This window comes from Urocampus carinirostris, chromosome 2, assembly GCF_059441175.1.
Source record: "Urocampus carinirostris isolate Australia breed hairy pipefish chromosome 2, RoL_Ucar_1.0, whole genome shotgun sequence".
NCBI classification, from domain to species: Eukaryota; Metazoa; Chordata; class Actinopteri; order Syngnathiformes; family Syngnathidae; genus Urocampus; species Urocampus carinirostris.
This window is the reverse complement of record NC_142350.1, coordinates 47,900,722-48,107,259: the sequence shown is the minus strand read 5'-3', so window position 1 is coordinate 48,107,259 and position 206,538 is coordinate 47,900,722. Positions and strand designations below refer to the sequence as shown.

At 38.1% G+C, this 206,538-nt stretch overlaps 7 protein-coding genes, 1 long non-coding RNA gene and 2 other non-coding genes across 17 annotated transcripts; 8 read left to right on the top strand and 2 right to left on the bottom strand.

Moving 5' to 3' along the window:
• The first annotated feature begins 2,953 nt into the window (after positions 1-2,953).
• LOC148372208 (U7 small nuclear RNA) lies at positions 2,954-3,010 on the top strand. Its single transcript, XR_015849840.1, has one exon. It is a non-coding gene; the product is annotated as a U7 small nuclear RNA (small nuclear RNA).
• A 3,526-nt stretch (positions 3,011-6,536) lies between these two features.
• lpcat3 (lysophosphatidylcholine acyltransferase 3) lies at positions 6,537-30,479 on the top strand. The gene is made up of 13 exons (XM_088326834.1): positions 6,537-6,824; positions 10,774-10,881; positions 16,301-16,407; positions 18,079-18,172; positions 18,319-18,356; positions 19,816-19,994; positions 20,057-20,165; positions 20,237-20,323; positions 22,755-22,918; positions 24,828-24,975; positions 25,250-25,405; positions 30,096-30,226; positions 30,336-30,479. Exons 1-12 carry the CDS (start codon positions 6,740-6,742, stop codon positions 30,213-30,215), a joined length of 1,395 nt encoding a protein of 464 aa, XP_088182960.1. The 5' UTR covers positions 6,537-6,739; the 3' UTR covers positions 30,216-30,226; positions 30,336-30,479.
• A 7,294-nt stretch (positions 30,480-37,773) lies between these two features.
• On the top strand, positions 37,774-82,863 carry clstn3 (calsyntenin 3). The gene is made up of 19 exons (XM_088326833.1): positions 37,774-37,984; positions 38,440-38,506; positions 47,358-47,480; positions 50,358-50,568; positions 50,637-50,845; positions 52,674-52,823; positions 54,665-54,850; positions 55,473-55,760; positions 58,510-58,622; positions 59,381-59,540; positions 64,096-64,143; positions 66,416-66,564; positions 68,053-68,201; positions 74,333-74,559; positions 75,814-75,975; positions 76,754-76,899; positions 78,629-78,758; positions 79,498-79,682; positions 81,619-82,863. The coding sequence occupies exons 2-19, from the start codon at positions 38,440-38,442 to the stop codon at positions 81,784-81,786; spliced, it is 2,871 nt and encodes a 956-aa protein (XP_088182959.1). The 5' UTR covers positions 37,774-37,984; the 3' UTR covers positions 81,787-82,863.
• A 3,857-nt stretch (positions 82,864-86,720) lies between these two features.
• Positions 86,721-87,018, top strand: LOC148372205 (signal recognition particle RNA). The gene has a single exon (XR_015849839.1).
• A 1,450-nt stretch (positions 87,019-88,468) lies between these two features.
• Positions 88,469-115,368, top strand: pex5 (peroxisomal biogenesis factor 5). 4 transcript variants are annotated; one of them, XM_088326831.1, is made up of 17 exons: positions 88,469-88,695; positions 94,265-94,411; positions 96,339-96,377; positions 96,456-96,573; positions 96,631-96,777; positions 99,600-99,684; positions 100,931-101,021; positions 101,217-101,339; positions 104,158-104,271; positions 104,512-104,595; positions 106,501-106,620; positions 106,695-106,838; positions 106,925-106,995; positions 110,279-110,500; positions 111,606-111,771; positions 111,842-111,999; positions 113,150-113,975. In XM_088326831.1, exons 2-17 carry the CDS (start codon positions 94,298-94,300, stop codon positions 113,166-113,168), a joined length of 1,815 nt encoding a protein of 604 aa, XP_088182957.1. In that variant the 5' UTR covers positions 88,469-88,695; positions 94,265-94,297; the 3' UTR covers positions 113,169-113,975. The 4 variants fall into 4 exon arrangements, with proteins under 4 accessions (XP_088182957.1, XP_088182953.1, XP_088182958.1 ...); XM_088326827.1 differs by lacking the exon at positions 113,150-113,975 and adding an exon at positions 113,989-115,368 and having other exon boundaries at positions 88,472-88,695; XM_088326828.1 differs by lacking the exons at positions 104,158-104,271; positions 113,150-113,975 and adding an exon at positions 113,989-115,368 and having other exon boundaries at positions 88,474-88,695.
• Positions 115,369-119,770: 4,402 nt separating this feature from the next.
• Positions 119,771-126,708, top strand: cdca3 (cell division cycle associated 3). Its single transcript, XM_088326824.1, has 6 exons — positions 119,771-119,916; positions 121,927-122,066; positions 122,138-122,249; positions 124,368-125,102; positions 125,173-125,222; positions 126,453-126,708. Exons 2-6 carry the CDS (start codon positions 121,935-121,937, stop codon positions 126,543-126,545), a joined length of 1,122 nt encoding a protein of 373 aa, XP_088182950.1. The 5' UTR covers positions 119,771-119,916; positions 121,927-121,934; the 3' UTR covers positions 126,546-126,708.
• A 30-nt stretch (positions 126,709-126,738) lies between these two features.
• gnb3a (guanine nucleotide binding protein (G protein), beta polypeptide 3a) lies at positions 126,739-146,016 on the bottom strand. Of its 2 annotated transcripts, none has more exons than XM_088326825.1 (9): positions 145,814-146,016; positions 140,809-140,904; positions 137,816-137,961; positions 137,671-137,734; positions 136,377-136,539; positions 136,234-136,300; positions 132,268-132,469; positions 129,851-130,067; positions 126,739-127,909 (listed from the first exon to the last, which is right to left on the bottom strand). In XM_088326825.1, the coding sequence occupies exons 2-9, from the start codon at positions 140,863-140,865 to the stop codon at positions 127,803-127,805; spliced, it is 1,023 nt and encodes a 340-aa protein (XP_088182951.1). In that variant the 5' UTR covers positions 140,866-140,904; positions 145,814-146,016; the 3' UTR covers positions 126,739-127,802. The 2 variants fall into 2 exon arrangements, with proteins under 2 accessions (XP_088182951.1, XP_088182952.1); XM_088326826.1 differs by having other exon boundaries at positions 140,809-140,884; positions 145,814-146,014.
• A 9,945-nt stretch (positions 146,017-155,961) lies between these two features.
• Positions 155,962-179,415, bottom strand: p3h3 (prolyl 3-hydroxylase 3). 2 transcript variants are annotated; one of them, XR_015849525.1, is made up of 17 exons: positions 179,122-179,415; positions 175,787-175,971; positions 175,535-175,693; positions 172,530-172,722; positions 170,234-170,365; positions 169,775-169,911; positions 169,430-169,519; positions 169,269-169,321; positions 169,093-169,172; positions 168,891-169,018; positions 166,591-166,686; positions 165,193-165,343; positions 165,004-165,121; positions 164,174-164,249; positions 161,255-161,395; positions 156,104-158,093; positions 155,962-155,992 (listed from the first exon to the last, which is right to left on the bottom strand). XR_015849525.1 is itself a non-coding variant. In XM_088326823.1 (16 exons), exons 1-16 carry the CDS (start codon positions 179,393-179,395, stop codon positions 157,926-157,928), a joined length of 2,181 nt encoding a protein of 726 aa, XP_088182949.1. In that variant the 5' UTR covers positions 179,396-179,415; the 3' UTR covers positions 155,962-157,925. The 2 variants fall into 2 exon arrangements, 1 of the variants encoding a protein (XP_088182949.1); XM_088326823.1 differs by having other exon boundaries at positions 155,962-158,093.
• On the top strand, positions 166,610-170,404 carry LOC148372201 (uncharacterized). The gene is made up of 3 exons (XR_015849526.1): positions 166,610-166,712; positions 168,900-169,034; positions 170,265-170,404. It is a non-coding gene; the product is annotated as an uncharacterized LOC148372201 (long non-coding RNA).
• Positions 179,416-182,564: 3,149 nt separating the features above from the next.
• Positions 182,565-200,287, top strand: usp5 (ubiquitin specific peptidase 5 (isopeptidase T)). 3 transcript variants are annotated; one of them, XM_088326820.1, is made up of 20 exons: positions 182,565-182,823; positions 183,260-183,388; positions 183,805-183,868; positions 185,355-185,482; positions 185,677-185,822; positions 186,752-186,936; positions 186,999-187,093; positions 187,167-187,360; positions 188,538-188,609; positions 188,705-188,792; positions 188,858-188,983; positions 189,061-189,214; positions 189,957-190,119; positions 190,195-190,283; positions 192,298-192,483; positions 193,996-194,139; positions 194,221-194,360; positions 197,187-197,337; positions 197,415-197,499; positions 199,755-200,287. In XM_088326820.1, exons 1-20 carry the CDS (start codon positions 182,716-182,718, stop codon positions 199,846-199,848), a joined length of 2,541 nt encoding a protein of 846 aa, XP_088182946.1. In that variant the 5' UTR covers positions 182,565-182,715; the 3' UTR covers positions 199,849-200,287. The 3 variants fall into 3 exon arrangements, with proteins under 3 accessions (XP_088182946.1, XP_088182948.1, XP_088182945.1); XM_088326822.1 differs by having other exon boundaries at positions 183,802-183,868; positions 192,298-192,426; XM_088326819.1 differs by having other exon boundaries at positions 183,802-183,868.
• The last annotated feature ends 6,251 nt before the right edge of the window (positions 200,288-206,538 follow it).

The window sequence follows — 206,538 nt, the reverse complement described above, 5'->3', positions numbered from 1 at the left end:
ATTCACAATTTCATTATATCGTATTCTAACAATATGAGGTTTGAACATTTTTATCGACACTTTTAACAGCAGTTAACCAATGTGTAAAGGGCAATACTATTGTGCAAGGGCATCGCCCTGTCTTCCCAAGTGGGATTCCATCACACCCTCCCAAGCAGCATCCACTTATGTGAAATAAATATGCAAATATATCGAAAATATAGCAAATGTATCATTCAATTTGTTTCATAGTTGCTGCTAAAGTAAATTAAATGGTGGTTTGTGGTCTGCGAGGAGGAATTTAGAGAACTAATAAATGCTGTGATATTTTACAATTTGATTCGCTCGGGTTCGATTCGATGTCCGCCCCCTATGATTAGGGTTAAGGGGGCTAGGGTCTATGTTCGAGTTAGGGTAGGGTTGGGTCAGGGTCATGCCTAGGGTAGAGTAAGGAAGGGTTAGATGGGGGAAGTTAGGGTAAGGAAGGGAAGGTTAGTGTAGGGTAGGGCAGGATAAGGGATGGTAGAGTAGGGTAGAGAAAGTTAGGGTAGGGTAAAGAATGATAGAGTATGTGGGGATGGTAGAGTAGGGCAGAGTAGGTAGGGTAGGTTGGGTAGGGCAAGGAAGAGTTAGGTAAGGAAGGTTCGCATAGGGCAGGATAAGGGATGGTTTAGTAGGGTACGGAGGGTTAGGGTAGAGAAGGACATGGGATACGGGGCTGGTAGAGTAGAGTAGAGTAGAGTAGAGTAGAGTAGAGTAGAGTAGAGTAGAGTAGAGTAGAGTAGAGTAGAGTAGAGTAGAGTAGAGTGGGTAAGGTGGGGTAGGGTAGGTAAAAGGTAAGGTTGTGTTAGGTCAAGTTAGGTTTGGTTAGGTTAGATTAAGGCTAGAGTTAGGGTTACTGTTCGGGCTACGGTTAGATTAGGATAGACTTGGGTTAAGATGAAAGGGCAGTTTCAAAATAAACTAAGTAAAGTAAAGTAAATTGTCAATAAAGTAAACTAAAATAAATGTACTATAAAACGTACCGGTATCTTATAAAAAATTCTGGTGTATTTTTGCCTTATGAATTTAGTAACCAAAAGAAGAAAGAGAGACTCATCATTTTACATCAGATTATTTTTATGTTTTAGGGGTTGAATAAAGGGAATAAAGTATTTGATTGCAACCAATCTAAAAATAAGTATTCATTTAGATTCAAGGCTATTTTGTTTTTAATTTAAAAAACCTAATACTATATTTAGAAACAGTAGGCGTTCTTTTTCTGTCATTCAAAAGCAGTTGCTTTAATAAAATTGATTAATTTTGAAATAAATACGGTGTTATTTGCAAACTAAAAACTCACATGACTAATATCGTATTATAACTGACGCTGTGGTGTTTTTTACCATAAGACTGGTGATTAAAAGACAACAATAGTCTTATAAAACAAAAATCTAAAGGTTCATAATTATATAAATTTAAAAAAAAGGTTAATACGAGAAAAATAAATCTGGATGAAACCTGCTTGGAAATTAAGTTTTTGGGTTTGAACAATTTTATTGACGCTATTAACAGCAAATAAACAATGTGAGGTTTGAACAATTTTTCTCGACAATTTTAACAGCAATTAAGCATATTCACAATTTCGTTATATCTGACAATATGACGTTTTAACAATTTTTTTCCTACATCTTTAACAGCAATTAAACACACAATTTTATTATATCATATCCCAACAATATGAGTTTTTATCGACACTTTTAACACCAATTAAATACCTTTTTTTGGTTTGAACAAATTTATTGACACTAATAACAGCAAACAAACAATGTGAGTTTTGAACAACCCCTCTCGACAATCTTAACAGCAATCAAGCATATTCACAATTTCGTTATGTCTGACAAAATGACGTTTTAACATTTTTTTTCTGACATTTTTAACATCATTGTTAGTGTCAGTAGATCTGTCCAGGCCAAAGTCCCGCGATTGCATCATATTCTAACAATATGAGGTTTAATTTTTATCGACACTTTTAACAGCAGTTAACCAATGTGTAAAGGGCAGGGGTAAAGAGGTAAAGGGTAGGTAGGGTGGGGCAGGTTTTGGTTAGGTCAAGATTAGGTTTGTTAGGTTACATAAAGCTTAGAGTTAGGGTTACTATTTGGCCTAGCATTAGATTAGGATAGACTTAGGTTTAGGTGAATGGGCAGTTTCAAAATAAACTCAAATTGTCAATAAAGTAAACTAAAATAAATATTTTATAAAACGTACCGGTATCTTATAAAATATTCTGATGTATTTTTGCCTTATGAATATATATATCTTTTTGCCATGTTACTAGTAATTAAAAACACCAACAGTCTTTTAAAACAAAAATCAAAAGGTTCATATTTTTATCAATTTAGGAAAAAGGTTAATACGTGAAATATACATTTGGATAAAACCTGCTTGGAAATGAAGAAATATTTTTTCTCGCTAAGAATTTATTGATGTATTTTATGTATAAACATACAGTACTTAAAAAACAAAAAACACCAGAAAGTTACATTCAGAAACGGTAGGCGTCGGCGATGACGTTACGAAAGTTCATTGGTTCTTAGTTCCTTTGCGATCAGTACGATGAACGGTCATCAATTTGTGAAGTTAAAATCAAAACACGACATTTTGCTCAAGCCTTTTTATGAATCAAACAATGAATTTACATGCCCAATTTTATTTGTCGACATGTTTTATATATATCAACGTAAAACTAAAGCAGAAAGTTACATAACGAAAAAGTAGGCGTTTTTCCCGCATTTCATTGGTGCTTTATCGGAAATGGGAGGTGTTGACTTCGACGTCACGGCACTTCATTGGTTACTTTTCTGTCATTCACACTCTTTCCTTTAGTGGATTGGTGAATTTTGAATAACTCGTAAATAGGTTGTGCAGGATGGCACCGTCGGTAAAACGTATAGGGGTTAAGTATAAAGTACTACCTCTTTCATCATCAAAGCGGAATCAAAACTCTTTAGATATTTCTCCAGCAGGTTTCTCTTAAAGAGAAGCCCCCCTCTAATGTCAAAGAAATCTTATCAATTTATTGAATTTTAAGTTTTTTGTGATGATGCTTCACATTCGCACAATGTTCTCCCATCCTACTATCATGTGGGCATGGAATTTCTATTTTAATAATCTTGATTCTGGCTTCCCACGTTGAAGTATTTAACTATATGTCCATCCTGTTTCATCGTTATAGTTCTCAACATTCTTATCGATGACATTAAAATAAATCGTAATCGGAAATTGAATTGCATTTGAACAGTTCCTGTTTCAGCACAAAAAACAGTGCCTATGTATCAGGGCCGGTTGTAGGAATGCACATCTTAGTTTTTTTGTGTTTGTTTTTAAACATTTTAACACTGTTAGTGTTTTCTTCACGGCATGAGTTGTTAGGTGTGTGTCCAGCTCTCAACTTGAAAAAGTGGAAGTCCTCTACCCTTAAGACCTGTCCAGTTTGGGTGTCCCACCTGAAGACTAAAGCGCCTGCAGGTGGAGCGACGCTACCCGCCTGCACCTGAACACCACCAAGACCAGGGAGATGGTGGTGGACTTCAGGAAGACTAGACCTCACCTGGAACCTGTAACTATCAAAAGAGAATGTGTAGAGTTTGTCCAGTCCTACAAATACCCCACCCCCACATTTGCATATTACCCTATTTCTATTACAGTGTGTATCTTTCGTAACACTATTTAAATGCTCTCTATCAACACGTTATATTGGGTATTTTTGTATTCTATATCTTTTATTTTATCATTTTATTTACTAACACAAGGATACTGCTGGAAGTGTGAATTTCGCTACGGGGATGAATAAATCTATCTATCTATCTATCTATCTATCTATCTATCTATCTATCTATCTATCTATCTATCTATCTATCTATCTATCTATCTATCTATCTATCTATCTATCTATCTATCTGTCTGTCTGTCTGTCTGTCTGTCTGTCTGTCTGTCTGTCTGTCTGTCTGTCTGTCTGTCTGTCTGTCTGTCTGTCTGTCTGTCTGTCTGTCTGTCTATCTATCTATCTATCTATCTATCTATCTATCTATCTATCTATCTATCTATCTATCTATCTATCTATCTATCTATCTATCTATCTATCTATCTATCTATCCATCCATCCATCCATCCATCCATCCATCCATCCATCCATCCATCCATCCATCCATCCATCCATCCATCCATCCATCCATCCATCTATCTATCTATCTATCTATCTATCTATCTATCTATCTATCTATCTATCTATCTATCTATCTATCTATCTATCTATCTATCTATCTATCTATCTATCTATCTATCTATCTATCTATCTATCTATCTATCTATCTATCTATCTATCTATCTATCTATCTATCTAACTTTTAGGGTCACTGAGGCACGCAAACCCCCTGACCACAATAAGATGGCAATCCCCTCGGGGGAAAACGGAAAAATAAAAATGAAAACAAACACAATAAATATCTTTCATCCACATTTTAGCAACCAACAACATAATATTCGTCTAAACTGGATAGCCGAGCTGTCAAATACATTTCAATTTAAAGGAAATCCTTCTCACTTATAATCAGTAGTTCTGTATGTACTGTATGGAAAAATATATATTCGTATATTATATATTTATCCTTATTTTGGTGCAATTTTGCTGCTAATGTCGTTGCACTGTATTTTGTTGCACTTTGCATTATCATTGTCAACTTTATTGATGATCACATTCGCCTTCAAGACTGGGTAGAAACATATGTTGACCTTGGGGCCACCAGGCTGTAATTAATTAAGAAACACCAAAGGAAATGGTGCCCCTACAACCCGTGTGGTTAAGGGATACAACCAGCCATTATATGTACGGTAAAAATTTAATTTTGTGTGAAGTAGATTGAGCTGGTCAAGTGGAGTAGCGGGTGGATGCAGAGGGATTGGGTGACAGCATATTTAAATTAAAAGTGATTTTGAAAACATCAGCTTTCGGGCATTCTCATGTCTTTAGAAGAATTTGTGGATTTAGTTGCCTCCGTATTGGGATAATAGCATCAATATGCACACCATGCAATAAATAAGAAACAAAAAACTAATAGCAACTAGGTAAAAAAGTAAGCATGTTTGAAAAGATGGAAGGTTTAGAATAAAAAGTGTGCAAAGCATAAGTGAGAAGGTGCACTAAAAACCTTGTCCCGTCTACAAGCACTACACTGTAATACTGGCTTAATATTCCTTTTTAAATTATATATTTTTAATTAGTGTTTTATCAAATGTTTATCATGGAGTGCCATTTCTAATCTCACTGTACCAATAAAGACCCTTTAAAAATTCTAATATTCTTATTCTGTGTTTTCTGATTTAATTAAAAAAAAAAAGTTCTCATTTTATAGGACATCTTTTTAAACTTTTTTATATAGTTTGCATGGAAATGTGAAATAAAACGACACTTTACTTATTCTACTGTTGGGTCCAATTCTTGTTAGTCATAAAATATAGAGTTAAAATATGTTTAGGGTTTTTTGTTTTTTATTTTTTAACAACACAGTGGTGGGTCATTTTGACCCGAGGACAACAGAGGGTTAAAATCCTTAATTTTATATTTTATCAGAAAAAAAATAAGCTACATTTAAAATGTCAGGAAATTTAGTTTTTTTTTTAAATATAGCAACATTTTCTAAACAAATCATTTAAAATGATGGTGAATTAAGAACAATTCTTTGTTTTTTAATAGATACGTTTTTGAAATGTTGTTTGTCTAGTAAAACCTAAGGATATCCTTTTCTGATTGAAAAAAATAAATAATATTTTACCGAAGCAACAATGGAAAAAAAGAAAAGAAAAAAGCTAAATCACACTTAAGTTTGAAAAAACATTTGGGAGGCATTGATTGCATTGTACCTTAATTTCAAAACTTAATGATAACAATTGCAATTATTTTTCCAAATTGTTAGTTTACTCGGAAATTATGCAAAAGAACACTTTTCTTTTTATGTATTCTCTGTACAGTGGGGTAGGTGGGAGGATCTCTTAACAACTAGTGTCGAATTTAGTAACCGAAAAAAGAAAGAGAGACTCACCATTTTAGATCAGATTATTTTTATGTTTCAGGGGTTAAATAAAGGGAATAAAGTATTTGATTGCAACCTATCTAAAAATAACTACCGGTATTCCTGCGGTGTGTCTTGGGCAAGTACTGTACAGTCTGGTGGCGCCCACTGTACTCCTGTCTATAATATAAAGATGTAATACTCTTAGTTAACCAGATGGAGGCACGCTTGCTCCGTTTATCTATCTTTACCAGTTCTATAGCAGTTTTATTTTTTTTTTGTTTAATCACAAAAATTAACTATTACTCTATGAATATACTAAGAGACAGTATTATTATAATCATTATAATTATTATTGTTATTATTAAATACAATACTGTGATCACAACAGACGGCTCATCAATATTAATCAAACGAGTTACATGATTGGCCAGGGACGATGGACTCTTTTTTCTCAACCAATCAGCTTCCGCTACCCCGACGTCTATTTAATACCACGTCGTCCAACGTTGCCCCTACTGACTCGCGGTCTAGACGAGGATGGAAGGGAGAATGGTCCATTTTTGAGGGGAAGACCAAACTGTGGCTGGTTCCCACGCAACATCTCCCTTTTATTTTATGTGCGCTTTTTATTTTATTTTTAGATGAGCGCCGCGAAGGAGTAAAGTTCATTGAGGCGTCGCGTAGAGACGTTTCCGCCCACAGTAAATATGGCGGCTCCCTGGTTGGAGAATCTATCGGAGTCTTTGGGATCTTCTGAGCCTGCTCTTCGTCTTATTTTGTCTATTTTAGTTGGTAAGTTATTCGTTTTGTCGAATAAAGAGTCGGGTTAATACATTATTTGTATCTGTTCACATTACACTCATCTTGTAACATGAAATCGGTACACGTCGTCTCCTACGTAGTGTTGTGACAGCTTCTAACTGTGTTTATGCACGTCAACGCATCCTTTTTTTGTTATTTATTTTACTTGTCTTTAAAGCGTTTTAATCAACTGCTCGAATCACAAAGATTATTTTAAATTGTGTTGTCCAAGTAACACGATAACTACGAAAACACTTTCTGAAGCGGCTTACTTTGTGTAAGTTTACTCGAAAATTAGGTGTTTTATTTTATAATTGTGCATGAACTGATTATCAATTGGAAAAAATATTTCAATATTTATATTTCAAACACTTTCTGTCCTCCGCTTTATGATTTAAATTCGGGTTGTGAAGAGGTCGCTTAGTCAAGATAAAGGCTGGAGGCGGTGAGCAGCTCCTCCGAAGTTTTGTTTACAGAATATTCTGGTTAAAAGCAAGCTACAGGCAAGGGCTGGGGTAATTCACTAGTGCTAAGGCTATGATTTCTGACAATCACTTTCATGCTGAAACCTTAACCTAAGGAAATTGTAATTTGTAGTACCTTTCCATGTAAAACGAGCCTACGTCTAAACCAACCGGTATGATATGATCACACTCAATAACGAAATTGTGAATATGCTTAATTGCTGTTAAGATTGTCGAGAAACAAAATGTTCAAACCTCACATTGTTTATTTGCTGTTAATAGTGTCAAAAAATTGTTCAAACAAAAACAAAAAAAATTTGGGCTATAAAACACACACACACACGGAGCACATTGAAATAATAAACGTTATATAATCATTGATGAATGAAATCAAGTTATAATCATAATATGGGCAGTGACACATTTTGATATAACACCAAAACATTTGGCTTACGAATGCACAAGAATAAGCTTAAAAACAACTGTTAAAGTGTGTGAAGGTTTTGGTGTCATTCCTTTGAACTTTGTCTCCGGACACATACAGAGGCCACTAGATTCTTTTAATTTTATAAATTCACATAAATTGAATACCAATTTGAGAAGAACATTTCAATATGTATCCAGTGATACCTCGGTATTTGACCATTATCTGCCAAATTGTTGGAGTATTGAAACATTTTTTTTTCTTGTGAAGTAATATTTATTTTCATACATTCCTACGCGTTACGAAAAGTGTATTTAAACTACCTTAAATACCCAAAATATTAATAAAACGTATGCTTAGACAATACAATTTATTTGAAGGTTTAGATAATAAAGATACAAATGTAAAACAACTGTTTAAAGCATTTTCTGTACCTTTCGAGCTTTTCTTGTATTTCGCATTGATAATATGTTTAGATCTGAGTTTGCACCTGAATATTAAGGCAGAATGAGTCGAATTTTTGTGCTGAATACCGATTTATTCCAATATAGAGCTGTTTGAATATGGAGGTGTCTTTGTATTACTGTTTAGCTAGCTTCTTATAGCTTTGTGTAAAAAAAAACTTTTCACTTGGATTTCTAATCTACATTCTCGATTGGAAGATTTGCTAGCTCTGTTAGCTACGCTAATTAGCATGACGATCTTCGCTTGAATATTAACATTTTTACGTTAGCCTGTTTTTTTTGGACTTGGAATGAGGAATGACCTTACATGGTAGCCTGGTAATGTTAGCATTTAAGCTACCTTTAAACTTTCCAATATCTATATTTTCACACCCCTCATTGTGGCTTAAGAATGCATCCGAATTAGCTTAAAGTAGACCACAAAATTTCGCTGTATTGTATTGCGCAACTGAAAATGAGTGCTAAAATGCACAAGGAAGAAAACAAACTATGCAGACTCAAAGTGAACAAAGGGCAACATTTATACCCTATTTTTTACAGCTTTTTTGGAGTATTTTTGGTACCCGTAGAAGCTAGATGGCAAACATTTCTGTCAATTCTAGGTGAGGCTCCTGCTATGTCAAACAAATGCAAATTTCTCAACCTACGAGTATTAAAAAAAAATCATGTTTCTTTGATAGTTTATGTATTTTTTTTTTACATCGTTCCATTATGCAGTGGTTGGCATATTCGCCTAAAATGCGAAATGCCCCCGGATCGAGACCAGTTAAAAACATTTGGCCTGGAGAGGGATGGGCGCCACTAGGCTGTACTTGCCCAAGACACACCACACAAAATGGTGCTCCTATGACCCGAGTGGTTGAGGGACATTATAGATAATACTCGGTGTCCTTTTAAGAATAAGCTGTGAAAATGATAAGGTTCTGTGTTGTTCCCTGAACTTTCACCCATGACGCGTAAAGAGGCCACAAAGCAACAAGACGACTCAAAACGAAATCTGATAACGTCTGCTTGTTCCCTTTCCATGTGTGTTGCTTAATTGGTCTTGCATAATCTAGTGGTGTAAAGGAAAACACCTTACTGGGTCCTCTTTAAAAAGCAAAAAAAAAAAAAAAAAGGCGAATTTATATGTATAGCTAGCTGATCGATGTAAGTAAAATACACTGTTTTCAACTTTGGGTATGGAAGCCTTTGAGTGCCACAATGCATGGAATAGAAAATAAGTTTTGAAATAAAAATAAATGTATTTATTAAAACAAGTTATTATATTATTCTTAGATATATACATACGATTCTATAAGTATTGATAATTAAATATATTCTCTGATTTGTTTTCACATCTTTTACTTATAATGAACATACTTTTCATAATCATGGATTTTTTAAATTTAACTTGAAACAAAAAGGAAAACAGTTGTCAATCAATGCAAGTAAAATGCATGCTTATGTGGTTTCAAGTTGGAGAATGGAAGCTACAAAATACATGAAATAAAAACCACCTTTTGAATTAACAATTGTATTTAACAAGATCATTTTCGTTAGTTTTGGGTATGTAATTTTTATTCAGTAAAATCTATTAAACATTTTTATTTTTTGAGATTTTTCTTATCTAAGAACATACGTTTCATAATGTCTTGAATTGAATTACTATTGGATTTATTTATGTTTTTGACAGAATACATTCTTCAATATGTTTTAATGATTAAATACTTTGTAATAGTTAATTTAAAAAAATTCTATTGATTGGTTTATTTTTACTTTTTAAACATCCATAGTATGGAAGCCCAAGAGTGCCAAACTACATTAAATACAAACGACCTTTTGAAATACAAATAATTGTGTTTATGAGAGAAGGTTGTCATTATCATGAAGTATGTATTGTGAAATCAATTAACTAAACATTTTCATCTTAATCCTTTCATGATTTGTAACTCAAAAAACCTGCTTTAAATAATGTCTTCCAATGTAATTACTGTGGTTTTATTTAAAATAAATGTGTTTATCTCGACAGAGTAAGTCATTCAACAAGTTTTAATTTTCTCGTTTATTTATGTATTTGTTTATTTTATTACTTTTACTTTTTTACCCCTTAGTGTGACATTCTTTTAAACATTGCACCCATAGCGAATAAATACAGTAAAAAAAATACTGTATTGTATCGCCGACTTGCAGTCTTTCTGAAGCAAACAAGATTCTGGACTGAATAACAAGAGAAAGGCGGGAGGTAGTTTAACCATTATCATATCAGCCTTTTCATGATGTCGTGACTCAAACTAATGGCAGAATTTCATTTTATAAGACAGCGACCAGTAGAAGACATGCATTTTGTTATTTGCACAGTCATACGCACAAACACGACAAAATATTTTATTTTTTTATGTCATATAGTGGGGAAAAGGTTTTAAAGAGGGGTGGAAAACATCTTACGCCACACTGCAAAGTGAAAATGCTGTAAGGCGGGAAGGTTGTACCCTGGGGGTGCGAGGTACTGTACTTTTGTGTCTGACATTTACCTTTCAAATTGAACCAACTGTCAGTTTTTTTTTATTTATTTTTAATCGCTATTTCCTCCACTCACTGTCTTTCAGGATATCCCTTTGCTCTGATCTACCGGAGTTTCTTGTTCCACCAGCCCGCCACCGTTATCCACCTGTTCCACACGTTCTCCGGATTGGCCCTCGCCACCTTTAATTTCGGTGAGATGCTTTAAATGAAATTGGAACTTCAAAAATGGGACGAAATACCATCTTAAGGGAAATCAATTTGATTTTGGAGGTTCTGTTGTCCGTTTTGTTACTCTTCAGGAGCTTCCTATAACCAGAATGTATTGTGTGTCTTTCTTATCCTGAAGGTTACTCTCTGTTTACATACCACACGCTAATGCTAGTCAAGATCACATGGCCACCAAACTTTTTTTTGCACTCTTCATCAAAACAACTATTGTCATTCTTGATAGCTGCAGGAGGAATTTCAACTCTTACTTGTTTTTGTTTTTAACCATGTTATGGGAGCCAAAAGGTGCCAAAATATAATGAATAATAATGAACGTCCCAAAAAAGAATAGATTTGCTAAATGACGGGGAATTATGTAACACGGCTATTCCTCTCGAGCTGATCACTGAAATTTACCATAAAGAACGTCAATGGCAGTTAATAAGTCAATGCCAACGATGTCTGCAGGCGTCAGTGTATGCTTTAAAATACGGTGTCGTCATTGGAAATAAGTACTGACTATTCTTTAAAATCATTGAATATGTTAAATTTAAGACAAAAATATTTAAGATTTAATTATTTTAATATTTATTTTTATTTGTATGGCTTTATTTAAAAAGGTCCACAAGAGAAACAAAAGGATTTAGCTTATTGGAGCCTATAAGGCCCCAGATCTAAAAAACAAAAAAACGGAGGAATGTCAACATTAATTTTTTTCGTATATAACTGGAGCAATCAAAAATAGCTTTTGTAAGAAAGAAAAAAACAAAATTTTCGTAGACTTCATTTTTAAAAGAGGGGCTTGTTATTAGGAATATGTACTGACTATTCTTTAAAATCAATATGTTAAAAATTATATCTTAGTTAAATATTTCATGTTTTTATACTTGAAAACAACATACTTTATGTAGTTATTATTTTGTATACTCATGGCTGCTGGGTAGTTAGCTCGCAGTCCCACTGCTCAGAGGTCATGTGTTCAATTCCAGCTACCTGCAGCTTCCCCATGCGAAAGTTGCATGTTCTCCCCCTGCTTGCGTGGTTTGCCTCTGGGCACTCTGGTTTCCTCCCACATTCCAAAAACATGCATGTCGGGTGAATTGGTAGGTCCAAATTGTCCCTAGGTGTGAATGAGCGAGTGAGTGAGTTGTCTGTTTCTGTGTGCCTTGCGACTGGCTGGCAACCAGATCAGGATGTACCTTGCCCACTGTCCGAAGTCAGTTGGAGTGGGCTCCAAAACCCCCCGCGACCCTAGTGAAGATAAGCGGTCAGAAGATGGATGGATGTATTCTCATTTCTATGTCTTTATTAAAAAAACACTGTTTCCCACAAACACAACTGCTGCTGTAGTACCTATACTGACCTGTGAGGGGCAGCATGGTGCAACCAGTCAAATTTCCCAAGAGTAGAAGAAGAATAGCTCTTTAACAGATGGGGGTTTGCACACACCTTTAGGGGTACCGGCAATGAAACAGGCCCAAATCCAGATATTTGAGACTATTCACATACTACATGTAGCTTTTTTAAAGTTGCGGTGATTAAATTTAACATAAATATCAAACGTCTCATTTGCAGCCCTTTACACTTCTATACGGTCATTTTTATTCATTACATTTCGGAAATCTTCGGCTTACATAGCCGTGTTTCATTAGCAAGCTTAGTGTAGGTTAAGTGTTGCAACACTGCAGTAGTACCAATAATGACCCTTGAGGGGCACCATGGAGCCAATAGGCGGATTTCCTTTAGAGTAGAGGAAGATTAGCACTTTATCGTACTATAACTAAATTTTCAGGTGAAAAACCAGCCAACCTCTAGATACTTGAGACTATTTACATTTTAGGTCATGTAGCTCTGCAACTTTTTGAAAATTGAGTTAATCTTTTTTTAATCACAAACATGGAACTTCTAATTTTCGTACCTTTGCACTTTGCTAGCTCCAGGCGTGCTAAAGTATCACATATTTACCTAGGAACTTGTCCGTTTTCTCCCTTTTCCACCTTCCTGCAAGTGAGATTAAGGATTAACATTCCCGCTAGCTGATATCGCGGTTCTTTCAGCGGTGACTTGGAACCTAAGGCCACCAGTGTGCATTCGGGTCTCATTTGCATGCAAAGCAGTCTTGCTTGAGTGCCAGTTGAACTTATTTCTTTTTCACAAATTTGGTTATTTATGGGGGAAAAAACTCCTCAGGCTGTTTATGGAGGTGAAACACGCTAGTGAAAAGAGCTCAATACATTTTTTAAGTCCGACTTGGATGCATGTTATATTTTTTTTATTATTTTTCACTTGTGTGAGTCATATGCAATGAATTAGTTAACCGTCACCTCCTACAATTATGAGTCACGTTTTCTATACAGCTGCATTTTACTTTTGCTATTTTGAAGAGCTGTACTAAATTTTGTAAATAGGGAAAAGGCCTTTGTGAAAATCCTATTCACATGAAAAACATTTTTCTTTATAAATGATTTGTTACTGACATCAGCAATTGCAATCATCCATCCGCCCATTAATACATCAAGTGGACATATTTAAACCTGCAGCTCGTTTTACTCTTGCGCTTCTCTGAGCGTTGTCTGGCGGGCCAGATTCAATCGCTTAGCAGGCCTGATCTGGCCCCCGGGCCGCATGTTTGACACCCCTGATCTAGGGAAACAGCCAAATTTCAGAACCCCGTTTTTTATGCCGAAAACAAGCAAAAGTGGGTTTTTGGTTTCAATAGAAAGAACATTGAAAAATGGCTTCAGATGGAACAATGTTATGATGGTGTCAAAGTGAGACGAGCCGTTCCAAGCTAGGTTTCACTGAGGGGTGGAGTTTGTGACCTGATGTTCATGACATATTTTTACTGTAAGGCTCAATCCCATTCCTCCGCCTACCCCTTAGTCAAGGTAAGCATGTTATCAATGAGGGTAACAAAGTCTGACTCATCCACAGACCAATTAAGGTGGAAGAGTGAGGAAGACGAGCACAGTTTCACTCTGAAGTGTCCTAACTACACTCTAGCCACGTCCCCTCGGCATTACCAACCAGTTGCAAGCGATCGTAGGAGAAAATGATCAAGGCATATAGCAAAATTTTCGGAAAGCACAAAGTTTTAGTCTGAAAATAAGCAAAAGAATGTTTGCGGTTTCAATCGAAATACAAAAATACAGCCGAAGAATCGCCACAGAAAGAACACTGTTATGATGACGTCAAAGTGAGGCAAGTTGTTCAAAGCTAGGTTTTACTTGGGGGCGAGGTTTTCGTCTACAAAAAGGAAGTAGATAGGATAAAAACGGGAAACATTTTCTCAAAAGTTTGTTTGTCCGCTTGCTGCCAGTTGACATGCTAAGACTACAGAGCTACTTTACTACTGTTTTGATTCATAAACCCATTCTTTGTGTGTATCTCTCCTTTAGTTTCTTGCATTTTTTGCGACATTTTATCAACAAGTATTTTTGACACACCTGCATGTTAACACAGATTATTGCAAACTACAGACTATTATGACACCATCCACTACATTGTTTAGCTCCTCAGTGGCTTTGCTTTGCCATTGCATTTTTGCTTGCATTAGTTTGGTCTAGATCAGGGGATGGTGTCATAAGAGACGGCTCAGCTAAAAAGTCTCTGTAGTGCGAAGTGGAAGGAGAAGAGGACGACGAGGTGAGCGGAGAAGATGAGGTAAAATTTTGGACTATTTGATAAAGTTTCAGGAGCGAGCAGAGAGAGTGGGAAAGGTGAGATGGCACAACATTCATTTGGACAGGTAACTTAAAATTAGTTTTACCTGGTTATATCAGTATCAGAAATTATTTTCCCCCCATTTTATTAACACTCCACTTATTGAAACATAAATATTTTGTTTGTTTGTTGTACATGATTCAATTGTTTGTTTGTTTGTACATGATTCAGATTGAATCGTTTCTTGTACATGATTCAATTGTTTGTTTGTTTGTACATGATTCAAATTGAATCGTTTCTCCGGCGCCGTCACGAATGGCAGCCACTCCAGCAGCTCCCGTGTTATTTTCGATTGTTCTCAGTTATTTTCGATTGTTCTCAGCTTAGGGATGCTGCTGGAAAAGTGAATTTCCCTTCGGGGATGAATAAAGTATCTATCTATCTATCTATCTATCTATCTATCCATTATCTGCAACGCTTATCCTCAGTAGGGTCACGGGGGTGCTGGAGCCCATCCCAGCCATCTTCGGCTAGTGGGCGGGGGACACCCTGAACTGGTTGCCAGCCAGTCGCAGGGCATACAGAGACGAAAACTCACACGTCCATCCACAAATTGGATTCGGCCAATTAACCTGACCATAACCTGACCTAATCAGCAATTATTATTGGTAGTTATCGATTTTATGGATTGGTTGTTGCAGCCCTAATCGATTCATAGCTTTTTGATGAAAAAAAAATCTGGACTAATTATTTTATCACTTTTTTCATTTGCAGGTTTTTTAATATTGTCCTCTTGAGTTGATGTTTGTGACCAGTTTGAATTCATTATTATTTATTTGTGTAATTTCATTTTTCAAATTACAGTTTGACACGGTGATTGAAAAATTTTCATAGTTTAAGGACTTTTAATTCATTTTGGAATATAAGGAGAGGATTTCTTCTTCCGAGGGGGGTATGTGACAAAAATAATTGAGAAACACGGGTCTAGCGGAAAGTTGCAAAGAGTTATCTCGGATATTTCATCCCTCAGTTTCCACTATGAAAAACATAGTGAGGAAATGGAATACTACAGGCACCGTTCTTATTAAGCGAAAATCTAAGAAATATCTCAGATAAGCAAAGTAAAAAAGATGGTGAGAACAATCTACGTATACATACATTTGTATATACAGTCTTGTGAAAATGTTGGGGCACCCCCTGATCATTTTCAAGATTTTACTTAATAAATGATTAGTAGTTGGGATCAGCAATTTCAGTTAAATATATCATATAGCAGACAAACACTGTGATATTTGAGCAGTGAAATGAAGTTTAAAGGATGTACAGAAAGTGTGCAATACCGACTTAAAAAAAGTAGGCAGGTGCATCGTTTTTATATTTGTATCCTACGAATCGAAGGTGGCCAGTTGCAAGTTGGCAACCTTAAACAACTTTTGAATGTTCAACACTGACAGATGATCAGAAACTGACCAAAGAAACATCTTCATTGATTTGCTGCTTGCATCATAGAAAGGGAAAAACATTGCAGTGCTTCCGAAAGGATCAATCAAATTTTTCACTTTCGTAATCGTTGATTCTCTCTTGTCCTTTTTTCCTTTATTCTTTCGCGGCTGCACTTTGGATCTCACAGCAGGTTTGTTGCTTCATCTCGTCTCCTTGTGCAATCCTGGCAATCCTTTCCGCAGCGACCAATTTAATAGTCTTCCGAAAATGGAATCGAACTTTTCTTTGTTCTGACAGGTTCGCAGATCTATCACTCGGCTCTATGTATCCTGGTGCAGTTCCTGATGCTGAGGCTCATGGGAAGGACGGTCACGGCCGTCCTCAGCAGCTTCTGCTTTCAAGCGGTGAGACATTTCGGAACGAGGTCATATTGAGACCTTTTTTGTCCGTTTAGGTTCAAAAGAGTCGTCATTTTCCGATGTTTCTCAATGTTTTTTCTTTCTAACGTTGTGATGGTTATCAGGTGTTAATAAGTTACCGGTGTTCCTTAGTCCAGCCACAAGATTTTAATTGGATTCCGCTGACCCTAGAGTCCTTGATGGAAAAAAGGTCTTATTTATCATACCTTAAAACCAAAATTAAGGCAAGGGGCGTTTTGTCAGAAAAGCATAGCGTCGCAGCAAGTTGCCAAGTATTGAAATCAGTGTTATTTTTTACTGAATGACTTCTAGGAGACAAAAAATACTACACACTGTCCCTCTAATTGTTTGTATAGTGTATATTTGTATTGATAATTATAATAAGTCATTACAATTATTATGATTCTTGTGTATTAGTACTAATACCTATAACACTAGAAATACTATTAGTACAAATATTAACACAATGAATACTAATATCACTAATACTACTACTATTGCTACTCCTAATATTGCTACTATAACTGCTACTTATACAATTACTGCTTATATTACTACCACTAATACTAATAATTCTATTACTCCTATTACTTTAACTACTACTACTACTAATAGAATGGTTACTAATTGTACAACTACTATTAATACGACTACTACTAATTCTAGCAACACTACTACTACTACTACCACAGATACTCATACTACTACTAATATTAACACTAATAATACTGACACTAATTATTAACATTTATATAAATTGGTTAATTAAATAGTACACTGATGGATTAAAAAAAGTGTTATTTACTGTATGTCAAAAATATATATTCATAAATTACTTTTTTATACCACAAGGGAGATTTTTTTCTTGAAAATGCCTCCGTCAAAAATATGCCGAATGATTGGAAAAGAATATGATTGGAAACATTTAGCAAAGAAAAGTGGGACAAAATTCCCAAACTCTTTACCAAAAATTGTAAACATTTGGTTTCTGTTATCATGAGATCGAACCTCCTGTGTGGAGTTTTCATGTTCTCCCCGTGCTTGCTTGGGTTTCCTCCAGGCACTCCGGTTTCCTCCCACATTCCAAAAACATGCATTTCGGGTTAATTGGCCGTTTCAAATTGTCCCTAGGTGTGAATGAGCGAGTGACTTGTCTGTCTCTGTGTGCCCTGCAATTGGCTGGCAACCAGTTCAGGGTGTCCCCTAACCACTGCCCGAAGATAGCTGGGATAGGCTCCAGCACCCCCGCAACCCTACTGAGGATAAGCGGTGCAGATAATGGATGGATAGATGGAAGGATGGTTTCTGTTATTACTCCCAAAGGTGGCTCACCTCGCTATTAGGTTCAGAGGGCTGTTACTTTTTTAGATAAGCCCAGGTAGGTTTTTGACTTTTTTTGTGCCTTTAAGAAATGAAATAAACTTTTTAAAACTGTATTGTATTTTTTGAGTGTTCTCTGTGTGATATAATAATTGGTTTGATGATCTGAATGCTTTGTGAGTGATAAATATGCAAAAAACACAGAAATCAGGAAGAGGGAAAATACTTTTTCACGGTACTGTTCAGGGTTTTTTTTTTTGGTCCTAATTTTTGCCTGACTCATTTTACTAAATCTTCTTTCAACCTCAGTTCACACAAATACTTTCCCCTTTCCAGTTGTACCTGCTGGCCGGCTATTACTTTACGGCGACGGAGGAGTACGACATCAAGTGGACGATGCCTCACTGCGTCCTAATGCTCAAACTCATCGGTAAACTACTTCCTGTTTTACAAGCGCCGTTTATCACCATTTTATCACGCCCGTTAAGCGATCGTGCATGACGGACGCCCTTGCTAAAGGTCGTGATTTAGTTCATTAGTCACCCTAACACGTTTTGGCACGCCCTCTGATTTCAGGTTTGGCTTTCGATTACTATGACGGCGGGAAAGAACCGGTGAGTTACCGTTGTGCTTTTTTTCCCACTGATATTTATACAAGTGTGCATGCCTTCCTCTACTGTACACCCCTGGGATATGGCATGAAGTCATTCCGAAATGTGATCTAAGGTGAAATTGTCATACAGCAGGAGATAGATAATTTTGGTAACTAGTTAATGCCTTCCAGGCCCCGCTACCTCAGGTAAAAATAATAAGACAGTATATCCATATTAAACACTAGTAACAAAATAGTATTTAGTAATTGCTACTTATGATTAAGTAACATTATGAATACATGATAATTTACAGTAATCGTCCCAATCATCGATTGTTTAGTCATATTTCATAGCGAGGGTAACACGTATAGCGTGCGCCTTCTTCATATTTCCTTTTCTCAAGCTTCGTTTCCCTTGTTATTACTGTTCTTGAGCACACGTGCTATTGTTCTGTACTATAGCCACTATAATTATACACATATTACAACGTTTTGACTTCACGCTACGGAATAAGATCTCTTTACATCGTTTTCCTTGACTATACGACTTCAACAATAAACCATTTTATGTGCCCTAAAACGTATAAAAATTTAAACTTTGCTTTGTTCTTGCTTAGGATTTATTAAGTCTCTTGAAATGTGTGTATGGTACGGTCGACCTCATGTAAAATTTTGGCTTGCTATGGGTTTTGAAAATAGGGCCTTTCCCTTCAGTCAGTTCAGAATCTCGTGTGCTTCGAAAGACTTTGCGAGTTCTTGATACAATACTGCAATACATTTTTTTGGTGATGCGTTTATTTATTCATTTATCCCAAGACTGACAGAGATACTAAGGAGGAAGAAAACTTGACAACCACTGAATCGAAACTTGCTTGGCAAGAAATATGAGAAAGCACATGGATGGCTTCTTTTTCTAAGTTACATATCCATACTCACATGACGATAGGGACTATTCTTAAAAATGAGGAAGCAATTAAAGCAAGAACATTTTCAAACGGAATGACTATCACCGCAAGGGGAACTTTTAAAAAGCAATTATATTTTTAAACCGCTGTTGCCGTCTCCTCCCTTCCACTGCATCCACCCTCTACTTCACTGTACCAGTTAAATCTAACCAATAGTTTATAAAGTTCTATTATTCCTTGTATATTCATTTCAGATGTGTTTTAAAACTATGCACATTTCTTGCACATTACTTACTATTTACTATTTGTCATTCAAAAGTTTTCATCTGGAGTACCGGGGGTTCCGAATGCATTAGCAAATTACAATTGGTTTCCATCCTGCATTTAATGGCAATTTTACTTTGTGATCCCCACCTGGGATCAATGTTGCATCCTAGGGGCCAACTGTTAGGAAGCTGTATCCAATTTTGTGATCGGTTTTCTGACTTAAAACAGAATACATTTTATGTTGCTTTGTATTTATTTACTTTATAATCTTATTTTCCCCTCTGTTAATGTCCATTTGTCAATTTTAAGGCGGAGCTTAGCACACAACAGAAAAGCGCCGCCCTACCGTGCGTGCCTTCCCTGCTGGAGGTGCTGGGCTTCTCTTACTTCTACGGGGGGTTCCTGGTGGGCCCCCAGTTCACGTTGAGAAGCTACCAGAAACTCGTCGCGGGAGAACTAAGCGACCGACCGGGAAAACCTCCTGACAGGTACACAAGTCTGTCCCCTTAATGTTCACCTTCACGACCCTGTCCGTGTTTTTTCCTTCTAGTGTCGGACCAGCTGTAAAGAGATTCTCTCTCGGGTTTCTCTTTCTGGTCATATTTGCGATTTTTAGTCCTCATTATCAAGAGAGCTACCTCTTGACGGAGGAATATGACGTAAGTTTTTTCATGTTTTAAATCTAGAGATGATTGAAAGCCTCGTTTCACTTTTTGTTTTCTCTCCACAGGCTCAACCGTTCTGGTATCGCTGCATATTTATCATGCTCTGGGCTAAAATCATATTGTATAGATATGTCTCCTGTTGGCTTATAGCTGTAAGTACTATTTCTCTTCACTCCTCACAAACAGTTTTACTTTTAAAACTAAATTACGATCTCTATTTTTATCACAACAGCTGCTATCACAGCCTGCTAGCAGCTGTGCTCACAATGTCGGCCTTAGTAGTTAGGACCCGTTAAACTGGCATTAACTTCTAAATTATTTTGCATTAAATGCTAAAGTGATGCGACTTACATTGCAATTTTTAAATCAATTTTGCACATTAACGCAAAGCTACCAGCGTCTGTCACCAGAATGCTGGCATTAGAAGTTAAACTGGCATTACCTGCTAAATTGTTTAGATAGATAGATAGATACCTTATTCATCCCCGAAGGGAAATTCACATTTCCAGCAGCATCCCTGAGCTGAGAACAATACAATAATAAAGCAAAAATAATACAATATACATATACCCAGTGTGACGTACAAATGACCACTGCAGCGTGTTATATAGAATTACTAAATAGTGCTACACAGAATACATATTGCAATAAGATTCGGTAATATGCAATGTAGGTGGTGTGGTTTACTGTGGGCTTTTACTCTGCCGGGTAGAGTTAAAGAGCCTCATGGCATGAGGAAGAAAGGATCTCTTCAGTCTGTCCGTAGTACAAGACAGTGACAGCAGTCTGTCGCTGAAACTGCTCTTCTGTCTGGAGATAATGCTGTGTAGTGGATGCGATGGATTGTCTATGATTGCCCGCAGCTTTTCCAGTGCCCGTCTCTCAGCTACTGTTGTTAGGCTGTCCAGCTCTTTGCCCACAACAGAGCTCGCTTTCCTAGCCAGTTTATTGAGACGAGAGGCATCCTTCTTCTTGACGCTGCCTCCCCAACACGCTGTCGCATAGAAGAGGGCGCTTGCCACAACTGGATGAACTGCTAAAGTGACCCTAGCAATTTATTGCAATTTTTAATCAAATTACTTGGAATTAATGGAAAGACATTTGCACCAGCTTCTATCTTCTGTGTCTACAATGCTTGCATTAGTAGTTAAGGTCTGTGAAACTTCGCAATAGCTGTTAAATTATTTAGCATTAACTGCTAAAGTGATGCTAGTGGCTGAAGCGAAGGTTTTCATTCAAATAATATATTTTTTTTTTAAAATAGACTTTACATGGTTTGACATTGGGTATTAATGCAAAGACATTAGCATTACCTGCTGATTTCAGTGTCTATAATGTTTTAATTACCGTATTTTCCGCACTATAAGGCGCACCGGGTTATAGGGCGCACCCCGAAAAAATAGTTTTTGGTCCTATTTTTGACATACATAAGACGCACCGGATTATAAGGCGCTACAATGGGAACGTCGACAAAACAGTCAGATAGTTCAGTCCAACTTATTACCCCCTTAAAATTCTGAAAGCTTGCAAAGACGCAAATACGTGTCGAACACGTGCGGATGCGGTGTCCGTACGATGTCACTCAAATGCATCGTTCCATCATTCGGAAGGTTAAAGTCTTGGGATTCAAGAAATGCCAACCATTCCTTAGTATCTATTTTCTTTTTCGCTCGCAACTTTACTGTGCATATGACAATAAACACTTGGAATTGAGTTTACTTTAAAAATAGACACTCCATTCCATCCATTATCTGCACCGCTTATCACAGAAACATCGAGTTCAGTCTGAAACAAGATACAGGGACAATATAAAACCCGGAGTAGCTCACCGAAGTCGTTGTGATCATAATAATGTGCAGCCAATGTCCTCTTATATCCGCGAGGGTAGTAAATCCAGGAGAATACAATATTTACAAATACAGAATAGAAAAAAATGCTTTATGCCGTCAGCCACGTGCTATACACATTCATCTTTTTCGGCCAATTGCAGGCTTTGTGTCGCCGTTTAAGCCAATGCCAGCCTGTAAATGATAAAAAGGATCCGCCCCTTGACCTCCGAATAACTTTAGCCAATAGTGATCGATTCAACTGATGATTGACACATCTTTTTCGGCCAATTGCAGTCTTTGTTTTGCCGTTTAAGCCAATGCCAGCCTGTAAATGATAAAAAGGATCCGCCCCTTGACCTCCGAATAACTTTAGCCAATAGTGATCGATTCAAATGATGATTGACACATTGGTTAGCCAATGAAACGCCGGTAAATAAATCCCAGCATACACCGCGTACTACTTGGCGTTCGGGGGAAAATCTATTCGGCGGCTGCAAGTTAGTTGGAAAACTTTGCAATTTTAAAATTGATCCATAAACAAGGCGCATGGTCAGCTTTTGAAAAAAATAAAGGCTTTTAGGTGCGCCTTATAGTGCGGAAAATACGGTAATAGTTAAGTAAAACTGTGATTAGTCGCTAAATATTTAACATTAAGTGTTAAAGTGATGCTCGGGGCTAAAGCAAAGCGTTAAATTTAAATGTCGTAATTTTCTAATCAAACAATCCCTTACGCCGAATCCGACCATGTTCGCAGGAGGGCGTGTGCATCTTAACCGGGCTGGGCTATAACGGCGTAAAGGATGGCGAGGCCCAATGGGATGCTTGCGCCAACATGAAGGTGTGGCTATTCGAGACCACGCCCCTTTTTGCAGGCACCATTTCCTCCTTCAACATTAACACTAACGCCTGGGCCGCCAGGTGAGTACAAAGTTATTTAATGTTGATGAAACATGGATGACTCTTGAATGGGGACTCATTAGTAGTCGCAATCTATATATGTTTTCCTGTTTTTTAGTAAACTCTCGGGATACGGCGACCCCAACCTACAATCTTTTCACTTTACGGTGTTGGATACAATGTTTATTTTCTGCCCCACTTTAAGACATCAAAAACATATTTTGCGCTGTCGTTGCTCCAAAAAATTATAAATTTCAAACTTTGTGGTGTTCATGCGTCTGACAAATGACATTTTTAAGATTTCTGTCTGCTATTGGTCAATGGCATTAATGCTAGTCTGCTACTGGTTTGCGTAACACCATCATGAAAATGCTAATATGCTCTTGGCTGAACTACATCCCACCATGCCTTTCTCTTCATTCAGGTCAGAATCTTGTGTAACAAACTTTAGTTTGTTTAACTATGGGTCCCAAGGCTTTTGGTGATGCCAAAGGGAGAAGCAAAATACATGATAACCATGACAAATTATGTGATGCGCTTATTTAAATAATTATTTGAAGCCGTCATTAAAATAATAAGTAATTTTCTACTCCTTCTTTGCCTCTGACAGCCATGGATTAAGTCAACACCACTGACATCTAATGCCATAAATGGCAGCGGTGTAGATGATGAGATGAGTTAGAATCACAAATTATTCTTATTAAGGCTTGTCAAATAAATTCAAATAATTTGTCATTTTAAATCATTTACTGCCATTGAAGTCTATTGACATCATACACATCATTACATCTAATTAGCTGCACCGAGGGTGCTTTAGCCCATCCCAGCAATCATCAGGCAGTGGGCAGGGGACACCCTGAACTGGTTGCCAGCCAGTCGCAGTGCACACAGGGACAGACAACTCGCTCGCTCATTCACACCTAGGGACAACTTGGACCGGCCAATCTACCTGAAATGCATGTCTTTGGAATGTGGGAGGAAACCGGAGTGCCCGGAGGAAACCCACGCAAGCATGGGGAGAACATACAAACTCCGCACAGGAAGTCCGGTAGCTGGATTTGAACCCACACAGGAGGTTCCCAAGACCTTAAAACTGTACTGCACACGCGCTAACTCGTTAATTTCATGCCACTGACGTCTATACAAGTCTATGGTAGTTGAATGAGTTAAAACGACAAATTATTTTAATTAGTGCTTAAAATAATTTAATTATGGTTTTCAAATAAAATAAAATTTCTTTTTTTTTTTTCCATTGACTGCCTTTGAGGGCCATAATCGTCAATGGCATTGAGTTATTTATTCATGCCAGAGAGGTCTATCGCCCTCAAAGGCAGTAAAAGAGTTCAGATGACAATTTAAAAAAAATATTTAATTTGCTTAATGTCCAAGCGCTAATTCAAATAATTTGTCATTTTAACTCATTCACTGCCATTGACGTCAGTAGATGTCGGCGTCATGGGCTTAATCGATGCCAATGACGCCTGTAGGCATCAATTGTAGTGAAACAAAATTGAAAATTTGCAAATATTGTATAATCAAGGATGGGAATATTAGGAGTTTCATATGAATTACATACAAGATGTTGCCCATACTACTTAATTTATGTTTTGCCTAGCATCACAAGCTAACATTTTAGCTTGTTTGACTACAAGTTCTAATTCTCCCTCCTTTATACTGGGCTTAATTCCATTGTAGCGTGGTAGTATCAACCTAGCTTGGAGGTCAGAAACATTTGGCTCTAGGGCCGCCTTTGGCCCTTTCACGCTGAGCCCAGTACCTGTAAAACCCCTAATGCCAATGACGATTATATCATTGAATGATCTAATATGACCATTTTTTTGAAGGATTTCAACTACTTGCCCAGTTGTGGCTTTAATTAATTCTCAAATATGTATTTCAAAGTTTTTCATGATCATTTGTCTTCTTTCAGGCAGGTGTTTAAGCGCCTGAAGTTCCTGGGCAACAAGACACTCTCTCACATTTCCACTCTACTCTTCTTAACCCTGTGGCACGGCTTGCACTCGGGATACCTCATGTGCTTCTCCATGGAATTCTTTATCATCACGGTGGAGCGACAAGTAAGCTACTCATTAGCATTCCTAGCTAGCACAAGACCTTATTTATTCGAGGGACGTTCCTAGTAATCATTTTCCCTGTTTGTCTCATTTAAACTCGCTCAACCTTCTTATTGACAAAACTCCTCCTTGTTCTTAAGTGACTAAAGCGTATTGATCTGAAGCACTTGCATGTTAAACGCGCCTGTTATTAAATATTGACTTTGGTCTTAATCTGGCAGAGGAGTCATTATCTTCATGTGCGCAACTGTGTGATTGTGTGTTCTCCGTATGACAGTATTCGACTTTAGTTCGGGACAGTCCGCTGCTCTCCGATTTGGCCAACGGGCCACTTTATCCACTCATCTACGCCATTCAGCAGTTCATCCACTGGCTATTTATGGGCTACTCTCTGGTGCCCTTCTGCATCTTTACCTACGACAAATGGCTCAAGGTGCGTACTCGACTATTGTGTATATAAATATAAAATGCTTTGATTATGGTTGTCAGAAATATCGATACAGTAGACCTCCAGGATACATCATGAATCAGTCTTGAGGTGAGGATCCCAAAATGACATTGCCTTATGGCAGAGGATAGAAACCTATGGTAATTAACTCCTAACTCCCTGTACCACAAATAAAGACATTCAAAATACCAAAATAATATAGATTAAGTACTACTTATGTTTAATATGCGTGCATAATATTAAGATTAAAATAAAATTTGATTTTACTTGAGCTGGTAGTGTGGAGTAGCGGGTGGATAGAGACGGGGAAGAGATGGCAGATTAAAATGTTAACTGATTTCAAAACTCGCACTTGCAAGGATTGCCATTGTAGAAGTATTTTTTTGCTTTAATTGCCTCCTTACTTTTAATAATTGTCCCGATCGAAGATTGGTTATGGCCACGCAACTAAGTGATTAGGATCACTATTAGCTAATCCCTTTGGAACCCCTGTAACCCAGAAGATAACAATCTAGTAAGTACTACTTATGTGTAACATATTTACCTATGTTTCAATAACATTAGAAAAATACATACATGTGTAGGAAAAAATAAAACCTCCTTAGCCTTTGGGGTGACATGACCTAAATTGGTAAAGTAGAGTAACAGATGGATGCAGCGAGGGTAGGAGACAGAAAAAAATCGATTTCGTTGACTATCTCAATCGTCCATTTTTTGTTTTAAACAATTATTTATTGCCTTCTGAATATTTATTGGGAAAAAATATCTCAAAATTAATTTGGGGGAATTATAGTACTATTTTCATCCTGTTGGAAAAAAGAAAATTGTTGTTTTTTAATTCTTTTAAAGTCATGCAATCTTACATTAGTATACTGTATTTTTTATTTTCTCAACAATGTAATATTTCACCATAAGGATTAAAGGAGTTTTTGTTTTAATTTTCAAGTTCAATAAATGTATTTAGAACATATATACTTTTTATGGTATTAAAAAGAATGTAGGGCTGAGTGTTTTTATGTTGTAATGATAGTATTTACATACAAATATTTTTATTAAAAATGAATATAGCCATGTTTTTATTATGTTCTTACAATTGTAATTTCTCACTATAAGGATGATTGATTTTTTTTTTCATTAAAAAAAACGAAAAACAAAACCGAATTAATCGTAGTATTTGAATATAAATTTTATCGTGATGAATTATGCCTGAGTTTTTAAAGGATTAAAATCCATTACTATGAGTAGATTATTATATCTACTATTATATTATAAACAAACATTTGGGAAATAAATTATAAAACGGTTTAATTTCAGTATTTTTATCATCAATTTGAAAATTCAAGTTTTGTGACTTGAATAATTTGGATGAATAGTTAAATTAAGTTGTGTTAAATAATAGGATATTCGTTTGAATAGTTTGAAATATGAATAGAGCAAAGATGCCCCGCCCCTTTTTTCCATTATGAATTTACGAAAACCAATTTGTTGCCATTAGTAATTATAGATCAAGTTCAACTGGCACAGTTCCTACAAGGAGCCGTTTTGGAACACAGTAATGGCTTTATACAACTCTTAAAAAAAAAATACAAAAAAAGATTCCTTCTCATTACTGAAACTTTGCTCAGGGAATGGAGGGGTTGCCATAGTAACGGGAGGCAGGTAAAGTACATGCCATTTGACTGGCACTTTTGAAAATAAGTGCTTATAAAAAACAATGAAAGATTCTCCTGAGCTGCCAAACCCTTTTCTGTTCGTCACCTCCTTTAATGTGTCCCTCTTGAATTGTTTTGTTGCTCACAAATCCATCATTTGCCTGGTTTTTGTATTTATTTCTCGGTAATTATCCTCTAATAATCCCCGAAAAGCCCCACCCAAAACATTCTAATAAGATGTTGCTAAGGAACAGTGAACTGAGGAGCTCCAATTAGACAAAAGTAGTCCTTGGCCGCCAATTTTTGGCATCTCCTGAAAATGATTTCCTAAGCCCGATGTAGGGATTATTGAGGACATTCATTATTAGAAGCAGAGAGTGAACACTGTATAAACGTGGGCAACAAAACGGGGTGGATATTTGAATTTATTAACTCAGACGTTCATATTGGTTTTTATGTTGTGTATTTTACTGTATTTTAAAATCACATTCAACTTAAAGAATGTACTGGATTACAAAAAAGTGGTTTAAAAGAAAACTTCATCCTAATTGATATTAATTTATTCAAACCTTAATTTAGTCTGAATTTATCTTATTTTTATACATTTTTTATTGTATTTCCATGTATTATTTGATAGATTTAAATTAGATTTTAATGTCTTTTAATATTTCATTCATTGTACTTTAACCTTGAATTTATTTTAATCCATTTTTATTTAATATTAATTTCATTTCATATTTAGTTTCAATCAATTTCATTCTATTTTTAAATTTATTTAGATTTATTTTAATTTTATATCTATTCTTAAATTATTTTTTTTTTATTTCATTGTCTTTTTAAAGTTTTATTTATTTATTTGTGAGTAATTTGAATTTGATATGTTATTTCCATTAGATTTGTAATATAGTTTTGTCAATTTTAATTGAGTTCAATTTAAATTTTATGTTTTTAATCCATCCATCTGCACTGCTTTTTCTCAGTAGGGTCGCGGGGGTGCTGGAGTCCTTTATTTTTTATTTCAATATATATTTTATTTAATGCATTGATTCATTTTTTATTTTAATATAATTTTGAATATATATTAATTTTAATGTGTTTTATACAATATTGAATTCTATTTGATTTCATTTTTATTTAATGTTTTTTTTAATTTAAGTACCGTAATTTAAATTAATTTTAATAAGACTTGTAATATATTGAATTCAATTTTAATTTAATTTTTAATGTACGGTATTTAATTCATAATATATCGAAGTTATTGTCTTAATTATTTTTTTCATTTAATATATACTTCATATATTTTTAATTATTTATTTTTAATTTTTAATGTATTAAACATTTGTTTAGTTTAATCTGTGTGATTTTACTCTCATTTAATGGATCAATGCTTGTTTTTAATTTTTAAATGAATCACTGGCAAAAAAAACAACGAACATTCAATATCTCAATACAAAAGTAGTCAGATTTATTTTATCCTCTGTGAAGAAGGAGCAATATTAGTGTGTCGTATTGATGATCTGAAAGGAGCTCAGACACCTCAATCAATAGTCGCTAGCAAAACTTAACACAAAGAACTTACATTTATTATCTCAAACTGACATTATAGTCCGATTTTCCTTATCCTTTGCGAATAGTGAGTCATATTAGTGTTGTAGTGATAATCTGAAAAAAAACCTGGGCACCTAAAGGAACAGTCACTAGCAAAAAAATTCACTACCTTTTCCTAATTCATTGTTATTTTATAGTCGTGTTCTTTATCTCCCGTGCAGAACAGGCAATATTAGTGCCGTAATAATGATTTTAGAGGAGTTGACTTCCCAAAAATTCCACTGTTTGAATATTTCCATTTCTGTGTAGTGTACTTCTCTCTAAACTTTAACAATCATGTTTTCTTTAGCTTCTGTGAAGAACAGGCTATATTTGTGCTGTTGTTCGGAATTTAGAGGAGCAGTTTACACGTTTTGACCTGATTTTCTCAATTTTTTTTTTTTGTTCAAGGTGTACTTCTTTCCAATTTTTAGCAGCTTGATGTAACTGTATAAGTCATTTCTTTATCCTCTGTGAAGAACAAGGTATATGAGTGCCCTAATGTTGATCTGAAAGGAGCTCAGGCACGGCAGTTACTAGCCATAACAAAACACAAACTTTTACCAACTTAATGTGGCAGTAGTCATGTTTTCTTTATCTTCTGTGAAGAACAAACCGATTTAGTGCTGTATTGATGATTTTAAAGTAGTAATTTTCCCCCAAAATGCCTACTTTCAACTTTATTACCTCAATTTCTGTGTTGTAGGTATATTTCTCTCTTAATTTTAACAACTCAATGTAACGTCATGTTTTCTTTATCCTCAGTGAAGAACAAGCAATTGTAGTGCCCTAATGATGATTTTAAAGTAGTTATTGCTGCGTTTTGACTTGAGGATTTTGTATTCCGGGTGTACTTCTCTTGAATTATTAGCAGCTCTGTGTACCTGTACAGTTTAGTCATGTTTTATTTATCCTCTGTGAAGAACAAGCAATGTTAGTGATGTAAAAAATGATCAAAGGTTGTTTAGGCATGACAATGAACGGTCACTAGCCACAACAAAACACTGGCTTTTACCAAATCAATGTAACAGTACAGTGTCTTTTCTATTTCTATTACCGTCATCACGATTTTAGAGGGGTAATTTACCCCCAAAACTAACTAATTATCTCCATTTTCGTGTTACAGGGGTACTTTTCTTGAAGTTTTACCTAACCAATGTAACTGTATAGTCACCTTTTCTTTATCCGCTGTGAAGAACAAGCAATATTAGTGCCGTAATGATGATTTTAGAGGAGCAGTTCCCACATTTTGACCTAATAGTCCCACTTTTTATGTTCCAGGTGTATTTCTCTCTGACTTTTATTAGTTCATCGTACCGTTAAAGTCATGTTTTATTTATCCTCCGTAAAGAACAAGCAATGTTAGTGCCGTGTTGATGATTTTAGAGGAGTTGTTGCTGCATTTTGACCCGACAATGTCCGTTTTTGTGTTCCAGGTGTACTTCTCGGTATACTTTTGCGGTCACGTCTTTTTCCTCGTCGCCTTTCTCATCACGCCGTACTTGCGGAATGTATTGGTGCCTAAGAAGGAACGCAGTCCGCAGAAGCAAGACTAAACCAGGGCACGGTACACAGACATCCCCCGTACAATTTTTGTCCATCCAAATGAGCGGCTGTTCTAAGGAATTGAATTTTATTTTGAAAAGAAAACTGAATTTCATGCGTTTGCTTTGCAGGGCGAAATCTCCACTGAAGGAAACTGTGACTTCCAAAAGGAGTGGAAAGGAAAATATTTTAAGGCCTTTAAGTATATATAAATAATATAATATATACGTATGTCCATGTCAAAATAAATCTATATATTTTTGTGTAAAAAGTAAGGTTTTATAAACATTTTTGGGTGAAATGTTTACAGGAAATATGACCATTGTGCCATTGCCAGGGGCAACTTCCTGTATTGATTTACTTTTTCATTTTGTGATTCTACACTACTGTAATTCCTCGCTACTTGCCGCTTGATACTTTGCCAGCCTCAGTGGAAAAATATTTCCCAATCCATTATCCCTCATTGCACATCGTTGCGAGCGATGACCGGCAGAAGGTACTTTTGTCGGGAGGCATGCTGTTCTGGCCCCGTTCAAAAGAAATGCTTAACAGTTGTCTTTGTGACCCAATAATCGTATCGTAACTGTGAGCGCATTTCTGTCAGGCCTGGTTGCTCTTTTTTTTTGGCCGTTATTCCCACCTGAAATGAACTGCACTCTGCACGCTGCGGTCTATTATTCCCGGTCACATATTGACAAGCGGGGCCAGCAGAATGCATTTTTATCAGGCCTGCCATCGGTTATTTTCATTAAAATGTAAACCGCACTCGTCAACTATTACTGAGAGCGAAGGCCAGCAGAGCACATTTTTTCCCCAATTTGAGTTGCTTAAGTGTGCAATTAACTGCACTGTTCCATACCACAATCCAATTATCCCCAGTCGAGTATGAGTATTTCTAACCTTAACCCTGTGTCCTGCGTGGCGTCTTTTTTTCTGTTTGGACCTAAAATTAACAAAGCCCGTGTGCCTGCGATCTATTATCCCCAGTGGTCTATTACGGCGAGTGGAAGCCGGCAGTCCCCATGTAAGAAATGAGGGTATACACGAGGGATTACAGTATTTGCACTCAGCAGTCGCTGGTTCAGAGCCCGTTGTTGGGCCTCAATATTATTATTGTTTTTTTCCAATATTTTCACTCTGCAAACAGAAGCAGCAGCACAACTTTAGATAATATGAACGAGGTATCATTGCACTTTTGAGATGTAACAAACGATACAGGATCATAACCGGGCGCCCTTCATATTTTCGTCAATATTTTATGATTAAATTTATGTGTGGAAAGGGAGAGCAACACTAGAAATATGATAATTTTCTGTTTAGACAAAATACTCATCACATTCAGGGGTGTACTCACTTTAGTATTCCCGTTTTTGATGTTATTATTTGGTTATTTTTCTGGGGGGTTAATAACTAATCATTCTTAAACAATTTAAATACCTATACCAGAAAACTGAATTACAATAACTATTAATATCATCACACATTTTATTTATTTATTTAGGGTATTAATTATATATTTGATTACCTCCAGAAACAGAATGATATATATTTATTGCTGTCAAAGTATCTGAAAAGAGGGATTAATAACCAATATTTATAATAAATGATTTCTAATCATTCAAACATTTTAATTGTAAGAATTATCATCTCATTACATATAGCTTTGTTCATTTTGATTCTAATTTATTTTGATTTTCATTATTAATTATTATTAGAAATTGATAAAAAACTTTTAACATGAATACTTATTAACTCATCACAGTTTTCCCATTTATGTATTTTTTATTTTTACCTAAAACAAAAAAAACATGAACGGTATATATTAAATACTATCAAAATAAATGAGGAAAAAAAAAATATCAACAAATAAATATATATATACATTTCGATAAATTAAAAACTTGAAGTATAGTAAGGAATTGATTATTATGATGAATGAAAACATGTTTCTAAAAAAATATTTTGAATACTAGGTAACCCGACACACTAGCAGTTTACGCTTTTTTTACATCAGTTATATTTTGTTAATTTGCAGTTCAATGAACTACTACTCATAATAACACGCAACAATCGTGAACACAACCTTAAGTGAATCTGTTGAAAATGAATCTGTTGATTGACTCTATACCAACAGTGTCGTGGAAAAGTATTTGCTCCCTGCCCGATTTCTGTTTTTTCTTCTTCATATTTATCACTCACAAAGGTAACAGTTCATCAAACCAATTTTAATATTTCACAGAGAGAACCCATGGAAATAAAAAAGGCAGCATGGATATGTTGATTTTATTTATTAAGGCACAAAGAAAATCTGGCCCTATGTGAAAAATAAATTGCCCCCTGAACCTAACAGTGGGTTAGGCCATCTTTGGCAGCAATGACAGAAATCAAATGTTTATGATAATAGTAATGAGTCATTGACAACAGCGTGGAAGAATTTTGGCCCACTCTTCTTTGCAAAATTGTTTAAAATCTGCCATATCGGAGTGTTTTCTAGCCAAAATTGCCCGTTTTAGGTCACACCACAGCATCTCAGTCGAATTTAAATCCGGACTTTTACTTTGCTACTCCAGAACCTTCATTTTGCTCAAAAAGAGCTATCCCTAGGTGAACATGCTGGTGTGTTTTGGATTGTTGTCCTTTTGCATGATTCAAGAGCGCTTGAGTTTGATGGCACAAACTGATTGCCGGACATTCTTCCTAAGGATCTTCTGGTAAAATACTACAATTCATTATTCCAACAACCACAGCAAGTTGTCCTGGTGGTGAGCGAGCAAAGCACCTCGAGGCCATCACACTGCCACCACCATGCTTTACGGTTGGCATCATGTTCTTTTTGTCAAATACTTTGCCAATTTAATGCCAGATATAACAGGCTGCACACTTTCCAAAAAGTTCAATTTTTGACTCATTGATTCACAGAATGTTTCTCCAAAAGTGTTGAGGATGATCAAGATTCTTTTTGGCAAATGTGAAATGACTGTTATTTTGTGACAGCAGTGGTTTTCACCTGGGAACCATCCCATGGATTCTATTTGTGCAGTGTCTTAATGACCTTAACTGAGGTCCGCGAGGCCTGCAGTTCCTTGGATGTTTTTTGAGGTTCCTTTGCAACCTCCTGGATGAGCCGTTGTCCCACTCTTGGAGTAATCTTAGTTGGCCGACCACTCCTGGGAAAGTTTGCCACTGTTATCAGTTTTTTTCCATTTGTGGATAATGGCTCTGACAGTGGTTCACTGTAGTCCTACAGGCTTGGAAATGACTTTGTGACCTTTTCCAGACTAAATAGGTTTTAATGACTTTTTATCTTTTGGAATTTTAGATTGTGGCATGTTAATTGTGTTCTTGAGATTTTGTAGCCAACTTCACTTTCTCTAACCGATTCATTTGAAGTAATTTCTTGATTCAACACAATTCATTTTGGGTGTGGACTGTGGAATTGAACTCAGCTTTGCCAAAATAGGGCCACATAGGCCTAGATGATTTTTGTTCCTTAATGAATGGAATCAACATTTCAAAACTTCATTTCCTATTTCCTGTTGTTAGTCTCTGTGATATGAAAATTGTTTTGATGATCTGAAACCTATGCGAGTGATAAATATGCAAAAACAAAACACAGAAAACAGGGAGGGGGCAATACTTTTTCACGGCACTGTACGTTAATATTGCTGGTTATTTTCAACAAATTATGTAGGTATTTAGATAGATAGATAGATAGATAGATAGATACTTTGTTCATCCCCGAAGGGAAATTCACATTTATTTCAACTACGAAAAACAAAAGTGAGTACACCCATCGGTAAAAGAATATATGAATTCTCATCTTCTGTGTTGTCCAAAGAATAAAATTCCCCCAAAAATCATGAAGGCTGAACACGAGCGTCTATTTTTTTTTTCTTGTTTTATGCTACATTTCTTTGTAATTTGTGCTGAAAAAAACTTGATTTTATATTTGGATAGCATTGTTTTGTAGTTTGGAATAAGGTTCAAATTGTTGCCACCTCCTCCCTGACCTACTTTCGGATTTGTTTTAACTTGATTGTTGCCGCTTTATTCTTTTTTTTTTTTGTGTAAAATATGTTATTAGACCCCTACATTTTTGGGAAGTTGTTCCTAAAACAATTTTTTTGACGTCCATACCTGCTTTTGGTACTGAATATGCTCATAGAAATTTTCCATTTTTTTCCCTTCTTTTGAATTCCATGCCTTATTCCTACCAAATGTACAAAATTTCATAAATGGGGAATGTGATTTTTATATTGTAATTTTTTAATGCTAAATTAAAAATAAATGCTGCATTTCAAAACTGATGGTCCTGTTGCCTTCTTTGGGGTATGAAAAAAAAGATTTACTGGTTAAATCATAGATAGAATGCAAAACGATGACAACAAAATGTCGAACTGCTATTGCCGAAACTGAATCAAATCTTGCCTTTGGAGCTGTCCTTGGGGAATCGAGAGAGCATGGAATCGCAACAATGTAAACAAAGGCATGCAAAAATATTTGGGGAAATTCAGAGAGCACGAAATTGCAGTAATCTAAAAGAGAGCATGAAACATTGTTTCTGGATTTTCAAAGGGCAAGACATTTCAATTAATCTAAACAACAAGAGCATGCAAAACAACTGAAGAATCTGGGGAGCAGGGAATCGTACTAATCGAAACTGGAGCATGCATAATTTTGGGGGAATCCGGAGAAAAGGGAATCTCACTAATTCAAATGAGAGCATGCTAAATAGTTTTGGGAACTCCAGAAAGCAGGGAATTGCATTAATCTAAACGAAAACATACAATAATTTTGGGGAATCCGGAGAGCAAGGCATTACAATAATATAAGATTATCAGCACTTCTGTTTTTCCCTTGGAGAGGAATGGCCGCACTCATACTCTAGAAATTATTTTTAAAAACGACTACCAGTAGTTTAGTTATATTTTTGATATTTAGAATGAGGTTAATATCAGAAAAGCAACATTTTAAATAGCAGCCGTGTTCTGAGAGTTTTATCAATTTATTGCAGGAAATTTTATGGAGTTTTTATTTTTCTTAAGGCTAATGCTAATTTAAAAACGTTAGCATTATTAAAAATATCATGATTCCTGAATCTATTATTATGTTTGTTTGTACATGATTCAATTGTTTGTTTGTTTGTAAATGATTCAAATTGAATCTTTTCTTCCGGCGCCGTCACAAATGGCAGCCACTCCAGCAGCTCCCGTGTTATTTTCGATTGTTCTCGATTGTTCTCAGCTCAGGGATGCTGCTGGAAATGTGAATTTCCCTTCGGGGATGAACAAAGTATCTATCTATCTATCTATCTATCTATCTATAATAAGCATGGATGATAGAATCGGTCTACTTTGAATTACTTTAAAAGGACTCTGTGAATTATTGGACCACTAGATGTTGCTGTTTTTTTGTAACCTAAAATGAATGCTAAAAAGCACAAGCAAGAATCCAAACTACGGATACAGAAAGTGACCAAACGGCAAAATTTTTTACGTTTTTTTATTTTAATGCCCAGCCTTTTGTAAATATTTTGGTTTTCGGATACCCGTAGCAGTAAGATGGTAGACAATTATGTTAGCTCCCTCTTGGTGAGGCTGACGTTAGGTCAAATAAATGCAAATTTCTCAACCTGCAACTACCTTTTAAAAATGCAGGTTTATATGATAGATCAGTTATTTTTAGGCTTCCATGTTGCCACCTCAACTTGAAATGCGCTTGTAGTGTTCTATTTCCTCACTCTCTTTCTTTCTCACACTGTTAAAGGACAGATGAAATCCCCTCGCTAGCTTTTTGTATCCTTTCCTTCAAGTGTGATGTTGAACAATCATTCATTCTTTTGACGCTTCCATGTTACCAATTTTCAGAGAATATACAAAGAGTTTTATTGAAATTTTGCACAATTTCTATAAATCCCATCAACTTCACTTCCTGTGTTATTCACTAAATGTTACATTTAGCTTAGGTTTCTGTTGCCAACAATGATTTATAAAAGGAAATTTTGAAAATGGGTAAGAAACACTTCTCTATACAACTGTATATCCAAATACATGTATGTATATGTAGCTTCTTCTCACCATCCTTCACGTCTGCTTATTTGACTTATTTTATTGGGCAACCGAAAACTAGTGCTAAAAGCAAGAGGAAGAAAACAGACTATGGAGACTCAAAAGTAGCACGCCCTATTTCTTATAATTTTTTGTAACAGGCTTTTATGAAGAAAAGAAAAAGGTAAAACATGAAAAGAAAAATGGGGAGGAAATAAAAGATAATAAGCAAACAAGAAAAAACGAGGAAAAGAAAAAGGGGGAAAATAAAGACAGAAAAACGAATATAAATAGAAAAAAGGGAAGAAAATAAGTAAAGAAATGACAAAACAGTTCCAGGGTCAGAAAAAGAAAGAAAAAAAATCAAGAAAGAAAGATGAAAAGAAAAGAAGAAAATGAAAAGACAATAGAAAAAAGGTAAATCACGAGTAAAATAAATAAGAGCGTAAAAAGCACGAGGAAGAACACAGACTACAGATATTCAAAAGTATCACACCATATTTCTTTTATCATTTTTTTGCAACAGGCTTTCATGAAGAAAAGAAGAAAGGGAAAAATGAAAAGAAAGGCAAAAGGAAATGACTAAAACAAGGGGGAGATGAAAAAAAAGGGAAAAATAATGAATAAAAAGAACGAAAAATAAGAGAAAAGTAACTAAAATGAAAAAAATCACAAAAAAATAATTTGCAGAATTAACGCCCCCGACTGTAATATTTAGTGGTTAGCGCTTGTGCGGCACAGTTCATGTCATGGGAACCTGTCAAGGGTTCAAATCCAGCTCCAGACTTCCTGTGCGGAGTTTGTATGTTCTCCCCGTGCCTGCGTGGGTTTCCTCCGGGCACTCCGGTTTCCTCCCACGTTCCAAAAACATGCATTTCAGGTGAATTGGCCGGTCCAAATTGTCCCTAGGTGTGAATGAGCGAATGAGTTGTCTGTCCCTGTGTGCCCTGCGATTGGCTGGCAACCAGTTCAGGGTGTCCCCTGCCCACTGCCCGGAGATGGCTGGGATGGGCTCCAGCCCCCCCGCGACCCTAATGAGGATAAGCGGTACGGCTAATGAGATGAGACTACTGTATTGTCGATTGCAAAGGAAAAGAGCACAATGTAGCAGCAAGATTCCAGACAAACATGGCAGCCACTTCTAGGCAGGGATTCCCCTATGTAAAAATTAACATTGGTATGAGTTAATTTATTTTTGGCTAGTATTCAAATCATTTTTTTTTACTGAGTGAAAACAATTTACCACTAGCGGGCACTAAATATTACACACTGTCCCTTTGAAAAAGTGCTCCATTTTAAAACTGACGGTCCTATTACCGTCTTAAGTGATGACGTCATTTTGCGGTTAGAATTTCCTCTCCACGCACTATCAATTCTTATATGTTTTGATGAGCGAAATGTGACGTCATTTAAAAATTATATATATTTAAAGAGGGAAAAGGGGAGTACGACGTCGAGGAAACGCAGTGTGGGCGGACGAATAATGTAGGGAGGGGGCAATATGGGGGTGGGGGGTGCGTTTGGTTCGGCCACACCACGCCATCGTAACATTCTCTCTCCTCCGCCAAGAAAACAAGGGCACCGCTCCACTTAACCGCTTCACATCATCGTCCGGCTTCGGAAATCTTCGGAAACGCTCGTGTCCCGAAGCTGAGAGGCGGATGCTGCCAAGCTAAAAAAAAGAGGAGAGGAAAAATACGAAAGAAAAGAGGAAGATTTGGATCCCGAAAACGGTAATGTCACGTCGTCATCCTCCACATCCTCGCCGTTCCCGCTCGCTGCGACATTTCACCTGCATGTAGCCATGATCTCGCTCCATTTTTTTTGCAGCGTGTCATTCTCACGCACTCGTGTCGCATTATTGCGTGTAACGAGTAACGAGTAACGAGTCAGGTATTCTCATTCTTTCACAAAAAAAGGCAGAACAACCTCACCGTTCTCTCACCGGTTTAGTTAAAGAGACACTCGTTTACAAATTCCCATAATGCATTTGCAGTCTATTTTTTGTGTAATCATCATAATCAAAAGCCCCCCCCATGTGCCCCCCATTATGAATCATTTATTACAACCGTGCATCGATAATCGATACATTTGTTCCTGCATGCTTTTTTTCTCTCCAAACTCTGTGATATTCAGGAGTGATAATGGATTATGTTTGCATGCCCCCCCTCCCTATCTGACCCCCCAGATGGACACAATGAAATGTCTCTCCTTCCTCTTCCTTTGCTTGACTTCCGTTGCCAGTGGCAACAAAGGTCAGTTACTCGCCTGGATCGATATCGACTGCTCATGTTGTGTATTTTAGTGTGTGTGTGTGTTAGCTTGTTTTTGATGCTTAGCCACTGCATTAAAGGGACGGTGTGTGTTATTTTACACAGAGGTGGACAAACTACACGTACACCGAAATGTTTGTACGATTTTATATGTATATACAGTATATCTCCATCCATCCATTATCTGCACCGTTTATCCTCAGTAGGGGTGCGGGAGCCCATCCCAGGTATCTTTGGACAGTGATCAGGGGACACCCTGAACTGGTTGCCAGCCAGTCGCAGGGCACAGAGAAACAAACAACTCACTCAATCATTCACACTTGGGGACAATTCGGACCGGCCAATTAACCTGAAATGCATGTTTTTGGAATGTGGGAGGAAACCGGAGTGCCCGGAGCAAACCCATGCAAGCACGGGGAGAACATGCAAACTCCACACAGGAAGGTTCGATCTCATGACCTCAGAACTGTGCCGCACACGCGCTAACCACTGCCGCGTCGCCTGTATATATATATATATATATATATATATATATATATATATATATATATATATATATATATATATATATATATATATCTCATCTCATCAGCTGCACCGCTTATCCTCAGTAGGGTCGCGGGGGTGCTGGAGCCCGTCCCAGCAATCATCGGGCAGTGGGCAGGGGACACCCTGAACTGGTTGCCGGCCAATCGCAGGGCACACGGGGACAGACAACTCACCCGCTCAGTCACACCTAGGGACAATTTGGAGTGGCCATATATATATATATATATATATATATATATATATATATATATATATATATATATATATATATATATATATATATATATATATATTTATGTATGTATGTATCGAAAAAACTAAATGACCAGCAAATCCAAACAACATGAAGTAACGTAGTCACATATAAGCCTACATTGCATATAAGAGACCCCCTGAAACTGCTTTAAAAAAGCCACAAAGTAAAAATAAGTTTATATGCAAAATATCAAAAAAATAGTGTACCTGAACACAGATAAACACTTAATAGTGTATATAATAAATACTACTATGGATGTAAAAAAATAAGCTAGAAAAATCACATTTTTAAAACATTTACTGTACCTTTGAGCAGTGCTTTATTGGTAGACACTCAATATTTCTCAATCGTTTCCATCCTCGACGCGATCATTGTTATCCCTGTTTTCCATTTCTCCTTATCACTAACTTTTCTTGGACCCATTATTATGAACAGAAAAAGGAAATAAAACACACAAAATTACATAAAATGAGAAGTCCTCTCAAAGAGAATTATTACGGCATGTCCCCCCCCCCTCTGTCAAGAGGGGCAGGTTTGGGGATATTTTTTTAAACTGCCCTAGAATAAAGTGCAACTGCACCTCCACTACACTAGTGGGCAGTGGCACTCTCATTTGGTTAGGAGCGAGAGGTTTTCTTCTTCCTAGGATGGTGCATGACCAAAAATAATGGGGAAGCCCTGTCTTAAGTGCTACCCTAAAAGATTTACAATAATATAGAACCATACTATATTACAAAAATTGTGGTCCTTCTCAAACACAATAGGGACGGGACAGAATGACTAAACAGGAAGTTAAGGTTCGGAATGGCAGGACAAGAACATGTTCAGATAAGCAATGACTAAGGACTATATTTGACATAACCTGATCCTCACCTAGAGGGTGATTGTCTGCCATCTTGTTGCTACGGGGAACACAAGTCCCCACGAGAAAAAGAGTCAAGAGTGCAGATTGTATTCTTCTTAATGCTTTTTAGTGCTAGTTTTCAGTTGAACCAAACAATACACCCACGTCTAGTACAATGAAGCCTATGTCATGAAGTGAGTAATAGAAGAAAACCTAATGTTACTTCTGCAAAACAGTAATATCTAAGGGAACTTTGATTTGGAAAATGTAACTAAAGTCGTTTTTTTTTTAAATTTGATCATTGGCCAAAAAGACTGTGGTGATTTCTCTCATTTTCCCATGCTCTCGTTCAGATAATTGCAATTCCTTGCTCTCCGGATTTCCCAAAAACCACATTGCAATCATGCAGCTATTGCAGGATCCAGAATGTACTTCTGTGTTTTGCACAACACAATACAGCAGGAAGCAAGGCGGAATAGGTGGTTAGCGCACAGCCCCACGGTGTGGAATTCTAGGGTTCAGTTTCAGTAAGCGGCCTCCAGGTGCGGAGTTTGCATGTTATACCTGCGTGGGTTTCTTAGGGGCACCCCGGTTTCCTCCTACATTCCAAACACATACATGACAGTTCATATGTTGACTCCAAATTGTTCTCAGGTATGAGTAAGAGTAAGAATGGTTGTCTGTCTCTGTGTGCCCTGAACTGGCTGGCAACCAGTTGAGGGTGTCCTCTGCCCACTGCCCGAAGACAGCTGGGATGGGCTCCAGCACCCCCGCGACCCTACTGAGGATAATTGGTGTAGAAAATAGAAGGATGGATGGATGGAAACAATACAGTAATCTCTAGTGGTCAAATCATATACTCGTCCCCTTTAAGTCAGTGGTTCCCAAATAGTTTCCCACTTTTTTTTCTGCTTATTGTTTACTTTCTCAGGTCCCATTACTACGGGCAGAAAAAGGAAACAAAACAAACAAAATCACAATAAAATGAGATGTAGTTCCTCTTGAACACAATTCGGACAGTGTGTATTTTCCCACTTTATCAAGAGGAGCAGCTTTTGGGGAAGTTTTTGTTTTCTTTAATTGTCCTCGATCAAAGTGAAATTCCACCTTCAGGCAGTGGCACTCGAGAGGTTTTCTTCTTTCTAGGGTGGGGCGTGACAGAATTGAGAAGCACTGCTTTAAGTGCATCTGCATAACCCTAAAAATACTTAATATAGAAAAATGTTGGAAAAAAAACCATCAAAATTTTGTTTGAGACGTATTTATCAGAAAACCTGTCACTGCTGTCAATATTGATTGACAACTAATCATTTTCTAAATGCTTTAAAAACATAATTTTCAAAAAAATTTTTACAATGTAAAAATATTGCAGGAGCTTGATGTATTTATAAATAACTGTAAATATGTTTAGATAAAATCAAAATAAATTTGTATGGCATTTTCAAAGACACTGAAATGCAACAGAAACATTCAAAGACAAGGAAGACGATGACTAAAAAAGGAGACTGAGCCGGCGAGCTCACATGGAGCGAAGCCGACTGAGAAAAAGAGGGACAACGTGAGATTGAATGAAGGGGCGCGAGGAGGGGCGGTCTGTGTGCGCACGCCTGTGTCAGGCGTGTGGTGGCGATATGGAGTGACAGGGAGGCGGCCGGTGCCAAGGGCGACCGAACCACGGGATGCATCTCAATCTGTAATCCCGAATGTAATCCAGCCGCCTGATGCTCAGATTAATGCTACATGGAGGGAGGGGAGGACAGGGATGTAATCCCTCGCTACTTCGTGGTTCATACTTCCCGGTCTCAGTTTGTCACGGGTGAAAAATGTGCCGTGATCCATTATCCCTGATCACATATTGCCCCGAGCAAGATCTGAAAATACTATGTGCCGTCTCTTTTTTGCCGTTCTGTTCACTAAAAAGTGAACTGCAATCGTTCGACCGTGATCCATTATCCATGATCGCATATTACTGTGAGCACTCCTGTTGGGCCTTGCAGCTCTTTTTTGCCGTTTTGTCTGCCCAAAAGTGAACTTTGTTTGTGCGACTGTGATCTATTATCCATGATCGCATATTGCTGCGAGCGGGTTACAACTGAGCACTCTTGTTGGGCCTGGTGGTAACTTTTTGCCGTTCTGTCTACCAAAAAGTGAACTGCACTTGTGTGACCGTGATCTATTATCCATGATCGCATATTGCTGTGAGCAGGTGACGACTGAGCACTCTTGTCGGGCCTTGCGGTAACATTTTGCCATTCTGTCCATCAAAAAGTGAATTGCAGTTGTGTGACCGTGATCTATTATCCATGATCGCATATTGCTGCAAGCGGGTGACAACTAAGCACCCTTTCGGGTCTGGCGGTAACTTTTTGCCGTTCTGTCTACCAAAAAGTGAACTACACTTGTGTGACCGGAGCAAGTGGGGACTGGCAAAGCGTATTTTGGGGGGGCATGGTGGCTCTTCATTTGCCATTTTCTACACCAAAAAGTGAACTGCGCTGATGCGGCTGCGATGCATTATCCCCTCTCCCATGCTTGCTATTAGCAAGAAGAAAGCACTTTTGTTGGAAGGGTGTGGCATCCTAGCCCGTCAACAATCAAATGCACGTTTGTGGCCGGATCCATTATCTCGAGTCAACTATTGCTGAGAGCAGAGGCCAGCAGAGCGTATTTTTTATTCGGTCAGGGCCTCTAAACGATGACCTACTGGCCTGCCTGAAGGGAAATGCACTATTTGGACAGTTATCCATTATCTCCAGTCACCTGAGAGTGGGGCCGACAGAGTGCTTTTTTTCGGTCCGGGACTCAGAAACATGCCATTATAGCCCCTCTAAAATGAGTTGCACTGTTTTGGCTGCAATCCATTATCATCAGTCGACTATTAATGAGAGCAGGGGCCTGGAAAGCCAATTTGTGTCATGAGCGGCGACCCATTTTTCACGTTCTCATTGCCTAAAATGAATGGCACCTGTGCATCCATGATCCATTATTACCCCAGTCAACTTTTGCTGCGGGCAATATTTTTCCTTTTTCGATATCTAATAGGAACATAATATAAATAACTCAAATTAGCAGATACTCAAAGAAAATATTGAAAGTATTATTCTCCTTATTTTCACAAAAAATATTCCTGAGTAAAGAAAATTCAATTAAAAATAATATTTAATATGAACAACAATAACATAATGTAATTTAGAAATTAATCTAAAAATAATCAATAATTTTGTTTAGGCAGACTTTAAATATTGTTATTATCTTTATACATTTCAAACATGGAAAAAATTAGAAGAATACCTGAAACTTGCTGATTATTATTATATCACATAATTGCATTAAATTATATTTTTGTTTTCACTGAAAATATTCTTGAATAAATAAAAGCATATACAATAAGATTTAAAGAAAATATAATAAAGTATAAGTAAATATCAAATAGAAATGTTATAAAAATAACTTTTTATCATTTGTTAGGTGATTTTACTCTGAAAAGATGATTATTTTATCTTATCTTCGATACTTTCCCCTTACTTTAATAACTTACGTTTTGCTGTATACACAGTTTTATCTAATGTAAAAAAATGTTGAGTTGAGACAAAAGTTGACTCATGCCGCAGTTTTATTTCAAATCGTAAACGTTATGGTAGTTCGTCAGGTTTATCACTTAACTTTGAAAATAAAACATAATAATAAATAATAATACTTACCGGTATTTATTAATTGAAATTAATTCACTTACAAAGTTTGAGAGGTGCAAACAGGCACATTCCTGAATGCCAACTTGTCAAAATTGAAAAGCCTCTTGTCCCTGCGGTGACAAACAACCACATTTCTCGATTTCCGAAAGTCCGATTTCCAAAGGACCCTGGGACAAAAGACAAAAAAGACACAGAAGAGACAGCTCGGCTCTGCAGTGACAAACAATTCTGGCTTCTTGCTCATTAACTCGGCCTTTGATTCCTTCGGCAGCGAACATTCAGCACCATGATGAATAATGAATTGGCAATTAAATGTTGAATTCACAGGAAAAAAAACAACGGGGCCCATGCTGTCCTTTTCGGCGGGATATTGTTGCGCTGATTGATGTTCCTGGAAGACGTCGAGAGTGTGTGAATAAACAGTGGAGATTTCGTCAAGAGTGTAATTGTTCTGCCGGCAAAACCTGGACAGGAGGAATCAAAGCTGACATTGTGACTTGGCAGTAGACCCCCGAAATACATCAAAAATTCAGTCTGAAGTTGGGAACACCAAGTGAAATTGGCATACAGTGGGGATAGGGACCAGTAGTATGGTGTAGTCTTTTTCCCTCAGCAAGTCGACTTCTGGCAGCATGTGTAGGAGATGTCGAAAGTTGCAATGTTCTCTACATAGCTAATGCATTTCAAGAAAACAAGTACAAAAAATGCATGGAACGATGGACAGAATAGATCTACGTAAGACAGGAGCTCAGGAACATCAAAGGCAACAATTCGACTGCTTTTGCAGTTCTTAAATGCAAGTGTAGCATTTTTATCTTGCATTTAGAAGGAAATTTTCTTATGCCGATTGCAATTACAACAAATAACCAAATGACGACGCCAAAAGTCGGCTATAAAATATCAACAAGTCTCATAATTTTGATTTATGATCACGCAGTTCATTGATTTGATAATGAATTACTAATTAGGCCAAAACACATACACATTAATTGATTAACTCACAACTAATTTTATACAAACTAAAGTTAATAATAAAACATTTCAACAAGATGGAAATTGTAATGTCATGGATTTTCTGGAGTGGTGGGTGTATTGGGGAATTGAAACTGATGGTAATTACCTTACGTCTCCCGAGAAAACAAGTAACAAAAACAAATACCAAGAAACACACGCGTCTGGCAAAATTCAAGAAGTCCTGAATAGATCGAAAACATGCAGGAAATCAAAAACATTAAAGCCAAACAATGGTACATTGACTTGACGGTGAATTACTAATTCGGTCAACACACATTGATAATTGAACAAAGAACTACATTTATTCAAACTAAAGGCAATAATTAAACATGGAAATTAAAATGTGATGGATATCCTGGAGTGATGGGTAAATTGTGGAAAGTGAAAATAGCTAATGACAGAAATGAGCAGATTTTCTACAGCGTTTGTGGAGCGATTATGTTTTTTGTTGTTGCGTACAAGTTCCTTGTATGGATTTGTGCATCCAAATGGTAAGATATCACTCTACACTGGGTTCCTGATAAGAGTCAGGGGCCCCCCAGTTTGTCTGCCTGTTGGCACCCTCTAAATGCTAAAATCCTTATTTTTAATAATCGGCCCAATTGTCGATTCGTTACTGCCATGTAACTTAGCAAAGGTAGCGATTTTTAAATTATTATTATATTTAATTATACATTGTTTATATTACTGCATATTGTGTTTTTTGCTGTGGTTTTGAGTTTTCCCTTGCCCTCATGTAGGTCTTAGATCAGGGGATGATGTAATAATAGGCTGTAGTTTGCAATAGTCTGTGCAGCCCTTTGAGACTCTTTGTGATTAAGGGTGTCACAAATAAATAGACTGGACTTGACTTTTATTTTCTTGGATGATTGAAAAAAAAAATTGAATTATGTGCAAATGGTCACCGACATGAGAAAATTACTTATCTCCAATTCTGTTTTATCTGGAGAAGGAAAAAAGATAATAATGTATATATAATTCATCCAAATACATTTCATACACAAAAGCAACAATACATTTAAAATTGAAATATTTAGAAAAAGTTTAGTATTAAAACAATTCTTTATAAAATCATGCTTACTCTGCTCAGTAGCCTAGATGGTAGTGTGCCCGCTTTGAGACTGGGAGGTCGCTGGTTCGCGCCTCGACCGAGACATACCTAATTGGTATAATGGCGGCGCCCTCTGGCTGCGGCTGCATCGACTCGCTACAACGGGTCAGGTGTATCGACATTTCGTTCTGTGTACATTGTTACAAAGAATGACAATACAAAGGAAATTATTATTATTATTATTATTATTATTCAAGGTAGAAAAGTGCAACAGCCTTCTTGGAGCTAGTGGTAGAAACATGTTACTGCACACTCTGGTTAAACAGGTTATATGAATTTTCTGCACTAGGCAGTCCGGATTATAAGGCGCCCTTCTAAAAATAATTTTTGTATATATATTTTTAATACATATGGCGCACTGGACTATAAGGCGCATGTAATTAGAAGTACAGTAAGAGCTTGTGGTGCATAAAAAAATAATAAAAAATATTTCTTTACTACAACCTAAATGACATCATGACATCTGGTTTCCCCACTAAAAAGGATTTTAGAGAAAAACAGTTGACATGACAAGCGCAAGAGGGAACTCGAAGACCACTCTACATGTTTCTCAAGGGCAGAACAGTTTACGTTTCGTCCCATTTTACAACAATTCAAACAAAAGTGCGTAATGTTGTACAAAACGTTACAATAAACAAAGATCTTCATTCAAGTGATCACAATTTCATTCATACTGACAGACAATATTTGTCCAAAGCAACAACTAAAGTGAATTTGCATTGAGCATCCATGTTGAACACAAGCAGGGTTGGATAGGGTTACTTTAACTTGATTACTTTCAATTACTTTTGGATTACTCCAATACCAAATATGCTAATAAAAGACAAAATAAACTACATATGAATAAAATTATGACTCACAACACGTGGTAAGCTTTCTCTTCTGGCTTTGGTCTCTTTAATCTCCGGCAAAACTAACATAAAATGCGACATAAACAAACGAAAATAAATCCCAACAGCTTGCCAACATCATTTTTGCCGTTCCGTGTATTCCGTTACTCCCCAAGCCTGCACAAAATTTTGTCATTTTATTCATATTTAGTTTCTTTTTTCTTTTATTAGCATATTTGGTATTGGAGTAATCCAAAAGTAATTGAAAGTAATCAAGTTAAAGTAACCCTACCCAACCCTGAATACAAGGGGTCACTCAACGACCACTCTACATGTTTCTCAAAGGCGAAACAGTTACTGTCTGCATTATCATTTAGGTGTAACTATGCTTTTCCAATTTTATCCACCGAATTTTCCGATATGTCAGGCAAACTGGATTTCTGGCCAATTTCAGGTTTTTAGGTCCGCCATATAGTCTGGAAAATACGGTCAATTTTCAGAGGCATCTTTTATATCAAGGTTGTTTTCCTTTCCCAGCCAACAAACACAAGCCATGGATCGAGACGGAGTATCAGGGCATCGTGATGGAGAACGACAACACAGTCCTTCTCAACCCGCCTCTCTTCGCATTGGATAAAGACGCTCCGCTCCATTATGCCGGTACACACAATCAGTTTTTATTGCTTTTTTTCTAGTTTGACATCCCAAGATCGCTGTATTTCCTCTACTTCTCGTTCTAAATGCATGGATGAATTTCTCTATTCTTAGCACAGCGTAGCTCTCAATCATGCGTGCGCCCTGGGAACGGATATAACTGTCCGATGATAATAGAAAAATGAAATCAGTTTGAGCTGTGACTCTTAGATGGCATATTTTAGTCTATAGTTAGGTCAAGGCCGACTCACATTTTTTATGCCTGTATTCAGAGAATGTTGTGTTAAATGACTATACAAATTCATGTGATTTGACTTGACACAAAAATGTATAATTAATCATTTCCCAACTTGTCAATTTTTGGCTGATTCTGCATTTTTTTTACTGTACTTAATGATTTAGGACAGTTTATACTGTAGGTCTTCATAGGCTTATCGTTATGATAAATGCATCCTTGCCTGATGTCATGATTACCGATTAGGTTCACCTGTGCTCGCTCATTTGGCGCCAGCCGTTGCGGGCTACCTGATTGGTTCCCTGTTCATTTTTAAACCCAGTCCTATCACTCTCCGGTTGTCAGTCCATCAGTGAAGCTTTATTGTTACAAGGCAAGCATTTTTAACCCTGACTCCTGCCTGTTCCGTTTTTGCACCGTTTTTTTTCCACCTGTCCGTTCCTGATCTGCCCGTTTGTCTCCGGCTACGACCTGTTTTCAAACCCGACCAAGACTGCTCTCCCGTCCCGGCTTACGACCCGTTTTTGATCCCGACCACGTCTTCTCTCCCGTCCCGGCTTATGACCTGTTTTTGATCCCGACCACGTTTTTGTTCTCCTGTCCCGGCTATCGACCTGTTTTTCCGTCCTTGACACCGCCATCTCCCGCCACGGAAGATCCACTTCCGTATTCGGATGACGATCCGATTGCGAGAGCAACTTTCTTCCAGCGAGTACCTAATCGCGGGCGCTGCCCTTCCTCTTTTTATTCAATAAACTTGTGGTTAACGCTACGCATTTGGGTCCTGTTTCCATTCTGGTCGTGGCACCTAAACCATGACCAAGTTCCACAATGTTATTCCCATAGGTCTTCCCGGGTGAGTCAAAAATTTTTGAAAACATAAGAAAACAAAAACAAAAGACAGACATATCCTGATCCCGCTGCGGTGTGAGAGCAGCCACTGAATTAAATATTAAAAATATTTTGAAAAATATATTAAAATTTATTGAAAATAATCTTCTGAGACATTATGCGTTAAAAAAGTACCTAGATTATAATGATTTTTAAAAAATCATCTACGACATTGTTGTTGATTGATGTTATGTAAAGGATATATACTGTATGTTATAGAGACACATTATAATTAAAGCATTTTTATTTATTACATTTTTCAGACCCCTGAATTCCATGTTATAAATTAGATCTGATAAAAAATTTTGATTAGAAATAAAATAAGAACCAGATATGTGTCTAGTAAGGGGTTTAAATTTTGAGAAAAAAATGATATGGAATTAAAAACAGTAAAAAATGTGTGTTTTCAAAATTATATAATCTATATATGAAGAGGAAAGTTCACCAGGGATGATAGAGTAACAAATATAGTGTCAAGACCGGAACGAAGACGGGACCCACTTGCGTTGCGTTTCTCACAAGTTTTATTGGAAGAAAGAGAAAGGGTTGCGCCCACAATCCGGTGGTTGCTGGACGCGGGAAGCAAGTCGCTCGGAACGCGGAAGTGGATCTTCTGTGACGAGCGATGGCGGTGTCGGGAACGGAAAAACGAGTCAGTAGCCGGGACAGGAGAGCAAAGCCGTGGTCGGGGTTCGGAAGCAAGTCGAAATCCAGGACAAGAGAGTAGACGTGGTCAGGATCAAAAACAGGTCGAAGCCGGGGGACAGAAGGGAGTAAAAACAGGAGGGGGGAGTCAGGGTCGAAAAAGGCTTGCCTGGTGTTAACTGAGGTCCGCAGAGGGACTGACAAAAGGGGACAGATAGGAAAGCGTTTGAATAGGGACAGAGAGCCAATCAGAGTCCGAGGCAGTTGGCGCCAAAGGAGCGGGCACAGGTGATGCATATCGGTAATCATGACGTATAGTAATATAGTTAACAAATGCCATAATAAATAAATGAGAAAAGTACAATTTTAATAATAAATGATAATTCGAATAGAGCCATATACTGTACATAATTTTATCTCATGATTTTTTTCTGTGTGAATAAAATCATTTTTGCTTTTTTAGTGGGGAGCTTGAGATAGGTTATATTGCCTGTATATAATCTATTAAGCAATTGGGCAATTTGGCTGTTTTTCTTGATAGATTTAGTATTTTAATGGTATTTAATAAGAATTATTGTTTGATTTACATTACACTAGGAGTAGTACTTCAAAAGTTGTGGTAAAATGCCAATATTTCTTTTCTTAATCCTAAATCTCGTATTTTATTTGGATCGTGTTTCATATATTTATACGTTCCACAAATCTAATCAGACAGATGTATCGGATATTGAAATAACCTTTTTTGGGTGATACGAAAAAAAATCTTTGTTTCGTTCCAAAATCGTCTAAATCAGAGGTTACCAAAGTGGTGTCCAAGGGCACCAAGTGGCTCTCTAAGAGCATCTGAGTAGCTTTAGCATCGGTTCTGATGGGTCATTGGGATTTTTTAGGAAACTTGATTTCTAGCTGGCAAGATGTTTTAGTGGTTGACAGTCTATTCGAACCCTATTTCTAATAATAAATACTTTGTAATAACCTTGTAACAACATAGTAATAACATAATAAGTATATTTTTCAGCATAACGAACTGGTAGCCCTTTGCGCTAATCAGAACCAAAAAAAATGAGCTCTTGGCTTCAAAAGCATACAAATCTAAATCATCTACGCCCTAGGTGAAATCTGCGGTTTCCGAGTCCACAACGGTCCCTCGGGTTCCGGCTCGGTCCAGTTCGAAGCCGTGGTCCTGGACCGTTCCACCGGCGAGGGTCTTGTACGCTCCAAAGAACCGCTGGATTGTGAAAGCCAACGTGAGCACAGCTTCACGATCCAGGCTTACGACTGTGGCGAGGGGCCCGATGCCGTCAACAGCAAGAAGTCCCACAAGTAAGCCTCCTGAGAGACTCCACCCTTCCCACAAGCCTTCCTTTTCACTACTTTTCTCGTCCCTTCAGGGCCACTGTGCACGTGCGAGTCAACGACGTCAACGAGTTCTCCCCGGTGTTTGTGGAGCGTCGCTATGAGGCGTCTGTACCGGAGGGGCGCCTGTTGGACCGGGTGGTGCGTGTGGAGGCGCTGGACGCTGACTGCTCCCCCCAATACAGCCAGATTTGCTTCTATGACATCATTACTCCCAATGTGCCCTTCGCTATAGACAACGACGGTGAGACAAACAAATAATCCCAGTGGTATGGTAGACTCCCAGGATATGACATTAAACTGTACTCAGGGTGGGATTGCAACTTGAAACTACCTTTTAGTGTCACGAACCAGGAACGGAGACGGGACCCAATTGCATTAGTTCTACTCAGTTTTATTTAGAAGGAGAAAAGGACTTGCATCCACGATCTGATGATCGTCAGTCACGGGTAGCAGATAGCTGGAACGTGGAAGTGGCACTTCCGTGTCGAGCGAAGGTAGTTAGTGACAACGAGAAAAAACAGGTTGATGGCAGGGGCGGAGAAGCAAAAACATAAACAGGTTCAGAAAAAGGTCGGCAACGGGAATCAGACGTAGGGCAGGATAGAATCAGGAGTCACAAAAGTTTGCCTAGCGTGTAGCGTAGGTTCACAAACAATCCGACGAGTGTTGTCAGGAAGGCAGGGGTTTAAAAAAGAGGAAGCAGCCAATCCGCGTCTGCAGCTGTTGGCAGACCCAGGTGCCCCGCATCAGTAATCACGACATTTAGCGGGAGATAGAAATCTAGTAAATATTCTTATCATATGTACCATTTTTGAGGGACAGTTAGGCAATCGGTTAGTTATTCTAAAAAAAAAAAAAAAATCAATATTTTCCAGATCACATCAATACATAACTCATCAAGGCGGGACTCTTTTTTTCCTCGCAAGTTGACTTCTGGCAGCATGTTTTAGCAAACTGTAATATGAAAAAAAAAAGGGTACGGTAATAGAAAACACAGTCTGAAAACACTCACAGCTGGCAGAGTTCAGGAAGTCCAAAATAGATTGACGAAAGGCAAGAGATCAGGATCATCAAAGGCGAACAATGATCTGACAGCTTTTGCTGCCGGCAAAAACTGGGTTCCTAATCAAATCCGCTTTATTTTGATTCAACTTCTCAGTTAGCCAAAACATGATTTGATCTGTTTCAGACTGTCTAAAATCAATTATCGCCCCACTTGCAGATTATTTTGCTTATTTTAAGCATTCTATTTCTTATTTAATTGTACTTTGAAGTAATAAAATGAAAAAAAACATTGTTTTGGTTCATTTTTTATATTATTGTAAATGAGCAAAAATATGTTTTAATGTAACATTGAAGTGTGCTCCCCGTAGTAGTGGGGGTACTCTGGGCAGTAACTTTCCAAACTGGAACAGTGGCTCCAACAGATCCCGGGAACAACATCTAAAAACCTAAGTCCAGAAGAGCAGAGTACTAGGAACAGCTAAGGTACTGAACAGAACCTTCTAACTCCAAGGCCTCTGGTAAAGCACCTGAGTGTGATAATAATACACCACCCCCACAAGGAGATTGGGGGTTGTAGGTGGCAGCATTTCCTGTGGTGTGTCTTGGGCAAGTACAGCCCTACGGCGCCCATCCCTCTCCAGGCTAACATACGTTTCCACCCGACAGTCGTTGTTTGAAACAGCACTAGATTAAAGTAACATCACGCGCTGTTTAAATCCTAGACAAATTCTTGAATCGATGACATGGCCGCAACGAAATTTGGAGCCGACGTTTGCATCGTCTTCCTTTCCTAGCCATTCTCAAGCCCAAAATGCAAAAATCAGTGTGGGCGGCTTTTGTTGTGAATTCCTGCATAAACATGGCAGCATCTGTTCAGTTGATCTTCGGACTATTCCTTTAGCATCTTTGATTTTCGTGACTGACAGCGAGCGTTTTGGAAAGGACTGCTGATTCACCGTGACTTGGCGCGATTTGCCGATCCCTAACAATAAAAGCGTGTCAAGGAGGTTTATTCTTTTCTTTTTCGTCCTTTTTTTTCGTCCTTTTGTGTGTTCGTCTCCTAGGCAACATCAAGAACACGGAGCCGCTGGACTCCAAGCGTCAGCGCCTTCACACTTTCTGGGTGACGGCTTTCGATTGCGGCAAAAACCGAGCTCAGGCCGACGCTCAAGTTTCCGTCACGGTCAAGCCGTCTTGCAAAACCGGATGGAACGGTAAAGCGCTACTTTGGGATTTACGTGGGTTGCTGGCGATATGACTCAGGTTGACGGAGGTGGAGGCTAGAGTCCAGAAATGAAAAGGAACACATTTATTGTAATTCTCATTCTTAGTTAGCTTTACTTAATTTGAAGTACTAAGTGACCTTGCCCAAAATCAATTCTTTCTTACTTATTTTAAGCATTATTTTGCTTATTTTCATGCTTCACAGTTCACGGATCCCTTAACCAAATGTGCCATCAGGGAACGACTTTCTGTGGTGTGTCCGTGAGCTGTAATTGTAATGAATGAAATGAGAAAAATGTTCTTGAAATTGAGAAACGTCCTCTTATGAAATATATTTTTAAGATACAGTATGTCTAGGTAGATAGCGAGCCACAAAGCTAAAAAGGTAGCCAGATAGCTAGCTGAAAAAACTGCACATTTTTCGCTTTTTTTTTGCTGTTTTTCCTATAAAATAAGAAATACGGCAAAACCAACAAAAACATTCATAAATAAAACTCTCTTAATTAATTGCGTAAAAAGAAATATCATTACATAATACATTTTTTCGAGCCGATAAACTGGAATTTATTTGTTCGAATTTCTAAAATAACAATTCATCATGTTATTACTATGTTATTAAGTCAAGTCATGTTTATTTGTTTAGCCCTCAATCACAAGAAGTCCCAAAGAGCTGCACAGACCACAGAATATTGCAGACTATCATTACACCATCCCCTAATCTAAAACCTACATGAGGGTAGGGAAAAAAAACAAAACCTCAGGATGAGAAAAACAAAGAAATGGACATCTATATATCTTTATCTATCTAGCTGAGTACCTACATACCTATCTACCTACCCACCAACCTAAACCTACCTACCTACCTAACTACCTACCTCCCCACCTAGCATAAAGGCTAGCATAAAAATTAGCCAACGCTAGCTCGTTCTACTTCTTTCTATTGAAAAAATTGTACTTTTTTAGTATATGAACACAAATTGTGTGACTGATGTCAAGTTTAATGATTTTAGTTGAAAAGTTGTCCTTAACTTACCATTCTTAACGGCGCTACACACGATAGTCCCCCTCTTGCGGTTAGCTTTCGCTTTAGACTGAAGAAATGTTCTTAATTTTCACATTATCTGAAATAACTTTTTGGTAACTTTGCTTTAAAACATTTTCTAATAAATTATTTGAGATAAACAAAAACAAAATGCATGTATATTATTTTTTTCATTACATTCTAAACAATGTTACCAAAAAAATTCATACGCTGACTGAAAGTTTTCCCTTTTTCCTTTATTTTTAACAGCCCTGAAATGAGCAAAATATTGCATATGTCTGACAGAGGACAAATATCGTAGTAGTAAAACGAGTAACGCATTGTTAGTGCTTATAATGAAATAAGGAACAGGAAAATGTTACCAGAAAATAATATTTCATTCATTATTTTAAATATTGGTAGACATTTTTTTAATCGTTCTTTCTTTTTTAAAAAAGAAAATAGCCTGTTGCTGTCAAGAGTACTGAATATGTTTTGAATATAAGTTGATCATTTCCTTTTTTGGAAAAAAAATATCTAATATCATGATACATGATAATAATAATAATTTTCAGTTTACATTTGTTTTCTTCACATCCATAACCAAATAAACCTTTAGGCTGGTTAGTATTACTATAAAATATTCACTGGATTTGTCAGAAAAATAAGATGGAGAAGTACTGATCTAATCTAGTTAAATAACGTTAGATTTAGTAGTGTTAGCTGGTGAAGGATTCACCAGATTTCATAACAATTTTGGTGCCAATGTCAGCATACCGTTGAATTATTTTCATCCTTGATGCAATTTAGGTTGGACCAAGCGGGTGGAGTACACCCCTGGCTCAGGGAGCATCCCTCTCTTCCCAACTTTGCGTCTGGAGACCTGCGAGGAGACCGTTTGGAACATCCAGGCCACCGTAGAACTTCAGACAGGCCACATCGGAAAGGGATGCGATAGGGACAGCTACTCGGACCGATCCGTGCGCCGGCTTTGCGGTACGTGAATCTGAAAAATAAGTCCTGGATTTTTTTCTAAAGTCTTCTGGAGTGTTTTGAATCCTATGTATCCGTTACAAGTCACATTTCCTGAATTTAATGTTCTTAAGTTCCTCTTGTAAAAACCAACAATGTCATACATTGATTTTAGGACGTTGTCACATTTCAGTGTTGAATAAAAAAATATGTTTTCTGGCGGGCTGCACGGCAGATGAGTGGTTGGTGCGTCCTTAGCACAGATCTGAGGTCATGGGTTCAAATCCAGAAACCAGCCTCCCCGTGTGGAGTTTGCATGTTCTCCCTGTGCCTGCGTGGGGTTCCTCCCACATTCCAAAACATGCAGGTCAGGTTAATTGTCACTAGGTGAGAATGAACGAGTGAATTGTCTCACCCGTTGTGCCCTGCGACTGGCTGGCAACTAGTTCAGGGTGTCCCCTGCCTGAGGACAGCTGAGCTGGGCTCCAGCACCCCCGCGACCCTACTGAGGATAGGCGGTGCAGATAATAAATGGATGTATGGATCCACATCTAATCTCCTTGTAAACAATGTTCACAATGTTGTTATTAATGACGATAAAAACCATTTTTATTTTAAGTCAACTGAATGTCTTGGCATGGTCCAGGTGCCGTCCGGGGGGAAGTTGACCTCCTTCCTCCGCCGTCCCCCACCGCCAACTGGACCTCGTCCCTCCCCACGCTGCCGTCTTCGGATTCCTCGCTGGTCTTCTCCTTTAACGGCTCCAACCACGTCGCGGTGGTCCCGGACTCGGTGGTCTCGGGGCTCTCCGGCGATCATTTCACCCTACAGTTGTGGATGCGAAGATGGGGCACCAACGTCCAGCCGGCTGCTGCTCAGGCTAAAGCTAACCGCAAGGAAGAGGAGACTATCGTGTGTAGCACCGTTAAGAATGGTGAGTTAAGGACAACTTTTCAACTAAAATCAATAAACTTGACATCAATCAAAAATTTGTGTCTAAATAATAAAAAAGTACAATTTTGTTCAATAGAAAGAAGTAGAAGTAACCAAATACTCAAAATTACCCCAGAACTAAACTTGCCCTGCGATTGGCTGGCAACCAGGTCAGGGTGTCCTCTGCCCACTGCCCGATGATTGCTGGGATGGGCTCCAGCACCCCCGCGACCCTACTGAGGATAAGCGGTGCAGCTGATGAGATGAGATTAGATTTTCATTGGGGAGCTAAAGTTGTTAGAAATTTTAGGACTATTTATTAAAATTGAGTCAAATACCACTGGACCTCTAATATCATTCACTTAAAGGGGCAGTGTGTAATAATTAGTGCCTTCTAAAAAAAAAAAACTTTCATTCGGTAAAAAAAAAAAACATCAACATTGATTTCAATACTAGGCAAAAAGACATTAACTAGCATACCAATTTTTTTAAATAAAAAATCATAGGTCGAGAAATTATTTCACACAAGATTGCATTAGACAACAGTGCCCTGAAGTGGTCAAGTATTACACACTGGGCCTTTAGGGAACAGATTTCATCTATAATTGAATAACTGGATTTTAGCCACACAATTTGGGTCCTTGTTGTGTGTACGATTAGTCCAAAAAAGGACCAATTTGTTGAAAAGAAAATTTAAAATGAAAAAAAAACTACTATTGGCTAGCCTTTATGCTAGCAAAATAGCTAGCTAACCTTTTGAACAGAGTAACCAAAAATTCCCAAATAGTGAAAAAACATTTTTTTTACTAAATATTTGATGAAAAGCTGTAAGTAACTTTTATTGTAAGCGAACAGAATCCCACTGTACGTGTAATAAATCCCACTTAGTTTAGTTTGTACTTATTACCTTATAATATTACTTAGTAGCAGCAAAAGTCGACCGGGGATAACAGATTACGGCCACATTGTTGCTTTTCACTTCAGGCAGGCCTCAATGGCACGCTTTAACGGCCTGAACTGAAAATAAAAGCGCTCTGCCAGCCCATTCTCTCAGCAATACTTAACCGGGGATAATGGGTTATGACAGCAACCGTGTATTTCATTTCAAGAGGGCCATAACACGATGCTACCTGACAAAAGTGCCTGTGGATAATGGAATGTGGATGCACTGTTATTAATCATTTTAGGTGGTAAAAACAGGAAAAAAAGCTGCCACGCATTATCAAGATTTGCCTACTGGGCCCTCGCTCTCACTAGACCAGGGTTAATGGATTACAGTCAAAACAGTGCAGTTATTTTTGACAGGCCAAAATGCCTCGCTGAAGTGGCTAAAACCGTAAACAAATACACTTTCAGAAACAGTCAACCATGGATAATGGAACATAGCCACAACGTTTTTTTTTCATTTTAGGCAGGCCAAAAGAACAAGCCTCCCGACAAAAAGTTCCTGTCTGCAGCAATATGGGATTGGGGATAATGGATCGCAGCTGCACAATTACAGTTCCTTTTCAGGTGGACAGAATGGCAAAAAGTGCTCTGCCCGGCCTTGCTCATATGATAGTGAGCAAGGCCAGGATTTCGATCACACAAGTGCTTTTTATTTTAGGCAAAAAACATCAGAAAAGAGTGCTGCCAGGCATGTGACAAATGTACTCTCTGAGCCCCAGCTCTCAGCTACTGGGGGCGGCAGTAGCTCAGGAGGTAGAGCGTTCGTCTTGGGATCAAGGGATCCCAGTTTGAATCCCGGCTCGTCTGTGTTACATGTCGAAGTGTCCTTGGGTAAGACACTGAACCCCTAATACCCCCAAAGAGCAGGTTAGCGCCTTACATGGCTGCAAGGCCGCTATTGGGAAATGTGGAGCACATTGTAAAGCGCTTTGGGAAGTAATTGACTTGAAAAGCGCTATATAAATGCAGATCATTTCATTTCATTTCATTTCATTAGTGGATACAGGATAATGTTTTTTGGCCAAAACAGTGCTGTATAAGCAGAGAGAACAAAAATGGTAGCATGACACAAATTTGCTCTTTCCGCACCTCACTCTCGTCATTATTTATTACTGGGGTAATGGATGGCGGCCAAAACAGTACAGTTCTTTTTAGGTGGGCCACAATGACGCACTTCAGGCACGACAAAAAAGGCCCTTGCTAGTCGACCGGGGACAGTAGTTCAGGGCCACAACTTTGAATTTCATATTAGGCGGTCCGGGACGGGATGTTTCCCTGCTTGCAGTAATATGTGATAGGGGATAGTGGGTCACAGCTGCAAAAGTGCATTTCACTCTTTAGTGGACAGAACGTCAAAAAAGAGCTGACAGGTTTGACAAAAATGCGATCTTGCCGGCCCCTCTCGATTGGAGATAATGGATGGCGTCATATTTTTTACCCTGCGATACACTTAGGCCGTTAAGTGTGGGGATAACAGACAATTTCCCGTAAAACACTTAGAATTTAAAGCTCTCCAAAATGGATTTTTGACTTATTTTCACCAACCTCGCCTAACCTCTAGAGAATTATCACTGCAGGTGTTTTTGGCCTCAGGCGGGCTAGAAACTCTCGAGGGAGCCACTTAACCTCAGAACACTCCGCCCCTAGGAAAAAAAAAAAAAATCAGAAAGAAAAAAAGGAAACACACAATCGGCTCCGCAGCTGCCGTCTGAATGATATTTGAAAATGTCCTCTTTGAAAGAGATTCAAATGAAACGAAAGAAAAATCAAGCCGCTCATTCATTTTGTCTTCTTCTCGGCAGACGACTCGTTTTCGCACTATTCGCTTTCCGTGCACGGCTGCCGCCTTTCTCTCTTTTACTGGCCTGACGTCTCTGCTGCAAGACCCGTCAAGTTCCTCTGGAAACTGGAGCAGGTACTGGGGGGAGGGGAGAATGGAGCGTTATGTGAGACCATTCTACGTTGAAGATGATAAAAGAGATTTGTCTGGATTCTTTTGTCTTTTTCTTCTATCTTGTTAACGCCTCTCTCCCTTGCACGGATAAAAAAAATGAACTAGTACAATATAATTTTTTTTAAAAATCATTAAAATACAAAAAATCAGGAGCAATTCAAATCGGTTTTTTAAACACTAACAAAAAATATAGATACACTGTAATAAAAATTAAATAGAAAATATAAAAGATATAAAATTAATTAAAAGGTGAAAAATATGAAATCAAATATGCATATATACATCAAAATAAAGTAAAAACATGACCACATTCGCCTAACACGCAAATGGTCCCCGGTTCGAGACCAGGTGGAAATATATGTTGGGCACCCGGCTGTACAAACCACAGGAAATGGTGCCCCTATGACTCGTGTGATTAAAGGATCAAACCAACCATTTTATATATATCAAATAAATATTATGTATTTTTTGTGTTGTATTTCAATATGTAAGAAAAATATAGTAACTCTATAGTATCATACTGACTAAAGTGGAAAAATGTATAAAACATATAATAATCTAAATAAATAGGTAAAAAAATATATATCCATCCATCTATATATATACATATTAATAGTCCACTGCACCATTCTAAAATTCATTACAGGGTTTTCTAGATTTAAGAAAATGTACTTCCTGTCCTTCAAATAATTTAACCCATTATCACTTTTGCCCAACAGGTATGCGACAGCGAGTGGCACCACCTTTCGCTGAGCGTCCAGTTCCCCTCTGTGACCCTTTACGTGGACGGTGTGACCTTTGACCCCGCCCTCATTCATGACAATGGGGCTTTGCCCAACCCGACAGCCCAGAAGAAGATGGCCATTGGCGCATGCTGGGGTGAGAGACGCCACTATAATAAATTGTCAAAGTAAAAGTAAAATAGTCTAGTTATGTTTATTTGTATAGCTCTTAATCACAAAACGTTTCAGAGGGCTGCATTGACCAGCATTAAAACATCCCCTAATCCGAAACCTACATAAGGGCAATATCTTTGGCGTTCCACAGGGATCAGTACCTGGTCCTCTCCTTTTCAGTATTTATATGGCTCTGCTCGGTGATATTATTCGCAAATATAATGGTGTCCATTGCTAAGCAGTTGACACTTAACTGTATCTGCCAATGGAGGAAAATGGTCCGTTATTTTGTGGATATCTGGTGGCCCGTCTCACTGAAATTGAAAGATGGATGTTATCTAATTTATTGCATTTCAAAATCTTAAAAATGGCAAAAAATGTATAAAATCAAACAGATTTACAGGTTTGATACTTTAGATAAACCTTACTAAGTTGTTATTTAAATAAATTTACATGTACAGTAGACACTTTCGTTATATGGCGACCCTGTCTTATGGCATTTTCACTTAACAGTGTGGATTAAAATGTTTTTAAGGCTCATTTTACCCTCATACCACATTTTTATACTCTATATCACATTTATACCACATCAGCCCTCTAAAAACTAGTTTATTTTTTATATAAAATCATACAGATTGACTGGTCTGATAATTTTGATAAACTTACTGTTTTAAATTGATTGTTGAATGAAGTTGGAAAAACAATAGACCCCTTTGTTGATATGAGGATTCGCCTTATGGTGTTTTTACTTTACTATGTAAAAGAGGTTTTTCGGCCTTTATCTACAGCATCTTACTCTCGATTCCACCTCTCCAACAGTTCTTTTTCCTGCTCAAAACGTGTAAAATTTGCAGCAGTCTTGGGTATCAGTTACGTCTCTTAAGATGCCTCTCCGCTATTTATTGATGTCATATAAGATGCTGTTTTGCCATTAGTTTTTCTTTTAGGTTGTGTCATGGCATAGTTAAAATGCAGATATGCTATTCGCGTAACTACTCTGCCCTCTAAAATGCCTTTCTGTTTCTTCATACATTTCAGTATTTTTGTACAGTATTTATTGGCTATGAGGTTTGCAATGATGCTAAAAGAAGAAGCAAAAAATATGATAACCATGGAAACAAAGCTTGCGATTATAAATAAATAATATTAATGTACGCAAATGGCATTAGTTAAAGTAAGGAAATCTTCTAAGGACATGACAATCCTTGCAAGTTCAAGTTTTAAAACAAGTTTTAATTTTAGTCTGCCGTCTGCTTCCCTCCTACATCCACCCGCTACTCCACTCGACCAGCTGAAGTCACGTCACAAAAATTGTAAATCGAATTTCGTTTTGTCATTACATGTATAATTATTTACAATGTTATTTTATTGTGTATGCATATGTCACACATACATGGTACTTACTATATGCTATTTGGTTATTTTTATGTTTTTTTATCCAAGGTACAAGGGGTTCGTAACTCATTTGCTAATTACCATAGGTTTTCCATACCCTGCTGTACGAAAATTTCACTAAGCAATACCCACCTCAGAACGTATTAATATTGTATACTTGGAGTCTTTTGTATGTACAAATCGACGCACCCAATTTCAAAAATCCAGATTCAGATGCAGTTATCTTTATTCAGTTTTATCATGTAGCGAATTTAAATCACGCCATCAGAACTTTTTATAAAACGCGTCGGCGAAACTCTCTCGGGATATTTTACCCGCTTTGCTCACTTATAATTTAGCATCTGGTTTTTTTTTTTTGCGTCTTTGAGTGCTAATAATGAAACGCAGGCATTAATTATTCAGCTGTTGGCCAAGTTGCCTTTAAAATGTCCGACTCTCTCGCTGCCAATTAGCACCACGGAAAAACAAATAGCGCTAGCGCGTGTAAACAAAATCGTCTTCAAAGTTAAGAGGGAATCTTTTCCAAATTTAGTTCCGCGCATTCGAGTTTATAAGTTTCATTCTTTTAAAACGTTTCAGGGAGAGATTCACAAAAGTTGCAATTATTCAAAGTGAGTGAGCTCAGTTTACTGAAGCAATAATTTTCCGGGGAAAAAAAACAGATATTCTTGCTAGAAAACTCTCTTCCACATTTTATAACAGTTTTTTAAAACACTTTTCACGATGCTCTAATACAGGGGTGGGAAAACTATGGCATGGGGGCCACATATGGCCCGTCAGTCATTAAAAATATAATGCTATGTTCAAAAAAGTACTACTAATTCAAACACCCTGAACTGGTTGCCAGCCAGTCGCAGGGCACATAGAGACAGACAACTCACTTGCTCATTCAAAATCATATGTTGAGAAATTGTATTTCTTTCACATTGTGGAATCCCTACCTAGAAGTCGCCGCCATGTTTTTCAGGCAACTTTCTGCATCTGGCACTGGTTTTAGTTCGCATTAGACAATACAGTGCCATCTAGTGGTCAAATATTACAACACTTGGCTTTAAAAAAGGGATATATTGTACCACTTTTCTTCGATTAAAATTAGATTAAGTTCTTATGTATAAATGAATACAATTATTTATAAGTTTTGAGTGTTTCAAAACCAATTGCACCAAATTGTCTCTTTAAACAAATGTACAATAAAATACATCTTGTGCATGTAATTTCAAATGAAGAAAACTGGACTATTTTTCCTGGTTGCCAAGCCATCGGATTTAGAATAGAATAGAATAGAATATACCTTTATTGTCATTGTTACAAATTTAATTCTCTCTATTTGCATGTATAAAAAACTACATACATCAATCAGCCGTTTTTTCCCCCTGGCTCGATGCAAACATTTGTAGTCAAATGCAGCCTGCAGATTCAAAGGTTTTCTCACCCATGATATAATAAGACATTTCTACCCGCACGCACAATATGCAAATTATATTGCATATTATTAATCTCCGCCCACACCAGACGCCATCCTTCATTGTGTTTTTGGCGGCAAGTGTGTGGATTCGACGCCGTCAAGTATCAAACACGTTTGATCATTTTGGCGCACCGTCACCAAATTCCTCTCGTATACACAGGGGAAAACATTGAGCATCTACTCTAAATACAAAACACGACTGAAAACATTCCAGATGCCCCTCTGGAGGTTGAATTAGTTGATGCTTTCGCCAACATTATTGATTGACTGAAATCCCTTGCTACTTTGCGCTTTATACTTTGCGGCCTCAATGTCTCGCGGGTTCAAAAATATCTTGCAATCCATTTTTCTGAAATACATATTGCTGCAAGTGGGGGGCGGTATACTGCACTTATATTAGGCCTGGCAGATATTTTTTGCCATTCTGTCCACAAAAACGTAGCTGCTTTTGTGATTCTGCAACCTTTTTTTCCTAATCGCACATTGGTGCAGGCGAAGGGCAGCAGAGCGCACTGTTTTGGCCGTTATTTCTACCTAAATTAACAGCTCTTATGCAGCCGCGATCCATTATCCCTGATCGCATATTGCTATGAGCGAGACCAGCAGATCTCATTTTGTTTGGCATTGCAGCTCTTTTTTGCTGTTCCGTCCACCAAAAAGTGAACTGCACTCCTGCGGCCGGGATCGTTTATCTCCGATAGTATATTGCTACGAGCAGGGCCAGGAAGATCGTATTTTATTGGGCCTAGCAGCTCTTTTTTTGCCGTTCATTCCACTAAAAAGTGAATAACACTCTTACGGCCATGATCGTTTATCCCCAATGGCATATTGCTGTGAGCGAGGGTTAGCAGACAATATTTTGTCGGGCCTGCCGCCTCTTTTTTTCAGCTTTTTCCATGCATGCTGTTCTGGCTTACCAGAAATGAAATGGATGGTTGTGGCCTCAATCTATTATCCCTGGGCGACTGTTGCTGATAATATAGGCTGAGACAGCAAAATTGTTTAATGCGTGGCGGGACTTTTTTCCGTTCTTTCCACCTAAAATAAACATCACCCGTGCAGCTGCAATCCGTTATCTCCATTTGGTGCTGGCATAGCGCATCTTTTTCTGGTTCTGGATGCTGAAGCGTCGCATTCTGAACTGACCAAAATGAACTGCACAATTTGCTCGCGATCCATCATCCCCAGTCAACTATTGCAGAGAACGGGGCCCAAGAGCAAATTTGTGGCATTAATGGCGGCTCTTTTTAAAAAATATTTCCGCCTAAAATAAACAGCACCCATGTGGGGAATTTTTGACCAATGGGGTTCTGCTCCACACTAACCGCAATAAAGAGAGAAATTATTTGTTTATACTATCCATTTTTTCATTTTCTTTTATTAGTTTTATACATAAATATTTATAAATGTTTATTTTTGAATGAACTAATTTGGAGTCAAAACATTCTTTTGGCATTTAGAATTAATCATTTAGTGCAGATTTTAATTTATAATTCAAATTTCCAATCCTCCCTGTTTGAATATTTTCCCTCCCTTAAATTCTTTTCGACCGTGTTTGTTATTTATTCCTTCCCTGCCACTCAGTGGTTTGTTCAGGCGTCCCCACGCGTTGTCTTCATACATTTTGATGAGCTTTCCTGTCCTCTCTCCGACTCTCTCGCATTGTTATTCCCCGCAGAAATGGAGGACAAGCAGAAGGAGATCGTCAACAACAGCATTCCGGAAGGTAAAAAAACTTAGCTGGGGATCTTACCAGATTTTCCCTGAAACCCCTGAAATTTCCATAGTGTGTGAAAAACAAATCATTATGTGAGACTATTCAGCAAGTGAATTGAATCAAATAATGCATGAGAGTATTTTAGCAAGTGAGTGAATGGGTCATCAAACTGCGAGAGCATTTATTTAATGGATTATTTCTGTTTCAGTTGTGTGTGAGTGGCCTTTATTCAAGTGTTTGATATTATGCCACTGTTAGTGTGAGGAGCAAGTGAGTTAAATAATGTGGAAGAGCTACGTCTTTCTAAAGTAAGTAAATTATTTATCAATCTGTGAGAGCATATATGTAATTGAATGGCTCTGTGTCAGTAATGTGTGGGTGGCCTTAATTCAAGTGAGGGATATCATACCTCAAAGAATAAACTTATGTCTTTGTCAGAGAGCATTTCTGTTGTCTAATTGTGTGTATACGAGAGATTACCATTACCATATGAAAGAAGTAGCTATGTGGTTTTATGTGTGAGAGTGTCTCTGTCGTGCTAGTGGTTGGTAGGTTGGATCCCTTTAACGCAATGGTCGTATGTGCACTATTTCATGCGGTGTGTCTTGGGCAAGAACAGCTTGGTAGTGCCCATCCCTCTCCAGGCCCACATACGAGACCGTATTCCTTAGACGTACCTGTGAGAACACGAGCGGCCTTTATTTGAGTGTCTGATATGACAGTCTTTTGTATGGTAGAGCACTTTCGTCTAATTGTATGTAAATGCGAGTGTTCAATTTCTGTATAGAAGCAGAAATAGCTAGTTATCTGTGTGAGAGTGTGTCAGTCATGCTAATTACCAGACAGCAATTTTCCCTCTAAGCTGCGTGTGTGCGCAATTGCGCACTACCCAGAGCTTTTCCACGCACAAGAAAATCCAGCCCGCTCACAAAAATCAGGGCTCGAAATTGCTAATTAAGAAGCGAATTAAGTCAAAGTTACAGTGCATGAAGGTAAAGATACAAGTGTTCCCCTGACGTTGTGTTCTAAATGCGGTATTTTGAAGTCAAGGTCAAAGTGGAAAGAAGTTGAGTAAAGTCATTAGTTTACGAGTTTTTTTGAGAACCGGCTTCTTCGGCTCGGCTCACTAAAAGGAACGGGCTTTTAAAAGAATTTAAAAAAATAGAAAAAACAGGGGAAAAGAAGAAAAAGTTTGCGTTGCATTCAAATAATTTCCAATTATACCAAGTCAATCTTGTTGCCAACATTGTACTTCCACTCAAAAATGTGATTAAATACAGTTGTGTATCGTGTAACCGACTAAATAAGCCCCCAAAAATGTTGGTATTCTGCGATAAAAGATACCAGGAAAAAAATAAATGGAAATCTTGTGAAAGAATTGTTGTAAAAACAAATGACGTTTGTAGGTCGTACAACCTTTGCAATAATACATTTGTCAATTCATTCAAAAGTTTTTTTTTTTGCATTGCCGGAAACTCAGCAAAATGTAACGTGATGTCAAGTTTTGGACATGTTTGATAATGACTTAGTTGCCACACTTGGGATTGCTGTTGCTCACTGTTGTTTCAAGCGTTACTCACTGACTTTGTGTGAACGCTCAGACCCGTGGAAAATAAGGGGGAACATTGCCAGACAGTATTCCTTAAACTTTTATGTGAGAACAAAAAAAAGCTTTGGATTTGTGTGTGAGAGGATTCGTTGAAAAGTCTTGAAATTATTTTCAGCGCTCGCTACACTTGAGTGTATGGTAGCAATTTAGAATATGTGAGAGAATAAAAAAATAGCATTTACATAAATATATTTGTGAGAGTCTTAAGTACATTATTGATTGAAAAATATTGCTATAGTTTGTGAGAAAGTAAAATATTTGGAGTTAGTGTAAGAGGCTATATAAAAACAAAATAAACGAGTGTGTGTGTGAGAGCCTTTTAGAACTGTGTATAATCAAAAAAAGATGGCGATTTTGCATATATGTTTCCGGTATAAACTTTGACAATATATGCCCATAATAGTAAACCTATGGTTACGTTGCATAAGGAGTTTTTACTTGAGTGCATGAGAGTTTCAATAGAATGTTTTTGAGTGTAAGAGCTTTTTATAAGTAGTTATGAGAAAATTTAAGTATGCAAAGCATGAGAGCATGAAAGGTCTTTTCAACCTCTGCTGAGGAATTTATTTTTCTGTGAACGGTTTTTGAAATCAATGTATTTTGTCTTCTCATGATTTCTGGTTTTATTATTTTTTGAATTTATTTTCCCTCACGTATGTTGTGTGATCTCAGTGAAATACACGAGAGGTTACCATGGGTTGTTGTCGGGTGTGACGGTGCGTCCGGGGAGCGTGGAGCCTCACAGCGTGGTGGAGTGTCTCTACGCCTGCAGGGAGGGCCTCGACTTTGGAGACTTGGAGACCTTGGGATCTGGGATGAAGGTAAGATACGAAAAATGTCAATCATATAAAAAGAAAACAATTCCTCATCCATCCGTTATCTTCCGCTTATCTGTGGTCGGGTCGCGAGGGCAGCAGCCTCAGCAGGGAAGCCCAGACGTCCCTATCCCGAGCCACTTAAACCAGCTCATTTGATGGGATCCGGAGGCGTTTACACACCTGCCTGGAGACGTAGTCTCTCCATCATGTCCTTGGTTGTCCCCAGGGCCTCCTGTCGATAGGACACGCCCGGAAAACCTCCTGAGGGAGGCGTCTAGGAGGCATCCTTATCAGATGCCCGAGCCACCTCAGCTGGCTTTTCTCAATGCAGAGGAGCAGTGGCTCTACACAGAGTCCCTCCCAGATGAGTGAGCTTATCACCCTATCTCTAAGGGAGAGCCCAGCCACCCTGCGGAGGAAACTCATTTCAGCTGCTTGTATACGGAATCTTGTTCTTTCGTTCATAACCGTAGGTCAGGGTAGAATCTTAGATCGACCGGTAAATCAAGAGCCCGGCCTTTCTGCTCCTTTTTCACACCGACGGACGGTTACAGGGTCCGCATGATGGCAGACGAACACCGATCCATCTGTCGATCTCTCCTTCCATCTTACGCCCGTTGGTGAACAAGACCCCGAGATATTTTAACTCTTACACTTGGGGGAGGATCTCGATCCAAACCTGGAAAGAGCATGCCACTTTTTTTGGGCTGTGAACAATGGTCTCGGGCTTCAAAGTGCTGGTTTTTATCCTTTACGCCCCATACTTGGCTATTAACCACCCTAGTGAGAGCTGAAGATCACGGCCTATGAAAGCCAACAGCACCACATCATCTGCAAAAAGGCTTAGCAATGCTGAGGCCCCCAAACCGGACTCCTTTAATGCCAAAGCTGCGCCTAGAAACTCCTTCCATAAAAGCTATGAACAAAATCTGTGACAAATGGCAGCCTTGGCAGAGTCCAACTCCCACTGGACACGTATCCGGCTTACTGCCAGCAATGCGGACTCTGGCAGCGGTCATACAGGGACCATGTAGCCCGGCCTAGACTGTCCGGTACCCCATATTCCTGAAGCCCTTCCCAAGGAACATGGATGAATGCCTTCTCCAAGTCCACAAAACACATGTAGAGCTGATTAGCAAACTCCCAGGAGTCCTCGAGAACCCTGCAGAGGGTGTGGAGCTGGTCAACCGTTCCACGACCCCAATGAAAACAACACTGCTCCACTTGAATCCGAGATTAGACTTTCCGACAGACCTTCTTCTCTATTACCTCCGAATAGACCTTACCAGGGAGGCTGAGAGGTGTAAATCCCCTTTGGTTGGAACATACTCTCTGGCCCCCCTTCTTAAAAATAACATTAAGATTAAATAGGTGACTGTGTATGCTGCTTCAAAAAAAATTAACCTATGATCGCTGCACCCCGATATAAAACCATTTTTAAACAGAAATGAGCTTATGTCTGGTTTTAAAGCAATTTCCTTGTGTTCCCAGGTGCACGTGAACCCGAGCCAGTCAGTGTTGGTACTGGAGGGGGACGACATCGAGAGTTTCAACCGCGCCGTGCAGCAAGTGACCTACAGAAACTCCCTCCGTTTTGCCACGCCGGGAGTTCGACCCCTCAAACTTGCCACAATGATCAGGTAGGGAACCTTAACACCAGTGTGGGGAGTAGAGGTAAAATCAGGTCTAAAAATCCAGGCCTACCTGAGCGGGGCCCGCGGGTATTAAAGCTCGAGATCAACCAAACAACTTGATATGAGAGACCCATTTTAATTGTGAGGACTTGGGAGGAAAAAGGGTGTTTTTGTCCGACTCGAATTTTTGGGTTAAGATCTTACCTTAAAGTGAGAGTAGCAGGTTACAAAGCAATGCATTCCTAGGCCGCAATTACAGTGGAACCTCGGTTTTCGAATGCCTCTCAGTTTGAACAAATCGGTGTTCGACCAAAAATTTCGAGAAATTCTTGCTTCGCTGTTCGGTCAAAAATTTGGAGTTCGAACGCCGGTAATGCGTGAGTGCGTACTCTAGAGTGCGATGCTGAGCGGCGTACGGGTGGAGATCGTGTAGATCGCCCCCGCCCCTCGTGACCAACTGTCATCACGTGCCTACTTGCCTCTTTTTGCGAGTTTCCGATTTTGCTAGGGGGGATACAGCATGCGCCTTCTGCTGACCACCACAAAGGTAAGAAATCCTATTCATAATTATTTTCTTTATATTTTTTTTTTACACGTTCGTGTTAGCGTAATCTTTCGTACGGAAGATTACGATAATGCGAATTTACGATTAGCCTGGGTTAGCTTTATGATTCGAGGTAAACATTCAGGGTGTTGGAACTAAGCCCAAAATTCAGGGTGTTAGAACGGAGCCCCCTTTCCAATGAAGCGCTAGCCACTCGTGGTGCTAAATGACTTGTAAAAGACCAGATTTTTTTATTTTTACATGTTCATGTTAGCGTAATCTTTCGTACGGAATATTACGATAACGCGAACGTACGAATAACCTGGGTTAGCTTCATGTTTACGTTAAACATTAATGGTAAACATTCAGGGTGTTGGAACGGATTAAAACGATTTACATTATTTTTAATGGGAAAAATGATTTCGGTGATTGAACAAATCGGTTCTCGAACAGGGTTCTGGAACGGATTATGGTCGAGAACCGAGGTTCCACTGTACTTGAATAAATACAGCTTTACATTAAAAACAACTCACCGCACTAAACAAACTCAAGTGGGAACTATTAATGAAAACATGCTTACCTCATATGTCATACTGATTTGAAATAAATAGAATAGAAATACAAAATTAGACTATTAACAAATGGTATAAAGGTAAATGGTCTGCATTTTTATAGCGTTTTTTAAGTCACTGAAGACATCCCAAAGCACTTTACAATGTGCTTCTGTTAATGCAATTGCATTTTAAACAAGGTAACTGTAACACTGCTCAACACACTGTATACAAAGCTTCTACAATAGACTTTTTATTCTCCACTTGGCTGCTGAATCAACAGAAGATGGGGGGGCACTTTCTTGATGTTAACTATGACATTGAACTCATCAAACGTGAACCTTGTTTCACCGCTGATAAGGGGGAAATAATCACGGGAAGATAAGTAAGTACAGATTTTATCTCCCGTCTGTCGCTTCGAACCCCAAAGTCACCTCAACTTGTTCGTTGAGCTTTGTTGAGACCGCTAATTAAACTGGGAGCGGCTCATGTCTACTTGAGTACCGAATCCCTTAACCACAAGGATCGTAAGGGCACCAGGTCTGTGTCTCCGTGTGTCTCGGGAAAGTACAGCTTGGTGGCACCCATCCTTCTCTAGGGAATTTGTTTGGGTAGGCATTAGAGGTAAGATTTATGGCCCGAGCCCGAACCCGAACCCGAACCCGAGGCAATTTCGGGCCGGGTCGGGCCCTGAAATGTCAGTCATACGGTCGGGTCGGGTCGGGTTCGGTCCTGCTTTTTTTTTTTTTTTTTTTTTTTTTTTTTTTTTTTTTTTTAAATTAATTAATAATGTGTTAAATGTTCATTAAAAATATATACTTAAACCATGTATGGATACTAGACCAAGGAATACTTGTTATAAAATAAATAATTTGGATAAAACGGAGAAGGAGCTGTAATCGCTATTTTTCCGACTCCTATGGAAATTCCTCCCCCCCTCCGATTTTAAATGAAAAAAACAACAATTTGTTTACACCGCGGGATCCAATGCAACCAGGGTTTCATTCACAATAAAAAAGACATTACATACGGATATTATAGTAAATCAAATAAACATTATTTGTGTACAATTAGTTGTGGTTGCGGAAATCATAGCGTACAGTGACGTTGGTGACTTTTCCATCCGCGTTAAAAAAACGCATTTTGTAAAATACGATCGCGCTTTATTGTTTAAATAAACGCGATCTCCCAATGATTATAATTAGCTCGCTTTATTTTGTTTTAAAGCGTATTATATAGAATACGATCGCTTTTGTCGGAAGCGTACATTGACGTTGGTGAGATTTTCATCCGCGTTAAAAAACGCAATCTGTAGAATACGATCGCGCTTTATTGTTTAAATAAACGCGTTATATAGACTAGGATCTCCCAATGATTATAATTAGCTCGCTTTATTGTTTTAATAAGCGTTTTATATAGAATACGATCAGGGGGGGGGGGGATTTGCATAGGAGTCGGCACAACACGTCAACATCCCCTCTCAATGAAAGTGCTGCGCTAAAATCTTAAAGGCGTACGACTACTGCTGCTGTGGATTATGGCCCAATGATCAAGTCGTCAAAATGACGGACGCCTTTAAATGTTTTCGCTACCTCAAAAAAAAAAACCGTCAATGACAGATTGCAGTGCAGACACAGAAATATAAAAGATGTAAATGTTTATACAGTTTTATTTAACTTAGGCCTAGATGTTGTAACAAAAGGCAGAGTTTAATTTGTTATCATAAATCACCCCTCCTTATAAATAAAATATGTAATTTCGGGCCCCCTCGGGCCGGGCCAGCAAATCCAGTTAATTAGTCGGGCCGGGTCCGGGTCGGGTTTAATACCCCCCGGGCCTGCGTCGGGTTCGGGTGCTTTTTTTGGGCCCGATCTTACCTCTAGTAGGCATTACATGAGTAAAATAACACTTAAATGTTTATTTTAATTGAAGGTGGTCCATAAACCCAAAATGTTTTACTTGTTGACCTCATTTTCTGGTTGAAATCATCATTGCAGCCTTTGTCAAGCTGCTTGTTTTGCGCGTGCACTCTCTTAGATGCACTCAAATAAACTTTTCTTTTTTCATGGTTTTAAGGTCGGCATTTAGACTGTATTTAAAACAGTCTTTTCTTACTTTCACCCTTTTCGTCCAAGAATACAAGAAAACTGCGTGCATGCCCCTGAAATCACTCTTCCCACCGCCCTCCTTCCCGCCTCCTTTCCTTCAGCCTAATGTGCTCCTTGGCAGGAACTCAAATGATAAAAATAAGATAAAAGCAGATAGGCGCAGTGATGAAAATAAAAAAGGCTCTTTGAACTCAGTTGGGCATTGTTAACACATACCGGTACTTAAAAGAGAAATGTTTAATTATAAACTTTTTAAGAACACCTCTTTTAATTAAAAAAAAAACATTAAAAAGAAAATTATTTACTGTTACAACGAGGCATTTTGTCTTTACAGTAAAAATCTGAAGATTATTTTACGCAAATAATATGTTTCAAATATTACAAAATAACAAATATTTAAGAAAGATACTTACATTTGCTCATTTCATGATTTATTTTTTTCTAGTAAATACATTTATACTGTATTAAAATAAAACCTGTCATGCTTAAATTATATTTATTGTAGCATTTTGTATATTTTTCCTTTAGTAGTGTTTTATTTTGATGTAGTAGTAGTTTTTCTTGTAGAATTTTGTTTTTTTGAATTGAGTTTTGTAATGTTTTGTAGACTTGTTGCGTAATGTTTCACCTTGTTATGTTTTGTAGTGTTTTGTATTGTATGTTTTATAACATTTTGTAACGTTTTCCTTTAGTGGTGTTTTGATTTTTAATATTTTGTTGTGTAACATTTCTGTAGCCTTTTGTAGGGTGGCATTTGGTTTTGTAACTTCTGACTTGTTAAATAATCTGCCTACCGGTACTTTGTATGCTAGCCATGGATAAATGAGTTGAGTTTTTGTTTTGTTTTGCCCCAGTAGACGAAGAATTTGTATTAGGTTTCTTTGTGGGTAAAAAAAAGAGATGTCTAAGAAAAAAAAAAATTTCTTCTTGTTAAGACGACCTTAATTTTATTTCTTCTCACTCTCTCAGTCCTGGCTACTAATTTATTTACTAATGTTGCATAATTCTTAGAAAGAAAAAGGAGCTTCAAGCAGGCAACACTCTCTTGGATGTTTTTTTTATTGTCGCTTTTTTCCCCCAGGACAATAAAAACCTGTAATGTAACATCCATTTTTTTTTTGCGCCGATCGATTATTATTCAACCATTTACAACGAGGTGACGGATTTAATAAATCGCTCTGAACGCTCTCTCCTCGGGTCAGCGCCCCCGGTGTCCTCTGTCTTCACAACTTTCTCGCTTGGCTTTCGCTTTAAAGTGCTGAAATATTAATTCCTCCGCAGATTAGTGCAGTTCAGTGCACGTATGTGGTGCGCTGTGTATTTATATTTATATTTAAACTGAAGCTCGAGAGAGGAAGGAGGAAAAAATAGTATGCTGTCAGGGTAGAGCAAATCAAACTTAATTCTTGAGGGTTGTAAAATTAAAATATAGTAGAACCCCTGTACACTGTGTCCCCCGCCTTATGACGTTTTCACCCTAGGTGTGGAATAAGATGTTTTTTGGCCCCTCTTTATGGCATTTTCCCCACCCAATGAAATCGATAACCATTATTTTGCGGTTAATGTGTATGACGACTTACGTCTGTATGATGCCCGTCTGCCATTTGTCGAATTCTTGTATAATGGTTCTTTGCTATTAGTGTGCGTCATGGCATCATGAAAATGCAGATATGCTATTGGATGAACGACCTCCCACAAGGCCTTTATCTTCGATCAGTTCAGAATCGTTTGTAATTCGTAAAAATGGGAATGGCCGATATGTTTTTGTACTGTATTTATGCGCTATGGGTCCCAAGGCTTGCAGTGATGCTAAAGGAGAAGCAAAAACATAATAAACAGGGAAACAAAGATTGTGGTTATCAAAAATTACAGAGAGCGCCTACAAATTGCTACCTTCGATAAGTTGCATGACCATAACGAATCATCGATCAGGACTATTATTAAAAATATTAAAAATAAGGGGTGCAAGGAAATGTTCTAAGTCCATGACAATCCTAGCAAGTTGAGGTTTTATAATACATTTTCCTTTGAATCCACTGCCTTCCCCTCCATCTGCCTCCACCTGCTACCCTCCTTTACCAGCTTAAGTCACATCACACTAAAAAGTATTTAGATTTTACTTTTTCTTTACATGTATGTTTAATTCTAATGTTATTTGTGTTTTATCTTACTTTTATCTTATTCCCTTAACCCATCTTTTTAATATTCGTAATATTCTTTCCACATGTATAAAGTTTCTTAGTTTTATTACGCTGGCAACTGTGTGGACAGCAAAGTAAGAATTTCATTTTGCAGGGAACCGTGGTTCTTTACTATGCATATGACAATAAACACTTTGAACACTTGAACATTTATCTATATGTACGGAAGAAACACACAAACAGAACTTACTATGTATTATATTGCGACTTAAAGGTTTTAAACTGATGCACACGGGGTTCATACGGCATTAAGTAAGTATCACTATAGGTTTTTATCCCAACTATTCAGCAATTTAACTTCCCTACCTCAGAACAGAATAACATTGTATCCCCGGGATCTAATGCATTAAAATTGTCTCCTTTCTTCATTTGATTGCATGCTTAAAGACGAGATTAATATGTGGCCATGAAGTCAACCCAGATGGCCGAACAGCAGGCCCTTCCGGAGAATCTGATAGAAGCAGCTGCTCACTCTGATAGCGGCGGAATCAGATAGCTTAATGCACGTTCCGATACCGTCGTGCCAGCTTAAGAACGATTGAGTAAATATGTTTCTATAACATGGCATCCATATGACAATATTTATGCAAGATGAATGTTTCCAAGAATTAAAAGGATGCTGAATTGATCTCTGTATGTGGTAGTCAAAGGAGATCAGGAGAGGGCGCTGTTTTTCTGTGTTTTTCTCATGTCACAATTGACCATTTGACCATTTGTCTTTTTTTCTTTCCAGATGTTTCAACGAAGAGAGCTGTCTTTCCCTAAAGCCGCTAGAAGGTTACCTGGTGGTCCTCCAACCAGACGCCCCTCAAATCTCCCTGTCTGGAGTGGGCCCCCATTTGGCCCGCCCGGCCCCTGATTTCGAAGCCCCGCAGGGCGTACCCCTTTTCCCCGAGCTGCGCATCGTCTGTTCGCTGACTCACGCCGTCAACACGGCCGCTCAAGGCATGGAAGGTGGTGGTGAGTCACGATTGAGGGAAATTGAAAGTTAAAAAAAGAAAAAGAGGCGCATGATATCTGTTTTTAATCTTACTGATACCGATGACTGATCAAATTCTGCTTCTGAAGACTGAAGAGGAATGGCTTTTCTTCCCTGGTGTGTTCTTTGTTTTTATGTTGGGGTTTTGAGACGAGAAGTTGGTCAAAAAAAGAACTGGAGATAAGCAATTCTTTTGAGGTTTTATTGCAGAATATTACGGGCACAAATGAGTGACATTGGCTGGAAATTCATTATGTTTAAGTTCTCCCCGAAAAAAAAAAAAAAAAGCTAGCACTTTTCTTTTAAAATCGAAAATTGCATCAAAATTGCAATTTAGGTCTGAAAAAGCATAGTTTTTTTTTTTCAAAATCGTGCAACCCTAGTCTGTGGTCTGTTCAGCCCTTTGAGCCTCCTTGTGATCAAGGGCTATTCCAATGAACATGACATGACAAACGTAACGAGTGCAAAGGCGAACATGGCTGACAATCACTTTTATACTGGAAGGGCAGTCAGAAATCTAAGGGAATAGAAAATGGTGGACAGGCACTTTTTTGTTAAAAGAGTGGTTCCGAAGACCCAAATTTTGAGGAAACTGAAACATAATGTACAGTAGTACTAAAAATTTCACTGAACCACAACCCTTCTTACGAGTACTGATGTCATTCATGGCCACTTTCTGGCAAAAAAATAGGCACTGCTATAACAATGTAGAAACTGCATCATAACAAATATATATATATATATATATAAATCAAATTGACATATAATAACGACTAAAAATGATAAATTAAGAAGTTATAAATGAATAAATATAATGATAAACAGGTTATAAGTGAAGGAAACATACAATCATGACTGTACATACAGTATTAAAGTTAAACATTTACAATACAGATTACTTTTTCTAACTTCATGCTATAGTAGGGGGGGAAAAGTTGTGTTTCTTTATTTTTTACAACTACAACACCATTATACAGCCAGTAAACATGTCTCCAAAGAGAAATATATGAGAATCTCGAGCTTAAATTTATCAAGTGATATTTAAAAAAATGTGTCTTATTATGGATGTATTCATAAAGTGAAAATACAAGTGTTCCATAACTGAAAGTTACACATGCCTACGAAAATACATCACTCATGCTTATCAAGTGACATTATCATAGCTGTCTGTACACATAAGGCATTGCACAAAATCTGTATGATTTGGTTTCCTTGATCGCAATTCTTTTGTGCAGCACTGATGTCCGATGCGGTGGCGCACACTTTGGATGGCTGCGAGGTTCAACCTCTGGGGGAAGAACTGGACCTGGAGAGGGAAGAGCTCCTGGTGGACATGGAAGTGGTGCGAGAGAGAGGCTTGGAGATCATCAACACTACCGCCTACATCGCCATCACAGGTCAATGGAAGGTTGTTTTTTTTTGGTGCAAGAAGGTCTAGGTCTTTGGGGGGCGTTTTGGGGTTTGCCACAAGGACACCCTCAAACTGGTTGGAGGGTTGATTGGTCGATTGGTCGATTGGTTCCCTTAACCACACGGGTCATAGGGGCACCATTTCCTTTGGTTTGTCTTGGGCAAGTACAGCCTGGTGGCACCCATCCCTCTCCAGCCCAACATATGTTTCCACCCGGTCTTGAATTGGGGACCTTTCGCCTATTAGGGGAATGTGCTAACTACTGCATTAATATGATTTACAGTTAATAATATGATAACTAGATTTTTTTGTACAAGATGGACTTTTTCTAGGGTTATTTTTTTGTTTTTATTTCTATAAATAAGCCTATTATTTTGTATAAGATAGACATTTCAGTTTTTTTTTACAGAAATTACCCTATTGTTTTGTTCAATGTGGACATTTTTGGGGGTTGTTTATCAATTTTTTGTTTACATAAGATAACTCTAACTTACTTTGTTCAAGTTAAAACCTTTCTGGTGGGTTATTTCTTTTTTTACATGATAAAACCTTATTAATTTGTATGAGTATAAAGTAAAGAAACCACAACTAGATCATGTGTGGGAAGATTGGACACTGATGTTTGCAACTACGCCCACTCCCCCCTGGTTGGCGCCCTCTACAGGAGGGTGGCAGATCCTTACAATTGTTGACCTAATTATTTACAGTGTACACATTATCATATACTTCTCAAACCACTCCACCTTACATCTATCTCCTTGCAGGTGCTGAATCCATCTCCGTGTACGAGGACGTTCTGCGCTCCGTCCACTACCGACTGTCCAGGAGCTCGTCCCGCTTCGAGAGACGTTTCCGCCTCTCCTGCTCTGAAATGAACGGCAGATACACAAGCAACGAATTAACCCTGGAGGTGAGCACAACTTCCTGTACAACAGGGGTGGGCAACTGTTTGGAGTTGGGAGCCACATTGAATAAAAAAAAAGTTGACCAAGGGCCCATCCTGTAGATCTAATTTTTTTTTCATTCAATAATAAATATATACGCAGACTTCTAAATGTTAAATTTCTTGATATTTTTTAAATAGCTTAGTTTCATTAAATGTCTGTCTCTGTGTGCCCTGCAACTGGCCGGCAACCGGTTCAGGGTGTCCCCTGCCAACTGCCCGATGATAGCTGAGATGGGCTCCGGCACCCCCGCGACCCTACTGAGGATAAGCGGTGCAGATAATGGATGGATGGATAGTTTCATTAAATTGGTTTTGAAACATTCACACTTAAAGAAAATTGTATATTAAATCCCTGTTTTAAGTATTACATTTGATGCTTAGTTTTTTAGGATCTGTGGTAAACTGTGATTGTATTTTTTAAGTATTTTGAAGTATTTCTTTAGTATTTTTTTATTTTTGTGGTATTTTTTTAGTATTTCTGCATTAGTATTTTTGTGGTATTTTCATAGTAGTATTCTTGTGGCATTCCCTTATTTTGTAGTATTCCCATAGAAGTATTTGTTAAGTATTTCTATGGTAGTGTCGTGATTGTCAATCTGGAGCACCTGCGGCGGCTTGATTGGCGCCAACAGCCCAGACAGCTGATGGGTGGACACTCCCTTTTTAAACCCCCGGCTTCCTCTCAGTCATTGTCAGATCGTTGCTAACTGTTGTATTCCACTCAGTGAGCATTTCCGTCCGACTCAGTTTCTGCTAAACCTTTCTCCTGCCTGATCTTCCTTTTTGACCCGTTTCTGGACCTGATTACGCCCATTGTGCCTGCCCTTGTTACCTGACCCGCTTTGCCTCGTTACTCGCCTGCCTCCTGCCTATGACCCTGATTACAAACTCGACATCGCCTCTGATCTCCAGCCCCGGCCAAACGACTTACTATTCCCGCCTGTCTTCGTCCGACACAGAAGTGTCACTCCCGCCTCGCTCGCTCCTGTTTTCCGTCAGTCCTCGGATCAAGCAAGCAAGCCTTACTCTCCCTCACTTTTCAATAAAAACTGAGAAACGTATGCTATTCAGTCCTGTGTCCGTTCTGGTCTGTGACAGGTAGTCATTTTGTAGTATTTCTGTAGTATTTTTTTTAAGTATTTCCTTATTAGTATTCTTGTATTATTTATGTAGTATTTCCATAGTATTTTTGTAGTATTTCTTCAGTATATTTGTCATATTTCTGTAATTGGATTATTGTAGTATTTCTGTGATCATATTTCTGTAAGTTTTTGTGCATTGTAGTATTACTGTAGAAGTATTTTGGTAGCATTTTTATAGTATTTTTTCTATTCCGAATGAAAGCAAAAAATATATATCAGGTTCCTGTTTTCAAGCACGAAATTGGATATTTAGTTTGGAAATAATTTTGAAGTTTGTTTGTAGTATTTAAAAAGTAGTATTTTTGTTGCGGACACAAAAACGACAATAGGGGCTAAGTTGGAACCCAAAACATGTTTTGCCATATTATTTCATTTACATTTATACATATTTTTTTTATATTTTGACCAAATTTGTTTGGTGGGCCTGATAAAAAAGCATAATAGGCAGCATGTGGCCCACGGACAGTAGTTTGCCCCCACCTGCCCTAGAAAAATCATGTTAAAAAATCCAGGTATGTATCGATTGTGAGAGTCTGTTGTTTCCTTTTTAGGTGAACTTCCTCCACTCGTTGGACAGCATGTACCACCCGTCCCACTTGATGGCTGCCCAACAACAGTTTCTCCATCAACATGCAGGCGAGCTCAGCGGACACACCTTACCAAGTTTACATCGTAACTCAGGTCAGATTTTTGTAATCATTGCTCACGTTCATCTCTATCTATCTATCTATCTATCTATCCAAAACGAATAGCAGGCCAGCCTTTTATATGACGTAGACCAAGAGCAAACAGAAATATTAGAGTTTCTATGGTTACTTATTTTTTGCCTCTCCCTTTTGCATCATTGCAAGCAAATATAATACAAAATACAGTATTATATTGCACTAACTTGCCAAATCTTCACAAAACACACAGTATTCTAGGCTGAAAAAAGACAAAGGCATTGTAGGAGTTAATTCAGCCAATGGCACATCGCCATGCCAAAAGCCAATAGCAGGCAGGCATCTTATGGACTCATCTTATTCACCTTAAACGAGCAGTGTGTTGTATTTAGTGCCTTCTAATAGTGCAAAAACTTGTATCCAGTTAAAAAAAACACTTTAAATACTGGGTAAAAGTACATGAACTATCACTTCAATGTAAATTTTCTTATTAAAAAAATCATAGGCCGAGAATTCGGTATTTCTTTTACACTGTGGAATCCCCACTTAGACCGGCGCCCTGTTTGTCCGGCATCATGCCGCCAGGCTCTGCCGTGTATCACTGGCCCTTGCTCGTACCAGACAACACAGAGCCATTGAGCGGTCAAATATTACACATTAGAACTTGAAAGTTTGAATTTTATACTTTCAAAAGCATTTTTCTTCATGCTAACTGTAGTCGATTTTGTTGACAAACCCGCGTCTGTTTTGTCCGTCAGTGGTCCCGGGGGCCGCCACTATCATCATCATGGTGTGCGTGGGTTTCCTGGTGGTCATGGTGGTCTTGGGTATTTTCCGGATCCGCTCCATCCATCGCCGCAGCGAAGAAGCCCGAGAGGCAGCCAAGGAGGGCAGCAGCCAATGGGACGACTCGGCACTCACCATCATTGTCAATCCCATGGAGGTAAAAATTGGATAGGGATGTTTGTTTGAATTTATATTAGAATTAAAAATGAAAATATATTAAACAATAATTCAAGCCTTGCTGCCTGTCTACTGGATACATGATCGAGGAGCACACTTTTTTCGGTTTGGGGTGCTGAAGTGTGCTGTTGTGGCCCGTCTAAAACTAAATACTCTCTGTGGCCCTGATCCAATATCCCCGGTCGACTTTTGCTTCGAGCGGGGACTGAACGGAGCAATTTTTGTTGTGCTTTATTAAATGCTCTTCCTGCTTGTAGTGAACTGCCTCCTTGCAGACACGATCCATCATCCCCGGTCGCTTTTTACTGTAAGCAGGAGGTAGCAGAGCGCATTTTGTTAAGCCTGGCAGATCATTTTTGCCCATTCTCTCCAAGTAAAAGTGAACTGCACATGTGCGGCTGCAATCCATTATTCCCAATCGCCTATTGTTGCAAGCGGGGACCAGCAGAGTGCACTTTTCTCTGGCATGAAGGCTCTTTTTTTTTTGCAGTTATTTCCGCAAAAAATGAACTGCACTTGTGCTGCAGTGATCCATTATCCATATAGCTGCAAGCGGGGGACCAGCAGAAGGCATTTTGAGGCAAGGTTGTGACCGCAATCTATTACCCCCGATCGTCAATTGCTGAGAGCAGGGGCAGGCACAGGAGTTTGGGCCGCTGATGTGTGCCATTGTGTGTTTGGGAAAAAGACGGGGGACATTTTTTCCATTGAATTTAGCCCTTACCGAATTATTACCAATCATTTTTATTCCCATTTTTTCTGATACATCTTGATTCAAAAAATATAAACATGTCATCATGACAAATTACAAACAAATACCAATGATATACATTTTACCTTTTCAACTTCAATTTTTTTAAATAAACACCACAACAACAAAAGTATGAAAATAATAAGGTCAACTCTTGTCCCAAATTATATAAAATAGAAACACAGAAATTACATTTTGTAACTGTAGCGTCAAAAAAACGTATCTCAGAAATTCATTCTTCTTTATTCAATATCTAACGTGTCCTTGAATTGTTTATTGAAGGTGTTGTTCATTGTTTGAGGTGTCTTAAAAGAGAGTAGAACATTTTCTTTTTTAGGTATGTGTTAACAATGTACCACCGAGTTCAAAGAGCCTTTATAAAAAAAATCCACTGCACCTATCTGCTATCTTATTTTTAGCACCGCTATTCAAAGACTCACAACATACTAGGAAGCAGGAAAGGGGGGGAGGAGGGGTTAAGAGGGATTTCATACTCATTTCCAGGTGTTTTTGTCATTGTAGCCTAAAAATGGTAAAAGTAAGAAAATGCCTGTTTCAAATATAGCCCAAATGCCAACCCAAATAGATTAAAAAACGAGTTAATACTTGAGAATGAGCTGATTGAGGCTGCAATCATAACTTAAAGCCAGGAGATGGCGGCAGACAGAATACAAATTTGAAGTTGCGGACACAACCTTTAAAAAGTGAAATGAATTAATACTTTTGTGAATCTGTCATTCCTAAATGTATCATCGCTTTCACTTAAAGGTCCACTGTGTAAGAATTGACCACTAGATGGTATTGGCTAATGCAAATGAATACCAGTGCCAGATGAGCACAGCTTAGCAGCAAGATGGAAGACAAACATGGCAGAAACTACAAGATTCCCCTATGTAAAAGAAATTTAAAAAAATCTTGATCTATGGATATTAATAAAAAATAACATTGGTACGACGGTTCATGTGTTTTTTCTTATTATTCAAATCAATGTTTTTTTTTCCTGAATGAAGAGTTTTTGTACCACTAGGAGGCACTAAACATTACACACTGTCCGTTTAAAGAATGTTGTATTGGTTTAGTCATAAAATGTGGGAATATCAGGAAGTTTGTCCATCTCAATGCTCTTAGGAAATTTTAACAGTAATTCTCGTTTTTTCATTTTCAGTCCTATGAGTCCCGCCTAGGAATGTCCGGCGACACGGAGGGAGACGGTGAGGAAGAAGAAGAAGAGGAAGAAGAAGAAGAAACACCCGAAACGCCCGAAAACGCCGGTGACGACCAGCGGATCATCTTCAAGAAAGAAATCCGGGACGGGAATGCCCGTCGCTACTGAGCTGCATGTAAACCTCGCTCCCTCTCCCCTCCCCCTTCGCACCGGTTCTTACGGGGAAACCGATTTACGATCTTTTACGGAATGTATACACTACGCACAACACATTCGATGTAATACTTGGACGCTGTACTCGACCTATAACCAACCTTCTCCACTTCAATGTTCAGCGGCACAATGTATACACGCCGTGTAAAGGAACCGCCTGAAAAACGGCTTGTGGTGCACCGGGTTCCACATCACCAGACAACAGTAATAATGATAATAATAATAATGTGTCTGTATAGTGTGACGCTGGGTGAATGAGGCTGCTTTGTTGAAGAAAAACAATTGATTGTATTGTATTTTGTCATTGAACACATCATTGTAGGCAACACCTCTGATCTCCACGTGATCACACGCACAATTTATTCGGCCACCGTTATTTCCTCCCTTTTTGTGAACCTTTCGTAATCCATATTTTTGTTTTGTTAGACTTGAATCTGCATAGAAGATATAAGGACACACAAAAGGGAAATACAGTATTCACTTGAGTTTTGCGATTAATCTGTTCCATAATTCCTGTGAATATACTGTATTCCCTCACTTGTCTGTGCTCTGTATTTCCTGGCCTCGGAGTTGAACATTTTTCCGCGATCCGTTATCCCTGATCGCATATTGTAAAAGCGGGGGCTGGCAAAGCGCATTTTGATTTTTCCAGGTGGATCTTTTTTGCCCTTATGTCCATCAAAAAGTGAACTGCCCCTGTGCGGCTGCTATCCATTATCCCCAATTGCATATCGCTGTTAGTGGGGACCAGCATAGGAAGTTTGTCTTTTCTGCCTTTGATGTATTTCAGCCTAATATGAACTGCAATCTTGTGGCCGCAATCCATTATTCCTAATACCATATTGCTAAGGCAGAAGGCACTATTCTGGAAGGGAATGGAAATTCACAATTGTGGCCGCGATCCATTATCTCCGGTCTACTGTAACTGGGAGCAGGATATGTTAAAAATGGGACTGTGCTACTTCACAGATTTTCACATATCACAGGGAGTTCTGGTCCCCATGAAATAAACAAAGGACAACAGTATATTAATTTATCACCTTTTTTTGTCTTTTTTTTTAATTCATGCAATTTTTCAAATTTTAAAATAGAAACGTTCCATGACTGAAAAAAGGAAAAGATTACCTACATTTTATATTTAAGATATTTTGCATTTCTTTACATTGTAAACATCTTCTTGATGCAAAAAGATTTTTTTCACAAGACAAACTATGTTTTTGCATTTCCTTCACATGCACTTTCTCCCACCTTTATTAATTTATTTTTACATTTTTTCAAAACAAAAATGGGACTTGTGAATAGTTTAAAAAGTAATATAAACATTTCAAGAATATAAAAAAGTAGAACATTTATCTTTATCTATCTATCTACTCCGGTCATATCCCTCGAGAGGGGTGACCGACAGCAAGACAAACACATACAAAAACAAAGAAAATAAAAAAGGGAAAAAGTAGCAAAAGACACACGCAAAATTTTTTGGACCATGGCCAACCCAAATGCCCAAACACCCAGACAAGTTAGGCACCTCGGTACCTAAATTGGTCATGCTTTCGTCCCTCCAGACAAAACGGGACACAAGAAAGCGGCCATGTCACTCGGTTCGGGGTGACACACACATTCTTCTGTTAAACAGCAGGGCCCGGCAGCTTTCACTGGTTTACCCCTGCCGCATCATACGGGTGTCCGGCCCATCCCTTAGAACACATCTGAACATCCCACTATCCTTTTACAACACCTCTCCACTCATTTATATCACCAACAAGAGATTTAGCTTCCACTATATTTATACCTCTTTCCATTTATCTCAATATTATATTATTAACAAATGCTTTGCATTGATTTACATCGAGAGCATTCCATTGATAAAAAACATGACATAATGTTTTGCGTTTCCTTTTATCCCCAACTTCACTAATTTATTGTTACTTTTTTTCCAATTATTTTTGCTTTTATGGAGTGTTGTAAATGTGATGCAAACATTTCATAAATGTGAAAAGACAACATTTATCTTCATTTTATGTCCTTTTTTGCATTTTTTTACATTGCAAACGTCCCACTAATTCAAAAGAAAACAGAGAAACTTTTTTTTAATTGAGCCATTATTTTTGGGCATTTCTGTTTGATAACCTTTTGCATACACTACCACCCCTTGATTTATTTATTTTGTACTTTCGTTTTAGTTTTTTTTGTATAGAAATAATTTTCCCATGGCCTTTTTGCTGAGCTTTCAATCACTTATCAACTGACGTCTGGAATGTCTGTAAAACACACACTAACGCAATCCCCCCTTCCCCCGGAATGTCAGCTCAGCTCAGGCAGTTTTGATTGTATTGATTGTAGCGAATTTTATGTACATACAACGAGAAATATTAAAATGATTTTCCACACACCCGAAGAGGGAGCACATAGTCAAATCACTTTCCTTCAACATCGAGAAAAACTGTAAGAAAATAATACTATTGGTCGTGGTGAGAATGATGATGAGTGTGACTTTCTTTTTTTTTGGTGTGTAATAATGTTGTAATTTAAAAAATTGTCTATACAGGAGAAAAAAAATGAGAGGCACATTTTCAACTGTATATAAACGCGGCATTGTTCACGTTCTTTTTTTTGATTTGATATATAATTTTTGTGAGTGTTCAATTTGTGCTTTCCTCAAAACCCCTTCTATCTCTCCTTACACACACCTCCATGTCTCTTGCTGTCCGTTTGTGTATCCTATCAATGTGCAGTGCTATTTAAAAAAGAATAAATAAAGCCTGTTTGTTTTATGGCGAGTGTGATGTCACAAAGGAAACTAAACGTTGCATTTAATAATTTATATTGTATCGACGCTCGCTACTGGAACATGACTTGTAGTTACAGATGCAGCGCCAACAAGAAAGAAAACTATCCAATTATGTGACGAAATTCATAATAAAAAGGATATATGACGTCTATATTCAAGTCCCCTTTTCGTACTATTCATTTTTTAAAGGGACAGTGTGCATTCAACACCTCTTGGTGATAATATTAAAAATGTATTGGTTTAAATAATAAGCGCTATGCATCTTTTTTTGTCACAAGCCAGAAACGGAGACAGGACCCAATAGCGTTCGTTTTACTCAGTTTTATTGAGAAAGAAAGCAGTGCTTGCTTCCACGATCCGATGATCGTCAGACACGGGTAGCTGATGGCAGGAACGCGGAAGTGGCACTTCCGTTTCGAGCAAGGATAGTCGTGGGCGGCAGGAAAGCTGGTCGATAGCCGGGACAGGGGAGCAGTAAGGAGTCCAGAAAAAAAGTTATCAGGCAGGAAACAGTGCAAAACAGGTCGATGGCCAGGACGGAAGATAAGGGCAGAAACGGGTCCAAAACAGGTCGGCAACAGGTAACAGGCAGGAGCAAACAGGGCAGGAGATTGTCAGAGGGTACGGAGCTTGCCTAGCAAAAGCGTAGCTTCGCAGGACGGTCTGACAGCTTCCTCTTAGAAGCTGGGGGTTTAAAAGGAGTCAGGGAACCAATCAGCGCTCAGGGCTGTTGGCGCCAACGGGACAGCCGCAGGTGCACCGAATCAGTAATCATGACATTTTTTAAGACTCTTAAATTGAGAAATTTGTATTTATTTGACATATTTGTCCGCCCCCTTACTACTACGGGTACCCAAAAAACCTTGTAAAAGGTTGGGCAAAAAAAATGGGAAAAAGATGTATTCACTTTTAGTCTGTGTAGTTTGTACTATACTCTGTGCAGTTAGCGGTTTTTAGCATTTGTTTTCATGACACAATATAGCGACATTTAGTGGTAAAAAATACACACTGTCACTTTAAGTTATAGTCAACTAAACAGATTCAATCCTTCTCGAATCCCTTGACCCTCTCAGGTCATCAGAGAACCATTCCATGTGATGTGTCTTGGACAAGTACAGCCTGACGGCACCTATCCCTCTCCAGGCTGTTTCTTTGGTCTCCCATATGAAACAGATAGTACTGGTTTCAATCGTTACCAGTAGCAGGAGCTTCCTGATCTGACTCAGATATAGCACCTTCATCATCTGGTCGCCGTAGATTTTTGGTCTAAAGCGTCATGTGCCAGTAGAGAGCGCCGTGTTACAATACTGATACTAGAACCGAAATCTCTGGGGTAACTATTTTGTTCACAAATTTTGAGTATCACATTATACAAAAGGAGTTATAGAATCTCTAACTATGAAATTTCAGTCATGGCTAAATATGAAATTATTATTGTGGCTAAATATGAACAATTACATATATTACAGTACTCATTTTATAAGCGTGTCACCTTGGGAGTGTAAGTGTATTTTGGTGTTCCGGGTTGTTAAGTGGGAGGTTTGATTTTCTTTCCTTATTGTACCTTCAATGGTTTTATAAAGCACTTTGAGTTGTAATTCGTTGCCTGAAACGTGGTATTTGAATAACTCTTGATTGATTGATTGGGTTGGTTGGTTGGTTGGTTGATTGATTGATAGCTGGGTTGGTTAAACATGTAAATGTATATTTTTTATTTTTTATCATACTTTAATTATTTTATATTTTATTGTTATTTTTTTTCTTGTTTGTCAATGCGACATCCATTGCAGCCTGGTCATCCTGGAAGGTGGATTGTCCGGTGCCTTCCTAAGGTTTCCTCATTTTCCTCGAGGTTTTTTGAGTTTTTCCTTGTCCTCATGCAGGTTTTAGATCAGGGGATGGTGTCGCAATAGTCCGTGGTTTTCAAAAATCTGTGGTCTGTGCAGCCCCTTGATACGCCTTGTGATTAAGGGCTATACAAATAAACATGACTTGAGTAGTACTGTGCTGTATTTGTAAAGCTGACGTCATGGACAAGACCGCAAGAAGGCGCAGTTTATCCAAGAGCTGGTCAAAGGCACAACTGGTACAGGAGATCCTTGCCGGGTGCGGTGGCGCGCGCCTGTAATCTAAGTTTCTGGGAGGCTGAGGCTGGAGGATGATTTGAGTTCAGGGCTTCTGAGCTGCAGCGGACTATGCGGAGCGGGCGTCTGCGCTAAGTTCGGTATCGATATGGTGCTCCTGGGGAAGCTCGGGATCATTAGGTCGTCTAAAGAGGGGTGAACCGGGGTTCAAATGCAGCTACCTGCCTTCCTGTGCAGAGTTTGCAAGTTCTCCCCGTGCCTGCATGGGTTTCCTTTGAGCACTTCGGTTTCCCCCCCAAATTCAAAAACATGCATGTCAAGTTAATTGACTGGTCCAAATTGTCCCTAGGTGTAAATGAGCGCAACCAGTTGAGGGTGTCCCCTGCACAGCCTGAAAATAACTGAAGTGGGATCCGGCACCACTGCGACCTTACTAAGGATAAGCAGTGCAGATAATGGGAAGTGTATTGCATCCGTATGGAGAAAAGCCATACAGTACAAGAAGTTACACAGTTTAAACAGCTCATTGGGTATAAATTAAATTCGTTGTTTTGACCGCTGTGTTCAGTTTTCATTTGCCCAAAATTACATCAATCCAATTATAAAACTGTCCCACATCCAAAGACGCCGCAAAATGAAGCCACCACAAAATGACATAAGGACTAAATAATCCAAATCTAAACCAATATTTACATGTGTGCCAGGGTGTGCCTCCAACTATGGCAACTGCAGCACTACAACACTGTTGGTTTTCATGGATAGATAACAAATGACAGTGCCAGTCAGGTGAGCATCCAGGACTGCGAACACCTCCTCAGGACCAACAGCCGGACGAAGGACGGTGAGAAACACCTTTATCGTCAGATTCCTAGTATCAAGAGCCTGGCACTTGATGGTCAAACCCAAAACACCCTGCACTGTTTTGTTGACAACTCATCTCATTTCATCCAGCAAGTTGAAGTAAAGCCCCTTTACGGGACGATGACTCATACAAGACTGGAAGGAGGATTGTAAGACCTTCACATTTTACTCATCCATCCATTCATTGTCTGCACCATTTATCATCAGTAGACCTGCGGGAGTCCTGGAGCCCATCCAAGCTATCTTTGGGCAGAGGGCAGGGAACACCCTGTGAACTGGTTGCCAGCCAGGGCACACAGAGACAGAAGACTCACTCGCTCATTCACACCTAGGGACAATTTGGACTGGCCAATTAACCTGACATGCATGTTTTTGGAATGTGGGAGGAAACCGGAGTGCCCGGAGGAAACCCATGAAAGCATGGGGAGAACATGCAAACTCCACACATGTAGGCTGGTAGCTGGATTTGAACCCAAGACCTCAGAAATGTACCACACACATTTTAACCCAATAATTCATTAAGAAAATTTACAGTATGACATTTTTTTAATTCACCAGATTCATGACCTGGAAGGAAATGATTTAGCATTTTTGCCTTACATTCAAATTTAAATTTGAAAAATTGTAAAATAAAACGGTCATGATTAGTATTCTTTTGTAATGTATCAGCTAGCCACGGTTTTGGAATTTGCAAAGAAACAGTTACTTAGTAACCTAGTTAGATAAAGTGTACTAGCAGTTAGATAAACTTTTATCCACAGTTATTTGTTTTTCGTCTATTTTGATTCCCTCGGCTAGCAAACAAACAAGCATTGAACTTTGATATTTTACGGCAAATATTTCAACGTAACTTCTTAAGCAAAAAGCTACGGCTAACGTACGTAAATCCGTTCGAGAATACAATTCAAGCGTCCCCTACAAGAGATGCTACTTCGTTGTTTTAGCGTACATTGGACAAGTATCATGGAGGTGGAAGGCGAATGAAACAGGAGGCTTTATTTACTTTTTATGCCCGTGAGAAGACACACCATAACGTTTCAATATCTCTCCGGATTTGGTTGCTGGAGCACGACAAAAGTGACCGAAGGTTTTAAAGAGGGAGGCGAAACGGCGGTTGAGCGTCTGTAGGCGGTGAGTGGAACGTCAGGCTATCCGTCTTTCGGTGCGTCTTCGGCGGCGAGTGGACTCGCTCTGAACAGCGTCGTTAGCATGGTTGCTAGTTAGCTTAGCGAGCTAACATTTAGCATGCTATTGTTGTATGCTTTTGGACTCATTTGGGGTAAAATTGCTCTTTTGAACCTATGTTTTTCCTGTTTGATTAAGCAGCTGAATAGTTGTTATCAAATAATTGTTTTGTTTTCAACTATTTGCAAAATAAGAGCATCGAGATAACTGTTTGCCATAATAAATTGGTTATAAGCATGTTTTAAATTGATTTATTAATCGCGAATCTACTTGAATATCCATATTATTGCTATAAAAACAGCAATGTAAGAGTTAATATGTAGGAGGAACAGGTGTCAGTCACCCTTGTACTACAAAGGGTGAATATTTAATTTGTATGAATCTTGGTAATTCATTTTTAACCAAGTAATTATAAGTTTATATTGCTGTTTTGTGATGTTAACATATTTTCATACAGTAATTTCCTGAGATACGACAATATGCCGTTCTGAGGTGGGGAATGAAAAGTGAAAGTGCTTTACAGTGGGGGATAGAAGCTGCAAACCCCTGGTTCCCCTGGTGAAAGCATTACAAAAAAGTATATAGTCAGCACTATTTATATGTATTATGTTTGCATATGAGAAAAATATTATTAAGAATAAACGTACAAGTAAAGGAAAAATTATATTTCATTTACTTTTGGCGTAATGTGACGTCAGCGGATCCAGTGGAGTAGCAGGCGGATGCAGTGGGGAGAGAAGCAACGGCAGATTATATAAGTTACTGATTTTGCTATGTCCACCTGCAAGGATTGTCATGCCCTTAATAGGTTCCCTTGCTTTAATTGCCTCTTTATAATCATTGAAAAGATTGTTGATTGGTCACCGCCTTGCAACCTAGCGAGGGTAGCTTTCTTATTCTTTCTTGATAATTGTAAGCTTTGTTTCAATGGATATTATGTTACTGCTTCCCCTTTATCATCAGAACAAGTCTTTGGACTCAAAGCCAGAAAATACATCAGAAAAATACAGTACTGTGTCCCCAACTTGCTAAGTCGTTAAGAAGAACTCAAGATTCTAAACTTAATGAAGAATGGGAAAGGCATATGCAATATGAAAAAGTTCTTATCACGATAAAACATCACGATAAATCATTTCTTATCGGTCGATATGGATAATTATCCCCAAAATGATTACGTCTAATTTTTGCCTCTGAGTGAAAGCTGAAAAAATCTCATGCTGCTTTAACCAAAGTCAGAACAAAGGCACACGGTGTTAAACAATTACTCAGCATTTCATAAGTATGAGGAACATCAAACAAGAAAATACCTTCCTAGAGAGGAAGCTAGTTGCAGGGATACACAGGTAGCGCCTTGCTAGCTGGCTCACTCGTGGAAAGTTTTTTTTCATGGGGCCCGGTGCTTGTTGAGAGTCACTCATTTTCGTCTGAATTAGATATTTACCTTGTGAATTGTATTGGATTTTTTAGGTTGCTTCTGTTAAATATTATTGTACTTTGGTCACAATGCACTATTCTCCATTGAATTACTATTATTATAACTTTGGTCAGTTTTTCTAAGCACTATGTTGTAATTTTTATCGTTTTTCGGGCATATTCATCTTGATAGTCTTATCTCTTTTTTTTTCCCAAAGTACATATATTACATTTTTAACCCTGGAGTGCCATGTTTAATCTCATACAATGTTTAAACGGTGATATCAATGACAATTCTAATTCTAATTCGAACTGTTTTTCCTTCATCTTATTCCAGCAGACGATACTGTTTTAAATGATGGAATAAGTTTGTTGTGTTGCCCGTCTTTTTTATTATCCTCTTTTTTTTTTGGGGGTAAATCAAACTTGTAAATAGCCAAAATACCTCCAAACAACTGGAGATGGGGGTCTCTCCTGTCTACGAGTTTTTCAGCATGCTTTAAGTAGGTTTTGTGGGAGTTATCCTTCATCTTTTTCTTTTGCCTTTTTTGACCGTCATGTAGTCTTTTTGCTTTCACTCTTTGTGTTAGCCGCAATACCGCTATTCCTGCAAAATGATTGGCTGGTCACCAATCATTGGCGTGTCACCTGAATGTTAGTCTGGAACTTGCGTTTTTTTTTTGCCTTAATGCCCCCATTTCCTCTAATGGTCTGTTGGCAACTACAGTTTAAACCAAGGTTTGTGAACCTTCTTTTACTCAAAAAGCCATAAAAGCAGACTATTTTAATTTTATTTTGGGAAAGAGCCGCACCGTATATTTTGAGACAAAATTCATTAAAAACGCTAAGACAAAAGCTTATTCTTCAGAACATTTTATTTCGCTGTATGAAATTTGATAATTTTATGAAATGTATAAAATAAGAATAATACTGGAGCCTGTGTCCCAGAGGTCAACACATATACCACTTTAAACTTCTCTTTCTCTTGAGGCTCATTTTAACCTGAATTTTTTCATAAATAATTGTTTCAAAATAAGATTTTGTCATAACGTTAAAAAATTCTGCAAACGATGATCTGATATATTAACTTTCGGCACAGACGGCGGAGGGCAAAAGACAGGAAGGAGTGCTTGCGCTCTTTGCATAGCTCCACCCATCCCTACCGCTCATCCAATCAAATTGCTCTGGGTGCTCTTCTGGTGTTTTGGCGTTTTTACAGTTTGTTATGTTGATTGTCATCATAAGTTGTCTCAAAAGTGAACACATAATGTTAAATGAGCTTTCATATAAAGGATTCCGTATCGATGTCCAGCCAAAATGAGTTTTTTTGGTGTGAAACTTTGACTGTAAACTGTAGGTAAAAATGTGCCCTATACATACTGGACAGTACCGCGTCAAACTTGAGCTTTAGTTTTGTTCGCGTTCATGTTAATTGTATGTCCATTCAAGTTACAAACAATGTTTAGAAAATTTGCATGCAATTAATTTTGTCACAGAGCTGTACGTACTCATGAAATGAGCCATATATGGATCGCGAGCTATAGGTTCCTGACCCCTGATTTTAAATATTGACTTTTATCGAATGTTTTATTATGTACGGTGGCAAAAATTATCTCACAATAATTATTGTTATCGTTTAATCGCCCATGCCTACTCGGGGCTCATTTTCATTGAAATTATTTGAAAATAATTACAATAGAGAATAATTTAAAAGTTTCCATACACAATACACAGAAATATCAGCATGACCAATACCATGCCATACAACATTATTTAAATAACAATTTGACACAAAAAGGTTGGACTCAAGTATTATACCCATACAATTTTATAAGATTTCTTTTGCTGAAATATTTGCAAATGGTCATATTCAAAAAGAGCCAAAGTTTTTGGCCTCAGGCGAGCGATTGTAACCTTTTTTAAAGGTAGACCTTTATTTTTACTTATTCTTGGGAGACAAATATTTTTTTTAGCTTGACTAGTAAACATTGCACTCACTCAAGGTTAGCAGATATGGAGTTTATTGACCTAGTAAACAAATCCAACATTAAACAAACCATTCTTATGTGTTGTCACATGAGAAATCTTCAGGCTAGATGCCCTTATGTGCTCTGCATTTGATTGGTGGCCAGTGCAAGGTGTACCTTATCGTATACCTCAACTTAACTCCATTTGACACCGTGACCTAGCTAAGGACAATTACTATACAAACAGGAAGTTTGATTTGAACTGAAATCTTTACAACAGTTATTGCATGGAAACTTAACACACTTGTCAGTTTTGTCTACGCCTTTGAGTGTGTATTAATATTCCTATTATCCTCTTATATCCATTCTCATCGTATCAGTGCCATGTGATTCAGCGCCCTGGCGTTGAGTCACATCCTTGTCTGTAATTGATAACATAAGCTTGAGTACAGTGTGTGTGAGAAAGGAGAAAGCTGCCCACTACAATTTATATTCTCTGACAGTTTATTTTTAAAATTGTTATTCCTCTCCCGTGGTAATGAAGGTGAGGAGGCCCAGGCGCAACTGATGGTTGAGTTTATCGTGTTTACAGACATAAAGTGTAAATTATATAGGTATAAATGATGATGCAAAGAAAAATGACATTTTATTTACCTTTGGTGTGACGTGGCTTGAGCTGGTACAGTGCAGTTAGGGGGTGGATGCAGAAGGGGGAGGAGATTACGGATCCAAATGAAAACTTGCTTTCTTTAATATTCTCGTTATTTTTAATAATAGTCTAGATAGTCAACTGGTTGGCCATATTCCTTAGCGAGGGTTGTGATTTGTGTGTCTTGTTTTTTGATAATAATAACCTTTTTTTTCCATGGTTATCATGTTTTTGCTTCTCCCTTTAGCATCATTGTAAGCCTTGGACCTATAGTAAATACAAAACAGTGTTGTATTGCCTACTGACAAAGTCTTTACAAAGCACACAAGCCTCTGAACTGAATGAAAAAAGAGAAAGGCATTATGGCAGGTAGTTCAGCCAATGGCATAATGTATGTATTATCCAGAGATTATATTACTTTTATACTTATACAAAAAAAAACAACGAAAGAACAATAAATCTCATTTTATTTAGAGACAAATTTTGTATCCACAAAAATATATCAAAATGTTGTCAACGAATTGTTTCTTTTTTGATGAATATAATGATATATGATATAGTTAAGGATCTCCCAATTGTGTTAAGTTACATATGTCAGGATTATCATTATTATTTTATATATATTTTTTCTATGTACTTCTGCAGCATTTATTGTTCCCTTGAAAATTGTTTATTTAATATTGTTGTTTGAATGTTGTATTCCAATTAAGTTTGTAATGATTGAATGCTAAATAAAAAAGAGCAAAAAAAAGAAAAGATATTTGGATTTGTATGATGTCGTGGCGCATTGTATTTGACGTCTGTCAATAGCAGACTGGAATCTTGGAGATAAAACTCGAAATATGCACAAACCTAGCAAAGTTTTTTATCCTTTTATTGGCACAAAAAATAATGTTTGTTTGATGTCTTCATTGGGATAATGCCGTAAAGAGGGCCTGAGGAAACATCTTATTCTACACTGTTAAGTATATATATATATATATATATATATATATATATATATATATTTGCAAAATTAAATTCGCAAGAGTTTTCTGGTTTTGTTTTCAAGGTTGCTTCTGTTACAAACGACATCCTGGAAATCTGTAATGCAGCACACTCCAAAAGCTCAGAAAAACAAAGCAAAACTGGCGGAGCATGATTTTCTAATGTGTCCATGTGCGTGCGTGCTGGCCCATCGCAGCCTCATTATTCATGGTTGAACCCAACCAGGAAATGACACGAAAAACAGCAGATGGAGCTTTAACTTGGTTATGTAGCAAAAGATAAAGTGGGGCACATATTTTGCTCAGCTTGGCCTTTCAGCTGTTAAAAGCAGTTGGCGGGCTCGAAAAACATGTTCACTGACACGGTCTTAAGTTGTAATATGGATTAAGGTTTGTTGTGGTTGGGGAAACATGTCAGCCTTCATAACTACACACAAAGGTTGAATATTAATTATTTAAAGTCTGATGAATGCCTCAAAATGAATAATGCCTCCTCTCAGTTTTCAGGTGGACTGCCTCATCCTTTTGTTGCCATGGCGATGCGGGAGCTGGTGGAGGCAGAATGTGGCGGGGCCAATCCACTCATGAAGTTGACGGGTCACATGACCAAAGAAGGCGGGTCTTGGCGGCACCGGTCCACACCTACGGTGAGCGATTTGTCAATGAATTGTGGCACTTTGGTCGAACTCATCGCTCGTGGGCTTAATGTGGCCCCCGACATCCTTTTTATGTGGCCCGCGAGAGCTTATTATATCTAAGTGTCTAAAAATAACCAGGTCAGAAGAGTGGATTATTTTCCGGCAGCGTCAACGGTGGCCCCGTGAGTCGCTCCACTATTACATCAACGACCTCCGGTGTCTACCCTGCAGGTTCAGAGATTTGGAGGTCTGTTCAGGTTCCGGCCTAGGACCAAAATCTTACCTCGAGTCCATACCGATGAGTGGAATTGATTAAAAAATATGTCCAAGAAGATTTTGTTATTTAGTCAATCTGTGATACCTCTACATACCACATTACGTCGTTCCCGGATCGTGCTCATATCTAGAATTGTTTACATGGCGAGCAAATTTTCCGGATACGAGATAACTAAAATCCAATTCCTGTCATCCCAAAACCATCCAAGTTAAACCTAAATAGCTATAAAACACATCTTCCTGATCATTAAAACACATTCAAATAGTAATCGAACATGAAACTACAGTAATAAGATGATAATAAATTGACTTTAAAGTCTGTCAATTTTTTTAACCAGGGTAGGAACTTTGGAAAGTGTACAGCCCGTTTCACGTGGAGTAAAAATGTCACTATAATTGAGAAAAAGATAATGACTCCAGGAGTAAAGTTTGGTGGTGGCAGTGTGATGGTCTGGGGCTGCTTTTTTGCCTCAGGACCAAGACAACTTGCTGTGGTTGGCGGAATAATTCATTCTGATGTTTACCAGAAGATCTTCAAGGAGAACGTCTGGCCATCAGTTCATGCCCTCAAACTCCACTGATCTTGGATCTTGCAGCAGAACAACCATCCAAAACACACTAGCAAGCCCACATCTGAATGTCTCAAAAGAGCAAAATGAAGGTTCTGGAGTGGCCAAGTAAAAGTCCGGATTTAAATCCAACTGAGAGACTTTGGTTTGACCTTAAATGGTCAGTTCATGCTAGAAAACCCTACTGTATGGCAGATTTAAAACAATTTTGTGAAGAAGAGTGAGTCAAAACTCCTCCCGCATTATGAAAGGCTCATTACCAATCATTGTAAACTTCTGTTATCGACCTTTTATAACAGTGGCCCATCTCGTTATTGTGTTCAGGGGGCAATTACTTCTCATGTAGGGCCAGATAGGTATTAATTTTTTTTGTACCTTAAAAAATGGAATCAACATTTCAAAACTTCTTCGAATATTTCCTCGGGTTGTCTGCTTAATATGGTAATTGGGTTGATGAACTGTTAGCTTTGTGAATGATAACTATGCCAAAAACACGGAAATCAGAAAGGGAAAAATACCTTTTCACGGTACTGCAAGGGGAGTTATTGGCTAAGGCTGACAGGTATCTGACAGCTAAGGCATCCTTGAAAAGTCTTAAAATGGATTGAAATTATTATTCTAAAATTAAGGCCTTGAATGGCATTAAAATGTTTTAAATCCATTTTTTTTAGTCTTTAAAATACAGAGACATAAAGAATTATATTTGTTTGAACTAAAAATGTTTGGTAACACTTTTCACTTGTCTAATGATTCACCGTTTTATTTTTGTTGTTATCTCACGTGACCACAATAACAGAACTATCAAAACAGCCGTGTGGTTTCAGTCAAGATTTTTATATTTACCCACATAACACAGACCAAAGAGGCTATCTGACGAATGTGACAGGTAATGTGTACAAGACACGATGTATTGTGCTCAAGAACCAGGTATGGTATTTGCAGCAAGCGAAAGTGTTAGTGAAATATGTGCCCGATCCAGGCTAGAAACTTCTGTAACAAAAGGCAATGTCACATTCTTTTTTACAATTTAATATTGTCATATTGCTCACCTGTTTAAAAAAAGCTCTATTTTGTATTTTACATTACAATAGATTGCCCCAACTCCCATCGAAATTGCCACAGAAGATGAGGTGAGTGCTCAGGTTTTTACCTCACCGAGCGCGGTGAAAGTGAAAAAATACACTCATATATTTTTGGGGTGTCCCCAGCTGGTCAACGACTTCCTACAGGCGCCTCCGCGGGCTCCCCAAACCTTCGACATGGGTCAACTCCTGGAGGAGATGCAACAGATCGATCAGCAGAGCTACCGACAGGCTCCGCAGCGAGGTACGTCATTTTTGGTCGGCCTCTCTCTTGAGCGCTGTGTTCACTGTGGCGTGGCAGCTCCAGATGTGGCGGCTTTGGCACTCTCGGGCGATTGGGCGGCAGAGTTCATCTCAGGTTCGGATTCGGCGTCCACGCCTGGGCTCGTCGCACTCGGCGATGCGGCGGACGTTGACTGGACTAAGGAATTCATCGCTCAGGCATCAGGTAGCTTTGGATTTTTGTGCCACTTTGAAGATAAACCAGGGGTCAGAAACCGTTTTTACTCAAAGAGCCATTAAAGCAATATATATATATATATATATATATATATATATATATAGATATATATATATATATATATATATATATATAAAATATGTTTTTGTTTTTTGTTTGTATTTTACTCTGTTGGTTTGGACACATGGAGAGAATGGATGAGGAGCGAATGTTGAAGAGGATCTACAGAGCAGAAGTAACTGGAAGGAGACCAAGAGGAAGGCCGCGATTGACGTGAATGGATGGTGTTATGAGTGCACTCCGGGAAAGAGGTCTAAATCTAGTGGAAGCTAGAGCTCTTGTTGGTGATGAGAAAGAGTGGAGAGGTGTTGTAATAGTGGGATGTTAGTGGGATGCTTGGACGCGTTCTAAACGATGGGCAGGGCACCTGTATGATGCGGCAGGGTAAACCAGTGAAAGCTGTCGGGCCCTCCTGTTGAACAAAAGAGTGTGTTGTGTCAACCTGACCCGAGTGACATGGCCGTTTTATTGTGTCCCGTTTCATCTGGAGGGACGAAAGCATGATCAACTTTGGTGCCAAGGTACCTAACTTGTTTGGGTGCTTTGGCATTTGGGTTGGCCATGGTCCAAAAATGAGAGAGGAGTGTGTTATGTGTGTAGAAATCTGCCCACCCCTACCGCTCACCCAATCGAATTGCTCTGGGTGCTTGTTCGGCGTTTTCGGGTGTTAACGGTGTACATACATTTGTTTTTAAGTGAGCTTCCATATACAGGATTCCTTAGAGACGCTCTGCCAAAACTAGGTCGGTGGGTGAAACACCGTGACTTTAAACTGTAGTTGAAACTTTGCCCTTAACATTGTATTTTGGACCGAATTAATTGATGATTGTAAAGTTTTGGCTTCGCATACAGTAGAAAGTCACAATTGAAAGTCACAGAAACGACTACTATCTCTGAGCCAGATGTAAAGAAAAAGGAGCCATATCCAGCTCACGAGCCATACGTTGCCGACCTTTGTGAAGAAACACACGAGAAACACATAATTATGTGGTCAACAAGTTGTACCCTATGAACACTTGAGTAGCCCACGGTTGGGTTCTAATAATATCTCACCGGTGATGGATCATTGAGATTTTCTTGGAAATTTGATTTCTAACCTATTGTTTTCTAACTGGGATTGTCAGAAATTGTTGTTTTAGTGGTTGGCTAAGCCTTTTTCAAGCCTACTTATAATTACTACCTGTTAATAACATTATAATAACATAAATTGCAATTTTAGAAATGCGTATTAATCTGGTAGCTTTTTGCCATAATCAGGAACAAAAAGTAGTTTTCAGCTTCTAAAAGGTGGCGGAACCTGCTTGATAAAAAATTTTGGATATCATTTTATGCTTTCATTCCATCACTTTTGTGTATTTTTTTCTGTGTTTTGGTTAGATTTGGCCAAGTGGTTTTATTGAACTTATTGTAGGAATGTTGTTTTAGAGTATTATGTTTCCATCATATGACTACCGTGTTTACTTCTTGTGTAACCTCCTCCTTTTAACTCGCAAGGATTTTGTTTTCTGCATTATTTAGTGGGGTTATATTTCCTCTAACGGGCTACCACATTCAGAAATCTGTTTAGATGAATGCAAGATTATTATTTTTTTAATACTGTGCTAGAATTGGAGTTGAAATGTATGTATTTTATTGGCCTAGCCACAATATATTTGTCATTAGTTCAAAATTAGTTTATTTGCATTTTACTCACTCACTGCATCAACAGCTGTAGAAGTTATTAAAAATAAGTTGTTCACTGCTATTTATGCGTAATGATGTCAATAGCAGTTGCCTCTTAATCAGCCATGTTCTCCAAAACATTTTTTAAAATTTAGATACACAGTGTTACCTCTATTTCAGATTGAATTTGTTCTGGGAGTAGCTTTGTAACCTGAAACCTTTGTAAGTAGAGATGCCTTTAGAATGTAAATGCGCTAATCCATTCCCAGCCCTGCACAAGTATGTATATTTTCAATAAGTCATATATGAGCATCAGAACATAAAACAAATACATATCAAAATTTAAATGACCCCACAAGAAACATAAAACAAGTGGCACATAAGGAAAAAAAAAAAAGAATTAAGGAAATGATAAAAAAAAATGCAAATACCTTTTAGCCGGCCTCTTTGTTTACTGATCCTCTGCAGTGTTTTTTGCCTCACATTTCTTGAAAAACTGATCCAATTTATTTTACCGGCAATTGAAAATTTGTCGGAAATGCATGAGGCAGCTGTCATCATTATGAGCGACATACACACCAGCTTGCCAGGTGTTTGCAAAGCAGGAAGGGGACATGAATAGCATGCCCGGAATCACGCATACACACCGGTGAAAAGCAGCGTGTACTCAACTGTATTTTTTACTTTGGATCCTGAAACGCCTTTGTAACTAGAGGCAATATTTTCCCGTTAGGGTACTTTGCAACCTGAAACTTTTGTATGCAGTGACATTTGTAAGTAGAGGTACCGTATATAGATTTAAAAAAAAAAAAAAAAATTATATATATATATATATATATATATATATATATATATATATAAAATGTATAATTTTTATTATTTTTATTTATTTTTAAATAAATAGAAAAGTAAGAATACATTTCCAAATAAAGATGGCCCTGATCGAGTTAAATTGGCAATGCTTCAATTCTACAGCCTTCCCTGATACTTGCAGAAATAAATCAACACCCCTTTTGAATGTACAGGGAAAATGGAAAAAAATGCGCAATTTTTCTCCATAAAACCTGGTCTGTGTTATTCCCTTTCAGATCCCGGACGCTGGGCAGAGGAATATCTGGAACAGTCGGAGGAGAAGCTTTGGCTGGGAGATTTTGGAGACAAAGAGAGCGAGTGGTGAGGCGTCTTACTGTTAAGTCTATCCTATATACAGTATCATAAGCTCCATTTTTTTCTAGACCACAAAAGCTTGGCAATTTCAACTGTACCCTGGAGACTTTTTATATCCATGCAGAAAAGATATTGTAAAAAATACATCAGTGAACAATGATTTTTGGAACATAAGACAACAGTAGTACGTTCTGCAGTGGGGGTCAAAAAGTGATAGTATATAGTGGGGGATACAAACTTTCGGTAATTCGTTCTGAATCCACCGTATCCCAGATAAATACAGTACAATATAATGACAAAGTAGTACATAGTAGAAACTTCTTTTGTGTAATGTACATGTATAGGAAAAAATAAGAATATGAAAAGTAAAATAAAAAATAATATTAAAATCGAATAAATATTATAATTAAAAAAAAAAAAACAACTTACAAATAAACATAAAAAAATATATATTGATTATACGTTTAACAAAATAGTTCAATATACAATTAATTATTTGATTAAAACAATAAAAAGATAATATATTTGTAAATAAAAATATATTGACAAGTACAATAAAAAAAAGAAATGAAAAAAAAAAACCTCCATTGAAATAAACCCGAAATAAAATAAAACATATAAATGTTCATTAAAAAAAGAAGTGTCTTATAGTCTTATGCGTCTAGCCTGTAAAATATGGTGTATGGAAAGGAACAGTGAAATATTCTTTACCTTTGGTGGGATGTCAAGTTTGTCTAGATGAGTTGCAAGTGGCTGGAGAAAGGCGTAAAGACAGCAGATTAAAACAAAAAAATATTTTTTTAACTTGTGAAAATTGTCATGCCTTTAGACGATTTACTTGCTTTGATTGCCTCCTTATTTTTGATAATAATCCAGATCGGCGATTGGTTACAGCCATGTGCTTTATTTGTGCTTTTTATCAATCCCAACCTTCGCCTCGATGGTTATCATGTTTTGCTTCTTCCTGTTGTATCACTGCATGCCATAAAAGCCCCATAGAGAAAAAATACAGTAAAACAAATTACAGTATTGTATTGCCAGCTTGATAAAAATCATACGCACAAACACCGCAAAGTTTGAATTTGATCAATTTTTGGGCACACAATAATTTGTTGTTGATGTTGTATAGTGGGGAAAAATCTGTAAAAAGGGTCCGGAAAAAAAAAACATTTTATTTCACACGGTCACTATATCTTTGGGCGCCTACTGTAAGTGTAAAAGGGGGTTACAGTATTTCTTGTCTATTTTACAGGACAAAGGAATACCAGCCAGGCGAAGAATTGAGGCAGACAGCCAATGAGCTTGTCGCAAAGGTTAATGACCCAAAGTTACAAAACTCAGAGGTAAGCAGGAACATCCTGTCCAGGCTGCAGCCAACTTGACCCATTTCATGACTCATCTATTTATCGACACTCCATTTATTTTTTGTTTTTGTTTTGGTAGCATATCAATATAATTAGACAGTGGCAATAAAAGCTGATACACATTTTGTTGTTTTCCATGTTTCCTTTTGTTTTTGTCTTATCGCTGCTGTGTAGTTCCTGCGGTTCGTTAGACAAATTGGCGAGGGAAGTGTGACAGTGGAGAGCAAGACAGACAAACAACTCACAGATAAAGCTCAGGCCGAGGAGGCCAACAACTGGGCTACCAACCTCAACCAGGTACGAGAGACCCTGCCCCATCTAGAACAGACCTATTTCGACTTAAAGTATGCAGGGTTCGTACTGGTGCTTGAAATCCTTCAAAATGCTTTAATTTTTATGTTGCGTTTTCAAAGATTGAAAAGTGCTTACATTTTGGGTGAAGTGCTTGTAAATTATTGAAATATTTGCCATGTTTAACCATTAGTCTGCTTAAAAATGACACCGGCACTGCTTTCTGGTGGCTTTGCTTTGCCATTGCATGTATTCCCTTGTGAATAACGACAGCCGGCATTAGTTTGTATGGCATTGTCCTCTGAAGTGTCTTCTCCTCCTATGTGTTGCGCCCCCCAAAAAAATTGAGAAATTGGCTTCGAAAGTCTTTAAAAAGAGCTTGAATTTGGCGATTTAAGCACTGTAAGAACCCTAAATATGTGAACGTGCCCTCCCTTCTATAGGTCGACCGATTATCGAGCAATATGATTATCGGCATCGATATTTTGTAATTTGAAGGTTATAGGTATCTGCGTTTCTATTTTTTGGACAGGCTGATTTATTTCGGCTCACATACAGCCGAGCCCTTCCCTCCCTCTCTCCTGGATTCTGTCTCACACGTGATCCCACCCCGCATCTTTCAATTGGATAAGCGACTGGGGGCAAAGCCACTGAATCAGTAAGAGTAATGTTAGAGCGAAGTAAACAGCGGCATCTCTGCTAACTCCTGAGTTCCGACATGCCTTTGAGTCAAGACTGCTGGTAATATTAAGAATTTAAAAAGTCCATGGTTGAAAAGCGTGTGTGTGATGATAGCTAGCATAAAAAGTGTAGTTGACTAGTTATAGAGAAGCCAACTCAGGTGGAAACTGATATATTAGCTGTTATCATTACATTAGTTTCTTAATCAAGCTTGTGTGTTTGTAATTGAGAGAAAGAGTATAAAAAGTATTGTAAAGTGGAAGGCTGACTGATTAGCTGTTACCCTAAAACATTAGTTGGTCAATCTGGCTCTAAGACACAAGTGCCTACACTTTTCAATTCGCGAGCTCTGTTAAAATTTTGATGAACTTTTTGCTTTGAATTAATATAAGTCATTTTGGTTGTATTGACATTTTTATTTCTCTTTTGTAAAATAATTAGGGAGCTATTTAAGTTTTTATGTACGATACTGTGATACCAGTTGCTGCTAAGACTAATTCAATTTTCTGCACTGTTCGTTTTTGGTTTGAGTGAAAGATTAGTTATGTTGAAATTCAAATATATTTCCTGTAAATGAATTCAAAAAGCTATTAAGCTATTTTCTTTTTGCATTATTAAAATGTCTTACACCAATTTTTAAACTTTTACAGGAAATGAATATCGGCTCAGGGAATCGATAATAAGTCTCCTCTTAATACTAATAATTGTATCGTATCGGCCCTGAGAAGCCCATATCGGTCGATCCTTGCTCCCCCTCCTTCACTGGTACACTTTATGCCAAACCAGTCGTGACTTCCTATATAGTATAGTGTATAAGCAATGCTACTATCCTTTTTGAAAAATTAAACCATGGTTTGCTTTCACCGTGGTGTTAAGATTCCGTCAGCAAGAAAAGTCATTCCTGGATTTCCCCTACAAGTTGCAGTAGAAGCCCGCTCGTGCCAAGAAATGACATCGACCAAATTAAAATCACATTTACTACTTCTGGTTTGGCTGCACATCTGCTTTTCTTTTACTGTTTGATAAAACAATTTTTTATGCCAGGAATAATTACTGAACTCTTCATGTTTTTTGCGATGACTATCTTTACTTAAACGCTGGCCTCCGAGTTAGGTCATATTCCTCAAAAAAAAAAAGAAGAAAAATGAATAACAAAAAAACTAAAAAATATTTTTGTAAATGTTAAAGAAATCAATTTAAAAAAAGCTTAAAAAATGTTCATTGATTGCAAAATAAATACAAATAAAAATATATACAATGTTTGACAAAGGCGGCACAGCAGTAGTTGGCTCGTTCGCATCACAGTTTCGAGGTCATGGGTTAAAAATCCAGCTAACAGCCTTCCTGTGTCGAAGTTTGCATGTTCTCCCGTGCCTGCGTGGGTTTACTCCGGGCACTCCGGTTTCCTCCCACAACCCTACTGAGCATAAGCGGTGCAAATAATGGATTGATGGATAATGTTTTACAAAATTAATAAAATTAATTTATAATTAAAAAAGAAAAAGACGATAAATTTCAATAAATGAAATAGAAAAATAAATATAAATTAAAAAGTAGAATAAAAAATAAACTCACTAGAATAATTGTTATGAATAAAAAAGAATAGCCAAGAACTAAAATTTAAAAATTCATTTGAAGAAAATATATATATACGTTTGACAAAAATGATACCTAAATATGATACCTTTTAAAAATCTAACAAATCAAATAAATTGAAATTGAAAATAAAATTCTGAATTTAAAAAAGGATAACCAAAAATACAATCAATCAATATAAATAATATTATTTATAAATATATATATATATATATATATATATATATATATATATATATATATATATATATATGGTGATTCTTAAAAAGTGTATTCATATTTTTTTACTTTATTACAAAACCAATTAATTGACAAAATTTACGATAATTTAATGTGATTTTAAAAAAAGCAACAACATCAAAAAATATTTTAATAAAAGGAAGAAGAAAAAATCGAATTACCCATGTACTCTTCCCATTGTTGACCCAAAAGTAACAATCACAAATCATCTCCCTCCCTCACCCTGGAAACCAACTCCCACACTGACCCCTTCAAAACCTCAAAAACTCTGTCCCGTTCCTTTTCTTCCTCCTCCTCTTTGGACTAGTTCCTGATGGAAACCAGGGGAGGGAGTCTTCCCTTGGAATCCTCAGAAGGGAATGAGAAGATTGACAAAGCTAAAGCTAAGCAGGCACAGCAGTGGGCCTCCTTCGTCAGGCAGGTACGACCTCAACGGTGGTTCTAGCGCTTTAGAACGCAACATTCTAGTTTGTAAGAGGCAGAATGCGACCCGTTGAGTGCATTAAAAGTGCAAAAGAAATCAGCCTTTTCCTTTGTTATGATATCCACGTTTCCATGACTTTTTTTCCCCTGCTTTATTATTCCCATCCTTCCATCCCTACCCCAAAATTAGCGTTATAAAACTAGCAACAACCCTCATCACCTCTCGTCCTCTGTCCAGGTGTCGCAGGAGTCAGCGGAAGCTTGGGTGGACGAGTTCACCGCGGCGGGTCCTGATTTCCACCAAGCCAAAGCCGCGGTGGAGGTAAGTCAGAGCCAACGGTGAACCGCTGACCCTAATTGGATACAGGGATAAAGATTTGGAGATGAGTTATAGGACTTGAAGAGGCAGGGGAAATTCCTCCACCTCTTCTTCCTGCTCATAAATCTGACCAGCGCCATGTGTGCCTCCTTGGCCTTCCTCTCTAAAATTCGTATTGAAGTAGAGCCTTAGGATGCCGTATAGCAGGAGATGGAAACATATTCTAATGTTAAGTTTATAGATTAACAGTAACTCAGAAAAATATTAATTTAAGCTTGCAAGAAGAGCAATATGTTCAATATCCAGCCTGTTCTAAAGATCACCCCATTTTCACTTTATTAAGAATATCCTGGTTACATGAAGTAAAATAACCATAGAGGGTGTAGAAATACAAAAACTGCAAAATATTTGGCATACAGTGACAATGATGCTAATAGTGACCACAAATAGAACAACCCTAGCCTACTTTATTGCAAGCATTCTTCATGATTAAAATCGAACAACTCTGGCATTCTAAGCATTCAAGTCATGTTTATTTGTATAGCCCTTAATCACAAAGAGTCTCAAAGGGCTGCACAGACCACAGATTATTGCAAACCACAGACTATTATTACACCATCCCCTGATCTAAAACCTACATGAGGGCAAGGAAAAACTCACACCTCAACTTGTTTTGAGGAACTTTGAGGTGAGGTCATCCCCCTTCCAGCATGACCAGACTGCAATGGATGTTGCAATAACAAATAATACACAGATATTGTCAACATAAAATATAGGTTAATTGTATGCTATAGAATAGAAATGTGTTTTAAGCCTAGATTTAAACAGTTCCACTGAGGTTGCAGATCAAATCTCAGGGGGAAGAGCATTCCACAGCACTGGGGCCCGGAAAGAGAACGCTCTCGAACCTGCGGATCTCTTTTTGGCTCTTGGGATCGCTAGTAGACCAGCATTTTCACCGTCAATTAAATCTGAAAGATATGAGGGAGAAAGTCCATGCATGATTTTGTATACTACCAACAGAACCTTAAAATCACATATTAAGCTAACAGGGAGCCAATGCAGGTTAGCCAAACCTCACTGCAGCATTTTGTACCAGCTGCAGGCTCTTGATTTTAGACTTTGGGAGACCGGAGAGAAGTGCATTACAGTAATCGAGATGGGAGGTAACAAAAAAACAAATGTGCATATTAAAGAACACTAGAAATAGATATACATGTAATGGAAAAACGTGACCTGGCTTAAGCTATTTTAGTGGAATAGTGGATGGATGCCGAGGTTGGGAAGGGACTTCAAATGAATCTGATTTTATCAGTAGACGATTTCCTTGCTTTAATTTTCTCATTTCTTTCAATAATTGTCTCAATCGTCAATTGCCACTTGGATAAGGTAGCAAGCGTGTGCCTTTCTTGATAATTGCAATTTTTGTTTCAATGAGTATCATGTTTTTGCTTCTCCCATTAGCATCACTGCAAGCCTTGGGTTCATAAATACAGTACAAGAAATACAGTATATATCGCCATTGTTATCTCTTTATGAGGCATACAACATTCTGAACTGAATTAAGAGACAGGAAGGCATTGTGAGAAGCAGTACAGCCAATACCATATTAGCATTTTTATCATGCCATGACACAACCCAATATCAGACCATTATCTTATTTGAGGTCGACCAATAGCAAACAGACGTCTAAGAGATGTAACTTGTCATACCCACTTTTTGTGGGGTATGCGAAGTCATTTATTTTTGATTTGTGTAATGAGGAAAAAGTGTTTCCCTCACCGTAAAGTGAAAACATCATCAGGCAGGACGCCATATCCCGGTGGTCTACTATTGCCTCATAAAAACATTTGAAATTGGAATTAATATCACAAATATTGAATATTTTTGTTTATCTATTTTTCCAAGAGCGATGTGGATTTCTGGGAGAAACTGCAACAGGAATGGGAAGAGATGGCCAAACGGGACGCTGAGAGTCATCCCTGGCTGTCTGACTTTGATCAGATGATCAGCTCGTCGTATGACAAGGTCATTTTGGAACGAGGGTTCGGGATTCTGCTTCATGTATTTTCAACCCCTCTCTTTTCTCAACCATCTTTCAGGGGTACCAGTTTGAGGAAGACAACCCTTATTTGTCCCACCAGGACCCTTTGACCGAGGGCGTGAAGAGGATGGAGGCAGGGGACATCCCTGGCGCTGTACGCTTTTTTGAGAGTGCAGTACGGAAGGAACCAGAAAGCCAGCTGGTGAGAAATCAAAAAGCTTGGTGCCAATTGGCGGCATTATTTTTTCTAGCTTCAAATGACATTTATTGTATTTTCTGTTTTTGCAGGCTTGGCAGTATCTGGGAACTTGCCAAGCAGAAAATGAACAAGAATTTGCTGCCATCAGCGCCCTCCGCAGGTCAGTCTTTAACATTGATTACCTGCAATGAGAATTTATTTTCCCAATGTGGAATGTAATAACCTGGAACAGTTGTCTGGAGCGAACCTGGAACAGTTGTCTGGAGCGCACCAGTTATTTATTTGGGAAATACAATTTATTTTTCAATTATATATGATCATAACTTTACTATTTAAACGTTTCCAAATCGTGCAAATTGTTATGAAACACAAGATTTGAATTGATTTTAACTTGAAATTTGGGCCGTTCACTTGCCAGTTATGTTAATTAGTTAAAGGTAAATCACATTTCATACCCTGCAGCGCATGATCAATGCTGATCCCCTGGCTTGTTATTTAAGATGGTGATGACATTGTGACCTGGGTATTTTTCCCTAAAGTTGAAGCTTTTCAGCAACCTTCTCAAAAATGAAATGATTTATATAACCTCTAATGCATAGTTCAGGCCCTTTTGGTGACTTTGACATGATATGTGATCTCTCTGGGCCCAAAAAGCATTAATTGCCACCTGTGAAATGGCTTCTACTGTGACACTTCCCATAGCACCCTCCACAGAATCTTGAATGTTTTTCTCAGTGCGTGAAGAAGGCTGGGCTAAGCCATAGTTCAATTGTTGTTGTTGTCATCATTTTTTCTCAGTATGCATTACAACTACTTGTGAGGCTTCCTGATAATTGTCAAACCATTTCTCAAAACAAAAACATGTAATTGTCAACTTGGGTAAACCTCAACAAGGAGATACAGAATGTGCTTTTTAAAGAAATTATTTCCAAATTAGAGGGGAAAATATGTATTTGGTCACCTACAAGCAAGATTTTTGGCTGTTCTAAGAGGTCTAACTTCTTCTAACAAAGTCTAACAAGGCTCCACTCTTTAACTTGTAGTGTTCCCATGGATCCTTGATTATTCACTGATTTACTTTTGTGGCAACATGGTATGACCAAAATAACGACAACGATCAAAACGGTGATGTGGTTTCAGTTGGGCCTTTCAGAGCAGACTCATGTCTTAGGTCTACCCACAATACACAGAAACTTCGGACAGAGACGTTTAATTTGACCATGGGAAAGTGTACATTTCATTAGACATGACTGTCCGATGAACGTTTTTTTGCCATGGCTAAAAGCTTTGCCAGGTTTTGTGTATGAGGCACAATGTATTGTGTGCAAGAAATATGTTTTTTTTGTTTTTGTTTTTTTTTTCAATGGTGATTTTTGTCAACTTGGTCTTAAATTTAATTTTTAAAGGCATAAAAAAAGTATTTAAAACGTTTTTAATTCAACTTGCCTTAAGCTGTTGTAACTCTTAATTAATGGCACCTGCTTTAACTCATCACGGGAAGAAAAGATACCTGACCACAACCTAAGTCAGTCACACTCCAAACTCAACTATGGCCAGACCAAAGAGCTTTCGAAGGACACCAGAGACAAACTTGTAGACCTGCGCCTGCCTAGGAAAACAGAATCTATGATAGGTAAAATGTTTGGTGTAAAAAGACCAACTGTTGGAGCGATTATTACAAAATTCAACACGTACAAGACCACAGATAATCTCTCTTAAACACGAGCTCCGTGCAGGATCTTACACCAATGGCGTCAAAATGATAAGAACGGTGAGATAGAATCCAAGAACCACACAGAGGGGACCCAGTCAATGACCTACAGAGAGTTGGGACCAAAGTAATAAAGGCCACTATCAGTAACACAATGCGCCGCCAGGCACTCAAGTCCTGCACTGCCAGACATGTCCCCCTGCTGAAGCCAGTACACGTCCAGGCTAGTCTGCGGTTCGCTAGAGAGCATTTGGATAATCCAGAAGAGGATTGGGAGAATGTGTTATGGTCAGATGAAACCAAGATAAAACTATTTGGTCGAAAACATGGGTTCTCGTGTTTGGAGGAGAAAGCATACTGAATTGCGTCTGAAGAACACTATACCAGCTGCGATGCACTGTGTTGGAAACATCATGCTTTGGGGCTGTTATTCTGCAAAGGGACAAGGATGACTGATCTGTGTAAAGGAAGGAATGAAAAGGACTATGTATCAAGATATTTTGAAAACAAATTTTCTTCCATCAGCAAGGGCATTGAAGATAAGACGTATCTAGGCCTTTCAGCATGACGATGATCCAAAACACAGCCTTGGCAACAAAGGATTGGCTTCATAGGAAGCATTTCAAGGTCCAGTGTCCAGACCTCAACCCTATAGAAAATCTGTGGAGGGAGTTGAAAGTTTGTGTTCTCCCACAACAGCCGCAAAACATTACTGTTCTAGAGGATATCCACTTTAAGCAATGGGTAAAAAATACTAGCAACAGTATTTGAAAAGCTTATAAAGAGTTACAGAAAATATTTGGCATCCGTTCTTGTTAACAAATGATACATGACAAAGTGTTGAGATGAAGTTTTGGTATTACCAAATCCTTATTTTCTACCATGATTTACAAATGAAGGGCAGCACAGTGGCACAGTTTTCCCACCATCTGTCTTTCATGGTTAAGGTTTACCCACGTTGACAATGAAAGGCCTCTCTAATATTTTCAAGTGGGAGAACTTGCACTATTCTCTCATTGCGCTTTTATAACTTTGACCAGTCCAAGCACCACTTTGTAAATATTTTGCCTATTTATTCTGACAGTCTTTTATCTTATTTTTTTCTCTTTAAAATCTTTATTACATGTTTAGCCTGGAGTGCCATGCCTAATCTGGATTTGACTTAATCTCGTTGCATACAATGTTTCACCACTTTGATATCAATGACAATGAAGACAATTAAATTGTTTTAAAAAGGAGCTCTAAGCATCTAAAACAAGTTGGTGATCCCTCTTTTTGAGTGTATGGAGAGTCAAATTCTCTAATACAAAAACTATCGGGTCCAAAAGAAACAGGGCCAGGTATTTAGATCTGATTTGAAAAAATACTCACATAAAACTGCCAAAATATTTCATTCAGTTTTTATTAGGTCGGCTTTTCTCCTTGACTCCACAAGGACTTCCCAGATAGGCATAGAACTTTACCCGCTATGTCATCCTTGATGACATGAAAAATGGTTTACAATTTGGTGATGTTCTCATTTTAGAGCATGATTGATTCACTTTTCACAATCATCCTTTTTCAGCAGTATCATGTCAAAATTAAGGGATGGTAAAACAAAGTGTTGAGTGACATCTTCAAGGTGCTTTTTGAGAGTAATTTAACTTTCAGTAAGCAGATGGAAGTTATCGCACCAAGGTTTGCTCTTCTATAAACACAACATCAAAATGAAATCTTTGTTTTTGTCCATTAGATGCGTGGAGTTGAAGAAAGACAACCTGACGGCTCTGATGGCGCTGGCCGTCAGCTTCACCAACGAATCGCTCCACCGGCAGGCCTGTGAGACGCTCCGCGATTGGCTCAAGCACAATCCCAAATATGCAGACGTGTGGGAGCAGCATGAAAGGGAACGCCAACGGGATGAACCCCGGGAAAGGGAAAAGGAGAGGGAGCGCTTTGGATCGCTGCTGCCTGAGTGAGTAACAATTTGTTGCTTATGAATAGTATAACACATAAGTAAATTATTCAGTATATTACCAAGTATGTCAATTAAAAATGAAAAATAAAGATAAATAAATAAAATACATAATTAATGAATGAATATGTCTAAAAAAAAAACGAGACAGCAAAGATGAAAAAAAAACATTTAAAAAAGAAAATGTAAACATTTGTTTAAATAATTAAACAAGGTTTTTAATTTTTATTATTTGTATTTATTTATTTGCCAAAGCATTATTTTGGGGTGTATTTATTTATTTATTTATTTTTTCATTTATATAATTATTGTATTACTATGCATGTATTTTTTTATTTACATTTCAAAACTTTAACACTTTTTTTGTGACCCCAGACAAATGTTTTTTTTTTGTGGTCCATGAAAACATATTGTATATTAAGTAAATCAGGTTTTATTATAAGTGAATATTTTCAATGCATCATGTTTCACAAGTGTGCTTTCAAAATGGTTGACAAATGTGGGGTAGAACACAAGTTAGATGATGCCTTTGCAACATCCATTGCAGCCTGGTCATCTCAAATGGGGGATTACCTCAGCTTTTGGGTTGTACCTTTCCCTCATGAAGGTTTTGGAAATGATGATCTGTGCAGCCCTTTGAGACTTCTTGTGGTAAAGGGCTAAAAATAAACATGACTTAACACATTTTAACATTCATTTTATGTCATTGTTTTAGCATTCTCAACTGCTTGCCAATCTGAAAGACCAGCACAATGTCCATAATATTGGCGCAAAAATCTTAAAATGTTTTATTACAATACACATTCTTTTTGTATTTTTTTTTGAACCCAAAAAAATTTCAATAAAAATATATACATATATATTTGTATTTTTCTACTTTTTTGTTTTTATTTTTTACAATATTACACGTGTTTTTGCTGTAACTTTTATGACTTATTTTGTCATTTTTGGCCATCCTTAACTGGATGCCAAGGCATTCAAAAGAGAAGCACCATGTCCATAATACTGCAGCAAAAATCGCTTACACTTTTTATTACATCGCCAGTAATAAGCATTTTTTATGTAATCATATTGTAATAAAGTAGTGTAATTGTTTTCCCTCCAGGTCTTTATTCGCAGATGTGCAGACTTTGTTCCTACGTGCGGCAAACATGGACCCGGCGCAAGTGGACCCTCAACTGCAGTGCGGCCTGGGGGTTCTCTTCAACCTCAGCGGCGAATACGACAAAGCGGTGGACTGCTTCACAGCCGCCCTCTCCGTCACGCCGCAGGTAACTCCACACTTTAGTTTATTTCGGGTGAGTTCATTTTAATGTCGTCATTCTTATTTGTATTGCTCAGGACTACTTACTGTGGAACAAGCTGGGCGCCACGCTGGCTAACGGTAGTCGGTCAGAGGAGGCCGTAGCCGCCTACAGGAGAGCTCTGGAATTGCAGCCCGGGTTTGTCCGCAGTCGCTACAATTTGGGGATCAGTTGCGTCAACTTGGGTGCACACAGGTAAGACCGACACTCACTTTTTTGAGGCTGTTAGGTTTTTATCCTTTCTAAAATTGAACAATTTGTGAATTTCCCTGCGGGGATGAATAAAGTATCTACCTACCTACCTACCTATACATCTATACATCTATCACTATCTATATCTATCTATAACTATATATAACTATATATATATATATATATATATATATATATATATATCAAATCTGTATTATTTTTATGAGGACTGAGCCCCCTGTGATGTAAATGCCTTTGGCTCAAAATCAGTTGGGATCGGCTCCAAAGAGCACAAGCGCAATAGGAAATGGATGGTTGGCTTTTTATTCTTACGGTTTTCGTTTACAGCTCTCGAAAATGAATGACGAGTGCATTGTTTAAATTTTAACACAAGTAACATAATCATTGTTAAATTTAACTTCTGACCGATTATGTTGTGCGAAAAATCCCAAGCTTCCTTTTTTGGGGGTAGATTTCCTCATCTTTCCATTTATTTGCCCGGCACTTCCATGTAATGAAATGAAAATGAAATGATCTGCATTTTTATAGCGCTTTTCAAGTCAATGACTTCCCAAAGCGCTTTACAATGTGCTCCACATTTCCCAATAGCGGCCTTGCAGCCATGTAAGGCGCTAACCTGTTTATTGGGGATATTAGGGCTTCAGTGTCTTACCCAAGGACACTTCGACATGTAACACGGACGAGCCGGGATTCGAACTGGGATCCCTTGATCCCAAGACGAGCGCTCTACCTCCTGAGCTACTGCCGCCCCGTGTAAAAAAAATGAAACGTTCTACCTTTTTTTTCATTTACTTTTTGTATTCATCAGCTTGTCATTGTCATTTGAGAAAACTCAGCTTTTAACTTTATTGTTAAATTTGCCATATAAACAACATACAAAACAGAATTACTTCCCCGATTACAAACATGCAATAAATAAGACGCCTCATAGCAGCAAGGTAAAAAAGTATGCATATAAAATGTAAAAATATATAGGTTTTAGAATTAAATAATGTGCAAAGTATAGCTGCGATGTAGATTTAGATTTAGTTTCGCATCAATTTGTCATAAGGCATGGGGTGGGAGAGTGTAGGACAGATAGTGGAAGAAGCTTGCTGGTTCTGGCTCAATGCATTTTTTTCCCTGACGCTAGCAGGGTGAAGAGACTATGAGATGGGTGAGGTCACCTGCAATCGTGGTGGCTTTGCAGGTAAGAGATGTCCATGAGGGGGACACCAATGAGCTTTTCCACTGTTCATTCAGCCAAAGAATGCTCTAAATGAAAAAAGGTAGAGAAATGAATACAATACATATGACCCGAGAAATGAGATATGTTTTTTTCACTTCACTAGATTTTTATTGAAGCATGAAAGAAAAGGTTACTCTTATTTCATGTCTTTTGTTCCTGCAGGAGAGATATTTGCAAGAAATTACTATTACCTTTTACTCTTTATACTCTTTGTACCTGAGGGCAACAGTTCAAACAAATGATGTCCGGGGTGGTGAGTGTCCCTCATAATTTTCCCAGCTCCCTTGACACAGCAAACTCTGTACAAGTAATGAGAGGTGGAAGTCTGCCATGTTCTGTGTTGTTCTGATTGCCTACTGAAAAGCAGATCCATGGGCAACAGTGTAGCTTGTGAACCATACACAGACGCAGTATGTGAGGATGGACTCAACACGGCAACTGTAAAAAGACACAAGTAGCTCTTGCCGGGTGTTGCTTTTCCTAAGCTCCCTTAGGAAGTGAAGTCCTTGCTGCACCGTTTTTATGACCTGTGCGCTTTTATGGTCCCATGGCAAACCTTCCTTGATGTGGACCCCCAGGAAATGGAAGCTCGACACCTGCTCCACATAATCCCTGTTGATGATAAGGAGTGGAATGTCGGTTTTCATCTTCCTGAAATCCACCACTATCTCCTTAGTCTTTGCTTTTTCGCAGATTTCTCTTGACATTCCCCTTTGATCTCAACCTTATTTCCTTATTGGCAGGGAGGCGGTGGAGCACTTCTTGGAAGCACTGTCCCTTCAACGGCAGGCGGCTGCCGGCACGGAACCGAGATCCGCACCAGTGCCCGGGGGCTCGGCCGCTAGCGTCATGTCGGACAACATCTGGTCCACGCTGCGCATGGCCCTTAGCATGATGGGCGAGAGCTCGCTCTACACGGCAGCCGACCGCCGAGACCTGGACACTTTGCTGGCACGCTTCTGCCAGAGGGAAATAGAAGGAGGGCCCCAATGAAGTTCCACCTGGGGGGGAATTATCCTTTGCGAATGCGCCCAGAATGGAGAAACGTGTCTAGGACTGAAAGAGACAAATGGAGGAAAATGAGGAGGGCGACATGGGGTAAACCGCCAAACATTGACAACCCCCCCCTACGCAAACTTCTCCTACTTCAGTAAATACTGTTATACTTCGGTACATAATTAGTATTTGGCCACCAATTTTTCAAGTACTGTAACATTTTTTTCATTATACGTTCCCAAATAAAACAAAGTATGAATAAAACATGCACTTAAACAACTTAAAAACCCAGAATATTAACACATGTACCTTAACAACACAATTGAATTAAATGTGCATTGAATCAAGATGAAACATAATGTTAGGTCTATCACCTTACATCTCTGAATTAAACACGCATACGAGACAAGAGACATTCATTTCAGCTCATAAGGATATGCGGTTAGTTCAAGTTCGGATCCTTGTCTGACCAGAACCTCAGCAGCTCCCCTATTTTTATAGTTCAGTCACAAAGTTGTAAGGGGAAATAAGGTTTATACACAACAAGGGATCACGATCGTAAACTAAGGAACATCAAACAGACCTGAGTAACACAAATATGACAATGCAGCTATTCGCCTCAGGCAAATAGTTAATAGCTTGAACAGTTGACAAGATAATAAGACTCTTTTAAGTACGTAAGAACAACTAAACTGTAAGGATCTCTATTATGCTCAATATTTGTAGACTGCATTACAAAGTTACAATAATCCCATCACATAATAAAGATCAAAGTATAAAGTATATGTATAATATTTTAATGAATTTACTGTATCTTTGAGCAGTGGTATGGTTGTTCTCTATGGAAGACTAATCCTGCCATATGTAGAACTAAATGTATGGATAAGTAAATACATACCTACAAATATATGTCATATGGATACATGGAACATTAAAAAAACAAGCTATACCTAAATAAATGACATAAATTGTATTTCTTCAGAATTTTATACATTTGTCATTCATTTCTACAAAGAGAAGGATCAGTCCACTATAGCAGTGTTTTTCAACCAGTGTGCTGGGGCACACTAGTGTGCCGTGAGACCTTTTCTAGTGTGTCGCTGGATTTTGCCCAATTTTATCTTTCCCCAAAAAACAGGCCATTATTCAGTATTTTTGCTATCTTCAGACGAGGAACTGTAATAGTCATCCATATCAGTAGGTGGCAGTAGATTTTTATATCCTTTTTATATACTAATTATCTGCTCATGAGGTAGCACAGTACTTTTAATAACTTAATTTGTTTAACGAAGCAGTTTAAGATTGCACTGTAAAAATAAAAACATAAATAAAGCACATCATTCTTTTTTATTTTAAGTATTATTTTCATCTTTTCATATACTAATTATCTGCTTATGAGGTAGTACAGTGAAATATTTTACATAACTTCATTTTCAAACATTTTCGACGGACTGTGTGCCTCGGAACTTTTTTATAAATAATAGTGTACCATGGTTCAAAAAGGGTTGAAAAACACTGCTCTATAGTTCTCACTGTTTTCCTCTTTTCTTTCGCCTTAATACTTATTTTTTCAAGACGCTATATTATCAGCAAAATAGAGAAAAAGCCGAGAAAAAGCATAAAATCACAATATTCCACATGCAATGTCAGTGGGACAATCTCTCATCTGTGCTACCAAGTTGTACAAATCTAACTTAGCTCACTACGCAAGTTTATAACAAATTGCGAAATGTAAATTTTGGTGAAAACTATGAAAATTGGAAAAGAAAATCAAGCAATGCTCATTTATAAATATGGAAATTTTTATTGTTTCTTGGTTATCTATAGTGCTTCAGTGCTATCTGCTGGACTTTTGACTTAAATCCGTACTCTCAAATGCTATTCAGGGAAAAAAATAAATCTGAAAATTCTCCTATCTATTCTGAGATATGACTTTCAATGTTTGGCAGCCCTGCGAAATGATGCTACCCATTTAGCCAAGATGGCCTCCCATCTCACTTTAGCCTGTTTTTGGGTTTGTTAAAGTTTCTATTTTAGCAAAAATGACTCGGGGTCGAACACCGAATTGTTGGAACGTGAAATCGTTTGACTACCGAGGTACCACTGTATCCATTCTTCTTTCATATTGTATAAACATTATTTAATTTCGTAATCATTTACGACAAGACGGGCCGTTGAAGTGACACTCAAGCAAACTTGTGAGGTTTTTTTTGGGTGAGAAAGAATTTACTCAGTCTTTTTTTCCGAATGTATGTTTTGTGTAAATGGGTGTGCGTGTGTACATAATTGAAAGGAAAGAAGCAGATTGAATGATAAGCTATCCATGTCATATGATTGGTTCCTTTAAGCTCCGCCCTATTATTGTAATCTCTCATAAATTTGCTTTCTTGTAAATGAAAAATGTCCTGTACTGTGTATTGTAACTGCTGCACTATAAATCTTTTCCGACGACTGAGGGCCTGGCTGCGAGGTTTATTCTAATGATCAGCAATAAAGATTTAGATTTAATGCGACGAGTGTAGTTTGTTTCAATGGCTTGGAAAAATGATCGACTTGATTTTACGTCACATACAAATATCAAAAAGTTACGAGACCAACGATTTTTTATACATGCACTTACTTTATCACTGTCGTGTGAAAAACACATAGCATAAAGTTTGTTTGACAGGAGGACTAAAAAATAGTATTTTCAAATGTATACGTTACTTTTAAAAAAATGTTTAATTAGTTTTAAAAGTCATGTTTATTTGTATAGCCCTATATCAGAAGGAGTCTCAAAGGGCTGCACAGACCACGGATTATTGCAAACTACAGACTTTTAAATATTTCCACTGAGGTTGCAGATCAAATCTCAGGGGGAAGAGCATTCCACAGCACTGGGGCCTGAATGGCGAACGCTCTCGAACCTGCGGATCTCTTCTTTGCTCTTGGGATCACGAGTAGATCAGCATTTTTTGAGCAAAGTCTCTCAGCAGGAACAATGAGGGAAATCACATCTAACTGATTTTATACTTGTGAATAATATCACCTGATGGAAGCATGTAAATGCTAAAAAGAAGGGGGCCAAGTACTGAACCCTGCGGAACACCACAGGTAACACTAAAGGGCTCAGATGTCATTTCACCATAATTAACAAAATGCGTCCTATCAAAGAGGTAGGATCTAAAGTTAAGATTCCAATCCATAAAAGGATAGTTCCTGAGAGACCAATCCATTTTTTCTGCCCGTCTACTAAGATATGGTGCACGGTGTGAAAGGCAGCGCTAAGGTTCAGCAGCAGCAACAGTGATGAAAATCATTGGTTACCTTAACCAGGGCTGTCTCAGTAGAGTGATTATCCCTGAAGCCTGATTTCTTGGATTCAAAAAGCACACCTTTTTTAAGTACTTTAGTGGAAGTTTAAATCTAATAGATTTACTTATATATACCTCCGCGACCCTGCTGGGGATAAGCGGTGCAGATACACGTATATTATTTTGAAAATCCAAACATTATTTATTTTTTATTTTTTTAATCATTTAGGGCTTTAGAGATTTTTTTTTATTTAAGTTTTAAAAATGTCTGTATATTTCTGTAATTTCGTTTCTATCTTCCAGGGTTGTTTTATCTATTTATTTTTGTTTAAACTCAATTACTTCATTTTCATAATTATCTTAGTATTATCTAAGTATCTTAGTATTTTGTTTACTTTTAAATGTATTCATTTTTAAATATAACTTTGTTTAATTTTTGAATTTCGTATCATTAACTTAAACATGGGCAGCACGGCGGCGCAGTTCTGAGGTCATGAGATCAAACCTCCTGTGTGGAGTTTGCATGTTCTCCCCGTGCTTGCATGGGTTTCCTCCGGTTTCCTCCCACATTCCAAAAACATGCATGTCAGGTGAATTGGCCGGTCCAAATTGTCCCTAGGTGTGAATGAGCGAGCAAATTGTCTGTCCCTGTGTGCCCTGCGACTGGCTGGCAACCAGTTCAGGGTGTCCCCTGCCCACTGCCTGAAGACAGCTGGCATGGGCTCCAGCAACCCCGCGACCCTAGTGAGGATAAGCGGTGCAGATAATGGTTGGACGGATAATTAAAACATTTAATGATCTCGTTCTCTCATTCTTTCCTTCTGTTATTTTTTTATCTTATTTGTTTCTGTCTTGATTTCGCTCTTTCCCTCACTCTCGTTTTCTTTTTCTTTCTCTTTCTGTTATCTAATTTCTTACTTTCAATTCGTTTTGGAAACTATTTCTCTTAAATCACTAATAAAGTACAAAGGGACGATTTATGATGTTATTTGTTATTTTTCCATACGCCAGCAACTATATTGAAATTAGACGCTTGGAATGCTGATAAACATTCATACTAAATACATCGGACTTTAAGTACAAGTCTGAGTCCTGCCATGTGCAAAAGTTTGCCGACGACACTGCGATCGAGGGATGTATAAGAAATGGGCAGGAGGAGGAGTACAGGAAATTGATTCAGGACTTTGTCCGGTGGAGCGACGCAAACCACCTGCACCTGAACACCACCAAGACCAGGGAGATGGTGGTGGACTTCAGGACAACTAGAACTCACCCGGTTCCTGTACCCATCAGAGGAGAATGTGTAGAATTTGTCCAGACTTACAAATACCTGGGTGTGCAGCTGGACAACAAACTGGACTGGACTGCCAACACAGAAGCTCTATGTAGGAAAGGCCAAAACCGACTTTACTTCCTCAGAAGGCTGGCCTCCTTCAAAATCTGCAAAAAGCTCCTGAAAATATTCTATGAGACAGCGTGTTGGGGAGGCAGCGTCAAGAAGAAGGATGCCTCTCGTCCCAATAAACTGGCGAGGAAAGCGAGCTCTGTTGTGGGCACAGAGCTGGACAGCCTGACAACAGTATCTGAGAGACGGGCACTGGAAAAGCTGCGGTCAATTATGGACAATCCATCGCATCCACTACACAGCATTATCTCCAGACAGAAGAGCAGTTTCAGCGACAGACTGCTGTCACTGTCTTGTACTACGGACAGACTGAAGAGATCTTTTCTTCCTCATGCCATGAGGCTCTTTAACTCTACCCGGCAGAGTAAAAGCCCACATCAAACCACACACCCTACATTGCATATTACCGAATTTTATTGCAATATGTATTCTGTGTAGCACTATTTAGATATTCTATATAACACGCTACTGTGGGCATTTGCACGTCACACTGGGTATTTGTATATTGTATTCTCTTTGCTTTATTATTGTATTGTTCTCAGCTCAGGGATGCTGCTAGAAATGTGAATTTCCCTTCGGGGATGAATAAAGTATTTATCTAAACAAATTTTTAAAAAAATGTTTTTGAGAACAAAAATGTTATGAAAGTGGCATTGGTAAAAATAAAAATGTCTAAAGTAATAAACAAAAATAAAGTAATTCAGACCTTGTAACGGTTTTTGACATGCTCAGTGACGTGCGCAAAAAAATATATAAACGTTAGTTGTTAAACTTCAAAACATGGTACTACGCCCCGCCTATTTTACATATTCCTGTTGTAGACCAATCAGAGCTAATACAGGGGGCGTAACTACTTTCCAATTGGCCAATTTGAAAGAAACACGCGTCGAGCCTTGCTATTTAAACTTTAGTTGAGAACACACTTTAGTTTATCAAATTCTTCGTCGAACTACTCCGAACTCTTGCTAATTCACAAGGTAAGTTTAAAATTGTGGACTTTCTCGTTGACCTTATTCTCGTTTGCTTACTAAAATACAACAAGAAAAACTTGTCGTTGTGGTTGCGACTAGGAATCGTCCTGTTAGGACAATTAGCTTGCTAGCATGCTGAAGTTTACCGTAATGCCAAATCTTTTTAGCAACAAAATAAATCTGGAATTGCACTTTCGAAAAAGGTGCACTAAGATAAGGTATTTTCAGATAACATCTTGACCATGCGTGATTAATACAAATTTAAAGCAACATGAAATATAAAATCTTTGCATAAGTATTCTAATCAAAACATCCTTGACAAGTAATAAAAAAACGGTAAAATCTGTGAGAAGTGGTTCTATATTCTTTACCTATGTTTATATTCACATTTTATATTCTCTTTACTCTTTGGAAAAAAGTTGCTTCTCGTCGAGTCATGTTTATTTGAATAGCCCTTCATCACAAGGAGTCTTAAGGGGCTGCATAGTCCAGATTATTGCAAACTACAGACTATTATTACGCCATCCCCGGATCTAAAACCCACATGAGGGAAAGGAAAAACTCAACCTGAGGTAAACGAAGGGACCACACAAGTGGGAATTCCCCCTTCCAGGCTGCAAAGGATGTTGCAATAACAAATAATACAGATATTAATGTCGTTTTACTACTTTTCTTTTCCCTGGTGCACTTGAATTGTAGGCCAAATAGATTCCCTTTTGTATTGGGGTTTTAAAGGGACGGTATGTAGTATTAAGTGCATCTCTTAGGGGACAAAAACCTCATCCAGGTAAAATTTAATACTAAGCATAAATACATTAAGTTTCAGTCCAATGTAATATAAAAAAAATAGGTCAGGAAGTGTGTATTTCTTTTACACGGTGGAATCTCCACGCAGAGCTGAATGCTCTGCCGAGTATCCCAATGACCCAGCACTTGTGAACTATTTTCAGAACACTTCCACTGGCACCTCGGCTGTTCTCAAGGGAAATCATGTTGCTCACAGGCACCACATTGGTGACCCCTGTTGTAAACTATGTTCACTACCTCTTTAACAAATGATAATGAAGACTATTCCAAAAATGGAAAATCAGAAACCATGTAAATTAAAGTTCAAAGCGAATTATGAACTTGTATCAAATTGTTTAGTGTGGAACATTACAGACAAGTTTCATTTTTGAGTGCTGTTTAAAACCTTCGTTCAATATGCAATTGGAAATAACCCGACACACTTAGTCGTTGAACTAAAATGACAAAATGCATATGTATGCCATAATTTCCAGGCACCAAGGCACGCCATGAGAAAGTTTGCTAGAATTTCTAAGGTGACCTTATAATTCTTTGCGCTTAGAGACAGGAAAATGCGGTATGTGAAATGCAGAAAAGTTCAATTACTAAGAAATGTTACTAAAAACAGTAAGCATTTATGAAATTCATTTTGGTGCCTTGTAATCTGAATTAAGTTCCTGGTCCTGGTTTTAATTTATTGTGCCTTTTTATAAATTAAAAGTACTACTTTTTGAAAGTGTCTAATAGCCTGGTCATCGCTACTTTGTGGGGAAAAAAAAGAGTAAATATAATTATGGCAAGGCACAGACTAACCTTGGGCGGAAACGGACATAAGGGATTAATGCATTAGATATCTTTTTTGTTCAACAAAAAGGTAAATGTATAAACTGGGTTGGACGGGTGCTTGAAATCCTTTAAATGCTTGTACTTGAATGTTGTTTTAAGGTTGACACGCCAACTATCTGGCACTGGCCCTCGCTCACACCAAGACAACACAGTGCCATTTAGTGGTTTATTTTACACACTAGCTTTAATATAGAATGTATTTAATTTGAAACTTTTAAGGACACCTTAAACTACATACCCCATTATTAAATAAATTGTTAGTGTTGGTTGGCTTGTTGATGATGTATTATTCTTTAAACGGTACTGGAGACATTGTAAAATTGTCTTTGAAAGTGCTTGCTCTTGATCATAAAACTTTAAATCTGGTTCGTTTGTCACAAAAAGATTTAAGGATGGGAGCCAGTGAGAGTAAGATTCCAGAGAAGACCGCAACCAAACAAGATGCACCCATCAAGAACTCCCGGGTGGCCCAACTCATTGATCCCCGCTCCCCATCCGGAAGCATTGACCGCACTCCCATTCAGGTACTGAGCTACTAAACTGGTACTTTGTTAAATTGAGGTGTTCTTCTCAAATATGTATGTGTTTTCATCAGGTCGGTGGGATCAAAAAACACGAGGTGCAGATTGAGGCTTCTTTGGAGGGCGTAGATCCCCGCTCACCCACCGCTGGTATCGTCCGCACGCCTGTACGAGACATCATGAGAGGTAACATTTGGTTACGATGCCGAATTGTGCCCAAATTCTTACCTAAAGCGATGTAAATCTTTATTTTGCATGAGAAACTCTTTGCTAATATGTCAATATTCTAATGCAGAGTTTCGCTCCGGAATATGACATGAACTTGTTCTGAGGTGGGAATCTAAAAGTGAAATTGCTTTATACAAGTAGTGGCGGATTAAAACCTACGGTAATGTGTTACGAACCCCCCGTACTCTAGATAAACTCGTTGAAATACAGACTGCCTTACTAACGAGCTTCTGGACGATCGTTCGTAAGTTGCGTCTGTGCTGTATTTTGTATGGAATGTATGTTTAAGGCTTGTATAAATCGCCTGTATTGTGTTGAAACTGAAAACTAAACATTTAATAAAATATCATCCATAACGTTACAATGCATAGTATTGAAAAAAACAAGGCTACACATTAGGCGTTGACATTCTGAGGTCTGTGAACCCCTTTGAGACTCCTTGTGATTAAGGCCGTCTCAAATAAGCATGACTTAACTAAAGATAAAGTTGGCTCTAACTTCCTTTTGGAAGAGTTAAGCGACTTTCTCCTCAGTGGTAAAAAGCGATTCAACCATTTTCTCAACCGCATTAAGCTTTCTTATTCCACTTCCATTTCAAGAGAAACGGCTCACCTCTTAAGCTTTACACCAACTGTATCGAATGGATGCACGAGATATAAAACAATAAAAATATCAAAGTTCTTAGCGCGCTGGAGCTACAGTATAGAATGTTTACACACGAACTAAGGAGTAGAAGCTGGAGTTCTTTGGGGTGGGTGCCGGGTGACCTCTCACAGAACCAAGTGGGGGAAAGAAGCATGACAGTAATGTCCTCTCCTCGGAAAAAGGTGCACACAATACAAAATTTTACTTTCAGTGCTTCCAGATATTTTTCCAACATCCCCCAAAAAATGTTCGTATGTACCGTTGTTTGTAACTCCACTGTTCGAAAGTAGATGAGCGTCTACTATATTTAGAAGGGAACGACCGATATTGATGTTTCAGGGCCAGTACTGATTGGTACTATTAAAAGGAGGCTGTGAGCCAATATTCATATGTTGTAAAAGCTTGAAAATTGGCCTAAGAAATATTTAATAATGAAGAAAAACTTTTTTTTTTTTTTTTAAATTCAAAACTTAATGGCTCTCCAAAATTTTCAAGTAAAGAAATTAGAATTTCAACATGGCTAATCTTTCACGTGGTTAGCGCGTGTGCGGCATAGTTCTATGGTCTTGAACCTCCTGTGTGGGTTCAAATCCAGCTACCGGACTTCCTGTGCGGGGTTTGTATGTTCTTCCCGTGCTTGCGTGGGTTTCCTCCGGGCACTCCGGTTTCCTCCCACATTCCAAAGACGTGCATTTCAGGTGGATTGGCCGGTCAAAATTGTCCCTCGGTGTGAATGAGCGAGTTGTCTGTCCCTGTGTGCAATTGGCTGGCAAGCAGTTCAGGGTGTCCCCTGCCCACTGCCCGACGATTGCTGGGATGGGCTCCAGCACTCCCGCGACCCTACTGAGGATAAGCGGTGCAGCTAATGAGATGAGATAATCTTTCACGTAAACCAAAAACTGACAGTGCAGGAAATTGAAATAAATTATAATAATCGCTTGACTTTGAAATATTTAGTAAATACTACTTGAGTATGATTTTGATATTATAAATGCATATGAATACAGAATTGCATTTAGCTTGACCTGTTTACGGCCATACCACCCCGAGAACGCCCCATCTCTTGAAGCTAAGCCTGGTTAGTATTCGGATGGGAGACCGCTTGGGATTACCAGGTTCTGTAAATACATCATTTGGCCCACGCTGTGCTGCAAACGCACTGACTGTGTTCACCAATAGCAGACAAGCATCTTAGAGCTGTGACTCCCGATGGTCAAAATATAAGTATACATTTTGTAAGTTTTTGGGCATGTAAATTAATGTTGTATTTTAGCGGGAAACATGCCATTAAGAAGGGCCAAAAACAATATTCCACCGTGTGAGTTGAAAATGTCTACTGTACTCAATACTGGCTTATTTACCATTTTGCACTTGAAAGAACAAACACTACAATATAGTCCCATTCATTAAAAATATTTACTTTATTTTCAGCCAAAGTGGGCACTCTTGCCCGCCACCTGGGCTTGTTATTCCACATGGAATCTGAGGGCAAAATCCCCCCGAAGGAGGACCAAGACCCCCACGAGAGCGAGGAGCTGGATTCCACAGAGTGTCTCCTGAACCCTCAGAGGCCGCAGGTCTTCGGCGCCGTTGTTGAGCGCGATGACATGATTGCCACTCCTGTCAAGAACAAGGGCGGGTCCTCCAGCCCTTTCGAGGTCCTAGAGGAAACCCAAGTGCAGATGGAAACTGATAACATGAGTCTGGACGAGGCAGAAGAAGCTCAAGAGTCTCCACTCAATAAGGGACTGAGCCTGAGTCTCATCACCTGCCACGAGGGGGCGCCCTACTCACAGACGCTGGCTGATGTGCACAAGGACAGCAGCACAGACACCCGAACAAGTTCGGTGGAGATCCTCGATGACCTCCCTGTAGTCCTTCTCGATCCTGCTTCAGGCACCTCGGAGCACCAAAAAGAACCTGGTGAGAAGACTCCAGAGGTAATCTCCTCGTGCATTCCGCCTGTCCCCCGCCTCACCCTGGACATAAAAAGCCCGAGTCAAGTGGTCCTCAAGCCACAGTGGTTGGGCAAAGGTTTCGGGGCCGCAGGGCTCCGAGCCAGAACCGTACAAGGCTCCAAAAGCGGGTCGTCCCCACTTGCTGTTTCCGTGGCGATTAAGAGCGTCAACGAGAACAAGAGGAATTCTGGGAAATTGAAGCAAAAGGGTACCCACATTTTAAAAATTATGATGCGTGTGCAACAACTACATGAGTTTTACTTTTGACTTCTTTCCAGATGGCCGTTCTCCACTGCAGGTTCTCAACTCCCAGAAGGGACATCATCAGGTAATTTAAATAAGAAACCTCCAGATTCAAAACTCGTCCAATAGTTTAGTTATTTATTCATCCAGTTGGAAACTATATAATTTAGTGGATTGTTTTTCCAGGTTTTTAATTACACTGGCAGGTCATTTTGACCTGAGGACACCAGGAGGGTTAAATAAGTAATCATTTCATGTCAGTATTAAGTGTCATTGCTTTGAAGTTAAGTAACTCATTTTATGGTCATCAGTTTTCTCCTACCAGGGAAGAAAATAATTGGAGATGATGTGTTGTTTTTGTTTATACATGCCAGCAACGACGATTAAAATATATTTCTGATCAAATAACATGTTTATTCAACTTTGTCTATTCCTGCAGAGTATTTTACCCACTTCAGGTGACTGTATTGTTTGGCATATTGTATTTGGAGTACAGTATTAAGTTTTTTTTTTCCAAACTTTTTTTTTTCCCTCTATAAACTTGCTGCACTTAACAAATTATTTTGTTAATTTGACAGTGTAAATTTTTTTTTGCATTTTATGCAGTGTTTGGGCACGTGTGGGTTTTTTTTTTCCTCAAAATGCAATTTGTTTCAAAATTTTTTTATTTTTAATTCGAGCTATTGCAAAACTTGACTGTACTCTAACTGCAACTTAAAAATGGTATCTATAATTTTCCCTTCTATAATGCTACTTGTATACATAGGTATCTAGCCAGTTACGGCTAGCAAAATGTCTTCTGCATAATTTGAGAAAAGTGGCAATAGAATCTCCAGGTTTGGATCTAAACAAAGCACTAAAGTCGTAATTTTCTTGCTTTAGCTAGCTAGCCTTAATGGTTACTGGCTAATATTTGCTCGCTACACTTTTATCAGTCTTTCACTTCAAGCTATGGTATCCAAATTGTGCTTGAGGTTGTTCTTTTCTAACTTTTAGCTATTGATACTCAGCCAGGGATGCTAGCTTTAGCAATAATTCCAGATTTCCTTTAGAGCTAACTATCACTCCATACTTGTCTTTGTCTTTGCACCCACAGTAAATGTTTAGCCTGCTATGTGTTAGCTTTAGCTTATTGTTGGCTATTTGTAGAGCCCTTGAGTAAGTTTACTGATGTGTAAATATGCTTTCTGAATCTAACTTGTTGTCATTCCTTATAGATCTTTCTTCAATCTGTCTAGCTTTTAATCAGCCCCATGACGAACTAAACATCGACTCATCTGAAGCAATATTTTTAAATCTTATTTTATTTTTCCAGATAAAGCCTAAAGGATCCACCCCAGAGAAACCTCGCCTCGGCCAGGCAGACCGAAGACTTCTGTCTGCGTCTTTGAACAAGGAAAATTACTAATGAAAAAACATTTGTAAATATTATTTCATGAATCTCTTTATGCAAGTTTTATGTGTAGTTGTGCTACATTTTCCTTGCTTTTTTTAAAACTATGTGCAGTTTTTTTCCCCTTGTCCTTTCTGTAAATTGTGAATAAAACTATTAAACAAGTTTTTATCTAAAACGTTGTGTAGCTTGAACAAAAATGATCAGAAAGTTAAGATTTGATTTTTATTCTGAAGCAGCAACTAGTTCTCAAATCCTGAAAAGTAGGGCTTGCGTGAACACAATAGCATCCATTAGGAGATCCTGAGACAAGTAGGTCGTTGCTTGTATACGCTTAGCGAGAGAGAGAAAAAAATTCTAATACCATCTGTCATGTGGGGGGGGAAGTCTGAATAAGCCATTGTCACATTCGATACAAACACAAAAACCTCTAAAATAGGATGTTTGCTTTTAGTTAGAAAAGCAATTAGTGAAAAACTAACAAATGATATAAAGCGGCATACAGTAAAGTAGACCCCTGGGATAAGGCAGACTCCCCTTAAGACGCTATATTCTGGATTTTTCTGCCCCTCTTTACAACATTTTTCCTGCCATAAGACATTTTTGTTAAATTATTTCCAAGATATCTGTCATATAAAATGCTGATTTGCTTCCCACAGTGCCTTTTGTCATTCAATTCAGAATCCTATACTTAGTTCAGTACTCTTTCATTACTTATTAAGCTATAAGTCCCAAACTATGATAATGTGAGAAGCAAGAAGATAACCATAGATCCTAAGCTTGTTATGATTAAAAAAAAAATGGGCATGAAAATCCTCACAATTTGTTTTAAATTCCCTGCATCCACACGCCACTTCAATGCACCAGCTCGTCACATCACATAAAAGATAAATCAAATATTATTGTACTGAATGAATGATATATTAATTTAATGGATTTCTATCCGGAGAGCTGGGGGTTTGGAACACGTGAGCTAATATTCATATGGCGGGGGATAGAAACCAATGGTAATTTCACTTTATGATCCCAACCTTTGATGGACATCTTGTCCCGGGGGTCTACTGTATAGTGAGCGCCAAACTACACAACTGAACCCATCCAGCGTTCATCACCTGACCGCATACTATCACAGAACATTACCTAATAATTACCGAGGAATTTTCCATTCACATGAACACACCCAACTTTGAAAAATTGGCACAAAAAATTGCCCGCCTGTGACCCTCTAGCAAAAAAAAAAAAAAAAAAAATCCTGGCGCGGGTTTCGAGGCCTCAGTTCCAAATCTTCAGGAAACTGTCCCATGATCCCGTGCAGCACGCCATACCGTCCGAGGAAACGCCAATGCAGCTCACTCGGTTGTCGTGGCCAGCTAGGACACCTGAAATGTTAGAAAGAGACGAGAGTTGGGACTAATGCATTCCTGGAACGCGAAATGTAGTTCCACTGTTGTTATAACGTAGTGTGTTACCCTGCTACTTATCAAAAGCATATCATGAATTGCAATGATGAGCGCAGTACAACTAAATCCTGTTATGGTGGCGCAGGAGCACAGAAATGAAATGATCTGCATTTATATAGTGCTTTTCAAGTCAAGACTTCCCAAAGCGCTTTACAGTGTGCTTCACTTTTCCCAATAGCGACCGTGCAGCCATGTAATGCGCTAACCTGCTTATTGGGGCCGTTAGGGGTTCAGTGTCTTACCCAAGGACACTTCGACATGTAACACAGAGGAGCCGGGATTCGAGCTGCTATCTCTATACCCCAAGATGAGCGCTCTACCTCCTGAGCCACTGTAAGAGAACACTGAATTTCTCCTCATGGAGATATCCTCCCTACCGTATGTCATCACATCTAAGCTGTATTATAAATACAACGCTAAATCAGGAGGTCAGTTTAAATGCGCATATTTAGTTGTATGAGTGTGTAGGAAGAGGGCGTGGCTTATACAGGAACAACAAAATCAATGGAGCAAACAAACGTGAGCACAGAATGTTGGTGTCCTGAATTTTGGTCTTTTAAAGGAATTACTTTTGAAATGAACTAACAACTGTAACTACTGTTTTTCAGTAACTTGCCCAACATTTAGGAGTGATTTATATTTACATATTCTTCTTAAGTTGTTTTCTGATGGCTTTAGGTCCCCAGATAAGGAAAATATAGAATGGCAGAATCCTATAAGTAGAAACAATACCTTTTGAAATCAAACTTTTTGCTAAATAGCAGGTAATAATAATGCAATTTGGTGATTTATTTTTTTTAAATGTGGTGTAATTATTATGAAATAAAACAATCTTATCATAAGTAAGTCCATATTGGTCATAATTACCTTATTACTTACTATATGTTTTCGTGGTTTTATTTCAAATTTAAATTTATTGAAATAAATTTCATCTTTCATTAATGTCTTTATTTTTTGCTTAGGGCATGATAAATTCCAAAACGGCATTAATCCTTAAGATGAGGGGTCTCCCAGCTTTTTGAAGCAAATTAGCTAGATAACTAGCTTCAACGCTTAAAAGGTAGTCAGATAGCTAGCTAAAAAAAACTAAACATTTTTGCTCATTCACGTTGTAAAACCCATAAATTGGAATTTATCAATACAAAGATTTTTAATACATGAATGAATTCTCATTCTTTTCTCTTCATTGTAGGCTCAAAAATAGTTATCAATACTTTAAAAGTATTTTTGTCCATGAACTGGAATGCATTTAGTTGCATTTTGAAAATATCAACTTACGTCATCGCTATGTTGTTACTATGTTATTACCAGGTTATTCATTAAAAAATAGGGTTAAATCGACTCAGTCAACCAATAACGAATACCTTTACTATAAAATCACAATGACCTAGCACTGGTGAGCTATTTTCTGAACAGGTCTGCAGGCAGCTGAACTGTCCTTAGGGGGCACTATGTTGGAGACCCCTAATTAAGATCAATTAATTGTCCTGGACATTGGTCATTTCTGTGCTGTAGCCCATTCCCTTGTGGTTTCATTGACGGCAGGAGTCGTTGTTCCTCAAAAAGGTATTCTATTTTTTTGTTAAATAAAAGCCAGTTCTTTAATACGGCTATTGGTTTTTAAAATAGGATGCCATTTTTACTACATCTACACTCAGAAAAGGCCAATGTTCAGGAAAACAATCGATCTTAAAGATTGAGCCCAACCTACAAATCTAGAGTGATATTCGCAGTCATATTTCCGTAAAACGTCTATCTGGGAAAAAAAAGGATATTTTGGTATAAAAATCTTGCTTACTGATCACATTTTAAAGCTACCGTACCACCAAATAATGGTATTTCTTTATGGCGCTAGCTTACCAACTCTCTCAGCCTTGAGGGCGTCCCAAATGTTGACATTGAAGTCGTCGTATCCGGCCAGTAGGAGGCGCCCTGATAGGGAAGGCGCTAAAGAGGTGACGCCGCACATGATGCCCGAATCCTGGTAGGTGATCAGTTCCTGGTCGGCCCTCAGGTCATAGAGCTTGCACGTAGCGTCGTCCGAACCCGTGATTACCGCGTTGCCGTTGGGGAAGAACTGCAGGGGTTTTAGGTCAAGTTTTGAAAAAGTATTAGGGGTAGTTATGAACAAAATTGGCCAGAAATTCCAAAGTCAAGTCAAGTCAAGTCAAGTCAAGTCATTTTTATTTGTATAGCCCTAAATCACGAAGAGTCTCAAAGGGCTTCACAGATTGTTACACTATATTACACAAACTATTTTCAACCGACAAGAGGAGTAGGTTATTTGTATGCAATGGAGTAGAAGTGAGTTTTAAGTTTAGATTTAAACATTTCCACTGAGGTGCTCATTATAATCCAGTGAGCCTTGTAGTCCGGAAAATACGGTAATCGTCTATTCGAGGTCTGCTATTGGTTTCTTTCAGGTCATAATGAAAATGCAGATATGCTATTAGATGAATTACCTCCCACAATGCATTTTCCTGTTTAGTTCAGAATATTGTGTGCCTCTTAGGGACTTTGCAAATTGGCAATTCGGTACTGCATTTCTTGTACTGTATTTATTCACTCTGGGTTTCAAGGCTTGCAATGATGTTAATGGTCGTAGCAAAAACAAGATAACCCTGGAAACGAAGCTTGTGATTATCAAGAATTACGAAAAAGGCACACAAGTTGCTACCCTTGCTTAGTTGCATGGCTGTGACTAAACAATGATCTGGACTATTATTAGAAACGATTTAAGCAAGGAAATATGTTAAGGACACAACAATCTTTGCAAGTGGACATTTTAAAAATCAGTTTTAATTTGATTTCGCTGTCTCCTTACCCGCTCTGCATCCACCTGCTACTCCACTCGACAAGTTCACGTTATTTCACACCAAATGCAAATAAAATGGCATTTTCTTTTTAGATGTATACTTAATTATAATGTTATTTAATCCTATACATCAAAGGTCTGGACTGAAAGAGCCATAAAAGCAATATATTTGGATTTTTTGAGGGGGGGGGGGCAAAGAGACACACTATATATTTTGACACAAAATTCTTCAAAATCGCTAAACTGTTCTGCAGACAAAAGCTTATTCTTCAGTACATTTTATTTCACAGTGTGACATAAAATCTATGAAATAACAATAATCCTAGAGCCTGTGTCACATATAAATACACCATTTCAAATTTGTTTCCCTCCTGCAGTTACTTAAGAGTGTCTAACCGTCATTTTTGTCATTAATTATTGTTTCAAAAGAGGGTGCAAGCAAAGTTCTTTTGTGAAAATGTCCCAAAATAATGCAAACAAGGATCCTGACGTATTTACCTTCGGGGCCGACGACACAAGGTGAGAAACAGGAGGGAGTGCATGTGCTCTTGGCAAAGCTCCACCCATTCCTACCGCTCACCCACTTAAATTGCTCTGGCTACTCTGCTGGCACTTTGGGGTATTTACAGTTTGTTCTGTGGATTTCCATCATAAAGTGTCTCAACAGTGAACATGGATTATCTAATGATCTTTCATATAAAGGATTCCATAGCGATGTACAGTCAAAATGTTTTTTTTTTCCGTTTTTTTCTCTGTGTTACACCTTAATTGTAAACTGCAGTTAAAAATGTGCCCTATATATACTGGACAGTACCAGTCCTAAGTCTGGCTTGGAGGAATTTATGATGAAACAGTTTTGCTCACGAGCCATAAGTTTCCAACCCCTGCTATACATGTATTAAATGTAGGTAATGCTTATTATAACTGTTTTGTAAATTTAGTGCTTCTATCTGGGTGCCAGGGTACTTAAATACATTAGCTAACTAGCATAGGTTTTAATCCCCCGCCATACAGCAATTTCACTTTACAACCCTCACCTCAAAACGAAGGGTTATAATGTCATATCCCGGGTTCTACTCTATGTTCTTATTCAGACTGTTTATAGGGGTTTCAGAGGGTCATGTGACTTTTCGGGCGACCGCCATATTGGAGTATAAGCGAAAATGGAAGAAGATGCAACTACAAACTACATTTAAACAGGGTTTCGAAGACTACAAATGGGTCAAAGTAGAGGGTAATTAACATATTGTATTTGATTTTAAAACATGAGAAGTTATTGCATTCCAGCGTTTTACCTGCAATTTCACACATAAATAGACGCTAGCTTGCTAACTGGATAAACAAGCTTCAAGTCAATACACTGACTCCTCCGCTACATTTGAATTTATATTCGACTTCATCCGACTATTCCCTGCATGTAAAACGAATCCATTATCGCCACATTCCCTTCAAACGTCCTCACCCCAATGGCGTTAATGTCGCTCTCGTGTCCCCCGAAGGTTTGTCTGCAGCTGGCCTCTCGGATGTCCCACAACTTAGCCGTGAAGTCGCACGCTCCCGAGATGAAGAACTTGAAGTCCGGGGACACGGCCAGGGACATGCAGTCGCCCTGATGGCCAGAAAAAATGGTCTTCTGGGTGCCCGTCTCGATGTCCCACAAAACGCTGGAAAAGGCACGAGGACGCAACATTAGGTACACGTACTGTATTATATTGTATTTATTTATTCAGCCAGTATAAACCATAAACATGATATTTACAAGAAGTCATTTGACACATTAACACTCAATAATGATAAAATAATAGATTTAAAAGAATAAAAAGAATAGAGTAAAAAAGATTCTGATTGACGCGACCAAACCAAACTGTGATTGACCTAATTAAAACGGATTCAATGATAGCACGCTAAAAATTGACTAGAATGGATTGACGGAGTTGAGTTGACGAAGGAAGTATAGCCTTTGTCTGGCTGACTTTAGAATATCAGTCGCATTTACAGTCCATGCGAGGTCAGCTGACAAGTAAGTACCCTGAAACTTGAATGAATGGACCAGTTCCACCTCACTACCATTAATTGACAGTGGCATATGCAGGGGAGGCTTACTATGGAAATCTATTATTATCTCCTTAGTTTTACCAACATTCAATAACAGATTACTCTCATGACACCAGGTGGAAAGTGAATCAATTTCTGCTCGTTAATCAGTTTCGTCTCCATTTGAAATAAAGCCAGTAACCGTGGTGTCGTCTGCATATTTAGCGAATAGTGAATGGTCAGAATTGGGTTGACAATCATGTGTGAATAGGGAAAACAAAGTTGGAGACAATGGACAGCCCTGAGGCGTACTAGTGTTGAGGACAGTAGAACATGAATCTTTCCCACCAATGCGAACAGACTGTTCTCTATTGAGAAGGAAATCTAAAATCCAATTTGATAGTAAAACGGGAAAATTAAAGTCATCAGGAAGTTTGAAATGCAGTTTAAAAGGAGTGATAGTGTTGAAAGCCGAACTAAAATCTATGAATAAAACCCTAACGTATGAATTCCTATGCTCAAGATGACTTAGAATCTCATGAATACAAATTGAAATGGCATCATCTACACTACTATTAGCACAATACGCGAATTGGTACGGATCTAGATTTGATGGTAGATGGTAGCGGTCACTCGTCATTTTCTCTAGTTGACAACAAAAGCAGTAAGTCGTATTTTCGTATGTGCTCGTGATTCCAATCCCATGCGACAGAAAAAAAGGTTGAAAAGACGTAAAAAGACGTCTTTATTGGGTTGAAAGGGAACGTCAAAAACACGTCTTTTTCAAGATGTCAAAAAGACACCTTTTTGGGAGCTACATTTGAAACGCTTTAGATGAGTTCAATGAATTTATGACTACTTTTGGACTAAACTCAGTCTACATCGGATAGTCTAACCATAACCAAATTTGTTTATTTTTAGACAAAATGATGTCTGAAATTCAACCTCCGAAAGACGCCTAGTCTGTTTATGTACGTAACTACATAACGGTTGCCCTTGGCTGACCATTGCTAATGCTAATGTATTTAGCCGGCTAAATATTTACAATCAGTTAGCGCAATGCTAGTTTTTTCTTTATTAGCTGGCTGAATCGTTGGCTGACACGACGGTTAACAAAATACTAATGTAGTCTTTAAAAAATCATGAGTAGCTACACACTTTTGTAATAGATAATAAATAATTATCAATTATTAAAAGTGTTTACATTTAATTTGATAATCGATAAGATAGAAATGCATTAGCTATGCCTAGGTTTCTATCACCCTGCTATACAGCATTTAGGGCACAAGTGTCAAAGAGGCGGCCCGCGGGCCAGATCAGGACCGCTAAGGGATTGAATCCGGTCCGCGAGACAACACTCAGAGAAGCGCAAGAGAAAAACAAGCTGCAGGTTGAAATATGTCAACTTGATGTTGCCAAAGAAAGGTGCCTCGAACAAAGACACTGTACTTGTATTTCTCTCTCTCTCTCTCTCTATCTCTCTCTCTCTCTCTCTCTCTCTCTCTCTCTCTCTCTCTCTCTTTCTCTCTCTCTCTCTCTCTCTCTCTCTCTCTCTCTCTCTCTCTCTCTCTCTTCCACCCCTTTTCTCCCACTCTGTGTCTCTGTCTCTTTCACTCTCTGTGTCTCTCTTTTTATCTTCCCTGGTTGCTATTTGTCTCTTTCTCTCTCTGTCTCTATTTAACTTCTTTTGCTCTAACTTCATTTTTTTCCTTTTCACTCTTTTCTCTTTCTCTCTTCCTACCCTTTGCGCTTTCTTTTCTCTTTTCTCTCCTTCTGTCTTTCTATTTCTCTTTGGATTTCTTTCTTCCTCTCCCTTTCTTTCCCTCTCTCATGACTTCTCTTTTTATCTCTTTTGTTTCTCACGCTCTCTCCCTCTCTCTCTTTCTTTGTCCCGCCCTCTCTCCTTTTCCCTCCCTCTTTCTCTTATTTCTTTATCTCTCTTTTTCTTTTTCTATAATCTACTAGTCCGGCCCCCGACAGAATGTTTGTTCTATCGTGTGGCCCCAGAGTTAAAATGAGTTTGACACCCCTGATTTCGGATGAACTGTTAATCTTTAACATTGTGTCCCCTGAGGACTGTTGAAGTGCCCGCGGACCTGTTATGAAAATAGTTGTGATTTCCTGGTAAAATTATTTTATTAGTGGCCGACTGAGTCAATTTAACCCTACTTCCTCCTTTTTTCCCATTTTCTCTTCTTTTCTCTATCTTTTTCTTATCTCTATCTTCTTTTCATCTTTCTTTCTTATTGTTTTTTCTTTCTTTCTTTCTTTCTTTCTTTCTTTCTTTCTTTCTTTCTTTCTTTCTTTCTTTCTTTCTTTCTTTCTTTCTTTCTTTCTTTCTTTCTTTCTTTCTTTCTCTTCTTTCTCTTTCTTTCTTTCTTTCTTTCTTTCTTTCTTTCTTTCTTTCTTTCTTTCTTTCTTTCTTTCTTTCTTTCTTTCTTTCTTTCTTTCTTTCTCCCGTATGTGTACTTCCAATAATTAACCTGGTAACAGCATAGTAACACAGTAAGTAGTACAAGATAAGTTGTTATTCTAGAAATAGGCGCCCTTTGTGCTAATAAGTAGCAAAAAGTAGGTCTCAGCTTGAAAAAGGCTGGGACCCCAGCATTAACGGATAGCGACACTCTGCAGCTGGATTTACTACTGGGGGATTTTTGTTTTTCTCAAGGTTAAAACTCACGAGGCTAGCAGTTTTAATCCTTTAACGACACTATATTTGCTCACTGGACAGCTAGCAGTAATAGCTAGCAATGCTCAGAAGCTAACATTAGTGGCTATCAGCGCTCAGTAGCTGGCAGTTGCATCAAGTGATGCTCAGTATTGGTAACTGTTTTTCAGCCCAGGCTAAGGCTAATGTGGCTAATTATTTCCGTCTTTCAACAACATTATTTAGGACTCTCAGTGGTTAACAAAGTTCAACACTTAGCATTAATGGCTAGCCAGGCTCAGTATTTTCTTGGCAGCCCAGGCTAAAGTCAATGTAGGTAGCTATATAAATCCTTCAAAATCACTATTTTTGGTGAATAGGCAGCTAGCTTTAGTGGCCACCAAAGCTCAGAATCTAGCATTCGCGGCTAACGACACTGATTATGATTTTTTTTAAACCCGGGCCAAAGTAAATGTGGCCACCTATGTTAATCCTTAAACAGCACTATTTTGGTTGACTTGGCAGCTAGCATCAGCGGTTAGCAATGCTCAACTGGTAGCATTAGCCGCAAGCGAAAGTCAGTCATTTTTTGCAGCCAAGGCTAAAGTTAATGTGGGCAGCTACTTCAATCCTCCAACAGCACTATTTTTGCTGATTTGGCAGCAAGCATTAGGCGGCTAGTGAGGCGCAACCGCTAGCATTAGTAGCTAATGACACTCAGTAATCTTTTTGCAGAAAACATCTCACCAAGTGCAATCTCCTGAGCTGGTGATGATCTCGCTGTCGCTTAGGAAACGACAGCATGACAGGTAACCTAAAATCACAACAGCGTTTAAACTAAATGAAAGAAAATCGTAAGAAAGCCTAGCATAACGGTAGCTCCAACTAGCCTGTGTGTGCCGCCAGCTCGCGCATGACCTTGACGTTGCCGTCTTTGCCCTTGAGGTTGTAGATGGAGCACATATTATCCAGGCCGCCGCACGCTACCAGGTTGCCCGACGGGGCGTAGGCGCACGTCATAACCCATGACGACTTCAACGGGATGGCGTTCACCTGCAGTAATCCGAAAAAGACCGTGATGGCGCTAGTGGTAAGGAATATAATGATGTTAAATTGTAAACAAGATCCTGATATCATAAAATTGAAATACCGTTAAATTGTTGTGCTAGCTTAGATTTAGCCAGTAGCATTACTGTAGCAGATAATACTGATTAATTTATCAGCTAACGCTAGTGTCACAAAACAAACTAGTCATGTTTGCTAGCTTCACCTTAGCAGCTCATGCTAATTTAGCAAATAACGCTAGTGTCACAAACAATGTTCTCTCTAAGCTGCAATCGCGCTCGCACATTCTCAGCGCACAAGAAAATCTATCCAGCGTAATGTTCCCTCTAAGCTGCATGTGTGCGCAATTGCGCGCTACCCAGAGCTTTTCCGCGCACAAGAAAATCTAGCCAGCTCACAAAAATCAGGGCTCGAAATTGCTGATTAAAAAGCGAATTAAGTCAAAGTTACAGTGCATGAAGGTAAAAATACAAGGGTCCCCTTGACGTTGTGTTCTAAATGCGGTATTTTGAAGTCAAGGTCGAAATAGACCGAAGTTGAGGAAAGTCAGTAGAGTTTTTCAAGAACCGGCTTCTTCGGCTCGACTCACTAAAAGGAACCGGCTCTTTCGGGTCCCAAACAGCTCTTCAGGTTGTTTTTGCTTCTTTAATCCCTACATGGCCAAATATTATGTAAAATTGTGCGCAAAATGACTTAAATGAAGGATAAAAGAATAAAAAGAGTTCAAACTAACGCATAACAGACTTCAACATTATCCCCTGTAGTGTGCAACATAAAAATGCTTTTAGATAAAATCGTGGAAAGTAATCCTCATTTATTACAAAATATACCTGTAATTTGATCACTTTTTTTTTCTATAACTGTAATGGAATACAATTTAAAAAAAATTGTATCCCGATTACGTAACACCGTATTCCGTTACTCCCCGATCCTGTAAACGAGGCAATACAGTATAGTTCATCAACTATTCTAAACAGTAGGCAAACCCGTTGCATAAGTCGTCCTTCCTGGCTGTTTTTTGTTGCCCGCAGGAGGAAAAAAACCCCAGACGTCAATCCGCTCATCAAACACCAAAACTGCGCCGAGAACCAAAAATCTAGCAGGTGAGTAACAACCCACCTTATTTGTGGTTATGCTGTCCCACACGATGAGCTTCCCGTCTTGTGACGCGCTCACACACAGCCTGGGGGCGCAAACACACACGCATAAAAACCCTTACGTAATTGTCCAAATAAAATAAATTACAAAATTGTTTTTTGTTTACTTGGAGTCAGTGGACCAGTGCATTGCGTAGATCTTGGCCAAGTGGCCCCTCAGGGTTTTCCTGGTCTTCAATTGGACCCGGCCCACCACGTTGATACTGGCCACTGCCTCTTGCAGGGTTGTGTCCTGCATGGACTTGCGGGCCGCCTAAATGGGGTACGAAAAACGTTGTCTTGGTCATTTCGTACGAAATTTGATTTCTGACCAGTTTTAGCTTATTTCAACCCTACTTCTAGTCATTACAATGTGTAATAACATAGCCGTGACATAGTAACGAGGTATTATTAACAGTTTTGCCCAATTTGGGGCGGGGAAAGTATCTTCTGAAAGCTTTGTCTCGTTTGTAAAACCACGAAAAAATCTCAAAATGATAAGGTCTGTAATTTTACGTTATTTTTCGTCAATTCAAAAGCTAAATTCTCTTGGGGATTTAGAAAAAAAAAAAGTTTATGGAATGTTTTTAGTAAAACAAAACAAAAAGTCAAAAGATCAAAATATTATATGTTCTTCTTGATCAGTTTATAAGCTAAGTTCTCTTGGAGATTGAAAACAAGTAGAAAATAGTTTGGAAGACGGTTTTTATAGTAAAAAACACACGATAAAAAAAAAGTTTGGACGAAAATCTAGGCATCAAAATATTTTCTTTTTCTTTTTGGTCATCTCAAAAGCTTTGTTGTCTTTGAGATTCGAAGTAAAACTTAATTGTATAAAAATACATAAAAGATACATAAAATCCTGTTACTTTTAGCCATCTCGAAAGCAAAGTTTTCTTGGGGATTAAATACAAAATAAAAAATGAAAATCCGGAGGACATTTTTTTCATGAAAAAAAGGGAAAAAAGTAAAAAAATTGATGTCCTTTTTAGTCAACTCAAAATCTAAGTGTTCTCGGCGATTAAACAAAAATAAAGTTAAAGACTTTTTAGTAAACTTAAACAAACAGAACTGTTATGTTCTTTTTGGTCAACTCCAAAGCTAAGTCGTCTGAGATTTGAAGTAAAACTTTGAAAGAAACTTAATTGTAAAAAAAAAAAATACATTAAAAATACATAAAATCCTGTTATTTTTAGCCATCTCGAAAGCAGAGTTTTCTTGGAGATTAAATATAAAACAAAAAATGAAAATCCGGAGGATATTTTTATTGGGAAGAGCAGGAAAACAGTAAAATGATTTGATGTCCTTTTTAGTCAACTCAAAATCTGAGTGTTCTCGGCAATTAAACAAAAATAAAGATAAAGACTTTAGTAAACTGTCACATCTGGCTCGGTTGCCATGGCGCCCAGCCGATTCCAGCCGGGTGGCGCCGGATTCTGGCGCGGTTGCCTCGGCGCCCTGTTGGCCCCGCCTATGAACACCGGCTGAGGCGTATTTGACTGATTGCTTCTTAGAGTACTTAACGCGTTCCTTTGAACTGTGCTTTGCAGGAGCGTTTGTTATGCTTCTGTGAGACTTATGTGAGACTTCGGTTGAATCCTGTTAAATGCCTAGTTCTGTGAATCTCCCCGTATTTTATTGATCCTGTTTTGTTTTTGGTCTGATCCGTTTGTTTTTGGACATCCTTTTCTTTTGAGTGGATTTCGCCCTCCTCCTCTTCCCCCAATAAATTGTGAGTACGTCTACGCGAATGGGTCCTTATTTCCTGTTTCCCGCTCCGCTTCATGACTGTAAACTAAAACAATCAGAAATATTGTGTTCTTTTTGGTCAACTCAAAAACTAAGTTGTCTTTGAGTTTAGTAATGAACATAAAAATTAAAACGTGGAGGTCACATTAATAGTAAAAACACACACAAAGACGACATTAAAACAAAAATTTTAAAAAAAATCTAAAGATTTTATGTAAATTTTGGCCAAGTCAAAAGTTTTCTTGGACATTAAAAATAAAATCCGAATATGGCACGGTTGCCATAGCGCCCAATTGGCCCCGCCCGAGTGGCGCCAGATGCTACTCGTTGACAGATTAGCTTCCCTTCTATTTAAGCTCAGTGCTCTCATTCACCCTCTGTCAGTCCGTCAACAAACCTTTGCCCCGCGAGACGTGGGTTTTGCCAGTGTTTCCTGTCCGGTATTATTCCCGTCTATTTTGTCCTGTTTAATATTGATGTCCAGTTTCGTTCCCGTCTAGTTTGTCCTGTTTAATTTCAATATCCAGTTTTGATATTAATCCTGTCTGTCCAGTCCTGTCCGGTATCGCTCCATCTGTCCGATATCTGCTCGTGCATTTGGTATCGATCTCGTCGGCCGCTGGCTTCCTGTCATTCCGAGCCAGACTGCTGCCTTACGTCTTCCGCCCAACGATTGCCGAATCTCTGGCGTTTTGGTTAACGTGCATGACTGCCCCATTTCCCGTGAAATAAAAGCTTGTGTGAGAAATATCACGCATTTGGGTTCTCCTCCCGTTCCGGTTCATGACAGAATAAAAATTTGGAGGGTGTTTTTAAGACCAAAATACTACAAAGAAAGTCAAAAGATAACACACTCTTTTTTTTTTAAGGAAAAAAGAAATTAAAATTAAAATTGAAGACGTTCTTATCGTTAAACAAAAATGGAAAACATTGAGAAGATCCCATGCTATTCGTTTACTCATTAAATTAGAGTATGAATATGAAATACATTTACATAGTTGATTAAAAGTCAAAAGATCCCACGCTCTTCCCTTAAAATTAAAATAATCGGTGTTTGTCTTTATAAAAAAACCTGAAAAAGTCAAAAGAAAAACAATAAAAGTTTTGAGAAAGTCTTCATCTATTTCCTTCACCTTTGTATTTATATTACTCATAAATAGTACTTACAATATACTATCTTGTTATTTTGATGGTAACTAGCTAAGTTTCTCTCCCCCGCTATATGGCAATTTCCTTTTATAGTCCCCACATCAAAACGCATTCGTGTCGTATCCCTGGAGTCTATTGTATCAGCATTTAGATATTTTTGATATTTGTAGTTATAATTGATTACACTCCAGCATCTCCTCCTTGTTTTTTTTTTTTTACTCACAGTAATCTGGTCCTTGAGACTGTCGGCCTCTTTTCGCAATTGCTCCATCTCCCCCATGCTGTTACTGGTCAGGCACCTTCAGGGACGCCCGAAAAACTGAAAAGGAAGCGACGTTTTTGCAAGTCAAACTGGCTTCTTGTCGGCTTTGCAAATTTGGATAAACACAAAAAAAGAAAAAAAAGAAACGACGCGCACACTCAAGAGTAGATGAATATTCAAGTCGGCCCTTAACAGACGATCTATTTGCTTTTTGGATGAGTTGCCTCGTATGTACACAAAAACCAGTCGGAAGGTTGTCAGAATGTCAAAATACCGGCAAGGGCGTGCATGTGAACGTGCCCGTTGAAGCGTGCAAATTATTGATTGTAATGGACTTTTGTCGTGTGGTGATTAAAGGTGCAGATTGAGAGAAAAAGAGAGGGAGTGTGAGAGATGGGTAGAAGGAGAGAGAGTTACAGGGAAAGACAAAAAGAGTAAAAGACAGAGAGACAAAGACAAAAAGAGAGTGAGAGAGCCTCAGGGATAGAGCTTGGGGAGCAAGATAGAGAGAGAGAGAGAGAGAAAGAGTAAGAGAGAGAGAGACAAAAAGAGTAAAAGAGAGAGACATAGAGACAAATACAAAAAGAGAGTGAGAGAGCCTCAGGGAGAGAGCTGGGAGAACGAGAGAGAGAGAGAGAGAGAGAGAGAGAAAGAGAGAGAGGCAAAGACAAAGACAAAAAGAGAGAGTGTGAGAGAGCAAGAGAGTGCGTTAGAAAGACAAAAAGAGAGTAAGAGATCCTCAGGGGGAGAGCTTGGGTAACAAGAGAGAAAGAGAGAGAGAAAGACAAAAAGAGAGAGCGTGAGAGAGAGTAAGGGAGAAAGACAAAAGGAGAGTAAAAGAGAAAGAGACAAAGACAAAAAGAGAGTGAAAGAGCCTTAGGGAGAGATCATGGGGAGCAGGACAAAGAGATAGAGAAAGAAAGAAACAGAGAAAGACAAAAAGGGACACGTTAAAAAGACCGAAAAACAAAAGAGACAGAAACAAAACCGATAGAAAGAGAGAGAGAGCAGGAAAAGAGAGAGGGATGGAGAAAGACATGGTAAAAGACAGAGAGAGAAAGAAAAAGAAAGAGGGATGGAGAGAGAGAGAGAGAGAGAAAGATGGTGATAGAAAAAGAGAGACATAAATGAATTATGACAGAGAGAGATAGTCAGAGAAGAGAGGTGGACAGAGAGTGAATGAGAGGGAGAGAGAGAAAGACATTGAAAGAGAGAGAGGGAGAGAGAGAAAGAAATGGAGAGAGATCGACAGAGATGGAGAGATTGAGAGAAATAGAAAGAGATGGATCGAGAGAAAGAGATGGAAAGAGAGAGATAGAGAAAGAACTGGATTACAAGAAACAGAGAGGGAAAGAGCGCGCGAGAGAGAGAAAGAGAGAGAGAGAGAGAGAGAGAGAGAGAGAGAGAGAGAAAAAGAACGAAATATTTAGTTTTTCCATTAAATTATCCTTGTTTCATTCAGTATCCAAAAAGATCTCGTTTAGTTTTTCCTTAGGTATCGGTCCTTAGGACAATCCTCCCTGTATAAAAGTAGTTGACAGCCATTCTGACTGCACACCCGTAAATCCTACAGCTATTGTCTTGTCATTCATTTGTGTTCAGAATATTCTGTAATAAAACTTTCAAAAACGACTCATCTCAGCTTTTTTTAGACCGCCTCTACAACGAACACGCGCAGGACAAAAATCTGTCCTCTTAAGGAGACATGACCTTAAAATTTACATTTGGTTTCGCTTTCAATTTTTTGAATTTTTATTAACTTCTAAAACAACCAAATAGTGCTGTTGACTAATTATCAGTTTAATTAAGTTTTATTTTTGAGGGATGGAAAGACATAGTTTTTCTTACCGATACTGACCAATCCTGCCTCTGGGTTCCAATAATGATTTTTTTTTCGCTTTGTACTGCATGCGATATTGTAATCCCTCGTTTATCGAGGTTTATGGGGACTCAAACCCCAACCCAGCAATATGTGAAACTCTTTGAAAGCAATTTTGCCATGCGCTATGCCGTTCTACACGGAGCCGTCCGAACCAAAAAATAAAGTGCTTTGCTAGTCCCTGTTCTCAGCAATAGTGAGGATAATGTATTGCGGCCAAGTCAGGGCAGTTTGTTTTAGGTAGGCCACATTGGTAATCTTCAGCGGCCCGAACCGAAAACATTCTCTGTGCAGCTCTTAGCAATAGTTGATTGGGGATAATGGATTACAGCCACAACTGTGCTCTTCAATTTAGCCTGACAAAATTCCCTCCTGCCGATCCGGGTTTCTAGTGGGTTTGGTAATAATGTATTGCAGCCGTATGGAATGCAGTTAAAAAAATGCCCGTCCCAACAATAGTCTGGCCTGACACTCCCAAGATGTGATTGGGAATAATAGATTGCGGCCGCATGACTGCAGTTCACTTTTTGGTGGACAGAATTGCAAAAAAGAGCCAGCAGGTCCAACAAAAATTGCAGCAATATGCAATCGTTGATAATGTAATTTCCTTTCTCTATTTTACATATTTAATTAATAGATATATTTTTATTCTATTTGATGGCGGTATTTGTTGTGATATATTGTTTTTGTTCATTTTAATGGGGGGGATGGGTGACAGAGGGGTAACTTGAGTTCATTCCAATAGTGAAACTGATTTAATATTTGAATTTCAACCACTGAGTTTTGCCTCTCATTTGCATAAGGTGGAAGGAACACGATGCAGGGTGGGTCGCACGACTAACTTTCTTTTTGGGTGGGGATAAGGGAAGGGGGGGGGGGGGGGTCTTCAATCAGCCTGCAAAAATGAAATCACAGCAATGATCAATTGATCATGTCTAAATTTTTGAGTGTCTTTTACCATTAGCCTGCAAAAAAGAAATCGCAACAGCGATCGATTGTTTGCGTCTGACCTTTTTTTGTGTTTTTTATGTATGGATGCAAATATTTTTTGAGGGTGTGCATTAACCTTGATTTGGGTTCAAGAGGGGCAAAGAGCGAGTTTAAATCCCGAGATTTTGAAATGGGGCGGGGGGCCGGTTGGCCTTTTTGAATCAAATCTGCTCTCATCCGATTACTGACTGCTCTTTGCATGTGGATAAGAGGTGAACGAGGAGGGGGCAACGGGGGATGTGCAACACGTCTGGCTCAAGAGGGAAAGTCGTGCTCGTGGAATTAAGCTGAACTATTTCAAAATGTATTTTAATTTAAAAAAAACATGTTTTTGGTCCCAAACGTCATATTCTCAGGATATTAATTTATAGGATTGGGTCTTTATTTTTTATATAAAGATGTGGTGCTGATATATAACATGAAATTCGGTTGTAACACATTGATTATCGTATTCGTTGATGAAAAAAATTCCAACTATGTCCAGATCAAATCCTTGGAATTTTAGCCTCACAACAGTAAATATTGTTACATGTCTGTTTTCCTCCATTAAGGGGATTGTATATTTATATTTTGATTTTATTTGTATTTGTTATTTGTATCTTTTATTATTGTGTTTATTACAATTGTTTATTGTTTATTAATATACACCGTGAACTGGTTGCCAGTCAGTCACAGGGTACATAGAGACAGACACAAATTCACACGATCATTCACACTTAGGTACAATTTGGACCGGACAATTAACCTGACATGCATATTTTGGGAATGTGGGAGAAAACCTGAGTTCCCGGAGGAAACCCACGCAGTCACGGGGAGTACATGCAAACTCTGCACAGGGAAGCCGCGGTAGCTGGATTCGAACCCTCGACTTCTGTAATTTGGGGCTGTGTGATATATTGCGGCTTCGTTATTACTATTCATATCTTTTTTATTTAGATTTTTTTTCCATTTTATTATTGCACTATCAACTGATAAAAAATGACCAAAATAGCGCATTATATTTTAAACCTCTTTAAATATTTTTATTTCGGAAAAGAGGCAAAATTGTTACCTGCCATATCTGACATTTTTGCTCATTTTACGTTTCTTTTTGTTGTTGCATTATTCTATTTTGAAAATGTTTTTATAAAGACTTTTAAGATAACAATGCTATAATAATATAACAATTTTATATTCGTTTTCAAAAAGACTAATTCCATTTTTTAAATGCTGGTTTACTAGTAATCCCAAGAGCCAAAAAGAGATCGGCAGGTTCAAGAGCGTCAGATCAATAGCAAATTGCGGCGGCAGTAGCTCAGGAGGTAGAGCGCTCGTCTTGAAATCAATAGATCGCAGTTTGAATCCCGGCTCCTCCGTGTTACATGTCGAAGTGTCCTTGGGTAAGACACTGAACCCCTAATACCCCCAATAAGCAGGTTTGCGCCTTACATGGCTGTACGGCCGCTATTGCTAAATGTGAAGCACATTGTAAAGTGTTTTGGGAAGTCTTCATTGACTTGAAAAGCGCTATATAAATGCAGATCATTTCATTTAATTGCAATAAATGAATAAATAAGATATTAAAAACAGATATTAAATTCCTTTTAATAGAATTTAAAATCGATCAATGTTAAATCAAATGCAAATTTAAAAAAATAAGACCATATATAGAGATATGTCTTGATGCTAAACATTTTTTTTAAATAATACTCAAAAGAAAATAAATTAAAACAATGTGCCAGTGCAACAAGATCTGGTGATAACATAAAATTCAATTTATTTAAGATGAACTACAGTTATTATTTTTGGTGAGATAAAAAAACTTTTTAATTTTTTTTTTTTTAATTTTTCATAATTAAGTTATAGAGCCCTTTTAGAAATAAAACATATTTTAATCTGAATTTTTTTCAAACTTTTTATACGGTATTTTGTAAGGTTGGGAAACAGCTATGAAACGTGTAATTACAATACAGAATAATATACAATATATGTAATAATTATAAATTGAACATTTTTAGTATTCTACTCTTCAAGAATGCTTGTAAATACAGTATTTTTTTCATTTTTTTTTCTGAAATTATACGAAAATAACATCAAAATTCAGCAAAAGGGCCTCACCAGTTTGCAGACTCCTCTTCCAGATGACCCCCTCCCAAAAAGTTTACATACACACGAAGGAGTGAATCACTTTCTGACTGTTGCAACAATTTCCATTGACTTTTCAAGGCGATGCTCCCTTCTCTCTCATGTGAGGATAACAGATGACGATGGCAGGGATGATCAGGGATGAGGGGAGGGGGAGAATGGAGGGATAAACCCGAGCGATGGACGCTGAGATGCGGCTGTTGGTGATGTTGGAGTAGGGGGGGTTGAAAAAAAAGGTCGAACAGACCAAAGAAGGTGTTTAGTGAGGCTGGGGGTCACAAGACTGGAAATATCAGAGGGAGGGGGGCAGATGAAGCAAAACAAGAGGGTCCGGGTTGATGACTTTTTATGGTGCAGTTACTGGTAATCCCTCAAAGTCCGCCAGTTGGATAAACTTGACCATTTTTGAGGTGTTGGCTGGATGCTAATGCTAATTTAAAAAAAAAACAAATGTGTGTTGCAGTGTAATAACTGCTAAGAAATGGATTGAACTAAAAGAACATGCAGAATAACAGCTATTGACTTTATCTTCTGTGAAGATGGCCTCAGAGCAGGGGTCTCAAACTCAATATACTTAGGGTCTGCCAGAGCTAGGGTCTGGGTGAGGTTAGGGTTAATTTCAAGATAAAAACATCCAACTGTTCGTAAACATGGTGTCCGTAACTTAAAGCTATTCTACTTTGTGGCGCGATCTTCTAGCTGAAATCATCATTGCAGCCTCTTTCAAGCTCTTTTTGATGCACATGCAAATACATAACCCTCTTAGATGTGCTCGAATAAACTCTTCTTTTTTACATCTTTGTGGGGGATGGGTTGGCATTTGGACTGTATTTGAAACAGTCCCGTTCTTACTTTCACCATTTTCACCATAGATTTAAAAAAAAAAAAAACACTAGCATGCGTGTGAAATCACTCTCCTCCCCCATCCTCCCGTCTACCTACCATCAAGCCTAATGCGCCCTGTGGACGGAACACAGATGATAAAAGTAAGATAAAAGTAAATAAGGGCGTTGCCAAAAAATATATATAAAGGCTCTTTGAACTCAGTTGGACATTGTTAACACGTACTTAATAAAAATGTTTTTTTATTTTAAACGTTTTCAGGAAATCCAAGCTACGCGTCTCACCTCTTAATGTCTTTTTTAAATTTCTACTTAAAGTAAATTAAACCATTAGAAATGCATCTACGAATCAATCAGTAATAAATAAATCCATAATTTGGGTGGGCCGCACTCACTTACATTAAACTTTCATATTAAAGCAGAGGCCTTAAACGTTCATACTGGAGGCCACAATTGGTGCGACGGTCGCGAGTTTGAGACCCCTGCTTTATAGTATTTTAGTGGACTGAGCGTTGTTGAAATCATGGAGTCGTCTTTTTGTTTTGCTTAGAATTAAAATGAGTCCATTAAGATATTTGGTGATTTTTTTTTTGTTTAATGGGGGGAACACTACAAAAGTCCATTTAAAGAAATCTAATAATTATGTTTTTAATCAATACTAATTAAATATAGTGATTGAATAAAAAAAGAAATTAAAAAAAATTGCCAATTATATATTTTTCTCAGATTTTATAGTGTATTTTAATAAATATTTTTGACTAAGATGATAAAACTTTTTCTTATTTTAAAAAATGTTTTTTCCAATATTTTTTTTTCTTATAGAGTTTAAAGTCAAGAACCTAATATTATATAAAATAGGAAAAGTAAATTATATAAAATTAATCAACAAACGAATCATTTGAATATGTTATAATTTTCTTTTAAATTTTCATAAATAAGTCTTTTTTTAATAAAGCTTTTTATTTTTTTTATTTTACTTGAGGTTAAATTGTTTAGATATTTAAAACACTAGAAAATTAGTTCATATTTCAAAAAATTGCAGAATTATTTCCTAATAAAAACTCTGTATTTGTTTATTTTAATATAAATACTGAGCTTATTTTTTTTTAAATACTTAAAAAAAAATCTTAAAAACTAATAATAATCAACAATGTTTTGCAAAATGATCTTCATTAATTCATGATTAATGTTGTTGATTTTACTCTTCAACTTGAATTAAAATATACATATAGGTTCTTTTCAAATCCTTCAAAATGCCATATTTTTTGTGATTACATTTGTTTATTTTATCATTTAATGATAACGATTTTAATAATTTAAATATTAAATAACAACATGACTTAAAAAGGTGATCTTCCAGTATTTTTTGAAATTAAGTTTACTGTATTCAGTTTTTTAAATTTTACTATAATAAAAAAATATCCTTCAAATATGTAAAAATAATACATAAAAATTGCAATCTTTTTCATAAACTTTTTTCCTTTTTTATTTTTCTATAATCAAAAATATATTTAAAAAAATGGAAAAATACTTAAAAGACACAGTTACAACCAATATTTTCCTTCTCCACCCGAATCAATTCCGATGACTTCATATTTTGTATCCCCGCCCCCACTATAATATTCCCAAATGTCCTGTTCCGTCACAACTGATAGTCACGACGGCGCCGATTCCAATATCCCAAAACGATTTCTTACGTAATTCCTCTGCTGATATCACGAAGGGGGGGACGTCGCTCTGATTTCCTGGGGCGGTATCTGATTACGGCCATCGAGTGTGAACTCGATCTCACGGTGAACTCCCCACAATACTCCCCCCTTAGAGGGAATTAGTGCAGATGTTTTGACTCCATTAAAGAAGCCCGCCGACCCACTTATTCGTGCACAACGCTGGTGGGAGGCGGATTATAAAAAGGGGTGGGGGCCTAAATGTGGGACATAAACGCACTTGACTGTCTACTGAGCGAGTACTTGGATTGGATCGATACTATTATTTGTAGATCGATACTATCTTCCCATTTTAACTTTCATTATAATCAGGGTTGGAGCGTTACTTTAAAAATGTAATCCGATACAGTTTCTAATCAGTAACGTAATCCGAATACCATAATAATGCAGTGATGTGACTTCATTACTTTTGATTGATTTTTGGATTACTCCAAAATAATTCTGCTAATAAAAGACAAAATAAACTAAATATAAATATAATTAATACAATTTAAAAGATAAATGAACAATGTAACCTTGAAAAATAAATTGAGGAAACCAGGTAGTTGCTTACAGTCCAACCTAAAAGTGCTCATATTTTAATCACATTGTCCAGTGTTTTGAGCAAAAACAAAACCTTTTCTTTCACATGGCGGATAAGATATGCTGTTTTAGTTCACATTAAGAGCACATCAAGAACCTAATATTGTTTAAACTAGATGAAATGTTCTCTGTCTTAATTTTCAACACACTTTAGGACTTCTTGACATATCTCTCTGTCCCTCTAGTGTCCTCAGCAATTGAAATTATGATAAACACAATTCATCTATGAGTGCGTTATGTACATGTTAATGTAAGACACATGTGAATGAGTGCATGAAGTGAATGAACGGATGCTTGAACGGATTCTGTGGAAGAGGGAACTTGCTTCCTGGCATTAAACTGCATTCAGCATTTCATTTCATGGTATTTCCTTTGTTCATACTTGTTTGTTGATGTTGTCTGGCAAGTTGCATTTTAATTACCGGTACATGCTAGTTTTGCGACGTTTTTGGTGGTATAGTCATGTTTTGTTGTCAGTCACCTGGGGAAGCTCTTGCCAAATGGAGGGAAGAGAGAGATCGTGAGTGTGCTGAGTGTGTGTGGAATGAATAAGACGGCAGAGAGAGAGCGGCGCAACCGGACATGGGGAATGCAGAGTGCGAACAAAGCTAATGCGAACAAGGAGAATAATAAAAAGTAAAACAACACACACCTGACTTCATTTTTGTTCTCTGTTGTTCACGGTTCACGGATCCCTTAACCACAGGGGTCGTCGGGCCACCAATTAGGACGTAACTCTGAACAGCCTTCTCCACTGTTGGCGGTACCTGGCCTATTCTTGGGTCGTGGCACCAGTCCATTCTTTAATGTTGTCAGCCTAGTTCTTTTTTGTGTCTTCCTCTCATCCTGTGCCCTGGAGAATTATCTTAGTCAGTCCTGATGATCTTGTGACGTGACCATACCACTAAAGTTTTCGTCTGCGCACAGTTGATAACAGTTCTTAGTAGGGTCTGATGGTGTTGCATACCTTTTCGTTTGTCACATGGGCTGAGTAGCTGATGCCTATCAGTTTCCTGTTGCATCGCATCTCCATGGCCTGGATTTTCTTTTCCAGTTTCGTGTGAGAGATCATGTCTTGTAAAGGAAGATAAAAGTAATTAGCACTTGCATGTGTCTGATCTGTGATTTCACTGCTACTGTATGTTCTTGTCTCTCCAGATGGGTTTAAGTCTGGCAAGTGCAGCTTAATCTGTCCTGCCCATGATTCTGACCCCTCTTCTGATATGACAGCTCAAAGTTATTTAAACTCAGTGACAGGTTCTAACTCTCTGTGGTTGATAGTGATGTGATACCCCAGGGATTGTTGGTCATGACTTTTGTTTTTTCTTTGCTGATTTCCACCAAATACCTGCTTGATGCTTTGTCCAGGCGATTGACGAGATCTTTGAGTGCCCATTCATTCTCCTGCCAATCCGGCGGTATCATCAGCAAAATGGAGGTTGGTGACGTTGTGTCCCCCAATACTGACTGTACATTCATGTTGCTCCAGAGCTTGGGACATGATCCTCTCGAGGAAGATGTTGAATAAGTTGGAAAGATAATGCAGCCTTGTCTCACACCGAGTGTGATTCGAAACCATGCTCCAATGGTAACATTGATAATTTACTCTGTTGTATGCATCATAAAAATGTGTTTGAATAAAATTGTAATCTTGCAAAGTAATTCCTACACATACAACATATAACTGTAATTTGATTACATCTTTTTTTCTGTACCTGTAACAAAATACAATTACTTTTTTTTTGGTATCATGGTTACGGTACGTCGTTACATGTACAGGTATTACGTCACTCCCTAAGCCTGACTATAGTAATGTTGTCAGTGTGATGGAAGATTATGCATACGTTACTTCAAATTTGATCCAACTGTGGTTACACTTTATTTGTACTACAAAGTTTATTTTCATAATAATGTGCAATGAAAGGTGCCATATTTTCTGATCATAAGACGCACTACGGCTGCAGTTATAAATTATTTTAACGATCGATCAATCTATCGATTGTTTTAAAAAACACATTTTTAAGTTCATCCTCTATTTAAATATTAAATATTTGGACACAATATTTGTTAATATACATCAATAAAAAAATCCAAGTGTTTGTTATATGGCCTCACAATAAACAGAAATACATACAAATGCATGCTATAGACCAGCAAATATGTAAGATAATTTTTTTATAAAGTGCAAAAAAACAGGCAATATCGGAGTAAAATGCGAGTACTTTGTCGGGTGTCATCTTATTGTACATTAAATATTTTTGTACAGTAAATTGAGTTCGATTTCGGTGTCCAAAGCGTTATATAAATAAGTTTGGATTTGGATCAAGAGAACAAAGTTTAGGCAGTTATTATCATAATTATAATATAACTTGAGGGGGGAGGGGTTCAATATTTCAACGACCATGAGATTTCCGACCAAAAAGTATCGGTACCGGATCGGCATTGATCAATACTACTTTGTATTTCTTTGGATTGGATTGATACCAAAAATCCTAGTATCGCCCACCCCGTGGTTCTGAGGAGACTTGGGGGAAGTGGGGGGAGAACCAATGGTTAAAGCATCTCTGTCTGGATTATTTTTCCATATTCTAAATGGGAGATTTTTCATAAACAAATGCACTCGTTTACTCAGAGAGATTATCGGTAATCTCTCTATTTCTATCCTCAATCTCAGACCACCCCTCCCTGTTTTTTTCCGCCATTTGCCGGCTACTGCTGCTAATGGACATTTTAAACCTGGATTCCATTTTCTGTACTTATCCAGCAGACTATATTATTCTTATTTATTTATTTTAGCCATAAACAGAGCCAAGACAAGATGACTGTATATAGTATATTTATATGTGTATATATATATATATATATATATATATATATATATATATATATATATATATATATATATATATATATATATATATATATATAAATATTGATATTTTGGGGGAAGATAAGCATTTAAAACATTTTGTTAATTAGCATAAATAATTTTTCATTTTGCCATATTCAATTTATTTTCAATTTACTGGTAGGTCAAATGCTAAAAAGGTTTTAGCATTTTAGCCTGTAAAGCTATGGTCAAAAATTGGCTAAATAATTTGGGAATAAAATGTTTTTTAAAGAGACAGTGTGTAATATCTATTGCCACCTAGTGGTACAAAAAACTTTCATTCAGTAAAACAAAACTAAACATTGATTTGAATACTAATACTAATAAAAACTACATGAACTATCATACCAATGTGGTCATGAAGTGCTTCGAGAGGTTAGTGTCCCGGCACATCAAAAACTCCCTGCCACTCACACTGGACCCCCACCAGTTTGCCTACAGGGCAAACCGCTCCACTGACGACGCCATAAACACAGCACTTCACACCTTGCTGAAACACCTGGACCACCGGGGGAGCTACGTCAGAATGCTCTTTCTGGACTTCAGCTCAGCCTTCAACACCATTATCCCGGAGATCCTGGTGGAGAAACTTGCACACCTAGGACTCTCTCCCTCCATCTGCCACTGGATAATGGACTTCCTCTCCAACCGCCCACAGTCGGTGAAACTCGGTACCCACGTCTCTCCCACCCTAACACTGAACACTGGCTCCCCCCAAGGTTGTGCACTGAGCCCCCTGCTTTTCACCCTCTACAGCTCCGACTGCTCACCGACCCACCCCACAAACACTATAATTAAGTTCGCTGACGATACCACCTTGATCGGCCTCATCTCTGAAGGGGACGAGGCGGCATACAGGGATGAGGTGGAGTCACTTTCAACGTGGTGTTCGGAAAACCACCTCATATTGAACACCACAAAAACAAAAGAACTGATTCTGGATTTCAGAAGGAATGGCAGGAATCCAGCACCACTCACCATAAAAGGAGACTGTGTAGAGAGAGTCCACTCTTTCAAATTTCTGGGTGTGCACATATCCGACGACCTCTCCTGGTCTGCAAACACCAGAGCGGTGGTAGGGAAGGCCCAGCAGCGACTGCACTTCCTGAGATTGCTCAGGAAAAATAACCTAAAACAGCAGCTGCAGGTGTCCTTCTACAAAGCCACAGTGGAGAGCATCCTAACATACTGCATCACGGTGTGGTATGCTGGGTGCACAGCAGCAGACAGGAAAAAGCTCCAGAGGATCATCAAAACAGCCCAGAGAATCGTCGGCTGCTCTCTGCCCAGTCTGGAGGACATTGCCTGCTCTCGCTACCTCAGCAGAGCAGAAAACATCATCATGGACTTTTCTCACCCCGGCCACCACCTCTTCGACCTGCTGCCTTCCGGCAAGCGCTACAGGTCACACAAAGCAAAAACAAACAGACTCAGAGACAGTTTCTTCCCCACAGCCATTACACCCCTAAACAGACACCGCACAAAAAAACTGAAAACTGTTGCAAAAAACTACCTCACACAAATGTAAAATGGTACTCACGTACATGCTGTCTGCACTATGTTTGTTCACTGCTCAAAACAGACACCGCACAAAAAAAACTGAAAACTTGTGCCAACACTACCTCATACGAATATAATGGTACTAATGTCTATGTTCTTGCACATGTCGACTGCACTACGTTAACTGCTCACCTTGCACAATGTCTGACCATTTCCTTTTTTCTGCACTATGTTGTCTATGTTTGCACCAATGCATATGCTGACTATTTTTTTGCACTATGATGACTTTGCACCAAATGCAATATTGCACAACCCTTACGATACCAACGGTATCCCGACAACACTGTATGTAACATCCCACATGCCGACATTTCTTGTGTAAATACCATGTAAATTATAACTATAGCCTTACCCCCCTTGTTTTATAACCTTATCTTCTCTGTTCCTTTATCTTCTTGGCTCATACCTCACTGTGAATGTGTAAAACTGGAGTGTCATGCCCAATTTCGTTGTCACAATATGTTAACCCATTTTGTAACAATGACAATAAAGGTATATTCTATTCTATTCTATTCTATTCATCTCATCATCTCATTTGCTGCACCGCTTATCCTCAGTAGGGTCGCGGGGCATACCAATGTTAATTTGTTAATGTTCATGTAATGTTTACAATGTTAATGTAAATTTGTATTTCTTTCACACACTTAGTTCACTGCCATGTTTGTCTGCCACACTGTGCTCTTTTGCACCAGATAACACAGTGCTATCCAGTGGTCAAATAATAAACACTGGGGCTTTGACGCAACAAAGAAAGGTCCACGCTTCTCCCATTTCGGTTAACATCATAGCGTAGCTTGTTGGCTGTGTTGTCTACCTAAGGCTGAATTTCTAAATAAATTGCATGATAGATAGATAGATAGGTAGGTAGGTAGGTAGGTAGGTAGGTAGGTAGGTAGGTAGGTAGGTAGGTAGGTAGGTAGGTAGGTAGGTAGGTAGGTAGGTAGGTAGGTAGGTAGGTAGGTAGGTAGATAGATAGATACTTTATTCATCCCCGAAGGGAAATTCACATAGCTATAGCTATTAGCTGTTTTATTTAGCTGCTAGCATGCTAGCAGACCCTATGTTGTCACGGGACATAATAATTAGATTAAAGTACAGTAGTGGTTTTATTTAACATATTTTTTATCAAGATTTCAAAAATACTTTGAAGTAGATTGCAACATTTTGTTGAAACCTTATGCCGCAATCATAGCAAAATTTTAACTCCATATTCTTTTAACAATGAGTTATCCGCTAAAATCACTGGTAGTTGGTAAACAGCTATGTCTGAATTCTCAAATATAAGCTATAAGCTGTTTAAATTAGATGCTAGCAGGCTGGCAGACCATCTGACAGTTGTCAGCTGACATCATTGTTAGAATAAAATAATGATTTCAGCATTTTCTCAAAATCTTAAAGCTGCTTTGAAATACATAAAAAGAACATGGAGTTGAAATCTGACTTACAAAAATGTGTTTAGTATTTAGACAATTTTATAAAATGTATTAAAGCCATAGTGGCTAAACGTTATAGCAAAGTCAACCATCCAGCTATAGTGAGCAGCTCAGATATTAGCTGCTTTAATTAGCCTCTAACATAATAGCAAAGCATCTGACTGTTGTTACCAAGCTGGTTTTTTCGTTACTTTTATAAAGTAAAGTTTTAGATAGAAACTAGCAGGGTAGTAGACAATCTTGTTACTTGACAGAATTATTGGAATAAAGTAATGACTAAAGCATTTCACCATGATTTTATCAAGATTCTAAAGCGATTTGAAGTACCAGTACGTTAGAATAATATCTAATCAATATAGTTCAAAACACAAAAGGTCCAAATTAGCACCGTAAATTCTATAAGCCGCTACTTTTTTCCCAAACTTTCAACCCTGCGGCTTATTCAGTGATGCGGCCAATTTATGTAATTTTTCTAATGGCCGCCAGCGGTGCTCGAGTACAAAAGGTAAGATTTAGACTGCAACTTCTTAGTTTGTGCACAAATTATATTGGCGTATCCTCATCATGCAAATTGCAAAAAGAAAGGCACATGATGCAACTTTCAAGCAGTTAAACGCAATCGGGCAGTCCGATATAGAAGGAAACAGGGCTACCGCACGTAAACTTTACTTAGCGAGCGTGATGCTAGCGTGTTTACCAATAAGGGAGCGTGGGACGACGTCTATATGACAAAGTCTCTGGAGCGGCAGTAGCTCAGGTGGTAGAGCGCTCGTCTTGGGATCAAGGTATCCCAGTTCGAATCCCGGCTCGTCCGTGGTACATGTCGAAGTGTCCTTAGGTAAGACACTGAACCCCTAATACCTCCAATAGGCTGGTTAGCGCCTTACATGGCTGCAAGGCTGATATTGGGAAATATGGAGCACATTGTAAAGCGCTTTGGGAAGTCATTGACTTGAAAAGCGCTATATAAATGCAGATCATTTCATTTTCATTTCATTTAATTTCATTTTATGTCATTTCCCATACTGAAGGAAGATGACTTTGATGACGTTAGTCATAAGAGGAAGATGAGGACGGTTAACCGTGCTTTTTTTTTGGTTTGAACAAATTTATTGACACTAAAAACAGAAAACAATCATGACAATCTCAACAGCAATTAAGCACATTCACAATATTATATCCCAATATTACGTTTTTAACAGCAAACACAAAGTGAGGTTTGAACAAACCTTCTCGAAAATCAAACATATTCACAATTTCATTATATAACATCTTTGTTAGTGTCAATAGATCCGTCCAGGCCAAAGTCGATTGTCCTCGGTCTGAACAAATCCACCGACACCAACAGCAGCAAAACACAGCCATCAAGCATATTCACAATTTTTTTATATTTGACAATATGACATGACGATATGACGTTTTAACATTTTTTCCTGACATTTTCAACATCAATTAAACAATTTCAGAGTTATTTTCTTTTAACAGTAGTTAACCGTGCTTACTACAAGTACGGTATGTTTTCTTAACAGAGCTGTTTACTGTGTTGCGAACGTGTTGCTAGTAGCGTTTTGCTACCTTTCACAGGCACGGTTTGGGATGAAAGTTATAATATTATTATTAAAGCTTTGAAAACTCTCTCATTGTACCGTCTTTCTTTGTAAATATGTGTAACCATGTAAAATATCTATTTGCAACTGTATATTTTTGTAATGTATTTATTTTAGAAACTTATTCTGATATGTTTTGTACGAGCAAATGAGAAAGGAGGGGCGGGGCAAACGCGGGCTGCCGGGAAGTGGAGTAAAGGTGAGACGTGTTTGTGGACGCGGCCGACAATAGGGGATATATATTTTTCCCACCCCTACCTTTGGAAATATACACTTTTTTCCTTGGATTACTTTCAACGGGCACCTGGACTCTGCAGGTCTGCATTAAATGTTATGTACCGGTATCATTTTCTGTTCATTTTGCCGGCTGTGTTTTTTGGACCGTATCGGGTATGGGTTAATTTCGTGTTTGTATTGCGTTTTATCAATCTGGGCGCATGCGGCTAATATACAGGTGTGGCTTGTGTATGTACAAAATCGGTTTTCCTCCCGAAATGTGGTGGGTGCGGCTTATAATCAGGTGCGCTCTATAGTCCGGAATTTACGGTACTTACCATTTTAGCATAACTGTTGACAAACAGACAATCATCTATTTTCGCCAGAAATATCAAATTAATGGGCAGCAATTAGCTGTTTGGATCAGTTGTTAGCGTGCCAGCAGACATTCTATTGTTACATGGCAGTTTAAACGTTTTTAGTGTTTGGCATGTCTTATCCATCCATATTTAAGAAAGCTTTCAAAGCTTCTTCCTAATGAAAAATAAGAACAACAAGGGAGAACCAAGAAGAATTTTACTTACTTTTGCCTTAGTAAGTAAAAATACAGTAGCATGATTTATGGACCAAACACTTTTCATATTGAACACCATCACAATAAATAAAAAAAATATGAAAAATGTTCTTTCTTAAATACAGCATAGAAATGATGAACTCACCGTATTGCTACGCCTCATATTTTTCTGAGTTAATTTGTAATCTTTTAAAAAAGGTTTCTTTAGAAGACGCTGACATTTTTTTCTGTAAAATAAATTTAAAAATCAGTTCAGGTAATATCCGACAACATCCATTACAATAGCGCCATCTGCTGCTGAGATCGTACTTAGTTACTTAGTGTATTGTAGATTGCTGCCAGCTGGCTGCAAACATCGTCGGACGGATGGCCAGGCTGCTACAAGCTGCATTGCCAGACGTTGAATTAAAAAAGTGAGCATCTGCTGGAAAAAATGAGCATCCGCTGGAAAAAAGTGAGCAAAAATCTCTAAAGTTCAGATCATAATTTTAATTTCTAATAAAGATTACAAACGACTCACAACCTTCAAGACTTGCGTACACATGTACATTCTACAACCAGCAGATCCTCATTTTTTCCAGCGGGTGCTAATTTTTTTCACTCGCATTAATATCCAAACAGCGCTGAAAGTAGCGAAGCATGAGAGAGTGCAGTTCAAAGTTCATCTTTTCCGGCCGTCACCCGCCCTCTGGCCCTTCCTTTGGCCGGGGCCTGGTTGCGAACATTTCGAGGGGCGGAGGCCGCTTCGCCGCCCTCCTTGTCGTCCTTTGGGCCCCCACCCTGTTTGTTGGGGGCCCAGCCGTTTTCTACCTCCTCACGCTCCTGCAAGAAGAACCAGACAGAAATTTTGTATCGGTGCAACATTAAGGGATTGTTGTAACTTTTTTTACAAGTAATTTTTTGTAAAACCGGAAATAAATGACCTGAAAGGAGCAGATGTCTCCTGCCAGTGGATTAAGAAACATTTACTTTGAAAGTTAGTTATTGTTGAATCTATTTTAATACTGTTTAAGTTAAATAATCCCTAAAATAGATAAGTTTCCCCCCCAAAATAATGTACTGTGTTGATATTTTTATGATTGATATTTGTATTAGAATTGGGCAGCACGGCGGCGCAGTGGTTAGCGCGTGTGCGGCACAGTTCTGAAGTCATGGAACCTCCCGAGATGAGCCGGACCTCCGCATTGAAAGGGCAGCGACATGTTCCGGTCCAGAGCCTTCGCTTTGAAAATGCTGGTTTACTAGTGATCCCAAAAGCCAAGAGGAGATCCGCAAGTTCGAGAGCGTTCTGCATCCGGGCAACCTCAGTGGAAATGTTTAAATCTAAGCTTAAAACACACTACTATTCCATAGCATATGAATAACCTATATTTTATGTTGATTATATGTATTGTTTGCCCTCATGTAGGTTTTAGATCAGGGGATGGTGTCATAATAGTCTGTGGTTTGCAATAATCTGTGGTCTGTGCAGCCCTTTGAGAGTCTTTGTGATTAAGGGCTATACAAATAAACATGACTTGACTGTGTGGAGTTTGCATGTTCTCCCCGTGCTTGGTGGGCATGTTAGGTTAATTGGCCGAATCCATTTTGTCCCTAGGTGTGAATGCGCGAGCGAATTGTCTGTCCCTGTGTGCCCTGCGACTGGATTGTAACCAGTTCAGGGTGTCCCCTGCCCACTGCCCGAGGACAGCTGGGATGGGCTCCAGCATCCCCGCGACCCTACTGAGGATAAGCGGTGCAGATAATGGATGTATTAGATTTGTATTGTATGACAACTTGAACGAAAACATCTGTAAGCAACTGGGACGCATCATCAGTGATGTATCCTGGGTTCATTGAGTGTTTCGGATCTCGCAAAATGTATTATTTTATTTTAATGAAAATAATCTCTAAAATGAATTCCAATATTTAGAAATGTAAATGATATAAATATTTCTAAATATTTTTATGAATTCTTTTATATAGAATATAACTAGAAAAAAATTACTGTATTTTCATGGCTATAAGGCGCACCTAATAGCCTTTTTTTTTCCAAAAGCTGACCATGCGCCTCTTAATTCAGTGCGCCTTATATATGGATCAATATTGAGTCGCAAGGTCTCGCAACTAAGGCAAGCAGTCACCGACTAGATCTTGATGTTTCTGTGATGAGTCTATTTTTTAAATTCAATTCAAAGTGTTTATTGTCATATGCACAGTAAAGAACCACGTTTCCCTGCACAATTTTTACTTTGCTGTCCACACAGTTGTCAGCAAAAAAGAAAATAGAAATTAAGAAATGGTTGGCATTTCCTGAATCCCAAGAGTTTAACCTTCCTAATAATATGTGGAATGACGCACTTAAGTGATTGGTGACATCGTACAGAAACCGTGTCCGTACGTGTCTGAGACACGTATTAGCTTCTTTGCGAGCCATCAGAATGTTAAGCGGTTAATAAGTTTGACTGAACTATCCGACTGTTTTGTTCCCACTGTAGCGCCTTATAGTCCAGTGCGCCTTATGTATGGAAAAAAATAGGACAAAAAATATTTTTGGGGGGTGCGCCTTATAACCCGGTGCGCCTTATAGTCATGAAAATACGGTACTTAAAATGAGCAAACTCTTTCTGCTCGTGTACTTAAATCAAATTTACATTCGTAAAAATAATCCCTAAAATAAATTGCTATAATTTTTATATATTTTTTATTTTATCAATATTTTATTTATATTTGTAATATAATTTATATTTCTTATTAATATATAACAAAAATAAAATACCATGTCGAATCATTATTGTTCATATTACAGCTCATGATACAGTAGTTTACAATTTCTCGCTCTTATGGGATAACAATAAACATGTTTTTTTTTTAAAAAGAATACAATTGGAAATCACACAGTTAAATATCCAAATGTCGTTGGCAAGACACTGAACACCCAATGTGCCCGATAAGCAGATTGCTGTTGCCGCAATTGGTGTGTGAGCGTGTTTGTGAATGGGTGTGAAGTGTGAAGCACATTGTAAAGCGCTTTGGGAGGTCTTAGTCACTTGAAAAGAGCTATATAAATGCAGACCATTTACTATTACCATATAATATAAAATTAGCAAATCTTACCTGCCAGTGGATTCAATTGACTACATTTTACATAAAAATAATAAATGCCAAACTTTTAATATAAATTACATCAATGATTTTTATTTATTTATATTTGTAAGACTTTTTTTCTACTTAAAATCAGCAGAATTTATCTGCCATTGAACTTTAACTTAATATAATTAACTAAAATATAAATCATCTCAATATTTTATTACATTTTTTAAATATTCAGCTATACTTAAAATGAGCAGAACTTAATTGCCAGTGGATTGCATTTTTTAATTATATAACTAGAAAGTAAGTGCAAATTGAGTAAAAAAAAAAGATCTAAAATGAGCACAATTAACTCTCTTCTTTTTTTCTTTTTTTTTGCAGAAACAAGATGGAACCGCATGATGAACTCAAGTAGATCACCCAGTCGAAAGATTTTGCTGACCACAATCGCAAAGGGATCAAACCCCTCTGGGTAAGAGCACCAAACCCTAACCACTAGGCCACCAGTTATATAGATGACATATGAAAAGGCATTAAATTTTATCAAAATATCAGACTACTTATATTCACGGTACCAGAAACAAATGTTAAAGAATGGAGAAAACAAAGTCATTCTGAAAGATAAACAAACAAAAAACATGACCAGGGAATCAACTCTTTGGTGTATCTTACGATGAGACAAACTTTGAAGTACATTAAATAAGTAAGATTTAAATTTCATGTTGGTATTGTGTTCATATTTTACGTTGTGAATAAATTATTCAAATCATGGCCGCACATATTCAACAAAGTTTGGCACTTGCAATGTGAGAACTGAGAAAAAGTGAAATCAAAATCGTATACCGACTACTAATCAAATATTAGTGGTGCGGGTTATACTAAAATAACCACAGTAACCGCTGGTGACTCACCATGTCCCTGTAGAGTTTTTCTTTGGTAAACCAAAGCGCTAGTGCGCAGCGCCGACCTTTGGTTACCGCGTTAACGCCGTGAGGGTTGATCGGTCCCGACGAAAAGCCCACTAGACGCCCGCAAGTCGGTTTGACCTTGGCCTGCAGGACAAGGTCATAAACCTCAAGAACATTTCACATTGTAGTATTCAAAAACATCACAATTCCAAATGAATGTTAGCATCCGTCATTGTGTTAGCGTTAACTTTCAAACTAGAAGATTATATGGATCTAAGTGAATATTTTAGGTGTTAAAATTTATTTATAAAGTATCCATTCTAGATGATAATTTTGCATTGAAATATTTTACAGAAGACTGACTCCTGCTGTCAATCAAACTTAGTTGGTTGGACCTATTCTTGATCCTTAAGATGGATTTATATTGCTGGACATTGGTCATGTTGGTCCTGCAGCTCCGCCTCCTGCTGTTTTATCGACAGCTAATCATTCCGTTTGAATTGCAGTAGTCCTTTTCCACAATGATATTTGCATAATATTAAAGAGAAATGACTCCAGCTGTCAATCAAAGTTTGGCCCCTGGTTGATCCTTTAGAACGATTGGTTTTCCTGGACATCGGTCGAATCTGCCCTGCCCCGCCTCCTGGGATTTGATTGACAGTAATAAAAAGGCCGTTGTGGAAAATGAACAAAAATTGTTTAAATCAATGGTCTCAAAATAAGAAAAGCCATGAATAGCCATAAATATAAATTAAGAAAATAAAATTTCAAGCTATTATGCTATATTAAAAAAAGTCAATTATGGTCAATTTTAAAACAATTATTATTATAATTATTATGAAATGTGTACTCAATATTCTTGAATTAATGAATTAAAATTGTTCTTAACATTTCACATTTTTTTAATATCTAAGAACAATATTTTTTGGGGTTTGAACAATTTTATTGATACTTTTAACAGCAATTAAACACATTCACAATTTCACCATATCATATTCTAACAAGGTTTCTGGAGGTCAAGTGAAAGTGTGACATTCTGCCTTTGCTCTTTATATCTAAGAACAATATACATTTTATAATAAGATCGTTTAATTTCCAATGCTGTACTAAGGAAAATTTGTTATTTCAAACGGTCATTTTCCATTTTGGCCTTTTTCATTATGCAGTACAGTTTGACTAAAGAATGACGACAGTTGTCAATCAAATCACAGGAGGCGGAGCTACAGGATGTACATGACAAATGTCCAGGAAAACCAATCAGTCTTAAGGATCAGGCACAGGCCCAACCATGGGCGTAACCAGTCCGCTTTTGGGGGTGCTCAAGCCCCAAATTCAACCCAAGCACTCCCAAAAATTATAGAGTTTTTAAAACTTACTTACGAAAGGACAGGGTAAGCTTGAATGAAAAACGCGTGCTAGAATATAAAAAAAGTAAAACAAAACAAGAATGTGAACACACCATTGCCTTGAAAATGGTGGAGTCCCTTTCATTCCTAACACAGCTCTCGCACACCTCCCTGCGCCCCTTTCGCTAGGCTAGTGTCACTTGCAGCATAGCGGCGGAATATGTGGAGCCTCCGGTGTATCACTGAGTGTACATTATTATGGAAGCCAAAGATTGCCGTGACTGGATTGAAAAAAAGGAACATTTAATGAATAAAAATGGGTCCCAAAAAACATTAAGTTGATAAAAATGGCCTTTTAAAATAAAAATGCTTTAGCAAAATATTTTTATTAAAATGTTATCATAATTAAATTCTATATGTTGTATCACTTTAAGTGAATTGAAAAAGTAAATGTTTTTAAACAGCCAGACACTCTGCTGCTCAGCACCCCAAAGCTCTAAAACCTAAATTTTCTATATTGAAAGCAGGAATCATTTTTCTGTAAAATTATAAGAATTTAAATGTGGGAAAGGATGTTTTGAAATGAAAATAAAATGACAAGCTGATAATCAAACCAAAGTAGGTGAAGCTACGAGACAGACATGACTAATGTCCAGGAAAAAACAATCGACTTTAAGGATCAAGAACAGCCCCCTTTGCTGTAAAACTATGAACATTTCATTGAGAAAACGAAGGTTTTGAAATAAAAATATACTTTTCCAAACAAATATTTATAATTTAAATAAAACGATAGAAAATAAATTAAATACATAATAAATATGAGGTTTTTAAATCTGAAAATTAGGAAATATTTAGTCATAATGACATATTTTTGGGGAATAAAAATATTTTGTTAAAAAATATACAGCTTTTGAATAATACAAAATAAATTAAATTAAACACATTTTAAAGTAGGGCAGCACGGCGGCGCAGTGGTTAGCGCTTGTGCGGCACAGTTCATGTCATGGGAACCTGTCGTGGGTTCAAATCCAGCTCCAGACTTCCTGTGCGGAGTTTGTATGTTCTCCCCGTGCTTGCGTGGGTTTCCTCCGGGCACTCCGGTTTCCTCCCACATTCCAAAAACATGCATTTCAGGTGGATTGGCCGGTCCAAATTGTCCCTAGGTGTGAATGAGCGAATGAGTTGTCTGTCCCTGTGTGCCCTGCGATTGGCTGGCCACCAGTTCAGGGTGTCCCCTGCCCATTGCCCGGAGATGGCTGGGATGGGCTCCAGCCCCCCCGCGACCCTAATGAGGATAAGCGGTACGGATGATGAGATGAGATGAGATTTTAAAGTATGATGATCCAAAATTTGAAAATTATGAAATTTTGAATCATGATACAATTTCCAATGAATAGATTTTGAAGTATGTTTCATAATTTTGACACCCTATTTTAAAAATGAATAGCTATATTACATTATTGCCTCTCATTTATCCATATATTTTTTTAATCCCAAAACCAAATTTTTTTTTCTGCAGTTTGGCATTTCTGGGCATCCATACTATACAGCATTCAGTATAAACTGCTTGCCTTACCGTGACTGTTTTGGCGTCCCTGTTGGTGAAAAATAACTCGCCACCGTCAAAGTCGTCGTTGAGATAGAGGACGGCGCTGTGCAAGGAAATATTTATTTCAACTTATTGTTCAATTTTGTTTTATGCGGCTACAGTAGACCCCGGGATACGGCGACCCTACCTCAAGACATTTTCACTTTACAGTGTGGAATAAGATGTTTTACGGCATTTTTCCTATTATGCCACATTAACAACAAATTCAATAACTTCAATAACACAACCCCTGTAGTCACGGTCCTTCTTTGGAGGTTTAGCTCGGTGTCATATTGATGGCATTACACCTGCTTGTTATCATAAAGAAATATGAAGAAGTTCCAGGATTTGCTATCCTTGCCAAGTTGCATGGCCGTAACCGATCGGCAACCTTGACTATTATTAAAAACAAGGAGGTGATTAAAGCAAGGGCATTTTCTAAGGGCATGACAATTCTGTTTTTGTGTCAATCAGCCGTCTCCTCTCTCCTATGCATCAGCTCGCTACTCCAGTGTACCAGCTCAAGTCACGTCACCCTAATGGTTAATCAAATTTCAATCTTCCTTTGCATGTTTGGTTATTTAGATCACTATTTATTCATTTAGAAATTTTTCACACAGGAAGTCTTTACTGTATACTATTTTGTTTTTTATTTTTTTAATCTGGGGTACTGGCGGTTCAGAGATAATTGCCTCCCCCGCAACACCTCAATTTCTCTTTGCGATCCCTTTCCTCAAAACGGATTTATCGCGTATCCCTGGGGTATTTTTCAATTGTGCCGTGAAGAAATCCTGTAGGTTGCATCTCAAAGAGTTTACCTGAGATCTCTGTGTATGAAAGCAGGTGGTTCTCTCCAACACTGCCTAGTGTCAGGGTCAAGAACACAATTGTCCACATGGACTGGGTGGGACAAGTCCATCCGACCTTCCTGGTCCCCTGCTCAGAATAATTAATTATGTTTTTCTAATTTGTATACCTCGTTTTTTGGGTAATATTTTGGTTCTGACCTTCAATGGCGCGTCTACAGACAAGATGCGTAGAGGCCACGAAGAGTCCCGACGGGCTCCTGAAGTAGGAATGCAGCAGAATCCGCGCCCGTTCCCCCAGCTCATAGAGCAGCTTGGCATCCGTTTTGTTGACCAGGCCGTCTTGAGCTAGCTAACACGTTCCAATAACAAAAATACCGTCTTATACTGTGCTTGAATTACAGTGTCGTGAGAAAGTATTTGCCCCCGTACTGAATTCTGTGTTTTTTGCATATTTATTACTCACAAAAGTACTGTAATTGAAAAAAAAATACTTAAATTGAATCTGCTTCTCAAAGTGAAATGAGCTACCAAATCTCAAGAACACAATTCACATGTTACAATCCAAAGAAATTCCAGAAGAAATTACAAAAAAAGTGCTTGGAATCTATCAGTCAGGAAAAGGTCACAGAGCCATTTCCAAAGCTGTAGGGCTTCAGCGACCACTGTCAAAGCCATTATCCTCAAATAGAGAAAACTGGGAACAGGGGCAAACCTTCCCATGAGTGGTCAAACAACTAAAATGACTACAAGAGGGTGACGACGGCTCTTCCAGGAGGTTACAAAAGGACCTCATAAATCATCCAAGGAACTGCAAGCCTCGCTGGCCTCTGTTAAGGTCAGTTTTCGTGACTCCACTATAAAAAAGACTCTGCCCAAAAAGGCATCCATGGGAGAGTTTCCTGACAACAACTACTGCTGTCACAAATGAACACAAAGTGTTGGCTCACATTTTGCCAAAAAACATCTTGATTATCCTCAAGACTTTTGGAAAAACATTCTGTGGCTGGATGAGTCACAAATTACATTTGGCAAAAAGAACATGATGCCAACAGTTAAAGCATGGTGGCAAAGTGATGGTCTGATGCTGATTTCCTTACCTCAGGACCAGGACAACTTGCTGTGGTAGACAGAAAAAAAAATTGTGGTGTTTACTGAAAGATCCTGGAGGAGAACCTCCGGCCATCAGTTCGTGCCTTCAAACTCAAGCGCTCTTGGATCATGCAGCAGGACAACGATCGGAAACACCCAAGCAAGTCGACCTCCGAATGGCTCAAAAACATAAAATGAAGATTCTGGAGTGGCTAAATCAAAGTCCGGATTTTAATCCAATTGAGCTGCTGTGATGTGACCTTAAAGGGCAGTTCATGCTACCAATATGGCAGAACTGTGACAATTTTGCAAAGAAAAATGGGCCAAAGTTCCTCCACGGGGTTGTGAAAGACTCATTACCAATGGGTTGTCTTTGAGTAATATTAAAATTGTTTTGATGACCTGAAACCTTTGTGAGTAATAAATGTGCAAAAACACCGAAATGAGGAAGAGGGCTAATATTTTTTCACAGAACTGTATTTTTATTTTTTGGGATATGTGTTTTACCTTGACAGCTCTGAGCAAGGTGAGGCTGTCCATCGTCTCATGAGGCGTGTAGGGTGACCGTCGTCCACGGTAACCGTCTCCTACTGATGCGACCATCTATAAGGAAGCCGGACCAGAATCGGGTGAGCTACTTTGTTTGCATTTTGAGTCGAAGGGTGTGAAGGCCTCCATTTTTATGTAATTTACAAAAATATATATTATTATTATCATTATAATTTTTAATTTATTATTGGTGATTCATTTTTTTAGGCGGTTTATTTATTATGTCATTTATCCATTGCTTATAGGTGGTTTATTTGTTTATTATAGCTAATTTATTATGCGTGATATAGCAGTAGCTCAGGAGGTAGAGGGCTCGTCTTGGGATCAAGAGATCGCAGTTCGAATCCCGGCTCCTCCGTGTTACATGTCGAAGTGTCCTTGGGTAAGACACTGAACCCCTAATACCCCCAATAAGCAGGTTAGCGCCTTACATGGCTGCACGGCCACTATTGGGAAATGTGAAGCACATTGTAAAGCGCTCTGGGAAGTCATTGACTTGAAAAGCGCTATATAAATGCAGATAATTTAATTTCATAATTTTGCTACATTTGTTTATTACATGTTTTTAAATATGTATTTTATTCATATTAATTTATTTATTGATCATATGTGGTTTATTAGGCAGCACGGTCGCGCAGTGGTTAGCGCGTGTGCAGCACAGTTCTGAGGTCGTGGGTTCAAATCCAGCTGCCAGCCTTCCTGTGTGAAGTTTGCGTGTTCTCCCTGTGCTTGCGTGGGTTTTCTCGGGTACTCCAGTTTCCTCCCACATTCCCCCCCAAAAAACATGCATTATCGGGTTAATTGGCCGGTCCAAATTGTCCCTAGTTGTGAATGAGAGAACGAATTGTCTGTCCCTGTGTGCCCTGCGACTGGCTGGTAACAAATTCAGGGTGTCCCTTGCCCACTTCCCGAAATAGCTGGGATGGGCTCCATCACCCCCGTGACCCTACTGAGGATAAGCGGTGCAGATAATGGATGGACATTTACATATCTTATATTAATTAACTTATTCAATGTTATCTATTTATTGAATGCCATTTAATCATTTATTATGTGAGATTTTTTGTTTTATTTATAATAGATTATTTATTAATTGTAGGTGGCTTATTACTTTGTTATAGTTCATGTTTAAATTATTTATAGGTGATTTACAGTATTTGTATTTATTATTGGTGCATTATTTATTAACTATAGCTGATTTATTCATTATATGTGACTTATTTATTCTATATATATATTCATTTAATGGTATGTATTTATGAATGTTATTTATTTTATTTAATAAGGGAAATGTATTTAGTTTTATTCAATATAAGTAATTTTTTTATCTATCGTGAATTTGTTATTATCGTGGATGATTCCATTTATTATCCATCCATCCATCCATCAATTATCAGTACCGCTTATCCTCAGTAGGGTCGCCATCTTCGGGCGGAAACCGGAGTGCCCAGAGGAAACCCACGCAAGCACAGGGAGAACTTGCAAACTCCGCACAGGAAGGTTGGTAGCTGGATTTGAACCCATGACCTCAGAACTGTACCGCACACGCGCTAGCCGCCGTGCTGCCCTACATTTATCATAGGGGATTTTATTATTTATCATCCGTGCTATTATTTTATTATTGGTGATTTATTTCTTTATGGCTTTTTCTTTATTTAATTGTTTATTTATTCATCATTATACGTGATTTGTTTCATTCTTGTAAATTAGTTTCTTCCAGGCAATATGTTTATTTATCTATTCATTTTTAGGTTATTTATTTATTTGTTGTAGTTTCTCAACATATTAGACGTGATTTATTCATGCGAGCGCAGTTTTAAAGGCATCATCATTTTTTTGCCTTTTACCAGACTGTTTTAGGAAGCTCTCTTGTCATAGTCATTTGAGTTTTCTGAAGATGATTAATATATGACCATGACACGTTTTACTATCTACTATTTGAGGTAATTTTTTTCATCGTAAAATGCCTTAACAAATAAATCACATACGTAAGTATTCGTTTGCTTATAAATACTTGTTGGCTATAAGCTTCTGATATTTAAATATAACTTCCAGGGTTATTTTGAATATATAATATGTTATTCCCTTTTTGTAAATTTTGCTTTGACAGTAAATATAATGGATTTGCCCTTATACTTACAACGCATATTCCTATTGCACCACTCGAGAGAAAACATAAATACATACATATAAATTGCATTAATTGACCTATGTTAAAAATGTACTTAGATATATGAACTAAAAGGTTTGGGATTTACTTCTGCTAGCTTTAGCATCCTGTCACATTCCTTCTCCGTGGTGACTCCGTCCAGAACCACTCGGTTGGTTCCATTTAGAAGCAGTTCGTCCATGGCGATGGTCACGCCCACTTGACGGATTGGACCGCCTTTGAGGAAAAAAAGGTGTGGTTTTATTATAAAATGAAAATAATTATTCAATATTTAGAGGTGCATGTTTAACCTGCATAGAAGCCACTGTCGTCTACTTCCTCTTCCTGTTCTTCTTCGTTGTTCTTTTGATTTATTTTCTCCTTTTCAGCTCTAAAATAATACATTTTTATTACTGTACTTTCCTTTTAGTTTATAAGCTTTTATTTATTTATTTTTTCATTTTTGGGGTTTAGTGCAGTGTCTTACTTCCATGTTTTCCTTAGGGATACAGGGACAACATCTTCTGGTGTCCAGAGATCCTGCAGATTATATACTTGTTTAATTATTTATAATATTATCATTATTATTAAACATCATGTTATTAATTTCTACCATGCAAAATAGTTCTACTGACGAAAAGGACAAACCGGGTCAGAAAAAGTGTAATTTAAGTGCTCCATTCCAAAATACAGAAGCTCCTTCTCCTGCAATGAGCGGTTCACATATTGGGCGATCTCCTGTAAAGGTGGACAAACAAATAAGATTTTTTTAATGTTAATATTCATAAAATGTTCAAATAAAATATTAAAAATTGTTTGAAGGTGACAACAAGGCTATTTGTCACTAACAATAAAAAAACACTCTAAAAATGACTCCTCCCACCAAAAAATGCATCAATTTATTTTGATAATATTCTAATAGTACAAAATTTTTGTAATGTTATTGCCAAATAATCGTATAAAAAACAACTGGTTTCAAGGCATAGGACTTACCTGCATTAAATCTTGTGACTCTTTGTCTCCCCCTAGCGTCTCCTGGTAGAGCTGCAGGTTGTCAATAGCGTCTTTGTGCGAGGGATAAAAGAGCATAAAGGAGCGAAGCGTCTGAATTGCACCTCTCACGTCTCCAGCTAAAAAAAACGCATAGATATTTAATAGTAATCCCTGTAGTTTTTGCATCATATTTATTATGGACAAAGAATTGGCTGAAGTTTTTTATGTAGTTAGGGTTTGGCTCACTAAAATAAAGGCCCAATCCCATTAATTCCCCTTGCCCTCCATCACCAAGACTCATTACTTTGAAAACGTACGGAAAGGGGAAAGAGTAAGGGACTTGATGCTCTTTTCACCAAAATAGATCAGGAGTGCCCTAGCTTCTCCCTAGCCGCGGATTAAAGACAGCTAAAATTATCCAATTACAACTTTTGTATGAGTTCATGTTGTGTTTTTGACCTTTGAATTGCGCGATGTGCATGTGTTCCAGCTGAGTCGGCAAGAAGTCATCCTGGGAGGAGATCCTGCCGGGACGGGTCGCCACCTGAGTCACGCAAAACTGCTGGCACGACAGCAGCGAAAGGGAAAGCACTTTTAAAAAAAAACAAAAAAAAAAAACTGTTAATTACCGTATTTATAACATGCACTTGAGTATATAGTGCACCTCTGATTTTTCAAAAAAAAAAAAAAAGGTGTAGATTTTTGTTTTATTTTTCTTAGCTCGAAATAAACAGTGTAGGTCACAAGCGTTGTTGCGAGAACAATCGCAAGAGGATTCAAACCCGGATCGCGGCGAGGAGAGCGCTGATTTTTAACCACTGGACCACTGAGGGCCACATCAGCATAATGGCTGTCCTAAATGGCCTGATGTAACTTGTAAAGGTCACTAATTGGTATGTAAGACAAATGTAACCACTCCTCCATGTAAGGCAGTGCTTCTAAATTATTTTCTGTCACGCCCCCCCTCGAAAGAAGAAATCCTCTCTCCCCGCTCCCCAATATAGATGTTTTTACATCATCACATTAATTTTGTGGGGAGAAAATGATGATCGATCGATATTAGTGGTAACACATTACCTCCATCCAAATCCTTTCGGCAAATTTTCACTGACAAAAAACTTGAGTGTCTTATCAGCGTGATTGGGATGCCATGTCTTTAAGGGACAGCTTAAATTATTTGGCTTGGAGCTGTCCGCTGCTAAATTTTTTAACATAACAAGCACACCGGTCTTTGCTCGTCTCCAGCCGTGGTTGCAGTGAAGTGCTACGTACGCTTCAACTAACTTCCTTGTCTTGGCTTTCAGGAGGAGACATCTGTATTTCTCTTTGCCTTTCTCCACATCGGTGTCAAATATTTTTTTCATGGGGTCGCTTGAGGGTCTGCTACACTTTGATTCATACTCTGTGCTCAATGCACTGCGTGGAGGTCAAATATAAATTAAACATTCTGAGGATGCCACTGCGCCCTAGTGTAGTGGAGTTGCAAATGCATTTTATTCTGGGAAAGTTAAAAAAAAAGTTTCTCAAAGTCAAACGCGCCCCCTTTGAAGGGGCCTTGCCCCCTCCCCACTATTTGAGAACCGCTGATGTAAGCTAACTCTTAATGTATTCATTATGGTTGGGAGGGTGTCTCCCTTAATCACTAGAATTGTAGGTCCACTGTTTCCTGTGATGTCTTGGGCAAGTACAGCCTGGTGGCACCCTTCACTCCACAGGCCAACAAATGTTTCCACCCGGTCTTGAACCATTCACAAAACTAACAGTTGATTGGGAAAAATGTCACTCAACATCTATAATATGTTACAAATTAAACACAGTGATACCTTTACATACAAGCTACAAAGAATTGAAAATACGACATGTCTTTCGAGCAAAAACTTTACCCGAAATACGAAAGAAAATCTGAGTTACAAGAATTTCCAGACATTACCACTAGAGACCAAGGCTTTAAAATTGTTTTATTTTTATCTTATTCATCTTATTACTGTATTTGTATGTTCAATTACTATTAGAGAGTGTTTTTAGTGATCTGGGAGATGTGTTTCATAGATATGTAGGATTGATTTGGATGTTTTTGGTTGGCTGGGACCAAATTTTTCGTTTTCAGTTATTTCGTATTCGGAAAATTCGCTCAAGATAAAAGCACAATTTGGGAATAAATTACTCCTGTGTGGAAAAGAAAGAGAAATAACAAAATCTTCTTGGATACTTTCAGGATTGTTTGTTTCTCAGTTTCAAACCCATTGGCATCAATATAGAAATGCTGGCATGTAGCGGTGTTAAGCTATCACTATGCGGACATTATAGTTGACAGCCATTGAGGGAAAAACATTTTTGGTTCAAATCAGACGCCCAGACTTTTTAAGATACATAAAATGGTGTGGCAGGCCACAGTTTGGGTTATAAGTTCATCACATGTGGTCTCTTAGTGACGAATTGGCGCTCTCACCACCGCGATCCAAGTTCGAATCCTGTTGCATCAAAATATTGTACAAATGTGGTCAGCAAAATTTTTGGCTGATCAACCGAAAAAGCTCAAATACGGAAATGTACTACTGTGAAATCCAAACTTTGAGGTATTTTGGGGGGTACAGAAGTCAAGTCAAGTAATTTTTATTTGTATAGCCCTTAATCACAAAGAGTCTCAAAAGGCTTCACAGGTTATTACACAGACTATTTTTTTCAGACGAGTGCGTGTTACACATAAATTAATCCGGTATTTGTAGTATTTCATTTTTTTCAAAAAAAAACATACCCGCCGCCTTTTCGAAAACGCCGTCCATGGTGTCCACCCCTCGGTCCTCAGGCAGGCGTTGGAAGGCCACCAGGCATTGGACGCGGCAGTCGTCCGTCTTACGAAGCGTCTCATTGAGGCATGCCCGCCATTGGTCAGCTGCCCTCGCCCAATCAGACGCCTCCTCCAATTGAAGGGCCGAGTCGTACAGGGACTACAACCAAAACCGGTTACAGAGATACCATTTATGTTTGGGAGTAGACTATCCTTTTTAAGCATTGTGATCTTTATGTTTTCTTCTTGTTTATCTTTGGTTTAGAAAATAGCTAACAGGTCATTGCGATTTTCTAGGATATTTGTTATTTGTAAATGTGTCATCTCATCTCATCTCATTAGCTGTACCGCTTATCCTTATTAGGGTCGCGGGGGGCTGGAGCCCATCCCAGCCATCTCCGGGCAGTGGGCAGGGAACACCCTGAACTGGTTGCCAGCCAATCGCAGGGCTATTTGTAAATGTAAACAATCTAAATAATTTATAGAAACTTATATCCGTTTTCAAACTAGCATAGGAAATATTTAACGTGGAAAGTGTCTTTGTTTAAATAATAATTTCCCAATAATATTGCTCATTTTTGAGCATGTGTTTGGTATCCCCACCCCTAATATTTACAACCAAGTAATTACATAGTAATACCAGAGTAGGATATTTCGGAAATGTTTATCAAACAGGTTGCCCTTTCCACTTTTATAAGAGTAAATGTTTTTGTGGTTAAGTGAGCCTGTTTAGCTCCATTCAAATCATAATAACATAGTAATTACATAGCAACAACATAGTAATAACAGTTCTTGCTTATCAAACTAGTAGCATTTTGCACTACTTTCAGAAGAAATGCTTTTGTGGATAACTGAGCCTTTTTTTCCATTCCCAATAATTAAAGCCTTGTAATAACATAGGAATTGCATAGTAACAACATGCTAATAAGTTATTTCAGAAATTTATATTGAACTGGTAACCTTTGGCACTATTTTTAAAATATGTTTTAAGTTGAGTAAGCTTGTTGTAACCTCAGTCACTACAATTACAACCTAGTTGTCATGATTTTCCAATTGCCCTCACCTGCGCTCACTCCTTCAGCCCCAGCTACCACTCGTTCCCTAATTAGTCCTCCTCCTGTTTAAGCACGTCATTCTCATTCACTCCTGGTCAGTCCGTCTGCGAACCTCAGCACATGCAATGCAAGCACTTTTGACTGAGGCTCCCGTTTTGATCCCGACTTGTTTCCTGTATCGATCTCCGATACAATCTCCGTTCTCCTGTCCCTACTACCCGTATCCTGATTCTGTTTCCTGTATCGATCCCTGATCCAAGTTCTGTTCTCCTGTCCGGGCTACCCGTATCCTGATCCTGTTTCCTGTATTGATCCCCGATCCAAGCTCTGTTCTCCTGTCCCTGCTACCCGTATCCTGATTCTGTTTCCTGTATCGAGCCCTGATCCAAGCTCCGTTCGATAGTCCTGGCTACCCGTATCCTGCCCTATTCCGTTTCCTGTATCGATCCCTGACTGCTCGCTCGTCCGGGCTACGCGACTTGTTCCGATCTCCGATCACGCTCCGTCTCCCGTCCCAGCTGCCCGACTTGTTCCGATCTCAGACCACGCTCCGTCTCCCGTCCCGGCTGCCCGACTTGTTCCGATCTCTGATCACGCTTCGTTCGCGAGGACTTCCCGCTTCTCTTTCGCAGCGAGCACCAGATCACTGTCTTTTTCCTCTCGCCCTAACTACCCTTAATAAAGCATTGTGTGAAACATGGCGCATTTGGGTCCCCTGCTTGTACCGGTCGTGACACTAGTAATAACATTTCATTAAGTAAAAATCAAAAATACAAATAGAACTGGTAGTCCTTCACACTTTTCAGGGACTATGGTAGTTCTCAGCTTTGAAAGAAATCTGACCTCTGCTCTACAGCAAATTATTGTCCGAAAAATGTAGTACTTTAGAGTCAGTATCCCATCAAATCAAAGTAACGTTTTCAAACCAAATCACGTCACTATCATTTTATTTCATCGATTATTATTGTGTTTGTGAAATAGAAATTAGGGGTCACAATCCACCTGTTTGTCTGGAACAGGGGGCGGCCATTTTGACACATTACACTACAATTGCGCAGCGAATCACAGATCTGCTTTAGAAAAACAGCTGACATCAAATACCAAAAAGGCCGCAGCCCTGGAGATGTATGACAACCTGGTGAATTTTGCTTTTCAATGAATATTCTACAAACACAATAGTGCTGTATTTTCCTGACTATAAGGCGTACCTAAAACCCCCAAATTGGTCAGAAATTCGAAAGTGTGCCTTATATTCAAGTGCCCATTATATACCGGAAAACACAGTGACTACAAGTAGAAATGAATAGTTACAACTAAAAGATACTGCATACAGTAACTATAATGCCTGTGAGAAACATAGATTTGTCTTCGAGTGCCCTCTTGTAGTTGTCATATTAATTGTTCTGTGCTAAAGAGAAGTGCAGAACTTGGACAGCCACTTTCAAACCCTCACTCCAAATACTCTTTGTTTTTCCTTTGGAAAATTATTTTTCTAATTATTTAATATGTTTTGATTACTTGAATGAAGATTTTTGTTTATGGTAACAGTTTGTACAAAATCACGTACTCTTGCTTTAATTGGTGTTAAATGTCCCTGAATAGGGTAACTGTTCTGCCTTTGAGAAACATAGAGTGGTCTTCACTCTAACTTGTTAAGCGCGTGTTGCTAAAATTAATTATAGTGGAAAACCAGATGTTGTTTTGTTAATTTAGGTTTGATAAAATAAATGACCTAAATTCAAATGTATTTATTTATTTTGTATGCAACCATGGCTCTTATTGTAATTTTAATTTCATGCACCGTTGTAGTCCAGTGTGACTTATGTTTAAAAATATATTTATTATTAGAATCTGGTGCACTTTGTAGTGCGGCGAATACAGTAATCAAAATGTTTTCTTCTATAACTCTTTCCTCACCCAGTGCTTCTCGCTGTCCATCTCCAGGTCGTAAAAATCTTCATCGCTCACTTCCTCCATCCTTCGGTACTTCTCGATGTTGTTCCTCATCTCCAGGTGAGTGGGATTGGCCACAAAGTAGGTCTGAGATGCCGCCGCCGCCTTTTTCGGCTTTTCCATCTCATGGGAAGAAGGTGAGAAGAGGACGTTAAGGACGTCCATCACTTTTCATTCAGAGGACACCAGGTACATGATCTGATTCCCGCCACCGACCTTATAATATGTAACCTGCAGAAAGTTGTACACATTGCGGCTGCCGAACTCGTACTCTATGTCCGTGGAGACGGGAAGTTGTCCCACGTGGCTGACCGAGCGTCCGACGCAGAACTTCAAGCACTCCGCCTTCTTCTGCACCCAGTCTAGGGCCCAAAGGTCCCACAAAGACCCGTCTTCAGTGTCTAGCGAGACAGAACCAGAATTGATTAACACGGGGTTCAGCAACAAGCGGCTCTTGGGCGCTCCTTAGCACGTTTTACAAAATGTTTGATTATGGAAAATGATAAAGCTCGATGGCTCTTTTCAACATTTTGGGTAATCGTTAACAATGGAGAGAGAGTGGGAAAGGTGAGATGGCACAACATTCATTTGGACAGGTAACTTAAAATTAGTTTTATCTGGTTATATCAGTATCAGAAATATTTTATTAACACTCCACTTATTGAAACATGAATATTTTGTTTGTTTGTTTGTAAATGATTCAAATTGAATCTTTTCTTCCGGCGCCGTCACGAATGGCAGCCACTCCAGCAGCTCCCGTGTTATTTTCGATTGTTCTCGATTTTTCTCAGCGCAGGGATGCTGCTGGAAATGTGAATTTCCCTTCGGGGATGAACAAAGTATCTATCTATCTATCTATCTATCTATCTATCAATTGAAACAATTGGGCTGTTAATTTTCAATTGCGTACTTCGGCCACCTGAGGCAGTATAACAAAGCCTGATCACAGCACCTTACTCTTCCATTTTCTGCGCTGTTTATCCTCAGTCGGTCCCCGGGGGTGGTTGAGGCCCTCCCCGGTAATCTACGGGCAGTGGGCAGGAGACAGGGGACACCCTGAACTGGTTGCCAGCCAGTCGCAGGTCACACAGAGACAGACAACCTTTCACTCGCTCATTCACACCTAGGGACAATTTGGACTGGCTAATTGACCTGACATGCATGTTTTTGGAATAAGGGAGGGGGCTGGAGTGCCCAGAGGAAACTCATACAGGCTCGGGAAGAACATGAAAACTCTGCACGTGGAAGCCGTGGTACCTGGAATCAAACCGTGAACCTCCACATCGAGGGGATGCCGCCCTGCACCTCACTCATATAAAAATATTAGTTGTTCTATGAGTGATACTTTAAATTTTTTACAATGTCATTGTTTCATGTTTGTACTTAACATTTGCTTACGTATCGCACAAGCCACAATTTACTATTTTGCTGTGATCAAGAGATCTGAAATCTATTATTTACGTCTCAATGAAACAAATGGGCCAGAGCATCCATTCATCCATCCATCCATCCATCCATTATCTGCACCGCTTATCCTCAGTAGGGTCGCGGGTGTGCTGGAGCCCATCCCAGCTATCTTCGGACAATGGGCAGGGGACACCCTGAACTGGTTGCCAGCCAGTCGCAGGGCACGCAGGGACAGACAATTCGCTTGCTCGTTCACACCTAGGGACAATTTGAACCGACCAATTAAACTGACATGCATGTTTTTGGACTGTGGGAGGAAACCGTTGTGCCCGGAGGAAACCCACGCAAGCACAGAGAGAACATGCAAACTCCACACAGGAGGTTCGATCTTGTGACCTCAGAACTGTGCCGCACACGCATTATCCACTGCACCGCCGTGCTGCCCTGGGCCAGAGCAGTGCGGTAGAGAGAGAGTGGGAAAGGTGAGATGGCACAACATTCATTTGGACAGGTAACTTAAAATTAGTTTTATCTGGTTATATCAGTATCAGAAATATTTTATTAACACTCCACTTATTGAAACATGAATATTTTGTTTGTTTGTTTGTACATGATTCAATTGTTTGTTTGTTTGTAAATGATTCAAATTGAATCTTTTCTTCCGGCGCCGTCACGAATGGCAGCCACTCCAGCAGCTCCCGTGTTATTTTCGATTGTTCTCGATTGTTCTCAGCTCAGGGATGCTGCTGGAAATGTGAATTTCTCTTCGGGGATGAACAAAGTATCTATCTATCTATCTATCTATCTATCTATCTATCTATCTATCTATCTATCTATCTGGCGCAAGGAGAATTAATCAATCTCAGATGTGGAGATCATACACAGATGGCAAATAAATTGTCACTTGTGTTGTGTAAAAGCAAATAGATAAAAACAAACAATGATAGAAGATGCCACTTGGCCAGAGCAGTATTTCCTTTGTCAAGCCCGTTAAGCGTATAGAGACATAAGTAATCGACATCAGATGGCTTGATCATGGAGAAATCCCCCCAAAATTATACAAAAAATAAAACCACACCACTTGATGCAGATCAGAATTTTACACTAGAACTACTATTTTCATGGATGAGGTGCTGTGATCAAGTTTTTGAGACATAAAAATTAATGTATTAAGGCTGTATCATAGGGAGATTGCAAAACAATTTTCACTTGAGTTCAACATAAGCGAATGTATGGTAAAACATTAAACAGTCAGACCATCAGTTTCAGAGTGTCACACATAGACAATAAATATTTTACTCCGTGTGTGAGGTACTGTGATAGAATTCCTGAGCATGGAGTCTAAAGTAGTCGATCGCAGATATTTCGATCATAGGAAGATCCCCCAAAAATCGTCAATTGTATCATACATAAGCAAATTGATGTTACTTAAATAAATCAATGACATTTTCAGCATTTCAAAGTCTCACACTTGGAAGAAGATTTTACTTCACGAATCAGGTGCTGAGATCAATTTCTCGCGCACGAAGACATTAGTAATCAATCTCAGATGGCTCGATCTTAGCGATAATACAAATAAATCGTCACTTGTGTTCAACATGAGCGATTAGATACTACAAAAATAAAACACTGAAACCGAATTTCAGAGATTTGATCCGTGAAACATAAGTTTTCCCTGTATTTTATACATTCGTTGATCACATTGAATTGTGTTGTGTCGCAAAATCGTTTTTACAATAAAAGATAGATAGATGAACTTGTTTACACAAATTATGTTTGTTTTAATTCTACCTAGTCCGTCTTGATTTGAGTTAATGGTGCCACTTGTGTTTGTAAGGTTTATATTTGCTTATTAAGAGGAAATACAATCATTAATAAATGGGGCAATTTGACTAAAATTGACACGTATTATGTTATTTGTATAATCTGTTTACATGTTCTGAGGATAACGAAAACTTTTGAATATTCGTGTACACGTGTTGATATACACACGCACTCACAAACGTTACTTTTTGACAAACTAGAGGACGAATATGTAAAACTTGTCTACTCATTTGGCTCTTAAGATTCATGAACTTTTATGCTTGCAATGCTGGGACGACAGACGAAATCCTTTACTTTGTAAAATGTTTTTCTTACTGTACCTAATTTTCGTAGAGCATCTTCTCCCGTTGCAGCACATTCCTCATTGCACCGACTTCGCACTTTAAACAGAGCCTCCTTGGTCACAAGTGACTTCTCGATCAGTTCTGCAGATTTCGTCCATTGCTCGTTGAAATAGGAACGCACCCCGGAATAATACAGAAAGTCGTAGGGCTGCAGCAGAGACGAGGAGCCGTCCGGTTTAAGCGATCCGGCGCATAAAAAGAGAATTTGCGACGCCACGTATACAGCAAAGAGGTCTGCGGGGAGCGCCATGGTCCTGCAGACCGACCACGGAAAAGAAAGTTGGGGAAGGAGGTAGATTTTGCAGTACCATGCGTGGCCAGTTGGGGGACTTGGATGCAAGCACAGCCGTCTTGTTGTTTTTTGTTTTCTTACATTGCAAATACAAACAAAATTGGCATGGGGAAAAGTAAAAAACACAATACAAAGTAAACATTCTCAAGGGAACATAAGTTTTTGTAGGAATACAGATAGAAAATACAAATAAAGACATGTTGAAATAAATACGAGGGGGAGATTATTCATTATATAATAAATCCCTTGGACACTGGGAGTGTTCATCAAACTCAAAAATACAATTAAAAAAAAAACAAATTCACTGACAAAATTCTGAAAAACAGGTTTGACTTTTGTTGTTTTTTGTGGATGAAATATTTTTGCTGTACAAAGGATAAGATTGGTTGCATTTTCGTCATCCTTGTCCTGTAAAACAAGTCCAAATGTGACATGATCTTTGGTCAAGTTTGTAGGGAAAATGGAGATGACATGAGTAAGCCAGAGCTGAACATTCTGCCAGAACTCTTGGATAATTGGACATGATAAGAACATATGACTTGTGGTTTCAAATATAAATTTTACAAAATAAGCAGATAAAATATTCAATTTTAAAATGTGCTTTTAATAAATATTTTGATGGATAAATATTATTCACAATTTTAAAGTGTCTTTCTTTGACTTCGGGGGTTATAGTTAAATTTTAATATTTAGTTCTCAATCTACACAACAGGTTTTACCGTAACGTATAACGGAAGCACAAACAGCATAATAATAACTATAAAAAGCAACAATAATATTATAAATAGTGTATTTAAATTGTCCTAATATTCAAAAAGAGCCCAAGTAGAATCAGGGCTTTGAAAAAAATCGCCTTTTCATTAGACATTTTAAACATTACCGAGGTGTGGTTGACAATGAATTGTGCACAATGATATACTGAACTGGTTCTACAAGTGCAGTTGTTCCCCCTATATTTGTACTCTTTCATTTTATCTTTCAAGATATTCAGGTCTTTATTTACAGTCCCTGTCCTCCAGAAGGCAGACCTCATCTCCTGGTACTAACCTACCAATAGTAGGTTTACATTTTGTAATAATATCATATCATCCTAAAGAAAGACTCGCTACATGCGGCCCTAACACTAACAGTTTGTTTTGAGGTATTACAGTAGCTATCACGTATTTGAATCTTTTTTATTTTTTTAAGGTGACACAGTTTACAATATACAGGTAACTACTAAGATGTAACACAATCTAAGAATTCAAAAAATATGCACGAGAGATTTATGACGGTTGAAATTAACGGCTTGTGTTTGTGCGGAAAAAAAGATTACCGTAACTCCGACAAAACTCAATCAATATTTTTTTTCCAAGTATCTCAAACCTACATATATTTGAGGTAAAGGACCCAAAATTACAGGATAGTATACATAAACAAAAATAATCGAATAATGATGAAAACACGCCAGTTTAGTCTTGAGGTCGACAATTTTTTTTTTTATCATAGATGTATTTTATTGTATAATAGGATAGTGGGATGTTTGGATGCGTTCTAAGGGATGGGCAGGACACCTGTATGATGCGGCAGGGGTAAACCAGTGAAAGCTGTCGGGCCCTGCTTTTGAACAAAAGAGTGTGTTGTGTCACCCTGACCCGAGTGACATGGCCGCTTTCTTGTGTCCCGTTTCATCTGGAGGGATGTTTTTTGCTATTTTTTTCCTTTTTTAATTTTCTTTGTTATTGTAAGTGTTTGTCTTGCTGTCGGTCACCCCTCTTGAGAGATATGACCTAGATAGATAGATAGATAGATAGATAGATAGATAGATAGATAGATAGATAGATAGATAGATAGATAGATAGATAGATAGATAGATAGATAGATAGATAGATAGATAGATAGATAGATAGATAGATAGATAGATAGATAGATGGATAGATGGATAGATAGATAGATAGATAGATAGATAGATAGATAGATAGATAGATAGATAGATAGATAGATAGATAGATAGATAGATAGATAGATAGATAGATAGATAGATAGATAGATAGATAGATAGATGGATAGATAGATAGATAGATAGATAGATAGATAGATAGATAGATAGATAGATAGATAGATAGATAGATAGATAGATAGATAGATAGATAGATAGATAGATAGATAGGTAGGTAGGTAGGTAGGTAGGTAGGTAGGTAGGTAGGTAGGTAGGTAGGTAGGTAGGTAGGTAGGTAGATAGATTCTATTGTAGTAGCTATGGTAAAGGCTTGTGTTTGTACGCAACGGTTATTACTGCAATTACGAGAAATTTTAATCAACGCTTTTAAAAAATATATATATATGAATTCTTATTCATATATCATGTGAAGATAACTATTAACATTTAGAAATTATAGTATGACAAAATATAATACGCCCATCTAATGCTGCATTCCAGAAATGAGGGAAGTTGGAATCATTCAACTCGAATTGTACCAGATACGACCTCAAAACGTTTCAAGAAAAGTGAGAAGTCCGATTTTCCAACCTTCGACCAGGAAAATATTATTGGAATGGCACTTGAAGTGTAAGTATTTTTTTGCGAAGTCTGTGTGCATACAATTTTTCCTGGTTGGAGTTTGGAAAGCCCAAATTCCCACTCTTGCGGAATGCAGCATAATTTAAAGTAATGACGCGTGTTGGGGTGGCTACGGTAATGCTTGTGTTTTTGCGCAACAGCTATTGACCTTATTATGGCAAAATTGAATAAAGGCGTATTAAACTTTCTAAATTTTCTTCTACTGTTTGGATAGTTATTCAGATTTATACTATGGTACAGATAAACAAAAATTCAGTGTGATAAAGATATAAGGCAACCCGTTTAATTTGATATAGTAACATGTATTAGAGTAGTTACGGTGATGCTTGTTATTATGAGCAACAGCTTTTACCGTAACCGCGACAAAATGGAATCTTACATTTTTAAATTATCTCAATTCTATACATATATTTATAAAATGGCAGCAAAATATATTGTATTACTTAATAAATAAATATTAATGAACGATGACGAAAATAAAAGCGTTTAATCTTCAAAATAACGCATTTTCAATGCAAGTGGCGCAGTCCTTAGCAGTTATTACGGTAATATCTGCAAGGCAGCTGTGTTCCGGGCCTTCCCACAACACAAGGCAGCGGCGTCTCATGGTTCATTCAAGCCAAAAACAGGCAGCGTTTGACGGGCTTCGGTGATTTTAATTCATATCGAGCCTGTGGAATTACAATTTCCCCTCTTACCGAACATCAACTCAAATCTCATGGCGGACGTCGGTGAAGTTTTAATGTCGGTTTTATCGACAATTCGAGTGCCCAAGCCCGGAGACCGCGTCCACAAAGATGAATGCGCCTTGTCATTTTCCTCCCCGGTATGTAACAACTGTCCTCTTTATTTATTTGGTTTCGTTTTTCCAAGCCAGGCGAATACTACTTTATTATTTATCTCCATTTTATTTATTAGGAAGGCACATTAAACCATGCTGTGTCCCATTTTCCTCAAATGCCCCAGGAAACATTAAGCTAAGCTAACGGAGCAAAGTTAGCTGTGTTAGCATGCTAGCTTAAAGCTCGCCTCCAATTATGGTCTCACGGGATAGCTTTTCCGTTTATTTATTATTGTCATTTTCTCATTTAAAAAATATTCCACCGTGATGTTTTTCATGCTAGTTGGTTTTGTGACACGCTTTTAATTGGCTTCTAACCTCTTAACGTGATGGAGAAGACCTAGTGCAAAGATCGTATACTTCAAATTGTTTTAGTATACAGAGATCGTCTATTTACAAAAGTCTGCTTTCGATTTCACAGGAAAGCGAAGGAGGTTTGTACGTGTGCATGAACAGCTTCCTGGGGTTTGGAAGTCAGTATGTGGACAAACATCACGCTCGGTCCGGTCAGAGGGCTTACTTGCACATCACAAGGACTCGCAAGGCCAAGGTATGCACGTATATTCCGTGTGCCTCGTTGAAAAGCTAGTGATACTGAGCTATCGCAAATCAGACGGGTCCATAACAGTCCTTAGTAAAAAAATGCATAACACAACCACGAAGGGCGGAAATGTTTTAAAAGGTGCAACGTTCCACCAATGCTGTTTAATATTGAGGGGAAAAAACTGACTACTTCACAGTGGGCTGACCAAGGCTACAATTAGGAAATTCATTAATTTGCTTAGTCCGTGAGAAATCCAGTCTCTTAACAGTGCATTAAAAGTTGGCACTCTTTGTTGGCTTGGCCTCTCGTTCGAACTGAGAAGTAGTGTTAGTCTTAACACATCATTCTGTATTCTTGAAATTTTTTATAGATGGCCTAGCATAATACAGTTGAGTTCTGAACGATGCTTTGTCTCTCAGAAGGAAGAAGATAACAACGCCGGGTCTGGACACCCACCCAAGAAGAAGCCCACCAGATTGGCTATAGGTAAACGTATATTGAAATTTTCCGTCAATCCCTTTAGTAAAGTGTTTGACCTGGAGCCAGCACAAACAACAATTTACACATATGGACAGTTTCTAGAAAGATTGTGGCCTGCAGGGTGATGGTTTGATGCCATAATATTAGAAATTAAATGGACAATTCTGGTGGCAGAAAAAGACGCTCATTAAAAATAACAATGTTGTTTTTAAAAATAATCCAAAATACATAAACTATCATATAAACTTGGATTTTAAAAAATACTAGTTGCTCGAGAAATTAGCATTTATTTTACTTAACATGAGCTAATTGTCAGCCATCTTGCTATTAAATGTTTTACGTGTTTTTCAGAGGTTTTGTGTCGGATAAAATTGAATTGTATTTTCTTTTGTGTTTTATAGTTAATTAATAGCAATATTAATATAGGTAATATTTTTAAGTTGTATTTTGTTTTGCATTTTTCAGGGATTCTGTTTTGTTTTTCACTTGAAATCTGTTCAGTGTTCAAAAAGCTAAAATTGTTTTGTATTTTACAATTTGTTTTTGTAGTTCTGCAAATATTTTCGTGTGTGTTTTTTGTTTTGTTTTCCAGGGATCATTTATTTCTCTTTAACTTTATGTGTAAAAAAGCTAATTGTTAATTATTGTATTTCATACTGCATTTGTTGTTGCAGAGAAATATAAATATTTATAATTTAGATTTTGGGGTGTAGTTTGTTTTTCAGGGATTCTGACATTAGAGTTGCTTAGTATTAAACAACATTGATGTTTAAAATGGGTAAAATTTCACTGTACATTGACAGATACCATGGGGATTGCCGGCATTATATCGTATACGCCACCCGCTCTGTACTCACGGGAGCCAGGCGGCAAGACTAAAACAAATTCGTTAACCAATTACCCCAATAAGGAGTCAGTGGACAAAAGAAGGCTGCAAGCCACACACCAGCGCGTTTTCTCTATTTTATAGCGTTGTTAAAACCTGAACTGTGACAATTGTAATTGGCAAAAAACTTCATAAATCAAATAACAAATTAAATCCTTGAAAAGAATCGCACTACGTCACATTGGAATAGCAATAATATTTCCGTTAATCGTGCAGCCCTAATATACACTCATAAACCGAACATTTAAATTAGGAGTATCCCTCACCTCACAAACTCATAGCTTGAAACATTGGACAATATTGGATAAAATACTTCCATGCGTAGGTTGCCGTTGTTTCCTCTTGAGCAAGCTTATTTTCAGAAAATGTGTCAAAAACAAAAAGACCAATTGTGCTGTTAGACCTTTGCTGGATGGAATGAAGCAAGGTGAATGGATATGGCGTGAGACTTTATGATTTATTTTTTTAATCATAATCTAACACCCAACACGCCTGTTACTGTAGAATTTGAAAAAAAAAATTCCATGGTAGTCCTGTAGTTGCTAATGTTAATAAATACTGTATTTAATATATATTTGGAGTTTTTCCTATTTTTGCATCGAACAGGGATCGAAGGTGGTTTCGATGTGGACCAGGAAAATTACGAAGAAGATTACAAAGTTGTCATCTTTCCTGACAGACAGGAAGTCACGACGGAAGACCTTGAGGCCATGCCTGATGTTGTTAAAGAGCGGGTTGGTCATTCCATAGCACTATAAAAGCTAATTACTTGATTCCCAATGTGTACTACTTTGGATACACTGACTTGATCTTTTTTGGAGGGGTCTGAATAGTTTACTGCTATGAGCTTTGTCTTAGAGGGAATAGAATTTGTAGTAGTGCAAAATAACTTGTATGTCTTTAAAAATAATTTTCTCTTTATCCCAAGGTTTCACTGTCCATGTCAGGCATTATAGCCGCGGACTCTGTTTCTCACACATTGCAAGTGCAACAATGGGACGGCGAGGTCAGACAAGAGTCACGATTTGCTGCTGACCTCAAGCAGCTAGACAATGGCGTCAAGATCCCGCCAAGGTGAGCCTTGAGTCACTGTTGAATCATACAATTTTAGCTAACTTAAAGTGACTTTCGGTTGGTTCTATCTTGCAGCAGAAATCTTTGTTAAACTTGTACTGGAATCCAGGAATTTTACTTAAATGCCTTTAAGCAAGTCCACGAGGCACATACAAAACAATTTGTTTTGAATGTTGTCCTTGCGTTTGTTTTTTTATCTGTGCTTATATATGTTTTCTGCAAGAAAGCAAACTATATATAAATGGATTACAATAAGGGCAAATTAGGACAAATTATATCCGCAAACGGCGGACGAGTGGTTAGTTTGTTCACGGCACAGTTCTGAGGTAATGGGTTCAAATCCAGCTAACAGCCTTCCTGTGCAGAGTTTGCTTGTGTGGTTTTCCTCCGGGCACTCAGGTTTCCTTCCACGTTCCAAAAACATGCATGTCAGTTTTATTGGCCGGTCCAAATTGCCCCTAGGTGTGAATGAGCGAGTGACCTGTCTGTTTCTGTGTGCCCTGCGACTGTCTGGCAAACAGTTCAAGTTGTCCCCTGCCCACTGCCTGAAGATAGCTGGGATGGGCTCCAGCACCCCCGCGACCCTACTGGGGATAAGCGGTGCAGATAATGGATGGATATATCTGTATATGAGCGCTAAACACTAACAAACCCAAAGTGACGCATTACAGTAAACTAAATAAAGGCAGAAATATTTTTCCCCCAACAAAATAATTTGCCATTGTTTAAGAGCTGTAGAACCAGCGTACTTTGAGTCAATTATGCACAAAAGAGTTAAAGCGTAGAATCTGAGACATGCTTTGTCACAACATCCGTGGAAAAGCAGTGATATCAAGTAGTCTCTTAAAGGCACAGCTAATTTATGAGCAGGAAAATCTGCACTGTAGGCCAAAAATGGTCAATGTCAACATGTATCTCTTGGGTGACAGTGGCTGGCGATGTGAAGTTTGCGGCCTCCAGGAAAACCTTTGGGTGAACCTGACGGACGGAAAAGTGCTCTGCGGTCGCAGGTACTTTGACGGCTCAGGCGGCAACAACCACGCCCTGCTCTACTTCCAAGAGACGGGATATCCGCTGGCCGTCAAACTGGGAACCATCACCCCGGACGGAGCAGGTAATAAAATAAGTAAAAGATAAAAGAAAATGTGGGTTTAACACATGACTTTCCATGTCCAGATGTTTATTCCTACGAAGAAGATGACATGGTGCTGAACCCCAAGTTGCCTGAGCATCTTTCTCACTTTGGCATTGACATGATGACCATGGAAAAAGCAAGCACGCTTGGTGTTATCACCGATGTCGCTCGGTCAATCAGACTTTTCACACTGATGTTTATTTTGCCAGACGGAGAGAACCATGACCGAGCTGGAAATCGCTGTAAATCAGCGCGTGGGGGAGTGGGAGGTAATCCAAGAATCTGGGACCACCTTGCATCCGCTGTTTGGGGAGGGCCTGACCGGCATGAAGAACCTGGGCAACAGCTGCTACCTCAACTCCGTCATGCAAGTGCTCTTCACCGTTCCAGACTTTGTCAGCAAGTTAGTATCCTGCTCTCAGCTATTAATGGGAAACATTTTGAATTATATTTGGTTAAGGGATAATTATTTTTTTTTTAGGGGTGGGTGTAGGGCAAAAATATATAATGATACAGATAAAACATTATTTGTTTCCACCAAATGTTTTTGTGACTATCACATTTCTGAAGATTTTTTGTATTCAATGTTAAATTTTTTATTCTGTATTGAAAAAATTACATTATTTGAAGGAATTTATTTGAATAGTGCTATTTTTTAAAATCAAAATCTACCTGATTAAATGTTAGATATTAAATCAAAGATACTAGCATTAGCGGCAAGCCACCGTGTCCTCAATGCTAGCTTATCTAATTAGCATTGATCACACTTTTATTAGCTGCTAAATTGATTAGCCTTAACTGCAAAAGCGATCTTAAATTGGAGCTAGCAGCAAAGCAATGCTATTTGTTATTTGTTATTTGCAGTTGCTAGTTGCGTGAGCTAAAATATGGGATGATCTTGTCCAGGGGGGGCGAACAAAGAGCTGAAATTTTAAACTGAGAGTCAGAGCCACACCACGCACTGACCTGCCATGACAGACAGACAGACACACACACACAAACACACAATTAAAAACATTATTTCCCATAACATAACACTATTTCCGTTTCACTTTGTATTTGGCAATTTTGACCATGAGGGTAACAGTCTGCACGCTCATGAAATGTTTACTTAATTTCCCGGCATTAGACATAACCTACGCAGATGATTGGCGGTCAGTTATGTGTCCGGAGCAGCATAAAAACAACAAATCTGCCAAATTGATTTCAAAATATTATTTATTATTTGCTATTAACTCTGATGGATTCAATTGTGTTTTAAGAGGGGGAAAAACTAAACATGAAGCAGAGACAAAGACCCACAGTATATAGAAAATATGACTAGGCAAAGAGCCGCATTCTAAATGGCCAAGAGCCCCATACGGCTCTAGAGCCGCGTGTTCGCCACCCCTGATCTTGTCTAAGTCTTTCATTTCTTATATTATATTATCGCTTTTTGTATTTTATATAAAAGCCTCGTAAAGGAACATATTCAAATGGGGTCATTATCATTTATTGCTTTAGTATTGTGTTCAATATAACATGGAAACATGATGAGTGTGTTGTAACTTTTCTGTGCGTCAAAACACGTTTTTCTCAAGGTATGTGTCCAACATTGACAAGATAATAGATGAGGCCCCAAGTGACCCCACTCAAGACTTCAAAACCCAAGTGTGAGTTTTTCTTTTTGAGTTTTAAAAAAATATATAATTTAGCTCATCAGTTTCATTGTCTGTTCTTTGACATCATAAACGGTTGTTTTTGACAGAGCCAAACTGGGCTACGGCCTATTGTCGGGAAAATATTCCAAAGCAGCGCCAGATCCTGGCGATGAAACCGGCTCAGCGGAGTACAAGGTCAGGAAAAAGAAATCACATTTTCAAATGAGTTTTTCAATCATTTTCAACTAATTTTTTAATAGGATTACCAAATCGGCATCGCACCAAGAATGTTCAAAGCACTTGTAGGCCGGGGCCACCCAGAGTTCTCGACGAATCGGCAGCAGGATGCTCAGGAGTTTTTATTGCACTTCATAAACATGGTGGAGGTAAATTAAAACACCGCTGCCCGTTTGGAGACCTTCCGCCATTCTTGATTCACCATAGTATTTAATTTTAATTTTAGAGAAACTGTCGCTCGGGTGCCAACCCATCGGAAGCTTTCAGGTTTCTGGTCGAAGAGAGGATTGTGTGTCAGCAGTCCCAAAAGGCCAAATACACGCAGCGGGTGGATTATATCCTTCAGCTCCCTGTACCCATGGATCAGGCCATCAACACAGGTGAGTGACTTACCTAGTCTAACATTACAGTACACCCCTGGGCTACAGTGTCTGCGCCTAATGACATCTTCACTTTATGGTGTGAAACAATCAACATTTTACCAACTATATGACATCAACAATAAATAATTTTACATTCCCCAAAACATAAAAAAATTCTAAACTCTGTTGTGTACGTGCGTATGATAAGGTACGTCTCTAAGATGCCTGTATGCTATCCCTCGTCGTCATATAAAATGCTGGTCTGCTATTAGATTCCATCACATCGTCGTGGAAATGTTATGATTTTTGGCTGAACTGCATCCCACTATTTCTGTGTGTTCATGCGGTACAATGAGCCCCACAGTTTGCAAAGCATGAAAGTTTTCTAAGGGTATGATAATCCTCAATAGTGAAAGGTGTAAAATCAGCTAAATTTTTAATCGGCCATCTAACCCTCCCACCACCGTCTGCATCCACCTGGTATTCCACTCGACCAGCTCAAATCATGTTGCACCTAAGGAAAATAAATATTGATTTTTCCTTGACACGTATATTGGTTTATAATTACAATTTTATGTACTATGTAATATTTATTTATCTTAATGTTTTGATCCTTGGGTACCAGGGGTTCCGAGCTAATTCCTTTAGGTTTTTGCAATCCCCATTACAAACCGATTATTGTCGTATCCCGGGGGTCTATTGTACTTGTACTGTACTTTTTATTTAGGTGAGAATCTTTTTGTGAATTGTCACCTAACAGATGAGCTGCAGGAAGCAGAGCGCCGGCGCGAAAACGGTGACTCCACGGTCTTGCCTGTGCGAGCACAAATTCCCTTTGCCGTTTGCTTGGCGGCCCTCAGCGAACCTGAACTCCTGACAGACTTCTGGAGCTCCGCTGTGCAGACCAAGACCACTGCCACTAAGTAAACACACACATAGACAAGAGTAGCGGAGAAGATGGGATTTTTTATTTGTCCCTTTTTTAATTTTTCTTACAGGACGACACGTTTTGCCTCATTTCCGGACCATCTGGTCATTCAAATTAAGAAGTTCACGTTTGGTGTGGACTGGGTACCCAAAAAGCTTGGTGAGGAAACTAAATAGTTATTTTGGGAGGCTTCTTGCCCCTAAATCACAGTACTTTCTGGACTATAAGGCACACCCAAATTAGCAATAGATTTGAGCGCGCACCTTATAATCCGGTGTGCCTTTAATGCGGACAAAATTGAAAATGCCTCGTTTGACCAATACATCTTATAGCCGACCGCAATTCATAACAATGATGGGAACAGGGATCGAACCAGACCGTAATGGTAACCACTAGGCCACTAGGGTCATGGATGGTTGTTCACAATTGCATAACATAGAAGGAAATGGGAATCAAACCCGAATGGCGGTGAGTGGAGATCACTAGGGATACAGCCAACATATGGAAATGCATTCGTTTTTATCTCATGTTCACACCATTTCCGTCATGATTTTAGATATGTGAGGGTAGAGAGAATGTTGTTTCACTTTTCCCAGATCAAACTAAGCATTGTAAGTGACAAGTGTTTTGAATACCTGGGGCCATGGATTTATTTTTATGATTGAATTACTTCCTACAATGCGGTTTCTTTATTGAGTTCAGAAAGACCCAATTACTTTACACAATGCCATTCTCGTCAATCAGTTCAGAATCTTGTGTGCTTCGTAAAGACTTTGTGAGTCAGTTGTACCATGGGCGGGTTTAATTTCTGACAATATTCTCGCGACCCGGCCCAAGAATACCATTAATGATTTGGCATTTTGACTAGAAATAGTTTGATGATGACATATGACCTAATGACTTTTCATTTGTTATCTGTATCCCTATTGGTCTAGTACAGGGGTCGGGAACCTATGGCTCGCGAGCCATATATGGCTCTTTCTATGAATATCTATGGCTCAGAGACAAATTTGATTGCATGCAAAATATCTCTATGTTGTTCGAAACTTGAGTTATTCATCCTATTCAGGTACACGCAAATCCAATCCAAAGCTAAGTAGCCGACGTTACTTCGCAGTATATATAGGGCACGTTTTTCACTACAATTTACAGTCAAGGTGTCACACAAAAAAGGGGGGAAACAACTCGTTTTGGCTGTACAACGCTAAAGAATCCTTTATATAAAAGTTCACTATATAATCTGTGTTCAGTGTTCAGATACCTTATGATGAATCCACAGAACACACTGTAAATACGCCAAAACACCGGAAGAGAACTTAGTCTTTTGATTGGGTGAGTGGGAGGGATGGGTGGAGCCATGCAAAAAGCGCAAGCACTCCCTCACATCTCTCGCCCTACGCCATCTGCGCCAAAAGTGAGCTCATCAGGCTCCCTATTTGCAGAATGTTGTGACGTTTTTACACAATAACTGCTTGCAACTGGTTTTGAAACCAATATGTATGAAAAAAAAGGGTCAAAAGGAGTTTAACCGATCTTGAGTAATTGCAAGAAAGAGACAAGTTTAAAGTGGTATGTTTGTTGATTTTGGGACAGGGGCTCTGGCATTACTCTCTTTTCATATTTTTTATCAAATCATCAAAAATAAATGTGCTGAAGACTGAGATTTTGTCTGGGGTGCGGGTTTAGCAATTTTGTAAATTTGTCTCATAATATATGGTGTGGCTCTTTCCCAAAATAAAATTAATATTTTTTGCTTTTATGGCTCTTTGAGTCAAAAAGGTTCCCGACCCCTGGTCTAGTAGATTGTAACCAGGGCGCTCAACGTCGCAACCTGGACTTGATTCCAGTTGCATGCAATTTTATGCAATTGTGATCAGTGATATATTACGAACGATCAATCAATCATATACAGCACTGATTGGTTTTTTTGTTTTTTTTTGCAACCCTAGCCCTTACAGTAGTTTTAATCCCATGCGCTTTATAGCCCGGTGCGCCTTTTATATAATAAAAATATCACAAAATATTTTATCGGTTGAGATGCACCTTTGTAGTGTGGAAAATATGCTAATATCAATTTAATGAAACAGTTTTTCAACTTCCAACAAAATTCAAAATGTTCTTTAGGCTCCTTTTAGGGAAGAAATATACATGAACTTGATGTTTTGGTGTCCAGATGTGAGCATCGACGTTCCCGACACTTTGGATCTGAGTGCGCTGCGCTCTTCGGGGCCCCAACCGGGAGAGGAGCTTTTACCAGAGGTTGCACCGCCACCACTCATGACCCCCGATGTGGAGGTTAAAGGTATCCTGGGCTCCCACGGCACTGAGGACGACGACTCTCTCTACTCCCCGCTGCTGTGTCAGTCTGTCTGTCATTTCCGCTCTTTTTTCCTCCAACTCACACGCGTCTGCTTGTCTTTTCCTTCTTCTCCTGCTTTTCTGCCTTTGACGTCCTCATGTTGCCTCACTATTTTACAGCATTTTTGTGGAAGGGTTCTTTTGTTGAACAGTTTTTTCTATTTTTTGATTTTTCCTAGAGCAGTGACTAGTGAGTGATTTAGTTTGGCCATACTGTTTAATATTATGGTAAATTGTCAAAAATAGTATCTTAAAAATTAGGGATGCACGAGTATCAGGCCAATGGGTATATCACGTATAACGTCACTGTTACCGGTCGGATCGGAAAAAAGACTTGATAGTTACCCACTGGCCGAGTGCTATAATATTTAATCAGCCGACACTACTTGTTAGAAAGATTCCAAGCATTAATGTTCCTTATTTTAAATTTCTATGGAAGTAGTAGCACACCTTGGATATATCTCATCTCTACCTCTCTGTAATGTGCGTGAGACACTGAAGAGGTTGGCAATAATGAGCCATTAATGTTCCCTTTATAAGATTCTATTTTAAATTTTCTATAGAAATAGTAGCACAGCTTGGTCGTGTGACCGCTCGACCTCTTCATAAGGTGTGCGAGGAGCTGTGGAGCTCAGACATAATCATCTGCATGGCTCAGGCTGTTGTGATTATATGGGCTTCTCTACTTTAGCCAGTACATTACGATTTGTTTTGTTTCTTAATAGTTATTTTTTGTTGCACTCTTAAGTACGTTTTTGCATGACAGCTCATTGAAGAAAATTGAGAGCTGCCCTATCAAATCTGCAAGCAAGTGTATTAATCGCAGCACAATCCATTTATTTTGTGTACTCGACATAAACAAAGTGTGGTGCACATATTCAAATGCTTTGTTCTCTTTCAGCAAAAATGGCTGCCATAAATTTTGCTATTGTGTATTTATTTATTACAGCTACTTACGTGTACAGCTAAAATAATGCCACTTGTTAAAAATTTCTATATTTTTCTTTGCCAAGGCATGTGTACTGCTCAGTAATGAAGAACATTTATAATGTTTAGAAGAGATATTTTCACGTGATAAACACACCCGTAATCGCATGCATTCCCTGCAATATCTGGTGCAAATAAGTATATATCGTTCTTTTAGTTATGACCGACAAAGTAATTATCAAACGATTGATTATTAAAGTCAGGCTTAGTTTCTTCAACTCTTATTTTTTTAAGTATTTTTTTTATTATTGTAAATTAAAATAGACACTCATAATAATTTGGGGTGCATTATATAGCATACAGTTTATGAAAAAGTGATTGGTTATCAGCATTGGTCTCCAGAAGCATGGTTTTATCAGGTATTGATTGAAAAAAACTTGACCGTGCATCCCCATTCAAATGCCTCTTTTGAAATTGAGTTCCCAAAGCTTCCCCAGACACATTTTAATTTGATTCACATTCTCACCAGTTGTACTCTTTAAAACAATGAAGTCGTCAAAGTAATTCAGCCATTTCCAACACTCAGCTCCAGTTCTCGACGACTCCACTGTGTCGCAACTCTGCGACATGGGCTTTCCACTGGAGGCCTGCCGGAAAGCCGTATACTACACGGGAAACACCGGCATCGACTTGGCTATGAATTGGGTGATGAGCCACATGGATGATGCAGGTTGGTCCGTGACCCAGATAAAGTTGGCTGCAGAGTGCCTCTTCTAAACCATTCTAAATTGTCATTTCTGGTTGCATGCAGATTTCTCCGCCCCCTTGGTACTTCCAGGCTCCAGCGGGGGGACCACGCCCACAATGGAGCCGGTCTCCGAAGAGCACCTAGCAACTATCGTCTCCATGGGTTTCAGCAGAGAACAGGCAACCAAAGCACTTAGAGCAACGGTAGGAGGCGTTTATTCTCACATACAAACACACACACACACACACGATATACTCACAGGTTACGCCCCCAAAACCCTAAAAAAATAAATAAATCTGAAAAATAAATATTAAGTTTGATTATTTTATTTTATTTTTTATATTATTTCCTGGGGAAGAAATCCTTAAAATTGTTTTTGTTGTATCTGATCTCATTTTTAGTTATATATACATATTTTTTCTCTTAAATAAGAAAATGTATACTTCAACTAGGCAAGAGCGTGTTATCTAGCAGATGATCCATAATTTAGCTAATTTTAAAGGTTTTGTCGTTTGAGGTGTCCTTAAGAGTTGAAAGTGGAATATTTTCTGTTAAGTATATGTTAACAATTCCCAATTGAAAGCCCTTCTTTTTTTTCACACCACGCCTATCTACTTTCATCTTACTTTTAGCAAAGCTGTTCGTGACAGGGAACTATTTAAGTAAGAGAAGGGTGGGTGGTGTGCGATTGACTTTATGCTCGTCACTACGGTTATTTTGGTTGTGTAGCATGAAAGTGATGTAAGACAAGGCCCGTTTCCAGTACAGTCCAAACGTGAAACCAAATCCCAAAAGAGGCTTCAGTGATGACACAAGCCAGAAGATGGCGTAAGGGAGTCAAAAAGTTCCAAATTCTGTACAGTACCTATAGGAAATATTTTCATACAAAAATGTGAACAAAATCTTAAATGAGCAAAACAGTTATATAACACAATTTTGCTTAAGTTTACATTTTCCCATATTATGAGTAATAAAACCTATTTGAATAACTCTGTGGTTCTCAAATAGGGCACGAGGCTCACGAGATGATTTCTTCTTCCAAAGCAAAGGACGGAAGATAACTGAGATGCAATACGCAATATTTTCTTACAAGGATTTTTCTTTTTTTGCAGTGTATATTTATTTTTTCGGTTTTGCTAATATTTAAGTAACCAAAGTCATGTTTGGAGTTATTATTCAACTATATCTGAAATATACATTTCAAGTATTTTTTGTGTATTCGACATATAGTCAAGATTCCAGATTGATTTTGTCGTCATCAACATAAAAATGCTGATTACATTTTCTTTGAAACCCTGGTGTACAATGTTAATAAAAATAAGTTTAAATCAAGGTTACAATGAAAATAAAAGCTAATATGTACATACAAAATAAATTTCAGTTGGCTACGTAAATTCACTATCTGAAGAAATAAATATATTTCACTGAAAACTGTTAAAAATGTTTAATTATAAAAAATAACATAAATTGAATATAGAATAAAAGTGTGAGTTTTTAGTTATTTTCACATTTTCCAATACCGTTAATTCCGGACTATAGAGCGCACCTGATTATAAGCCGCACCCACCACATTTCGGGAGGAAAACCGATTTTGTACATACACAAGCTGTACCTGTATATTAGCCGCATGAGCCCACATTGAAAAAATGCAACACAAACACAAAATTAACCCATACCCGACACAGTCCAAAAATAACAGCCAGCAAAATGAACGGAAAATGATACCGGTACTTAAGGTTTGATGTAGATCTGCAGAGTCCAGGTGCCCGATGAAAGTAATCCAAGGAGAAAAGTGTATATTTCCAAAGGTAAGGGTGGGAAAAATATATATCCACTATTGTCGGCCGCGTCCACAAACACGTCTCACCTTTACTCCACTTCCCGGCAGCCTGCGTTTGCCCCGCCCCTTCTTTCTTATTTGCTCGTGCAAAACATATCAGAATAAGTTTCTAAAGTAAATACATTACAAAAATATACAGTTGCAAATACATATTATACATGGTTACTCATATTTACAAAGAAAGACGGTACACCGAGAGAGTTTTCAAAGCTTTAATAATAATATTATAACTTTCATCCCAAACCGTGCCTGTGAAGGGTAGCAAAACGCTACTAGGAACACGCTCGCGACACAGTAAACAGGCCTGTAAAAAAAAAAAAACATACCGTACTTGTAGAAACCACGGTAAACCGTTCTCATCTTCCTCCTTATAACTGACGTCATCAAAGTCGTCTTCCTTCAGTTTGGGTAAGAAACTTTGTCATATAGACGTCGTCCCACGCTCCCTTATTCAAAAACACGCTAGAAATACGCTTGCAAAGTAAAGTTTATGCCCAGTAGCTCTGTTTCCTTCATTATCGGACTGATCGACTGTGTTTAGCTTGAAAGTTGCGTCATGTGCCTTTCTTTTTGCTATTTGCATGACGAGGATATGTCTACGCTAATTTAATTTGTGCACAAGCTAAGAAGTTGCAGTCTTCCTCGGCGCATATATTCCACCGGTCTAAATATTACCTTATGTACTCGAGCGCCGCTGGCGGCCATTAGAAAAATTACATAAATTGGCCGCATCACTGAATAAGCCGCAGGGTTGAAAGTTTGGGGGGAAAGTAGCGGCTTATAGTCCGTAATTTACGGTATTACGTTAACTATCCCAAATTGTGACATGAGCTAGTCCAGTGGCGTGAAAGTGGATTAAAAATGAAACTAATTTTCAAGCTTCCGCTTTGCCATCCCCTTAGAAGATTTCCCTGCTTGAATCGCGTTCTTATTTTCAATCATAGTCCCGATTGTCAATTGGTGACAGCCTTATTCCTTGGTGTGAGGGTTAACGTTGTGTGTGCCCGTCTTTGTAAATCTTGATACTCCAGGTTTCGTTTCAATGCCTATCAAGTACTGAGGAAGCTTCCTCATTGTCCTCATTTAAGGACAGTTGGCATACAAATGAAGAAATTCAGTATCTACTTTTCTGTTTACTTACCCTAATTTGAAAGTAACTGTTTATAATGCCAAACTGTTTATCCATCAGAGCAATACTCTGGAGCGTGCTGTGGACTGGATCTTCTCGCGAATGGACGACCTGGAGTCGATGGAGGTGTCTGAAGGAGGCCGATCGACGGCAGATAGCGAGGCCGCTCGGGAGCCTCCGCCCGGTCCTTGCGTCCGAGACGGACATGGCAGTGAGTCGGGTTTGCAAGCGATCCAATGTTATGATTACCTGCAAATAACTGGTGGCGCTTTGTTGTGCTATGTGCAGAATATGAACTGTTTGCGTTCATCAGCCACATGGGAACAAGCACCATGTGCGGCCATTATGTCTGTCACATCAAGAAAGATCAGCGGTAAGTGTCCTTAAATGATAATACTTAAACTTTTTTCTTAAAATTGAAATTTCCCAAAATGTTGGCTTTCAAAAGTCCACCCTAAGGGTGCTCCTAAATCTTCCCAACACTGCCTGTAATGTATGCTGTTCTTATGGCCATGCAATGTTTTTGCATATATGTAATGTTACACTCTCCCCTACAGGGGACGCTTTGATCCTTTATAAAAAAAACTTGCAACGTAAACAAGCTCAGTTGTACTACAATCTACTAAAGTTTATTTTACATTAATTTGTATTGAAATTTTAAATATCACGATTTGTTGCTCATCTAATAATCAGAATAAAATATAAATACTAGTTTTATATACTTTTATATTTATATCCACGCTTTTATATTCTATATATCGTATATGTGTGTGTATATACTGTGTGTGTGTGCGTGTGTGTGTGTATATTTTAATGACACGTGTTTATCGTGTTCTGATAATCAGAAAACAAAAAATAAAATACTCCTTTATTTCATTATGTTTTAATCACATGTATATCATCATTGAGATTTGATCTTTTGAATTTATCTCATATTAACTTGTTAATTAATTTTAAAACGATTAATTCACTCAGTCCCATTCATGTCTACGTTCGTCAATGGCAGTAGATAAGTTAATGCCAAAAACGTCTATAGCCGTCATTGGCAGTAAAGAAGGAAGCATGTTTTTGCTTTTTTAAAATAAAGAACTCCTATTTTCAAGAATGCTACAAATATTTGTGTTGTAATATTGATTTAAGGAATAACTAATGCAGCCTGGAATTTACGATGGTTTCAGGCAAATATTTTTTCTTGCAATTTTTTTCGTACAACTATGTGTTGCTCATCGTTAAATATATTTACATTTCATATTTATATGGATATTTTTATATTAATATTTCATATTTATGTATCTTTTTTCATCTACATGAGATTCATTTTAAAGTGTTAAAATGGCACTTGTTTTATCATTTGCACTATTTTTAAATTTTAACTTATTACATTTCTATAGTTGTCATTAGTAGTGAATGAGTGAATAAAGCAGTATAGTATGTCTTTGATTTATTTTCAACAAAGAACATCATGTTTTAGACATCCTATAATTATTTGCATGATAATTTAATTGTCATTGACGTGTACTTCCGTTAATGGCAGTGATAAGTTTGTCAAAAATGTTTAATGCTGTCATAAGGAGTTAATGCGAAAACCAGTCAATTATATTAGTATTTTAAAGTAAATCTTACATTTTCGTCATCCTATAATTATTTGCATGATTATTTTGATATGGACAAAAATTAAACCATACGAATACATAAAACTTTTAAACTTTCAATTTAACAGATTGTATATTTTAAATAGCATAATTCAGTCCCAGTATTGGATATACAATATCTGTGTAACGCATTTTTTTAAAAACCAAATAAGAACTCAAAAGTTTCGGTGTGCGTTTTATACCAGGCTTTATGGTAGTGTATTACTGTATTTGTGCAATGATTGATCAGTTAAAAATAGTGCCGACATTGAGCACAAAACCTTGAATGTTCACTACTCGATAGATGTCTAGATAGATAGATGTCTAGATAGATAGATGTCTCGATAGATAGATATGATTTATTTTGTGTGGCAAAGGGAATCAAACCCATGTTACGGTGGTGAGAGCGCCAAATCCTAACCACTAGTCCATTATGATATTGATGACATACGGAAAGGCATTCGATTTAATTTCATTGCGACACTATTTTTACTCACGTGCCAGAAACTAATGGAGAAAAGTTGTTCCAAAATGTATAAATAAATTCAAAAAAGCAGGACGAGGGTAAACAACTCTTTGGTATGTCTGATGATGAATCAGACTTTGAAATGCAGTAAAATAAATATATTGTATATACTATGTTATTGTGTTCATAGTTTACGTTGTCAATAAATTATTTTAATCATAGCCGCACCTATTGAGCAACGTTTGTCACTTACAATGCTTAGTTTGAGCTGAGAAAAATTGAAACAACATTTTACACAACAATTTTTAATCAAAAATTAGGGGTGAGCGTTATACACAAGTGCACATTTCACAAATAAATACAGTACTTGCAGTGTTTCCTCTCGAATTTTGTGAAACCCTGGTAGGTGGACATGCTAGCTATTTTTTTAATTATTCTGGTTTGAGACTCTGGTAGGGCCAATTAAACCCTGGTTGCCCGCCAGAATCTTCATATGGTATGGGAAACACTGAATTTAATTGTGTGTGCTAGGTGGGTCATCTTTAACGACCAGAAGGTTTGCGCCTCAGAGAAGCCCCCTAAGGATTTGGGCTACCTCTACTTTTACCGGCGGATGACGGAATGAAAAAGAGGAGGCTTCTGCAGCACTTTTCGGGCGGTGAAATTGGCTAGTGTTTGCTTACTCTCACATACAACACACAGACATGGCTTTTGAGGGCGAATGCACACTTTTCATGACTGTAAATACTCTCTGATAATGGCTAACCCCTCTGCAATGATTTCTTTTCTAAGCAAGTTTTCTAAGTAAATCCTTCATAAAGCAAACTCCATAAATATCTAAGTCCACATTCAGCTTCTAAAGTTGTGTCTCGGTTTACAATGCATGTCTTCCCTTATCAAAAGTATACTCGGCAGATTTTTTCCTCCCCTTATTTGATATCACTCGATTCAAGTCTCCCACCTTATTCATTCATTCAATTCAGAGAAAGATGGAGCGACGTGAGATCATGTTGGTTGGAATGAAGTGAAAGAAAATAAAAAAACAAAACAAAACAATGAATCAACTTTTGCTCATGCAGTGGTTTTTGTGTGTTTATTCCAGTCTTCGTCATAAAATGGGGTTTCAAAGTTTTTAATCCACAGCTGTTTTTGAATGAGGTGAAGACATGATTATAAGGGATGCACGGAGTTTTTACCACCGGAAATTTTCTTTTGAAAATGACAAAGTACATTTCGTCTTTTAAAGTGAGGCGAGCCTTGCGAAGCTGGCTTTCACTTGGGGTTGTGCAAATTAGGGGCTGCTTATTTTTTATTTCGCGCACAAGAAGGAAAGATATGCTAAGATTTTACCTACATGGTATTTTTTTCCTGCATTAGTTTGTCCCACTGCTTGCATGGATTTGTTAGCTGCTAGCTGGATTTTTATCTCAGAATATGCCGCTTTATTAAGTTCTACATTTTCAACTTTATTTATGCTATGTTCTTGTGGGTCCGGTCCTCTCTGTTCCAATTTTTGATTTGAAACCTACCTTTCATCTTAAGTAGAGAATGCAGAGTAGTATCATGCTCCAACTGCAGGCTAGCTAGCTAACAATTTCTTGTCGTCCTGTGTCCTTATCTTTTTGTAAAGCATAGGGGTAATTGTCAATACGATGATTCAAGATGGTGACGTAATTATGATCAATATCGACAAATGATTAAATTGTTCACAAAATGTTATAGAAATAAGCTGCAGTCTCATTGATTTTTTTTTTCTTGCAGTTATATTTGTAATGCATACCGAGATGCATTTTTCTTGTATTTTCGCCTGGAAGCTCATCAATGACCTTTTGATGTTTTGAATGCGCCTCCCATTCCGTGTAGCAGACGGATTAACTCCATTTTACACCGTCATAAATATGCCTTAGTAGTTTATAGGTATTTACATACCGCAATGAAATTCATGGCACACAGCCTTTATTTGGGCTGTCCTTGTCAACATGTCCAGTTTAAAATGTTGCAAAACAATTCTCTGTCCAATCCTAAAAGATGCACTATTTTAACGATATTTGCCAGAATGGTGTTTGAACGCCAACACAGACCATTACTCACAAAACTCTCCCTAAGGTCATTATATGTCTTATCAATGCTCATCTCATGTATCTACTGAAGAAAATAATTTTAGTGTGTGTCATTCACATGCAACCTGTAGCAAAAAGTATGGAATAATCAGTTTTGAACAAGTACTTACTCCGACATTTTATTCTGTAGAACAAACTCCGATAGGAGATACTAGATATTACAAACTGTCCCTTTAAATTATTCCTGGTAAATTAGGGATTTTTTTTTCTAGCAAATATGTCTCATTATAAAAATATAATTTGTGCCTTTTTTCCCGTAAATAAGATGCTTTTTTATTTTATTTACAGGTAGTTTATAAAATTCAAAAATGGAGGCTTCAATTTTAGAATATGTGTTACTTTTTCTTGGGAATTGGCTACTTTCATTATGTTAAGTTTGAGACCTATACTGGTAATGTTTTTGCACTTTCATGTTCCAAATTTGCAACTTTATTTCATGCAAAATGAAGTTGTTTTTCCTTGCATAAGTTAAGAGTATCTTAAATTATTTCTAGTCAAGTTATGTTTATTTGTGACACCCTTAATCACAAAGAGTCTGAAGGGCCGCGCAGACCAGAGATTATTGCAAACCACAGACTATTATGACACCATCACCTGATGTGAAACCAAGAGGTTAAGGAAAAACGTCAATTTAATTTTTTTTTTCAAATATGTTGCTTTGTAAAGTTATACATTTGCAACCTAATCTCAGGTAAATCTTTTTTAAATATAATTATTAATTTAATATTGACTTTCTTGTGAAATGCGTAATATTTTTGTTGCAGATATCCTATTCTATAATGTCACAAATTTGTGTTCATTGCTGGTGACTGAGGGATTTTTTTTTGTTACCTTTCCACAACTTATTGTAAATTATTTCTTAGGAATTTATTTAAAAGTGCAGTATAGATTTACAGCTTTAATCTTGATTTATTTTATCTTAAGAACATTTTAACGCATTATTTTTTGTTAGTTTTTTTCCCTGCAATTTTTTTTTAATTTTTCTTTGTGTTACAACTTTTTATTTTCTCGTAAAATTAACTAATTTTTTTTAATTAACAATGTGCCGCTTAATAATATAAGTTTGAGACTATTTCCCGTAAACCTGCAATTTTGTGGTCGTTAATTCATGGCTTTATACCTTTTTGACAAACTTTTGAGTTTGTTTTTTTGTAGAAGATTGATATAATGTAAATGTATTTTTATTTCAATAATGCAAGGCCCTGTAAACAGCCAAACATAATATTCACCGGCAATACATTTTTACTGTTTCACATTGCATTGCCCTTTTAGTCAAGTCAAGTCATGTTTATTTGTATCGCCTTTAATCACTCTTTTAGTATGTTTTGTAATTTAACTTTACGACACAATACATTATGAATGAGTTGGGCGGGGATTAATCTGGAAAGCAATTCTTTCCTTTTTCTTCTTTTGGACTCTAATAAAGATTTCAAGTCAGGGGTGGGCAAACTGCAGCCTTTGGGCCACATGCGGGCATAAGGCTTTTTCATCCTTCCCGCCAATCGAAATGGTAAAGATATAGTAGTAACCTTGGGTGGCTGTGTGGATCCCTTAACCACACGGGTCGAAGGGACACCATTTCCTGTGGTGGGTGCCACCAGGCTGTACTTGCCCAAGACACACCACAGGAAATGGTGCCCCTTCAACCCTAGTGGTTAACGGACCCACCCATTCTATGGCAATCTGTAAGATAATAAATAAAGTACTGCTTATAAAAATGCTTGGGGGGGGAGAACTTTGTTCTCTTGGTTCCATTGTATGTCTACAACAAAAAAGATTTTGCTTTCTTTTTAAAAATAAATAAAATACTGTAGTAATACTACAAAAATATTACTTTAGTACAAAAATACTAAAAAAAACCTCCAAACACACTTCAACAGAAATACTACTAAAATACCGCTACAGTAATATGTTAATTCAGAAATACTATTACAGAAATATTCTGACAGAAATACTACAAACTAAAGCTATAGCAGCACTACAAAAACACTGGAGATATTTAATCAAATTCTACTGTTGAAATACTACAAAAATACTACTGAACTACAACAGAAATACTACTGCAAAAATACTACAATGATACTACAGAAATACTACAAAAATACTAAACTACGACAAATACTGCAATGATACTACAGAAACACTTAAATACAAGTACAGTAAGAGATGTCATCCAGAAGGGGGATAACCATTTGTGAGGCTGCTTCACAAGGTCTCTTAATTTCCTGGTGCTGAGGTTTTGAGTTTTTCCTTGCCCGCATGTTGGCTTCAGATCAGAGGATGGTGTCATTGTAACCTGTGCAGTCCTTTTGAGACATTTTGTGATTAAGGATTATACAAATAACTAATGCAAATGACTAAATATCAAATTTAGTGCTTAAAAACAGGAACCCAATAGATATCTTTGTGAACATTTCAAAACCAAATGGATGAAACGAATCCATTTATAAAGAAATATAGATGTTGATGTTTGCATGTGTTTTTAGCCATAAATGAAAATATTGGATCAGTCTCCAGGATTGGCCCCTTAACCAAATGTTTAGCCCAATGCAGCCCCTGACTCCAAATAGTCGACCACCCCTGTTTGAAGTACTTTTCTTTAGTCTTGTCGTCAAATAATTCCCAATTTGGTAGCACATGTGTGGGCGTTTTTTTTTTATTTCAATCACGATTCCCTTTTCAGGGCTTCTTAATGACTTGAATTAATCTGCGTGCGCTCGTGTCAAGCTAAAGAACGCCTCGTTGTACCTGGGGTGTCGTTCCATTAGCGCAAATCATCCGACCGCCAAAGCCGCGTCGGATGCTGCGATTTTCCGCAGCAAAATAATAGCGCGTAAGCTCAGTGGGCGACGCCGCGTTAATGCTCGTCGTAAAAATAGACAATAAAGTCATTCCGAGGATATATGCTTAATGAAAAGCAATCACTATGCCGGTGTTCTTTTTTTCTAGAGAAAATTTGTTGAGAAAAAAAAACTGATTCGTTGGGTAAAAAAGGGGCATAAAGGTTTTTGGTTTTTGTTGCTGGCAAAGTTTGTTGGACATCAGCCACAGCCAACTATGTTTTATTTACATTTTCACCTTTTATTTCTCTGTCTTATAAGAGTCAAGTCAAGTCCAATTTCTTCATATAGCCCTTAGTCTCAAAGGGTTGGCTACATAACAACATCCCAGATTAGGGCACCACCTAAACATCACCGCGACCTTTCTAGCGAGGTTTTTACATTTTTTTGCATGATGTCTAGCTAACATTTTACCTCTTTTGCTAGTTATCAAGCAAATGTTTGACCCTCCTTTTTTGCTAGCTTTCTAGCTTTGATTTTAGCTTTCTATCTGGCTATTTAGATGGATGTTGTCCTCTTTAAGATAGTTATCTAGCTCCCATACAGGTTTTTACCTGTTTACCTCTCGAACTATCAAACTATTCACAAACAAGCAGTCTATCGGAGTTGCTATTTCATAACTTGATATCAAACTGGGTGCCCTTTGCGCTAATTAGGGACAAAAAGTAGCTAAAAAAAACTAAACAAACAAAAAAACGCCCCGCAAAAAAATGTTTTTAATGCTCAACTACGACAGAAATTGTAATATGAACTCTCTTTTTTATTTTTTATTTTAAATGACCGCAATACAATTTTATTATTGTAAGATCCTTTGGTAAATCAATGACAGGGCAGCACGTGTGGAGTTTGCATGTTCTCCCCGTGTTTGCGTGGGTTTCCTCCGGGCACTACGGTTTCCTCCCACATTCCAAAGACATGCATTTCAGGTGGATTGGCCGGTCCAAATTGCCCCTAGGTGTGAATGAGCGAGTGACCTGTCTGTCCCTGTGTGCCCTGCGATTGGCTGGTAACCAGTTCAGGGTGTCTCCTGCCCACTGCCCGAAGATAGCTGGGATGGGCTCCAGCACCCCCGTGACCCTACTGGGGATAAGCGGTGCAGATCATGAATGGATGGAATTGCAAATGACATAATTTTCAAACTTTTTTTTTTTCAATTCTCTTATAAGTTTGTATTGATCATTTTATCCTCCTAGAATTTAACATAATGTTTTTATTTATTCATTTTTATTTTTTCAGAAATAGAGTCATAGTAGGTTCGTATTGTGTTGTACGTATAAGTTTGTATTTTTTTCCCATTATTCCTGATGTGTTAATCAGATAATTTTTAAAATGTTTGCAGTTTTTCTCTATATCTTTATATTATTAACAAATTTAAGTTTGTGGTAATATTTTTTTTTATTAATCCTCCTGGTAGTCGACATAACTTTCTTTTTAATTTTCATTATTTGTAATGGTGAAATGATTGCAGTTGTTTTTCCTTTTTGATTTGTTATTTCAATGTATTTTTAGGATGTATTTATTTGTTTTAAAAATGTTATTGTATTTTTTTGCTTATTTTATTTATTTATTTTGATTTTATTTTTTAAATGTAAAATTCAGTCATATACTGTATGTATTTTTATTGTTGGAAAATGTTTACAATTGTAATTTTGTATCATGTTGAAATTTTTATTTTATAGTGGTAGTCAACAATACTATTTAAGCTCTAGATGTTATTATTTTTATATTTTTTATTGTTAAAGGAGCTTGGAGTGTTTTTAGAAAACAATGCTACTAACAATTGTAATTTTGTACAGTGTGTTTTTATCCATCTGTTAGTCAACATAATTTTTAATGAATTTAAATGGAATGATTTATTTTTCACAAATAGATCGTGTTTACAATGTTTATTTTAACTAACTGTTTAAGTTTTATTATGTTGATTTGTTTTTTAATGCATTATTATTTAATGAACAATTTTGTTTTTTTATTGTGAGAAAATGTTCACTGGTAAGTTGAAATCCTCCATGCATTGAACATATTTGAGATTCTGTCCAATATTGGTACCTAGACTAATGCTAATGTTATGATTATTGCAAGAGCGATCGTAATCTCCCCAGTGGAGCATGTGAAAGTTGAAGATTAGAAAACATTCTCATTTTTTCTTCCCACCGGTGAGCCAGCGGCGTCATAGCCCAGGGAAATTCAATATATAATGAACAACTTCAAAGCATTCCCGAGCATGTTATATATTGTTAGAAAGCTGAGTTTCCGCAGATTCGAATGGTGCCAAACATTCATCCAGCCATTATCTGCACCGCTTATCCTCAGTAGGGTCGCGGGGGTGCTGGAGCCCATCCTAGCCATCTTCGGGCA

Coding starts and splice junctions, on each gene's coding strand:
- clstn3 (XM_088326833.1), top strand. CDS start 38,440: ATGGACACAATGAAATGTCTCTCCTTCCTCTTCCTTTGCTTGACTTCC. Junction 55,761..58,509: donor GTGTAGCACCGTTAAGAATG/GTGAGTTAAGGA, acceptor TCTTCTCGGCAG/ACGACTCGTTTTCGCACTAT. Junction 76,900..78,628: donor GCAACGAATTAACCCTGGAG/GTGAGCACAACT, acceptor TTTCCTTTTTAG/GTGAACTTCCTCCACTCGTT.
- usp5 (XM_088326819.1), top strand. CDS start 182,716: ATGGCGGACGTCGGTGAAGTTTTAATGTCGGTTTTATCGACAATTCGA. Junction 185,483..185,676: donor CTGATGTTGTTAAAGAGCGG/GTTGGTCATTCC, acceptor CTTTATCCCAAG/GTTTCACTGTCCATGTCAGG. Junction 188,793..188,857: donor CCGGCTCAGCGGAGTACAAG/GTCAGGAAAAAG, acceptor ATTTTTTAATAG/GATTACCAAATCGGCATCGC.
- cdca3 (XM_088326824.1), top strand. CDS start 121,935: ATGGGAGCCAGTGAGAGTAAGATTCCAGAGAAGACCGCAACCAAACAA. Junction 122,067..122,137: donor TTGACCGCACTCCCATTCAG/GTACTGAGCTAC, acceptor TGTTTTCATCAG/GTCGGTGGGATCAAAAAACA. Junction 125,103..125,172: donor TGGGAAATTGAAGCAAAAGG/GTACCCACATTT, acceptor ACTTCTTTCCAG/ATGGCCGTTCTCCACTGCAG.
- lpcat3 (XM_088326834.1), top strand. CDS start 6,740: ATGGCGGCTCCCTGGTTGGAGAATCTATCGGAGTCTTTGGGATCTTCT. Junction 10,882..16,300: donor CCTCGCCACCTTTAATTTCG/GTGAGATGCTTT, acceptor TTGTTCTGACAG/GTTCGCAGATCTATCACTCG. Junction 25,406..30,095: donor CCTACGACAAATGGCTCAAG/GTGCGTACTCGA, acceptor TTTGTGTTCCAG/GTGTACTTCTCGGTATACTT.
- gnb3a (XM_088326825.1), bottom strand. CDS start 140,865: ATGGGGGAGATGGAGCAATTGCGAAAAGAGGCCGACAGTCTCAAGGAC. Junction 130,068..132,267: donor GCGACATTAACGCCATTGGG/GTGAGGACGTTT, acceptor AAACCCCTGCAG/TTCTTCCCCAACGGCAACGC. Junction 127,910..129,850: donor CCTCAAGGCTGAGAGAGTTG/GTAAGCTAGCGC, acceptor CTAACATTTCAG/GTGTCCTAGCTGGCCACGAC.
- p3h3 (XM_088326823.1), bottom strand. CDS start 179,395: ATGGCGCTCCCCGCAGACCTCTTTGCTGTATACGTGGCGTCGCAAATT. Junction 175,694..175,786: donor TGCAGGTTACATATTATAAG/GTCGGTGGCGGG, acceptor TCTTCCCATGAG/ATGGAAAAGCCGAAAAAGGC. Junction 169,322..169,429: donor ATTACACTTTTTCTGACCCG/GTTTGTCCTTTT, acceptor TATAATCTGCAG/GATCTCTGGACACCAGAAGA.
- pex5 (XM_088326827.1), top strand. CDS start 94,298: ATGGCGATGCGGGAGCTGGTGGAGGCAGAATGTGGCGGGGCCAATCCA. Junction 96,378..96,455: donor AAATTGCCACAGAAGATGAG/GTGAGTGCTCAG, acceptor GGGTGTCCCCAG/CTGGTCAACGACTTCCTACA. Junction 101,022..101,216: donor CAAAGTTACAAAACTCAGAG/GTAAGCAGGAAC, acceptor GCTGCTGTGTAG/TTCCTGCGGTTCGTTAGACA.